At 47.9% G+C, this 273,950-nt stretch overlaps 20 protein-coding genes, 2 long non-coding RNA genes and 1 pseudogene across 59 annotated transcripts; 10 read left to right on the top strand and 13 right to left on the bottom strand.

Moving 5' to 3' along the window:
* Positions 1-1,132: 1,132 nt before the first annotated feature.
* Positions 1,133-4,385, top strand: CCDC107 (coiled-coil domain containing 107). Of its 4 annotated transcripts, none has more exons than XM_032307415.1 (6): positions 1,192-1,372; positions 1,463-1,614; positions 3,594-3,654; positions 3,746-3,836; positions 3,934-4,046; positions 4,128-4,385. In XM_032307415.1, exons 1-6 carry the CDS (start codon positions 1,267-1,269, stop codon positions 4,340-4,342), a joined length of 738 nt encoding a protein of 245 aa, XP_032163306.1. In that variant the 5' UTR covers positions 1,192-1,266; the 3' UTR covers positions 4,343-4,385. The 4 variants fall into 4 exon arrangements, with proteins under 4 accessions (XP_032163307.1, XP_032163306.1, XP_032163305.1 ...); XM_032307414.1 differs by having other exon boundaries at positions 1,460-1,614; XM_032307413.1 differs by having other exon boundaries at positions 1,460-1,614; positions 4,101-4,385.
* A 249-nt stretch (positions 4,386-4,634) lies between these two features.
* ARHGEF39 (Rho guanine nucleotide exchange factor 39) lies at positions 4,635-8,374 on the bottom strand. Its single transcript, XM_032307397.1, is given in 10 exon segments — positions 4,635-5,043; positions 5,204-5,292; positions 5,544-5,773; positions 5,956-6,084; positions 6,335-6,405; positions 7,040-7,158; positions 7,415-7,535; positions 7,803-7,897; positions 8,083-8,225; positions 8,228-8,374. Coding segments are annotated over 10 exon segments (1,134 nt in total). The 5' UTR covers positions 8,349-8,374; the 3' UTR covers positions 4,635-5,027.
* Positions 8,329-20,928, top strand: CA9 (carbonic anhydrase 9). Of its 2 annotated transcripts, XM_032307388.1 has the most exons (12): positions 8,329-8,421; positions 14,877-15,111; positions 15,926-15,955; positions 16,223-16,393; positions 16,559-16,701; positions 16,777-16,869; positions 17,902-17,968; positions 19,291-19,448; positions 19,657-19,801; positions 19,949-19,975; positions 20,407-20,488; positions 20,596-20,924. In XM_032307388.1, the coding sequence occupies exons 1-12, from the start codon at positions 8,347-8,349 to the stop codon at positions 20,660-20,662; spliced, it is 1,293 nt and encodes a 430-aa protein (XP_032163279.1). In that variant the 5' UTR covers positions 8,329-8,346; the 3' UTR covers positions 20,663-20,924. The 2 variants fall into 2 exon arrangements, with proteins under 2 accessions (XP_032163279.1, XP_032163278.1); XM_032307387.1 differs by lacking the exon at positions 8,329-8,421 and having other exon boundaries at positions 14,142-15,111; positions 20,596-20,928.
* An 848-nt stretch (positions 20,929-21,776) lies between these two features.
* Positions 21,777-29,896, bottom strand: TPM2 (tropomyosin 2). Of its 4 annotated transcripts, none has more exons than XM_032307408.1 (9): positions 28,878-29,896; positions 28,324-28,449; positions 25,254-25,387; positions 25,039-25,156; positions 24,876-24,946; positions 24,662-24,737; positions 24,105-24,167; positions 23,869-23,938; positions 21,777-21,925 (listed from the first exon to the last, which is right to left on the bottom strand). In XM_032307408.1, exons 1-9 carry the CDS (start codon positions 28,989-28,991, stop codon positions 21,843-21,845), a joined length of 855 nt encoding a protein of 284 aa, XP_032163299.1. In that variant the 5' UTR covers positions 28,992-29,896; the 3' UTR covers positions 21,777-21,842. The 4 variants fall into 4 exon arrangements, with proteins under 4 accessions (XP_032163299.1, XP_032163297.1, XP_032163298.1 ...); XM_032307406.1 differs by lacking the exon at positions 24,662-24,737 and adding an exon at positions 24,344-24,419 and having other exon boundaries at positions 28,878-29,889; XM_032307407.1 differs by lacking the exon at positions 21,777-21,925 and adding an exon at positions 22,670-22,987 and having other exon boundaries at positions 28,878-29,890.
* Positions 29,897-34,145: 4,249 nt separating this feature from the next.
* On the bottom strand, positions 34,146-67,113 carry TLN1 (talin 1). Of its 4 annotated transcripts, none has more exons than XM_032307349.1 (58): positions 66,703-67,113; positions 60,371-60,533; positions 60,042-60,139; positions 59,674-59,803; positions 59,415-59,567; positions 59,017-59,159; positions 58,782-58,909; positions 58,009-58,069; positions 57,281-57,385; positions 56,789-56,944; positions 55,742-55,843; positions 55,495-55,571; positions 55,081-55,261; positions 54,795-54,908; positions 54,570-54,678; positions 54,140-54,348; positions 53,885-53,983; positions 53,436-53,486; positions 52,714-52,881; positions 52,239-52,533; positions 51,500-51,666; positions 50,602-50,730; positions 50,300-50,416; positions 50,085-50,198; positions 49,760-49,894; positions 49,257-49,385; positions 48,538-48,640; positions 48,219-48,427; positions 47,742-47,861; positions 47,342-47,539; positions 46,999-47,138; positions 46,678-46,771; positions 46,484-46,573; positions 46,248-46,370; positions 44,554-44,697; positions 43,934-44,095; positions 43,562-43,702; positions 43,287-43,468; positions 42,958-43,090; positions 42,652-42,753; positions 42,393-42,563; positions 42,141-42,290; positions 41,932-42,033; positions 41,733-41,852; positions 40,845-40,991; positions 40,509-40,675; positions 40,215-40,398; positions 39,995-40,120; positions 39,777-39,893; positions 36,956-37,141; positions 36,714-36,821; positions 36,125-36,230; positions 35,794-35,918; positions 35,569-35,694; positions 35,381-35,443; positions 35,089-35,271; positions 34,822-34,950; positions 34,146-34,717 (listed from the first exon to the last, which is right to left on the bottom strand). In XM_032307349.1, exons 2-58 carry the CDS (start codon positions 60,498-60,500, stop codon positions 34,592-34,594), a joined length of 7,677 nt encoding a protein of 2,558 aa, XP_032163240.1. In that variant the 5' UTR covers positions 60,501-60,533; positions 66,703-67,113; the 3' UTR covers positions 34,146-34,591. The 4 variants fall into 4 exon arrangements, with proteins under 4 accessions (XP_032163240.1, XP_032163241.1, XP_032163242.1 ...); XM_032307350.1 differs by having other exon boundaries at positions 60,371-60,529; XM_032307351.1 differs by lacking the exon at positions 66,703-67,113 and adding an exon at positions 62,032-62,112.
* LOC116570387 lies at positions 51,629-65,693 on the top strand. Its single transcript, XR_004277414.1, has 2 exons — positions 51,629-51,689; positions 60,927-65,693. It is a non-coding gene; the product is annotated as an uncharacterized LOC116570387 (long non-coding RNA).
* Positions 67,114-67,195: 82 nt separating the features above from the next.
* CREB3 (cAMP responsive element binding protein 3) lies at positions 67,196-72,570 on the top strand. Of its 2 annotated transcripts, XM_032307396.1 has the most exons (9): positions 67,196-67,431; positions 67,535-67,682; positions 67,758-67,825; positions 67,939-68,028; positions 70,027-70,133; positions 70,245-70,313; positions 71,645-71,729; positions 71,822-71,906; positions 71,985-72,570. In XM_032307396.1, exons 1-9 carry the CDS (start codon positions 67,339-67,341, stop codon positions 72,299-72,301), a joined length of 1,062 nt encoding a protein of 353 aa, XP_032163287.1. In that variant the 5' UTR covers positions 67,196-67,338; the 3' UTR covers positions 72,302-72,570. The 2 variants fall into 2 exon arrangements, with proteins under 2 accessions (XP_032163287.1, XP_032163286.1); XM_032307395.1 differs by having other exon boundaries at positions 67,535-67,825.
* Positions 72,436-85,173, bottom strand: GBA2 (glucosylceramidase beta 2). Of its 5 annotated transcripts, none has more exons than XM_032307374.1 (18): positions 85,084-85,173; positions 83,719-84,303; positions 79,699-79,790; positions 79,290-79,405; positions 76,962-77,180; positions 76,431-76,670; positions 76,126-76,228; positions 75,812-75,965; positions 75,595-75,720; positions 75,221-75,393; positions 74,883-74,987; positions 74,572-74,679; positions 74,317-74,468; positions 74,083-74,189; positions 73,791-73,963; positions 73,597-73,712; positions 73,311-73,502; positions 72,436-73,031 (listed from the first exon to the last, which is right to left on the bottom strand). In XM_032307374.1, exons 2-18 carry the CDS (start codon positions 84,051-84,053, stop codon positions 72,738-72,740), a joined length of 2,805 nt encoding a protein of 934 aa, XP_032163265.1. In that variant the 5' UTR covers positions 84,054-84,303; positions 85,084-85,173; the 3' UTR covers positions 72,436-72,737. The 5 variants fall into 5 exon arrangements, with proteins under 5 accessions (XP_032163265.1, XP_032163268.1, XP_032163264.1 ...); XM_032307377.1 differs by lacking the exon at positions 85,084-85,173 and adding an exon at positions 83,105-83,337 and having other exon boundaries at positions 83,719-83,806; XM_032307373.1 differs by lacking the exon at positions 85,084-85,173 and having other exon boundaries at positions 83,719-84,596.
* On the top strand, positions 84,602-88,443 carry RGP1 (RGP1 homolog, RAB6A GEF complex partner 1). Of its 2 annotated transcripts, none has more exons than XM_032307394.1 (9): positions 84,602-84,724; positions 85,119-85,253; positions 85,633-85,769; positions 86,080-86,163; positions 86,268-86,417; positions 86,692-86,838; positions 87,031-87,158; positions 87,361-87,550; positions 88,039-88,443. In XM_032307394.1, the coding sequence occupies exons 2-9, from the start codon at positions 85,138-85,140 to the stop codon at positions 88,260-88,262; spliced, it is 1,176 nt and encodes a 391-aa protein (XP_032163285.1). In that variant the 5' UTR covers positions 84,602-84,724; positions 85,119-85,137; the 3' UTR covers positions 88,263-88,443. The 2 variants fall into 2 exon arrangements, with proteins under 2 accessions (XP_032163285.1, XP_032163284.1); XM_032307393.1 differs by having other exon boundaries at positions 84,661-84,790.
* Positions 88,444-88,468: 25 nt separating this feature from the next.
* On the bottom strand, positions 88,469-92,058 carry MSMP (microseminoprotein, prostate associated). The gene is made up of 4 exons (XM_032307424.1): positions 91,864-92,058; positions 89,385-89,735; positions 89,052-89,160; positions 88,469-88,669 (listed from the first exon to the last, which is right to left on the bottom strand). The coding sequence occupies exons 2-4, from the start codon at positions 89,512-89,514 to the stop codon at positions 88,489-88,491; spliced, it is 420 nt and encodes a 139-aa protein (XP_032163315.1). The 5' UTR covers positions 89,515-89,735; positions 91,864-92,058; the 3' UTR covers positions 88,469-88,488.
* LOC116570385 lies at positions 92,038-100,520 on the top strand. Its single transcript, XR_004277411.1, has 3 exons — positions 92,038-92,189; positions 98,442-99,243; positions 99,456-100,520. It is a non-coding gene; the product is annotated as an uncharacterized LOC116570385 (long non-coding RNA).
* A 23,180-nt stretch (positions 100,521-123,700) lies between these two features.
* Positions 123,701-141,760, top strand: NPR2 (natriuretic peptide receptor 2). The gene is given in 23 exon segments (XM_032307361.1): positions 123,701-125,160; positions 125,162-125,207; positions 126,025-126,230; positions 130,375-130,488; positions 130,784-130,919; positions 131,373-131,467; positions 131,645-131,777; positions 131,979-132,063; positions 132,536-132,656; positions 132,819-132,893; positions 133,103-133,180; positions 133,846-133,950; positions 134,046-134,117; positions 137,522-137,681; positions 137,846-138,001; positions 138,080-138,248; positions 138,407-138,553; positions 139,023-139,146; positions 139,338-139,406; positions 140,582-140,756; positions 140,828-140,926; positions 141,200-141,291; positions 141,420-141,760. Coding segments are annotated over 23 exon segments (3,144 nt in total). The 5' UTR covers positions 123,701-124,539; the 3' UTR covers positions 141,486-141,760.
* Positions 141,761-141,813: 53 nt separating this feature from the next.
* On the bottom strand, positions 141,814-144,731 carry SPAG8 (sperm associated antigen 8). 4 transcript variants are annotated; one of them, XM_032307390.1, is made up of 7 exons: positions 143,972-144,731; positions 143,167-143,878; positions 142,874-143,048; positions 142,650-142,695; positions 142,450-142,564; positions 142,271-142,333; positions 141,816-142,166 (listed from the first exon to the last, which is right to left on the bottom strand). In XM_032307390.1, the coding sequence occupies exons 1-7, from the start codon at positions 144,007-144,009 to the stop codon at positions 141,978-141,980; spliced, it is 1,338 nt and encodes a 445-aa protein (XP_032163281.1). In that variant the 5' UTR covers positions 144,010-144,731; the 3' UTR covers positions 141,816-141,977. The 4 variants fall into 4 exon arrangements, 3 of the variants coding, with proteins under 3 accessions (XP_032163283.1, XP_032163281.1, XP_032163282.1); XM_032307391.1 differs by having other exon boundaries at positions 142,874-142,970; XR_004277409.1 differs by having other exon boundaries at positions 142,125-142,166; positions 142,271-142,349.
* A 91-nt stretch (positions 144,732-144,822) lies between these two features.
* On the bottom strand, positions 144,823-146,999 carry HINT2 (histidine triad nucleotide binding protein 2). Of its 3 annotated transcripts, none has more exons than XM_032307418.1 (5): positions 146,896-146,999; positions 145,503-145,643; positions 145,301-145,405; positions 145,116-145,188; positions 144,823-145,001 (listed from the first exon to the last, which is right to left on the bottom strand). In XM_032307418.1, the coding sequence occupies exons 1-5, from the start codon at positions 146,971-146,973 to the stop codon at positions 144,910-144,912; spliced, it is 489 nt and encodes a 162-aa protein (XP_032163309.1). In that variant the 5' UTR covers positions 146,974-146,999; the 3' UTR covers positions 144,823-144,909. The 3 variants fall into 3 exon arrangements, with proteins under 3 accessions (XP_032163309.1, XP_032163308.1, XP_032163310.1); XM_032307417.1 differs by having other exon boundaries at positions 146,794-146,991; XM_032307419.1 differs by lacking the exon at positions 145,301-145,405 and having other exon boundaries at positions 146,794-146,999.
* On the top strand, positions 146,305-188,513 carry TMEM8B (transmembrane protein 8B). Of its 9 annotated transcripts, XM_032307367.1 has the most exons (14): positions 161,409-161,420; positions 161,942-162,020; positions 166,531-166,720; positions 167,084-167,291; positions 174,092-174,225; positions 174,479-174,819; positions 175,427-175,752; positions 178,747-178,840; positions 179,025-179,148; positions 179,226-179,368; positions 179,603-179,781; positions 186,941-187,087; positions 187,221-187,337; positions 187,587-188,513. In XM_032307367.1, exons 7-14 carry the CDS (start codon positions 175,474-175,476, stop codon positions 187,920-187,922), a joined length of 1,419 nt encoding a protein of 472 aa, XP_032163258.1. In that variant the 5' UTR covers positions 161,409-161,420; positions 161,942-162,020; positions 166,531-166,720; positions 167,084-167,291; positions 174,092-174,225; positions 174,479-174,819; positions 175,427-175,473; the 3' UTR covers positions 187,923-188,513. The 9 variants fall into 9 exon arrangements, with proteins under 9 accessions (XP_032163257.1, XP_032163255.1, XP_032163254.1 ...); XM_032307366.1 differs by lacking the exons at positions 161,409-161,420; positions 161,942-162,020 and adding an exon at positions 146,305-146,528; XM_032307364.1 differs by having other exon boundaries at positions 161,105-162,020; positions 174,695-174,819.
* FAM221B (family with sequence similarity 221 member B) lies at positions 150,617-160,798 on the bottom strand. Of its 7 annotated transcripts, none has more exons than XM_032307386.1 (8): positions 160,505-160,787; positions 158,374-158,504; positions 157,589-158,319; positions 157,297-157,440; positions 151,754-151,864; positions 151,382-151,579; positions 151,076-151,195; positions 150,617-150,723 (listed from the first exon to the last, which is right to left on the bottom strand). In XM_032307386.1, the coding sequence occupies exons 2-8, from the start codon at positions 158,502-158,504 to the stop codon at positions 150,686-150,688; spliced, it is 1,473 nt and encodes a 490-aa protein (XP_032163277.1). In that variant the 5' UTR covers positions 160,505-160,787; the 3' UTR covers positions 150,617-150,685. The 7 variants fall into 7 exon arrangements, with proteins under 7 accessions (XP_032163277.1, XP_032163276.1, XP_032163274.1 ...); XM_032307385.1 differs by having other exon boundaries at positions 157,589-158,330; positions 158,385-158,504; XM_032307383.1 differs by lacking the exon at positions 150,617-150,723 and adding an exon at positions 150,730-150,935 and having other exon boundaries at positions 160,505-160,797.
* A 2,319-nt stretch (positions 188,514-190,832) lies between the features above and the next one.
* LOC116570376 (olfactory receptor 13C7-like) lies at positions 190,833-191,828 on the bottom strand. Its single transcript, XM_032307403.1, has one exon. It carries the CDS (start codon positions 191,811-191,813, stop codon positions 190,833-190,835), a length of 981 nt encoding a protein of 326 aa, XP_032163294.1. The 5' UTR covers positions 191,814-191,828.
* An 8,589-nt stretch (positions 191,829-200,417) lies between these two features.
* On the bottom strand, positions 200,418-201,356 carry LOC116570377 (olfactory receptor 13J1). Its single transcript, XM_032307404.1, has one exon. It carries the CDS (start codon positions 201,354-201,356, stop codon positions 200,418-200,420), a length of 939 nt encoding a protein of 312 aa, XP_032163295.1.
* A 23,559-nt stretch (positions 201,357-224,915) lies between these two features.
* On the top strand, positions 224,916-230,377 carry HRCT1 (histidine rich carboxyl terminus 1). Of its 3 annotated transcripts, none has more exons than XM_032307423.1 (2): positions 224,916-229,589; positions 230,177-230,377. In XM_032307423.1, the coding sequence occupies exon 1, from the start codon at positions 225,066-225,068 to the stop codon at positions 225,402-225,404; it is 339 nt and encodes a 112-aa protein (XP_032163314.1). In that variant the 5' UTR covers positions 224,916-225,065; the 3' UTR covers positions 225,405-229,589; positions 230,177-230,377. The 3 variants fall into 3 exon arrangements, with proteins under 3 accessions (XP_032163314.1, XP_032163312.1, XP_032163313.1); XM_032307421.1 differs by having other exon boundaries at positions 230,165-230,377; XM_032307422.1 differs by having other exon boundaries at positions 230,159-230,377.
* An 87-nt stretch (positions 230,378-230,464) lies between these two features.
* SPAAR (small regulatory polypeptide of amino acid response) lies at positions 230,465-231,695 on the top strand. The gene has a single exon (XM_032307425.1). It carries the CDS (start codon positions 230,484-230,486, stop codon positions 230,715-230,717), a length of 234 nt encoding a protein of 77 aa, XP_032163316.1. The 5' UTR covers positions 230,465-230,483; the 3' UTR covers positions 230,718-231,695.
* Positions 231,696-251,940: 20,245 nt separating this feature from the next.
* LOC116570760 (olfactory receptor 2S2) lies at positions 251,941-255,621 on the bottom strand. The gene is made up of 2 exons (XM_032308271.1): positions 255,500-255,621; positions 251,941-252,990 (listed from the first exon to the last, which is right to left on the bottom strand). The coding sequence occupies exon 2, from the start codon at positions 252,898-252,900 to the stop codon at positions 251,941-251,943; it is 960 nt and encodes a 319-aa protein (XP_032164162.1). The 5' UTR covers positions 252,901-252,990; positions 255,500-255,621.
* A 13,898-nt stretch (positions 255,622-269,519) lies between these two features.
* On the bottom strand, positions 269,520-270,398 carry LOC116570770 (annotated as a pseudogene).
* A 1,635-nt stretch (positions 270,399-272,033) lies between these two features.
* Positions 272,034-273,262, bottom strand: LOC116570759 (olfactory receptor 2S2-like). Its single transcript, XM_032308270.1, has one exon. It carries the CDS (start codon positions 273,213-273,215, stop codon positions 272,250-272,252), a length of 966 nt encoding a protein of 321 aa, XP_032164161.1. The 5' UTR covers positions 273,216-273,262; the 3' UTR covers positions 272,034-272,249.
* Positions 273,263-273,950: the final 688 nt, after the last annotated feature.

The following is a 273,950-nucleotide window of genomic DNA, read 5'->3' as shown; positions in this document are numbered from 1 at the left end:
TTTTTTTTTTTCCTCCCACAAGTAGGCAGAGAGGCCGGTAGAGAAGGGGGTGGGGGCAGGCTCCCGGCTGAGCGGAGAGCCCCATGCGGGGTTTGATCCTACGACCCTGGAATCATGACCTGAGCCGAAGGCAGAGGCTTTAACCCACTGAGCCACCCAGGCGTGCCCAGTACGCATAGTTCTAAGGGCTTTCCTTGGATTATCCCACTTGCTCATCATAACGACTCCGTAAGGTACAGATAGTGTATTATCATTATCTCCATTCCTCAGAGTGGAAACTGAGGCACAGAGCGAGATTAAGTAACTTGCCCAAAGTCATTTAGCTTTCGAGTAGCAGAGGCAGGTTCTAGGCCATCAGTCCGTAGTCTACTGTGTGCTGTGCTACACAATGAATGGTGGCTATTAGAAACATTTGCCGATTGAAGAGGGTGGGGGTAGAGAAGTCCACTGTAGGAAGAGGGAACTGCAAAAAAAAGCCTCCAACCGATGTGATACAGCGCGTTAGGTCAGGTCATAGGAGACAAACGACTCAGGGGTGAATTAAACCACTTGCCGGCTCCATCCTTGAGCCGCTAACAGTAACCGGAACAGAGACCCTCCGCAGGGGAGGAAATATTAGTCCCACTTCTAAAAGTCAGCCGCGCTGAGAATGAGCCCCGTGTGGTTGGTGCGCACAGCTGCGCGCACTGCCTGCGTAACTAGAAATGCTGACGGACGACGGCCCCGCAGCACGCCGCTCAGCTCCCCCGCAGCACACGGGATGGCTTCTCGGCGGACGTTACAGTGCAAAGCAGGGAAAGTCAACGTGCATGCGCACGCGGCACTCTCTGCCAAAGGGTCCGGGGACTTTCCCCTAGGCACGAATAAGGAACAAGTCCCCCGTCTGTAGCCTAGGAAACAGGCCTTCAGCACGAACTGCACACATTTTTCACGATCATTCTTTTAAGGTTCGGCATCCTAAGCATTTTTTGCTTAGGGTGAATAGGTTGCGCGTATGGGAGATAAAATCCATTTTCCAGCATAATCTTATAAGATTGTAGGCTCCTAGAAGCATTCTGGCGAATTCTTAAATAGACGAGAAACGGATTCATTTGGGAAAGTTGGGCCAAGGTCCTATGCTAATAAGCGTGCCCCGCCCACACATTAAATGGGCGTGACCTCCCAGCGTGTCCCGGTACGCGACCCTCGCACCGCCCCTCTTGCGCATGCGCAGCGGGACTCCCGGCCAACTCTGGCGCCTCCGGGGCCGTCGTTCTGTGGCCTGCAATGGCGGGGTCGGTCCCATTTGCGGGTTTGCTGGGGTTGCTACTTGTGTCTGCACTGCCCGGGGTCCTCGGAGACCGCCCCAGCCCCGACCTCCGGGCACACTCAGGTATCAGCGAGGGCTTCAGGAGGGAGGCTAAGGCTGCTCATGGGTCCCCAGGCCCCGGCTCTACTGACCCACCTCTGCCGTCCTCAGCAGGGGACCATGCCCAGGTCGGCCCTGAGGCCACAGAACCCCGGCGACGGTCGCCGCCCAAGGACCAACGAGAGCGGGCCCGGGCGGGAGCTCTGCCTTTGGGGGCGCTGTACACCGCAGCTGTCGTGGCTTTTGTGCTGTACAAGTGTTTGCAGGTGCGGGACGACGAGGGGTGGGGATGCTCCGGGCCTGAATCTCCCATGGGGGCGCTCTGGTATCATGAACGAGACACTTCTTTCCGTCAGTTTGTAAAACGAAGACGGTAGTTCCTTGGCTTTCCAACACTAGAGGGTTATTTTGAGCATCCAGCGAGGTAGCAGTTGTGAAGCGTTCTTGGTAAATTGTAGATAAATAATGACCACCACATTTAATTCTCCCAACAGTCCAATGAAGAGATTAAGTCATTTGCTCAAAGTCACATACAGCTGGTAGTAACTGGGATTTGAACCCAGCAAGTCTGTGTCCATACTACGGAAGTGTGGCTGCTGGTAAGATTCTAGTCTTGGCACAAAGTGTTGGTTGCTGTAGCCACAATATGGAAGGCCCTAGTCTCATGTTCTCCTTAGAAAGGAGGCCCTGAAATGTAAAATGACAGTACATTTTAGTGTATGGAAATGGTTGGAATGGAAAATAATACCTTCCAAGGCTCTATCCTCAAACCTGGCCTGATGACTTATTTGCATTAGGAAGTAGAAGGCTGAACCAATTTGGAGGGGATATGAAATTAAAAGGGATAGCTAGTCATGATTCCAAATAGACTTGACAAGTTATGATGAGGGACTATCATGATGAAATTTATTTATTTATTTATTTAGTTTTAAAGATTTTATTTATTTATTTGACACACACACACACAGAGAGATCACAAGTAGGCAGAGCAGCAGGGAGAGAAAGAGGGGGAAGCAAGCTCCCGGCTAAGCAGAGAGCCCGATGTGGGGCTCGATCCCAGGACCCCGAGACCATGACCCGAGCTGAAGGCAGGGGCTTAATCCACTGAGCCACCCAGGTGCCCCTATCATGATGAAATTTAAAGAGAATCAATAATAAATTATATTTGTGGACCCAAGTACTATCTGGAAGAAACATATAACTTAGCAGTTTATTAGTTGAATAATAAAGTTCAGTCGTGGAGCGCCTGGGTGGCTCAGTTGGTTAAGCAACCGCCTTCAGCTCAGGTCACGGTCCCGGAGTCCCAGGATCGAGTCCCGCATCAGGCTCCCAGCTCCATGGGGAGTCTGCTTCTCCCTCTGACCTTCCCGCCTCTCATGCTCTCTCTCACTGTCTCTCTTTCAAATAAATAAATAAAAATCTTTAAAAAAAATAAAAATAAAGTTCAGTCGTGTGTTGTGAAACCCACTTCCCCAGGCAATGCTAGGAACAAAGGTATTGCATCTCATCTTCTTTTTTTTTTTTTTTAATTTACTTGACAGAGATCACAAGTAGGCAGAGAGGCAGGCAGAGAGAGAGGAAGGAAAGCAAGCTCCTGCTGAGCAGAGAGCCTGATGCGGGCTCCATCCCAGAACCCTGGGATCATGACCTGAGCCTAAAGCAGAGGCTTAACCCACTGAGCCACCCAGGCGCCCCTGCATCTCATCTTCTGATCAGAACACTCAGGAGAATTTTATTCTCTTCAGGGAACTATTTCTAAGAACACTATGTGCCCAGTAGAGCAACCAGAGAAAACCATATCAAATGAACAGCGACTGAGTAAAACTAGAGATACTAAACCAGAGAAGACATGGGGAAGGGGAGTGGGTAAAGACCACTGTCTTCAAATGCCTGAATGGCTATCGTGTTGAAAGGACATGGTTTTGGAAGGCAACATGGAAAGAAGATACATAAAGTTTTTGGTTTTGTTTATAAACTAACAACCAGAGCTTTATCAAACTGGAGAGAGATGCTCATTCCTGGCAGTGTTTCATTAGACTGAATGACCCCGTATGGGGGCATACTGACATGTTGCTTCACATCCTAGGTGAGGAGCTAGACTAGGTGTGATTATGATTCTTTAAAGTAAAATCTCCATGGCTTTCTCGACTTCAAAATCATCCTTCTCTTCTCATGGCTTTGGAGACGGAGGTGATGGAGAAGCTTGTTCCTGCAGGCTAGCCCTCTCTTTCTTCTGTTTCATCAGGGGAAAGATGAGGCTGCAGTTCTCCAGGAGGAGGAAGGCAAGAAAGAATCATCACAGTCAGGTGGGTTTTGCACAAGCCTATATTGGTAGGGGATGACAGGACCACAGAAGATACAAATAACCATTGCTCTCCTTTTCTCCTTTATCCCCAGAGCAACAGCTGGCCCAGTTGACACAACAGCTAGCCCAGACAGAGCAACACCTGAACAATCTGATGGCCCAGCTGGACCCCCTTTTTGAGCGGTAAGAAGAGCAGTGACCCTGTGGCCAGGGGAGCTTTGTGATAGGTGGAAGAGGTGGCGACAGATCGGCTAGCCTCTGAGTGGATATTTTTCTACAGTGTGACTACCCTGGCTGGAGCCCAGCAAGAGCTTCTGAATATGAAGCTTCAGACCATCCACCAGCTGTTACAAGACAGCAAGCCAAACAAGGGTGTGGACGTTCCAGAACCAGGTAAAGGGTTGGGTGGTGTGAGTCTTGTGTAGCTGGAGACAATCTCTGAGATAGGAATATCCCTGATCTTTCCCCTCACAGAGGCCAGCCTACCCTTTCCTGAGGACTTATGTATAGAGGAGGAGGAGGCGGAGGCGGAGGCTGGTGACAGTCAGGCCTGGGAGGAGCCCCTACACTGGAGCACAGAGACAAGAAACCTAGCTACTCCTTGGGAAGTGGAGCAGGGGCTAAGGAGAAGATGCAGCAAGGCTGTGGGAAGGGCTGCAGTCACAGCCCCTGCCGGCAAGGAGAAATGACAGCTGAAGGTCTAGTAAAACAAAGTCTGTGCTTGTGACTGGACACTCCTGTGTGCTTTTTCTATTCCAGCTGGTCCTACACACACCCATACTAGGTGCCCAAGAACAGCTGGGCCTTCCTGAAAAGCTTCCCTTATTAGGATAAAAAGAGGCCACCTTCCAGTGTGGGAGCTGAGAGAGAGGGAGCTCCAGCTCTTTTCCTTATATTCCTGAGGCCACCAGCAGGGCAGCCTTCAGGGCACAAACACCTCTCTTTCCCTTATTGCAGAGCTGAGACAGAAAGGCCTTTCCAAAAAGGGGAAGAAGAAAAATATTTACTAAAATGCAGTGGGAAAATAAATTACGGAAACTGTATTCAACATAAAAACATCCACATTTACAAAGCTGCAGTCCTGATAAACAACCACCCAGGAATCCAGCACTGAGCTTAATCAGTCCTAAATCCCCTCATGTGCTTTGGAGGGGCTGGTTCAGCAGAACTTCACCAGGGTGGGACTTGGTTTCCTGATTCTCAAGGGCTGGTCAGATGAGCTGGCATAGCTTGGTCCCAAGCAAACCCGAAATGACCCTTCTCCAACCATGAAGTGTTGTGTGTGTTTTGTTTAGTTAGTACTGAAGATTTCTTTGTACTCCTCTGACTTTGACTTGTCTCTCAAGTAAACTGGGTTCTGGAATGAAGATTCTTCTAGTTCTTCTGGCTGCTGTGGAGAAAAGACGATCAGTTCAGGCACTGCCATGAGCACTTTCTTCAGACAAAATCACCCATGGCCTTGGGGGTGGGGCAGCCCAGCACGTGTTAGACGTGAGACAGGATTAGAACTGCTCACTCCCGGCCCATGGGCCTCATCACAGCACTCTTACCTGATGGCCAGAGTCAAACTGTGGTGCCAGTGCAACAGCTCCTCCTGGTCTGTGCACATAAGCAGTAGCTTCTCATGGGGAAAGGACAGCTAGGGAGAAATCACCACTTAGTGCAGGGCTCAGAAAGGTCCAGGCTAAAGCTGAAGGCCTTGCTGTTTCCATGAAGGTAATTCAGGGCTGAGGTGAGAACTAGGGATGAACCCCAACCCCCCTCTCATCTCAATGCAGGTGGCTTAGTTCCTCTGAAGGGGGCCTAGGCCAAGGGGATAAATAGTACATAGGCATTCAGGGCCTGTTTTGAGCCTCTCCTACCGAACTAGGGCTCCCGCCCATAACTTACGCTGAGCAGTCCACCACAAGGGCCTCCTGAGTGGCCAAAGACTCTGTGGAGTTGACACTGGGCCATGGGGTAGAGGGCACGGCAGGCAAAGGTGCCACTCTGCAGCAGGTGCAGTGGGGGTCGAGGTTTGGCCATGAGGAGCACATCGGAGAAGAGGAAGAACATTCGGGGCCGGGGCTCCCCATGGGGAGGCACTACCAATAGCCAGCCCTGGCGTAGGAACCAGCGACCTGGGGGGCGGTGGGAGAGCTGTTATTCTGGTGCAGCTCCAGGACCACGATCCATGGGAGCAGAAGGAAGGGGAGGCTAAGGAAATAGGGCATGTGTGCTGGCAATACAGAAAAAGGGTCAGAAAAGGGGAGTTTGAGGATTGGGAATGGGGTGGGGCACAGAGAAGGGGAGCGCGCAGTACCTGAGGTAAGCCCCTTTGCCTGGCGGCCACTGAGCAAAGCCTGAACACGCCGGAGGTGCTGGTCATTCTTCTGTTTCTGACCAATGCTGTAGACTCTCTGGGCGGTTTCACTTATCAGCCGGGCAGCCCCTGGAACAACACCCCCCACCCCATTCCTGGTACAGGACTTTGGGTGACTGATGGTGAGGAAAGGCTATTCTGGAGGGGACTAGGGTGAGGGTCTAACCTCTGGGAGGGCAGGCAGGGCAACAGACACGTTGTGTACATGTCAGTGGAAGATAGGGACATACCAGACATTGTTAGAGGACAGAACCAGAAAGGCAGAACCAGAACAGGAGAGGCAGCCTCCTGCCTGTGTTTCAGAGGAGCAAGAACATACGTGTGAGCTGTTGCTGGTCAGGGCTGTTGGGACCTGTGTTTTCAGCCAAAGCCACAACAAGATTCTCATACCTGGAATTAGACAGCTAGAAGTCCACGAGGGGAAGTAGAGTTGGGCAGAATTCCTTCTGCCTGACCTACAGATCGCTCCCAACACACACTTTAGTTGCAAGGCCAGGAAAGACCTGCTTTTGATGGTTGCATTCCTTTCTTTCATCTGGGACTCAGAACCCAGGCTCACCCCACATGGCCCTCTGCTTCCATCTTCCCACACTGAAGAGTCAGGAGCAGACTGACCATGATTTGGGAGTCTAGTTAATTAGATTAATGAAATTTAATCCAAGATTAATGAAAATTAATCCATCCAAGGAGGATCTAAAGACAACCTGACTATATGCTCTTAACGTCCCCAGGAACAAAAATCTAAGGTAGGCAAACCTCTCACCTCAACCGACTCTTCCAGATACCTTGCTTCTATTACAGGCCCCCTCACTTCAGTGCAGACTTCCACATTCCTAGCTAAGGGCCTGAGCTGCAGACCCCAGCTACTCCAGTGGGTTCACATTTACTCTTGCAAGAGGTTTTTAAGAGCGGTTGGTCCCAGGAGAGGCAATGGGACAGAAGCCATAAACCCCACAAAGCTGAGAGCAGCGATCATACAGACCCAGAAAAGAGAGGTTGGCTGAATCCAGGGGAGTTTACTCACTGCTGGAGCCTCTGCAGAGGCAGAGGGAGCAGGTCCTGAAGATGAAGGCTCCCAAACTCAGGGCGGCCTTCCTGAAGTCGCACAAACCTCCGGAAACGCTTGTTTTTCTTTAGTTGCTCCTGGAGTGATAGGGAAAGGATTGGCAGCAGGGAGAGAAGCCACTCCTTATATTGTATTCATCTGTGTACACCCCCCCACCCGGCCCTCTGTAAGCTGTGTGCTCCTGGGAGAAGCCCTACAGTGAACTTTGGAGAGATGGGGGACACCTACGGGGCTGTAGAAATGTAGGAACAGTATGAGTGAAGTTTGGAGCTCCAGAGGAAGAGGCAATGTATGGGGCAAGAGGGGAAGAACTTGAGATTATCTTCGGGTTACCTGCAGGGTGGTCCGGGACCTCTCTGCGTTGGCAGCAAATTCGGTGTAGAGCTCCAGGTGGGGGCAGAAGCTTTCCAGCCCCTGTCCCCAGTGCCCTCCTTCGAGGTAGGGAAGAAGCTCTCTGCGTGGGTGAGGATAGTAAAAGCAGTCCAACAACTACTCAGGCACCACCTCATTGAATTCTCATAACCTTGCCCTGGAGGTAGTGGTATTATCCCATTTTACAGATGGAAGGTGGGGCAGGGTAAGGCACTGGGCCAAGACCACGGCTGAGGCAACTGGCAGACTCCGTATATGAACTTGGGTCTCCCCCGACTCCAAGCTTCGTGCACTGCCAGAGGCGAGTGCCCCCCCCCCGCCTTCTCTTTCCCCTCGCCCCTCTACTCACTGGCTGGCGCCGTAAATGAGCTCCCAGGGCCCAAACAGGGCCTGACGCTCTGCTGGTCGCAGGGTGCCCTTGGCTTTCAGAATCCCCACGAAGTACTGCGGAAGGAGAGTACAGGTATATAATCTGCCAGAAGAGGAGGCTAATGCCAAGCCGCTGCTAGAAACTAGAATGCCTGAGCTCCCTAAATGCAGGCGGCCGGCCCAAGACCCACTATACCTCGCAGAGACCCTCCTATACCCTGGGGTCCCCGCCCCATACGGGAGGGCGTGCGCGTCCGCACCGTGGCCACCAGCCCCAGCTGTTCCTGGTAGCGCCGCTCGGTCTCCAGCAGCTCCCGGGCAGTGCAGGCGCGTTTCCGCTCCCAACGGGCACGCTGCTCTTGAACTGTGCACCGTCCGCTGGCGCCGCATCTCTCCATGCCAAGCTGAGGGGTCGGTTCTTCCGGCCGCAGCCCGCCAGACATTCAAATCCCAACCGCTCCGGGGGCGGGGCCAGAGAGAGGAGTGCGCCCCCTGGCGCCGGGAGGCTGCGCGCAGGACGGAGCATGCGCGGCGGCCCGCGGAAAGGCCCTGAGTCTCTGCGGTTAGGACCTTGCCCTACCGCCAGGGCGGCGCTGCAGGTGCGAGAAGCCAGCTCAGGCGGCGTTGAGTGGGGCAGGTGGGTGGCCCTCCTCTGGACTGGCGCGCGCTAAGTTGGGGCTGTAGTCTGGACCTTGGAAAGCAGACATCAGCGGGACCTCAGTGTCCTATCTGTAAAATTAGGAAAGGGGCAATAATTACCGTACATATTCTCTCCTGGGCCTGTGCCAGATCTGGGGTCCAGTCGTCCCCAGTGCTTTCACTACTAGGAAACCTCAGGGGTCACAAGGTTTGAAATGTTTTGGCCCTTGGACAAGTTTATAGGTTTTAAGTTACTAACTCGTTTTTTCCTTTCATACTGATCCAAAACCTGACAGCCCATTAGCTCCTGATCAGCAAATGTCAGTAACTAACGTGGTGGTCAGAATTGCTGTAATTCTGGTCAAAGGCTCAAGCTTGTAGTTGATTAGTCTGTGCTACCCCGTCAAAGATAAAATGGACCAGATTTTCCTTACTTCGTTAGGTCTTTCGAGAAATTGGCAGTAGCCCTAGAGGGTAAATTGGCAGAGCCATTTTGCCAATATGTATGAGAAGTCTTAAAATGTGCTTACTCTTGGGGTGCCTGGGTGGCTCAGGTCGTGATCCCAGGGTCTTGGGATCGAGCCCCGCATCGTGCTCTCTCCTCGGCAGGGAGCCTGCTTCCCTTCCTCTCTCTCTCTGTGTGCCTCTCTGACTATTTGTGATCTCTGTCTGTCAAATAAATAAATAAATATCTTTTTTTTTTTTTAAGTGCTTACTCTTATCACCTAGAAGTTCCATTTTTAGGAATGCACCCTAAAGAAATAGATGTGAACAAAAATATGTATACCAAAAAATATATATATATATATATATATATATATATATATATATATATATACCAGAATGGGTGGTACAGTGTTGTTTGTAACCTTATAAAAATTGGAAGCCTTCTAAATGTCCAGTGGTAGAAAATTGGCTAGGAAAATTATGGTACAGCTATTTGAAGGAATATGAAAGCATTACAAATGTAAAAAGCCTATCAATATGGAAAAACATGCAGAGTATATTGCCAAGACCAAAAAACCAGGCTAACAAAGCTGTTTGTACAATATGATCCCATTTAGGTATAGCATATATAGGACTGGAAGGATAAGCAATTAAGAGGTAGTTGTGGTTGTTATCTCTGGGTGATGGGATTGAAGTTAATGCACTCTACAAATATTTTTTAAGCATCTAATCTGTGTCAGGCACTGGGTCGCTGAGGTTAAAGAGGTGAATGGGACAAATAAGATGATTTTTTAAAATTCTTTTTTTTTTTTTAAGATTTTATTTACTTGACAGACAGAGTAGGCAGAGAGGCAGGCAGAAAGGAAGGGAAGCAGGCTCCCTGCTGAGCAGAGAGCCCGATGTGGGGCTCGATCCCAGGACCCTGGGATCATGACCTGAGCCGAAGGCAGAGGCCCTAACCCACTGAGCCACCCAGGCGCCCCCAAAATTCTCTTAATGTTTTTCTCCTTTTTGTAAGTTTTCTGCTGGAGCATGCAAGCATTACATTTTATTTATTATTTTTTAAGATTTTATTTATTTATTTGACAGAGCACAGGTAGGGGGAGCAGCTGTCAGAGGGAGAGGGAGAAGCAGGGGAGCCTGATGCAGGGCTTGATCCCAGGACCCTGGGATCATGACCTAAGGCAAAGGCAGATGCTTAAATGACTGAGCCACCCAGGTGCCCTGCATGCATTACTTTTTTTTTTTTTTTTAAGATTTTATTCATCTATTTGACAGACATAGATCACAAGCAGGCAGAGAGGCAGAAGCAGGCTCCCTGCTGAGCAGAGAGCCCAACGCGGGGCTCAATCCCAGGACCCTGAGACCATGACCTGAGCCGAAGGCAGAGGCCCAACCCACTGAGCCACCCAGGCACCCCCATGCATTACTTTTTAACCGGAAAAAAATATACTATTAAAAACCAAAATGTTAAGAAACTTTCAGACCCTGCATTCCTCCCACTGTGGAACCCTAGGAATTTGGAACCCAAGACAAAAACCAGAGTACTGTTAGGGTTTTGAGGTCCCCTCTAGCTCACTGACATTCTAAGAATTCTAAGGAGAAATGCTGGACTTAGATCAGGGAAAAACAACTTGAAGGGTTGAATGGCGGAAAGAGAAAGTTTGGGTCAGACTGTACCTTGGACTCAAGGAAACTGATGATACCATATAGGTGAGGACTAGTTACACACTCTTCAGTGAATGTGGGGCAGTCCACGCTAGGAGTTCATGGCAAGATGGGACAGATAATCCCACAGTAATCTTTTTTTTTTTTTTTAAGATTTTATTTATTTATTTGACAGACAGAGACCACAAGTAGGCAGAGAGGCAGGCAGAGAGAGAGGAGGAAGCAGGCTCCCCACTGAGCAGAGAGCCAGATGCGGGGCTCGATCCCAGGACCCTGGGATCACGACCTGAGCCAAAGGCAGAGGCTTAACCCACTGAGCCACCCAGGTGCCCCAATCCCACAGTAATCTATATCACTAGGAGTCTCTTCTGCAGCCCCGGGATGAGCAGAAACATGGCCCTAAATGTCTGAAGGCACAGACCCTAATGACCAAAGACTTGGCCATAAACACCACAGAGAGGCCATGCACAGGCAGGTGGTGCCCCAGTCAGTTGGTCCTGAGTACACCATGTCCCAACCTGGGAAAGGTCCCAGAGTAAGACTCTGGGAGCTTGAACCTGTTTTAGAGTTTGGCAGTCTCCCAGCTGCAAAGGCATGATCCAGGGTCAGAGTCTATACTCCCCACCCAGACCAGAGACACAGTCACACACAGAAACAGAGCGCTGAAGAAAGACACAGCAGCATGAAGAATGGCATTTGGAAAATTAAAAGGCTGAAACAGAGAGAGACCTGCACATAGACACAGATCTAGGCTCTGAAACATTGACTAAAAGCAGCTGAGATGGCAGAGAGGCAGGTGGATGTAGAGTGCTGCAGAGAAGTGTACCAGGAAATCTTGACAGAGACCAAAAAAGGAAACGATGAAAATATGAAGAACATTTGTAAAGAGGGAAAATGAAGTAAAGCTGGGATGGGTCTTGGAGAAAGATCTCCACACATACAGACTCCAGACCCCAGTAAGCATGGTGCTTCTGTCTACTGTGGCTGCCCATGACCTCTTCCACCTCAACTAGACTTGTCATTACTACATTCTGTCTTGTCCAAGTCCATCCAATTCGGTATCACTAGCATGTACCCTCCATGAGTCAGTGTCTAACCAACGTGCTGACATCACAGCCAACCCAGACAATAAGCTGACCTTCCACATTGCGCACTGGATCAGATTTCCATGGATGGCTCTTAATTTGGCTCCAGAAATAGCAACCTGGATTGTTAGGCTGCCTCCCTCCTTGGAGGACAGCAATTGTTCAGCTCTGTGCAAGTTTTGGTATACACTGTGACAGTTAATCTGACAAGGCAGATAATTTGGGGTGCTGTAAAAATGTGACCTCATGCTCTTGGCAAACACAAGTCATCCGACAATGAACTCCCTGAGGGCAGGGAAGCCGTCTTAGTTGATTTGGTTTTCCTCAAGTCCTGGCAAGGTGATCTGCAGAGAGAAAAATGCTCCATAATGGTTGGTGAATAAAAGACTTAATCAAATACTGGACCCTGCCCTTATGGAACTCAATGCTATTAGAGCAGATAAAATGTCATAAATCACCATAATATAAGTTGGATGGTGGGCAAGGTTATTAGTAAGGGTAGGCAAAGAACTGTAGTGGTTCAGTGGCACCAGAAATCTCTTCCTGTGGAAGAGAGTGGAGGAGGTGGCCCTTGAGCTAAGTCTTGAATCATAGGAGGGACTTAGACAGGAGAGACAGTAAAACTATTTTACAGGGTAGTGGGTACAGAAGTACTGATTCCTGACAGTGGAAGCTGGTTGGGCCTCTGCTGTGCCAGTCATGACCTCTTTATTATTATTAAAGATTTTATTTATGACCTCTTTATTATTATTATTATTATTATTATTAAAGATTTTATTTATTCATTTGCAGAGAGATCACAAGTAGGCAGAGGCAGGTGGAGAGAGGGGGAAGCAGGCTCCCTGCTGAGTAGAGAGTTCGATGCATGGCTCAATCCCAGGACCCTGAGCTGAAGGCAGAGGGTTAACCCACTGAGCCACCCAGGCACCCCTATTTTTTAAAAAAATATTTTATTTATTTATTTGACAGACAGAGATCACAGCAGGCAGAGAAGCAGGCAGAGAGAGGAAGGGAAGCAGGCTCTCCACCAAGCAGAGAGCCCAATGCGGGGCTTGATCCCTGTACCCTAAGACCATGACCTCAGCCGAAGGCAGTGGCTTTAACCCACTGAGCCACCCAGGCGCCCCTATTTTTTTTTTTTAAGATTTTATTTATTTATTTGACAGAGAGAGATCACAAGTAGGCAGAGAGGCAGGCAGAGAGAGAGAGAGGAGGAAGCAGGCTCCCTGCCGAGCAGAGAGCCCAGTGTGGGACCTGATCCCAGGACCCTGAGATCATGACCTGAGCTGAAGGCAGAGGCTTTAACCCACTGAACCACCCAGGCATTACCTTTTTAGATAAGAGATTAGTAGAGACCCCAGAGAAGAGGGAGGTAGAAGGTGCGCCCTGAAGCTGGGAACTAGTTCTTAACAGGATTAGAAATATTTCAACATGTTTCTCTAATGCATACAATCATACTGGCACATATCTATTGAATTTAGCCCCAGATAAGAACTTCCTGAGATGGCCTTAATCTCTTTTGGTTTGTTGAAACTGTGGGGACCTTACTAGAATGTGAGCTACAGAACAGTAGAGGTGGGTTCTCTAGTTCAGTGCTGCATCCCTAGGGGAGTATCAATGTTTTTCAAATGAACAGGCATACTGGGAACCCCAAGTCCATTCTTAGGGTCCTTTCAGTCTTCATCTCCTTGTATCTGCTCTCCCCCTCCAATCCATGCTCCACACCAGCACTCAACACAACCTAATATGAGAATTGGATTCTGTCATTCTCCTGCACAAGATACTTGATGCCTTTCCTTTGCACAAAATACCATTCTCCCCATTGTTTTTAGCAATTGAATTGCTACTTCTCCAAAAGCCAGATCAGATTTTGCCTACTTCTTTATTACTTTCTAAGGCAGAATTAATCTCTCTCCACTGAATATTGTGCCCTCACTCACTAGACAGTGAGCTCCTTAGGGCAGGGATTGTATCTTATTCATTTCTGTACATTTAGTCCATAGCCCAGTGCTGGACATAGTAGAGGCTAAATAAATTTTGTTAAATATAAGAGTGAATGGTATTCCCAGCAGTGAGAACTAGATGAACAAAGGTGGTCAGAGGTTGGGGGGGAAAATGAATGTTTTAATTTGGCTGGAGTATGAGGGAGAATAGTAGGAGATAAAATGGAAAGGATTCTTGGGTAAGATTTTGAAGGACTTGAAAGTCAACTAGAGGAAGAAGATGGGCAGATGGAAGCTAATGAAGGTTTTTGAACAGATGTATAATATGATGAAAAATCAATTTATTGTAAAGTCTTCACAGTCCCTCTTGTACATATACTCAGTTTTGCATTTAAAGATTTTTTATTTACTTATTTGACAGAGACACACTAAGAGAGGGAACACAAGCAGAGCGAGTAGGAGAGGGAGAAGTGGGTTTCCCACTGAGCAGGGAGCCTGATGGGGGGCTCCATGTGGGGCTCAATCCCAGGACCCTGGGATCATGACCTGAGCAGAAGGCAGACACTTAAGGACTGAGTCACCCAGGTGCCCCACTCAGTTTTCCATTTATACTCAGATTTGCCTCCCACCTACCTATCTGTCCTCCTGCTCCCAGGCTTCCCCAGCAGCTTGTCCTACCCCTTTATCTGCTCCCTGGCTAGGCCAGGGATATATACATGGGCTGCTTCCCCTCTCAGCCAGAGGCTGTGGGGGCCCCAACTCCCTGTCTTTCCCCTTCTCTGCCTGGGCCTGGGAAGCAGGCCAGGGTTAGCTGAGGCTGCCTGGTGAGCAGCTGGGCGGTGCCAGGGGGAGCCTGTGTAGTGCCAGGTGGTGCCTTGGATTCCAGGCTAAGCCTGTGACCCCGATAACCTCCTGCTTGTGCACATACCTGCCCCTCGCACCACCCCCATTCAGGCTTTGGTATCGGGGAGGGGGCACAGGGCCAGGCAGACCCACAGGACTTTGGCTCCATCTCTACAAAAGGGCCCTCTGTGAGTCAGCCTGCTCCCCTCCAGGCTTGCTCCTCCCCCATCCAGCTCCTGTTTCCGATGCACGTACAGCCCGTACACACCGTGTCTGGGACACCCCACAGTCAGCCACATGGCTCCCCTGTGCCCCAGACCCTGGCTCCCTCTGTCGATCCCAGCCCCTTCTCCGGGCCCTGCCCTGCAACTGCTGCTTGCACTGCTGCTCCTGGTGCCTGCCCATGCCCAGAGCCTGTCCCGTATACAGGGGACGCCTGGGTTGGGAGGAGATTCATCTGGGGAAGATGATCAACTGGACAGGGAAAAGCTACCCAGTGAAGAGGACCCACCCGGAGACGAGGACCCACCGGGAGAGCAGGACCCATCTGGAATGAAGACTGAACCAGGAAAAGAGGATTCTCTGAAGTTAGAGGATCTGCCTACTGTTGAGGCACCCAGGGACCCCCAAGGCTCCCAGAATAATGACTACAGGCACAACAAAGGTAAGCGGTCATCGGCCCTCCAAATCTAGACTCCAGGAGGTTTGTCCTTCCCACACTAAACCCCAGCCCAGGCAGGGATTATTCAGAGAAGGAATGGAGTCTGCACTCCGACAGTAGTCTTTCCCATCCCCAGGGGATCTCATGCCACTAGACCCTTCCCCTTTCAGAGCTAGAAGGGGATGAATGGGGAGACAAAAAGCACAGAGGGAGCAAGGTGAGCAGGAAGAGATGAGAAAGAAAAAAGGGGAGGTTGGAGAGGAGAAAGATGCAGAATGTGGAAAGAGAGAAGACAGGTGGAGAGAAGTAGGAATACGAGGGAAGAGAAGAGAAAGGATGGCAGGGGTGGTTGGGAAGCAGAGGAGGAGCCAGAGGGCTTGTAGAGATCACCTTATCTTCAGTCTACAGATGAAGAAATTGAGACCTGGGAAGGGGGAATAAGAAGTAGGGGAACCTGGTATTTTGATTCAGAAACCAGGAACCTTGGGAAGGGAGTTGGAGACAAGGAGAAAGAAAAGAGGGTCTATTGATTTGGGCCTGGGGACTGAGGCCCCCCACCTACTTTACAAAGACACCGGTTGCAAACTGGTATCTCTGAGACCAGTAGGATCTTTGGTTTCCCAAGCTGTGGTGTTATATTTGGTTGCAATCCGTTGTGCTTTATATCTGGCCACGTTAGGTGTTTTGGTTACCTGCTATGACCCTGTAAGACATCTGAGTTGGAGAACCCCTACTAGTAAGGGGGATCCATCTCTTTCTGGCCGCTGGGGAGGGACTGGGCTTGAAGATCGGCTTTTCATTCTTCTCATTGATGCAGGGGATGACCACAGTCATTGGCGCTATGGAGGTGAGACACCTACCCCCTGCACACCCAGCCTGGGCACCCTGCTCTGATCTGACCCCCCAGCCATCCCGAACTCTGATCTTGGGTGTCCCACCCACTGCATCCATGTCTGACAGCCCCCAACGCGCAGCCTGCTCCCTGTTTCTGTCCACATCCCTGATTTCTATTTCCCGCCCCATGCTTTCTCACTCCACCCCCTCCCTTTTTCTACCCCGCTTTCTTATTTCTGATCTTGTCACCAGACTGCCGGTCCACACTCTCTCACTCCAGGCGACCCGCCCTGGCCCCAGGTGTCCCCAGCCTGCGCAGGCCGCTTCCAATCGCCGGTAGATATCCGCCCAGAGCTCGCTGCATTCTGCCGGGCTCTGCAACCCCCCGAACTCCTGGGCTTTGAGCTCCCGAAACTCCCAGAACTGCGCCTGCGCAACAATGGCCACACGGGTGAGGGAGGGGTCTCGCGGCGGAGCCTCGGGGAGGAGGCGGGGAAGGTATCTGCCAAACAGGGACCGGTCCAGAGCCGAGGGCCCGCCAGGCGGGTGCTTGGGAGTTAGGCTGGGCCTTCCAGGTAGGCTGTTCCTCTCGGCTCACCTGCCTCTTCCCTCGCAGTGCAGCTGACTCTGCCGCCGGGGCTGGAGATGGCCCTGGGTCCCGGGCGGGAGTACCGGGCCCTGCAGTTGCATCTGCACTGGGGGGCTGCGGGTCGCCCGGGCTCGGAGCACACGGTTGACGGCCACCGTTTCCCAGCCGAGGTGAGCGCGCAGCGGAGAGGCGAAGGGGGGCGCTGGGCCGGGGGTTTTGCCCACTTCTACCCTGTTTCTCTCCAGATCCATGTGGTTCACCTCAGCACTGCATTTGCCAAAGTTGATGAAGCCTTGGGGCGCCCCGGGGGGCTGGCCGTGTTGGCCGCCTTTCTGCAGGTACCAGCCCTGGACATCCCTATCCCTTGCTTCCCCACGCCCCAGGGCTCACTGTAGCTTGACCCCAGAGATCCCATCCTAGCACACTCACCCTGGCCGCTGGCCGTCCTCATTCACTCATTAATTCATTCGACACGCCCTGTAAGCCAGGCGCTGAGCCACACAAAGGATTCCAAAACCGTGGCTCCGCCTACAGCCGGTGGGGGAGGCTGATACAAAGGGCACAGACAGAGTTAAAGAGGTGGTCAGAGAAAGCTTCACAGAGGAGGTCAAACTTGAAGCCTTCAGTAGTGGAAAAGAAAAGATGTTCCATGCAGAGCCAACAGTGTATGTGGAGTAAGAATATATCCACTCAGGGAATGGCTGTGGAACGGGGTGGGGGCGGGGGGAACGCCAGGAAGAGTAATTTATTGAATACTCCGGTAACCTATAATTTCCGTTTTGTGTAATGCAGTGAAGCCTAGAGAATTATTTAGTGACATCTTTGGACCAGTATGGATCCAGGGTACATACACAGTGATTAGAAGAGGCTAGTAAAAAGGGCAGATGGTGAGATACCTTCTAGGCTCTGTCACTGCCTTACTGACTCTTTAACGCCAGCCTTAACAGCACAAAGTTCAGAGAAGTGCCTCTGAGATAGCATGTCCTTGCTCCAAAGGCAAACACATGAATTATTCAGGTGAATGTAGAGGAAATGTGAATGCAAAGGTTATTATGGTTTTCTGTGGGGAGACCATGAGTGTGTATGTGGACGTAGGATCAGTGAGACTGGAAAAGATAGTAGGACCCAGGTCCCTGGAGGCTTCCTATCCTAGGAAAGTGACCCACCTTCTCCTCCAACTTACCATTGAAAATCAGTCCACCAAGCAGGTTAAATTCGTTTGCAAATAAAAGTAAATCCACTGAGTAGTAATACACAAGACTTTGTGTTCTCCCAGCATTCTCAGAGTATGGGAAGCCCACCTCACCTTCAGGCCTCCAGCCACGACCTTGGATACCTGTAAAATCCTGTCTTGAACTGTCATTTCCCAGGAGGGTCCAGAAGAAAACAGTGCCTATGAGCAGTTGCTGTCACATTTGGAAGAAATTACGGAGGAAGGTCAGTTTGTTGGTTTGGCCACTACCCTCAATACTCTTGTTCATAAAGAACTGTCCTTGGGGAGCCTTAGGTGTGAGGATGGAGATGGGCTGGCTCCCACAGGCAGGGAACCAACGTGTGAACTGACTGTGAGCTTGACAATAATTACAAAGCTGAGCAGAGGCCTACAGGCTTTATGGCTAAAAACCAAAATAAACAGACAAAAACCTCACTCCACCCCCCCAAAAAACCCAAAACTCCACAAAACCCCAAATCAAAACAAAAACCAAAAGAAGACACAAAACAAGCCCCCCCCCCCCAACAAAAGCATTTGGAACTTCAGAGGCTGAGTCCAGAGAGCTAAAATTTTTCTGAAAATTCTCTATTTCTCCTCCATAAGCATCAAATATTTTAAAGTTGTACTTTTGTTGAAAATCTTTGCCTTCTCAGTCACTCTAAGTTATTTTATTTTATTTTTTTAGAAGATTTTATTTATTTATTTGACAGAGAGAGAGAGAGAGATCCCAAGCAGGCAGAGAGAGAGAGAGAGAGAGGGAGAGAGAGGCAGAAGCAGGGCTCCTTGCTGAGCAGAGAGCCCAATGTGGGGCTCGATTCCAGGACCCTGAGATCATGACCTGGGCTGAAGGCAGAGGCTTAACCCACTGAGCCACCCAGGTGCCTCTCACTCTAAGTAATTTTAAACCTCACTTCTGGAACTTACATTTTACCAAACTAGAGGGAACTGTGCTTTTTTGAGTTTTGTGTCTGTTTTTTATGGTTTCAAATGTTTATATTTACAAGTTACTCTGCTCATTCCCTCCCCCCACCTTTTAAAAAAATTTTATTTATTTGACACAGAGAGAGATCATAAGTAGGCAGAGAGGCAGGCAGAGGGGGTGGGGTGGGGTGGGGGGAGGTGGAAGCAGGCTCCCTGCTGAGCAGAGCACCTGATTGTGGGGGGGGCGGGTTCTGACCCTGAGATCGTGTCCTGAGCCTAAAGCAGAGGCTTAACCCACTGAGCCCACCCCAGGGCTCATTTTTCCTTTTGATTCATTTTGGGTTTAAATCTGTAGTCCAGCATGTTATCATAGTATGCAGAATAAGAGTGAAGACTCAGGGAGGACTTTGGGAGCACTTCTTTCACTCTGTGAGGCCCCACAGACTTTTTACCTTATTCTGAGTTAGGTCTTATGCTGAGTTATGGGAAGGGACATACTTAGTGAAGAAGTGGTCTCAGGAAGTTGCATCAGCTTGGCTTCTGGGAGGTGAAACTGTATCCCTATACTCCAAAGCTTTGGAGGAAAGCAGTCCAGGTGGGATTCTGGCACAGGTCCTCTCCACAGACTCAGAGACTTGGGTCCCTGGCCTGGATGTATCTGCGCTGCTGCCCTCTGACCTCAGCCGCTACTTCCGCTATGAGGGGTCTCTAACCACACCCCCCTGCGCCCAGGGGGTCATCTGGACTGTGTTCAACCAGACAGTGAGGCTGAGTGCGAAGCAGGTGGGGCTGGGGCATGGTGGTGACACAGGGGATGTGGGGGAAAGGGGTGTAGGGATGAGATCAAGGTGCATAAAGAGATGAAGCAGCCGTATGGGGGACGAGGGGGACAGAGAGGGTGAAGCCCTGAGGGCTGGCGGTGAGTAGGCCTGTGACCATTTCATTTTCTTGTCATGAGCCTACCCCCACATCTGTCTCCTGACTTCCCTAGCTCCACACCCTCTCTGGCTCCCTGTGGGGACCCGATGACTCACGGCTACAACTGAACTTCCGAGCAACGCAGCCTTTGAATGGGCGAATAATCGAGGCCTCCTTCCTCACTGAAACAGAGGGCAGCCCCAGGACTGTTGAGCCAGGTGCAGCTTTGTGGTGACCCATAGTGCCATGCCCCGTCCCCCACCCCCAATCCCAGATCCGTCATCCTCCCATGTGTCTTCATTTGTGCCTGTGTCTGTCACTGGCAGTCACAGACCCTGGTTCTAATGTGTCCTTTTCCTCTTCAGTCCACCTGAATTCCTGCCTTGCTGCTGGTGAGTCTGTGCCCCATCTCTGGCCCCTGACCCCTTGGCATCATTCAGCCTCAGGAGCTAGGACCACCCCTACCCCTTCTCCTTTTCTGCAGAACAGACCTCCAACCCCAATTAGATAGAGTGTCAGATCAAGGGAGAGAGGATTCCGCTGTCCCCAGGGCAAAAGTTAATTAGCATGAAGCTACAGAAATCTCCTAGCATCCTCCTTCTCAAACAACCTCTTTTACTTTGCTTTTAGGTAAGAAAAAGAGGTGCTTATCTTATTCTTTCTTGTGTATCCAACCCCATTCCTTTGTGGGCCTCTTCTGGATTCTGACACTGAGGGCAACTGGAGAACCTGGGGGAGGGCAGGGTGGGGGATACGCTGAAGCAGGCTGAGGGAATCCTACAGACTCCTCGTCACCCTGAGGCAGCCTCTCCTCTCCCTCCAGGTGACATCCTGGCCCTGGTTTTTGGCCTCCTCTTTGCAGTCACAAGCATCGCCTTCCTTGTGCAAATGAGAAGGCAGCAAAGGTATACCTGCCCACTTCCTGACACCCCTCTTCCTCAGGCCCACTTCCCTGGATGAGTCCAGTTTCATGCACATTGGAGTTTTCTGATTGGGCTTTTGTGTTGTGTAGACTCCGAAGTGGGACCAAAGGGAATGTTAGCTACCACCCAGCAGAGGTCACGGAGACTGTTGCCTAGAGGCCTTGGAACTTGGAGAATGTGCAGAGAAGCCAGCCAGAAGAATCTGAGGGGGAGCTGGAGACTTTGTCCTGTCCTACCCATTATACCACTTTCTTTTTAAGGGCCAAATGTTTTTTAAAATAAATGTTAATAAAATATATGGAAGGCAGCTCTGTTCCCCAGATGAGGAGGATGGTGTATTTATTTCCTATTGCTGCCTTTAAAAATCACCACAAACTTAATGGTAATGCAAATTTATCCTCTTAAGTTCTGGAGGTCAGAAATCCACAATGAATCTTCTGGGCCAAAATCAAGGTGTCAGTAAGGGCTGGTTCCTTCTGGGCACTTTGAGGGGAGGCTTCCTTTTTCGGGTTCTAGATGCCCAATATTCCTTGGGTTGGCGGTCCCTTCCTCTATCGCCCTAGCCTCTTGCTTCCATTGTCTTATCTCTTAACGACTGCCTTTGACCTTCCCTCCCTCTTATAAGAACCTTTGTGATTACACTGGGCCTACTTGGGTCACAGGATAATTTCCTAATTTCAAAATCTTTAGCTTAAACACAAAGTTCCTTTTCCCACATAAGGTAACTTTTCACAGGATCAGGGTGTGGACAGTTTGGTGGGGGAGGGTGGCATTACTGCCTATCACATGTTTTCGGGAAGGTTGTAGAAATGACTGAGATAGAATGGCCTTGGGCACACACACAGCAGTGTATGTGTCTGGGGGTAGGGCAGGCTTAGCCTCCAGGCTTAAAATCATAGTGAGGCTTTAGGGCTTTGACCCTGCTCAAGTAAAATCTGCGTAGCTTTGCTGTTTTTCCTTCAGACTGGCCGCTGCTAGAATGGCACAGGGCCGCTGACTGCAGCTCCTTTGCGGTATGGATAATAAGGGCTTGGATGTTCCCCCAGTCCAGAGGGGCTTCTCTGCTTCACTCAGCCTGTTCACAGCCCTCCTCAGGGAACCCACTGCCCCCACCCCTTGGCTCCCTTGGTAAAGGAAGTCCTACTGTGGAGTATGGTCACTCGGGCCCTTCCACTCCACTGCTCCCCTTGGGCATCCTCTCAGCCTTTCTACTTTGGAAAACTACCACCACCATTGCTAACATCAAAGAAAGGTTTAAAGGGCCCCGTGATGCAGGTAACATCCATTTTATTGTGTTGGGGCGGCGACGGCAGCCCGGCTGGGGGCAGAGCAACCCTCACAGGTTGTTGAGTTCCAGCAGGGTCTGATCCAGAGTCTGGTGTATCTCCACGTTCTCTTCCTTGGCACTGGCCAAGGTCTCTGTGAGGGGAAGCAGCATGTGAGGAGGGGCAGGGAGACATGAGGGGAGATGGGGGATGAGGCAGACTTGGAATGGGATGAAGGCACAGGAAGACATAAGCATGAAGGAATCTGAGGATCCCGTGCCACGGGCAAATGGACGGATTGACCAAGAGAGAGACAGATGCCTCACTCAAGGCTTCGGGGTCGTGGGGGTGGGATGGGGAGGCCTGAGTCATAAACTACTTTACCTCCTTCTCTAGAGGGTTTACCAGAGTTGGAATCAGAAGGGAAGACAAAGACTGAGCCAGAAAGGGGAAGGCCAGACAGACAGGCTTGAGGCAGAAACCAGACCTGCAGTGAAAGCCCCATGTTGGGATGCAGGGTTTTCCCAATGGTCACCCCAGACCTTCACCACCTTCTGGCCCGTCCTTGGCACCTCCCCACCCATCTCCTCTCCAGTCCTTCCTTCATCCTGGAACCGCAGTGGTGTGCTCGGCACTAGTGACAGGGCTAGGTCGGCATAAGAGCGTGTCTCAGAGGCAGCAGAGGGCTCACAGCGACTGACGGGATGATTTGTGCCAACGTGCAGCAGTTAGACAGTGACAGAGCGAGAGTGCCATGTGAAGGGGGTTCTGTGTGGGCCACAGTGTTCTGTGGGTGAGCTCAGTGTGGGGGTGGGGCTCACAAGATTGGGGGTGTCTGTAAGAGCCAGGGTCTCTTGAGGGCGTGAGGAAGTGCTCTCTGGAGGGCAGGAAAACAGCATGGAGACCAAGTTGAGTTTATTAAGCAGCAGAAAGAGGCAGAGGCTGGGTGGAGTGGGTGGATAGAAGGACGAAGCAAGTGCCAAGGTGGGCGGCAGGTGTGGCGGGGGCTCTCTGAGGCGGCGCCCAGCCTGGCTGTGTGATGCTGACCATTTTGCTCCTCCTGCCTGCCTCCTCCCCACAGAGAATGGAAAGAGGAGAGAGAAGGGGCTGAGGGGGCCACACTGGCGTGGGGCTCAGAGGGAGGTGATGTCGTTGAGTGCGTTGTCCAGTTCCTCGCTGATGGCCTTGTACTTCATCTTCTGTGCATAGACCTCGTCTGGGGGTGGGGGTGGGGGTCCAGGGGAAGGGAGCCAGACGGGAGTGTGGGGAGAGGGAATGAAGGGAAAGAGGAAAGGAAGGAGAGAGGGTAATGGAAAGAGAGAACAAGAATCAGAGAGAGGTGGACAAAGATGGAGTAGGAGAAATAGGCCAGAGAACAGGCTGGACAGCCCTGAGGGCTCCCTCTTCCCCTCTCTGTACCCCTGTCTCTTTTTTCTCTGGAGGCCAAATCAGTCCTTCCCCTTGGAGCTCCTACCTCCCTCAGGGACATGGGGCACAGTGCTTTGAATGAGTAGGAGTGCTTGCTTCAAGGGGAGGGTGCTAGGGCCAGAAAGGACAAAGGTCCTAAAGTTGGAGATAAAATTGAGGCTTGCCTGAGAAGGCTAGAAGCATGAGAAGTGGGAATTACGAAAATGAAAGGGTTATCGTAGAATAAAAAGAAAATACAGTTTAGGTACGACATTCTTGCTACTACTGAGAAACAGCCACAGACAGCAAATACCTGGATGTTCATTTTCATCAAATCTAGCTTAAAATAGTATTTTCCATTAATGTCATGAAAACTTAGATATTAAACCAAATCTCTCTATTTTTAATAAAGAGAGCTTTGTGATATAGTGCTATTATGTTGCACTTGGGGACAAATTGTCTAGGTCAGTGCTACTCAAAGTGTGGTCTGAGGACCAGCAGCATTGACCCTACTCAAGTTCGAGAAGCACTGGAGTGGGCACACTGCACCCAGGTGCAGCTACTTGAATGGTGGGCACAGCCCTGGGAGCTGGTGGAGTCCTAGGTGGTCCAACACCAATTTATCTGGGACATGTAATAAGGGACAGACCGACTTAAAAAGGTTTGGGAATTAGGGGAATATCCCTTTACCTTCCAGGTCATCGATGGTCTTCTCCAATTTTGCCACAGACCTCTCGGCAAACTCTGCTCGGGTCTCAGCCTGGGAGTAAAGGTAAGAAGAAGGGGGAATGATAAAAATTAGACCCTCCCAGGTACTTTCACTTAAGTCAACCTCCTCTTCCATCCCTATTCCCAAAGTCCCTGCCACAGGCAGTCTCTGCCGGGGATGGGGGCTCGAGGGAAGAACAGGGATGGGAAGGTCTCACCTCTTTTAGCTTCTCCTCCAGCAGTTTGATCTCCTCTTCATATTTATCTTCTTTGGTGGAATACTTTTAGGGACATACACATGCCATCAGGAGGTCGCCTCCACAACTCCTTCACTCCACTGAGCCCACAGGCTACTCCTGATCTTGTCTCCAGGGAACACCCAGCCCCTCCCTGCCTGAGCGTTCCTCCTCCCTCCCCTGCAGGACCCCATCCTCACTGCCCGTCTACCCCCTTCTACCTTGTCCGCTTGGGCTTCCAGGGATTTCAAGTTGTTGGTAACAATTTTCAGCTCCTCCTCTAGGTCCCCACATTTACTGCAGGGGGTGTGTGGTGGGGGGGTGTGAGGGCACAGTGTGGGAGACAGTGGAGACCGCACAGTGAGGAAGGGGTGGAAGAGAGAAGAGAAGAGCAAAGTTGTGAGAGTGACAGCAGGCAGAGTTTGGAAGCCCCAGGCCCTTCCCAACCCCCAGCAGGTGAGAGAGCAGCCTGAGACTTGGGGGGGAAGGTGAGCTGAGAGAAGGCACCACTGCCCAGAAAGGTCCAGAGAGGTCACTACCTCCTCTTCTGAGGCCATCAGGGACTTGAGGGCCTGGTCCATGGTTCGGAGTTCCTCCTCCAGCTGCCTGGCGCGGCTGGGGGCAGCAGTTAGGGGTCAGAAGACAGGACCTGTCCCTATCGCCCCAAGCCTGGGAAACTGCCTCCCACGGTCCAGAGTACCCCAGAGCCACGGACCAGGCCAAGTTTCACTTGTTGCCCCAGGGTCTCCTTACCTCTCAGCCACCTCTGCTCTCTCTTCTGAGCGCTCCAGCTCTCCTTCCAGGATCACCAGCTTCCTGGCCACCTGCGGGGAGAGGGACAGAAGGCACACACCTCTGGTGAGTGGCTGGGAACATCTGTGGTTTGGGAGGGAGACAAGTGGGGCAGGGCTGTCACCTCCTCGTATTTGCGGTCGGAATCCTCAGCGATGTGCTTGGCCTCCTTCAGCTGCATCTCCTGCAGCTCCATCTTCTCCTCATCCTTCATGGCTCGGTTTTCGATGACCTTCATTCCTCTGAGGCGCAGGGTGTGGGGTGGAAGTGGGGTCAGGACCAGCAGAGACAGGCTGCCAGCCCCTGCCTGGCCCGCCCTCTGGGAGGCTCCCTGCCCACCTCTCGCTCTCGTCAGCTGCCTTCTCAGCCTCCTCCAGCTTCTGCAGGGCTGTGGCCAGGCGCTCCTGCGCCCGGTCCAGCTCCTCCTCTACCAGCTGAATGCGGCGGTTCAGGGAGGCCACATCTGCCTCGGCCTGTGGGTCAAAGGCCAGAGGTCAGGGGGCTTTTTTTTTTTTTTTTTTTTTGCCTTGGATGAGGATCAGAGAGGTTCCAGAGGATGGTAAGATTCTTGTCAGAAAGAATCTGTTTCCTGGCTTCCAGACTTTCAGTCTATTTTTTTTCCTCCCTGCTAACCAACCATCTTTTATCCAGATTCTCTACTCCAGCCCCAAACATGCATTCCTTAACAAGCTCCACTCCTCTGCTTCAGGGACTCTTCTAACACTGTGCATAGTTTCCTGATGGTTATCTGCAGGCCTTTCTGTACCCACTGAAAGAGCTTCAAGCTCAGACCAGGTCTGAGCCCTCCTGACTCCTCCACAACAAAGCCTGGCCCAAGGGGGTGGGGAAAATCGAGCCAACCAGACAGAGCCGCTGCTAAAAACAGCCAATCACAGAGTCAAGCTTAGTGATGTCACCAGCTGCCAGTCAGACTCCCAGTGAGGGGCTTGGTGCCTAGCCAGGCCTAGGGGAGACATCTGTGGCTCTAACAAGGGGCTTCTGAACAGGCCCTTCCCCTTCCCCGCCCCGCCAGGAGGCACCTGGAGGCGGTGCTAGGGCAGTGTGAGTGACACATGTGCAGCCCCAGATCTGCAGTAGAAGTAGAACCACGGAGGTTTTGGGAATGGTCCACGGACAATGATGATACCTTATGAAAATAAGAAGGCAGAGCAAGAAGGGCCTCCAATAAAGGAAAATGAGAGAAGCACTGCAGTTTGGTGTGAAGAGCAGGGGCTCTGAGTCAGCTACAGCTCACTCACTCTACACTTATGTGACCTTGGGCAATTTATTTAGTCCCTCCAGGCCTCAGATTCCTCCTTTTTAAATTTTAAATCTGAGTTGACACAAGCAGTTCCTCTTCTGTAGGTGGTTCTGAGGTAATGCAGGTCTTCTTATAATCAAGACCACGTGGAAGGGCTTGTAAAACCAAACAGGCTTTCTAGCTCCACGCTAGGTGCACTGAAATGAGATTTCCAGGGCAGGAGCTTGGAAATCCCCCCCCCCCCCGCTTTCTTTTTTTTTAAGCTTCCAAGTGATTTTGATGATAAGCCAAGTTTGGGAAATTGTAAAACAGTATGTGGAAAGCACTTGGGCACACTATCCGCAGAGTCTGCACTCCATAAATGTTAGGTTATCCTTGTGTCTCCTTCAGAGACAAAGACCTTGAGATTTAAGATTGGAAAGGACAAAGGACCAGTGTAGGGGAAGAAGTGAAAGAGGGAAGGGATGGGTGGCAGCCCTGGGGGCAGAGCAGGTAGAAAGTAGGTCCTGGGTGGTATGGAACAGCAGGGGAAACTCAGCACCATATAAAGTCATGGCTTGTCCTCCAGGTGCTTGAGGCCACCTAGAGTGACAAAAGCTCATCATGGGCAGAGGACCAGATGACTCAGTGTGGAAGGATTCTGGGGACAGCAGTGGGGATTGGGAAGAATGACTCTGGGGGACCTTAGGGGTCTACTCTAGAGAAAGATGAGACTCTATAAAAGGAAAACTCTCTTTGTGATAGTGGGATGACAAATGACTCTAAAAAGTCTGGGAAGTCCTGGGGTCCTCATCACAGGGCTGAAAATTGCCATTTTCTACTTCTCAAGCTCTTCCCAGTTTATAGATGCTGCTCTCCAACCACAGCCAGGCACTACTGTCCCCACTGGATAAATGTGAAGAGAGAAGGGAGAAACTGAGGCATTGTGTAAGTGAAGTGCTGTGTCCAAGGTCATACAGTAAGTCCAGGCAGTGTTTGCTACTGACTCCTGGCGCTGCTGCCCTGCATCCCTGGCTCTGTCCCTGTCCTCCCCTCCTCCCCTCCAGCCCCCACCCAGCTCCTTGGGTTTCCAGTCCTGCCTCCAGCTGCACTGGGCCTTAGTTATTTATAGAGTGTCAGACACACAGGGCTGTCTTTGCGAGCAGCTGCAGGTCAGTTCCCTCCCAAGTGCCAGGGCTGGTGGAGAACCAAAACCAAGCCTGGAGGTCAGAGAAACCAACCTTGGCAGGGAGGTATTGGGGAACATGGATAATGGTCAACATAAACAGTAATGTCACCTCAGATCTCAAATGTTCAGACCTACTTTTGTCAATCCTACCATACCTCCAATCATAGACTCATTTTAATCCTGGATGGAAGGCAAGTGGGGAAACTGAGGCAGAGAATAGTACAAGTATCATAACCAAAGTCATTTGGATGGTCATTTGGCCATTCTTCAACCTCAAGGTGGGGGCTGGGAATGGCAGAAGGTAGAGAAGTCTGGTTAGGGGGATGTAGGGTGGACAGAGAAATATCAGAGTGAACAGGACTTGGTAAGGTGGCTGCCTTGGCATTTGTGGCCCTGTCCTTCTGTCCTGTGGCCTGGCATGGTCTCAAGGCTGACAGCTTAATGAGGGTAAATGAGGGGCCATTAGAACCTGAGCTGGGCCCCAGTGCACAGCAGGGCTGCTGGAGCCAGAGGTCAAGGCCAGGGAATTTCTAATGGCCCCCCAGGGGTGTAACTCAAGTCAGGCCCCATCTCTGGATTCCTCTCCCTCCTCCTACTCAGTAGAACCTACACCCACACCCCACACCCTGCAAATGGAGCTACAACCTCTTCTCCACTTTCAGCTAGAGGATTAATTGAGGTAGATGGTAAATTCTTGTACCACCCCACCCCCCCACGATGACTAACTGCTTGATCACTGTGCGTTCTAAGAGCTGGAACCAAATGGACTTACAAGGCTGCATCTTCTGGGGGAAATGGTGTGTGGTTTTGATTTACCCACTGCCTTAGATTAATTGTGCAACCTTGCCTTGGCCTGGGTTTCTGAGAGGAAACTATTTCTGTCCTGGTGCTGGGGATGTCCAGGTCCCCTTCTCCCTTCATTCCTGTATCTGGGACCCCTCCCAGTGCACTCTCCCACCATACCCCAGGTACACACTCACATCGGTAGCCTTCTTCTCAGCCTGTTCCAGTTTCTCCTGGGCGTCCTTCACTGACTCAGAATACTTTTCCACCTCATCCTCTGTCCCCTTCAGCTTCTTCTGGAGGGCCTGCTGCTCCTCCTCCAGCTGGGAGGGAGAGGCCTTGGTTAGTTAGGCCGGAGCCCCAGGAAGGAGGTCTGGCTGTGGGTGAGGGGGCTACTAAAAGGTACTTAGAGGCTGTCAGGTAGGAAGCAGGAGAGCAGAGGAAGGACAGTGCAGCCAGGGGTGTTGAGAGGAACCTGGTGGGGCTAGAGATAAAGCTTCCAGCCCCAAGAAGCTGGGCCCATCATTGCTCTGCAGGGGCAGGTGTGGAAATTGGGAGACTGCAGCTGCCCAGGTATGGTGGGTGAGATTAAGTGTGGCTTTGGCTGGGTTCCTGATGGTAATGTGAAAGTCCAGCCCCCACACTGGAGGGGAAAGCCTGCGATCGCAGGCCTCAGGCTAGGGGGCACAGGGCAGGGCCTACCCCTCCCTCGTTAGGGAGGAGGGCGCTGCGCTGGGTCCGGGACCCCCACCTGCTTGCAGCGGTCCTCAGCCTGCTTTTTGTCGGCCTCGGCCTGCTCCGCACGGTCGATGGCATTCTCCTTGTCCAGCTTTAGCATCTGCATCTTCTTCTTGATCGCGTCCATGGCTGCGGTGGGGGGCGGGCCGGCCGACGGGCAGTGTAGACTGGACGAACTGGGCTGGCTGCGCGGACTGGGCGCTCGGGTGACGGGCGAGGAAGACCAAGCGGGACTGGGATGTCCCAGCCGCGCGGGCGCCTAAAAGGCTGGGAGGGGCCGGGCGGAGCCGGGGGCCGGGACCCTCCCCCACCGCGGCCCAAACCTTGTAGGGGCAGAAGCTCAGCCGGGTGGGGGAGCGCGGCTGCCCCCTGCGCCCACCCCCCTCGGGACCGCCCTCCTCGAGGCTCCTCCCCTTCCCCCACCCCCCAGCCGTCGGAAGGTAAAGTAGCTGGTACAGTCTGCTGGAAAAACTCTGGTCTTGCGGAGGGGAGGGGGACCCTCGGGCTGGGGGCTCTAAAGTTCCTCTGAGTGACAGCCGGGCCCAGTAACAGCTGCGGTTGGGGCCCCTGGGGCTATTTCGGGGCGTGAGCTCACGGCAGCTGCGCGGCCGCAGGGACCCGCGTGCCCCCCTCAGCTGCAGCAGTCGCTGCCCTTAATTTAGAAGTTTCCTGTAAATCCCCCTGGATTAAATGTCTCTTGGGAGGCGGGGCTCCTCCGTGGTTCGAGTACCTCAGTTTACCCCGAGTCCCAGACTCTGGGTCAGCGTTACTGACGTGGTAGTGACAGCGGTGAGTCTCACCAGGGACTTGGGGAAGCTGAGGCAGGAAGGGAGCCCAGGGTCCCGAGCCAGTGAGGAACGAGGCCGGGCCTGCTGCCCCCGAGGGCGGGCCTGACCTCTCTTCCCCTCGCTTCCCCTTCCAGCCCCTGCCCCGGAGGCAGCGCCCCTCCTACGGTGGCGGAACGGCTAGGTACCCAGCTCCGCGCCCCGCTCGCCCTGCCCGCCATGTGCCCCGCATATTTTCCGCGTGGCTCCCGCCGGGCCCGACCCAGCGCGCTCCCCGCCCCCACCCCCGGGACGCGGCCCTTCCGTCCCCTCTCCCTCCCCCTGCCGGCTTTCCAATCGCCGCCGCTGCCCCGCGCGCCCTGCCTCCTTTCCTTCTCCTTGCGGACTCTCTTGTCTCCTCTTGCTGGCCAACTTTACGCCAAAATTTCTTTTCTGCCCTTTTTTGGGCTGTTTCCCCGTGGGGAGGCGGGGCCGGGCTGAGGCGGGGAAGGCGGGGGTCGAGGGGAAGAGTTCCTGAGCTCCCGGCGTCGGGAGTCGGGGGCGGGATGCCTCCTCTGGCTGAGGCCGCCGCAGCGGGAGCCGCTCCCGCGTCGGGAAGTGTGAGCCCCGGGGTGCGGGGCTGTTTGTTTTCGTGCTTCCTCGGGCGGGGTTGGGGGGGAGAGGAAATGGAGAGCCGCTTCGGAGGAGGGGGAAGGGGAGTCCCGGCGGAGGAAACTGGGAGGGAGCGGTTCTCCTCGCTCCCCTGAGGCCGAGAGCGTTGGTGGGGGCGGGGGGGGGGGTGCTGGCTTTTGCTCGTGGGGGCGGGAGCCGTGGGAACCGAGGGCCCCGGGCCCGGGCCGCTGGGGACGGGGTGCGGAAATGTATTTAGATCTGCTCAGCTGCTGATATGCTACGCGTGGAACAAACTTGACCTCGCAGCGTTCATTGCCACCATCTCCCTGTTTTCCCCAAACTCGTCGAAGACACCTCCACCCTCCCCAGTAGCCAGTGCTAAACCCCGGGGGTTACCAATCGCTCCCCTGTCCCTCACTTTCCACAGCCACTTAATCCTGTGGATTCTACTTCCTACACATGATGTCTCTGGGGTTGTCTAGGGCAGCTCCTTACAGTACCCCCTGCCTGTGTCTGCTGTGGTCTTCCTCCTGGGCCCCCAATTCATATGTTCTTTCAACAGAACCTTGACATTGTTACCAAAAGTCTTTTAAAAAGTTACTGCCAATAAGATACTAGAATACTCCCAAACCCCTCCCTCCTGCCGCTCTCTTTTATGGATAAAAATCCACTTTTCTTAATATGGTATATGAAGTCCTGCGTTTTGGCCCCTGCCTACCTCCCTGCCTCATTTCCTTTCATTCCCAGACTCACCCCCAATACACAGACTTGTACTTCATGCTGCATTCGGACTGAACCACATGCAGGACCTGGAAATAACCATACTTCTCTTAAAGCTTCCACTTTTTATGTATTCTGTTCCCTCTGTCTAGAATGCTCTTCTGTTGGCTGATTCTGATGGCCTTAAAAACTCAGATCAAATTATGACTTTTCTGGGAAGCCTTCCTTGGTCACTGCACGTCTCATTCCCTTCACCTAATAGATTGGTATTCTTGGTGTAGGCTCCTATAATTCTCATAGTTCCTGTTAGAGTTGTTCTTGTACCTACCTATGTGTCTTCTTCAATGGCCTGTGAATCCTCTGGGAACAGGGACTTTTTCAACTCTGAATCCCCAGTGTGTAATACAGCATCAGGCATAAGAGTTGACACTTGATAAACTTATGCTGGGTAAATTTTTTTATGCACACAAAAATATTAATACTGTCTGGATCTAAAGGAACTTATGATCTAGTGCAGTAGTTCTCAGACTTTTTTTCCACCTAAACTTTTTGGTTTTAGAACCTCTTATATTCTTAAAAATTAAGAATAGGGTTTGAAGATCCGAAAACCTTTTGTTGAAGTGGATTATATCTATCAATACTTAACATATTAAAATGGAACCTGAGAGGCACCTGGGTGGCTCAATTGGTTAAGCAACTGCCTTCAGCTCAGGTCATGATCCCAGGGTCCTGAGAGGACTGAGTCTGACATTGGGCTCTCTGCTCAGCAAGGAGCCTGTTTCTCCCTCTGCCTCTGCTGCTCCTTCTGCTTGTATTTTCTTTCTCTCTGTCACATAAATAAATAAAACCTTTAAAAATAAAAAAAGGAAACAGAAAAAATTAAAAATTTTTACAAATTAGTTAAAAACAATGGAAACCCATTATACATTAACCCTGTTAACATCAATGTTTTTATATTGATGTATAATTAACATATGTTATATTAATTACACATGTACAACATATTAATTCAACAATTCTATACTGTCACCACAATGACTGTAGTCACCATATGTTATTACAATATTACTGACTACATTCTCTACACTGTACTTTTCATCTCCATGACATTTATTGTATAACTGGAAGTTTGTACCTCTTAATGCCCTGTATCTATTTCATATTTTGTCCATCCCCCTACCTTCCCTCTGGTAACCACCAGAATGGGGGGGTAGGGGTAGAGGGAGAAGGAGAAGCAGAAGCAGACTTGTTAATCAAGGATTTAGATTTAATAAAATTAATTTCTAAAAACTGCTTCATCAAGGACATTAAGTGAGGCTGGCATTTATTTTTTAAATTGCTAGTGCATGATGGTGAAGAATTACGACAATTATCCATACAGTTTGTGCCAGTGCCTCGTTAGGTGCTGAGGCAGTTTTACCCACCACTGTTTCTGCACTGTCAGTACAAATGTTGAGCACTGTAAAGAAGGAAAATAATGTCTTAGTGTTATGAAAATAATCGTGAACTTATGGACTCCTGAAATGGTCTTGGGCACCAGTAGGTGCCCAAGGACTACATTTTAAGAACTGCTGGTCTAATGGGTGTTCGAGGCTCTCCCCAGAAGGCTCCCTGAGGCATCTCGAGTAAGAGGTATGCGATTGGTCACAGTTCCTGAGAACACAGCAGGGAAGTGGCAGCAGGAGAAGCAGCTGTTCTGGGCTGATAGCTGGAGGGATTCAGACAGTCTGGACTACCACTTGTTGGGGAGGTTGTAGAAGGGATTTGAATGCTACGGTTCCCAACTCACGATGTTAGGACATTGAATCTGGGATGAGGGGGCCATAGTGGTATGCACTGGAGTTGCCAGGCCTCTGCGTCAGAGGTGATAATGCAGCTCTATTTTCCAGTGCTTAGCATGGGCATGGCTTAGCAAATATTGAATGAATTAATCATAGGGGACAGGAGCAATGGTAGGAAGTTGGCACTTTCCCTAATGGGCTGCTCTGAGGAGGACAAAGTAATTCCATCTACTTTAAACTTACTCTGATGGGATAGGAGTAGAAGATAGCTTTAATGTGAAATGTACCCAAGAATAGTAGTGGGTGATGTTTGTGTTTTACTTGGAAGGAGAGACAAGCAAATAATCTGGGCAACAGGGCTGGTTAAAGAATCATGCATGAGAATCATGACATGCCTGAGAGGACCGCCACCTGGTCCATGCCATGGGGGCAGGCGGGGGTAAACGTGGAAGGAAGTGGAAACATCTCCTTCCCTGACCACTTCCCTCCACCTAACTCCAGGGCAACTGGAATGGGGCTACCAGTACCTGCCTGGCCATGAGGGGAGCTGGGCCCCCAGATGAGGTCTTACACCAGGGTCAAGCTTTTTCAGTTCTTTTTCTTCGAGTGCTGTTCTAGGCAGGAGTAACAAGGCCTGGGAGGGCCTACAAGTGCCCCGTCAGCAGTGGAACCTACCTGATGCACCCTCGGGTTGGATTCTTTGCTTGTTAACAGCCTCAACCAGATCTGTGGTCATAGGTCTCTGAGATTCAGACACTTGTAACATAAGCTTATTCTTTTCCTCAAAACTGCTTTTTAAAACTTTGAATTTGATGGGGCGCCTGGGTGGCTCAGTGGGTTAAGCCTCTGTCTTTGGCTCAGGTCATGGTCTCAGGGTCCTGGGATCAAGCGCCGCATCAGGCTCTCTGCTCAGGGGGGAGCCTGCTTCCCCTTCTCTCTCTGCCTGCCTCTCTGCCTACTTGTGATTTCTCTGTCAAATAAATAAATAAAATCTTAAAAAAACAAACAAACTTTGAATTTGGGCAGGAACTGGATTTGTTCAAATACTTTGAGCAGTTATGAAGAACAGAGTGTCCCTGGTAGCCACAAAGAGCAGTGGCAGCTGCTGTCCCAGCCAAAGAATGACACTTGGGGAGGCATAGGCACTGGCCGGTGTGCTAGGGGACAACAGGAATAGGACTTCTCAGCTTCTGAACTATGGTGACTTTGGGGATCTGTGTACAAGCAGGAAGAAGGGGCTGCAGGGGGCAGAATGCCACAATGTATCCCCAGCCCATTTCTGAGCCAGATGAAATTGGTGATAGAACTGAATCGCATTCTTTCCTCCACACCTTCTTTCCCTGAGGGGACTCCCCCACCTCCTCATAAAGCCAGGCCGAGGTGGCAGGAAGAATCACCTTTAATGGAGCATGACCTTTTTGGGGCTTACAACCCCGTGGCCCCCAAGGTAGCTGGGGGTGGGGGCAGACAGTATCAAAAAAGGAGGAGGAGAGCCAAGGCTGTGGGGACTGGCTGGCAGCTGTTGGCAGGGTGGAGCGGGCAGGAGCCCCGGCAGGTTCAGACTGAGGTATAGCGGCGTTAATACTCTTGGAGCGTTAATACTCTAGGGAGGGGCAGGCACTTAGGGGGCCCTAAGGCATGAATGAAGGCACTTGGAATCAGGGACAGGACAGGGGATGTGCAGCGGGACTGGGTGGACCAGGCCCGGGGTTTGGCAGGCACTTTGGGGAGTGCTGGGGTTGGGCGGGTGGGGCCTGACAGCCCAGAAGGCTTTGGTAGTGGCAGGCACAGTCTCTGGGCTGGGTCTGCATTAAACAGAAGCGGCTGCCCTAGTGCTCGTCCCGAAGCTCTGAAGGCAGGAACTTATACTGTTGTTGCCGAATCTGTGCCAGCTTCTTCCGCGCCTCTTCTAGCTCTCGTTCCTTCCGAAGCATCTCTTCCTGTGCGGCAATGATCTGAGGGATGGAGAGCAGGGGCTTGGTTTAGAAGTCTGTGCCTTAGGGTGTGGGGTCGCCGGGGCCCTGGAAGTGTCCTGTGGAGGGTCTAGGGCAAAGCTCACCTGGGCAATGCCTCCAACCATCTTCTCCTTCACCACCACTGTCTCATTCTCTTGGTCTTCAAAGGCTGCGGCCTTCTGTGCTGCCTTCACCAGGTTATCCGAGGCTCGCTTCACTGCATTGCCGGCAGCCTGTGCAGAGAGAAGGCAGCAGGAGGTCGGGAACTCAGCTGAGTGAGTCGCCCCACTCCCTCACAGAGAAGCACATGTCGGGGTAACAGTTTAAAGCAGCACAGCCCAAGGTACCATCAGATGGTCAGGGTTCCTCACCTGAAGTCGTTTCATTGCCTCCGAGTCCTGGTCGGCCTTGACCTTGCAGGCCACGAGGAGCTGGGCTGTGGAGGCGGCCACCTGCTTGGCTGAGGAGATGAGCTTCTCCTGGCTGGCGTGGCCTTGTACAGCCGCATTGGCGGCTTCACACAGATTGTTGGTGGCTGCAGCCACCATCCGGGCCTGAGGTGAGGAGGATTAGATTAGAATATGCCTCTTACCCTGGTCCTTCCCCTCTCCAGCCTTCTCAAGCCCCCCTAGTGGAGGGACCTAGTGGGTATTGTGTACTCACAGCAGAAATGAGGCCTTGGGACCACTGCCCATCATCCAGTGCATTGGCTGGAATGGCGCCCACCTGTGGAGGAAAGAGGAGGGCCTACTCAGACCTGGTGCTCTCCAGGGTGTGTAAAAGCCCCCCATCTTGAGGATGGACAGCAAAGTGGCTGCTGGGCCCATTCTCCTTGGCGTCCAAGTACGTACCTTCCCTTGGGCCACCAGTTCCCTCTGGGCAGCCGACGCCGCCTTTACCAGGGCGCTGGTGGCTGCCGCGATGGACTTGGCAGCTTCTAGTATCTGCTCCTCAAAGTTTAGGGACTCATCTGCCTCCTACAACAGACAGACAAAGGTTGCAGAGAGAGATGCAAAGTGAAGGTGGGGACACTCTGCCAGTAGGAGGGGCAGGAAGAGGGACAGGGGTGGACTGACCTTGGGTTTGGCCCGAGGCTTCAGCTGCTCCAGCTTTTTGGCTGCAGCCTCAATGGCGGCCGCAGCTCCCAGGAGCTCATTCTCAGCGATGACTGTGGGGTCCTCTGGGTCCACCCATTCTGTTCCTAGTGGGGTGAAGGGAGGAAGAAAAGGGTTAAGGCAGAGCAGGGAGGTCAGGAGCACTGGGCAACGTCGTTAGTATCACGAGCCCCTGGCACCTGTGGGGACTGTGGGCAGAGGCCAGCTCAGAGCAGCCCAAGCAGGAGGCAGAGATCTCCTTATGACAAGGGTGTCCTCCACCCCCCCACCCCCACCTCTGGTCACTGCTTACCCTTCATGGCCTCTGCAGCCTGGATGAGCTCAGTGACTGAACCAGCCACACGCTTTGAGTGTCCCGTCAACTGCTGCTTCAGTTCTGGGCTTGGCTTCTGTAGAGTCTGGGGAAGAGGGGCCAGGGAGCAGGAAGCATCAGATCTTAGCTTCTACAAGGGCTGAGAAACAGCCCAACCGTGACCCCCACCCCCAGCCGGGACGGCTCACTACAGCCCTCAAACCCTAAGCGGCCCCACACTGCACACGTGGTGAAGACCATGGGGTGGTGTGTCACTCACCGGCTGACAAGGAGCAAGGAGAATGATGAAATGAGAAAGAAGAGACGACGAAGGTAGAGAAGGGGGCATTCAGGAGGGAAGAGAGGAGATAAGAGAAATGAAAAAGAAGAGGTGAGCGGGAAAACCAAAGATGCTAAGAATGATGGGACCCCAGTGGAAGGGAGGCTTGGGAATGAGAACAGATTTGGGAAATAGAAAGTGGGGTGGGAAGATGTGAACGAACAAATCAAGAACTGGGTGAGAAGCACACAGGGAGAGGACCGTATTCAGGGAAGCTGGTGGGAAGCAGAACACACCCGCCTTCCTTACCAGCAGCACGTGGTCCAGCAGCTCCAGGTAGCCGTTGGCACACTCCCGGCCATAGTGCAGGGCCCGAAGCCGCACATCAGGGGCCACTTCTGGGTGGTAAGCTGCTTCCTAACCCACAGAGTTAGCGTTAGGATCCCAAAGAGCTCCAGGCCCCCAGAGCCCCTCCCCTTTCTCCCCTCCCATGCTCTGCCCTAAAGCTGCCACACTGCCTCAGACTTTCACCTTGCTATCGGGGTTTCTACCTTGCAAGCCCGAAGCATATCTGCGATAGCGCGACGACTCAGATTAGCTGTGGCAATGACGTCCTCCTGGCGACAGGAGTTGCCAGCCGCAACAGCCTTGGCTGTTGCCATGGTGATACCCTTGGTCATGCGAATAAAATCTTCTGGGGTGGAGGTCTTGGCAGGTGGCTCTGGGGAACAGAAGACCTGTTGGGGGTCGAACAAGAAGAAAGTGAGTGAGACTTAAGACAGTGTAGCCCTCTACTTGTATAATCTGGTCCATTCATCCACGGAATTGATAACAGGCATTCACTGAGTACTTATTGTATATCAGGTCCTTGGAGGAGTTCACACATCATAGTTAATGTAAGACTGCTGAGTCATTTCTGACCGAAGTGACTGGGGAGAGTTTATTTGTTTGAAATTTAAACAAATTAAATTTGTTTGAACTGGCTCTTTATTCCTAAACTATAGAGAAGCCTTGAAGGGGGTGAGTGGCAGAGGTGGGGCAAGGGGCTGGGTCTTAAGAGACCTAGATAACAGGCGGGCATTTTCGGTAGACAGGGGGCCACGAATAACCAGGATGTCAAGTGAGAGAGTATCAAGAAATGTTCTATAATTATAGGGATGGTGGAGAAAAGGTTGTTGGGGCCTTGACTATCGGACCAAGAACCTTAGAATTTTACATAATAAGTAAAAAAAATATTTTGATGTACGTATTTATCTAGCAAATTATTACAAGTCAGCAGGTGGTAGATTCTGTGTGAGGTGCTAGGAGTGTAGTGAGGAATAGATGAGACAAGGCCCTTGTTCTCATGAAGTTTACACTATTGTTTTCAACAGACAGTAAACAGGTAAACAAGCAGAAAAATGAAAGACTAAGCGGGACTGTGAAGGAAAAAAAGAGAGTGCTGTGCTGAGAAATAAAAATGAGGTCCATAAATAAATAAAATTTCTCTTAAAAAAAAAAATATGTGGCTCGGTGGGTTAAGTGCCTGCCTTCAGCTCAAGTCATGATCCTTGGGTCTTGGGACTGAGTCCTGCATTGGGCTTCCTGCTCAGTGGAGAATAGGCTTTTCTCTCTGCCTGCCACTCCCTCTGCTTGTGCTTTCCCTCTCTCTCTCTGGCAAATAAATCAATAAAACTTTTAAAAAAAAGAAAAAGAAAAATCAGATCCTTTCTCAGACAGGTGGCTGGGGAAGCCTCACTGAGGAAAGGGCTTTTTTAGATTTTAAGATTTTATTTTTTTTAAAGTAATCTCTACACCCAAAGTGGGGCTCGAACTCACAGCCCTGAAATCAAGCGTTGCATGTTCCACCGATTGAGCCAGCCAGGCGCCTCTAAGGAGAGGACATTTAAGCTGCAGCCTGAAGGACTGGAAGAAGCCAGATATTCAAAAAGCTGGAGTAAAGCAAGTGCAAGGGCCTGCAGCAGGAAGGGAGGGACAGAATGCAGGGACTGGGGCTTTGCAAGGAGGAAGGGCGGGATGAGCAGATGGGGGAGGTTGGAAGGAGCTCTCGGGCTTGGAAGGCAATGGTAAGGAGTGTGGATTTTGCCTTAGACGCCAGGACACTCACTAAAGGGTTTTAAACAGTTAAGTGACATAACCTGGTTTACATTCTAAGGCTCTTGTGTACAGACAGCACATCAGAGGGGTGAGGGAGGGGGCGGAGCAGATGGAGGCTGTGGTGTAAATATACTGAAGGACTGGTGATGGTCTGGACAGGTGGAGGTGGTGGGGATGGGGAAAAGAGAAAATGAGAGCCACTGGGAGGGAGTGCTGACACGTCCTGGCAATGCGCTTAGATGTGAGCAACGAGAGAAAAATGACCATTACAGCTATATTCCTGCCTTTAGGATCTGAGTTATTAAAATGTGCCACTGACCGAGAAGGGAAAGACGAGGGAATGATCAGGTTTGGGAGGCAAAAGTTAAGAGTTTCAGTTTGGGCATCGCCAAAGACCGTATCAGAAAGGTGAATTCAGAAATGAGCGAGATGCGAATAGCAGTGACCGAAGGCTAGCAGAGTCCCAAGCAGAAAACCCGCAGTAGTCACAGTGAGGGAGAGTAGGTGAGAATCCCAACCACGGTGCCCACAGGGGGGACAGGAAAGGAGGGCGCTGGGAGGACAAGCAATGGCCCAGATCGGGGAATGAGACCAGGAAGTTGCAGGTGACTGAAGGGACTCTGCACAGCTGGAGGCGGCTACCACTGAAAGAGGAAGTGGCTTGCTGGCCAGAAGTGGGGGAGGCCTGGCATTTGGTGGTCCATCAGGCAGCGGACAATAACTAAACTCAGAACTGAAGTCAACTTGCTAGAGAATGCCCGTGGAAGTGGTTAAACTTGCCAAAGTAGAGGACAGAGAAAGCAGGCGATCTGCACCAGTTTGGGCCAGCCTTGGCGCATGCTAGGCCAAAGGTGGCTGGCTGATGCCATGGAAGATGTGCTGGAGAAGTGAGACAAAAGCTGCTGTCAGGAGACCCGAGGAAGAGAAAATTCCAGAGAGGCTTGTTCACCAAGTCAGATGATTTTGAAATGTCTGAAGAAGATGACGGCCAAGAAGAGGCCACTGAATGTGGCAGCTTGGAGGACCCAGGTGGCGGGGAAAGCAGGAGGGTGGGAGAAGGCAGGTGTTAAATGCTAACTGAGAAGCAGGCGAGGAGGGGACAGACATCAGCGTGGCTCACTTAAGTGTGGCAAAAAAAAAAAAAAAAGTGTGGCAGTGTGCGAGGAGAATGAGTGTGACTGTTTACATGTCTGTGGAAATATGTGAAATACAGATTCACAGTGTGTCACAATCCCTCTCAGACCCAAGTCCCTGGTGCCCCAGACCCTCACTCACCGCCAGCTCCTGCCGTATGTGTTCTGTGGTTGCCTCCAGGGCCCGTGTGCCTTTGGTGGCCTCATCTTCCACGGCTTTCACGGTCTTGAGCAGCGATGTCACATTGGTCACCATCACCTGTGGGCATCCGAGGTGTTGGACAGGGGGTCATGTTAAGGAAGTGGAGGCAGCACAGCCAGCCGCCCCCACTCCTGATATTGCGCTCCTTCCCCTCCAACCTTGGCCGAGTTCTTGAGCTGCCACACAGCAGGGTCGTCCCCAACTTTGCCCGCTGCAGCCTTTGTTGCACTGATGAGGTCTCCCAGGGCTTTGGCCACATCTTTCACTGCGTTGATCAGCACCACCTGCACGAGAGAGCAGAGGCTCCGGTCTGTGGGAAGGAACGGGCGAACAGGTGGTGACTGGGTCTGGCCAGAAGTAGGGGCGTCAGGTGGATACCTGAGTCTCAGGGTCCTCGGCTCCCAAGCTGGCTGCGCCCAGCTTGACCACGTCGGCAAGGCGGGTGATGGTGGCCACAGAGGACTGGGCAGCCTGTGCTAACTTCTCCTGGCTCCCGGCCGCGTTCTGCACCAGGACCTTGGTGTCTTCTACCAACACCTTTGCAGTCTTCAGAATGCCCTCCCTGAGGGAGGGTCCGGCTCAGTCAGCCCTTCACAGACCTCCCCTAGCTCCTCCAGCCTCTTCTGGCCCCACAACCCACCCTGCATCTGGGAGGCCCAGTTCCCTCCTCACCGGTGGTCAGCGAAAGTCTCAGCTCCCTCACGATTGAGGGTGCCAGCGGTAGCGAACATGATGGTGGTGTCGAGGTCAGCGATGATGCCGGACACTGCGCTGGCAGCTGTGATGCAGGCCTGTGTGCCCCGATTCCCGGCCTGGAGTGCAGCCAGCACGTGGGAGACCTGGGGGAGGAAAGGAACATGGTGACTCTAGTCAGTGCCTTATGGAAGGGGAAGGTCATTGGTGCTGGGGAGATGGGATGGAGGAGGGGGCTGGGAAGATAGGAAGAGGATGGGAAGGGTCACAGGTTGGGGAGCCAGGGCCCCAGTCCACAGTGATGAGCTTAGTCACCTTCTCGGAGACTCTCCGGGCACACTCTATGAGCTCCTTCTTGGTGTAGGCGTCGCTGGGGCTGCACTGCAGGGCGCCTGCCTTGGTAACCAGAGCGGCACAACCGTGCCCCAGCTCCTGCACACGGTGCTTGATGTGGGCACCTATCTGTGGGTGGATGGGAAAGGGAGAGGGGCTTTACAAAAAGCACTCAGGGACCTCCATTGTGCTTGGAGGAGTCACGAAGGACCTAGCAGAACATGCATCGTAGACGAAAAGGGCAGTGAGAAAAAGTGCCCAGCACGCAGATTTCCTGTTTCATATCCTTCAGGCAGGAGGTCACCTCCTACACATGGAAAATAATAGCATGTAGGCACCAACTGGTGAGGATTATGTTAAGCACAGTGAGGAGGTGGGGAAGAAGCACTTTATGCTGGGGTATTTGAATCAGAGGGCCACGGATTACAATTTGGCCTGGATGTGGAAGGGTATAAGGCTGGGGATTAGGTGTGGTAGTAAGATCCAATTACTTGCTTTCTTGGAAAGCCGGGAGCTTAGGGAAGGAAGAACTTCATGGGCCCGCAACAGGGAAGAACTAAGAGGAGATTATAGACCTGCAGAATAGCAGAGAAGCAGCCACAGTCCCAGAGGGATGTTGGCAGACCAGGAAATCTCTAGATTGTCTGCTGTCTCCTCTACCCCTGTGACTTTGATCCTGTCCCTACACGATCCCTGATCACTCTTTAGCAGAGTGGCCCTGAGGGGATGTTCCCCTTTCTTAAAGGCGGCTAGACAGAATAAGGGTGGGATGACCCCAGAGGCTGACCTGATGGGGACAAGGGGCCTGCCACTGGGATTTTCTACGAGGGGCAGGGGGCAGGCCTTCATGGCAGCTGCCCCCACGTTTACCTCTTCATTCTCAGCAGCCACAGCTGCAGGCTTGGCCTGGGAGGCTAGGCGGCCATAGTCACTGGTCAGCTGGTTAGCAAGAGGGCCAAGCTCTTCAGGGCTGGTGTTTGACTTGGTTACCTGGTGACAACAGAAAAAGTAAAGTTATGCCTACACTAAGCTCCCCGGGGGTAGCCTTGTTATACTCTCCCAAACTCACCATCTCTTGAACGGTGACAGCAATGGCCTTGGCTGTCCGCACCATAGTTGTCTGATAATCCACAAAAGAACCTTCTGGTTCACCCATTGGTCCTTCGTCTAGCTGAGGGTTCGGATTAGGGAAGGAGAAAGATTATCAGGGTCTCTGACACTGAGCTCAGGGGCCCTGGCTCAGGGGGCCTCTGACCACAGGCACCCCAGGATTCTAACCTGGTTGATGGCCTGGGTGATGGAGTCCACCATGCCGCCAACCACCCCAGCAGCGCTGGCTGCCTCATTGAGGGTTGTCGTCAGGTCCTCTACAGCCTCTGTCATCATCTGCACAGCCTCCTCCAGGGCCTCCTGGGTGTGAGCCGCTTGCTGCGGGGGCAGAGCGAGTGAGTGGGGGGGGGGGGGGCGCTATGGTGTTCCTGCTTCTCTGACCTCTTCCTAGTAGCAGCCCCTCCCTTCCACTCCTGGTACCTTGGGGTTCCCGCCAGCCTCCTTGGCTGTGTATAGCAACTGCAAGGCTGACTCGGCCAAGGTTTTAGTCTGGTCCAGGAGCGCCATCTGCTGCGGGTGGCTCAGGGTCTTGGAGGCAGCACCCACCGCAGCCAGGGTGAGCGGCTCAAAGTACTGGGCCATCTGGGACACCTGAGGCGAGGGGTTTGAGTGGAGGTCAGCTGCGCCAGGAACACTCGCTTGCCCTGCCCTGGAACTCCCCACTTGTCTCTCCAGGTACCTTGTGTCCCAGCTGGGAGGCTTCAGCCCGTGCAGCACTGGCCAGTGGCTCGATAAGGTGGGAGATCTCCTGCACTGCAGTGAGCATCTGAGTGTGCAAGGCCTGAGAGAGAAGCGAATTTGAGCCCTGACCGCGACCTGGAACAGGGCCTGCTACTTCTTTCCATACTGAACTCACCCCCCTGGGCACGTTCCTCCCAAACCCTTGACGTCTCTGTGAGGCGCACTCCCGGATTCCCCCATCCTTCTCCAGTCTGCCATCTCTCTTCCCAGAGGCAAGCTTTTGTATAACCCATTTCCCCCTTACCTCTTGAGAGATTCCCTCCCGGGGAGCAAGCTGTTGGCTGACTGCAGCGAGGGAAGCCTGGTCTAGGTCCCGCAGACAGCTGTTCAGAGCTGCAATGGCTGTCTCACACTCCAGCTGCCCTGGAGCCTTGTCCCTGTGGACACATCATAGGCTCCCACACCAAGAACAGTCCTTGAAAACAAGGCTAGTCTAGCTTTTCCCATATCCCCCAAATCTTGGACAATAGATCTCCTCCAACACTATCCCATCTAATTGCACTACCCATCCTCCCCGCCATTCCGCTACTGTGTATGTTCCTGAGTCACATTGGTTCTCTACCCCTGCAATACCTCATGCTTGTAATGAGCTTCTTGATGGAGTCTGAGACGGTCCGGGAGTGGCCAGCCAGCACCGACCAGCGTGGGGGATCCCGGGGATTGACTGCAAGTGCCCGGGCTGTCTGGATTAGGCCCCCGGCACTCTCCAGCATTGTTTTGGCAGAGATCACAATGGGCTCCATGGCAGCCCGGCCCTGGGGAGAGAGGAGGCAGGGAGGGGAGTCTCAAGACTCCTGCAAAGATGAGGGGGCAGCTGGCCCATCGGTTCTCCTTTCACACCACCTCACCTCAGGGCTGATCTGGGCAGGGATGCTGGAGAACTCAGGGTTGGATGCAAAGGCACTCAGATTGTCCACGGCCTCCAACAGAGGGGCTGTTGCTGCTCGGCACTGGGCACGGTTCTCTTCTGTGAAAGCTCCGTCAAGCGCCTGGAAGTAGGAGTGACAGGCCCTCAGGACTGACTGCAGGCAAAGGAGGCAAAGCCCAGCTCTCCTGGGCTGGGGGCATGGGGAGAGGCTGGGGATGACCAGATTGGACACGAAAGGGCTTGGGCTCAGGCAGACGGGCTGTGGCCAAAGGCCTCAGGGACTGATGTAGGGACTAGGGGACAGGAGACAGGACAGGTCAGAGGGAGGCTGGGAATTTCAAAAACTGACAACCTTGATAGTCTTGACAAGATTGGCTGTGCTGTTGGCCACCTCCTTGGCCGACTGTACGAACTGGCGCTTGGCAGTAGGATTGGCGGTTCGAGCAGAGGCCAGGCGGCAGCTGTTACACAACGCAGAGGTGTGCTTGGCCACGATGGTGGCTGCAGAGAGCACCTGTGGAGACAAGACACGTGGCAGAGCCACCCTGAGGGCAGGAAGGAAGTGTACACACCTAGGCGGGAGCCTACTGAGGGCTGGGGGAGGGAGAGCAAGACCTCTGGAAGTCTAATTAGGAAAGACGGAGTCACCTGAGAAGTGAAGATTTGGGAGACAGAGATACCCAAAGATGAACAGGGTGTCGGAAGGGGGAGATGGAAGACAGACACGCTGAAGGAGAAGCTGCAGGAGGGTAAGGAAGAGAGTGAACTCAAACAGCTACAGAGAAGTTCTGAACTTAAAAGTAACTAAGAGTGACAAGAAACATGGCAGGAAAAGACAATCACCCCTGGAGAAGCTGTGTGTGGAAGGTCAGAGATGCACCCCCCACATCTCCCACAACTCTCTCGGGCCAGTCCATCCTGGCCAGGCACCGTTTCACAGTCTTGCCCATAGTACCTGCTCCCTTAAGTTACCTGGGCCTGCGTACAGCCAGGCTCCCCCAGACTCTGACAGGCCATCTGAATTGCCTGGTTTGCACGGGCGAACTGCGTGGGCTCCACCAGTCCTTGCTGCCCAGCTTGGCTGTTGGGATCAGAGACCCCCACCAGATATGCAGCCTGGAGAGAGAGAGGGGTGAAGGTGGGGTGAGGAAGAAAGACTGTCTCTCAGTGGACAGCCTAGTGACAGTGGGGACAAAAGAGAGTAGGGGTAAGTTTGGTAGCCAGGGTCCTATGTGAGTGGTGGTATATTAACAAATAATAGTAACACTACAAAAAAGGGAAAAAACCTCTCCTGCTTTGTTAAATGTGTTTGAACATTTCAGAAGGTTAAAAGAGTAAAAAAGAAAAAAAAGGAAAACCACATGGTAAGGGTTTTGTTTTGTGTTTTTTTAAAGATTTTTCTCATGTATTTGGCAGAGAGAAAGAGTCAGAGAGGAACGTAAGCAGAGGCAGAGGGAGAGGGAGAAGCAGGCCTCGATCCCAGGACCCTGGGATCATGACCCGACCCAAAGGCAGATACCCAATGACTGAACCACCCAGGTGCCCCACATGGTAAGGATTTCATTAGACTTCTGTGTAGATGTGTATCTGGGGACCATAAGGTAAAAAGTACTCCTTACTTAAGTAGAAGTCAAAAAGGTTTGAAAACCACCCTGGCATGCACATACATGTGGCACACACGCAAAGCCCCTCTGCAAGAGTTCAAAACCTGTGCAGGTTGTTAGGGTCACTGTATTTTCAACACCTCCAAGCTTCAGGGATTTGGAGAGGGAGAGGATGGCTATAATGGCTGCCAATGATTTTTTATGATTAGAAGACCATCAGAAGGTTTGATTTATACTTCAACACGTGGTCTCTCTGCTTGTTCCTCTTTATGCTTTTCCAGAAGTAAATCACACCATATAGAATAGGCCACCCAACAGAACAGGGCAAAGGGAGGTCATGGAGACTGGGGGAGCAGGCCAGAAGGTTTTCAGGAAAACAGTCTGAGATGAACTCTCGAGCCGGTCTGCCTTAAGGGTTCATGTACTAAAAGCAAAATACTCACAGCTAACAGATTATTTTATATTTCATAGTCGTATAAAAAGGCAAAGCTAGGGGCACCTGGGTGGCCCAGTGGGCTAAAGCCTCTGCCTTCAGCTCAGGTCATGATCTCAGGGTCCTGGGATCAAGCCCCGCATTGGGCTCCCTGCTCAATGGGGATCCCGCCTGCTTTCGTCTCTCTCTCTCTCTACCTGCTTCTCTGCCTGCTTGTGATCTCTGTCAAATAAATAAATAAAATCTTAAAAAAAAAAAAAAAAAAAAAGGCAAAGCTAAGTGGTGACTCAATTAACTGGAAATGTAGTCTCTGGTACTAGAGACTGTGAAAAAGGATGTGCATATGCTAATCAGCATATACCAAGAAAGCCAGGGCTGGACAAGGGCCCATGACTGGAGGGTGTCATCATAGCCCAAGGTACCAGGGGTTCAGGGGGAACAGCGACCAGTACTATTGGTACTCTGTGGTTGCTGACAAACATCTCCACTGAGGAGGGGAAAGAAACTCAGTTTCCACAGAGCTGGTTTTGCATACATCACTTCTTGGTTATCTACAGGAGCGTCAGGCTGTGGAGGAGGTGGGGGAGGGCAAGCAGGGGAAGGTTCAGGGACCGTCGCAGGGGAATAACCTGTGCGGCTGCCTCGGTGAAGCCACAGAGGGCCTTGGAGGCTGTGGCGATTGCTTCCCCGAACTCTGGCAAGTTCCCGTTCTTGGCGTTTTGGGAGATGCCAGTCATGGCCTCACCCAGTACCTGAGGAACAGAGGCTGTCAGAAGAGTCTGCCCCTATCCTCAGAGGGGCAGAGGAGCCCCGGTTCACCCCATCTTCCTGCCCCCTGCCCTCCTGGGCCCCTTACTGCATTTACCTTTGAGTTCTCCATCACACTGTCTAGGCAGCCGAAGTAGGACATGTCATTGATGGGCTGGACTGGGTTCTCTAGGAGTTCCCGGACAGTCTGTACAGGGGGAGGACAAAGTAGGACTCAAGACACCTCCTTCCCCGCCTAAACCCAGAATACCTTCCTCAGCCTCCACACCACTCAGCCTGCCAAGTGCCCACCTCCAGTTCCCGCAGGGCATTGTCGCACTCTTTCTGGCCCGGCGCCTGCTGGGTGCACATGGTGATGAGCTGGTTGATGCTGTCAGTCACCGCCCTGGGAGGAACAGGAAGTGGAGTGGATGCATGCACAGGTCATCGTAGAGGACCCAGTTTTGGGTCCTCTATGCATGTGAAGTGTCTATTTCTCTTCTGTGTGTAACTACTCCTAAGCTGGGGCTTCTCATGAAATGTTCCCTGTCGCTCTCGACCCGCCACAGTTCCCCCCACCCCCGCCCCAGTCTCTTCAACACTGCAGGGCTGGGCTTCCCAGCTCCTACTTACCGGGCAGCTGCAGCCAGCTGACTCTTGAGGTTGGGGGCAGCAGGGTCTGTGGACAGGGCCTTGGCAGCCAGAAGGAGTTTGCTTGAAGACATAGAGATACCCTTCAAGTTGGACACGACCTGGGCCCGGTCCTCCTGGCTCTGTTGAAGGTGAAAAGGTCAACGCATTGTCCAGTCAGTCCTTTCTTATCTGTCTCTAAAGGGGCTCTTCTGTCCCAAACACTCAAATGTTGCTAGAGACTAGGGAGGGGCCGGGGGAGAGGGGAAGGAGGCAGGCAGAGGTCAGGACTGAGTGGTCACACAGGCACCACTCGGCCCGAGCCAGACCCTGTGCCTTTTCATACCGGGGCCTGTCCAGCCATTTCCACACCAGCTTCCAGGAAGGTGCTGAAGTCCTGTCCAAATCGACCCGAGGCTCGAGCCAGGTCCTGGGGGGTTCCCCGAGATGCCTGTACCAGTTCTGTGGCTGCCTGATTCAGCCCAGCAGCAGCCTCATTCAACCGGCTCTGAGCTTCTTGAAACGTCCCGGTACTGGGGGGAAGCTGCAGGGTCAGAAGGTCAGGAAGTCAGAAGTGAGCATGGGGAACGATGCGAGGGAGAGTTTGGTCAAGGAGTGCTGGGAGGTGGGCACAGAGCCTGCGAGTACTGAAAGAGGGTAAATCTGGGAAGTCAAGGTCAAGGAGAGGTCTAAAGGTTGGGAATTCTTCTGCTCCTACGTGCCCCCCACACCCTTGGTCTTCCTACCGAGTCACTCAGGAGTCGCTTGCTGGCGTCTCCCACTGCTCGCAGGGCATTGTCCACATCTCGCTGGCCAGGCAGGCAGCTGACACAGCGGTTCAGGGCCTGGGTCACTGCTTTAGCCACCTGAGGTGGAACAGGAGACAGGCGTTGCCAAAATGGAAACAATTTGGGAGAGCCCCTCCTCCACTCATGGGGACATGTCCTACTGCCTCCAAAAGTGAAGAGGAAAGGAAGGGGATGTGCAGCCAAAGGGGCTGAAGTTAAGGTGTCAAGTGATAGTGATCAAACTGTCTTGAACCCAGTGTTCAGTGAGACCCCTGCCTCAGGCTACTGAGACCCTCCTCCCAATACTGAGGGAAACAATGGAATTCAGACAGGAGTTGTCAAGAGCAGACCTGGGAAGGGGCCTATCAGTGTGGATGAGACTCAGCACCAGTCAGGCTGGGCCATGGGGTAAGTGGCCTCTTCCCCAGACCTGACCTGGGCAAGCCGCTGCTGGCTCTCAGGGTCCCCGGGATGGCCGGCTGCCTTTTTTGCTTCCTCGATGAGGCTGCTGGCCTTGTCCAGAACGTCGCTGGCGGTGTCAAGCACAATGGCCTGCACTGCAGGATCTGATGTCAGGGCAGCTACACCCCGAGCGGCCTGGGCTAGGGATCGCAGCCCACCTGCCACGTCCCGAGCTGCGATTCCTGGGCAGATGAAGGGAAAAGGTGCCTTTACTGCCAGGCTTCAATCTCCACAGCTTCCTTGGTTAGCGCCATCCCTCCTTCAGCTCCTGTTCCCCAGCCCCTCCACATACCTGCATAATTCTCATTGCCCTGGGCGACCTCCCCCAGCAGCTGGGCAATGGCAGAGCTCACTGCTTTGGTGCTGTTACCCAGGTCCTGGGCACATTTCTCCATCTAGGGATGAGGTGGGAGATTCAGGGGCAGAAAGACCTGGGAAATGGGACCTTGAGAAGCTAGTTGGGATCAGCTGGCAGTTTATTTATTTTTTATTTTTTTTATTTTTTAAAGATTTTATTTATTTATTTGACAGAGAGAGACCAAGCAGGCAGAGAGGTAGGCAGAGAGAGAGAGAGAGGAGGAAGCAGGCTCCCTGCCAAGCAGAGAGCCCGATGCGGGACTCGATCGATCCCAGGGCCCTGAGATCATGACCTGAGCAGAAGGCAGAGGCTTAACCCACTGAGCCACCCAGGCGCCCCCAGCTGGCAGTTTAAATGAAGGTTTTGGGTAGCTCTGGAGTGCAGGTGGGAAAAAAAACCTCAGCGTTTAATTAGAATGAGGGTTGTTTTTTTTTTTCTAAATAAGATTTTATTTATTTATTTGACAGAGAGAAAGATTGAGAGAGCGTACACAAGCAGGGGATGCAGCAGGCAGAGGGAGAAGCAGCTTCCCGCTGAGCAAGGAGCCCGATGTAGGGCTCGATCCCAGGACCTTTGGATCATGACATGAGCCGAAAGCAGACGCTTAACTGACTGAGCCACCCAGGCACCCAAGAAGTATTAAGAATACTTACAGTCTCTCCGGGTAAGGGTTTAAGCTTGCCATCTCGAGCTGCTGCCTTCACTTCCTGCAGGTCTCTCTCTAGATTCTGCACCACACTTAGGGCAGAATCCATCTCCAGAGGTCCACATGCTTCCTGAGCCTACAATGATAAGGGGTTTTGGATACAGGAGGTACTGCTGTGTCTCAGGGATACCCCAGGTTACACAATTACCCATTTGAGGTGGTTCTGCAGACTCCCCATCATCCCAGAACTCCACCCTCATTTTCTTTCTTTCTTTCTTTTTTTTTTAAGATTTACTTATTTGAGAAAGAGAGCATACACATAGGCATGCACACACGGCAGGGAGGGAGAGAGAAACTTAAGCAGACTTTGCGCTGAGCATGAAGCCTGACATGGGGCCTGATCTCATGAGCCTGAGATCATGATCTGAGCCGAAATCAAGAGTCAGATGCTTAACTGACTGTGCCCTGGGCGCTCCTCCCCTCACTTTCCAAAGCCGCCAGCTCCCATACCTTCTGGGCAGCGGTGCGAAGTTCCGCCAAGGCGGTACCAAGATTTTTAGCACACTGACTCAGCTGCATGGCCGAAGCCTGGTCCTGGATTGTTGGCACTGATGCCTTCGCAGCGGCCACCATCTTCCCACCTGGCTGTTGGGGAACAGAGAGCAGATGAATGTACGATCTGCTTGGGTACACGGACTGATGCTGGTGAGGGCATTCGGACTGCTGTGGCTCCGTCTGGGAAGGAGCCTATTGGCGGAGCTTTACACTGTAGGCGATCTTGGGAGCTCAGAGGGTGGGAAGGGTCTTGTCTGAGAGGTGGGAGAGGGTGCCTTGCCTGCAGAAAGCTCTGGCTTGCAGCAATAAGGGCCAGCTGAGCACTGGGACTGTCAGGCTGAGCCTGGCTCCCTCGGACGCCCTGCACCAGCAGTGGAATTTGTTCTGCCACAGCCTGTGGGGGAAAACATCATGAGAGCTGCCTTGCCACAGACTGGGGGTGGGGAGCGGAGTCCCTCCTCCCACACCTCCTCACCACCTCCCACTGAGTCTCACCTTGCAGCTCTGTACCAGCAGTGGCTGGGGACCGGCAGAGGCCTTGGGGGTGGAGCCTGCATGCTGGGCTGCAGCGATGGTCTGTGTGGCTGAGGCCGCAGCCTGCTTGGCTGCGTGCTGTGAGGACAGAGCATTAGGACAAGGCCCAGGCAGTGCCCTACTCGGCCTCTGGCCCACCCTGGCTGTGCTAGCCCACGAGGAGATACTGCTCGAGTCTCTCTCTGTATGTTCCTCCCTCCCACTGTCATTCATTCCTCCCTTGGCGCCCACACCCTTGCTCCACGTTCCCCTCCCAGCCTCACCTCCAGGCGCTGTACCAGCTTCTTCTTGATGGCATTCTGAGCAGCCGCGTTGGTTGCCATGCGCAGCCCCTCAGCCGCTTCCCGCAGCCGCTGCTGCTGCTCCTCACTGTCAGGGTGGGCAGCTGCTCCCTGAGAGAAGCGGAAAGACACTCCTCACTCACTGTCCCTGTGCACCCCAAATAAGCTCTGCTCGGACCCCTCTAGACTCAAACATTTTCCTCAAGTCATTTATAACTCTCCGCGCTAAATGTAACTGCAGCTGAGATGAGCTGCCTCGGGCAGGCAAGAGGGAGGTGTAGGGGGGCCCTGGATTCCCTTTGGACCCTCTTTAGGTGGAACTATTGCTTCTGTCCCTCTTGGGGGAAGGAGCCATGTGTCTTTCCCTACTCCCCACAAGATGCCACTAGCAAATGGGGGTGAGGGGGGCTCTCTGGGATGGGGTGGGGACAAAGTTTAGATCTGGGATCTCAAAAACCACATCAGGGGACCTGGTTATTCCTGCGAGCTCAAGAACGCCACAGCCCAGGGAGTGTGAGAGCTTCCTGGCTTCTTCCTGACAGTCTTCTGCACCCTGTGTCCATGTCCCCCTGCCTTGCTGAGGACTGAATACTTCTGTGCATTCCCAGGAGAGACCAGGAAGCGGGTAGCAAAGTAGGAGAAAGTAAGGACAGCAGACTTTGGACTTGGAGGAAGAAAAAGGGGCAGCGGCATGCTAGCGCGAAGCCTGGGCCGCCATCCACTGGATGCCTGGGGTGCATTTACTTCTTGAGCGCTTCTCTTTGTTCTCATGTATTCCCTGCTTTTCCTGGGTCTCTTCCATCAGGAAAGGGTGACCCCTCTGGACCTTTCTACTTCCTTTCAGGTCTCAATCAGGGATTGTGCACAGAAGGCTTTGTACCTTGGCAGCCTCCACCATCTTGGCCGTGGCATCAGCGAGGATCTTAGCGGCGCTTAATAGCTTTCGGGAATTCTCCAGGTCGCTCTCCCCCTCAGCATCGGCCTTGATGGCATTGACCAGGTCAGAGGTGGCTTGGGCTAGGATGCGGGCCTGTCGTACCATCTCACCTGAGAGGACAGGACACAGTCAGGTAAGGAAGCTTGAGACACTGCAAGGGTGCCAGGGGTGGGGGGAAAGGGTGCAGACAAGGTAGACCGTGCTCTTGAGAAGAGTTAAAGAGACACAAAGGTTCTCGAAGTGATTCCCCTGGAGTTACTGGGTTTTTTTGAGTTTAGGATCTTGGAGAAGGAGATTTCCTGGCAGGCTTTCGTGGGAAGGAAGATGGTCTATAATGGCTATTTTCAGCAAATAGTCTTGAGAAGATAAGATAGTTCTTACGAAGGCTTTTAGGGGTGAACAGGTAGGGTGGAGTGGGGAAGGCTATCTCTTAATAATGCCACCTTCCAACTTCCTGCTGTGTTTGTATACACTTCTGCATATTCTCTAAAAGCACCAAAGAAGGCAGAACAGGGATCATATTCCTGCTTTACAGAGGAGAAACTGGAGGTTTCAGAGATACCGAACACCTAGCCTACTATGCTGAGTCCTTAGGGGGAGGTGGCGGGTCTGCAAGGCAATGTCCACTGGGCTCAACGAGCCTCAGAGGGGTTCGTGGTCTCCCCGGGAGTGGTGTCCTTACCAGCATCACCCATGGAACTGAAGATGTTCTCGGTGACGGTGAGGATGGTGTCAGTGGCCTGGTCGTAACGGCCAGCAGGCCCAGCCCCTGTGGCATGGGCCTTCACGTGCTGCAGCAGCTCATTCAGGGCCTGGGTGACAGCGGTGGCCGCTGCTCCCACTCCCCGAAGCAGCTGCCCATCCTCTGTGGCCGCCTGCGAGGCGGACACACAGCCCTCTACGGCTTTGGCCACAAGCCGTCCGGCCTCCACCAGCTGCTCCTGGCAGACGGGTGAGCTGATTGTAGGTGCCACCACCTGCAGGCAAACCGCATGTGAGAGACGAAGGCTGTGGAAAGGAGTTGCGAGGTGGGGTGTTTGTGGTGTGTGCAGCAGTCACTGGGAGAGGTAAGGAGGAGCCAAAGAAGTGAAGCAAGAGGCTCTGGTGTGCGGCACCATCACCCCGCAGCACAGGCTAGCGCCACCTGTGGGACTCACCTTGGTACAGGCCACCAGCTGAGAGGTGGACAAGGCACACTGTGTTGCTGCAGCAATGACCTGGGTCTGGAGCCCGGAGTCCTCTGTCCGCTGGGCCACACTCTTGGCCTTGAGGACCAAGGCAGCTGCGGCACTTGCCACGGCCTTGGCTAGCTGCATTAGTACGTCCTGTGAGGAAACAGCTGTCAGCAGGCCTTGAGATCGGGCTTGGGATCCAGGGACCCTTCTCAGAGGCATAAGCTGTTTCATTATTCCCACTGACTCCAATCATAGGACAGTATATGCAGAAGCAACCAGAAGAAACCCCAAGCCCCTGCCTCGAGCACCCGGTAGGACAGAACCCCCACCTAGGAACAAACCTACACCAGGAGAAACAGAGCCTACACCAAAGGGAGAAATGCATGAGGCGGATACACTCGGATGGAGATGGGGAGGGAAGAGCAGTGGTGTTACAGTGGGATGGAGAGAGGTACCCCTTGGCATCCCTCCTACCCTCAGCTTCTTTCCTTCATTTCTTCTCAATCTTGGTTGGAAGCTGTCACCCTGGAGTACGAGACCCCGTACAGCCCTCCCTGATCCCATTTTTCTAAGCCCTGCCTTTGACATGCCTACCCATCTCCCATCATGTTCTGCTCCCCTAGGAGGTTGAGGGAGAGGTGCAGAGCGAGTGTATGCGGCTCAGAGAGGACAAAGCTGGGAAGGCCCAGGCCAGAGGCCGTTACCGTGGGGGTATCGTGGGGAGATCGAGCCCCAGCCCCTCTGGGTGCACATATCTGCATGGGAAATCCAGGATAACAAGTCAGCTGAGGAAACCGGCATGGGGTGGGGAAGGGGGCAGCTAGAGGAATGGTGTCCTTAGGGTGGCATGGAGGGGGTTTCAGCATGTTAAGCTGGGACAAGGGCTATATATGGGGAAGACAAGGAAAAGATGACAAGCGGCTACAAAATATCAATCAGCCAAGTGTGAACTAGTAGATTTAGTTTGGACTCAGGAATTCTGAATTCTCATCCCCTAAAAAAGGGACTGGAGGTTCCCAGTGTCATTCCCTGCAAAGAGAGGCTCAGACTGGCTCTGAGACGTTGATTTGTAGGAACAGGATTAGGAGCTAGATTCAGGGTCAGAGATTACCCCCAAGAAGCTTATGTTCTAGGGGTTGGGTAAGTCACTAACCTGGAAGTGGGGGTCAGTATCACTCTCCCCAATTTGCTGCAACAGCTCCCCACTGGCCTGGCCCACGTTCCCAGCTGCTTGCAGCAGGTTCTGACGGGGCTGTGGAAGAGTGGACACCAGTCAGAAGCTGCCCAATCCCTGCCCACATGCACCTGAGTCCTATAGGCCCATGGGTCCCCCAACTCTACCCCACAGCCTGGACTGCCCCCTTCTCCTTTGGGCTCTCTGCCCTGGTGCCAGCCCGTGGCCCCTGACCTCAGCACTGGCAGGCTGGGCACTGCGCAGCAGCTCAGACACTGCCCCGGCGAGGCCCTTGGCGGCCTGCAGCAGGGGCCGGCCACTGCCGCCCTCGTCTTCCAGTAGCGCCGCCAGCAGCTTCACGCCGCGGGACATCTCCGTGAGGTTGGAGGAGATGGTGGTGACCGCACAGCCCACCGCTGTGTAGTCTGTCTCTGCAGGGTCCCCTGAGGGAGGATGAGGGAGAGGAGCATGAGTGAGAGGCGGGCAGGCCAGACGAGGTGCACAGTCAGAGGCGTTAGTCATACACACATCCGGAGACAGACGTACACGCACACGGTCTCTTCCATGAGTCAAGGTGCGGTCCCACCCAGGGCCATCACACTTGTGCTCACACGCGTTCTTCCTCCCCCTCCCCACCACAAGGAGAGCCTGGCGCCCGGCTTACCTGCTGTCAGGTTCACCACAGAGGCAGTACCGGCCGTGATGGCATCTACCTGGGAGTGGATCTCGTGCTTTGATTCATCCATCTTGTTCTTACGCCAGGCCTTAGAGGCCTGCGAGGGAAAGACAGAGAAGCAAAGCTCAGGGTCTGCCCTGGTTTGGTCAACCCTGATCCCTCCAGGGAGTCCCGGCCTTAGCACCTCCGGCCGCTCCTTCCTCCCGTACTCACAGCATCCTGGCCCAGAGGGGGCAGAGTGTCAAAGTCATCCAGAGTGGCCTGGGCAGCCTGCACGGCCTGCATGCTGGAGTTGATGGTCCCAGTGAGCGCCTGCTGGGCTGATGTCTGCAACACAAGGGCAGGAGAAATGGAATGCTTAGAGGCAAGAGAAGATAAAGAACTCGAGGTGAGGGACAGGAATACAAACAGGGATGTGGGGAAAGACTGCCTAGCTCCTGGCTGGGCCCCGCTGACGGTGGAGGAACGGCTTAGCCCTCTGTTGACAGCATACTCTTACCAGAGGGGGCATGTGTCCTCGGTGCATCTGGCCACTGGTGATCTGCTGCTGGGCCGGTGGCATGCTGCCCACCTGGAAATTCTCAGGCCCAGAGGCTCCGGAGCGCATGATAGCGGGCAGGGCCACAGAGCCGTGCTCCACCTTCCCCACCCGGTTATACTGCTGCTGCAACACTGTCGACCTAGAAGGGGACACCCCGGGAAGCACTCAGAGGACTCTGTGCTCTCACCCCCTTCCCACCCAGCTCTACTACCTTTGCAGGTCCTAGAGTCTAGTGGGGCAGGTGAGGTCTTAGGAGAGCCTGTGACTGGTTAAAGAACCATCCTAGGAATTTCCCACCCCTCAGCAGTTGTTGGAGTCAGGCCCTGCCATCCCTGCCCCTGATGGATGGGATGAGCCCAGCTCCCTTCGTACTTTTTGGGGGACACTGAGTCCTCCAGCATAGTAGACTCCTCATCTCCCTCCAGCCCAAAGTGATCCTTGCTTTTTTTCTGTAGGAAAGGGAAAGAAAAAGGAACAACAATTAAAGAAAAGAGAGGCAGGGAAAAGGTAGCTTCTTCTTTCCCCTAGTCAGCCTTTTTCCAGAACCTGGTGCCCCACTTTGAAAGGACTGGCTTGGGTAGAAGGTGGGGGAAGATAAGGAAAAGGCTGAGGTGGGCACCTTCTTAAGGATGATATCAATGTAGCCAGCGATGAGCTGTGCGATCTGCTCTCCTTCCGTCGTCTGTACTGAGTAGTAGCCATCTTGGTAGTCCCCGAAATCCTAGGGTGACAAGGTGGGGGCTTGGTGGGAGAGCCGGCATATACTCAGGATGGAAAAGGGTAGGATGGGAGCCCCACGGGTGAGCTGGCGAGGGCTTCCCCTGCAACAGCTCTCTGGGGAGAAGCCCACCCTTTAATTTCCTCTTTCTTTTCCTCCCTGGAGGGCAACACTTTATTTCTGAGAAGAGTCTTTGTGCTGCATAGTTCACATGCATGCCATCCATGAAATCTCTCTTCTCTCCCCTGATAATAAAATTGGGAAGACAAACATTTATCACTGACCACATCTGAGGGTTAGCACTAGTATCCAAAATGGAAAAATAGCCTTTAAGAAATTCTCATCCCCTCACTGGGGCACTTTATCAAGGTGGTATCAGTTTCCATCCAGCACATGAAAATATAAAGCAGGGGGTGGGGGGGAAACTACTATATAGTTCCTGCTCAGAGAGAGGAGGCTTATCTTTTCTACCACCTTTTCCTTCCCTCTCCTCAAGTATTCTGCAAGCTCAGCTTGCTGGTGATAGTTCTGTCTTGTTGACTTTTTTTTTTAAAAGATTGTATTTATTTATTTGGCAGAGATCACAAGTAGGCAGAGAGGCAGGCGGGGGTCGGGGGAAGGCAGGCTCCTCGCCCGAGCAGAGAGCCCGATGCGGGGTTCGATCCCAGGACCCTGAGATCATGACCTGAGCTGAAGGCGGAGGCTTAACCCACTGAGCCACCCAGGTGCGCCTGTCCTGTTGATTTTTTAGACAGTTTCACTGTAGCATCACTTATTCTCCAGGAAAGCTTCTCCTCTACTCTGATCTCCATGGTCCTGTAATCGTTACAAAATTCTCCTTTGCTGGAGTCACACACACTGCACTATCCCAAGGGAGGGGAGCGACCTCTGCAGCTACCCCTGCCTGGAAATTCCAAAGCGCCTTTCCCTCTGGGCTCCCAGACTCACCAGGGTGAAGCTCTTGGGAGAGGCAGCCCAGCGTTTGATGTTGGTGAGGCTCCATTCCTGGATCACCTCCTTGGTCTTCTCGTCCACTCGCATCACACACTCCTTAGTGATGCCCAGAAGCCTGGGCACCAGCTTGTTCTTTCCTTTCATCTTTTCCTGTGAGGCAGAGGTTGTCATTGGTACTGTGGCTACAGGCCATAGCGAGTGAACGAGGAGATCAGATCTGGATCACAAGGGGTTGCTGAGGAGCACGGGAAGAGCTGAACTGGGTATCTAGATGGAGCTGGGACAAGCTCCTCGAGGGAAAACAAAGGGTTGGGAGCCAAGTGGTGGCAGAGGGCTGACAACAGGGCAAATTTTCACAAGGTCAGAGCAAGGCAGAGAATGGGACTTGTAGGGATGATAGAAAATGTGACCAAAGGCAGGGCCAGACTTTGAGGGGAAAGGAAAGAGCAGGACTGAGGAGGACAGTGAGAAGGGTCTGTAGCCCACCTTGACAAGAAAGAAGGAGACACCATATGTCTTGAGAGAACGGGCTAGCTTCACGTAGCGCACCTTGGCCTCGATCTCACTCATCTGTCCACAATTCTTGTGTGCCTGAGAGGAGGAAACGGGAAAAAACGTTTAGCAGAATGTGGGCGGACAGTGTTACAGACAAGGAGTTGTGACATTAACTACAATGAAAGCGTATTATGGGGGACACAGGAAAGGTTAGGGGGTGCAGGACATGAGAAATGAGAGGGTGACAGACTGGGGGGGCTGATGAAGGATACGCAGAAGCGGGAATTCAGGGGATACAGTTAAAGAACTTGCAGATGTTCTGGAAACAAACAGATAAGAAGTAGAAGGTCAAATAGATCGTTTTTTGGTTGAGTATTCAAGAAGTGGGGATAACACATTTGTACAAAGATATACTTTTCACAGTAATTTGAGACATACTATCTCATTTGATTCTCCTATCAGTCCTACCCAGGAAAGGTACTGTCATCTCATGTTAGAGGCAAAGAAAAGAAAACAAGAATATTGAATTGAATTCCACAGCAAATGCAGTGATGGAGCCCAGGTCTTTGGCTTTCTCAGCACAGGAGAGGTGGAAGAGCAGCTTGGTGGGTGGAACCCGGGTGGGAAGAGACAAAGAAGGGGCGGGGTCCATTCAGTCAGTAGGATTAAGCAGCAAAGCTCCCAGGGCATCCCCAGCACTTTCCCCGACCCCCATTCACCTGGAAGATCTTACGCTCTCCCTTCTGCTTCACATACTCCTTGGGCAGGAAGTCCTTCAGGCTACACCAGAAAAGGGAGGGTCAGCATGTAGTGGACAGCATCAGGGATATGTGGGCCATGGACTGTAGGCCTGGGGGTGTGAGGAAATGTCTAGGACAGTGTTATCTTTGGGGAGAAGGAAGGCTCAAGGGAACAGAGTTGGGATTATTCATGAAGTCGAGAAGGCCTAGCATGAGCTCTTAAGTGCAGCCCATGTCTCTCCCTACAGGGAGAGGGACTGGGGGAACCTGAGTTGCAGGCTCAGTCCCTGAGGGAAAGAGGGTCTAGAGCACTACTGCAGGGAACCAAGAGCAGACGGAGTTCAGGAGAAGGATGACCATGCATGGAGGAAGCCAAGCAAGCCACGCTGCACTCTCCACATTCTGAGTATTGGTGGATGAGACTCATGAAGCTTTCTAAGTCTATGTTCCCTATGAGGAGAAATGTTCTGTTTTCCTCTGGCTGCTACAGTAAAATTCTTCAGAGAATCTCAGAGAGGCTACATGCTTGCTTGAGAGGTGTGGGGCAGAGGCAGAGATTCTGGGTTACGTTCGTGTTCCACATGGGGCCAGCAAGGAGACAAACAGCTGACGGCAGCAAAAAAAGGGACCCGTGTGGGTCAAACCCTGGTGCGTCGGAAGAACAACAGAGAGAGAAAGCCTGGGAGGGGGGCAGGGCTGTTGGGCCCAGTGAGTCCTGGGCCCTGACAGGGTGTGGGATGTGGGTCACTCACTCGAGGAAGCCAGCCTTGTGCTTCTGCTCATTGTGGGGCCCAAACTGGATCTGGCACTGGAAGCCAGCAAACTCACAGGCCTTGTCGAAGGAGACAGGGTGGGAGCCATTGAGGATGTCATCTCGTGCCTGGAGAACACAAGGCGGTGGGTGGTGGGTGTGGGTGTGGGGATACCCCTCTCTGTGCTCCCACCGCCTCTCCCTACCTCCCCTACCCAGGCAAATCCTCTCCACACCTGCACATAAAGAAGGTTCAGCTGTACGGGGTCCCGGGAGTCCACATTCTGGTCTGAGTAGAAGAACTTCCTCCGCAGCAGAAGCGTCTCATGCTCCTCTACTCCCTGTTCCCTCAGCGTGCGGCCATGGTCCAGCCAGTTCACTGAGACACACACAGTCCCCTCAATGCCAAGCCCCTAGGGCGCCTGCCTGGTCTGCTCTTTGCTCTTCGTGTCCTACCTTCACTCACTGAGAAGTTCCATGAGCGTAAGACTTTGTTTTACTAGTGATGCAGCCTGCATCTCAAATGGCGCCTCGCAAAAGCAGATTCTCCATAACTAACGAATGAACACCGCCCCCCCGCCACTCCCCTGACCCCGACCATTTCCAGGGCCCTCTTTTTTCGATTTCTGCTTACGCTCATCATCTGTGTGCAACTTCTGCTTTAGTTTCTCCATCTTCTTTTCATCTCGCAGCAGTGTCTTGTCCTTCCGTAAGGTCCCTGTCACCTCCTCCTTTTTCTCTTCCATTAGCTCTCGCACCAGCGAATATTCATCATGGTTGGTGATGCCTGGGGGAGGGGGAGGGGTTGGTGGCACCCCACGCACCACGTCTGTGTTCTCTAGCGGAGCGGGAGCCTCCATTCCTGTGCCCTCAGCACCCCCGAGACCCCTTACCAATGCGGGCACAGATGGTCATGAGCATGTCGGTGACAGTCTTAGAGTCATCCACCATGATAGTCTTCACGGTTCCGTCGAGCATGCGGATTTTCAGGGGCCTCTGTTTCTTCCTGTACTCCATGGTGTCCTGGTGGGGCGGGAACAGGAGGAGGGGTCCCCTTGAAGCCAGAGGTATTACTTCCTTTCTCCTCCAGAGGAGAGGCAAGTAGATTACTAAAAGCAACACTACAGTAGCTCACTCAAAAAGCAGGTTATTTTGACTGCCTGGGATAGAAAGCCTGGAGAGGCTCAGGGACAACAGACATGGGTGCTGAACAGGAGGTAGAGGAGGGGATGTTGATGGTCCTTGATGAAGGGATACTCACCCCATTTCGGAGCATGTAGTAATCCAAGGCTTTCCCGGCCTCCAGCCATATACCTTTTTTGGGGTCTTCATCTGACAGGAAGAGCCCAAAGTCGCTGGCTAAAAGAAAGGATGGCTCACCTCAGACTACGAGGACCCCAGTGTTGCTGAATGGCTGCATGGTTCCCTTACTATTTCCCCAGAGACTGAGGGCTTAAGGGGGAGAGAAGGAACCAGGGAGCACACGCTTGAGGGATGAGCAGCCTTGAGTTCATCCCTTAAAATCAAGAACCCGGGGAAAAAGGAGGGACGGAAGACTCCCACCCCCGCCACCAGGGTACTCAGACTCACGAGGGCCAGCCAGGGCCTCTGGGATGCGCTCACGAATGATGCGACAGGCATCATACACCATGGTGGACGGCTCAAACTGCATCGTCTTCACCACGTTCCCAATGCTGATCTTCAGCGAAAGCGCAACCATGGTGGCAGCTTCTCCTCTCCAGCCTGTCTCTACCTGGCCCGTGGCATCAGCGCATTAGCACACATCCGCATTAGAGGACAGGAGGTCCCCCAGATGGAGCCCCAGGGAGGGGTGTTTTTGAAAGGGACCCACCAGAGCATAGAGTAACGTGGTTATTTTGTTTTATTTAAGCATTTTAAAGATGGAAAAATTATTTATACCAAAAAAACCAATCCTAACCACCTAAGAGTGGTTAGGTGTGAGTCTGGTCTGCAATGCAGTGTTCCCGGAAGACACCATCCTGTCCCTACCACTAGAATCTGTGCCTCCCTTCTGTGGGCCAAGTGTCTCTCTCTTGGCCCCTACCTTGCTCTTTTCCCAGCCTTGCCTCTGCCTTGTTTTCATCTTTTCTTAGTTCAGTCTTTTTCTCTCTTTGTCTCTCACTAGGTCTTACTGGCTTTTTCCTGTCTGGGATTTTCAGAGCTCTGCCCTGATTCATCATGTGACCTCCCCTCTGACAGCTTTAGCCTCCTTCTCTACAAAATGAGGACGTTATATTAGGTAATTCCCAAGAGATCCTGAAGCCTGCAAACACCGACTCCAGCTAGCTGGGCAGGGAGACGAAACACCGGCAGCTTGCACCGTCTAACTGGAGAGGGAGGGGCCTTCCCAGGGAGCCTGGCCCTGCCTCTGGGTTTCCTGGCAGTCAAACTAGAATGATGATTCTCTAATCCAAATGGATCTCAGAAATTACCTAGTCAAATTCTCAGTTTTGCAGAATGGACATCAGACATGGTGGGGCAGGTTGGGTAGTTTCAAGGCAGATCAGAGGAGGAGCTCAGTCTCTAACTTGGTCCTTGCTCCAAGTCACCAAGTGAATACTCAGTCCTCACGACAACTGGTCTCAGGCTTTCCAGTCTTCGGTAAGCCCTTCTCAAGCTCTGCCCCCTATCTTACTGCCTCCCTTGATGGTGTTTTCAGGGCACCTCAAGATATCAGTCCCACCCTGACCTCCCCCACCCTCCTTGGCACCTCTCAGCAGGCTGGAGGAACCCTTGCAGGTGGCAGGTGGCACCCAGGGGGACAAGAAGACAAGTCTGCCTGCCAGCTGATGATGTGACCCAGTTTGGTACAGGGATTGGTTCCTCTCAACTGAGAATGAGCAAATTCGCGCTGCTCATTCCCCTCCTGGCAAGCAGCAAACCCCAAGTGGGGAAACAGACAACTGGGGTTAGGTTAGAAACAGGTAGGAGTGCTGGGATACAGAAGCCAGAACCAGGGAAGTTGGGAAGGGATAGGTTTTTGGACGGTGAAGAGATTAGGAAGGATGAGGTGGAGACTGAAAAATCTAGAAACAGGAGACAGGTATATGTGGGAAAGGTGTGGAGCAGGGATCTGAGAGACCATTCTGACCTTATAAACAGTCCAGAGTCTCACAAGAAACCACAGCTTGCTATCTTTATTTCCAAACAAGCGAGGACCCTTCCAGTCTCCCCAGCTCTCTGCCCACCTCCCCCATTCCTCAGCTACCTCTCCCAGTAGCTTGACAGACCTGGCTGTGGGGCTGCTGGAGGGCTGGAGGGTCAGCGAAGTGGAGGAGTCGGAGGAGCTGAGGGCAGGACTGAAAGGACCCTCCACCCTAAGCTGAAATGGCACGTCTCCCCCACTTCCTCCGGACATATGGACACCCCCTTCTTCATCAAGCACGGAAACCTCTGGTGAGACCCCGATAAGGGAGATGAGTCATGCCTACCCTTACTCCCAGGCTGGTCCTGAGTGGACACCCACATAGCTACAAGATGGTGAAGGAGGAAAAGGAATTGAGAAGTGAGAGGGTGATGAGGGCACAGAACAAGCCCCCTGGAAGTATGGAGAGAAGCCATCCAGTTCCTCCTCTGGCCTGAGAACTTTGCTCCCTTTTCCACCATGTTTTATGAAACAGCAACAATGCCCCCCCCCCCATCCCTCTCCCAGGGAACTCCTCCTCCCTCAAGACATTCCTGAGATGCATTCCAGAGGAGTTGGGCAATTGGGGGGGGGTGGAGGACAAGAGGTCAAATCCTAGCAAGGAATGGAATGTAAGTATACTGGGGGGGGTAAAGAATTTGGGGCACATGGAAATATAGTCAGAACAGATACCCACAAAGGGAGCTGCAGAAAGACAGGGAGCTACAGAAAGGGACAAGGGAGAAAGAAACCTGAAGACAAAGTCAGAATGTGTGAGGGTTGGGGGAGTAACCCTCAGTCTGTTACCAAATTTGGCCTCTGAGTCCGCAACCGCGGGGCGGGGGGAGGGGGGGGTAAAGGGGGGTGGTGGTTGTGGGTGAGACTGACATATCCGGCCTCAGGCTGCTGGAGGCTCATTTCGGGCTGGACTGGGCAGCTGACGGGCTGGACCTGATCTCCCTCGACATAGCCCCTCACCACCTACACCTATCTATACATATGCACTCTCTCCAACTGCACCCCTGTCTATGCACAGAGCTCTTTACCACAAAGTTACTACGAATACTGTCTCCACATACACGTTATCTCAAACATGCAGTCCCTTACACAGACCCTATCACAACCACATTATCTTCCCATAAAGACCCTGTCCCACGCACACAGCTTCCCCACAAACACACCTCTGTCCGTAGGAGAACAACTTGCCCCAACATCTCTCTTCCCATTACACATTCTCCCTCCATTCATCCAACAAGCATTTCTGAGGGTCTGTTGTGAAAAAGGCCCTGGGCCAAACTCTCAGTGACTGGGAAGCAAGAAGAGCAAGCCCTTGCCTTCGCTTTCAAGGGGCTCCTGGTTAGTTGAGTGAGTAAGCCAAATACAGAATTATAATACAGGGCAGGATGTGGTCAGAGTCAAGATGTGTGTGTTCAGGGGAGAGATCCCTTTAGGTTACAGAAAAGGGACCGAAAAGTCTCTGTTTTAAGTGTCATTTGAAGTTAGGACTTTAAAATAAAGATAATAAAAATCGTAAGGATTACCTTTTATTGATGATATGTCAATCTCTTTGTATACATAATTTCATTTCATCTTTACAATAACCCGGCAAGATAAGTATCATTATACCCACTTTTACAGATTAGGAAACTGAGGCGCAAAGATATTAAATACTTGTTCAAGGAACTGCTCCAAAGTCATACAGCTAATAAGTTGTGAAGCCAGGATCCGAACCCATATCTCTGACTCCAAAGCCCAAGCTGTCTCCACTATGCCAGCCAGAGGTGAGTCAGGGGTAGCATTCCAGGCAGAAAGAAGAGCATAAGCAAAGGTGGAGGAACAGGAAATCACGGAGGAGCATTCAGGGAAGTGAGCGGGTGGGCTGGCGGAAGCACAGAGTACCTGCAAGGGAGCAGCGACGGGGAAGTCAGGTCAGGGTGAAAAGGCAGGGGAGGACTAGAGAGGAAGGAGTATTTTACATACTGGAGGGCACCATGAGGCCAAGGGAGGCTTTGAGCAGAAAAGGGACATAACCAGAACTAGATTCTGGAAAATAATTCTGGCAGTTACCTTGGAGATAGGTCAGAAAGACACTGCATTAGCACAAATGAGAAGTGATGACAGTAGTTAGAATGGTGGAGAGGAGGACGTTGTTCATTTGTAGTTTGAAGAGGTAGAACTGTCAGGACCTGATGACAGTTTGTCTTGTCAATCTTCAGGGACCAGGGCCTAAAGTCAGACTGAAGTCCCACAGCTTCTGTCATCAGTAGCCATTCAGTGGCTAGGGTAGCTTGAGTTTACTAAGGAATTGGGAAGGGGAGAACGCCAGGATTGGGCCGAGCTGGGTATATGAAGATGAGGCTCTGGGGCACAGGAGATGGGGATGGGGTTAGCACCAGTAGCGGCAGAAGGGATGAGGTTAGTGACTGTATCGAACTAGAAATGGGGAAGAAGGCTGGGGAAGACGGTGGTAGGAAAAATACATCTATGATCAGTCACCGAATCAGGCTAGGCGAAGGGAAAAAATAATTACAAGACAGGGAATGACAGAGTGAGGTCAGAGGTCAGATTAGGCTGCGGGAGATTGAGAAGAGATGGGGCTGTAGTCAATGGCTAAATAAGGCTAGGATGGTGTTGGGGGGAGAGCGAGGGGATGGTGGCAGTATATAAGCTGAGTTGGTGGGGGTGGGGTGGGTCTGGGGCACAACCAGCAGCTGGGTCACACTGAGTAGGGGATAGTGCTGTGGTCAATGGCAGGGTCAGGCTGGGAGTGAAATGGGGGTGTGGTCAGTGGCCTGGCTGGGCGTGGGATCAGCAAGACCCAGTTTCCTCTTTGGGTCTCATTTCCTCTTTTCTGTTTGGGGAGTGGGGGAAGGGGATCTACAACTGGACCAAGAAATTAAGAAGGCTTAGAGCCAGGGGCTGGCACACAGCAGGGCCTGCAGGTACTTGACAGTTATGTTAGGCTTTGGGTAGGGTATTCAGCAGATGACCAGGAGGTGCGGGTAAGTGGGGAAAGTGTGGAAGAGTGCTTTAAGATGATGTGAATGCTCAGATTTGGGAGGGCAAAATATGGTAGGAGGTGCAGTATCAGGGACAGAAAGGGAGGCAGAACTGCAGCTGGGAACCACTGGCAAGATGAACAAGTATGGAAGAAGTTACAGGTGAGGGGAGAAATCTGTATGCAGGATTGTGCTTGACGGAAGGGGTATGCAGGGAGGATGTGAACTGCAGGGCCAGGGAGGAGAGCTGGAGAGAGGACTTAATCCAGAGAATGAGGGAACTGGGAGGCAGTAGGGCTGAACTTTCAGAGGATTCAGTCATTTCTTTCTCCCATGGCAACAATGTTTTCATGGTCAGCCTCCCCTTAATCACAGTCCCTTCTCCCTAAATAGTCCCCCACTTGTGACTAGGCCTTGTACATCTCCTGGGTCCCAGGCCTATTCCTACCTCCTATCTTGTAAGTAACATAGTCCAGAAACCACTGTCCCTAAACTGTGGTGACCACAGCAAGAGCACTGGATTTAGACAGCAAAATAAAGAAGCTGGAATCCCAGATACCTGCAATTCTAGTGAAGCCCAGAACCCTAATGTGAAATTAGTTTACCATATCTCTGGGCTAGAGAACCACTGAAACTATGTAGCAATGAGACCTCCCCACAAAAGGAGTGCACCTACCTGCTACCAATCTCTTAAATTTTATCTATCAGAGGCCAACTACCCAGACTTCAACCATAACCCCCTCCTAAAACTAACCCTAATTCTTTTTTTTTTTAAAGATTTTATTTATTTGACAGAGATCACAAGAAGACAGAGAGGCCGGTTGGGGGTGGGGAGGTGGGGGACAGAGAGCCTGATATGGGGCTTGATCCCAGAACCCTGAGATCATGACAGGAACCAAAGGGAGAGGCTTCACCCACTAAGCCACCTACGCGCCCCTAAAACTAACCCTAATTCTTAACATTAACCCTGACCCTAGTTTGTTTCCTGTTTCCCAATACTGGCTTTGACATTCATCCCTTTCCTAACAGACACCGTACCCAATCCTTCATCCATAATATTGATCTAATTTTTACTTCCAGCACCAAATTCCCTGACCTTAACCTTAAATATTGATCTCTAAGCCTGAAACTCCTTTGTCACTTGGTTCCTGACCCATCCCTTTGGTTTTTATCCCTAGTACCATGCTAATGTTCTCTAATCCCTAAAACTAGACTTCTAATTTAATTCCTGTGTTGACTCGGCCCTGAATCCCACCTTTGACTTACCTTGGCCAGAAAAAAACAAAAAACAAAAAACCAAAAAACCACCAAAAAACTCCACAATGACTTAATCCAAACTTCACCTACATAAAACGGACCTGACTCACGCCAGTAACTCAAAATTTCCAACTCCGGCTTTATAACTCCTTAAACTAACCTTGATTCCTAAACCCAACTCTACCTAATCCCAAACTCACCCGAAGCTTTCCTACCCACATACCCGCTATCAGCTAACCTCAAACCCGATCCCCGCCCTGCGCCTCAATGCCACCCACATCTCGCCCTCCCCAAAACTATTCCAGACAGAGGACTGATCCCAGGAAGGGCCTGGCTCCCTTAAAACGCCCTACTTAACTCCGATCCCAAGCCGAGATACACTGGACTCTGACCTCTCCAACAGGACCCGAAGCAGGAGACGCAAGAGTCAGAGGGCCCCGCCCGCCCGCTTGCCCGCCAGCTTCCCGGGTCCGGCCTCGCGGCCCCACCCTGAGACTCCGGCTCGGCCGAGTCCGGCCTACCTGCGCTGCCCGGCTCGTGCCCCGCCCGCCGGCCCGCTAACCCGCTCGTTCTCCCGGTGGCAATCGGGCTCCGGCCTCGCCCTCCCTTCGACACTCTCTCGGGCACTTCCGTCCGCGGAACGTCCCCCACCCGCGGGCGGCGCCCTGGGCCCGCGCTCTATGGTTGCGGGGGCAGCAGGAAGCTGCTCTGGCCGCGGCACTCGATGCTCGGGAGCCGGCCTCAGACAGGCTGCCCCTCCCCGGCAGGAAGCAAGGGTGCGGCACAATCCGGAGCAAATGTTCGAACAGCGAGTTCCCTTTTAGTCTCTAACCCTTCCCTTTTTCAGCCGGGGGCCGAGTCAGAGTCCGTCCCCTACAATGCCCGCCCCTAGGGTGTGAGGAGGCCGCAGAGACGTCCCCTCTATTTGCGTCGCTCCCGGGACGTGGCGTGCAGCTGCTAAGCTGCTTCCGCGTCAAAGGGAACTCCAAGTCCCGGAATGTCTCGGGGGTAGGAGCGTCACTTCCGTGGTGTTGGAAGTTACGGAGGATCGAGTCTAGGGGGCTGGTGCGGTTTGAGAGCGACTGGTTCAGGGCAGCGAGTAGGTGGTGGGGTGAACTTCTGTGTTTCTGTCCTATCCTTCCCGTTCATAACCGGGTATGGAACTGGCCTTGGACTTGGGTGACCAGGACCTGCTGGACTTCCTGCTAGAGGAAAGCGGAGATTTGGGGGCCGAGCAGCCACTTTCCGAGGTGGGTGGGGCTGTGAGTCGGAGAGGCGCGGGGTTGCTGGGACCGCGTTCTTGAGGCCGTGGGTAATAATAGGTCAGGGCTTGTTAATTTGAACCCTGTGCAGACGCTGAGTGAATGGGAGGCAGAGGATTTCCTGAGTTCCCTGCTGAGTCCCGCCGCATCGTTGAGCGACTTTAGCTCCTCTGATTCTTGTCTTGTTCTCCATGATCACACGTACTCTCTCTCACAGCAGCATGTCTCCATAGATCTAGGTGAGTCTCAAATAAGTGAGGTTTGGTGGGAGGAGAGACTTGTGGGCCTGGCTATTTATACTTTCCCTTTTGCAGATGGTGGGAACTATGGAAAAGAGGGGGCCCAGACGACTCCACTGCGTGTGGAGGAGCCTGCAGAGCAGGTAGTTGATTTATGGCGGGATTATTCCCACATTGCAGGGGGTGGGGGCGGATTCCCCTTTCCTTTCTGACCTCCCCTTACAACTCTGCTGCCCATCTCTCCTGGTAACCCCAGGAAATTGCTAGGCTGATACTGACAGATGAGGAGAAGAGGCTGTTGGAGAAAGAGGGGCTTACTCTGCATGGGACACTTCCTCTTACTAAGGTAAGACTCTCATTGGTGGGAGTGAAAGCTGCGGGGGGGGGGCGGGGGTTGAGTCTCAAGCCCCCACTTCTGTTAATTTTATTACAGGACGGACTGAGTTTAGAAAACTTAGATCATTTGTTGCTAGTAGGAAATTGGAACATGTCATTAATAAGGTAGATGCAGAGGCAAATCCTGGTTTTGTGGGGTTTATACAAATTTTTGGTGTTCTCTTTAAGAAAGAAGAGTTCAAAATCATCAGTGCAACCTTGGTATAGGGACCTGGAAAGGACTGTGCAAGCAAAGGGCCCTGATGCTTAGATTTCAGTGCCTCATCGAAATCCACCTGTAGCTGAACGGTAGAATTAAGTTTTAGAATTCATCAAGGCTGGACTAATAGCAAGAATAATTATAAAATCCCAAGTTTTAAGTTTTAAAGTTTCAAGGAATGAGAGGCAGCTTTACAAGCACTGTATTGTGGTTCTGTTGTGAAATCAACAGTACAGAAAAGTTGAGGGAATTTTAATTTCTTAAAAAGTATAAGATGAGGTTATGCCGAAATTAAATAAAAAATAAATTTTAAAAAAAGTATAAGATGAGTTAGCAATTGGGGATGACTAAGAAAGTGAGTGGGGTTCAAAGGCTGTATCAATGGAGGTGTTGTCTCTAGAAGGGCAATGACCGTCTTATTATCCTTTGTACTGGCCAGAAGAGCACATCTTAGTGTCTAGTTTTGAACCCAGATCTTTGACAGATATTAAGAGGATGCTGTCGGGGTGCCTGGGTGGCTCAGTGGCTTAATGCCTCTGCCTTCAGCTCAGGTCATGATCTCAGGGTCCTGGGATCGAGCCCTGCATTGGGATCTCTGCTCAGTGGGGAGCCTGCTTCCTCCTCTCTCTCTGCCTGCCTCTCTGCCTACTTGGATCTCTGTCTGCCAAATAAATAAATAAAGTCTTTAAAAAAAAAAAAAAAAAAAAAGAGGATGCTGTCCATCCCAAGGAGAGAAGATAAGGTGAGGAGTTGAAATTTATGCCCAGATTTTTAACTATGAAGAAATGTTAAGTGCCTTAAAATAAAAACTGTTCATTCTATTCATTCTATATGGACTCAGAGATAGATACTATGTAAGTCCAATTGATAGAAATCATTTGTTGGCTCAGGATAAGGAAGTTTTTTTTTTTTTTTAAAGATTTTATTTATCAGAGAGAGAGAGGGAGAGAGTGAGCACAGGTAGACAGAATGGCAGACAGAGGCAGAGGGAGAAGCAGGCTCCCTGCTGAGCAAGGAGCCCGATGTGGGACTCGATCCCAGGACGCCGGGATCATGACCTGAGCCGAAGGCAGCTGCTTAACCAACTGAGCCACCCAGGCGTCCCAAGGAAGATTTTTTAAAAAATTTATTTTAATAGATTGAGCTTGTGCGCACGAGCAGAGTGAGGTAGTGGGCACAGGGAGAGGGAGAGAGAATAAGAATCTCAAGCCAACTCCCTACTGAGTATGATCCCACCTGAGCTGAAATCAAGAGTCCGACTCCTAGGGGCGCCTGGGTGGCTCAGTGGGTTAAAGCCTCTGCCTTCAGCTTGGGTCATGATCCCAGGGTCCTGGGATCGAGTCCTGCATGGGTCTCTCTGCTTGGCAGAGAGCCTGCTTCCTCCTCTCTCTCTGCCTGCCTGTCTGCCTACTTGTGATCTCTATCTGTCAAATAGATAAATAAAATCTTAAAAAAAAAAAAAAAGAGTCAGATCCCCAAGCAAATGAGCCATCCAGACACCCCAAGGGGAGTGGTGTTGGTGTTGTTGGTGTTGTTTCTGTTGCTTTAATTCATAAAATTGTTTAAAATGGTCTGGCTCATGAGGACGTTAACCCCTGGCCTTCAGAGGCGTTCAGAGAGAAGCCAAGTGTCTGTTGGTCAGGGAAGCTCTAGAAGGGATTCGTGCATTAAGAAGAAGATTGAATTCAGTTGCATTCCAACTCTTTGGTCCAGTGTTCTTATGATGAGACTTCTTTTGTGTTCTCTTAGATGGAGGAACAAGTTCTGACACGAGTGCGGAGGAAAATTAGAAACAAAAAGTCTGCTCAAGAGAGCCGCAGGAAGAAGAAGGTGTATTTGGGAGGTTTAGAGAGCAGGTACAAGAGGGAGAGGGATGGGGGTGGGGGGTAAGGAGCAGAGGTAGCTGGAAGCACTGGGTTTTGAAGTGGGGACACAGGCCATATCCCCATATCCTATTATTTCCCCAGGGTCTTGAAATATACAGCCCAGAATCTGGAGCTACAGAACAAAGTACAGCTCCTAGAGGAACAGAATTTGTAAGTAACTCACTAACATTGTCTTTTCTCCTTCCCATTTTATGCCATCTCACTCTTTCCCCTGCTTCACACTGGGCAGCTCCAACATGCAGGGTCTGGTGCTTGGCCTTTAGGGGATCTGATTTCAAGAAGCTCATAGTAACGGGGAACAAATTCACAAGTAACTTAGTAATTTAAGTACTCAGAGAGAGAGAGGAGGGAGTAACAAAGAGCCCATGGAACCCTCCTGCACTGTTGGTGGGAATGCAAGCTGGTGCTGCCACTCTGGAAAACAGTATGGAGGTTCCTCAAAAAGTTGAAAAGAGAGCTACCCTACAACCCAGCAATTGCACTACTGGGTATTTATATCAAAGATACAAATGTAGTGAACCGAAGGGGCACGTGTACCCCAGTATTCATAGTAGCAATGTCCATAATAGCCAAACTATGGAAAGAGCCTAGTTGTCCTTCAACAGATGAATGGATAAAGAAGATGTGGTATCTATGTACAATGGAATATTATATAGCCATCAAAAACAAAAATCTTGCCGTTTGCCATGATGTGGATGGAACTAGAGGGTATTATGCTAAGAGAAATAAGTCAGTCAGAGAAAGACATTATCATTTGATCTCACTGATCTGTGGAATTTGAGGAGCAAGGCAGAGGCTCATAGGGGTAAAGTGAAACAAGATGAAACGAGAGAGACCAATCATAAGAGATTCTTAATCTCATGAAACAAACTGAGGGTTACTGGAGTAGAGGGGGTGGCTGGATAATGGACATTGGGGAGGATATGTGCTATGGTGAGTGCTGTGAATTTCTAAGTCAGATGAATCACAGACATGTACCCCTGAAACAAATAATACATTATATGTTAATTTAAAAAAACAAAAAAAGAAAAACCCCATGGGGCAGATGATGTGTGATGGTAGATAGGATTCTGGGGTGGGGATCAGGATAGGGAACACTCTAGGCAGAAAGAAAAAGGGCAAAAAAAAAAAGATAAAGAAAGTGGTATAGTGCAGTCTGGCATGAACCTGAACGTAGGTGAGTCGAGTCAGAAAGAGAACATCGAATGCCTGGTGAGGATTGTGTAAATAGCTGAGTGGACAGTATAGAACCACTGAAGGTATTTGCAAAGGAGTTTAAATCAGGTCAGGACAGAAAGGTGTTTTAATGAGGAACTTCAAGCATTTTGTCCACAGAGAGGAAGAATCCATTTAAAAATAGGGTAAAAAACAAAAGAGATCATTCATTGCACAGATGGAGGGGCAGCCTTAACAGAATGGTTTCATTGTTTATCTCAGGGTGCCAGGCCAGGGGCTGCTCACTGTCCCCCTTCTTCTTCCAGGTCCCTTCTGGACCAGCTGAGGAGACTTCAGGCCATGGTGGTTCAGATATCAAACAAAACGAGCAGTACCAGCACCTGTGTCTTGGTGAGGATGGTGATGGAAGGCGAGATCCTTTTTCTCGGGTGGCAGGGACAGGGCTGCAACCTAGAACCCTCCATTTTTTTCCCGTTCTCCAGGTTCTCCTCTTCTCCTTCTGTCTGATCATCGTACCTGCTATGTATTCCTCTGACACAAGGGGGAGCCCGCTGGCTGAGCGTGGAGGTGAGAGGCTTGGGAATACCATTCAGGAAGGGCTGGGGGAAAGCCTGGCCAGTCCTTGAGGAGTCTTTGTTTCCATAGTGTTGTCCCGCCAGCTTCGTGCCCTCCCCAGTGAGGATCCCCGCCAGCTGGAGCTGCCTGCCCTGCAGTCAGAGGCACCGAAGGACAGCTCAGACCAGGAGCTCCAGGCTCCTGGCAACTCTTGCTGCCTGATCTTCCACATGCCTCAGACTCCTGGTGCTGAGTCTCCCCTGAAGCTACCTCTTCCTGTCCCTTCCTCAGAGTCCCCCTGCCCAGGTCCCGTCCTTCCCCTGCATGCAAATTTCACAAGAGGTAGGGGATGGCTCCCTCCTCATAGCCCCACATCTGTTATCTTACAGGGCAGATACTCAGGCTAGATGTGAATATGGGGGGCTAAGTCAGAGCCTGAGGTTCCTAGTCTGGGTCCACATGAAAGGGGTGGGAGAGGGCTAGCCTGAGCTCCTGTGTCCTGTGTCAGGAAGACTGAGAGTCCGAACACACCACACTTAACTGGCTTTCTGGGTCTTTTATTTGTACCCACGTAAATCTACCACTCCATGAATGGGCCCCGGGGGAATCAGCTGACCTCCTTCAACATTTCATGCAGTGAGGGGATTGGGTGAGAGAAATAAATAAGTGATTCTGATGCTTGGGTCACCATCAGCCCCTCTTTACTGGCCCAACTGGGTGGGGAGAAGGGAAGGGGCATGATTGTCTTGGTGGCTCAGGGTTGCAGGAGACTTGGAGAGTGGGGGAGTGATGAAGAGGAAAGGCCAGGCTGGAGGCTGGGCTGTTAGAGCCTCCCTCCCACAGTCAGAGGGCTTCCTTTGGTTTTGCCGTGGCTTCCTTTGGTCCAAGGTTAGGCCCTGTGCTTAGTCCTGTGCCCAGTCCTGTGCCCTGCTGGGCTCCTGGCTTGGAGGCCTTTTTATGCTGCTGCTGCTGCAGGGCCAGCTGCATGGCCCAGATACTCAGTGGCCGCATGTAGGCCAGAGAGCGGAATACCCGCTGCTGGCAATATGCTTCAGGGGTCTGGAAAGCTAGGCCCAGACGCTCCCACACAGTTCGGTAGCAGCCTTCAGCTGTCTGGAAGCCTTCCCAAGTGAGGCCCTGTAGGAAAGAGATGTCAGTCACTTTACTTGGCAATCCCTGAATAGCTAGTTCAGCTGCACAGATAGAGACAACAAGGCCTCTGCCCTTAGGGAGTTCCCAGCTAGTGGCAGAAATAAATCTGACCCACAGACAGAAGCCTGAAGGCAGAAAATGGAAGGCATGCCAGGGGAAAGAAGAAGCTTTCTAGGTGGGTAGGGCCCTACAGAAGTATATGATGGCTGAGGAAGTTTGCCAGCCCAAGGTAGAGATGGTGGAGATGGAAAGGTGGTGTATTACCTCCTGGATCATGGTGGCTGCCAGCCCATAGACCACACCCACCCAGACTTCATCAGACTGGACACTGGATCTGTCAGGGACACCATGGGGCTGCATCCCATTCACAGCCCCCATGGCTCCTCCTGCAAAGGCCCGGACATTGAACTCGAAGATAGTCTGGAGAGCACAGACCACGTGTTGGGGAGGAAATACCTGAGGGGCAAAGGCAGAATTAGGGTTTCTTAGATTTGCTTCCCACCTCCAGGAAAAACCCACCTTTCTGGCTCCTCCTGCTAGTCTTTCTCACCTCAGTGTCTCCTTCTCCTAGACCACTGGCCTTCAGGAACCACTGGCCAGCACACTGGTCAGACATGATGCTGCAAGACTGAGGCTGAGGGCTGCAGTCATAGTTGTAATAGCGGCCTGGGGTAGAGCAAGACAAAATAATGTTTCTTGTGTCCCCAGAGCTGCCTTAGGATTCCTTAGGGTCCTCCAACTCACCATTCCACAGCAGTCTCTCATAGGCTTCTTGGCCCCGTCTAAGGATGGAAGAAAACTTATCCTGGACGTCCTTTGCCCCACACAGAACAGCCATCTGGACCATCACAGCCACAGCTGCCAGCCAGAGTCCTCCACAGTAAGCACTGATCAGGGACATAGGTTTGGGGGTCAGACTGGCAGTTCCAGCCACTCCCATGCAACATAATAAGCAATGAGTCATTCTTCCTTGAGCCTACAATTCCTGGTGCCCAGTTCCCCACCTTAGGCACCCTGGAAATCCCTACTCCCCAACCTGGGGCCTGTGGTGATCCATCCATCATAGGTCTGGTCTGCATAGCCTCCATTCTCAATGAGTCCATCTTGGTCCTTGTCAAACTTCATTTCAGATTCCATCACAGCCTAGAGAGGGAGCAAGACACTGAAGACCTAGATGAATGCTAAAGAGAGACAACACTAGCCAGCTGGACTTTCCCCCAGACACCAGTCATGCCCTTGGCACGCTGGCCACGGCACATGCATGTCTTACCAGACACACAGGCCACATGTCTCTCAGGAAGCCCTGGTCGCCCGTCAGGTGGTAGTCTCGATAAACCTGCAGCACGAACTTCAGGTTTAGGTCCTTCCAGTCAGCGGTATCGTGGACCACATACGCATTGACTCGGAGCCATGGCTCGTCATCTGTGGGAAGGGAGGAAACCTGACTGATTTGCATTGAGGGGGTAGAGTAGGGAGTATAAAGGTTGAGAGAGGGATGCAAACTGTGGGGTGTAAGAACTTTTACCTGGGTCCCCAATATCATGGGGGATGACGTTCCTCCTTTTCACAGGTGCCATTACCCCACTCATCAGGTACTGTCGCCGTGTCAGGTCCTCCCTGAGAGTGGCCAGAGCTGGAGGAGCAGACACACAAGGTGGGGGCAGGGAACGGGCAGACTTGAAGTGGGGCTCAGAATTGTTTATGACCCTAGAGGGGAACCAGTAAGCAGGATGCAGATACGTTGGGTAAAGAGAAGGGTGGAGACAATCTGGGGGACCACAAAGATTCAGGGGTATTGTGGACTGAGGGCAGAAGGGGCACAAAAGGGACCCTCACCCATGTCATACTGCAGGCTGAGCTCAAGTTTGGGCCAGAGCATGATGAGGGCAAAGGAAGCGTAAAAGTGGACGTCATATGTGTTGTACATGCGATATTCCTGGCCTGGAGAAAGGAGGGAGATACACTTGCCAGAATTCCCGCTTCCCCTTCAGTTCCCCTCCCTAGCTTGTGCTTGTGTTGGGGTTGGGGCACCAGCCTAGCCCACAGCTGCCACTTACTCCCTCATCCCAACCAGTCGCTTGGGGTAGGCAGAACCCACCATCCTGGCTTGTGGTATGGCACTAACTGGCCCATGGTTATGGCCTGCCATACTGTGGCCTACCAGCAGCTCGTACCTTCAAGGTAACCAAATCGACCATATTCCTGGAGGATGGGGCGGAGCTGACACATGTTCCCCACCAGCTCATCCGGAAGGGAGTCCTCTGGAACTTCCAGCCATACTGTGCCTCCATCAGCCAGGAAGTACAGTTCATTGAACAGCGCAGATTTGTACCAGGCAGGCAAGGATCTGAGGAGTCAGGAGGGAATGGTCTAATTTAGTAGAGTGTGGACCTCTCAGGAAGGGAAGGATTCTGGAGTTCTGCAGAGCAGGGGGCACCAAGTGAATTCCAGCCCAACTCTGCTGACTGTGGTGAGTGGAGACTGAACCAAGGAATCCCAACTGGAATGAGTGCCCAGGAGAAAGGCAAGAGATCAGCCCCACTGGCACCTGTCATCCAATACTGGGCTCTGCCAAGCTGAGATCTTCTCTTCCCAGTCTATATATCGGCACAGGGCATAGTGGCTAAGGGCGGGTGCTGCATTACCATCGCGGCCAAAGAACCTTGTGTACCGCCTGGGATGGAAAGAAAGGGGAAAAATGAGAACTGGGGTTCTAGGTCAGAGCTCTGGCACCTTAGATCCCTGTACTCTCTTGGTCCCTTCACCTGTAGTAGACCTGGCCCTTAGCTCCAAACATGATTCTGGGCATATCCCAAGCCAGTGAGAACTCCAGGCGGCACTGGCCTCGAGGTGGCAGCTTGCCTGTAACACACACAGCCCCAGCGATGCCTACTCCTTTCTGCGAGGGGGTGCTTTGGCCTGAGAGAAGCACAAGAAAAATTGGCATAGGCACCCCCTTCAGTCCCAGGGATCCCTGATACGGGAAAATAAGGCCTATTTGTTACCAGGTCTCTCACCCCTCCTCCCAAGACAGGGACAACCTCTCTTCCCACACCTCCCTATCAGATCCCCCCATCACCAGCGGGGGAGTCCAGCTGTCCATCTTGAAGTAGATCTTGCCACACCTGCTGCCCAGTGCTGTCAGGGTCAAAGGCTGTGATGTGGGTTACCGTGGTATCCGCCTGTTAAGGGGCCAAACACTCAGGGGAAGCGCCACAAGTACGCTGGCTTCAGGCTACCTCTCCAGTTCCCGCTGTAATTCCCACCTCCAAGTTCTACAGGCTTAAGGGCGGTAGTGAGGATCGGACTCAGGGATGGGGTGCACCAGGGCCAGGCTGAGGGGAAGGGCATGGGGGCTAAGGTCTAGAGTAGGCTGGAACGTACCGTGAGCCGCGCAGCCACAGCCATCGTGTACGGATTTGGAGGGGTTGGATGATGCAGCAGCAGCCCCTGCACAGTCTCCCCATCACGCTCCAGACAGAAGGGCTCATTCCACAATCCCCCGGGGGCATCATCTCCAACCCCCAGACCATTGCGCATGGAGAACATGATGGACACATCTAGGGCTTCGTCCCCTTCATTTTCCACATCCCACACAAAGACTCCTACAGGCAGGCTGCTGTCCTGGGAGCAAAAGATCGTACTCAGACGGTCCCAGTGTAGCTCCTCCTAGTCCCACTCCTCCACACCCAGGACCTGGCTCAAATACTACTCCTGCCCCCAGGGGACTCTCTTTAGTTTCCACTTGCATCTCCCCATATTCCCAGGCAGGCTGTCTTACCACTGAGTGGAGGTCCTGGAAAACCAGCATGATGTCATGTTCCAGTCCCCTCTCTTTCACAGATTGTGGAATTTACAGCAGAGACAGATCTCAGGGAAGGGAGGGCAATGGAGGAAACACAGTGGGAGCCTCACCTGGTAGTCATGGGGCAAGATGGGTGTGATCTGGCGACAGGTGAGGGTGACATTCTGGCCAGGAAGCTGATAGACAGTCCAGGCTCGGGGATAGAGGGCGTGGTAGAATGCGAAGTACCCACACAGGCCCCAGTTCCAGCTGCGCAGGACACTTGGGCGCTCCACAGACAGGACTTGCTGGTACACAGTCTTCCCCTCCCGACGCAAGCAAACTGTGAACTAAACCAAGAAGGCAGATAGGCTGGGATGGGGTAACCACAGGCACCTCAAACTCATCTCCTGTCCCCTTTCTGAGCCTACGGGAGTTCTCATCCACTCGGCCCCTCTCCCACACTGTGAGTCACCACCAGGTCCTACATCCTCTCTCCGTGGCTTTATTTCCCTTCTTGGTGGTCTTCGTGCCCTCACCGTATCTGTGTTTATGCTCTGCCTCCCCCCATCTGGTATCAGCGTGATCTTTCTTACAGAAGAATCAAGATATGCTAGTCTGTATTTATGTTTCAGTGACTCCCCATGGCCCTCAGGCTAAAGTCTAAACTCTTCTAGCTGGCTTTCAAGGTCCTTGATCTGGCCTGTCCCTGCCCATTATACTCATGACCTGTTCAAGCACTTATATTCTGATCATGTCAAATACTCACTGTTCCCTGAACACACTACATTTCCTCCTCGTGCCTTTGCTCCTGCTCATTCTCCATCTGGTGAAACCTTTCATCCTTCAAAGCCTAGGCCAAATGCCATCTCCATCCTCAAGCAGTGAGTCATTGCCCTGTATGTCCCCCTACCTCTCTAGTCTAGCATGTTATAATGTTTTTGTTTACATTCTGACTCTCTGACTGCTCTGTGGGTTCACTGAGGGCAGGGCCCTCTCCAATTCACTGAGGCCCCCCCTCTCTACTATGCCTCCACCACCAGAGACAGGCACAGCTGGCATGTGTAGAGAGAAAATGGGTAAATTCTAGAGCAGTATCCCTTTTTTCTCAGTGTACTATCTATCCCTCTCATTTTGGTTCTTACATGGCCTCACAGTCTCCATTTTCTCAAAGTCCCATTCTAATAAAAAATATAAGCTTCTGAGCATAGGGTCTATGAGGGGTTAGTATCTCTTCCCTTGCTTGAAAATATGCCTTACATTTTTAATGTATGTATACAATAATTTTTTATGTTGTTGGAATGGTAGAGAATGGTTAAGACCACGGCCTTTTAACCACAGCGAAAGCTGGTTCTGAATCCCAGCGTACTTCCTTTTGCCAACCACATGACCTTGGGCGTCTTACTAAAATCTCTTTGGATCTCAGTTTCCTCCTCTATAAAATGGGCATAATAATGGTACTTACTTTGTAGGACTGTCTTTAAATATTAAATATCGTACAAAATGCATAGCACAATCTCTAGCACATGTTAAGTATGCAATAATTACTTTAACTCTAGAGTCATGATTCTGGAAGGCACTTCCCCTCAGGATACCTAATGGATGAGCCAGAGAGGAGGCTTGGGGCACTGGGCAGGGCTGGTAAACCTGCACTAGGAAGGCCATTGTCATTAATTGGACTCAAGGTCGGCTAGTCATTTTTTTCTTTGAAGATGAGCTGAAAGCTGGAGGCATCCCTCAGACAGGAAATGGGAACGTGGTGGACAGCTCCACCTCTGAGGGCGCTAGAGAGATGATGATGAAAGGCAGACCACATGACTCTGGCAACTGAACGCCCAGATGTGATGAACGAATAGAGCGAAAAGAAGTGAAGATTCTGAGAAGGGAAAAAGGCTAGAGAGTTATGCCTGGGAGAGGAGGGGCTTCCCAGGCTCTCAGGTCTCAGGTCTCTCTGGAGAGAGACCTCCAGAGGAGTGATCAGCAGCAGAGGAGCTGAGCTCAGGCTGAAGGCTGGCAAATCAGGGTGAATAGTGGGTAGTCTGTACATCTTTATTCCCCACGCATTTATAGACTTTGGGGTTTGTTTTCCTTTCTGGTCCTACTAAATACTCTTTCAACCAGGTTAAGTGATCTGGGAATTCCTTGCACCCTCTGTGGCTGGGTACTGGATTAGCTAGTGAAGCTGGGACAGTGAAGGACGTAAGAGACATTTACTAGAGAAATGGAGGACACGGGGTGCTGGAGCTCTTTATGCTTTTAAGAAATGTGTGCTCTTGGAGTATCTTATTCCTAGTACATCCTAGCACAAGGCTGGGCACAAGGAAAGCATCTTGAAAATACTTATTAGAGTGAACCATGTGCACATGTGCCCATCTAACTTCCACATCCTACACAGGCTAAGAGGTTCTTCCTGACCTGGGGTATTGTTCTGGACCTCTCCTCCACCTCCTGGTTCTTACTTGGTCAGCAATGACTGTCCGGTGCTGGTACATTCCAGGATTAAGCTGCCAACGACAGAACTGACCTCTCCAGCCTCGGGTGATAGTGCCTCCCCCGATGCCACCCAAAGGACAACCTAGAGGTAGAATCAGGATGGTTAGTGGGGCATGGCAGAGGAAAAGAAGCCCATTTCTTTCTAGATGATAAAGATGAGTTTTTCTGAAAACTACTGGAATATCATATCAATGCATTGTACACTTTAAACTTACAGGATGTTTTGTGTTAATTATAGCTCAGCAAAGCTGGGGAGAGAAAACCCCAGCGATGGGGTGGTGCAACGTGCTTAAGCAGAAGCCTCTTTGCTTAGCTCTGCAGTAGCCCCAGAGGCTGGGCCCTCTCTGTGCAGAGTAGAGCTGGGATGAGGCTCACCATAGATCTGTCTTAGGGGTACACAATTGATGAGGTCAATGAAAGGTGTCTTCTTCTCCACCTGGGTCTTCCGGTACCACCACTGCAGGTACCTGAGGAGCAAGAGGCAGTGTGAGTGGAAGGGGCAGGAGGCGGTACCTCCTGGGCAGCAGTCACCTGCCTCTCTCTAGACACCCAGGTGTAACTTCCCATTAAATGGGTCTGCAGAGGGGCCCCAGGGTGGCTCAGTCGTTAAGTGTCTACCTTAGACTTAGGTCATGATCCCAAGGTCCTGGAATCAAGTCCCACATTGGGCTCCCTGCTCAGTGGAGAGCCTGCCTCTCCCTCTCCCTGCCACTCGCCCTGCCCGTGCTCACTCTTCCTCTTTCCGTCAAACAAATAAATGAAATCTTTAAAAATAAATAAATAAAAATATTTAGAATTTATTTATTTATTTATTAAATGGGTCTGCAGAAGACCCATTCCCTTCACTTCCAAATCTCTCCTGTTCTCTATCTCTCCACAGTTTAAAGTCCTCTCCTCTTCCCAGTCACCCCAGTTTACAGCAAGGAACTGTCTTTGTTTCTCCCCTTTGTTCCTCAGGAGCTTTCTGACCTTTCCTCACCTCTAATTCCACTACCACTGCTTGAGTTTAGCCCAGGAGCTTTTGTTTGAGGTGCTGAAAGGGCCAGTTTTGGTTTCCCAACTACACCCCCACAGCCTGCTCAGATAACTTTCTTCTTTTTTAAAATGACTGTTTGTCTTCCTGGTTGTGAAAGGTGAAAATCTGGGGGTGCCTGGGTCGCTCAGTGGGTTAAAGCCTCTGCCTTTGGCTTGGGTCATGATCCCAGAGTCCTGGGTTCGAGGCCCATATCGGGCTCTCTGTTCAGCAGGTAGCCTGCTTCCCACCCCCCGCACCCTGGCTGCCTCTCCGCCTCCTTGTGATTTCTGTAAAATAAATAAATAAAATCTTTAAAAAAAAAAAAAAAAAGGTGAAAATCTGTAGAATATACTAGATGAAAGGTCAAAAATCCCACCCATAGACAACCAGGATTTACATTTTGGGGCATATCATTTTAAGTCTTTTTAAAAAGTTTAGTGTTTAAACTGTAAAGTTTCTGAGTCTGTGCTTTTTTTTTTTTTTTTAAAGATTTTATTTATTTATTTGACAGAGAGAAATCACAAGTAGATGGAGAGGCAGGCAGAGAGAGAGAGAGAGAGGGAAGCAGGCTCCCTGTGGAGCAGAGAGCCCGATGCGGGACTCGATCCCAGGACCCTGAGATCATGACCTGAGCCAAAGGCAGCGGCTTAACCCACTGAGCCACCCAGGCGCCCGAGTCTCTGCTTTTATAACATCCTAGTAAAGCCTAAAAAAATTCCCACACTTTTCTGGTCTTGTCATAACTCCAACAGACAAATGATTCTGTTTGGGATTCAAGGCTCTGACATCTGTTTCAGCCTAACTTCTAATCTCAAGCCCTATAAATCCCCATTCAGACTGGGTCCTCACTAAGCAACCCTTGCCCCACCAGACTCTCCCAATTCCACTGTCCCCCCTACCCACCTATTTTATACCCATCGTTCAAGCATATCACCTGTAACCATATAATTGGGGTAAGTAACTGAGAGCCTCAGTTTCCCCATCTACAAGATGACGTACCTCCTATCCTACCTACTTCATGGAATGGTTGAAAGAGCAAATGGTGTAACAAGTGGGAAAGCCACCAAGTGGAGTATGCGTGTCAGCTATGATCGTGACCTTTACATACACTATCTGAACTCCCATCAGACACTGTCTTGTTATTTCTAAGCATTCCTCATGTAAGTCTGACATACTTTTACATTCCATGGGGAAAGGGATATTGACAAAGACTAGTTGATTACCCGCAGCTTCAACCACAGGCAGGGCACATGGTCTGGAGCTGGTTAAGTATTTGCCGAATTTACCAATAATTATACAAGCACTGGGGCACCAGACAGATGAACACGAAGAGGAGCCAGGAAGGATGAAATGTGATTACAGAATAGGGAGGATACATTCTGGGAGTAGGGGAAGGAAGAGGGAAGGCATAAAGTCCTGCTGTTTTAGAGTAAACTGGACTTTGAAACTAGAGGCCAGAAAGAGCTGGGGAAGAGAGGGGAGGGTGCAGCAGGCATTAGGGAGAAATGCAAGGGAGAAATGCAAGACAGGGAGATACGCTGAACAAAGGAGAATCTTGCATAGAACAAGCACTCAATAAATACTTATGAACCAATGGAATCTAGCTAGAAGGGAGAGCAATCAAAATGGAGTTCTTCCCACAATGAGGCCAAGAGAATGCTGGCTTGCTGCAACGCCTGATTAAAGTACCCCCAGTCTGACTTCCTCTTAGGGTTCATGTCTCATTGCCTTAACTTGGCAGCTGGCCGTTCCTGACCTATTTGGCCTTCTCCATATGTCAGCCCCAATTTAAGAATTATCATTCAGAATTGTTCCTTGTCTCACTCCTGCTTTCTCCTCAATGTAGGACCACGTTCTGTTCTAAAAGACCTGCGTTGGTGATATCCACCCTATCCTGGCATGTGGAGCCAAGGTCCAGGGGGCTGAGCACAGTTTCAGGCTTCTGACTCAGTTCACACTGAGGGACCGAGGGGCTAGGATGCCTACCTGTTCCTGATCTCAGTGTCCCTACCACATGCACCCCCGTGTGCTTCTCTCAGCACGCTAGCCCTCCATCTTTTTTAACCCAGAAGCTTTGGGGGTCAAAGTTAGGCTGAGTCAGTTTCTGAAGTAGCCTGGAGGGATGATTGTTCTCTGGTACAAGCCACCCACAGGATCTAGCAAAGGAGCCAGATACCCAGGCAGTGCCAGGTCCTTCCCACTGCTTAGAGCTGGCGTTAGGTAAATGGTCTACCCAGCCCAGCCCTATAGCACTGACAGAGAGGGAAGGACCCCCTAGTTTAGAGGCTGTTAGGGCTGAGTTTTCCAACTTTTTTTTTTAAAAGATTTTATTTATTTGACAGAGAAAGATCACAAGTAGGCAGAGAGGCAGGCAGAGAGGAGGAAGCAGGCTCCCTGCTGAGCCGAGAACCCGATGCGGGACTCGATCCCAGGAACCTGAGATCATGACCTGAGCCGAAGGCAGCGGCTTAACCCACTGAGCCACCCAGGCGCCCCAAGTTTTCCAACCTTTATACTTCCATCGCCACCTGTGTTTACAGTGTAGGTTGACTCAGGATGACCTCAGGGTGATGCTTTCTGTCCTCATATCCACCTGTTCCTGTTAATAGGTCGTGGCTCCTCATCACTAGCTTTTGAACTCAGAGGAGATCTGTAGGGATCTAAAGGAGTTCTACAGCTCAGGGTAAGCACTTGGGGTGTCTGTAACCCTTGGTGGAAAGGGCATTAATGCAGACTCTGGAACACTGTATTACCGGGGACACTTACAGCACTGCCTCTCTGGCCAGAGGTCTTTGCTTTTTCTATCAGGGATTGGCTATCCCAGAATAGAGTGAACAGCACCTCTCACACCCTCTCCTTGGGGTGAGAGCAGGCAGGCTGTAACCCACTCCCTGGAGCCAAAGCTTGAGGAAAGACGCGTAATGTGTGCCTAAATGAGGCAGAGAGTACCCTAGCAGCTCAGGGTAATCAGGGTAATCAGGGTCGAGAACTTCCCCCTCCTAAATAAAACAACATTGTGTCAGCACTGCAGCAGCCAGACTATCCTTTCTCACCTTGCCACAAAGTATAGCAAATACCAAAGGGCGGTCTTTGGATAAGAGGGAGTGTGTGAGAGGGAGCCTAAATGGGAAAGGCTGACTACAGGTCCAGATGTTCCTGTTCTTTCCTACTAGGAGGATAAGTTACTGGGAGGATGGGGGTTGCAGAAATATGACCCAATCTCACCCCCTAAAACCACGCTTAGAATATGTTGGGGGTTGGGGGTCACCTGACTGGGACAAAGCACTCACCTGCTTTCTCACCCTTTCTCACCTCTGCTGGAAGGCTTGTGCTGGAACAAAGTGAAACCTAACGTACTGTAGGCAATGAGATCTACTCACCGCAAGCCCATGCCCAGATGCTTTATCAAGTTGCTTAGGGAGACGTTGTTGGCATTAAAGGGTTTCCTCTTCTCTGCAAACTCATGAGCCAGGCAGATGCGCCAGCCAAAGGGAGGCACCTGGTAGCCCTTAGCTTTACCTTCATAGGATGCCATCAGTTGCCCAGAGTCCTCCGGACTGCTGCCGCCCGGCTCACTTTGGGGTCGATTGTCTTCAGGACTCTGGAGGTCTGTAACCTGCCCAGCCTCAGTGCCTCCGGCATTTTCAGGGCAATAAACCTGTGGATCCCTTTTGGCACACCTCGTCTGCTCCGAGGCTGGGACTCCAGTTCCCATGTTCCCTGGATCCTGGGTCCGCAGGACCTCGACGGTCCCTGGTCCCAAGTCTTCTGGTACAAAATACCTCGCCAGCCAAGTCCAGATGTGGGCAGTTGTGGTAGTTAGGTGTCGTCTCGGAGAGCCGGGCGCTGGGGAAAGCCGAGGTGAACTGGTGTCTCTGTGGAGCCTGGGAGCTGTTGTTGCAGCGGCGTTGGCGGCGACAGCAATGAAGCCGCCTCGGGCTCCCCCTCGGTCGTCTTTCTCGGTCCTGGGAGGGAAGGGTCGGGCCTCGTCGTCATTGGGCCGCGGTGATTAGCTTGCCCGACCAAAGAGCTACCGAGTCCGCGGAAAGGGGAGGAGCCCCGGGGGCCAGCCCGCAAGGAACCGCCCCCGGGACCGGCCTGGGAGCTCTCGGCAGCCTCAGCTTGGTCCCCCTGCCGTCGCGCCAGGCCCTTCCCTGGGTGGGACGCCGGGTCCCGCCGGTTGGTGTCTGGGACAGCGCCTGCGCCCAGGTGCCAGCCCGTGGGAAGGTGACCCAAGGCTGCAGGACGACCCGAGCCCCTTCCGGTTGGGCCGGCCGGGTGTTTCCGGCCGGAAGGCGCTCTGTCGGGAAGGGGGTGCTGAAGGGAAGTCCCGCCTCTGTCGCGGAAGCCGCCACGCACTTGGCCCGGTTCTGGAGGGGCGGGCAGGTGAGGGCCTCGGTGTGCCGAGACCCCGTTTTCGACCGTGCGAGGTGTCCAGGCTAGGGGCACGAGGTGACGGGCAGGGCCTTGGGCTGGGACCTGGAATCTGGAGGGAGGGCGGCGGAGGCCGGTTGGAGGTTCGGGTGTGGGTGGTAAGGGAACTAACTCGGCGCTAAGAGGGGCGGGGGTCTGGGGCCCCGAGCGAAGTCCTATCTTTACTGAGTCAGCTGCTACCCGTATTTCCCATCCACCTCCCGCATCCCAAATCCAGGTGCTTCTCCCAAACTCCGTGGCGGTGACTGCCCGTCTCCTCTGACCTCGCCCCCAGGCTCGCCGCAGACGCCCCTCCCTGCCATGGTACTGACCTCTGACACACACACCCCTCCCCGTTTACCTCTAGTTCTCATTCCGGAGCTGTCATGATTGAAGTGGTAGCAGAGCTGAGCCGAGGTCCTGTCTTTCTGGCGGGGGAGGCGCTGGAGTGTGTAGTGACGGTCACCAACCCCCTGCCCCCCACCGCCACCTCTGCATCCAGGTAGGGATGCAGATACTGAAGAAGGTGGTTCTTCTGGGAGAAAACCTGGTATCTATAGTGCTAAGCCAGAGCTCAGGTTGTCGTGTAGCTACGCCACCACTTTGTTGCTCATTGTGTTCTCATTGTAGGAAAGGGCTGTTTAACAGAAGATGGGATTGACAGAGCCCTACACACGCCCTTCCTTTCTTCTCCCCCATTCCCACTTCTACCCATAGTATACTTCTCTTTGTCTGATGGATTCTCTTTGGGGTTCTAGATTCCCTTACTCCTAGGACAGTCACCTGATGGTGTTGGTCTCCTCAGGGGGTTAAGGGAGCTTGGGAGTGTATTTGTGAGGTCAGGATCGCCCCTCTGATGCTTTCTTTTCCTCCTCCCATAGTGAGGCTCTGGCCTGGGCCAGTGCCCAAATCCACTGCCAGTTCCATGCCAGTGAGAGTCGAGTAGCACTACCACCCCCTGACTCCAGTCAGCCAGATGTCCAGCCAGAGAGCCAGACTGTCTTTCTGCCACACCGAGGTTAGAGATGGGCATTTGCCTTTGGAAGGGGGCGGAGTCATTGCCACCTGAGAGTGAATTTGTTAAATTGTTCTAGTGGGTGCTTCTAGTCTTTGTCATATCGGAGATGTGGAGGAATGTATTTGTTAATGTTGGGGGTATAAGACTGATCCTATCTTACAATAAGAAAAGAGGGGTAGCTTACTTCGGGCTGCCCTTTGTTGGCAGTGCTCATGGCCCCCATTGCTGCGCTAGCTTCATCCAGTATTGGACAATGGGGTCATTAAATTGCAGGGGTTTTTTTGTTTTGTTTTGTTTTAATCTCTTTTAGGCGAGAGAGGTCAGTGTATCCTTTCCACTCCACCAAAAATCCTTTTCTGTGATCTGAGGCTAGATCCCGGAGAGTCCAAATCATGTGAGTGTCTGCCTCCTCCCCACCCCTGGATTGCCTTCTAAGGCTCCTGGAGGGAGGACTTCTCTGGCTGCCTCTGGCTGCCCTGACTACTACTTCCCAACCAGACTCCTACAGTGAAGTGCTGCCCATAGAGGGACCACCCTCCTTTCGGGGTCAGTCAGTCAAGTATGTCTACAAACTGACCATTGGCTGCCAGCGTGTCAACTCACCCATCACTTTACTCAGGGTTCCTCTGAGGGTTCTTGTGCTGACGGGTAAGTAAGGATTTCTGGAGGAAATCCAGGGCTGGGGAAGAGCCTCACCAAAGCAGAAAAGATCTAAAGAGGGCTTGTGGGTGGGGGACTGGAGAAAGGCTTCCTGGTCTCCGTAAAGGTGCAAGGGGGTTGGGGCGGGAGGTTCTGGACAATAAGTTAAAGGGTACCTGGGGCATGGTTCCCATTACCTTCAGCCTTCACAGGTTGGAGTCTAAAACCTAATCTCTACTGTCCATTCCCTCCTAGCAATATTTTCTGCTCATTCTCTCTGTAGGCCTTCAAGATGTCCGGTTTCCCCAGGATGAGGCCGTAGCCCCATCTAGTCCATTCCTGGAAGAGGATGAAGGTGGGAAGAAGGATTCCTGGATAGCTGAGCTGGCTGGGGAGCGTCTCATGGCTGCCACATCCTGCCGCAGCCTCCGTGAGAATCCTTTCACAATTGCCCCCACCCCACCAGCCCTCTCATAGTATTACAGATTTTCCTAATTGCCTGTACTTCTAAGGACTCACTGATATCCCACATTATAACGAAAGCCCCACCTTGGCCTCTGGCTCCCAGCCCTTGATACGCTCCAGTGTGGACTCCACACTTACAATGTCCCATTCTCCCCAGATCTATACAATATCAGTGATGGCCGAGGAAAAGTTGGGACATTTGGCATCTTCAAATCTGTATACAGACTCGGCGAGGATGTGGTGGGGACCTTAAACTTAGGGGAAGGAACTGTAGCTTGTTTGCAGGTGAGAAGGAAAGGGGCTTTTGGGGTGCTGGGCTTGGAGGGCTAGGGAGGAAGGAGAAGGGCCTGCATAAAGAGGGGTGGTATATAGAAGTGAAGAGTGTGGTCACCCAGGGTGAAAAAAGCTTGAGGTTGGGCTCAAGCCTCTCATCTAGAGTCCGCACTTCCCAGTGCCTGCTAGCACCCACTTCTCTTCTTGCTCCTAGTTTTCAGTAAGCTTACAGACTGAGGAGCGTGTACAGCCCGAGTACCAGAGGCGCCGCAGGACGGGGGGTGTCCCCTCCGTGTCTCATGTGACTCATGCCCGGCACCAGGAGTCCTGCCTGCATACAACCAGAACCAGCTTCTCCCTCCCCATCCCTCTCAGCTCCACCCCAGGCTTCTGCACAGCCATTGGTGAGATCCTGACCGTTATCGGAGTGGGGAAGAGAGTAAAATGTCCTCTTTCTCTGTGTAATGAGTCCTGATTCCTAACAAACTCCTGGCCATCCCCACACCCAGCCTTTGACCCTTAACACTTTCTCTGACCTTCAGCCTATTTCCTAGGTGCACTGACATTTAAACTTTTAAGAGCTTTGTGGGTGTTCTTCCTTCCCCTGCCCACTGTGACCCTGTGGCACATTGATCTCTGATGCTCTAGCATGTTTACGTCAAGCTCCCAAGTCCTGACTGTCCCATGCTATGGTTATTAGGTGCTTGACCCTGCTGTCCTGATTGTCACATTTCTGGTTAACAGATTTCTTTAGAGAAACCCTTGATCCTAGCCCTGTGGCTTTTCCTCCTCTTCCCAAATACTGCTTTTTTTTCTCATTCACTAACCACATCCTGCACTCGTTTTTACTGCTGGCTTCTAATGCCTCTGCCTTTATCTTTTTTTCCCACAGTGTCCCTGAAGTGGCGATTGCATTTTGAATTTGTAACATCACGAGAACCAGGTTTGGTGCTCCTACCCCCTTTGGAACAGCCTGAGCCTGTCACCTGGACAGGGCCTGAGCAAGTGCCCGTGGACACCTTCAGCTGGGACCTTCCCATCAAGGTGCTGCCCACAAGCCCTACCCTGGCCTCATATGCAGCCCCAGGCCCCAGCACCAGCACCATAACCATCTGAAGATGGCTCACCGTGACACTATCTTTCTTCAGGATACAGAGAACTCAGCACCTGGACTCTAGTAGGGCCTGTTTTTCCCACGTGGGGTCCAATGGAATGGACAACGAGAGGCAGGCTTTCAGCTGTAGCATTAATTTATTTATTCAGAATAAATTGGCAGCTGCTAGTGGTTTCCCTGGAAGTGGCAGCAGCAGTGGGCAGTCAGCAGAAGGGTGATCAGTTGAGTTTAGCTGGAGTGGGGAGCAGGAGCCCCAGGAGCAGGGGTGTTAGCTGAGCCCCATTCTGGGTCGGGCCCTCCCCCTTTGCAGGGTAGCCGAGGGTCAGATTTTTGCACCAGGGAGAATTGGCAGGTTCCTGCCTCCTGACGTACCTCACAGCCTGCAGGGAAGTCGATGGGATGCTGGGACCTGGGGAACCAAAGGATGGGAAAGGAGTCAGCACAGTGAAGGGCCACCTTTATCCCTGCCCCACACTTCTCTCTGCCAGCATTCCTCTCATATCTTTCCCATATCTTTAGTGCCCTCTTGGTCCCCCTAGCCAAGCTCTCACCTACCATATATGGATTTTTTCATTTCACAGCAGAAATACTTCCCCTCCAGACCCACCCCTACATCCCTCATTTTGTAGCTTGCAGCCTTATCTCTCAAATTCTTGTTGGTAACTTCAGGTTCAGCCTGCCTCGTACCTCAGTTCTATTCATTCTCACATCACAGCAATCTGGTTACACCCTGGCCAGCCCTTAGTCACTCTAGTCAGAGCCATTCTCTCTGGCTGTCTTTAGTCACTCACGTGTCACAGCAGCCCACACCGACGGGATGCAGACAGGTACAATGGAAACAGTCCTTGCGGAGCCAAGACTCACCCAGGGTGAAATATTTCCCTTCATAGTGGCAGGGGGCTAGGGAAGAACAGGAAATGTTAGTGTGTTGGGGATTGGTGATGGCCGACAGAATCGCTTGTGGTCTGGAATGGGAGAAAGTAAGTGCATATTGCCCCCATATTTAGTCTCTCCTGTTTCCAAGCTGGAGGGAGTCTGGGTATTGTGGTAGAGGATCATCTCTAAGCCCCCTCGCCCCAGCTCCCTCTGTCCTTGTCCTTTCCTAATGCCTCCCCCAGCTTTACCTTGAGCTTGAAAGTAGCACTTGCTGTGGACTCCTGGCTGCTGGAGGAGCAGAGAGATCACCAAGCAGATGATCCCCCAGCTTCCCAGGACCCCCTTCGCCTGTCCAGCCCAGAGCATCCTTAGGGTCATTCCTGTAGCACAGCCCTCGCGATCCCTTCTTGGCCTCTCTTCTGGTCTTGTCTCTGGCTTTTCTTTGTTTTTCTCCTTCGGTCTTAGTTTCTGTCTTTCTCCCCTGGGCTTCTGTCTCACACCATCTCCGTGCCCTCTGCTCTCACAGGCTTGGGAATGTTTATAAAGTGAGGACCCTGGCCCCCTGCTGAGTAGAGCTGGAAAAGCTGTAATTCTGTTTCCTGAGGTGAGGGCATGAAAACAAGAGGTCCAGCTTTAACAAGCTGTGAGAGCTGATTCATGCCCAGGCACAGCTAGGGGGAGGGAGGTGGCCATGGAAGGGGCACTGGACTGGGCATTTCCCCAGCAAGGAGGTGGGAGCGGGGAGGGCCCCCAGGTGGTCCCCACATCTCTTCCCTGACCTGGAGAGAAGGAAGCATTCCACCCTGCCCCCAACACACATACACACTCCAGGGGTGTGTGTGCTGGGATCCTTGCCTGGACCGGAGGGAGGTATTTCCTGGGGATGGCTAATCCTGTGCCCCAGCCAAACCAAGGAGCTGCAGTAGGGTGCAACAGCCAGAGGCTCCAGGAGAGCGAACAGGCACCTGGAGCGCAGAATATTTCTCTCAGACCCTATGGCAGAATCTCCCAGAAGTATCCTAGAGACATGGCTGCCCCTCAGAGATGGGGAGGCAGGTGTCTCTTCCATAAGCATCCTGAGGGTGCATTGTTCAGTACCTCCAAATACACAGTAGATACACGATCTTCCCATAGTTAGGGGTGGTACTTTCAAAGAGGAATGTCTTCAAATACCCAGGTGATATGAGTCACTCATTTCACAGAGGTATGCCGCTTTCCTCTTGTACATTATGGAATGAGAATTGAGGAATCCTCTGACATCCTCCTGCAGGTTCTAGAGACCCCCAAGGTGGGTGGTTAAGAGCATAGGTTATAGAATCAGACTAGTTAGATTCAGATCCTGATTCTACTTAAGCCTGTGACCTTGGGCAAACTACTTCACCTCTCTAAAACCTGTTTCCTTATCTTTACATTGGGATAGTAATACTAACTCATAGGGTTGTTAAGAGGCTTTCAGTGAGGTAATGCATGTAATGGTATTAGTACTGTCCCTGCCACATGGCCCCCAGAAAATAGTAGCTGCTGCGATTAGTTCTAGAGTTCAGAGACAAAGGTACAGTTCTTTGTTTAAATCACATTGAGAAGCTCTGCATAGCTGAGGGCTTCTGTTAGGGGCTGCAGTCTCCTACCACAGACTTCTGCCCTTTTCGCAGTTGTGTTCCATGTCACCCTTACCACCTCCAGTTTGAGAAACAGTGTTGCAGATAGACCCGCTTTTCCTAGCTCAGTCCCCTCACTTCTGCCCTGGGAAGAGGTGTCATTTTCTTATCCTTCCAGCTGACTTGGGGGCTCCAGCTTTTCATGTTAGGATTCTGATCCATTGCTGCCCATCCCCACTCCTGTGAACTCTCAAGTTCTTCTTTCTGACCACTCTAATGGGGGCCATCTCTTTGCTACTAATGGCCCCTCTCTCTCAGTCTGCCACACTCCAAAGACCCAATCCGAGTTATTCCCCTCCTACGCCAATCACTTTGACATTCTATTTTTCCTTCTGAGTTTCCAGTCCCTTTTACTGCAAGACTCCCATTCCCTGTCACCCAGCGGATCAGATACGAATTCTTCTGGCTGACCTTTTTAGAGGGCCACCCTCTTCACCATTCAGAAACACAACTTCATCCATCCACCTCAGATTCCCTGTCTGTCCTCTTCCAAGTAGATAGCTTAAGTGGATGGAGATGCCAGTTGTACCACATGTTCACCCTCGTCAGGTCTGATACCTTTCTATTTCAGAGGAGTACTGAGAGAATGAAGACTCAGTGGTTGAAGCAGGGTGCTCTGACGTAGGGTGGTCTGTGGGAGGCATGGCCCTGGACTGCTCTCTTGGCTGGAGGAGATAGATGAGAAGGCTTTCTAGCACAAGGGCCCGAAGTCTTGTCAGTGGTCAGTAGCTCTGCTGCTGCCTTTCTGGGGAAGGGGGACATGCTGACACCCTGGAAGTCCGGACCAGTCTTTTGCTTCTGCAACCTGGAACCAACCCAGTAGGGGGCAGACACGACTGGGAAGCTGGGAAGCTAGGAAGGTGGTGATGATGCTGGAAGGCAAAGGGGGCCCAATGGGGATTGGTGTGTGAGGTAATGGGGACAGAAGTGAAAGCCGCCTGTAATGAAGAGAAGGTAGGCTTATGGGCAGGAGTAGGGGCTTCTGGAAAGAAAGGCTGGGGCTGAGCCAGGACCCCTCTCTCAGAAGTTGTGGGGCTGTGGGTGTCTGGAAGGTGTTGGTTGAACCCACTTGCATTCCAGCTGGTGGGTGCGCTCAAGTGTGCGTTTCTGTAGCTGCGTGGGGCTGGAGGCCACGCTTGTGGTTGCTCCGTGTGTGTGCGCTTGTCTGTTGGGGATGTCAGTGTTTAGGGCCCAATTCTGTGATTCCTGGGGCAGCGGTGGTTGGGGGTGCCAGTTGGGGGGGGGGGCGGCCGGGAGGCGTTGGTTGGCGCGCACTGCCTGCGAGCGCGGGGACAGAAAAAACATCCGCCGGAGGCCCAGCCGGGCAGCGCTCCAGCGGGGCCCGGCAGGTGCGCGCGGAGAGGAAGTGAGCGTATTCCGGCCACTGGCCCTCCGGTGAGTCACTGCCGACCCCCGCTGCTTGCCGCCGGATAGGAGGGACCTGCCGCAGCGGGGAGATTTGGGTGGCTGGGGCCCCTGAGGGTGGCTGGGTGTGGGGGAGCCCCGGGAGGGTCATTGAAGCGCCGGGGAGTTAAGCGGGGATGGGTCCTGCGGGGTCCCCTATCAGACACCGAAAACAGAGCCTGCGACTGAATGGAGGCTGGCCGGGAATGTCCGCTGGGAGAATCTCTTGGGGGCAGGGAGAAGGCCCCAGAGAGCTGGTGGTGGGGAGGGAAAGGGACCCAGGGGCAAAACGGCAAGTGGGCAAGGTGATGTGGCCCGGGGAGGGGCGGATTGCGGGGCGGCGGAGCGAGAGCGAGGTGTACTGGAGTGCTGGCGGAGCGCAGCGCCAGTGTAGGCCTTGGCGAGCCAGAACCTGTAAATTAAGGAGACTTCCATATCAGGTAGGAAGGTGGAAATGGCCAGACCGTAGAGGTATGGTCTGTCTAGAGGTCTGTGCACTCTGACAGTGGAGGCTAGGTTTTGGGGGAAGGGGACTTAGGGTTATGTAGGTACCATGTGGCTAGGTCATTAAAAGCTTTGAATGCTGGCGTGAGGAATTGGGATTTGCCCTCGCAGGTAGAATCTATGGCCTTCCGAGCAGGAAGAGTAGTGAGTGACTTAAAGGTGAGGTTAAATGTGTCTAAGATTACCACCTGCCATTCGGTCTTTGCCAAAGAATTAGGCGTTGATGTTCTAATTTTAATAGTCATTTAAAATCACATAACTGCATATATCAAGCTATTAAATGTTGACGTTTTAAAAAGAGTTAAAAAGTCGGGTTCAGTGTTTTAACACCCACAGTGAGGCTATCAAGATTAGTTATATGGCACTGCCATGCTTTTGTGCCTTTGTCCCCCTTGCTGACTTGCGTGAATTCTGTGTTTCTAATACCTCAGTTCTGTATCGGCACAACACCTCTCATTTCCCCCTCCCTCATCTTACGGTCTTTGTTTTTAAGCTTATCTTTTCTCTGTGTAGCCCTATAACCTGTCCTGTGAATCCTGAACCAAGTAAAACATTTGTTGTGGGGTGGGCATTAGGCTACAGTATACAAAGACAAACAACTCGGTTTTACCATATATATTAGGTCATTTACTGTCTTCTGTGGATATGTGTAACTATGAAGTTTCTATATTTACCCTGTAACTGAAAAAGAGAAAGGTAAAGGTGTTTTATTCACAGTAGCATTTCTTTAACAGCACTTAATTAGTCTGATTTCTAAAATCAACTCCACAGGGACGGAGCTCAGCGGGAAGCCTGCTTCTCCCTCTGCCTGTGCTCACTCTCTCTGACAAAAAATAAAATAAAATAATTTTTAAAAAAATGTAAAATCAACTCCACAATGGTATTTTGTACTTGTCTCAGAAACTGACACTAATTCTGCCATGATCTTTATTGTTTATTTTATTTTGGGCCAAAGGCAATTCTAAGGAGCAGGATCTTTATGATTTATTTTAAAGATCTTTAAATCCTACAGTTGCCTTTGGCCCCAGACAAGAAAATCTGGGTCAGTTAATTAAAAAAAAGAAAATAATTTCCTACTTTGGACCCTGTTGCTTTCTCCTCTGCTGTTTTAGTCCCAGCCCTACCTTATTCCCAGTGGCTTTTGCCTTCATTCCTTCTTTGCTCTGCTGGGCATCTTTAGAGGAAAACTTCACACCAACTTCCCCTACCATAAATTCTATCCCTTCCCTCAACTCTGCACTTCTCTTTGCCAACATACACCACTACTTCTTCATTGATTTTTTTTTTTTTTTTAAGCCTACAGCCCTTTCTGGCTCTTTTCCATCTTTAACACTCTTGTTGAAATCTTTTTTCCACCTTTCTCTTTGGTAAGACCTTAGTTTTTTTTGTTTGTTTGTTTTTTTAAAGGTTGGATTTTACTTATTCTGCATGATCTACTTCTGTCTTCCTTCCTCTCCTCTCACCTTTTTCTGATTCTGGACTGTTTGGAAAGCCTCCTATGCTTGCTTTTACCAAGCCTTCAACCTTCCCCTTATGATTAAGCTAGTCTTCCTCTAAGATGCTTATGTTTCCACTATTTTTCCTACAAGGATAAAAGTTTTCAAATTTATATCTACTTCTCTCTCTTCTTCCAGTATTTTGCATTCAGAAGCACGACATGGTCAACCGTAGAGTCCGTTGGATGACTCCACTGAAGCTTTTGTATGCTAGCCACTGAAGAGTGAATTTCACAATTTTGGCACCAGATTCCTTAGTGTTGACCAAGAAAGGGTGTTACCACATGTGTGTGCATGAATTCTCTCATGTACACATAAACACTAAAATGCACAGATAATGTAATAAGTCAGTACATGTATATGAATATATATTCAGTACGTTACATTATAATCAAGCCAAGTACATTTTGGGGTGGAGGATGAAGATGGGTTAAGTTCATAGCTAGGATAGAATGTTAAGAGACCTCATCCTTTGGCATTCTCTGTTGAGAAGGTTGAAAGAAGCTGTTCCTATGCAGATGAGGAGATCACATGAAGGAGACTGAGTTTCAGGAGTTGAGAGAGATGATAAATAAGACCATGGGTGAACAGCAGGGGAATGGGATGAAGGGGCCAGAGTTCCAAGAACATTCAATTGCTATACTTAGCCTGGTGTTCTCTTTGGCAGAGAATAGAAAAGATCCTCTGGTTCTAGTACTGATTTCAACTGTGGTCAAATTTCCATTAATAACCCATACTGAAGCTTTCCCACCTTGTCTCTGAACCATTGGTACCATTCTTAACAAGTTCATGTAATTTTTTTTCTCCTTACAAATTACTACATTCATGATAGCCTGTACTACCAGTAATTAATCCCTAACTAACCACCATTAATGTTTGACTAAATTCCCTGTCCACTTAAATGTTTTCATTGTTCCTGCCTGCTCTATAGTCTACTTGTGGCAGTAGTGACTTTTAAAATTCTATTTATGATTCTCACTTTTATCTTATATGTAAATTGCTCTTTTCTTAAAATTATAGATTCAAAACTAGATACTTAGAAGGCATCCAGTTCTTTGTTAGTTCTAAAAGATGATCAAGTTGGTCTTTGCTTGACTGCTACTAAAACGGGTCACTTCCTTCTGTGGTCAGAGGCTGTCCCTTCTACTGTTATCTGGCTTTAGGTACTAGAGAGTTGTTAAACTGAAATCTGTCATGTGATGGCATCTCATTTTCCCCTTAATTCTGCTTTTTGAAACAACATGGGGGAAAAAATCTACTTGTTTTTCAATGTGGCAGCTCTTTAAAGGTTTGAAAGGGGTTCATTTTTTGTTAGCTATTTGTCTAAGCTTTTTTCTTTACTCTAGCACTGTCCAATAGAACTTTCTGTGGTGATGGAACTGTTCTCTGCCTGTCCTGCCTAATCCTTAGCCACTAGCCACATGTGGTTTTCGAGCACTTGAAATATAGCTAGTGTGACTGAGAAATGGAATTTTAAATTTTAGTTAATTTAAATTTAAATAGCGCCTTGAGGTGAATAACTTATGCTGGTACAGCTCTAAACTCTGGGAGTTAGTTTATTGTCATATGGCTGTCTTTTGGTCGCTCCAGAAATCTTATAGTCACTTCAAACATGGTAAAAATATATGTAACTGGGCTCTTGATCTGCCTAAAGGCCAATCTTACATGTTGTCACAACTGAGAAAAAATGCAGACCCAATCCCCAAAGTAATGTCAGATTTTACGGAAGGTTCCTTAGAAGGGGTAGAAGATAAAGGCTATGTCTCATCTCTCGTACCCCAGAAGTAAGGCTTTAAAAAAAAAAAATTCTCATTTAATTTCTCTTTCCCAAAGAGAAAGAGTCCTTAAAGTCCCTCTCCCTCAAGTTGCTACCAGATCTCTCCCTCATCTTTTCTCTTCTTTCCCCAAAACATCTTTTGTCCTTCTCTTTGAGTCTTACTTTTCTTTTCTTTTTTTTTTTTTTTTGAGCACCACCATCTTCTCCTTTGAGAAGAATTCTTAGGTGTGCCTGGGTGGCTCAGTCACGTGTCTGCCTTCGGCTCAGGTCATGATCCCAGGGACCTGGGCTTGAGGCCCAGATTGCGGGGGCTCCTTGCTCAGCAGGGAGCCTGCTTCTTCTCTCCCTGCCACTCCCCTGCTTGTGCTTGTTCTCTCTTAAATAAATAAGTAAATAAATAAAATCTTAAAGAACAACAAAAAAAAAATTCTTAGGTGTGCTCCTCTTTCTCCAACTTCCCTTTCATTATTTTATTTTATTATTATTATTATTAAAGATTTTATTTATTTATTTATTTTTGTAAAGTTTCAGAAGACTCTGTCTTCTTTTTTTTTTTTTAATTTATTTATTTGATAGAGATCACAAGTAGGCAGAGAGGCAGGCAGAGAGAGAGAGAGAGAGAGAGAGAGGAGGAAGCAGGCTCCCTGCTGAGCAGAGAGCCCGATGCGGGACTCGATCCCAGGACCCTGAGATCATGACCTGAGCCGAAGGCAGCGGCTTAACCCACTGAGCCACCCAGGAGCCCAAGATTTTATTTATTTATTTGACAGGCAAAGATCACAAGTAGGCAGAAAGGCAGGCAGAGAGAGAGGGGGAAGCAGGCTCCCTGCTGAACAGAGAGCCCGATGCCGGGCTTGATCTCAGGACCCTGGGATCATGACCTGAGCCGAAGGTAGAGGCTTTAACCCACTGAGCCACCCAGGTACCCCTATTTTATTTTTTTTTAAGATTTAAAAAAATACATATTTATTTGACACAGAAGCAAACAAGAGAGAGACAGAGAGCAAGCACAAGCAGTGGGAATGGCAGATAGAGAAGAAGCAAGCTCCCCTCTGAGAAGGGATCCCAATGTGGGGCTCAATCCCCAGATTGAGATCATGACCTGGGATCATGACCTGAGCTGAAGAAGGCAGCTGCTTAAGCGACTGAGCCAGTCACCCTCCCACCCCCACCCTGCTGTCATCATGTCTGCTTGATAAAATCAAAGAACTTTTAAAGGATCATCTTTCTTGGGGTGAAGGTGGAGGAGGAAATTAGGGCTAGAAGATCATAAAAAAATTTTTTTTCCTTTCTCACATAATTCCCAAACTCTTCCTAGGAGTCTTTTCATTTTCTTACCATTGTTTAAGAGTCTTTATTTAGCTTTCTTTTACAAAGGAATCTCTATTGTCTTTTTTCACTCCAGATCTATGCTTGATGTATCCTAAAGCTCCTTCTTTATAGTTCCTTTATCCATTTTCCTTTCCTTTTCTTTTTTTGCTTATATTATTTTTAATAGGTTTCTCTTTACCAATCCTCTACATGTAGAGAGAGGCTGCATCCATTGAGGGAGTGGCGTTCATTGCTCGCTGCTGTCACCCAGTGCCTCGTCCTTTCTTGATTTCCTTCTTGGCTCATCATTTTTGTCCATACCTACCTCCCATCATTGTCTGTTCTAATTTTTGTTGATTTGTTTTTGTTTTTAAGTAGGCTCCATGCCCATTGTGGGGCTTGAACTCAGGACCCTGAGATCAAGAGTCACATGCTCTGCTGATTGAGCCAACCAGGTGCCCGTGTTGTCTGTTGTTCTAGTCTCCTTCTTACCCATATCTTTAATAACATTCACTGTTTTTTTTTTTTTTTAAGTGATTTTTGGGGTCTCATTTTTTTTCCCAGGGGGCTTCACATAATTTTCTGTACTGTGACCAAAATTGTGTATGTAGCATTGATTTCTGTGGATTGGGAATGGTGGTGCCGAGGAGCAGAATATCCTCCACCATGGCACTGGGGTTTGGGCTAGGAGAGACTTCATTGTTTGGGGCCAGTCCTATGACCTGTGAGATGTTTAGGAGCATCCCTGACCTCCACTGTGATAACCAAAAATGTCTTCAGGCATTGCCAAAATGTCCCCCTAGAAGGCAAAATCAGCAACCCTCTCCCCATGTTGAGAACTACTGTACTAGAATATGGGCTTTCTGAAATTGATAGGTGGCTATACTTTTTCTCTCCGACTGCTGATTTGTTTACTTAGCCTGAATTTTCAAAAGTGTGGTCTTTGTCTTATTTGGAAGGAGGTGGCTTCTTAAAATTGCAGGTTTCTGAGCTCATCCTAGACCTGTTGAATCAGAAACATTGGAAATTAAATCTGGAAATCTGATTTTTATAAGACACTACACCCTCTTCTCCCCTAACCAGGTAATTCTTATGCCCTAGGCTTGACCCTCCTGTGGCATAACTGCTGCATTACCCACATTTTTTTTCCTGCAGATCTCGCTGGTGCTCCAGCTTTGCTTCCGCTCTTGGCCCCAAGATGCCAACACAAATAAGGAGGCCTCAGGTTACCAGGACAACTGGAGCACAGGAAACTGTAAAGGTTCTACGCTCCTACAGGCATCATGGACTGTGGCTGCGCTGGCTTGATTTCTCCTTAGGGGCTCAGTCATACTTTCTGCTTCACGTCCTCAAATTCTCCAGACTGGCAGATGCTCAAGCCCAAGCGACAGACCCTGATTTTATAGATCTGGTGGTGGAATATGCAATGGGTGGCATGGAGAATGGTGAATGAAGCTTTCTTACTAACACTGATGATATTCTGTGTTGCCTTGGTGATAATTGAATTTTATATGGTGAGAATTATATTCCCTTGCGAGTTGATGACATTACAGGTTTTGGAGTCAGAATGCTTAATTTATTTTTATTATTTGTAGTTGCCTCAGTGGACCTTGAGTCTTAGATATTTTTGGATTCCTGGATAGATGTTTTCACAATTAGCTTTGGGTCAAAAGACTTAGCAATCTACTTCTGATAAACTGGGAGCAGCTAATGTTAGGCAAGAAAAGAATAGTTACCAGATAATGAGTTTGAATTCTATTTACATTTCACCATAAAACTAGTCATTTGTTTTAAGGAAGATCATCTGGTTTGATTAAGTCTTTAAAGCCCTGAATAAATGAAAATCTGCTTGCACACCTAAGCACTTAGATGCTTAGAAAATGTTGAATCGGTCTAGAACTAGAGCAGGCCATCTCCATGGAGCTTCTTGGTGGGTTGGAGCAAAAGAGAATAAAAGGTGATAAGGCAGGGGCGCCTGGGTGGCTCAGTGGGTTAAGCCGCTGCCTTCGGCTCAGGTCATGATCTCAGGGTCCTTGGATCAAGTCCCACGTCGGGCTCTCTGCTCAGCAGGGGGCCTGCTTCACTTCCTCTCTATCTGCCTGCTTCTCTGCCTACTTGTGATCTCTGTCTGTCAAATAAATAAATAAAATCTTTAAAAAAAAAAAAAAGGTGATAAGGCAGCCTTTATAGCTCTTTTCAAAAAGCTGAAGGATTCTCCTATGGAGGAGGGGCTATATTTACTTGCTTTAGGTCCAGAAATTAGAATAAGCACCTTTATTTCAGATGACAGTGATAGAGTGACAAACTTCTACTATTAGTTGGTGAACCTTGAATTGGAATGAACTGATTGTTAGGCAGTGAACTATTTGGGACTGTATTGTTTATATGGAGGTTAGATTACTGCTTGCACAAGATTTTGGATGAGAGTTGGGACATTAAATTGAGTTTGGCCTGGAAGGAAAAGCAGGCAAATTTATTGGAGGGCAATTTACCCTTTCTGTTATGTGATTCTGTGGCAACTCTTAAAGTCATTACTGTTTTCCTAAGCACCTCTGCCAAGTTTACCCCCTTGAGTCATTGAATATTAGAGTTGGTAGTAGAATCTTTAGAAATTTCTCAAATGTTGTTCCCTAGTCCTCTGGAGATCTCTCAAGAATGCCTCAGAGGTGGCTGAGAGAAATAAAATGAAGGCTAGCTAAGACTCTGAGCTCTTGACCTATGCTCAGCCAGAACAATCTTGCCTTGTTTTTCCCCCAGAAAAAAAAAGGGTCCCATTGGGGGAAAAACTTGCAAAGCCTAATATTCTAAGTTCTTCAAATTTCTGACAAAGAAACTGTGATATGGAGCAGGGAAGTGTCTCGCCAGAAGTCATACAGCTTGTAAATTTCAGAGTTGGAATTCAAATTGAACCCTTCTAATCCTAATCTTCCACTCTACTAGCCCAACTTCTTGTAATTCAGTACAAGTTTCTCTTAATTTCTCTGACCCCACTGTAATCCAGAATTTTATTTCTTAGAACTGTCTTCTGTTAGCCCCTGAATTATTCTCCCTGCTCACCAGTCTCTTCTTCTTCTGGTCTATGTTATATACATGGTTGCCATGTTATTCTTCTTGAAACATTGTCTTTATCATGGGATTTCCCTGCTTAAGAACCTTCTCTGGGGACGCCTGGGTGGCAGAGTCTGTTAAGCATCTGCCTTCAGCTCCAGTCATGATCCCAGGATCCTGGGATCGAGTCCTGCATCAGGCTTCCTGCTCGTCTGGGAGGGAAACTGTTTTTCCCTCTGTCGGCTGCTCCTCCTGCTTGTGCACACACTCTCTCTCTCTGACAAATAAGGAGGGAGATTGAAGAACAGTGGGGGACAGTGGAGGAAGGGGGGCACTTAAGATAATTATTTCTCCACTGAGGAGAGCCTCACAGAGAAGGGAAACCTGAGGAAGCAGGCTTGGAGCTGACAGAGAAGGAACTACTTAATTGTCTTGCCAGATCCACTGCCAACCATTTCTTTACTTCTTGCATCACTCTGCTAAAGTGAAGTCCTAAGAGATTGTTTGGCTAAGCTTGAATCAAGGGCCATCTATGGCTCTATCAGGATATAGAGAGAAAGGGTCTAGGAGAAGGAGCCCCCACCCGCACCCCGAGAAAGTCCTTGGTTTCAGTGAAGGGAGGGAAAACTTCTGGTTTTCCTCTCCCAACAAAGATGTATAGAGAACAGGAGAGTTAATTGCCTGAAATGACGGCAGAGTAGTCTTAGGAAGGGGGCACGGATGGTGGGAACTAGAAAGGACCAATGTCCACTGAATACATCACCCCTCCTCTCAATTCTTTCTTACACTTCCATCCTAGAACTTTCTTTACTTTTGGCTTAACCCAAGTCCTCAGGTATAGTTTTAGCATTTACTTTGGAGACTAAGATGCAGTGAGTTATGGGGATGAGGGAGAGAAGTGCAAGACAGCAGGTAGAAAGGGCAGTTGATGGGTTTTACTTTGTGTTCTGCCCTTCCTGTGTTTACATGAAAGCCTTTCCAGCATCCGGCCATTTAAAAAATGATCATAATAAACATTTGTAAGTCAAGTTACAAATAAAGACTATCCGTCTGGCTGCTTCTCTGATAGTGGAGCCATTCTTCCCCTGTGCCATAAAGAGGGTGGTCAGGGAGGCATTTCTGCTCATCTCGTGTGTGTGTGTGTGTGTGTGTGTGTGTGTGCGTTCCTGCTAACACATCAGATGATTCTCCATGTTCTTTGGAAGGTCCAGACTCCAGTCAGAGCATGTATTAGAAGTGTTTTGTTTTCCTACAGTGGGAATTCTTTACTTTTGAACCATTCACTTCCTGATTTAAAAAAAAAAAAATAGCTTTCTTTAACTGTTACCATTGCTTAGACCTGATTTTTTAAAAATTCACTTAGGTTAGGGGCACCTGGGTAGCTCAGTTGTTTAAGTGTCTGACTCTTGGTTTTAGCTCAGGTCATGATCTTGAAGAAGTAGGATCGAGCCCCGCGTTGGGCTCTGCATTCAGTGCAGAGTCTGCTTCAGATTCTCTCCCCTTCCCTCATGGTCACTCTCAATCTCTCTCAAATAAGTAAATAAATAAATAAAATCCTTTTAAAAGATTGACTTGGTTGGGTTAATCACGAGAGGGGGTGCAAATTCACACTCTAACTTCTATGACTTGGGAAGCAAATTCCCTAATGCCTTCCATTTTCACTGGATAGAGAATCCATTCCTTTGGTATGTTGCAGAAGGCTGATGGATCAAGGATAATTCTGTACTACCCATGGGCTGCTTAACTTCTGTAATGATTTGTTGGCCAGCCACTATAGGTAACAAAAAAGACTTATGTAACTCCTCAACTGTTGCAAAAGAATTATTTTTTCAACTTTATGGAAATATAATATACAAACAAGATGATGTATATGTTTTAAGTGTACAATGTAGTGAGTTTTGACAGTGCTTGCACCTATATAATCATCTTCCCAGGTTGTAGAAATTTCTATTACCCCCTACAAACACAAATTCTCTTGTTATTCTTTCTAGTTTCCCATCCCCCCATCCCAGATATTTGCTGATCAGATTTCTATCATTGCAAATGAGTACCATCTATTGTAGAGCTTCATATAAATGGAATCATACAGTGTGTATCCTGTTCTTGGCTTCTCAGCATTATGTTTTTTAAGTCAGCATTATGTTTTTCATATTCATTCATGTTTTTGTGTATATAAGTAGTCTATCCCTTTTTATTGCTAAGCTGTATTTCATTGTTGGATACGCCACAATTACTTCCCCAAAGATTAATGGTACTGAATTTATCCAATCTTCTTCTGATGGACATTTAGGTGGTTTTCCACTTTTTGGAAGCTGCTTGAACATTCACGTACTAGTCTTTTTGTAGACATATGTTTACATTGTTCTTGGATAAATACTTAGGAGTGAAATCTTAGATCTTGTGGTAAGTGAATGTTTATCCTAATGTAGGAGAAAAGTGCCAAACTGTTTTCCAAAATGCCTGTACATGTTACACTTCTCAGCATTGGTGAGAGTTCCGGTCACTCTGCATCCCCATCAGCACTCAGTATTGTCAGTTTTTAAAACCATTCTCATAGGTGTATAGTGATATCTCATTGTGGCTTTAATTTGCATTTCCCCAGTGATTAATGGTGCTGAGCGTCTTTTCATGTGCTTATTCACCAATATCTCTTATTGGGTGAATGAAGAATTATACCCATCACAGAGCTAGGCCACAATTGCAGACAAAAGAACGTTGCACTGGAGATCTGGGAACCCAGAGGACCACTTGCTCAAGGAGTCCAACTTCTTGCTGCTACAAAGTCCCTTTCCCCTCATACAACTAGATCCATTCCAGACAGAAAAGCAGGGGAGAGATGGCTCTCTAAGAGACTGAGCAACTTTGATTCAAGAGAGTCTGAGCAGTCCTTACAGACTTTAAATGATCAGATCTGACCTTGTTAAACTGGTTGGGAACTTCTGAAGGATGTGGTATCAGCAACTGTGAAGATGTACAAGACCTTCATGTGAGTAAAGGGTACCAGTCAGCTTATCCACCAGCTTTGATAAGGTAAGGCAGGACTGAATGTGGAATGATGCAGGCCTGTGTGCTTGTGGCCAAGAGGGGCTGATTAGACCCATCTAGGTAGGCTAGGATAGATGTCAGAGGTGTTGGCTTGAGTTTCTCTATCTCCTTCTCCCCTACTCACACAAGTGCACTCTCTCTCTCTCTAAAATGAATGTTTAAAGAAGTATCTATGTTTATATGGTGACTTTAATGATTTTGAGGTGATCATGTGGAAGTAAGGGAACAGATCACAGAGCACCTTGAAATCCACGATAAGTTGTAGTTCATCCCATAAAGGGGAGGCCAGTCTAGGGTTGTACACAGAAGAGTGAGTTGGCCAGTGCTGCATTTTGGCTGTGTTATAGACAGACGAGAGAGGATCAACACTAGACTCTAGGAGACAAGTTAAAGGGCAGTTACATTGGTTCGGGTGAAGGATGGTGGTGGTTTTCTCTGTGTAGGGTAGAGCAGTGGAGAAGTGGATGGTTTTGAGAGAATATTTTGGAGGTCTATCCAGCAAGACTTAGATGTGAACAGTGAGGGAGATGAGAATTCAAGGATGACTTTGAGGTTTTGGCTTGAGCATGTAGGTGGATGATGGTGCCAGTTACCAGTAAGAGAGCTTCAGGGTGTTAAGATACTTTGGGGGAAAATCATGTGTCTGATTTTGGACATTGGGTTTGAAGTGCTTGCAAGTCCATCAAGTGAAGAGATCCAGTAGACAATTGGATATATTAATGTAGAGCTGACCGAATCCATGCTTGGCACATGGAGATAGTTATTGGAGTTATGCATGGGTGTAGATAGAATTATTGAGAGTTTGAGTGGAGAAAAAAGAAAATTTAGAATAAAGCCTCCAGGAATACCAATGAACCCGAGGGACAGGTAGTGAAGGAAAAGCCAGGAAGAGACTGAGAGAGAGCTGCCAGGTAGTTGGAAGAAACCTATGGTATGGTGGTGTCACAGAAGTTGTCCCATTACAGTCTATTGTAGAGAAATGTCAGAGTGTTTGGCTGGACTCCTGGTGCTGCTGAAGTTACCTGTAATATCTGATAGGGTGGGTGGGCTACAGAGGATCAGAGGAGTAGACCCAGAATTCACCGTCACGTTAAGTGTCTCCCTAATAACATGGCGGCCTTCTGCCTATCAAATCTGAAGCAACCTAAATTCCAGGAGGTAGCAGGGGGTCAGAGGAAGGAGAAGGCTCCCACACAGCTGTATTACCTTCAAAGCTCCACCTTTAACCCGGTCAGGTTCAGCAGGATCCAGGGGAATCCCAGTCTATTGTCCTGAACCATCCCACAAATTTTGTTACAACCTTACCACTTCCCCAAAGCTGATCCTCACCCTCTTTTCCATCTTTGCAATTCTGATTCTGGTGCCTAATTCGTTTCCCATGGTTCTTGGTCTTTGTTTTGGTTACTTTCTGAGTAATAACTTCCATATATACATACTTATTTTTTTTAATGATTTTTATTTATTTATTAGAGAGTGAGTGAGAGAGCAAGTGAGGGAGCATGAGCATGAGCAAGGGGGGAGGGAGAGGGAGAAGCAGCCTCCCTGCTGAGCGGGAAGCCTGATGGGTTGATCCAGCACTCTGGGATTGTGACCTGAGCCAAAGGCAGCGGCTTCACTGCCAGGAGCCCCACCATATATACATACTTCTAATAACCCTTCTGCATGGCTAGCAAGCCCCAGACGCTGCCTCTTTACCTACCGCCCCAATAAGCACTTACCACAGAGGAGGGCCCAGGACTGTAGATATCCCGAGGTGTTAGTGGCTTGGACCCTTAGAAGTGTTGTTTTCTTCAACCATCTCCTTTTCTCCTATTTTGCTTGTCTGAAGCTTATTTATTAGATAGATGTTAAAGGCTGTTTCTACCCTTCAGTGAGTCTTGGCTTTTATTGCTATTCTGAGCTACTATCTGGGCCTAGTCTTGCTCATGGCCGTAAGGGTTTTGATGACCTTTCCTATGGAATAATATTCTGTGGAGCTTTCTACCACGTGCTTGCTTTCCTGCTGGGATTAGGCAAAAATTAATAAAAAGTTCTATCTTCCTGTTCCAAAAGTCTTTTACACTCTTTGTTCTGTATATTGGGTCAGGAATGCCTATAGCCCTTAACTTATTTCAGGACCTATGAGTAATATACCATAGGTCTAAATAATACATTTGCATGCTCCCTGTAGCCTGCAGTTTCATACAGGAGAAACTTAAGTGCAGAAATCTGACTGGAGGGGCAGCTGGGTGGTTCAGTCGTTAAGCATCTGCCTTTCAGCTCAGGTCATGATCCCACTGGGCTCCCTGCTCAGCAGGAAGCTGCTTCTCCCTCTGCCTGCCACTCCCTCTGCTTGTGTACTCTCTCTCCCTGTCTCTCTCTCTCTCTCTGTTAAATAAATAAATAAAATCTTAAAAAAAAAAAAAACCTGATCGGAGTGGGAGAGAGGCAGTTAGAAAGTCTGTCTTGAAGCTGAGTCCACAAGAGTAATGTGATTGGCTGACTAGGACTGACTACCAGCAAAATAATAAAACAAAGATGTGATTAATAAAAATATGTGCTTTCTTCATTTAAGTGAGTTTTATAAATGTAGAATCTAGAGCCTTAAAAAAATCTTCTATTGGTCAATGAACTCACTTACTTAGTTTATTCCTTCCCCCAAACAAGGTATACCATTACCTGAGAATTTCACACATGTGCTTTGCTGACTTTTCTTCTATTTATGTATTTTTATTTGGTTTACTTTATGAAGAGGGGAAGGAATTTATTGCCACTGATGCCAACAACTCGTCCTCAGATCCTCCAAGCAATCTTTTCCTTGGTGAGTTGCATAAAATTCTAATCATTACTGTTGCACAATAATGGAATACCTTTTATATGTAGCAGTAACAGCACACATGCCCACACCCAGTGAAACAAGGTCATGTTCCACCAGAAATTATCTACGTTGAGGTGACAGGTGATGATGCCATCACTGCAGGTGAACTCACCAAGGAAATGAGCATGGAAAAAAGAATGCAGAAAGCTGAGGACCAGGGTAAGGGGGGAGGGGGTTGGGGGAAGCTCACAGTGCAGAGGAGGATGAGGACCTTTGCTCCAGTAAGAGATTAGTGGATACTGAGATGAGAGGGTAACTAGGCGAATGAGCTGTGTTGGAAGTTTGAGGGTTTCAAGAACTAGGTGGTGGTTAACAATGGCAAATGTGATTGAAATATAAACAGAGGAACTTACTGTCATGTGTAAACCAGGAACATCTCTGTGTTCTTTCTCATCTAAATCATTTATAAAAATTTTACGCTAGATTATTCGACAAGTATTTATTGAGCTGTACACTAAATAAAGATTTTACACTAGATTATTCAATAAGTATTTATTGAGCTGCACACTAACTGTGTTGCAGTTATATGAAAGAAGCATCAAGTGTTTTAAATAAATATACTGGTAATTTATATATAAAAACTCCCATCAGTTTTATCTGGTATATTTGTTAAATGGAAACTACAGACCTATTTTAGTGAGATTAAAAAAAAAAACCTTTCGGGGGCACCTGAGTGTGTCAGTCAGTTAAGTGTCTGACTCTTGATTTACGCTGAGGTCATGATCTCAGGGTCAGGCAATTGAGCCCCACATTGCCCATGCTGGGCATGGAGCTTGCTTACGATTTTCTCTCTCCCTCCACCCCGACTCTCTCTCTCCCTTAAAAAAAAGGCACTTTTCTTAAAATCTTTTGGTATCCTTTATCTCTGATGCCTTTTTAAAGAATCTCATAATTTTTTCTTGTTATAAGAGTAATATATATCATTGACAATGGAGTTACATAAGGGCACCTGAGTGGCTCAGTCAGTAGAGCATGTGACTTTTGATCTTAGGGTAATGAGTTCAAGCCCCACATTGGCTGTGGAGCCTACTTTAAAAAAAAGAAAAAAAAAAAAGAAGGGGGCACCTGGGTGGCTGAGTCAGTTGGCATTGGAGTCTTGGTTTCAGCTTGGGTCATGATTTTGTGGTTGTGGGATTGAGCCCCAGGTTGGGCTCTGCACTCAGCATGGATACTGCTTTAGATTCTTTCTGCCTCTCCCTCTCCCTCCCACTCACTCACTCTCAAATAAATAAATAAACAAATCTTTTAAAATAAAATAAAATAAGAACGAAAAATTATCCTCATTATTGAAGTTGTACCAGATTGTTCTCCCACTGGCTATGTATGAGAGTACCATTTTCCTGCACACTTGCTAAAATTAGGTATTATTACTAGAAATCTTTTCTATAGGTAAAAATAAAGTAGTCCTTCATTGTTATTTCAATTTTTTAGCCACTATAAAAATATATATATACAATATATACTTATATATATATATAGACTATATATATATATATATATATATAGTATCCCAGTTGTGTCACTTAATGGGTAGCCTTGGGCAATTGGTTAACGTCTCTAACAATCTCAAGCTTCACTATAATAGTACCTGTCTTAGAGGATTGTTAGGCAGATTAAATGAGGTACTAGATGTGAAGTTCATGGCCCAGTAGTTGGCATACGGCACAAAATAAGTATTAGCAATAATTATTGGTGAGACTGATTTTCTTGTGTGACTCTTAAGCTGCAAGGAGCATCAAAAGTGGAGTTGCAGGAACATTTTTAATTTTATTTTTAAAAATATTTTGGGGGTGCCTGGGTGGCTCAGTTGTTAAGCATCTGTCTTCGGCTCAGGTCATGATCCCAGGGTCCTAGGACTGAGCCCTGCATTGGGCACCCTGCTAGGCAGGAGGCCTGTTTCTCCCTCTCCCTCTGCCCCTGCTTGTGTTCCCTCTCCTGCTGTCTGTCTCACTCTCTGTCAAATAAATAATAAAATCTTAAAAATAAAATGAAATATTTTATTTTTATTTTAGAGAGAGAAAGAGCATGCAAATGGGAGGAGCAGAAGGAGAGGGTGAGGGGGATAATCTCCAGCAGACTCCACGCCAAAAGCAGAGCCCAGTGCAAGGCTTGATCCCCGGACCCTGAGATCGTGACCTGAGCCGAAAGCAAGAGTCAGCTGCTCAACTGACTGAGCCCCCCAGACCGCCCCTCAGGAACAGTTTTTAAAGACATCTTCTTAGGAGAAATCATCTAGACTCTGAAGGATAGTGTTCTTCCTGTCAACAAATACGGTAAGTGCTAAGGGGATCCAAAGATGAATAAAACATGTCTTCTGTTTTCGAGTAGCTTACTGCCTAGCAGGAGGAATGAAATATATCCATACTGTTCTATGAGGCCAGACACGAAAGCCTCCATGAAAGAGAGGCAGATAAAACACTGTGAAGGTTCAAATAAGACAGTTCTCCACAGAAGACAGCACTTGAACTGGACCTTGAAGTGTTAAACTTGAATATGCAAAATATGTGATGGGAGTCGGGAGGGTACTCTTGGCAGAAGGAATCACCTGAGGAAGAAAGCAAGTAAAGCTGGAGATGGTGATGCAGGCATTACCAAACCTCTGGCACTAGCTAAAATCGTGAAAGTGGGTCAATATGTAATTGCATAGTCACAGACTTGGACATGCAGAGATTTTAACTTTTGTTTTCAGAGCTGATGTCCCCCCCACCCCCTACACACTAATAGAGGAAAACTTAGTATTGTATCTTTCTGGTATATTTGGTTCAATTCAGTGGTGTGTGTATGTGTGTGCGCGTGTGCGCGCGAGTGCACGCCTGTGCATGTGGAAACTAAGATTCATGATTTACAACTCCCAGTCCAATTCAAAGCTCCATCTCTGGGCTTTATGCCTGTTCCCTGCCTATTTGGTTCTCTCTGTCAGAACTTGTACACAGCCAGGTCCTTATAGGGGAGGCTTATACCCTTGTTATTGGTCTCATCTAGTTGTTTCCTCTCTGCAGTAGTTTGTCATGCCTTCCCCTCCCCCATGGTCGGTTCTAAGAAGATGATGGCCAGTGGTGGTTTTGATGGATGGTGGTTTTGTTGGATGGTGCTTTAGCTTTTTCCATATATGGATAACCGTTTGGATACACATCCACTGTAACCCTTATACCAGCAAGTGACCCCTGCACATCCTCTTGCTCTTTCACAGATCCTGTGTTGCCACACCAACTCCATCTGGGCCCATGTGAGCTTCAGAGTCCCTTGTCTCTACTCCTGGGCCCTCAGGCGATGCAGCCTCCAACCCCCTGCATGCCCATAGAAACATGTAATGCGTCATCCCTGAGAAATTGACCACTGGAGCTGTGGACAAGGCAAGCTGCACGGACTCATCACTGGACGACCCAATGGGCAGACTAAGTGTGTGTGCCTAGGGTACCAGCCAAGCAGGGCTATCAGATAGATTTAGAGGATAAGATCTGATGTATTTTTTTTTTAAAGATTTTATTTATTTATTTGACAGACAGAGATCACAAGTAGGCAGAGGGACAGGCAGAGAGAGAGGAAGGGAAGCAGGCTCCCGGCCTAGCAGAGAGCCCGATGCGGGGCAATCCCAGGATCCTGGGATCATGACCTGAGGCGAAGGCAGAGGCTTTAACCCACTGAGCCACCCAGGCACCCCGATCTGATGTATTTTTTAAAATGTGAAAGTAATTACTTGTTAAAAACCAATTTGTTATACTTCTTTACACTTAAGGATTGATTTTATTTGTTTTGGTGGGGGCGTGGTGGGGGGGGGTGGACTGCCATAATCTTTCAGTGTTTTGGGTTTCTAAGGTTTCTAAAGGCCTTAATCTGGTCCTATGCAGATCCATTCTTTGACTCATCCCAGATTTTAAGGAGGGATTCAATTATGTCCTGGTCCTTTCAGCAGCCCTTTCCCCATATTACCCTGAGGATGGGGAAGTAGGAAACCCATAATGCTCCCATCTCTCTCTCTTTCCCAAACTTTTTTCTCTCCTGTGTTCTTTTGGGAGAAGAGGGAAATCAGTTCTTTCTCTGTGCTTCTCTGCATAACTCATCTGGACTCACACCAATAGCAGTTAATTTTGAATTTAGCAGATTTTGGAATCAGGGTCTCTGCTCTCCATACCAGTAAATTCATTTTTTACTTAGTTGCCACATTTAGGTTCCAGCCGGGAAAATAGAAGTCACTCTAAGTGTTTAAACCAGAGAGAATTTCATCCCAAGAATTAGCTATAAAAGTTAAAGAAGAGTTGAGAAGCCATTCAAGAGAAGGTGAGGCAACCCAGAGATTCCCAACAGCAGGAATCTTCTGTCATCCCTAGGCCGAAGGAACAAGGGCAAGAGACCAGAGGCCAGGGTAAGTGAGAAGCTGGAAGCAGACAGCCCACCATGGGGCTGGCTCCATCCCAAGACCCTGAGATCACAACCTGGGCTGCCACCCAGGTGCCAGGTGCCCCCCTAGTTAGTATACTTCTTAAGTGTGGGTGAGGCAGGGAACTGTATGCTCACTTACCTTTGTATCTTCTGACAGCCCCTCAATAAATATTTCTTCTATTGAACTGAACTTCACAGTTACTAAACTCTTGATCATGTGTCATCGACTGGCTCCTCTTTTCGGACTTTGCAATGAAGAGATGAAAAGTTGAAAACCTTTGTGCACTATTATAAAAACAAATACTCTCATTATTTTAAAACATTTCACCTTCCAGAATATGACCTCAACCTGCTGGTGGTGAGGTCTAGTTCATTTTTGGGTGGTAAATGTCTCTGATAATTACCATAATAATTAACATGTATACAATGCAAGACAGTTTACAAAGTACATTTATGTTTGCTTTCCTTATAAGGGGGTTTTAGTCTGGGGATCCTGGAATCTGTTTATTTGATCCCTGCCAGGTTAGTGTAAAGCTTAGAGTCGAAAGAGAAACATTAGGGTTCTTTTCTTCTGAACCTCACATGAGGGACAACCTTCTATTCCCTTTTTGTTAGATAGTTTTGTTACTCAGTAGCCTATGAGAGAGGTTCTCAGCTGTCATTTGGCTGGAGAAGCTGGCATCGTGTTACCACTCCATTTTTCTCTCACGGGGACCTAGCAGGTGTTTGAGGACGATGTCTGACTCATGTACTCCTGTGGAGGTCTTATAGTCATACGTATCACACTTGTTGTTTTTAGAGCCCTATTCTTATCCGACTGTCCATGTATGTACTTCTGTGTTTTAATAATCAGGCTCAGTCCTCAAGCAAGAGTCTAAATCAACCTTATGGTTTGTCTTGTCTGGTGTTTGGCCAAGATTGCTTTATGGAAAATCAGATTGCTTTCATGACTGCATTCTTGGGCCAGAGACACCCAAAAAATCTTAGCTTTGTTTTTATCACATTATACATGAAATTATCTGAATCATGTTTGGAGAGTTTTTAAAGTACCCATTTCTTATAAAAACATTCTAGTCCTAATAAGGTCTGCTAATATCGGATTACACTTTTCCATAACACTTGATGATTTTTTTGCCCCAAGTCACTGGTTTTCAGAAGAAGCCTCTCAGCTCTTGTCTTAGGGCATTTGGGCTACTGTAACAAACCACCACGGACGGAGTGGCTTATAAACAACAAATATTTATTTCTCAGTTCTGGAGGCTGGGAAGTCCAAGATCAAGGTGCCAGCAGATTCTGTGTCTGGTGAGGACCTGCTTTCTCATAGACAGTGGTCTTTTTATTGTGTCCTTACTTGGGTGAAGGAGCTTTTTGGCGTCTATTTTATAAAGGCACTAATCCCACTCATGAGGACTCACTCTCATGACCTAATCACCTGCCAAAGGCCCCACTTCCTAATACCATCACCTTGGAGGTTAGGATTTCAACATAGGAATTTGGGAGGACACAAACATTTAATCTACAGCAGCTCTGATGTCACCATTCCACTATCTAATATTTTAAATATTCCTAGTGCAGCTGTGAGGAATACATCATGTGGATTTACCTATTTAAGGAAATGCCATCTTTCGTTTTGATGTCCCATTATCTTCCTTTAATATATTTAAAGTATCAAGTATGCTTTATCAATATTATATTTTTTATACTTTTTGGTTTATGGTTAATATTAATTTTCAACTAAAGTTTTTGAGTAATAATTGCACATGTTACAAAATTAAAGAAATAAAAAATAATATATAATTTAAAAAATATGTCCCTTCTTGCCCCTTAGATACTCATTCCCCTTACAGAGGCAATCGGTGTTACTGATTTCTAGTTTAACAACTATATTTGATTTTTTAAAATTCTTAATTTTTTAAAAAAGATTTTTTATTTATTCACTTGACAGACAGAGATCACAAGTAGGCAGAGAAGCAGGTGGAGAGAGGAGGAAGCAGGCTCCCTGCGGAGCAGAGAGCCCGATGTGGGGCTTGAACCCAGGACCCTGGGATCACAACCTGAGCTGAAGGCAGAGGCTTTAACCCACTGAGCCACCCAGGTGCCCCAACTATATTTTTAGGCACAATCAAATACCTGGTCCTTTTTCTGGAGTCCCTCAATTATTTGTTATATTTACTATATAGAAGGATGTATCATGGCATGATACTAAAAAAATAAATTGAATAGTGTTAAGAAATCAGAATAGTTTGGATTAAATATTGCATTTAGAAAACTGGCATCTGACAGAGACTGCCTCTGGGTATTTGTGTCCCTAAATTTCTGACCTTCTAGCATTTGCTTTACCTGCATAAAACCACTCCTTCCTCCTACATATACGATCAACTGTTACCTTCCTGCTTGCTTTCTCTTAGCCTAAAATTTGTTAATCTGGGGTCCTTTGGCCCCTTTGGATGCTTTAAGAGATCCTGGATCCTTGTGCCCCTGAAATGATATGCAGCATTTTATGGGTAATATGTATATGTGCCTTTTTTTTAATTGAGGGGAAATTATCCATGGCTTTTTAAAAAAGATTTTATTTATTTTTTAATAAATAAAACCCACTGAGTTTTATTTTATATTTATTTATTTTTATTTAATTTTAATTAATTTATTAATTGTTAATTAATAAACCAATTATTAATTAATTTAATTAATTTTATTAATATATTACACATAAATATATAAACACAAATATTTATTATATCATATATAACTATTTTATTAATATTATTGATTATAATTAATAATTAATAATAATTATTTTAATTTATGTATTCTATTTATATTTATTTATTTTAATAAATTTAACCCACTGAGCCACCCAGGCGCCCCTCTCCATGGCTTTTATCTGATGTTCTATCCACGGTCTGTGTCTGTCTTCTTTATTCTGCCTGAACCTTTTTTTTCTTAAAGATTTTATTTATTTATTTATTTATTTGAGAGAGAGAGAGAGAGAGAGAGAAAGAGAGAGAGCTAGAGAGCACAAGTGGGGGAGAAGGAGAAATAGGCAGAGCAGGGAGCCTGACTCAGGACTCAATCCCAAGACCCTGGAATCTTGACCTGAGCCAAAGGCAGACACTTAACTGACTGAGCCACCTGGGTGCCCCATATTCTGCCTGAACTTTTAACTCCTGGTTCTTTCTGACACTCAGAAGTTGACCTTCTTAGGAATGTTTAGGAATGTAGCTGAGCTGTTTATTTCATATACCCTTTCATTCATTTCAGCATATTGTAGCAGATATTGAGTTGAGTCCTTCCTTTTGCCCTGGAATTGGTGACTAGGTTCCAAAGATGTGGGACAAAGAAACACTAAGTAACACACATTCTAGAGAGAGTTGCTAGTAATTGGGGTCAGTCACTCTCTCCAGCGTTTATAAAGAAGGAACAGAACTGGCCCTGGAACCTCCAGCCGCTAGCCCCACCCATTCCTCATTACCCCACCTCACTCCCAGTCTGCATAAGATGTAAGATGACTCAAGGGGGAGGGCATCATGACCCTACCAGGGAGTGCTTTCCCCTCCTTTAGGCCCCAAACCAAGCAAGAGGCTATCAAAGAGAGTCTGTATAAAGGCGACTGATTTCTCATTTCCTGGTTGGACTGTTTGGACAGTGGATTTGTTCAGCTCTGCATTTATCTGAGAAGAGGAAAGGCAATTAGAGAGAAGTAGGGCAGGGAAGGGGGTTAGCAGTGGAATAACCTGTATTCCTTGTGTTCGGCTTAGCAAGGTTATTTGTGTTTCTTGTGGTCAAAGGGACCCTGAGAAGGATAGCTGGGCTTCATCTATCTTGCTGGTAGCCCATACAAGAAGCTACCTGCTGGACGGAAGTTAGGAGTGTTAAGGGAAATGGCTTGGAACAGGACTGTCTACATTAGAGCACAGCTCAGTGGAGAGTCCTCATGGGACTTTATAAAGAACTCAGACAAGCACCGTATGAGAGATCTGGCATTTTGATATCTGCCAAGCAACAGGCTCTAATGGCCTGTCATCCACGGCCAGGAGTGGTTTGCAATAACTGCCTCGTTTAGTAAAGAGACGGTTACTTCATTCCTTTCTGCTCTCCTCCTGGCTCCCAACCCCTGAAGAGCTAGAACCTTCCTAGAGAACCTTCTAGAGAACTAGAAGCAGAAGAGGAGAAGCCATAGAAGGGACAATAGTCCCCTTTCTCTCTCTCTCTCTCTTTTTTTTTTTTTAAGATTTTATTTATTTATTTGTCAGAGAGAGAGAGAGAGCACAAGCAGGCAAAGCGGCAGGCAGAGGCAGAGAGAGAAGCAGGCTCCCTGCCAAGCAAGGAGCCCGATGCGGGACTCAATCCCAGGACCCTGGGATCATGACCTGAGCTGAAGGCAGAGGCTGAACCAACTGAGCCACCCAGGCATCCTAATAGTCCCCTTTCAACTTCAGGTTCCTTAAGCCGCACGCAGCTTAAGCTTGGGTTAGAAGAGGGTAGATGAGTTCTCACTGGACCTGGGATGGGCTTTTAAACCAGTTGGATTGGATTGAGTTTTTATAGAACAGAAAGGGAACAGAGAGTTATAGAATCTGTCCATACTGGTGAGTGAGAAGGAGATATTTGTCATGGCACAGATTAAGACTGTGATAGTGTGGGAGTTTATGTTTATGCCCAGCTGAGTTCAGTGCTCAACAAAGAAGTTAAATTTATTTATCACTAATTCCATCCTTGGATCCTGTCCTATCTTTCCCTGCTGTCTCAGAGGAAATAACTCATTTTCTTGTAAAGTGAATTCCTTCAACTGTCCCCTTGTTTATTCATTGATAAAACATTGATATGACATCTAAAATGTATTGCTGATGTTGAGGTACAAAGATTAAACATGGCAGAAATTTTTCCCTCATGGAATTCATAGTCTAGCAAGGTAGGTAGAAAGTAGCTACCTACTTTAAAGACGATGTAGTAAGGGTTACAAGTCAACCAAAAAAATGTAACTGGAAAGTTCTGCAGGTCATGAAAAAATTCATTAAATAAAAAACACAGGTAAACAGGTAAATAACTTATTTAGTATTTAGTGTGCTATATAAAATAGCTAAAAGTCTACTTTATTGAATTGCCATGAGATATCTGTTACAATTATAGTCAATCCTCAGTTCATTCCAACTTGTAAAAATAATCAATGTTTTCCATCTCCTATTAACAATACATAAAGGTAAGCTTGGATTATAAATGTGAGATTTCAACTTAAAATTGTGTAAGAGGGTTATTATTATTTTAGGGAGCTCAGGAGCAAAAAAGTTAAAGGTCTGTGGCTCAAAATAACACTATGAGGAGTACCTGGCTGGCTGTACTAGTGGTACTGAGAAGTACCACTCAAAGATGAGTGGTTAGTCAGAAGGCAAGGGAAGAGAAGACATTTCAGTCTGTTGGAAAAAAGATGGGCATGGAGTAGTGTGGCTCACTTAGGGAACAACAGAGAGTTCTGTATGTTTCGAAGGCATTGTGGCTGCAGAGGAGGCAGGAAAGAAAAGCTGGCACCCAGATCCCGATGGGCTAACAAGCTTGTTCTCTATCCTGGAGGCCAGCAGTTCTTAACACCAGTGGTACTGCTCGTGGAGGGGTGTTTTGGACATTTGTGGGACATTTTTCATTGCTATAGTGATGGGAGGTGGGTGCTAGTGTCCTGTTAGTAGTTGAAGCCACAGATGCTAGACTTCAGTGTGAGAGCAGATCCATGTAACTGAGAATATTGTTTTAAAGCAGGTATTTTCTACCTTTCTACCTCTACTTTTCTACCTTTGCTACTAGGTCATGTATTCCGCAAGAGAAGGAATTTTATCTTGTCAGTCTTTGTACTTCAACACTGGCAGTACATTTTGGTTGTCAAAAGCTCTGGATTCTGCATGATTTAGATCTCCTGAGTTCTGTATGATTCTCAAATGTTCCACCGAACATTTGTGTAGGGTATTATATATAAATAAATTTGGTCTGTTATTACTTGCCCTAACACTGGTATTTAATCTAGGTTTGTTTGTATGTTTTTTAAAAATAGGATCACTTCTGATCTCTTAAATCCTTATTTTCTCGTTCTTTAAAATTAGGTGCATATATGTGAGTGCTTCCTTGAATCTTCTATCATAGTTCTGTCCAATCACTTATGTATTGAAATACCTACTATTTTACCACCAGTTACTGTCTTTTACTTCTGTTTTCTATTACAGCTAGGACATTTTATTGGTGTTTTGAAATTATGTATATAGATAGCTTATATTATCTCTGAATTTCATTTTAAGTTAGTAAGTTGCTGTTATTTAAAATATTTATTAGCAGAAGGGAGACTAACATCTTGATAGGATCAAGAGTCACTACGTAGCCATTGATTTTCAAAGTGTTGCTTTATTTTATCTTTTAAAGTAGAGTCATGCCCAACGTGGGACTTGAACTCATGACCCTGAGATCAAGAGTTGCATGCTCTTCAGACGGAGCCAGCCAGGTACTCCTCATAGTGTTATTTTGAGCCACAGACCTTTAACTTTTTTGCTCCTGAGCTCCCTAAAATAATAATAACCCTCTTACACAATTTTAAGTTGAAATCTCACATTTATAATCCAAGCTTACCTTTATGTATTGTTAATAGGAGATGGAAAACATTGATTATTTTTACAAGTTGGAATGAACTGAGGATTGACTATAATTGTAACAGATATCTCATGGCAATTCAATAAAGTAGACTTTTAGCTATTTTATATAGCACACTAAATACTAAATAAGTTATTTACCTGTTTACCTGTGTTTTTTATTTAATGAATTTTTTCATGACCTGCAGAACTTTCCAGTTACATTTTTTTGGTTGACTTGTTTTAAGTTAAGTTACTGGGGGATAATTTATATATAGTAAAATCCAATTATTTTAGTGTATTTCAGTTACTTTTAGGGCAAAATATATCACTAATGTATCCTTCTTTGGCTAATGAACTCCAGCCTGGGCTAAACATGCTTTTTTTTTTTTTTATTTGACAGGGAGAGAGACACAAGCAGGGGGAGTTGGAGAGGGAGAAGCAGGCTTCCCACTGAGCAGAGAGCCCAATGAGGGGCTCAAACCCAGGACCCTGGGATCATGACCTGAGCCGAAGGCAGATGCTTAACGACTGACCCACCCAGGTGCCCCTGGAGAGAAAGTCTTAAGCAAACTCTGCACTGAGTGTGGAGCCCAATGCAGGGCTTGATCTCAAGACTCTGACTGAGATCATGAACTGAGCTGAAACCAAGAGTTGGACACTTTAACCAACTGCACCACCCAGGCGCACCTAAACCTGCCATTTCCAATGCTGTTTTACCTTTTACAGAATTATGTGTAGGGTGGGGAAAAGGCAGGAAGCCTATCAATTTAAGGCACCTTGATTCATCTTTCACAGTTTTCCTGGATCAATGTCTTCTTTATATATCCCTTTGCTTGGTGTCCCAGCAGTTTTGACTCCCTAGAACAACTCCTCATCCTTAGCTTTGGCATGAGTGAGGGACATGGCTTTCTTTCTTAAAGCAGGAGGTCTGTGCAAGCACAAGGTTGTTCTTTGGCAGTTCATTTAGGAAAGAGTAAATATGGAAGGCAAGGATCTGGAAGTGGATTCCTTGAAACCATCTTACATACATACATTTTAGATAATTGGTGCTGCCCACATGTGAAGGGGAGAGGTCCAGAGGCCTGGGGGCTCTGTGTGGAGAGCCACGAAGGGCAGGGGGCATGGGCATCTTGGCCTGCCACTGCTATTGCTTCTGGAACAGCTGGGCTTCATTTCTGTTTTACATTTAAATTTGTGGTTTGAAGGAAGGGTTTTGATACCAAAAATAACAGCTTGAAAAACACATCTTCCATGGGGAACCATTTAAGGATTTTGAGCAGGGAAGTGACATACTTGGGTTTTTGTTTCGAAAGGTCACTTTGGCATTGGAGCACATCGTGGAGGATGACTTGGAGGGAGGTGAGACTGGAGCCCCAGAGAGTTGTCACAGATGCTGTTGAAACAGTCCTAAAGGAGAATTGGACCAGCTGACGACTCTGGGCTCCATCCCAGAGTGGGGGCATCCACGTCTGATGGAGCAGGGGCTTCAGGGTTTGCAGACCTCCAGCTCCTTCTCACATTTACATTTTTCACCTGGCCTTTACCTGTGAGACCCCCCCACCTTAGCATAGTCTTTGCCTTCTTCCTCTTCATCCTATATGGCTCTAGTCTGCCACCAAGTCCTGTTGTTTCTTCCTTCCTATTATAGCATATTTGTTTTTCTCTCTCCATTACTATTCCATCACCCTAGATCAGGCACTTAGCAGTTCATGCTTGGATTTCTCCAGGAGCCTCAGAATGGTCTTCCTGCTTTTACTCTGTCTGCCAACCAATTCTACAAGGCCACAGATAGCTACTCTTTTGGTTTTCATAACATATTGTAGCCATGCGAAAAGAGCACAGTTTTGTCAGATCCTGTTTCAGATTTCTCCTCCTCTTCCCAGTCTTTGGCTTCTCTAGGAAATTCTAAGTAGAGCAAAACATTTAGAAAGTGTTTAATACATTTCCATTCTCTAGAAGCTGTTGTGGTCATATTTCCTTTGCCGCTGCTTTTTTTTTTTTTTTTTAAAGATTCATTTATTCATGAGAGAGAGAGAGAGTGAGTGGAGGAAAAGAGGGAGAGGGAGTGAGACTGTAAAGCAGACTCCCCACAGAGCACGGAGCCCTACACAGGGCTCCATCCCAGGACTCTGAGATCTGGACCTGAACTGAAACCAAGGGTTGGATGCTTAACTGACCGAGCCACCCAGGCACCCCTCCTTTACTTATTTTTATGTGACATATTTGTGGGGCAGGGAACATATGTCTCTTTTTCTCAGGGAAAGATTTTGTAAAGACATTAGACTTTTAAGTGGAGTGGAGAAAGAAATATAGCACAGAATATTATATCTGAAGCTTTATGTTATCCAGTGTTCCCAGTGGGAGCTAAGTAATTACTGGGGTTGGTAATAATGCTGAAGGATGGTATTAGGAACATAGGGAAGCAGTATATGTGTCTGGGAAAACATGTCACGTGTGGAAGAACAACGGAAGCCACTGGGAATGCATAGAGGTGCAGGTCCAGGCTTTAATGGAGCAGATGGGTAAAAAATAGGGTTCACCTGGGGCATGATCTGTTGTGAAGATAAACACACAGGTGCTCCTCCTGATGTTCTTAAACTCAAGAATCCTTAGAAAAACCATCCATGTGAAATGTCTTTTCACAAAACTCGTGTTTCTGGCCCTCAGAGTATGGTACCAGTTCGATTTTCAGCATACATATCTAGACAGGTAAGTTAGAAGCTGGGATCTGATTTCTGATTTGAAAGTACTTTATTTAAAAAAAACCAATAATTTATTTATTTATTTTTAAAGATTTTATTTATTTGATGGACAGAGATCACAAGTAGGCAGAGAAGCAGTCAGAGAGGAAGGGAAGCAGGCTCCGTGCTGAGCAGAGAGCCTGATGCGGGGCTCCATCCAAGGACCCTGGGATCATGACCTGAGCCGAAGGCAGAGACTTTAACCCATGGAACCACCCATGCACCCTTGAAAGCACTTTAAATTCAAAATCTTTTTAACTTATAAAATAAAATGATGTGTGAATACAAAGTAAAAACCCTTGACTCTTTAAACGATAATAGCAGCTCTTGAAAGATATTGAATATTATGAGAAGGTGAACTGGACCCAAGGTCTGAAGCCATTTTGTGAACTGCTGTATAGAGCATGAGGGGAGTAAGGAGGTGTAGAGGAGTGGGCTACATGAGTGATAATGGAGTTTGACCTGTTTTCAGGTTTCTCTTCCCTCACTGGGGCTAAAAGAAGCAATGTAGAATTTTTGTAAACTCTCTCTTTGCCTTCAATATGTTTCACTGTGTTTCTCTTTTTACGCTGCCTCCTCCTCTCCCTTTATTGAAATGCTGCTTCGAAATATATCTTTTCTCCTTTATTTTATCCTGCTTTCCATGGCTGTTCTCTGCCCTCTGTTGGCAGGTTCCTTTAGACCTGTCCGTGTTGTGTGTAGGAGAAAATTCACATATAGTTAAAGGCCTTTTCTGCATATTAGGTCAGTCAAGCAGAGAGAAGACTTTAAGGTGTGTGGTTTCTGTTTTTCATTTTGTTTTGTTTTGTTTTTGTTCTTGTTTTCCTGGAACCTTTCAAGTCTGGAGACATGGTCTGGAGGTGTGGTCTGGTGTGGAGCAAACCTCAGGGTCCAGAGTTAGCTGTGAAATCAGGTAATTTCTAACATTGTTCAGTACCGAACTGGGAGTCAGTTTGGGGCCTCAGGGCCTGCCATGGAGAGGATTAGCATGAGACTAAATCCCATGGTGGCCCCAGAACTCTGCAAGGGTTCTGAGCTTCCTTTGGCCTGAGTGTGACTGGAGGTAGGATTTTTTTTTTTTCTGCTGTGGAACTGGGCACTTTGGAAACCAAGCAGCTTTTAGCAGCTAGCTGATTTGATGCTTGGCAGTTTTGTAGTGGATGAGAAAAGAGGTGTTTGGGCTGGGACCTATTCTAGAAGAAATTATAGGTGGTGTCTGCGAAGTAGTGGGAGGCCATACCAACCCTACGGAGAGAAAGGTGAAGCCTGGCTGGGTGCTGGTCAGGCTAGCAGGGTCTTTAGATTGCTTGGGTTTTCTATGAATTACAATGAGGTCACCAAATACAGCCAAAATCTTTTTGTCCACATCAATGAGAACAGTGATCACTTAGATAATGGGAATAAATAGACAACCAAAGTTCTCATTTACATAGTATTTTCAGCCTCTCCTCAAAAATGAAAAAACAAACAGAAACCTTTCACTGGGTGGTAATAAGAAATTGGATTAAGCAATTAACTTTTATTTCCCTGCCCTTTCCCACTTTCTAGTATTAGTGGGAAGGAAAGGGGCAAGATGATTGAAAGTTTAATCCATAACATAATTAAGAGTTGTTCTTAATGTTCAGAATAATGACATATCATGTACTTGAACTTGTGTGGGAGTCTGGGCAACAGTGGTGTTCATCCTCACTAGGGTCTCCAGGTGTTCCAGAGAGACTTGTCTCTGTCTTTGGTGGTCTTTTATCCTAAAAACATGGCTTTGTACAGTAAGTTCATGAGTTAGCACAGTATCTGTACAGAGCCCCACCTTGAGAATATCTAAGTGGAGTTTTACCTGGATTCCTGTCTCTGCTATTAGAAGGCCATGTAGGATTGGAGAAGGAGTGGTTTCCTTTTCTGGGACTTAGTTTTCTGTTATTTTTTATTTTATTTTTTATTTTTTATTTTTAGTAGGCGCTATGGCCATCCTGGGGCTTGAACTCACAATTCCAGGATCAAGAGTCACATGCTCTACCAACTGAGCCAACCTGGGCTCCTGGTTTTCAGAAATAAGGTTATTGAATGATATATTTATAAGACTCCTCTTAGCCCTGAAATTTAGTGATTCTGGCAGAGATTGTGTCATTATAGATTTGCTTTTTTTATTAAACTGCATATCATTGCTTAAAACGTATCATTTGGTTGATGTGATCTGAAGTTCGAACAATGTTTTTTTCAGGTTGTCCCATCACCCTTTTGACTGTTTTGTCCTTCTCTTCCTTGCTCAGATAGGACAAAATTCCTTTTTATTCACAGTGTTGGGAGCTAGAATTGGAGTTGTCATCCCTCTGTGTTAAAGAAGTCCTAAAGCTTCCATTTCTACTGCACTTGGGCAAGTTGTTGCTGGGGGCTTGCCCTTGGTTTCTGCACCCCATGGATTCCAACTACACACTCCTCCAAGGTAAGGGCTACATTATTCAGCTTTTCTTGTACTCATCCCTACAGCTTATGCAAGTCAGCCAGTGTTCAATTAAAGAAATATCACACCTAAGAATAAAATGTCATTGTTCTTAATTTCCCCCTCAAAACCACTAGGTGTCGCCTTCATCTCGGAGAAACTAGGCCCCTCCTCTCCCCCTACACACCTACACCCCTCCCTTTACTCTTGGAGCTCTCAGCTTCTTGGCACTGTGATTTCTGGAGAAGAGGCTTGAATGGGGAGACAAGCTGTGGCTCTCAGAGAGGGGAAGAAAATGGATTTATATGCTTCTCCTTTATGACAATTTGAGAGACACTCCCCAAGGTCCCATAGCAGTTCCTCCCAGCAACCATGATATCATCCCTCATAAGCTGTTCTTGGGATCAGATTGGCATGCCAGATATAGGGTATCTGGGGAGAGCCTTCTAGGTTGGTGGCTTGGGAGCAGGGTGGAGCCCAAGGGGGATACAATGGGCTACCACTGTTGGTGGGGAATGTTTTGCTTAGTCAGTCTGTGAGCTGTTATCAGGTGCAAGCCTGGGCTGTGCAGGGAGACAAAAGAGGAGTGGCCGTTCTGGGGCTGGGTCCCTAGAGCAGATGGTGTGGTAGAGGCCTAGTGGGCTACAACGGGCCTCTGAGGACATGGGAGACGACAGAAGGGAGCATGGGGAAGGAAGAGGGAGGTCGGAGGGTTGAGTTCTATGGAAGGAGACCCACCCAAGGGCTTTGTAAGGACTCAGGTAAAAATCAGCCACCGGAGTCCATTGGTCCTGGAGGCACCATCTGCCAGGTAGCAGGCATGTGTCTTCATGGTGAAGGAGTGAGAGGTTCCTGGCAATGGGAAGGGTGCTATGGTTTACTAGGCGGAGGACTAGTAAGGATACCAAATATTTGGGGATTCCTGACTGCTTTCTGGATACTAGACTGTTGGAGGGACTCAGGGGAGTTGAGAAGGTACCCTAAGAACAGCGGGGTACACGTGTGGGGAGAAGAGAAGTTCTGAGCTTGTGGCACCGTGCAAGATGGGGAGAGAGTGGCGGAGTGGGCCGGGGGCTTGGGGGAGACAGGGTAGGCCCTTAAAGTGAGAGGACGCCCAGGAACCTCGCCGGCCTAAGAAGCCCTTGTGTGGAGCCCCCGAGTTGTCACTGGGTGGGTAGGAGATCTGGGTTGTCCCTGGGCGTCAGGGAAGGGGGTGGGGGGAGACAGCAGGCGCCGGAGGGTGGGGCCGGAGGGGGAGGAGGAGGGGCCGCGGGGGAGGGGGCGGGGAAGGCGCGGGGCGGGGGCGGGGGCGGGCGGCCTGCCCAGGGAGTCACACTCGGCCGCCGCCGCCGGCGCAGGGAGCGGAGACGGGCCCCGGCCGCGGCGACCTGACCTGGACAAGCGGCGCGCCTGGGGGCCCAGGCGGGGGGCGGGAGGAAGCGCCGGGCAGCGCCGGCCGCCGGGGCCCAGGAGGAGCGGAGCAGAGAGGAGCTGGGACACGGGCGGGGCCGCCGCAGCTCCGGATGGGACCAGCGCCCTGGGCCCGTTAGTCCAAGCTGGAGCTTCTGGAGAAGCCTTCACAGGGAGATTTACCCCTGCCTTTCCCTCTCCTCCGGCCCAGGCCTTGCTTCGCTCCCCGCCCGCCCATGGTCTCAGTCCTTCCGCGGCACAGGCCCCCTCCCACCTTACCCCCTTGGTCCTCCTTTTCGCAGCTCTCAGCCCTCCCAGCCCCTTCAGCGGGGAGGTCCCCCAGGGCCTTTTCTTTGTACCAGCCTCCCCCCCACCCCCACCCCATCCTAGTCTCTGATCCCCTTTTCTTTCCCAGCTTTATCAGGTTCCTCTCACGGTCCCCATCCCAGTCGCGGGCCCCCTTGGTCCCTCCCTGTTTGTGCGACTCTACTCAGCCCTTGCTCCTTGCCCCGGGCTGGTAGACCCACTCTTTGCCTCTATCCGTGGGGCTTTGTCCTATCTCCCCCTCTCCCATCGCCACCGCTTTCCGTATCCCAGCCTACCTAGCTTACCCCACTTCCCTTCCCGGCCACCTTCCCCAGGTTCCAGGCTGGGCTGTGCTGGTGCCTCCCCCCTAGGCCAGAGTGGCACCAGGTTCTGCGGGTGCTGGGGCTGCTGCTTTCTCCCTATGGCACTGCCATCACTCCTGCTGCTGCTGGCGGCCCTGGCAGGTGGGGTGCGTCCTCCCGGGGCACGGAACCTGACACTGGCGGTGGTGCTGCCGGAACACAACCTGAGCTATGCCTGGGCCTGGCCACGGGTGGGTCCCGCAGTGGCTCTAGCTATGGAGGCGCTGGGCCGGGCGCTGCCCGTGGACCTCCGGTTTGTCAGCTCCGAACTAGACGGCGCCTGCTCTGAGTACTTGGCACCACTGCGTGCGGTGGACCTCAAGCTGTACCACGACCCTGACCTTCTACTGGGCCCCGGTTGCGTGTACCCTGCTGCCTCTGTGGCCCGCTTTGCCTCACACTGGCGTCTTCCCCTGCTGACTGCGGGTGCTGTGGCCTCTGGTTTTGCAGCTAAGAATGAGCATTATCGTACCCTGGTGCGTACTGGCCCCTCTGCTCCCAAGCTGGGTGAGTTTGTAGTGACATTACATGGGCACTTCAACTGGACGGCCCGTGCTGCCTTGCTGTATCTGGATGCCCGCACCGATGACCGGCCTCACTACTTCACCATCGAGGGCGTCTTTGAAGCCCTGCAGGGCAGCAACCTCAGTGTGCAGCACCAGGTGTATGCCCGAGAGCCGGGGGGGGCCGGAGCAGGCCACCCACTTCATCCGGGCCAACGGGCGCAGTGAGTGTGGTCCAGGTCCAGGTCCAGGTCAGGGTGTGGGGGGAGGAGGGTCGCTGTAGCCCTGGAGCTCAGCACTGGGAGAAGGTGGATGGAGGTGGGCACTGAGGAGCTGGTGGCTGGGGTCAAGAAGCACGCGTGGACAGAGCACCTGTGAGAGGGTGAAGGCGTTCTATTAGGGAAGCTCGTGGACGGCGCAGGCAGCTGTAAACCAGGGATAAGAGCTAAGGTGGAATGAGAAGTGAATCCTGTGTCAGGGAAGAATGTGGGATTGGGCGGAAATTGAATTTGGGGAGCAGTGTGAAATGAGTGCCCTGGAGTAGTGGATGTGTATCCATCTGTGAGCAGAAACTTCTTAGACTGGGGCACCAAGACCCCTTGGTGGCAGAAAAATAGTGAGGACTCCATAAATGAACTTTTGGGGTTCGGGAGATTTGTCTGGGAAATACAGGGTAGCTGACACCGAGAGAAATTCTGAGCAATCAGTGCTTTTGAACCTAGAGAACGGCAGGGCAGTGAGGAGGGTTGGGGGTGGGGGGCAACAGGCAGAGATCTGGGAAGAGGAGGGGCTTAAAGCTGATAGCTCCCTTCCTCTGGGGTCTGGAGTCACACTCTGACCTCTGCCAGATGGTCCATAAGGCCCCAGGGTACTTATGAGATAGACTCCAAGGGGGAGGGATGGGGAGCATATGTTGGGTGGTTGATAGGTTAGGGCACTTTCTTTCCTGCTAAAGATGGAAATGCAGATGGTTCAGAGAGGGGGCTGTGTGGGGACTGGATCCTTTCTAAGAATTCCCCTCTGTCTTGTACCTTTTCTCAGTTGTGTATATCTGTGGCCCTCTGGAGATGCTGCATGAGATTCTTCTTCAGGCCCAGAGGGAGAACCTGACCAATGGGGATTATGTCTTCTTTTACCTGGATGTCTTTGGGGAGAGTCTCCGTGCTGGCCCCACACGCTCCACAGGCCGGCCCTGGCAAGACAATCGCACCCGGGAACAGGCCCAGGCCCTCAGAGAGGCCTTTCAGGTATCATTTGAGCCAGACTTGAAGGAGGGGGAAGAGGAGCTTATTTGGACATTCTCTGTCTCTCATAAGACCCGCAGAAACCCCAAATATAGGGCTGGAATTATGAACTATAGGAGGGAAATGAACAGAGGCTTTTAAAGTTTCATATCATTCTTTCCTACTTCTCCACTTTTGTGGCTCTTTTTGGTGTCGGCACTACCTCCCAAGATCCCAGAACACTCCTAAGTCCCATACTGTGAGAGAGAGAAGTTCTAGAAAAGACCTGGTTCCAGACCCTGAGAGGACTTCCAACCTTTCTGGATAAGTGAGGCATGATTGTAGTACAGTTAGCTACAAGTCTGAGAAAGATGATGCTTGTGTGTCCCGGAACAGACACTGAGAACTTGAGGCGGTTTGAGGAGGGACACTGAATGGGTTTAGGAAAGCCTTTTCATAAAGGAGTAAGAATCTATTATGACTTGGAAGATAGATGTCATCTTCCTCGTCTGAGTGGGAGAAAAGATGCAGCAGCCTGAACAAAGAGAAAAAGATAGGAATGGGCATTTTTGGGGGACCAAGAAGACACTGACCTGCCAAGAAAGAAGGTTGGCTTGAAGCAGATATAGGAAATAATGTTGCAGAGGTATAATCAAATTAAGGAGTGCCCTGAACCTAAGATTAAGATACTTGGACTTGAATGTGGGGTCCTTGAGATTTTTTTTCAAAGAGAAATACAGAGACAGAATTCAGGTTGGCTTAGGACAGGAAGAGGCTAGAGGCAGTAAGATTGCCTATACTTGGGTCTTGAATGGGGTGAAGTGATATGGGTTTGAATGACAGTGGCAGTAGTAGGAGTGGAAAGACATGAATTTACAAAATAATTTATGGGGAAAATTGACATGACTCCATTCATTTCACTCCTCAAAACTTTTAATGCCTGACTTTCTACACAATAAAATCCTGACATCACAACATTTCAGACTTTCTACAGTCTGTGATCAGCTCAGTTTTTCTTTTCTCTCTCTCTCTCTCTTTTTTTTTTTTTAAGATTTTATTTATTCATTTGACAGAGAGAGATCACAAGCAGGCAGAGTGGCAGACAGAGAGAGAGGCGGAAGCAGGCTCCCCGCGGAGCAGAAAGCCTGATATGGGGCTTGATCCCAGGACCCTGAGATCATGTCCCGAGGTGAAGGCAGAGGCTTTAACCCACTGAATCACCCAGGCGCCCCTAGCTCAGTTTTTCAATTTTGCCTCCTGGTGTCCCTCTTGCCCAGTACTCCAACCAAACCGACCTCTCTCAGTTCCCTAGCCTCTGGGCCTCCGTGTTCTCTTGCCTTTGTGCTCTTTGCTCCTTTTTTCTGGAATGTACTTCCTTCCCTCATCCCAAATCTCTGCCTCTTCAAATCATACCCACAAACTGTTCCCTGATACTCTCACCAATTTTTCACCAATTTATATATACATGTATTATTTATTTATTTAGTCACATCCCTCCTTTTCCTGAAAAGGATTTGAGGGGGCCTATGGGGATTCTCTGAGTCTGAAATTCAGTAGATGGGTACAAGGGCTGGACTTTGATGGTTGTCTTCCCCAATGAGTAAAGTTTTATGTGGCTGTCAGTATATACTTGGTTGTATCTGACTGTGAGTGACATGTCTGGGTCTGAGTCCATGACTGTCACACTTGAACACGGGCAGTGGTAGGATGGGTTTCGTTTATGCTGTAACTTTTGCCTAAAAGAACCTTCTTACCTTTGTCTGTCTGAATAATATTTATGTGTTCTCTAAGACTCAGATGAGTTATTTTCTCTTTGAGGAAACAATCCTTAATTTGGACTGAATTTCCTATTCTTGTGCTTAACTCTGTCTCCTGTAGAATTTACCGCATTGTTCAGTTGATGTTTAATTCATTCAAAGATTGACTCATTCTGTTAGTATCTACCAAGCCCCTATTATATCCCAGTCACTCTGCTAGGTACTGGTATACAGTGGAGAATGTAACAGATGTAGTCCTTGCCTGGAGCTTACATTTAATGGGATGGACAGACACTAAATAAGCAAATAAATACAAACTTAGAATGACTTGCAATGAATTTTACTTTAAAAACCCACAAAAAAACAAAGAAAACAAAACAAAGGCCTCTCATGTAAAGGGAATAACAAGGGAATTGTACCTTAGCTAGTGTGGTCGAGGAAGATTTCTATGTCTCCTATCAGAAGGACCAGGAGATCAAAACTATTTAAAATACTAAGATGTTTATTTGCCTCCTTACTCTTTTTTTTTTTTTAAGATTTTATTTATTTATTTGTCAGAGAGAGTGAGCATAGGCAGAGGGAGAGGGAGAAGCAGGCTTCCTGCTGAGCACGGAGCCCGATGTGGGACTCGATCCCAGGACACTGAGATCACAACCCGAGCTGAAGGCAGCCACCTAACCAACTGAGCCACCCAGGCGTCCCATGCCTCCTTACTCTTACCCCTCACAATTGTACAGTGGAGTTTTCCAAAGGGTACATGATGTGGGCTGCTCTTGTCAGCCTGGCAGCTGGAGAAGGTGTACTTGTGTATTCTTGTGTTTTAATTCCTAAAATGAAAATATTGATAGATGTACCATATACTCAAAAGCTCTTTGCGGTCCTTAGTAACTTTTAGTTGTATAAAGGGGTCATGAAATCAAAAAGTGTGATAACAGCTAGTCTAGGATACAGAGAAGCCTAGAGAATTATGAAGTGCTTAAAAAGCATTAAAAACCTGTTATCAGCCTTTATTATTGAAATATAAATTGTGTTAAGCACGATCTTTTTGAGCTTTTTTACTGATTTTTTAACATTGTTTGTTAACAATATCCTACCCTTCTATTTTTCTTTTATTCTTGAAATAGGTGTTACTGAGCAAACTTTTCCAACCCCATCTTCAGGCCCCTTCTCCTTTTAAATTTTACCTGAGTGGGGGAGAGTATTACAAGAATGTGATCAAGGACCCTAATGCTCCAGTAAGAATAATTACACTATGAAGCAAACACTAGTCTAATGTAATGAATACATACTAGAAACCAACTTTATTATTTCCTTCCTAGAATGAATTGATATAAAATAAATCATGTATAGGTGATTTATCTAGTATCTCCGTGTCCACATGTACTTTCAGTGACAGGAATGAACAAAACTGATAGAAGTGAATAGATTTTAAGCTATAATTTCACAAAATGCATTGATCTGAATGAAGTCTTGCCCAGTTTCCCATCCAAGGCAAAGGCTGGTTCTCAGTCACCGTGCGAGCCTGAGGTGTAGGCAGAGGCCAATACGTCCATCAGCTAAGGAAGGGGCAGTGTGTAAGGTCACTGGGCGCCAAGTGGGCGTCCCAGTGAGAGACAGGGATGTGCTGACCCAAAGCTAGTGAGCTGCGGGCCCAGCTGAGATTGAGTGTGTCATTTGTGTATCTGTGAAATGCGTGTGGGCATATGACTCTGTGTTTTCTCTGTGACACGTGTGTATTACTTAGTGACGTATAGGACCGCACCAGTATGCAGGACAGGGCTGTTTAGGGTGGGTGTTCTGCACACGTTAAGTGAATGGACCCACAGCTTTTCACTGACAGAAATGTTGTCTCTAGGTATTTCCCTCGGGTGTCCTAGAACCTGAAATCTACTTAATTCAGTGGGTGGAGACACTGTTTCCAAGTGGCCTGGAGGAAAGTATCAACACTACTGATCACATGAACAGTAATGAACACCTCAGAGAGGAGCTGCTGATCCGTGTTGTCCTTGATAGCGAGTGGGTGCCCAGAGAGGCTGGGATGGAGCAGCTGTGAGGGCCATGGCAGCCTGGCAGGGAGGGCTGCCTGGTGGAGGGGCTTCAGGAGGATGAGGGGCAGGTCTGGGGGTTGGAGTTGATATCATCTATTTCCCAGGTTCCATCTTTCTAGAACTGCGCACCTTTCATGGAGGAGTGCCACTCCCCTCTTCCCCAATGTGTTAAACACACACCACACGTACATCCCACACTCAGGTGCACGCACAACTCAGAGCTTCATATCCTTTCGCCCTTCAGACTCACCTGTGTATATTGTGTATCATGAATATTTCACCGAGCTTCCCTGTCTTGCTTCCTCTCTTCCCCAATGCCTATCTTGAATCCTGTTCACTCTCTCCCATGTGCTGTTGGTACAGACAGTATTGGTGATCACTTACCGAGAACCCCCAAATCCCGAGTATCAGGAATTCCAGAATCGTCTGCTGATAAGAGCCCGGGAAGATTTTGGTGTGGAGCTGGCCCCCTCCCTGGTAAGTAGATCTCGCTTTCCTGAGATTTGGGCCAGGCTTTGAGGAAAGGCTCTTCTCCCTAACTCAGCCTTGGCCATGGAGCCAGCCCAATTGGGGGACCATCTGCTGTCATCCAGGGTTTTCCCTTCTGCTCTTCTGTCCAGTGAGGTAGGGATGGCATGTTAGGAAGAGAGGCGGGAAGGAAGCAAACCAGAGAAGAGAGAAGAGGTAGAAGGAGACCCCAGAGACAGGAAAGGGGGCTGGGGAGGGGCCTGGCTGGACATTTGGAGAGCCCTGCTGAAGTTACCACCCCTAGATGAACCTCATTGCTGGCTGCTTCTACGACGGGATCCTGCTGTACGCTGAGGTCCTGAATGAGACAATCCAGGAGGGAGGCACCCGGGAAGATGGACTTCGAATTGTGGAGAAGATGCAGGGACGAAGATACCATGGTAATGGAGAGGGTTAGGTGGAGGCCAGAGTGCTGTGGTCGGGCCAGGGAGCAGAGTAGGCAGAAGAAAATACAGATGCCAGGGGCAGAGAAAGAGTTAGGAGGGGTCAGAGAACATGGTGAAGGTGGCCATGTATTAAGAACATGGGCTGGGGCACCTGGGTGGCTCAGCGGGTTAAAACCTCTGCCTTCGGCTCAGCTCATGATCCCAGCATCCTGGGATCAAGCCCCGCATCGGGCTCTCTGCTCAATGGGGAGCCTGCTTCCCTTCCTCTCTCTCTGCCTGCCTCTCTGCTTACTTGTGATCTCTATCTGTCAAATAAAATAAATAAATAAATAAATAAATAAATAAAAGAACATGGGCTGGGAGGGATCTGAGGTAATCAGAGGAATCGAGCACAGGAGAGAGGCCTAGGGTAGATCTCAGAGGAAGGGCTACTCTTTTCTGTCTTAGGTGTAACTGGACTGGTTGTTATGGACAAGAACAATGACCGAGAGACTGACTTTGTCCTGTGGGCCATGGGAGACCTGGATTCTGGGGACTTCCAGGTGATGGGGGGAGGAGGCAGGGTGGAGTTTGTGGGCCCTGAATAGCCAGCTTTCAGGGGTTCAGTGGGGCAGAATCAAAGGTACTAGAGGCAGAGACTTGTTGGCTGGAGCTCTCTCCTGGGTGGGTGGTAGGCTGGGGAAGCAGACCCGTGGGCCCAGTTTTCTCCTTCCTCACAGCCTGCAGCTCACTACTCAGGAGCTGAGAAGCAGATTTGGTGGACAGGACGGCCTATTCCCTGGGTGAAGGGGGCCCCGCCCCTGGACAATCCCCCCTGTGCCTTTGACTTGGACGACCCATCCTGTGATAAAAGTGGGTGTGTGCAGGGGCTGGGAGTCATCCTTCCTCCCCTTACTTCTGTCCTTTCATCTCCTCTCCCTGACTCCCTCTACTTGTATACCCCCTCCTCACTCCTTTCCCTCAAGAAATCTGTCCGCACCCTGCACCCTGAGCACCACCCCTCCCCAGCCGCAACTCCACACAGTCTTTCTCAGGGTCCCTTCCCTCCTTCAGCTCCACTTTCAACACTGGCGATTGTGGCTCTGGGCACAGGAATCACCTTCATCATGTTTGGTGTTTCCAGCTTCCTCATCTTCCGGTGAGTTCTGGGCTTCCCACTGACCTGCCCCCTCCCTCCCGCTGCTCAGCCTTCTGGAGGTTAGGGGGACTCTTAGCTTGACGGTCACCTCTTAGGCCTAACACCTTCGTCTCTAGCCTTTCTCGTTGAGCTTTCAGCCTAGGTGTTGTTTTCCCCCTTTTGGTCCTAGACTGAGCATCCTAATGAGGGGTTTTGCATGGGGTCTTCTAAGGGCACAGGTGAATTTTCCAGGAACGCTACCATTTTAAGAAAGAACTTTGACCTTCAGCCTCTCTGTTTTGCAATGAGCACAGGGCACATATCCCTGTGGGGTGGGGAACACAGCCTCCTGTGGCAGTCCTGCTCTGAGTGCCCCCTTGGGTGTAACAGTGGCAGCTCTGGGCGCTGCGGGGAAGCCCCTGCAACCGCACTGTTAGCTCATGGGGTGGGAGGATCGGGCTTGCCAGTCAACTGAGGTGTGCAGTCCTTACAGAAAGCTGATGCTGGAGAAGGAGCTGGCTAGCATGTTGTGGCGCATTCGCTGGGAAGAACTGCAATTTGGCAATTCAGAACGATATCATAAAGGTGCAGGCAGTCGCCTCACACTGTCGCTGGTGAGCTCTGGTCTCAGCTGTCCCTCTGCTTCCCTCTGAGTGCCTGTTCTTTTGTACCCTGGACCTTTCCCAGCACATTGGCTTGTAACGATAGCCCCTGCACTGCCACCATCATCTAATGTTCCTTTCATCCTTCCGCCTCCATGTTGCCCTTGGCCCCAGCGGGGATCCAGTTACGGCTCGCTCATGACAGCCCATGGGAAATACCAGATCTTTGCCAACACCGGTCACTTCAAGGTGAACAGTCATCTGCTTGTTCTGGTCCCCACCATTTCATCCTGTCTCATCCCCATCTGTCACCTCTTGCCATGAACCTCTGCCCCTCATAACCTTCCTTTCTATGTCTAGCTGAGTTCCTGGATGTTCCCACACTTCTCCAGGATTTCCTACCTCCCAAGAACTCCTGATACTAACTTAACTTTTCCCCCTTTCACTCCCACCATCAGGGCAATGTTGTCGCCATCAAACATGTGAATAAGAAGCGCATTGAGCTGACCAGGCAGGTCCTGTTTGAGCTCAAACACGTATGTAATGGTGTATGGGTTAAGGGTGAGGGGTAAATAGGGATGGAGAAAAGAGGGGAGGGGGAAGAGGAGAATAGTAAAATTGGGTAGGAAGGCAAGGGGCTTATTTATAAAGGATTTTAAGTTGTAGGTACAATTAAGAGAAAGGTCCTGTTCAATGTAGTGGTTTCTTTCTTTTTTAAAATATTTTATTTATTTATTTATTTATTTATTTATTTATTAAAGATTTTATTTATTTATTTGACAGACAGAGATCACAAGTAGGTAGAGAGGAAGGCAGAGAGAGAGAGAGAGGAGGAAGCAGGCTCCCTGCTGAGCAGAGAGCCCGATGTGGGACTCGATCCCAGGACCCTGAGATCATGACCTGAGCTGAAGGCAGAGGCTTAACCCACTGAGCCACCCAGGTGCCCTATTTATTTATTTGAGAGACAGAAATCACAAGTAGGCAGAGAGGCAGTCAGAGAGAGAGGAGGAAGCAGGCTTCCCACTGAGCAGGGAGCCTGATGCAGGGCTTGATCCCAGGACCCTGAGATCATGACATGAGCCGAAGGCAGAGGCTTTAAGCCACTGAGCCACCCAGGCGCCCCTAATGGTTTATTTCTGCATCTAATTTTTAATCTCTTTCAATTCTTTTTTCCTCTCCCACTTTTTGTTGTTCTTGTTAGATGAGAGATGTTCAGTTCAACCATCTCACTCGCTTCATTGGTGCCTGCATTGATCCCCCCAACATTTGCATTGTGACCGAGTATTGTCCTCGGGGGAGTTTACAGGTAAGGGAAAGGTGGAGATTTTAGGGATGGGGGAGATGAGCACATGTTAGCTAGTGGGCATAATAGTCACATAATCTGTTCTGTGTCACTACCAGGATATTCTGGAAAATGACAGCATCAACTTGGACTGGATGTTTCGTTATTCCCTCATTAATGACCTTGTTAAGGTGAGTCTTCCCTGCTCTTCCTTAAGAGTTCATCTGCTTTAGGGACGCCTGGGTGGCTCAGTTGGTTAAGCGGCTGCCTTTGGCTCAGGTCATGATCCCAGCGTCCTGGGATCGAGTCCCACATTGGGCTCCTTGCTCAGCAGGGAGCTTGCTTCTCCCTCTGCCTCTGCCTGCCGTTCTGTCTGCCTGTTATCGCTTTCTCTCCCTCTCTCTCTGATAAATAAATAAATAAATAAATAAATCTTAAAAAAAAAAAAAGAGTTCATTTGCTTTAAAATATCTTTCTTTTTTAAGATTTTATTTATTTATTAGAAAGAGACAGAGCGCAAGAATGGGGCAGGGGAGGGCAGAGGGAGAAGGAGACTCCCCTCTGAGCAGGGAGCCCTATGTGGGGCTCCATCCCAGGACCCTGGGATCACGACCTGAGCTGAGGGCAGATGCCTAACTGACCGAGCCACCTGGGTGCCCCTAAAATGCCTTTGTTTCTTGATCTTTGCTTTCAGTTTCTCCTTCTAGTCCTGTGAAAGTCCCGTTCTCTCCAGTTCCCCTTATTCTAATGATTGGGTAATAATGGGTAAAGGTCTGGAGTTTTGGTTTTTTTTTTTTATTTTTTTTTACTAACATATAATGTATTATTAGCCCCAGGGGTACAGGTCTGTGAATCTCCAGGTTTATACCTTCACAGCAGTCACCATAGCACATACCCTCCCCAATGTCCATAACCACCTTCCTCTCCCAATCCCCAGGCCCCCGGCAACCCTCAGTTTGTCTTGTGAGATTAAGAGTCTCTTATGGTTTGTTTCCCTTCGATCTCATCTTGTTTCATTTATTCTTTTCTTACCCCCCACGTTGTGTCTCTCCTTCCTCTTACCAGGGAGATCATGTGATAGTTGTCTTTCTCTGATTGACTTACTTTGCTAAGCATAATACCCTCTAGTTCCATCCACGTTGTTGCAAATGGCAAGATTTCATTTCTTTTGATGGCTGCATAGTATTCCATTGTATATACATACCACATCTTCTTTATCCATTCATCTGTTGATGGACATCTAGGTTCTTTCCATAATTTGGCTATTGTGGATATTGCTGCTATAAACATTAGGGTGCACGTGCCCCTTTGGATCACTACATTTGTATCTTTAGGGTAAATACCCAGTAGTGCAATTGCTGGGTCATAGGGTAGCTCTATTTTTAACTTTTCGAGGAAACCCCATGCTGTTTTCCAGAGTGGTTGCACCAGCTTGCATTCCCACCAACAGTGTAGGAGGTTTCCCCTTTCTCCGCATCCTCACCAGCATCTGTCATTTCCTGACTTATTAATTAGCCATTCTGACTGGTGTGAGGTGGTATCTCATTGCAGTTTTGATTTGTATTTCCCTGATGCCGAGTGATGTGGAGCACTTTTTCATGTGTCTTTTGGCCATCTGGATGTCTTCAGGTCTGGAGTTTTTAATTGGGGGAGATTTATCTGCCACAAAAAGTCCTACACATAGCTGCTCTTTTCCCCCCCAAGAAAAACCAAAATTAAAAAAAAAAAGAACACTAACTAAAATTGTAGAGAAATGAAGGAACTTAAAACTAAGAGCTTAAGAACTTAAAACTAAAACAACTCTCTGTAGAGAAACGAAGAAACTTAAAACTAAGAGAAACGAAGGAAAATTATACTAAACCTTTGGTATCGTCCCGTATATTAGTTTTTAGCTATTTTCTTTCTTTTTTTTTTTTTAATTCTGGTGAATTCTTTTTTTTTTCCTCAAAGATTTTATTTATTCATTTGACACAGAGAGAGAGATCACAAGTAGGCACAGCAGCAGGCAGAGAGGAGGAAGCAGGCTCCCCGCCGAGCAGAGAGCCCCATGTGGGGCTCGATCCCAGGACCCTGAGATCATGACCCGAGCCAAACGCAGAGGCTTATCCCACTGAGCCACCCAGGTGCCCCAGTTTTTAGCTATTTTCAAGTGACCCCAGTGGTTCATGGGTTTGCAAAGGTATGAATTTGAATCTTGCATTGGTTGGACAGGTGTTTATAGAGCAATTCCTGCAGCTAGTGAGCTAGCCTAGTGGATCACTTGTACCACACCTGAAACTGGCTTTGGTTTTTCTGTTTAATTCTCATGAAATTACTTAAAAAAGTCTTGTGTGTGAAAATTTGCCATCATGTGAGAGATAAAATATTAGGTAGAGTTGATGTGGTGGCTGACTGTGATGATAATATAAGAAAAACAGGACTCTTGAGGGAACTCATGATTTTTAAAAAATTAATATATAATGTATTATTTGTCCCAAAGGTACAGGTCTGTAAATCATCAGGCTTACACATTTCACAGCACTCACCATAGCACATACCCTCCCCAATGTCCATAACCCACCCACCCTCTCCCTACTCCCCCACCCCCCAGCAACCCTCAGTTTGTTTTGTGAGATTAAGAGTCTCTTATGGTGTGGAGAGAACTCATGATTTAGTGGAAAATTGGTTTAGAACAAAGCCAGAAATCTAATCCTTTCTGTATTCACAAATTTGGTGACTCTCAAAGGTTTTATAGCTATCAAAAGGAATAAAAGGAAGGCGTTCACAGACACTAGAGTTATGAATTGTGTAGGTCCAGGGCTAAATATTTAGATAGAGGTATTTTGGTTAGCATACAGAACACTGCCTCCTTTTTCTCTTCTACCTTACCTGACTTGGGATGGCTCCCAGGGTTTCATTTTGGGAAGCACCACTCTGCCTTCTTAGGACCTGCCTTATAGTCCCTCATAAGCAAAAGTTTTCCTCTTCTGGCTTCTGTGTTGGCTTGGCAGCTGTCTCCCACTTTTGTCCGTCGTCCAGGGTTTTACTAATTGACTATTTTTTTCACTTTCTCTCTGGCCCAGCATTCTCTCTAGTACACTGCTTTCCTCCTCCATGCTGACTTGCCTACCCAGACATGGCTGTATGTTAAAGTTTGCAAGTGGCTAGTTTTCCTCAATGCATCTAGGTACTTGGGATACCGGGGTGTCTAGCCGTGTCTTCCTAAGTAGTGGCCATACATTTGAAGCCATCACGAGTGTCAGTCATATCATGCTTGGAGTTTATCTTCATAGTTCTGTTCACTACTCAGAAGACTGACTGCCCTTTCCAGGGCAATAACTGATAGCTCCCCTGTCCCTCCCCTTAAACATTTCACCTGTCCCTGGTGCTGTGGTGCCAATATACTGTTAATGGCACCAGGAAGGGATGACTCTCCTATTCTGCCCATTTCCGTTCATAGAAACTTACTGTAAAGAACACCTTCCAAAAGTAGCTTATTGTTTTTATGGTCCCAAGCTCTTTAGACACCTAGTTAATGCCCATCTCATGGAGAAGGGGGTATCCTAAGCCGGATATAATCCAAACCCATGACTTGTTCTTGTTCTGTATCCTGCAGGGCATGGCCTTCCTCCATAACAGCATTATTGCGTCCCATGGGAGTCTCAAGTCCTCCAACTGTGTGGTGGATAGTCGTTTTGTGCTCAAAATCACAGACTATGGCCTGGCCAGCTTCCGCTCAACTGCTGAACCCGATGACAGCCACGCCCTCTATGCCAGTGAGGCCCTTCCCCACAACCCACTTTTATGTTTCTCCTCTGGCCTTGATCATTTCCACCTAGGGAGTGTGGGAGAGGGAGATGGAATGACAGTAATATGGGGAGTATTATGGGCGTGGGGACACTTTTTTTGAGGACCTGGCCAACCTGTTCCCTCTTTTCAGAGAAGCTGTGGACTGCCCCAGAACTGTTGGGCGGGAACCCACTGCCAACCACAGGCATGCAGAAGGCTGACGTCTATAGCTTCGGGATCATCTTACAGGAGATAGCACTTCGCAGTGGCCCTTTCTACTTGGAGGGCCTGGACCTCAGCCCCAAAGGTGAGAGTCAATCTACTGCCCATAGACCCCTCTACCTAGGGGACCCTGTTCTTCATCCAAACCCTTTATCACCCTCAGAGATTGTCCAGAAGGTCCGAAATGGTCAGCGGCCATATTTCCGGCCAAGCATTGACCGGACCCAACTAAATGAAGAGCTGGTGTTGCTGATGGAGCGATGTTGGGCCCAGGAACCCGCTGAGCGGCCAGACTTTGGACAAATTAAGGGCTTCATTCGCCGCTTTAACAAGTGAGAGGGCACTAAGGGGCGTGGACTCCCCAGGGATAGAAGCCTCATCAGTTTTGGTGGTGGAGGTGGGGCTGGTGGGCAAAGAGGGTAGGTTGGGTAGGAAGTCCTGGGAGTCTTGAGAGAGTGGGAGCAGGTACCATATCCTGGCCTCCCCTCAGGGAGGGCGGCACGAGCATATTGGACAACCTCCTGTTGCGCATGGAGCAGTATGCCAATAACCTGGAGAAGCTGGTGGAGGAGCGCACACAGGCCTATCTGGAGGAGAAACGCAAGGCTGAGGCTCTGCTCTACCAAATTCTACCCCAGTGAGACTTTGGTCACCTTCCCAGATTTTCCTTTGGTATTCTGTGCTGTTGGGTTCTCCCTGCTCAAGCTCCTGAGAACTCACTTCCCAGCTCTTAGAACCCTGCTTTGTTTCATCCTGATGCAGTGAGACTTTCTGGCGATAGCCTGTGTGTTTTCATTCTGTCCCTGAATGAGATATGCTGCCTTCTTCCTGGCTTCCCACCCCTTCTTTTTAGGACACGGCTCTACCATGCCTTTGCTCTAGCAAGTGGATATAGAACAATCCCAACTTGAGACATTTAGCCCCCATCCCCAGGGGTCCCCTTCCAACCCCCACCACTTAAATACTTTACCTTGAGCTTGTCCCAGTCGCCTTCCTTCTTTTCTACCTGGCTTAGTTTTCACGTTATAATGCATCTCTGCTCTGCCATGCACTCATTTCCTCTCTCCTCCCATCCTCTCTCTCTGAGTTTGGCCCTTGCTTCCTAGTTCAGTGGCAGAGCAGTTAAAACGGGGAGAGACTGTACAGGCTGAGGCCTTTGACAGTGTTACCATCTACTTCAGTGACATTGTTGGCTTCACAGCTTTGTCAGCAGAGAGCACCCCCATGCAGGTGAGAACCAGGAGTAAGAAGTAGGGGGCGGGATAGGGATCTGGGGGAGCTTCGTTGGGGCATAGGAAGCCTTGATAGTAGGGGAGATTCTTTTGTTCTGGAGTTCCCATATTTTGTTAGGGCTTATGGGTTAAGAATTCTTAGAAAGTTAGGCTCAAGTCTCAGAGACTCTACTTTCCCATCCTTGTTAGGTGGTGACACTTCTTAATGACCTGTATACCTGCTTTGATGCCATAATTGACAACTTTGACGTCTACAAGGTGAGAGCTGGGGCTACCCTCCTTTGGAGACCACCTTGAAAACCCAATCTCTCCAAACACTACATGCCTTACCCTGCTCGATGGTTAGTTTGCCCTCCTGGCTCTCAACACCCTAATCAGAACCATCACAGAATTTAGCCCCCATCTGCCACTTTTTGCCTAGGGTTATAAATACAGTCTACCCGTCTTTTCTCAATCTCTCCATCCCTTCTAGACATGGGAGAATCATATGGGATGTAGGTACAGAATGATTTATTAGGGTGAGGGACAGGCTACCTTGTAAAAAATTTTGTTAAGTCATTGAGTTGGCACAGAGCGAGCTTTATTATACTTCAGAGTAAAAACCATTGGGATTGAGGAGTTGATTTTGTAACTAATTGTGTGGCCTTGGGCAAGTAACTGGAAATCTCCTTGAGTGTCAGGAATTTTACCTATAAGTTAGGAATAATAGATTTATTGTGGAAAGTGTCTAACATTGCATAGTTAATACTGTTCCTGTCCCTTCCCTTTGGACTTACTCTACCATGTTTTTCATCCTGTAACGTAGAACTCCCATACACTCTTCACCCAGAATCACGAGTTATTTGTAATTTACCCCACTTGCCTTATTTTTAAAAAATCTGTATGTCTATATAATTATTTTCTGTATTATTTGAGAGTAAGTTGCAGGCATGGTGCCCCTTTATCCCTAAATGGTTCAGTGTCTAGTTCCTAAAAACAGGTCATTCTTTTGTGTACTTCAGTACAATTAACAAAGCCAAGCGGCTGCTTTCTTACCTTGCACAGTTCAGGCTGTATGAGACCTATTTCAGTGGGCCTGCTTGCCCTTCTCACCAGCCTCTGTGCTCTTCAGGGCAGCCCTGTTTTCTTGCTTCCCATTTCCTGAGAGCAAAACTTATTTGTCCATGTCTTGTTGCAGAGCGGGTATCCATTCATTCAGCAAACACTTACTGAATGTTCGCCATGTACAGGGGTGGGATAGGAGGATTTAAAGATTCCCTGAAACTGAACCCACCCACCTCTACCTCCGCCAATTCTCACTTACTTTCCAGTCAATGTGCTGGCCTCCCAGGCTGTTCGGTTGACTCATAGTGGTGTCCAGCTTATCTTCTTCTATGCTTCTCCCTTCCCACTGATACACATAGAGGTGACATTTTAATCCCCATCTCAATCAGGTAGAAACGATTGGAGATGCCTACATGGTGGTATCTGGCCTCCCAGGCCGAAACGGTCAGCGCCATGCCCCGGAAATTGCTCGTATGGCCCTAGCATTACTGGATGCTGTTTCTTCCTTCCGCATCCGCCACCGACCCCATGACCAGCTGAGGCTACGCATAGGGGTCCACACGGGTAAGGCTGACTCTCCCTCCAGTCCTTGTGTCTGCTTTTCCCAGGCTCTCCCAACCTGTTTCTTCTCCTAGGGCCTGTCTGTGCTGGGGTTGTTGGCCTGAAGATGCCCCGCTATTGTCTTTTTGGAGACACGGTGAACACTGCTTCCCGCATGGAGTCGAACGGTCAAGGTAAAACATCAGCCCTCAACCCCAGCCTTAGCCTCAATGTGTGTTGTCCTTTTCTTCTTTTCAGAGTTCCTCAAATCTCTCAATCTGAGAGACCACAGTTCCTGACTGCCCCATCCTTGGACACATTTTGGTTCTAGTGCCTGTGCCCTGGGAAAGACTGAGAGCCTCCTGAGGGGTGGTGGTCTGGTAAAGCTCTCTCTGATACCGCCAATTCTTCTCTTGTCTTTTCTTTGATTCAACTCCCCACCATCCCCACACCCTATCCCACTCCAGCCCTGAAGATCCATGTCTCCTCTACCACCAAGGATGCCCTGGATGAGCTAGGATGCTTCCAGCTAGAGCTTCGGGGGGATGTGGAGATGAAGGTGATGGCAGGCCATGGGGAGGGATCAGGGAAAGGGAGGTTGAAAGCAATTATGGGACCAGGGGGGAAAGACAGAGATGAAGGAATACCATAGAGGAATCTGAATTATCTTCACTCCCCCACTTCCAGGGAAAAGGAAAAATGCGAACTTACTGGCTCCTAGGAGAGCGGAAAGGACCCACTGGACTCCTGTAGAACTTACTTCTTCCCAAGTCAGACAGTCTCCTGCTGCTGGTACCTGGGGGGGCAGTGGTCACCATCTCTCCACACATCAGAAATGGACATTGTCGTGTAAGATGGAAACCAACATGCACAAATCCTGCCTTATATGGAAGTTGTTGCTCTTTGCAGCTCAGCCTTGTACATATACCTGCCTCGCTCTGGCCCGGTTCCCTTCTTCCTTACCTTCTGTAAATATCTGTATCTAAACCAGAATATTTTGGCCAAATATAAAACAACAAAAAATGTCATGATGTCGGAGTCTGGGTTAGGGGCAAGTCCAAGGAAAAGTTATGGGGTGTGAACATGGTAACGCGTGGACTCACTGAAATAGCAGTCTCAGGGCGAGAGAGAACTCTTTATGGAAAGCCCCTTTACCAAGTACAGACAGAATCACCTTCCTTCCCACCTCTCCAGTACAGACAGAAATGGATTCTGTATTCCACACCCCTCTTCCCGCCTCAACTCTTAGATAGTAGTTCTACCCATTTCCCCACCGTGTGCTCCCTGACAGGCAAGGGAGGATATTTCTCCCAGTTGGTGGGAAGAATTCTCAGGTTCATAGGGCAAAGGCTGCCCCAGAGACAAAGGCACTGGTGTTGAGAAACTGCAGTTCTTCCGGAATGGTGTGTCCAGTGTCTTGATGTTACTGACACCCTAGGGGAGAGCCAGAATGAGGACAGATCCTGCTCTGCGCCAAGCCTGAACAGAACAGCCTCTTCCCCTCCTTCTTCTCCCTGACTCCCAACACCCTCACCCACCGGTAGCTGTGGTGCCCTCTGTATCCAAAAGGTTTCAGGCTGCTCCTGACGGTAGTCATGAGGCTGTAAGGGAGAAAACCTGAAAAGCTCTTGGTTTGAATATTCCTCTCTTAACCTCTGCTACTTTCCCACAGCCCATTAGAAGCCAGCTGTACAAGTGGGATGAGATAAGCTCTCACCTTGGTTGGGGCAGGAGGCCCGGCGTGGACCAGCTCCTTTCGGTAGTCATGGTGTGTCACAGACTCGACCTCAGAGTGCTTCCCTGTGGGTTCCTGCTCTGCTTGCACCTCTTTACTATATAGTCCTGGGGGATGTCAGAGCCATTCTTTCCAGATTTTTGTCTTCCCCCATCCCCTTTACCCTTCTCCCAGCCTCTTACCAGATCTGATGGTGCAGGAGCATCTCCAGCATGGCTTCCCGCTTTCCTGTGGGAGGGCAGGGAGTGGAGAGAGTGGGGGTGTCTGGTTAAGAAGCAGGCCCAGAAGAAACAAATGTGAGAAAAGGAAGGAAAATCTACCCATCAGACAATCCATAGTCCTACTAGAAATTCTTTCCTCTCTCTTTTCTCTAATGGGCTCATGCCCATTCTCTCATGCTTCCCACCTCGAATTGGTTGATAGTAGTTTCGTGGGGGCTGGTACGAGTCTTTCTGGGTGGTGCTGAAGGACATGGGTGACTGTTGCTGTTGGGTCAGCAGTCCCTGGTGTCCATGTCGGAAGAAGAAACTCTCAGAGCCATCCTGCATGCTTGGGACTTGATCCAGGTGATTGGTGGCTCTCTGTGGGCCCCAAGGTGAGTGACCAAGATATCCTTTACGGTACCCACCCTCATCATAAACTACTGCCTCCCCCAGGAAACTGGGGGCAGTCTTCAGGAAAAGGCTGAAACCTTAATACCTCCTCCTCCCAGTTGTAGAGAAGGCAGTGTCCCCGTGGCAATGTTTCTTTGAGAACCTTACACTTCTCTTCAAATTGGGGGGTCTTCCATTGCCCTCGTGCACCAGGTTCTGGGACTTGCAAACTTTTCCAGGGTTGTTTCTGAGGTTCCCAGCAGCAGTAGTGATTCCAGCAGGAATAATTAGGGATCAGCTCTGACCCAAGGTTTCTGAAGCTTGGGAGACTGCAGAGGCTGAGCTGAGGGTCATGGCCACGGTCTGGACTAGGTCCAGATTCAGTGGCAGGACCAGGGCCAGAATCAGAACCAGTCCCTTGACCAGAGTCACAGCCAGGGCCAGAGCCATGGCCAGGACCAGAACTGGAGCCAGTAACAGGGCCAGGACTAGAGCTACGGTCATTTGTAGTACAGGGATCCTGGGTGAAACGGGAAGCATAGACAGGCTCAACGCCAAGTCTCCTCTGATCTATCTTGTGGGTAAAGCTGGTTCCAGTGCAGGGCTCCCCAGGAAGACTGTCAGAGGAGCGGTCCACGAGAACGCTCGGCTCAGAGTAGCGGACTCGGGTCTTCGTAGATAACGCATTGGTTTTGGCGGTGGAGGCAGCTGTAGCTGCAGTAGTTGCAGCTGCCAGGACCGACCTAGGACGGCCATCCAAAGGAAACGGTTCTGAAGAAGACCTGAGCCCTCCAGCTCCAGGCTGCACGTCCAAAGATCTAAAAGGAAGCGAATACGTCAAAAGCGCAGCCCAGTAAGTCGGTTGACCTTTCTTGTACCCTTACACCTGCAGCCAAAGCTGCCGCTCTCACCGAGACCGTGATCCCTTGGTAGACTCGGTGGTCTCCATCTTCCCGCAGCAGCTACCGGGTTGCCATAGAGACGGCAAATAATTCCAGGAGTCTGCGCAGAACTAGAGCAGGGCGGAAGTGTTGTGTGGGGGGTGAAGGCAAATTCTCTGCGGGGCGGAAGTCTTCAACCTGCCGCTGTCTGGGAAGTTTGCATTCCATTCAGACTCCCTTCCGCCTCAGCCCAGCTTTTAAGGTTCCGCTGGCCTAGGGTCTTGCCTTTTACACTTAGGAGTGCTTCTTTTGAGGCTTTCTAAGGTGGTTCTTTGTGTTGGGGACAAGCACAGGGCTGGGGTATCAGACTAAAGCATACTTGGTGGACTTGTGTAGGGGCAACAGTAGTTTCCCCTTAGTTCATTCTCAAAAGTGGAGGTAGTCTTTTTAAAATGTTTAAGGCTGAAAATATATTAGACAACTCAAAAGCAAAATGATAAGACATGGGGATCAAAGGGTGGCAGCCTTTTTCGTGTGGTTACTTCTTCAGTAAAAGGCCCTCATGTTGAGGCCATCCTCCTCTCAGACCCCCTAGAACTTGGCTTGGCATCTGAATGAGGGCCAGGGTTGAGCAAGTCTCATCCCTGGGTTTCAGTCTCTTCCTACTCACACAGGCTTATTCCTACTGCTACTTTTCTAGAAGCTTGACCCAGGTGGATCATTAGTCATGAGGGCTCACAGACCTATAGGCAAATACTTCTTTAACTACAGGATGGGCCTCCTTAATGTCTCTCAGTCCACAGTTGATAGAGATCATTATGTTTTATCAGCATTCTTTCCTATTTGTGGTATCTTTATATATTTAAGACAGTGATCCAAAATCGAGCGAGAGCAAGTTTATTAGCATCATATTCATTCCCCCCACCCTCCAAGCATCCAGGTCTGGGGTTCTTGGTCAGTTGGTAGGTTCAACCTGGAGGCCACTGGAGCTGTCGACCCCCAAGTACGTGAATGTGCAGATGATACACAGACTGTGCACCCAGCTTCCCATCATTGATCACTGAAATAGAGCGTGGGGTTATGAAACATGGGAAAGGTCAAAGACTAAAGATCAGACTGAGGGACAGGTTTGAGAATTTATAGGTGAGGGGCTCAAGGGCCAAAAATCACTCACCAAGTCGGTATCCATCTCCCAGGCCCTCAGCCTTTGCTGTCTTCTTGGCCACAAGGAGAAGGTGTCCTAGAAGCTACAGGGAAAGGGGAGGGAGACAGGTGGCTTCATTTACAGGGAGCAAAACCTCTAGCTGTTGTCCAGGGCTCCCCTGCCCCAAAGCCAAAGGTTGGCTCTGCTCTTCCCACCTGCTGGTCCTCTTCTTCAGCCTGGCTAATCCGAGGAATGGGCTTCTTAGGAATGACAAGGAAGTGCACAGGAGCTTGAGGCGCCACATCACGGAATACAAGACACTGGGAGTAGTGACAGGCCAGAGGCCACCATGTTACTTTTTAACAGGCTGATGTATCTCACAAGTTCCTAAGGGGACGAACCCTAAAGGCACCCCACCTGCTGGTCCTCATATAGAATATCAGCTGGGAGGCTTCGATCCAGGATCCGGGAGAAGACTGTTGGGGCTGCTCCCTTAGGAGCTGTCTGCTGGGCCTTGGCCACTTCATTTCCATCAGTCACACCTGCAGCTCCTCGGACCTGAAGGTGGGTCAGACATAACCGAGGGAGGGAGCTGACAATACCTTTCCCATATAGTGAGTGAAGGCTGGCAGAGGCTGGGTTCTGTTAATCATTAACTTCATCCTTCTAAGAACCTATTAGTGTTTCCCATCCAAAAGACAAGTTCCTAAATTTCAGAACATCAGCAGCAGAGAGTAGGGTTATAGTGCTGAGCTTGGTTAGATGAAGGCTATATTACAATGCAGGATTCAGCAGTGCAATTGATTCCTGTTGCTAACGTGTCTAGTAAATTTAGTTACTATTCGGAGGAAAGGACACAGGATGAGAACTGGACACTTAGGTCCCAGTTCTTCTTTTACCACTGAATTACCTTAAATAAATCCCTCCTCTTGGCTTTAAATATAAAATAAAGGGAGTGGTTTGTATCATCTTTGAGACCACTGGAGCCCTTTCCATTTACTCACACCTTGTTACTAAGTTTCCACTTATTTCCATTACCCGTTGCCTGATCTTTCAGTTGTGTTACCCGTTTTATTGAAGTTTGACACAAACACGTCTTGGTGTCAGATCTGACTTCTGACTGTGAATTTTAACTTCAGTCCCTTAAATCAGTGAAGGGAAGAATTATGTGAACTCAGCCCCAGGGGATTGTGGGTAGGGAGGCCCCAGTTTCCCAGGGGCTCAGAGAAGGCTGAAGTCAGTGTTGTCACATTGTGGGAGAAAGAGGAGGGATGAACCTGACCCCTCTGACAAGTGGAGAAGGTGAAAGGCTAATACGTGTGCTCAGGCGGCCAGAGGGGCCTGACAGGGGCAGGAGACGGGCTCCGAGAAGACAAACCTCACTTCCTGCAGGGGGCGCCGAGGAGGCTGCCCGGAGCAGGCGTTCGGTCACCTGGGTTTCAGGTAGGCTTATAAGGCAGCAGCCAATCCACTGACCTTTCGCGACCTCGGCGCCCCAGCCGGTGCGGGCGTCGGCCACCGCCGCCCACCAGCCCTTCCTCACCGCACAGCCCCGGAGCTTGCACCACGGGAGGGGCGCCGTTCCTTGCCCCGCGTCCGGGCTCTGTTCCCGCGAGGCCGCAGGGCCGCGCGCACCTGGGGAAACCCCCGGCCTGGAGAACGGCAGTGCCCGCAGGACGCCCTCTGCGCTCCCACGGTCGCTTCTCACCTGTGCCCCCCGCGGCCCCGCCACAGCCACCGCCCTGCGCGCCACGCACAGCCCAGCAGCCAGCGCCAGGGCGGCCGCCATCTTGCCCCTCAGTCGCCGAACCTTTCTCCGGGCCCCAGTACGCTGGCCCCGCCGCCAGCCCGAGGTGGGTCCGCCCGGGAGCCGGCGAGCGGCAGCCATTGGCTCCGCCGGCCGCTGCGAGCGAGCCCTACCATCCCATTGGTCGCTCTCCTGGGCCGCCTGCTGCCCTTTAGTCCAGAGGGTGGCGCCGTTCACTCCGCTGGCTCCGCCACTACCCCGGAGGCGGAATGTTTTCATCCCATTGGCTTCTTCTGCCAGCTGGAGGGCGAGTGTTCTACTCCATTGGCCTCGACTTCTGGTCAGAGTGAAGGTTCCTTCGTCATTGGGCCCCCTAAGTAGTTTCGCCAAGAGAGTATCTCACTCCATTGGAAGGTTTAGGAGACCAGGTGGGATTTTCCTCCAATTGGCTCTGCTGCGCCACATTCGTGTGGCACCAAGTCCCCTAAGGTCGTAGACCCTCTCCCGGCATTGGCCAGGGAGAGGGCAGGTTCTGAGAAAGCTCGGCGCTGGCTGGCTCGGGGAACCACCGCAACCCGTGGAGGCCAAGGCCACGGAGGGGGGCGGGGCGGCGGCGCCAGGCGAGTGGGGCGGAAGGCTAAGTGGGAAGGGAGTCCTATAACTGGTGGGATAGATACCCAGCTTCCTTCCTACAAGGGCATTTCAGCCCCTTGAGCATTGCAGAGATTTTTAAATTTACTTACCTAAGGGCTGTTTCTCCTTAGTTTATGTTCTTGTGTCCAAACACCAAGATTGAAGATTCTGCAGTTTGTTTTCAGGGCATCCCCCCCCCTTTTTTTCCCTTTCTTTTTAAACGGGGGGTGCGACGGGAGGGTCCTGTCTTTACCACACGACTAATAAGCAAAGGCATAGGTATCCAGTGTGCTTTCCTAATCAGAAATGGTTAGCCTTGCGCCTGGCATTTTCAGTTAGTCAGGTTTGAAGAACAAGGGAAAATGCGTCAGAAATATATTTTGTTTTGCCGGTGTGTGTGTGTATATATATATATATATTTTTTTTTTTTTTTTAAGATTTTATTTATTTGAGAGAGAGACAGTGAGAGAGAGCATGAGCGAGGAGAAGGTCAGAGAGAGAAGCAGACTCCCCATGGAGCTGGGAGCCCGATGGGGGACTCCATCCCGGGACTCCAGGATCATGACCTGAGCCGAAGGCAGTCGTCCAACCAACCGAGCTATCCAGGTGTCCCCGGAATATATATTTTTGACAGAAGGAACAGGGGTCACAGAGTGCTGATATACTCACACAGTTAAGTTTTAGTATGACTTCAACAGTTAGGACAAAAGCCACCACTGTATCTTTAGGTTTTTTTGTGTTTTTTTTTAGCGCATGTCCTTGACATAGATAGGTGCTCAATGATTGTGGAATGAATAACAACTGCTGTTTCATTTGCTTTCATAATATGTAATGTTAAAATATATATGTTTAAAACATTTAATATATTTAAAATGTTTTAAAATATTACATAATATGTAATATTTCATAATATGTAATGCCCCTGACAATCAATTTTCCATATTATTAGTCTATGTAAATATACTTTGTAATGTCTGCCTATTATTTGTTTTTAAGATTTTACTTATTTATTTGAGAGAGAGAGAGAATGAGCGGTGGGATGGGGGCAGAGGGAGAAGACAGAAGCAGACTCCCTGCTGAGCAGGAAGCAGGATGCCTCAGCCCATTCAGGGCTCTGTCCCAGGATCTGGAGATCACCACCTGAGCCCAAGGCAGATGCCCAAGTGACTAAAGCCACAAAGTCACCCTCTGCATATTATTTATTTGAATGAGTTTTACAGTAGCCATTCCTTTACTGCTGACTATTGAATTAGTTTTAGTGAATGGTCATTATGGCACTAATTGCATATCACCAGCCAAGAACAACTCTTTACTTTCAGAGATAGTAACCACATTTGCTATAGCCGTATTATTGTTAGAAAGTCCTTTTATCCTCCAAAGGGCAGACATTTGACCCTGTACTTTCCCCTAGGAGTTCTAGCAGTCCAGATTGCCTCTCTTCCTTTGGAAGTATAGCTAGCTTCCCCAAATGTGGGGAAATGTAAACTGGCCTTTTCTGTGCCCTAAAGGTTACATGCAGTTCTCTGTGGTGCCTTTGAGACCACAGCAGCCCATAGAGCTGCTTTGGAGAAGCTCAAGAGATGAGAGGAGCTGGGATCTAGGAAGGGGAAGGAAACTGGCCAGGCATGGTAGACGACAACAAAGCGCTTTGAAACTGGTTATTTCTTTGGGTTCTCAGGGAGAGCAGGTAGCACAGCGATTATTATTATTATTTTTTTAAAGATTTTATTTATTTATTTACAGAGAGAGAGAGAGAGAGAGTGAGATCACAAGTAGGCAGAGAGGCAGGCAGAGCAAAGAGCCTGATGTGGGGCTCGATCCCAAGACCCTGAGATCATGACCTGAGCCGAAGGCAGAGGCTTAACCCACTGAGCCACCCAGGTGCCCCGCGATTATTCTTTTACAGAGCCAGAAACTGAGGCCCAGAGAGGGCTTGCCTAGGATCACAGAGCCCATTAGAGCCAGAATCTCCTACTCCTTGTAAAAATAACTATGATTCACTGATTTTGGCCACAGTCACTGATTTTGGCCTCTTGCCCACAGTTCTTTACTCCATTCTTTGTGATCCCTGGCAGATGCTCTCATATAAGAGCTGCAGCTCTCTGTAGGTTCTGACGAATGTCTCCTGTACTGATCCCCACCACTACATCAGCTACTGGACCTCCTTAGAGACTTCTGTTCCTTTGTTCTTTTTTTTCAGTTTGTCAGTTGCTTCCTGGCTTTACTTTCTCTCCGTTTGTGTGGTCAGTTCTCCCCATATTCCCAACCCTTCTTTTTGCTTTATTTTCCTGATCATCCTTTCTGACACCCTCCCATCATCAACTATCAATCTAACTCAATCTAACTATTGTGTTTCTCTTCCTCTTTAGGTTCCTGCTTCCGGCTGTACCTGAGTCCTCAACTACCCACTGATTAGGATTTTCTGTGATTCCCCACATCAGCCTACCCAAATCTCCTCTCTCCTACTCCCCATTCCTACCCCTTGCCTTCATGACCAGCAACTGACCTTGTCTCCTACTTCACAGGTGGAACTTCCACAAGATCCTGCTTCCTGTGAAGGCCCATCATTTTCCTTCTTCTTTTCTCTTGGTCTTAGGAGGTGGTGGTTCTCCTGTCCAGAGCAAATCCCTTCACCTCTGCCCTGATCTCCATCTCTGGGATGTCTCACCAGGCATCTCTTTCTCTCTTCTGTATCCTTCAAGATCTTCCTTTACTGGTTCCTCCCCTTTTTCCCTCCTAAAAATTGCTTCTTGACTCCACATCTGTCTCTGGATATTCTCTGACTTCTCTCCTGCTCTTTTCATCCAAGCTTCCTAAAGAAACTCTTTCAGACTTACTGGGTTTGGTTTCTGCCCCCACTGCATCACTGAAACTACAATATCTGAAATGCCCAAAGATCTAATTGTAAAATCCAGTGGACATTTTTCAGTCTTTTATTACTGGCATCTCCAACTGCATCCAACACCAGTGTTCACTCTATTCTTCCAAAAAACCCCTCCCTCCTTGGCTTCCTTGAAGGCACTCTGTCCTTCTGATGCCAGAACTAGCAGCTCAAATGTGGTTTTGGTGGAAGCAGGTGGCTTGATCCAGCCTGTCTCCTTTGTGGTCCTCTCTCTTGCCTGCATTAGGTGCCAACTCTAAGATCCTAGGATCTATCTGCCCCATACAGAACCAGGCCAGATTCCAGTGGCTTCCCTTTTATTGATGATTTGAGCCAGGTTCAAAGAGGCCTGCGCCAGGTGTTGATAGTGTCTGTGCCTGGAGGAGGGAAAAGCAGAGGTGAAAGGGTCAGGTATGGGGGTCAGACATAGGGTCAGGCCAGAAGCTGTGTGGGCCAGGAGGCCCCGGGGGTCTGCAGTGGGAGCCAGGATGGCCAGAGGGCCCCTGCTTCTGTAGAGCCTCAGAGTCAGAGTTGCTGACGATGGCTTCTTGGAAGGTAGGCATCTCTGCAAAAGGCATATAGTCTGCTCCTGGGGGTAGAAACCGGTGCAAGTATGGGGTGCAGCGGGTGAGAGGGTGAGGTAGTCCTGGACGGGATGGTTGAGGGTGGGAGCACCTTCCTGCCCGGCCTTCTGACTAAGACCCCCACTGTTCTAGGTTGCCCCCTCACCACGAGGCCTCCCTCCTCGTCGCCGGGTCTCCTCAGTCTCAAAGAAAGTCTCGTGTTCCTCCCAGCGACGGTCACAGGCCGCACAGAGGAAATTAGACTCAAAGCAATTGCAGCAACAGCCTGGGGCAAGGAGGAAGCCAAGACAAGTATAGGGAATTGGGGTTTACCCCTGGGCTGACAACATTCTCATCTCTTCCATACCAACCACAAACCCAGGTTTCTTCTACCAGTTCCCCTATCCTTATTCCCAAACTATTTGCATCCTACCCATGCCCACCCCTGTACTCCCCTCACCCTAGAAATTACCTTTCACCCTGCAGGGATGGGACCCAGTAGCTGTGTGCTCTTCGTGGCTGTGTTTGCAGCGACATTGGGCCCTCCAGGCCTTGGGGTCAAAGGTAGCTCGTCTTTTGAGCCAGAACTCACCCACCTCCTCTGGGCGTGATGGGATAAAGCAGAACATGAGGCAGCGACATTGGCCCACATTGCAGGGCACAGATATGTCTAAGGGAATGGGGAGAAATGTCTAATGGGAATGGGGAACGGGGAACACCTAATAGGGCCAGGCCTTCCCATGCCAACTCCCCCCACCCCCCATACCAACACACACACTTTTCTGTCATATGGCCATAGTATAGTTATCCCTTCCCCTGACAGGGGCTGGTCAGTTCTCCCTACCTGAGATGATCTGGTGCTCTTTCAGCAAGTGTCCACAAAAGCATTTGGACTCATCTCCAATTCGGAAACAGTCCCATAGATAATGGGGGCAGCGCCAGCCAATGTAGAGACCTGAGTGTGGAGGGATTAATAAGGAAAAGTGAGAAGGAAAAACAGCGCAAACCCCCTGCCCAAGGCGTTCTCACCTCTCCCCCTAGGTATATTCACCTCCACCCATGAAGTTCCCATCCCCACCCCTTTAGACTTTTTCCCACCAGGTTTTCTCAGTGTTCCACAAGGGTTTCAGTTCCTTTCCCACCCCAGGATCCACTCCATCTCTGTTAGCCTGTCAGAAATGACTGAAGACTGTCTTCAAGATTATAAATGAAATTTTGTTTGAAGATGAACATGAATCTCGCCAAGTTCTCTGAGACTGTGAAGATTCCCATCTCTTCCCCTTCCCACATTAAAGCCCAACTTTGTTTTGTTTCCTTGAAGTGTCTAAGGTGAGGGAAGGGAAGATGACTGGCCAGGTGTAGAGGAGATGGTGAGGACTGGCACCTCAGAAGCATGGTTGTTGAAGGCACCAGAGGCAGAGGAGGAGGAGTTTGGGCAGCTCTGGGACCAGGAGGAGAGGGCTTTCCTCACTTTTCAAGGTTCACACCTTCATATTTCCTTTTTGTGTTCCTGGTGTTACGGAACTAATGCTGTCTATGAAATTGAGAAGGTCTGTCTATGGTTCTCTAAGAATCAGGAGAAAGAGGTAGGTCTGAAGTCATGAGTGGTGAAGATCAAGAAATCGAAGCTTGTGAGGTGAAGAAGTATCCCTGAGAGCAGGCACCAGTGAGATGCCACAACCTTGAGAGCCTGGTTTCCACAGTGGGATCTGAAACTGGCTTCACAGGTCGGCAGTACTACAAGGCAAGGTTGGAGCCATGTAAATGTGGGAGGAGAGCCAGAGAGTACATTCCACTCAGATTTTTTTCACCCTTCAGGAGACCTGAGAGTACTCCAATTTCTAGGCAAGAATCCCGGAGGAGTCCTCATGGAATGGGACATTCAGCCATAGGACCCATTCCCATTTAAAGGCTATGGTGAAGTGTCACCTCCGCTAAAAAGTTTTCCCTGACTTCCTCTTTCTGTCTAGGGGTCCATGTTTTTTGACTTTTCCCACTACTCCTATCACAGTACAATACATTGGAATAAATTTTTTCACGTATGTTTCTCTTAAACTAAGTTCTTCTAAGGAGAGGTCTGGCTTTTCATTTGCATCTCTTGTCCTAGCTTAGGGCCTGGCCCGAAATAGGTGCTCAGAGAGCACAAACTCCTTGACTGAGTAAATGAAGGAGGAAATTCCTTCAGAAGGGAAGAGAGACCCTGTATTACAGGCATATCCCTGAAGTTAGTGTCCTCTGGTCTTTGACTTTGGCCAGGGCCACAATTCACAATTCTGTGCCTAATTGTCAGTCTAGGTTTTCTTGCCTTACCCATGGTCTTTCAGGGTCTAAAGCCTGTCCAGATGTGGCTTTTGGCTTTGCTACTTCTGTCTTGATACTGACAGCCCACAGTGCTAGCGCCCCATTACACCAGCAAGGCTTGGTCGAAGGGGCAGCGTATGGGCAGAGTCACAATGGAGGTGAGTGGGGGCCAGGATTCTACTAGAGAATTCTGAATTCCATCCAGAGACTGAGCAGATGAGGTGTGGAGGTGAAGGAGAGTCAGTTCCCATAGATTGAGGTCCTGCCTGGGGGCCTGGGAAAGTCAAGTCCAAGTACCATATAGGAGTCAGTGTTCTCTCAGATGAAGACTAGAGTTTAAACAGAGACTGGCGACTATACCTCAGACTCCATTTATAGGTGTCCATGCTCTTAAAGTGGGACAATTGACATCAGGCCATGTAGTCCAGAGTGGAACCCTCCTCTCTCTGCTCTGATTCCAAACACTCTTCCTGTTATAAGTGGACAAGGACTGGCAGGGGGAGGAGCCATTATCTGGGATGCCATTTTGACTCTGTACAAGGTGATTCTATGTAGTTTCACCTTAAGAATCTTTGCCCTGGGGTGCCTGGGTGGCTCAGTGGGTTAAGCCGCTGCCTTCGGCTCAGGTCATGATCCCAGGGTCCTGGGATCGAGCCCTGCATTGGGCTCTCTGCTCAGCTGGGAGCCTGCTTCCTTCTCTCTCTCTCTGCCTGCTTGTGATCTCTCTTTGTCAAACAAATAAAATCTTTAAAAAAAAAAAATCTTTGCCCCAAGCATTTTCACTGCAAACATTTTCACTGCATGATCAATTGGCCATAGACAATTTTGCCACAAAAGATAAAATTACAAAAAAAAAGATATTCATTAAAAAGGGCATAATGAAACATGGAAACTGAATATCAAAATTAAAAATGGCTTTATTGCAAAATGCAAAAAAAAATGAATTTAAAATGAATTTAAAATGTATAGGACAGATTCATGGCAATACCATGCAAATAACTGATTTTATTTTGTGGAGCTTACCTAACCACTTGTCTTCAAAGTCTTACATTCATAGTATTATACGTTTTTGTTTTTTGGTTGTTTTTTGTTTTTGTTTTTGGGGTTTTTTTTGGCGAGTTGATTCATCAGTTTGTTTTTGTTTTCTTTGCTCACTGATTCATCACTTTTTCTTTTTTTGCTAAAATTCTCCCGTTCATTAAGAGGTATCAGTTTCCAAGTACTAGGATACATATTTGTAACTGAGCTTTGTATTGTGTTCTGAAAGCTTTCTACACTGCTCTTTGTTCTCGACAGATTGTCACATGTCCATTGATAGACATTCCAAAGTTGTATGGGAAGTTGTGTGGGTTTAAAACTCTGTGTCACTGTGTAGACAATTATGAAGCCCAAGATTTATGTAATATAAAAATAAGAGAACTGTGTCAATGGAGAAGTGAAACCAAACTGTCAACCAGTTGATGAAACTAACAAACTGCCAAACCAAACTACCAACTAGTTATTTTTTTTATCTTTTATGGCAAATTGCCTTATGGTCAATTAATTTTGTGGTGCATTATTTGTGGCAAAGGTGTCTACGGCAGAGATGTTTACTCTGAAAATACCAGACGGGGACAATTGATTCCATGCTCATATAATCATATTTGCGTGATAACATCTCTTTTTGCTTAGAACATCTCCATACAACATACAGCTATCTTTACGTGAAGGATGTCTCCAGTCCAGACATATAGTCAGGTATCTTCAGACTTTTTCAATAGCATGTTCCGCCAGCTCTTCAAGTGTGATACAGCCAGTTATTCCTTTCAAACCTGGCTCTCAAGCTTTGTCCTCTGTTCATCCAAACACATACGTATCATGCATCGTCTCTGTTTCACTAATGGCATCATCATCCAATCAGTATCTAAGCCAAAAACCTAGGGGTCATTCCAGGCATGTCCTTCTCTCTTATCCTATACATCCAAAGATCCAAAGGTCAGTTTTACCTTCTTAACATTTCTTGAACGTTCTATTTATCTCCACCTCCATGCATCTACTTCTGACCTGGGTTATTATTACCACTGCCCAATGTAGTCTTCCTATGTGCAGTCTTATCTTTCTGAAGTCTACACTACTGCTAGAGCAGTATTTCAAAACCACAAATTTGCTCATGTTATTGTCCCACTTAAAACCTTTTAGTAACTCTCAGTTGCCCTTAGGTTATAATCCCAACTCTTGAGCTTTGCACAGAAATGCCTGTACACTTTTGCCCTTCCAGAGCTGAGCTCTGAGCTCTGTTCAACATTTCTTGCACTTTCCTACTGGCACCTTGCCCTCATATCCCACTTTTGACCTGTCCACCTCTTCTTACTCATCTTACAGATTTCAGCTGAGAAGTCATCCCTTCCAAGACTTATTCCCTGAGCACCCAAGATTGGGTGCCCCTTTTTTTTCTGCTTATGAGGCACTGTGGACTGACCTCACTCATAGAAATTATTAGAATGAATTATAACTATCCTTTTACTTATTGGTGTCTCTCATTAGAGTACACATTTTGTTTTAAAGATTTATTTATTTGAGAGAGAGAGAGAGAGTAAGAGAAAGCATGAGAGCAGAGAAAGTCAGAAGGAGAAGCAGACTCCCCATGGAGTTGGGAGCCCAATGCGGGACTCAATCCCAGGACTCTAGAACCATGACTTGAGCTGAAGGCAGATGCTTAACCAACTGAGCCACCCAGGCGACCCTAGAGTACACGTTTTTTGAAGGATTTTGTTTTTGACATCCCACCAGCTACTGCTTCCACACCTGGCTCAAGGCCTGGCACACAGCTGGTGCTCAGTAAATGCTGACTAAATAAAAGAAAAGCTTACATTTGATCCTTCTCTACATAGCACACATACTGATTCTCTAGGGACTCAAGATCCCCAATATTAGGAGGGAACCCTAAATACCTTTTTCAGGATTGAATGACACTTAAATTACTACATAAAGCTTCCTGTTTAAACAGGAAAATGAAGAAGTTCCATGTGGAGAAGTACAGCAGACTTGAAAAATGAGGAGCAGGCAGGAGGTTCTGAGAATGACCTTGCATTTCCAGGAAGAATAAGGGTGACAGAAGATGTTAAAATAAGCAAACAAAGCCATTTCAATGCCTGAATTAAGACAAATGAGATCTTTGTGACTTTCTTGGCCAGGGGTAGAGGGGGAAGGGTCCCAGCATGAGAATGAGGAGAGTAAATTGCATGGAGGAGTGAGAAGACATAGGATTGCCTGGTTGTCTTTATATCTTAGGCCCATCTAGTTTCAACATAACTCTCTTACTATCATAAGGGGAAAGGAAGTATGAAAGACAAAAATAAATGAACTCCTGTCTGTTGAATTGTCTAGAAACCCCAGAATCTGCAGAGCAGGTCAGGATGGCCTTCATTCTGAAGGTATTTGCTATAGACATGAAGTTCAGCAACACAGGTATACATGCTCGCACAGGAGGGCATGGGTTTCCATCTGCACACCTTTTATATGCAGGCATACATAAGCACAGCATGCCACTTATGGGGCTGGCAAGAGTACTGATTCTGGGCTGAGACTTGGAATCAATAGGGCTTGAAGATACCACTCTCCTCCTTGGTGAAGAGACTCACAGGTTTTGGGTACCTTGGTGATAATGGGTCTGGCATGCTGGGTGACAGCCTTTTAGTGCAGTTCCACCAAGAGGACCAAGGCCTTTTGCCATGTCAGAGCCACAAGTCTCCTGGACTGTCTAGGGTCCTGGGCCATCTCTGCCTTAAGGTCTGTTTGGTCCAGGCTTTCAGAGCCCTAGATGTGGGTCTGGTATATGGCCATTCTTTTTTTTTTTTTTTTTCCTTTTAACAACTTTAGTTTATCTTCCTGTCCCTCACTGGGCTTTATATGAATATCCCCACTTTTTTCTGTACCATGCTATCCACATTGGCCCACCTGGCTTCTCCCCTCCTAGATTAAAGTCAGTTAGCATTGCCATTTCCACAAGGGACAGCAATCCATTGATCAGGGCAGGTTCCCTGGTCCAGTTGGATTGGAGGATGGCCATGGCCTGTCACAGGCTTCTGAAGGGCTTTCTGGGCTCACCTGTCTGGATGGCACTCAGGGCTGCATTCTTCTCCCATTGGAAAAGATAGTTCATCTGAGCACCGAACTTCTCTCTGGGCCTTGCCTTAGCCACTTCCACCAGCTCTGTTTGCTTGGCAGGGACCACTGGGTGGGCTGTGTAATCTGGGAAGGGAGAAGCTGAGTAACCAAGGAGAAGTGTGGAGGCCCTAAAACTAAGAGAAGAGGCCAGGTTAAAGAGTAACCCAATCCCCTCCTCCTGGGGCAGGTATAAGACGGTGATGAGAATGGGGTAAAGTGCAGGCACAATTACGGCTAAATCCTTTCTTCGCCTTCTTCTTGCCCGGCTGTTGTCCTGGGTGAGCTGTGTGTGCACTGCTGTCAGTGGCCTCCTCCGGCTTCTTGTCCTCTCCTTCCTCTTCCTCTTCCTTTGCAGATGTGTCCAGGTGGACCGGGGCTGAAGGGCTTGAAAGGGAGTGCTTTTGAAGGCTCTCATACTCAGAGATCTGGCTGGACTTCCTTCTCCACAAGACCTCATTGGGAGAATACTTAAAGAGGTCTTCCTCCAGAGTATCAGGGGAAGATACAGGAACATGGTCTTGTGATGAGGTATGAGAAAAAACACGTTTCTCTGGGTCCTTAAAGATGAGAGTCTCCAACAGGGTCTCAGGCATAGGGGTTTCCAAAGGGTTCTCAGAGTTTCCTACAGGGGTCTCAGAGATAGAGGGCTCCAAAAGGGTTTCAGAGGTATAGGTCTCTAAAGGGGCCTGGGAAGTGGATGGAACCATAGGCGATTCAGAAGTGTGGACTTCTAAAGGGGTCTCAGGGATGGAAGTTTTCAAAGAGGTTTTGGAGGTATGGGTCTCTACAGGGGCCTGGGAAGTGGATGGAATCATATGAGATTCAGAGGTGTGGGCCTCTAAAGGGGTCTGAGAGATGGAAGGTTTCAAAGAGGTTTCAGAGGCATGGGTCTCTAAAAGGGCCTGGGAAGCAGGTGGCACCATATAAGATTCAGAGGTGTGGGGCTCTAAGGGAGTCTCAGAGATGGAAGGCTCCAAAAGCGTTTCAGCAGCAAGGGGCTCTAAGGGGGTCTCAGAGATGGAAGGCTCAAAGGGTGTTTCAGGGATAAGGGGCTCCTGTGATTCTTCGGCAGAGCCGTCCTTTGAAGAGGGGTGCTCCTCTGTATCCATGGTGCTATGAGGCTCTTCTGTGACCTTGTCTGCTTCCATCTAGTGGTAGAATAGGGTACAGCCTTCATTAGGTTGGGACTGGAGGGTCTGCAAGTCAGAGTACAGTGGGGGTTATGGAATTAGGATAAGGATTTCCGTGCACCTGAGATATAAGGGGGGAGCAAGATGAACTTTGGTGCCAGGAGGTTCTTCTGTGTGCCTAGACCCCATGTGACATGTGGCCACAGATTGTGAGGGAGCTGGAATTTAAAGAGAGAAAAAGTCTGAAACAGTCAGAATCCCATCAGTAGATGGTAGTAGAGGACCGTGACCCAGGAGGGAGACTGAACATAGCAACTTGACTAATCCAAGAGCAGGTCCGGGACCTTAGGACCATGGAGGTCAGGCAGTAGAGTTCTAGAGACTGGGATACCAAGCCAAAGTGGGGGTTTGCTCCTGAGTACAAGACAATGCCACGATGCATTAGGCAGGGCCCTGAGTGCAGTCTGGTTTTGTCTAGAGACCACATACACCCTCCCTTGATGATGTCATTCATGGTCAAGGCTTCAGCTACTTCTAGCTGGTATGTGGATGATTTCCTAAATCCATACTTCCAGCTCAGACCTCTTTTAATCCCTGTACTTAACACTCATAGCCAACAGCTTGTGGGACATGGCTAAATGGATGTCTGACAGGGCATGAAAGCTGAACTATGGGAATTATTTTGGTCTTACCCTTTCCCCTCAAACCTCATCTACAAATAGGTACTAAGGACTATATTTCCTATCTTCTAAATAATCCCCAAATCCACTCTCTCCTTTCTTTTCCCTCTAATTTTGTTCAAGTTCTCAGAATTTTCTACCTTGATTATGTAATAACTTCACCCCTCTGCCTCCTCCAGCGTATTAATCCACTCAGCCATTCTTTCACTGATTTATGTAACTTCTGCTTTTATAAACAACTCAATCTTACACTTTCACCTGGGCACTGTTGCTAAGCACTGGACTCAGTTGAAAGAACCTGGGAAGGAGATCTGGCTAACCAAAATGACAATACAGATGAGTTGGTGTTGTGCTGGGGTAAGCTCAGGACGCTCTGGAGTGGGGTGTGACAAATTTGTCTTGGAAGGATGTCCAAAAGAAGTCAGTCCTCATTATTGACCCAAATGAGATCTTTCTAAAAACATAAACCTAACAATGGCATTCCTTTGCTTAAAAACACTCAATTGGGGGTGCCTGGGTGGCTCAGTGGGTTAAGCCTCTGCCTTTGGCTCAGGTTATGGTCTCAGGGTCCTGGGATTGAGCCCCAGGTTGGGCTCTCTGCTCAGCGGGGAGCCTGCCTCCTCCCCCACCTCCGCTTGCCTCTCTGCCTACTTGTGATCTCTGTCTGTCAAATAAACAAAGTTATTTATTTATTTGACAGACAGAGATCACAAGTAGGTAGAGAGCAGGCAGAGAGCGAGAGGAGGAAGTAGGCTCCCCGCTGAGCAGAGAGCCCCGATGCGGGGCTCATGACCTGAGCCGAAGGCAGAGGCTTTAACCCACTCAGCCACCCAGGCGCCCCAATAAATAAAATCTTTAAAGAAAAACAAAACAAAACACTCAATTGTCTCAGCCTAAGGATTAAGTTTAAATTTCTTGGCCCTGACATTCAAGGCCTGTCATTATTTGTAATAGAGCCTAAGGATTCCAGCCTTAGCCTTGCTACTTTCCCGCCATGCTCCAGAGATACTAAACACACCACTTAATATTCATTAGAGTCTTTCCAAAGGGGAAGTTTGGGACATTAAGTAGGGAGAGAGGTAGGGTGATAGGAATCTGACCAGGCATTCAGCAAGAGGAAAAAGATACTTGAGGGTGGAGAACCAGAGGATGGGAGGAGAAGAAGGAGAAAAAGAAGGGGAAGAGGGAATTGTGGGGAGTAAACGTGGCGGAGGGGGGAGAGTAAGGATGAAAAATACAGAATGGGAGGGGGTTGGACTGAGTTGGGAAGGGGCAGAAGGTGTTAGGAGGGGAGTGGTATGAGAGTTTGGAAGAGGCGGCTTTGGAGAAACCACCTACCTCTGGGCTTTGGCTTGGCTGTTACAAGTCCTTCCTTAGGTCACAATCTCGTCTTAAGCTGGGAAGGGGAAATGTTAGCGAGGGGTGGATAGCTCTTGGATGAGACCCGCCTTGCAGTTGCTATGTAATGAGAAGCCTTGCCTTTAAGTCTACCACTTGGGGAGGGAAGTTGGACACCTGCAGAAATTTGCAAAGGAACTCTGGCCAGATCTGGGGGAGGGTGGGACGGGGAGGGATGAGGGGTTCAGGGGCCGATGAGGGAGGAGCTTGACTGAAACCTCTGGAACCCGGGCCGGGAGTGGAGGGATCCGTCACCAGGGCAACCGGAACGCCCAGGAGTCTCCGTGACAACAGCACGGGTCTCCAGAGGAGGCTGCATTGGACCCGGAGGGGACGAGCCTAGAGGGCTCACTTCTTTTAAAGGGGTTTGCGGGATCTCTGAGAGTGTTTGGATAGTCTGCGGACATCTGTGGGGACGTCTGTAGGTGTCTGGGTTTGTAAGGGTCTCTGAAGGGTTCCTGTGAGATGTCTGTGGTTCTATCAGTGGGGGCTGTGAGGATCTGAGGTTGGCAACCAGGCTCCGAAGCTGGGGTGAGAAAGGCAAGGGATCAAGGGGCTGGGGCGGAGTCTGTCCTCGGAGGCCCGCAGAATCAAGTTGGAGACCAATAGAATAGGGCAGGGGGTGGGCTTTACTGAGAAGAACCAATCGAGCTGATAGAGGGGCGGAGCGTCATAACTACGTCAGACAGAGGCCGCCGCCGCGGGGCCTGGTTATCGCCGGTCCAGCGCAGCCCGGAGTCGCCCAGGCCTGAACTCCTACCCAGGTCCCCGGCCTGGCCTCAGCCGGCCTGACCCCGGTCCCGGGCCCACGAGGACACCGAAAGCCACTCCCTAGGGGTGGGGAGCGGAGCCGTGGGTCAGCTCTGCGCGCGCCCCGCGCTGGCCTGTCCGGCCCCGCCCCCGCCCCGGGCCATGGCCCAGCCCTTGTCCCGGCCCCTCGTCCTATCCTCATCCAGCCCTTGGCCCCCAGCCCCGCCCTCGCCCCGCTTCCCAAATTGGCCCCTGCCCCGGCCTGGGTCCCAGCGAATGCCCAGATCCGAGTCTCAACCCAGGCCCCCCCTTCAGTCCAAGTCCCAGTCCCTGTGGCTGTCCTGGCCTCCAACCCCTCCTTTGCCCTTGTTCCACCTTCTGTCACAAATCCCAGCCCAACCCCTGTCCCAACCCCATTCCCAGTGTTTGCTTAAACCCGGGGCGCAAATCCTGCCCTTGCCCCAGTCCCCATTACAGCCCCTCCTTCCATCCCATTCCTTGCCCTTGTTCAAGCCCCAGTGCCCAGCACAGCCCAATCCATTATCTCAGCCTTTGCCCTCATCTCTGTGTTTACCCAAGTCTTTCCCACTACCCACCCCTTTCTCTCATACCCTGCCCCTCTCCCAGCCTCGACTCAGGTCTGGGCTCCAGCTGCCGCCAGCCTTATTGCTGCTGTTGCTGTTCTCTGTCCTTGGCCCAGGGGCTGGTGAGTGCAGAAGCAGGAAGATTGAGGCAGGGATGGGGTTCTGGCAGGGAGGGGTGGACTGGAGGGATTCAGGAGACTGGGACCTGGGCAACTAGATCACTGGGGAGGAAGTCTGAAGAAATAGGGAGGAGAGAGGTCTTACACAACTGAGAGAAACTGGGAGGGTAGGAAGAGAGGAAACTGTGGGCTTGAGGCTCAGCATGTGCCTAGTAGTCCTCAGGACAGAGACCCCAAGGTTTTCTTTACTGGTGGCATCCTGACCCTGCTTTGACTCTTGCTTTTCCAAGAAGGAAAACTTGGAAGCTTCTTCTGCAAGGGAAGTTCGATGGGGGAGATATGATCCTATATCAGAGAGCCTCTAGTCCAGTGTGGGAATATTTAGGCTGAACTTTGAGATACTGGGCATGCATTAAAACAGGGTTAAGAAAACAGTTTTGAGAACAGCATGTAGCAAACAGATGGACATGAGTTAGTTTTCTGCTTGTAATGAGTCTTATTCCAGATAAGTTTGATTTGCTTAGGAATAATTCCTGATACTTTTATTTATTTATTTTTAAAGATTTTATTTATTTATTTGACAAAGAGAGAGACAGATTACAAGTAGGTAGAGAGAGAAGGGGAAGCGGCTCCCTGCCGAGCAAAGAGCCCAATGTAGGACTCCATCCCAGGATTCTGAGATCATGACCTGAGCCGAAGGCAGAGGCTTAACCCACTGAGCCACCCAAGTGCCCTCCTGATACTTTTAGAGCAGTCTTGAAATATAGAGGCCATTTTATAGATGGGGAAACTGAGGCTCAGTTATGGGGCAGTTTTCCCAAGGTCATACAGCTTGTAAATGGCAGTACTGGGCCTATAAAAAGTGTCCTAATTCCTGTTTCACACTAGTGTTTTGTTTAGTTTTCACTGCAACATATGCCTGATAGGAAAATAGACCCAGTTGAGAGAGGATTGAAAGTACAACCTGTCCTGTCTTCTGTCTGCTCACACAGGTGCTTAATCTACAAACTCTTCCTCATTTGCCAATTGTCAGCCTAGGAGCACCATCCAGGGAGCAAGTGATTCAGAGAAGGGGAGGCCCAACTTCTTAATGGGTGGAAAGTGGGAGCAGGAAGGGGTCCTGGTTGTAGGAGATAGGCCATAAAGTTGGCCACATCTTAAGGAGATGACTGTAGTCTTCATGGCCTCAGCCCCCAGTCCCCTCTGGCACTCTAGATAGGATGGAGATGTGCCTAAGGGAGTCTTTGGCAAAAAAATAACAGAGCAGCTGGGGTGGGAGTTGAGTTTCAGTGAGCTTTGGGGACCTAGTTCAGTGTATAAGCTTGAGGAGATTAGTACAGGCCAAAGGTCATGCCCCTGCAGAAGTGTCCAAGCTCTATATGTGTGTTCACTGGCATCTGCGTACCTATGTGTTTGTGTACGTGAGGGGGCTGGGGAAATACTGGTCACGTGAAGTGTGTATGCATGCTTGTGGTTAGTATGTTCTGTGGCATGCATATGAGGTCCTGAGTCCTCCGAGTACCTATGTTATTGCATGACGGGGAGAGTACGTGTGTGGCCACACATATTCCTCTTCAGTTCTTCCTTCTCTTATAGACAGATCACGAAGCGTCACCTTCCAAGTGCATTTCTTAGATGGAGGCAGTGCTTGCTGCCTCCCACAACATCTAGGAGTAATCCATGTGCCCCTAGCCTGACTCTTGGAAGGAAGGGGCTGTAGAGGGGCTCAGTGTTGATGACTGCTGCTGGCAAATTAGGCACTCAGTAGAGGTAGTAGCCAAACCAGTTTTTCAGTTTAGGTGAGGGAGAATCTACTATTGAGCCCAATTCGTAGCTTCCATCCCTACCAACATGGCTTCTTTGTTCGTGAGCCCATTGAGCAAGCATGGGCTGGCTAGGGGAGGAGGGTTGCTGACAGCCACAGAACTGTAGGAAGCTCAAAGATGTGGATTAAAAGACGATTGTCCAGAAGCAGGTTCAGGTGCTTTGGGGAGAATTGTAAGGAAGCTGGAAAAGAGCTCTGAAAAGGTTCTACTAAGGGCTGCCCTTCATGTTGTTAATAATCCCTACCCTGGTGGTTGTGGCCTGGCCTGCAGAGGTGCTCTGTGACCTGGTGGTGGTGACAGGTTTCACCTGAGGAGAGGCTGGCAGTGTCACAGGACCATCACAGCACATCAGAGCACATAGCATAGTGTTAGTAAATGCTTTTTGTTGGCTTCAGTCTCATTTCAGGAATGGAAGGTACCTCCTGGGTCTCCTGGTTTATCCTAATCCTTGGGTCTTTTCCTTGGGCTCGGTTGACTATAGTTGCGTAGCTCAGGTGTGCCTTGCCATCCCAGGAAGTGACCTTTTGTTTTACTTAGTGCTGTCACTAGCAGGACCAGCCTCTGCCTGTGTGTGTGTGCACGTGCGCCTGTGTGTTTCAGATGGTGGTGGAGAATCACCATAGGTTCATGTGGAAGCATGGAACATCCAGGACAGGTTTGTCTGAGCTTGACTAGGGCTTTACTCATGCTTCCTCTGGGACACAGCTCTGTAGGCCATTGTGAAATGCCAAACCAAAGCTTGGAGTGAATGGGGCTGTGGACACTCCTCTAGCATTTGCTCTCGGAACTTCTAGGTTCCTCCTACCATGTCCAGTTGCTGCTCACTCACTTTTCCCACCAGCCCATTCTGTGACCTCTGTAGCCCCTGGCTACTTTTCGGGTGGCTTAACCAGTTTCCCAGTTCTCCAGGCCTTGCCATGTTCCTTTGAATCACAGGGGTTTTTTGTAGTTGTACTTTTGTACTTTGTGCTTATCCATTGTTTCCCAAAAGTCATTAGCTGCTTTTCACCACCCCTTCTCTGAGGGTCTGCCCTGAGGGCCTGGCCAGTATTTCTTCTTAGCAATAGCGGTGGCCCATCCGATGACCCATCCCTAGTACCAGCTTTGGGGAGGAGAAGCTCTCCCCTAAACCCAGCAGAGGGTGCTCCAGAGCTCCACTTCCTTGTAAACAATAGTAGCCAGGCCATTCAGCTCTTGGCTTCTGGCCTCCCGGTTATCAGAGCTCCTTCCGAAAGGGGGCAGGTTTTCCTTGCTGACAGTTGAGATTGATCACGTGGTCTAAACTGGACTGACTAGTCCTTGGTTTTGAAGCCATGGCTTTGAAGCTGAACATAGGCCAGTCTAGGGCCAATATTTACATACTTTGGGGCAGCTCCCTGCAGGGTGACCTTAAAGTTCAATAGCACCTTCCTTTCCAGTGTTCCCTCCTTCAGCAACCTCCCTTTCCCAGATGCCTCTTTCTCCATTATTTCAGTACCTCAAAGGGAGTTTGTCAGTCTAGGTATGCCCTGTGGGTCTTTACTATTAGGCTAAAAACACTCCACCGTAGTTTCCCCTCTACCCTCTGCTGTGTCCTGAAAACTGCTGGCCTTCCAGCCTTCTTGTCAGTCCTGGGGGCACCCTTCTGTGCTTCTCTAGGGCAGATCTTGTTTCCAGAGCAGTCAGATTCTCCAGAACTTTGCCTGCCATCAGGGACACTCTTCTATGCCTCTGAGTTACTGGGTGGTTTTCACTGTCAACAGTAGTCCAAGCGCCCATGCATTTGCCTGGAGAGCTGCTGACACCAGACTTTTTTGCTCACCTTGGCTCTGCTGTGAACAACCATGATCAGGTACTTGTATTTTGACACTTCAATTGGAGATGACCGGTCCCCCCAAGCCCAAGTGTGAATATTTGCAGGTGGTTTGAGATTCCACTGAGTCACTGACTGACTGCATCACTGGGCCTCCCTCTGGGGAAACGCCCTCTGGTTGCTCATTCTGAATCCTTCAGGACCCGATGACTCCCCTCCTCTCCTGGGAGTTCTCATGGTGGCCTACAAGCTCCTGTTTTTGCCTCTGCCACCCAAGCAGGCCCCTTGCATCCTCACCACACTTTGCCCCCCTTGTCCCTCCTGCCCTGAGCCAGTATACAGACAGCTTTTGTGAAGCTTCTCAGGGTTTTTACTGCTCCTGGAACCACAGGGGAATAGAAAGGGAAAGAAAATAAACAAGGAAGTTACACAGTTCAGTGCTGACTCCCGAGCTCCACAGGTGGAGTTCTAGTCTGTTCAGTGGCCAAAGAGCCTATGTGTTCCTCCGTCTGCCCCCCCCCCCCCCCACCAAACACATGCCATTCACACCTCTGTTTTGTTAAGCTTGCTAAGAGAACAATGACTCTTCAGTGAGGGATGCTGTGGGGGTATATAAAGGGTCCTGGTTTAGGATGTAGTGAGATCTAGGTTTGAATCCTCAGTTTGGTCTAGGTTTGAGCCTCAGTTTCGTTATCTGTAAAAACAGGTCATTTTTCCCCAAGGTCATTATAAGGATTAAAACAGATGATGACTAGGACATCATGAGCCTCAGCTCCTGGCTCAGGGGAGAATATTTGTTGAGTTGGTGCTATTGGTGAGGAAGACTGTGTTTCTGTTGCTTAACAAAAGTACCCTGTGTTCAACCCTGCTCTTTTCTCTCTTGCCTACTCCCCAGGAGGCCTCTTCCTGACTGACTACTCCACCTGCTCACCCCGAAAGCTGAGTCCATTCCGCTCCTTTGCCAGCACTGAGCTCTTCCACTTCCATGTTCCCGAGGACACATTCCTGGCTGTTTGGAACCTCATCATCTTCAAGGAGCAAGGAGGAACCTTTGGGGACCACTGCCCAGACCAAAGTGTGACTGTGTGAGTGTCTGAGTTAACATTCTGACACCCACCTCCAACCCTATAGCACTTTCCAAACTACAGTGTGACTGTATGAGTATCTAAACTGACCTCCTGGCCCTGTCCCCTCACCCTTGTCCAGACTGAAGTGTGACTGAGTAAGGGACAAAACTTCTGTCTCCTGACTACTGTTTGACTGTGTGAGAGCCTGAGCTGATGTTTTACTCTTTATGCCCTGACTCCTGACCTGAACATGTTGCTGTATGTCTCAGTATGGGGAATTCACTTGTGTTATTGGCAATGAGTGACAGTTCTTTCTTTTCCCCGTTTCCCGTCTCCCACCCCATTGCCTGTTGTCTTCCTCTTCTCATTCTGGTCCCCCAGGTATTTCCGGTCCGGGGCACCCCCTGTCATCAATCCCCTGCACACACACTTCCCAGGGGACACGGCTGTGCCTGGGGTTTTCTCCCTGACCCTCAGCTGGACACTGCCCAACCGCACCTCAGGCATCTTTAACGTCAGCAGCCCCTTACCTGGGGACTGGTTCTTGGCTGCCCACCTTCCCCAGGCCCATGGCCACATCTCTGTCAAGGTGGGTTGATGCTGCCCAGGGTAGGAGGGGGCCAAAGTTGCTTCTCCATATCTGCTGAATCCCCCTCACAGGCCACCTGACATACCAGCCTTGTGCCAGGGTGGGCAACAGCATAAGGGTGGCTAGGGTGGCCCATGGCTAGAGGCCAGCAGTTTACCTGGTGGGCCAGAGGTCATGATCTTTTGGAGGCAATTTGGGAGCCTTAGGAGGACATAGTGGGTGCTGAAGGGAAAGTGCAGAGTCTGGAGTCAGTCACAGGCCCTGGCACTGTGGAGGAGTGTCCCTGTTAGAAGGTGTAAGGGTTATTCAAGGTGATCAGAAGTCAGCCAGGGACTGGTCATATGCTGCTGCACAAACCCAGGACTGGTCTTGTTCTACATCTTGATTGGTGATAGCCCTGCAGACTCTCATAGGCTCCAGCCCAGTTATTGGTCCATCTGGGAGAAAACATTCCTCTCCTATCATAATTTCAGCTCCCTACACCCTCTGGAAGTCCACAGGAGAACACTCGGGGACAGGGAAATCCTTTCCTGTTAAAAGGAGGCCTTGGGCAGCTGGTGTCTGTCCTGACTGTTGCTTCCCTTTTCTCCAAATGTCAGCTCTGATTTCATAGAACAGAGTGTGCAGTGTAGGTTCAAAGGTCAGGATGCTTCTCCATTCTGGTTTGGAGGGGAAAGAAATGCCACAAAGTCTTCCTGTCCCTCCCAGGAATGGGCTAGATTTCCTCCTTATAGTGAGAGGATCTATGGGTTTCTTACTCTTGTCCATTGGCAGGAAGGGAGGGTATGATAAGCTGGCCTTTGGCAGAGTGGAGTGGCTACATGTGTGGGGCCAGTGGTAAGGGTGAAAGACTGAGCATAAGCAGAGCAAGGATTTAAAGAACAGGATGCTGAAGAACACAAATGCTAGTGGGACTTGGCCATTGATAATTGGAAAGGGCAGAAATTTCCAATTGGGGAAGATTTGACTCAGCTGTATCTCTCCAGGCTGAGTTCCCGGAGGACAGTGGCACTGTGACTGCACCAGCCTCACCTCTCCTCCTCCTGCTATAGCGCAGTGTTCAGAGAAGGTGTTATGATGATTTTGAATGAGCTGAGAATTATACAGGGACAGGTGCACTGGCACTGCTGTTGTCAGCGATGGGAACTGTGGCTGAGGTTGCATCTTAAGGCCTCAGTGATGGGCCTATTTTTGCTGAAAGGGCTGTCCCAGCGAATTTCTTGTCAAGGCCTGGGAGCCCTGTGGATGACAGCATGTCAGGAACTCACCTAGAAATGGCTCTGGGTTCTAGGTAGATCTTGACTCTCATCAGACCTAAGGGTTATTCTATTTCAAGGAATGCCTTAGGTCTTAGGCCAAATCCCAAAGAGCCCATTCCTGATTGTGACTTTGATCCTTGATTCTCTTTGTGAGAACTAACAGGAAAAATCTTTCTGAAGCCCTGCTCTCGTTATTTAAAAGCCCTTCTGGATGAGCAGGAGGAATTGGGCGCCTGGTTAGGAGAGGTCAGAACCAGCATTGACATAACCATTTGCATCTAAATACAGCAAGTGGGGTCTGGAGACTTGGAACTGCAAGCTGGAGGGCTAGCTGGCAGAACTCCTGAGGTATGGTGATATTAGAGATAAGGTGACACATTTATACCTTGCCCATGAATGACAGCAGACCTGGATATCATGAGAGATGTAGGTCTTTAGTTAAGGCATCTTCTAGAGACTTGGGGGTGAGGAGTGGGCAAGGATTATCCTTGTGTTTCCTCTAAGAATTTGATTATCTTTTGGAATCTTATATGGGCTCTAAGGATTCTTAAGTTCTCTGGTGAATTCCCTAGACTCCAGTCTGTGAGTTAATTGTCCAGAGCATTCCTCCAGGGCTCCATCTTCTTGACTTGCTTTTTCCTTATATTGTTGTCCTGACTTACTGTGAGTCTTGGCCTCGTGTGGGGACTGAAGAGTCCTGACCATAAGAAGGCAGCACTGTTTCTAGGGCCCTCCCCATGTTTGGGGATGAGCTCAGACCTCTCTTTAGACATTAGTCCTTGGACACCTGCTTTGTCCCAGACCTTGGATTGCATGCAAGGGACACAGATAAATAAGATGTGTATTAATGAGATACAGGAGATGTTTTAAGAGGACAAAGGAGAAAAGGCTAACTCAGTTTGGTAGTATGGTAGAGGTGGTTTTAAGAAACAGGAAGTGAGGCCTGATGTTGAAAAAGCAAGAGAGGGCATTCCAGGTGCTGGGAGTTAGCACGGGCTAATGTGCAGAAGGGAGAACTGAAGTGGTTCGCTGTGGACTGATTGTTGGACTGGGTAAGGGAGCTGGAGGAATGAGCAGAGGCCTGATCGTGAAGGACCTAGAAATTTGAACTTTATCCTGAGAGTGATCAGGACTTGTAAGAGGTTGTTAAAGGGAAGTAACTTTTCTGGTCCAGGCCATTCTCCTGAGCTCTGGTCTTACACTTCTGTGAGCACCTGTGTCTGTGCCACTCACTACCGTATTCCTAGCACCTGGCACAGAGCCTGGCATACAGTGGGGGTATGGCCAATTTTTACTGTTCTTTTGCTATCTTCTCAAATTCATAGTGTTCAAAACTGATCTCACTTCTTTCCTTTCCCCCCTTTTCCTGTCCACCTCTTCTGTCTTGACCCATGCCTTCCATTGCCTTGCCTTCCCTGTTTTGGAGCACATGTTCATTCTGTGGAGCCCAGTCTGCACTGACGGACTGGTCTTTGGACTATAGGTAACATCTGGCACCACATGGCTCATTAGGGAAAAGTTTTCCAAACGTCTGGAGCAGTGTTCTCCTCCACCTTTTTCCAGCTCCAAGATTTGAAAGTAAGCGAAAGCAGGTAAAATAATGAAAACAAGGATAAGGAAGGCAAAGAAGCAGATAGTAGAGATGAAAGGATTTGACTGAATCCATCAACCAGACCAAGTGTAACTCTGTATCTCAACTTGAAGAGATTAAAATCTGCTAACAGTGCTCATTCTGCTCTTCCTCCTCCTTCTAAATTATTATATTTGTGTCTCGAATAGGTAATATATGCACCTGGTACAACATTCGAAAGGTACAAAAGGCATACAGTGAAAAGTAAGTCTTCCTCTCCCTTCACTCCTTCCAGTCCCCACTTCCTCTCTCCAGAGTTAAGTAGTAACTAGCTGTTGACTAGTTCCTTTTATTACTCTTTCCTTCTTGAAGTACTTTCTCCTCGTGGCCTTTATGACGTTGTAGAACTGCGCTGATTTTCCCCTGCCCACCACTCCTTCTGTCTCCTTTCTTGGTGTCTCCTCTGCTTGGTGCATTTTGTGGGGCCCCAGTGCCTGGTCCTGAGGCAGTTCCTTCTTTATTTCTCCATTCTCTTGCTAGATGTCTCCAGTTTTAAATACCACCTGTAAGTTTTATCTTTGAAGTGTATTCCATGAGTCCTAATTTCTTTGCATCTCAGTCTTTATATTTAACTGCTTACTTGGTATCTCTGATTGGATGTCCAAGAAATGTCTCAGACTTGGCATATACAAATCAAAGCAGAACCCAAACAGAAAATATCTTTGACTCCCATTCTTCTCCCAGCCCAAACCTTTTTTCTCTGGTCTTCTCAGTCAATGGCACTGCCATTCACCATTTGCTTAAGCCCCAAATTTAGGTGGCATACTTGATTCTTCTTTTCCCTTTCTTTCTTTATAGCTAGTCTGTAAAGAAAAAGTCTTGTTGATTCTACTTCTAAAGTATGCTCTGATGTATCTGCTTCTCTCTTTTCATCCTGAGCGTACCTTTCCTGAGCTTTCTCCTGGGCTACCGCGGTAGCCTCGCAGTCATCTCCCTGCTTGCACTCTTGCCCCCTGCAGTCTGACCAGCACTCTTGTGTGTTGATCAGTGCTGACTGACTAAGGGCCAGAGGCTGTTCTGGGTCCTGGGATATTCCTATAGGGAAGGGCAAGCGTCTTTGGGCATCTTAGTCTGTCTGGCCACCCTGCTGAGACCTTCCTCAGGAAACTCAGCCCAGCCATACTGGGGTTCAGTCAAAGGCCTTTCTCTCCAACTTCTTTCAGACTTGTTCCCACCCTGCTTCTCACTTTGGCCCTCCTGGTTTCTCAAGTGTCCTTGCTTTGGTCCCGTTCCTTACATGACTGCTGATATTGGCTCAGTTTGGGCACTCTTACTTGGCTTATGCCTTGGCAGCTCCTGAAGACCTGGCTTCTGGTGCCCTTCCTCTCACCCTATCACAGGGTGAAGGCTGCCGCATCTCTGCACCTTCCCTGCTCTCCACTGATTGGATGCTTCCCTCTGCAATAAGGGAGGAGCTTTGATGTGCACATTATATAGTTTAAGGAAGGAGCACATTTTAACCATTAAGGTCATGTCCACTAATCCTTCAGTTAAGCCAACAGCAAGAAAGATGTGGAACAAAGTGTTTCTTCCCCCTGGATTGTCCATCCAGCAAGGAAAGGGGTTACCCCTCACCCTTGAGCTTGCTCACTGCAAGGTTATTGTGGCAGTGACTGCTCCCATAGGAAGTGGGGTTGATGAGATGATGTGTGGTAGTATTTCTGATCCTTAGGGTTTGACATCAAAGATGAAGAACATCTGCTGTGGGTATCAGAGATGGAGGTCTTTTTTTTTTTTTTTAAAGATTTTATTTATGTATTTGACGGCGAGAGAGGGAACATAAGCAGGGGGAGTGGGAGAGAGAAAGAGAGAGTCAGGCTTCCCGCCAAGCAGGGAGTCCAAGGTTGGACTTGATCCCAGGACTCTGAGATCATGACATGAACTGAAGGCAGACACTTAATGACTGAACCACCCAGGCACCCAGAGATGGAGGTCTTTGAGCAACTTAGGTAGGTTGAGGAGCTCTCTGAAAGGACCTTCTTTTATATATATAATATATATATAATATATATGTATATGTATATATATGTATAATATGTATACATACATATTATACATATATATACACATACATACACATATATATTATATATGTATATGTATACATATGTATACATATATATTATACATATATATACATATATATACATATACATATATATTATATATATATATAAATTTTAAAGATTTTATTTACTTACTTGACAGAGATCACAAGTAGGCAGAGAAGCAGGCAGAGAGAGGGGAGGAAGCAGGCTCCCCACTGAGCAGAGAGCCCAATGCGGGACTCGATCCCAGGACCCTGAGATCATGACCTGAGCCGAAGGCAGAGGCTTAACCCACTGAGCCCACCCAGGTGCCCTGAAAGGACCCTCTTTTTGTCACCCATTCTTTAACTCAACAGATTTTTAAAAAAATATATTTAATTTATTTATTTGACAGACAGAGATCACAAGTAGTCAGAGAGGCAGGCAGAGAGAGAGGAGGAAGCAGGCTCCCTGCTGAGCAGAGAGCCGGATGCGGGGCTCTATCCCAGGACCCTGGGATCATGTCCTGAGCCGAAGGCAGAGGCTTAACCCACTGAGCCACCCAGGCGCCCCTCAACAGATTTTTTTTTAGCACCTAGTATTTGCCAGGTAGTGTGCTAGGCATTGGGAATGCAGTGATGCAAAAGGCACAGAAGAATCCCAGTCAGAGGGTAGTGAGGTCTTCTGGCCTGGTATCATCAAGGCCTCCTTCCAGCCTTGGGGAGCTTTGCTAGAAATCAGTACCTTGGCTGGCTGTTCCACAGAATGGAACCCAGTGTGATGTCAGAGCCTGGAACTTTTGTCAGAATGAGGTTTAGACATTTGTCTTGGTCAAAATAACCATGTAAGTGAACAGTGGCCTCCATTGGGCCAGCATTGGGCCATTTGTCCAGAAGAATAGCAAAGCCTCACCAGGAGCCCTGTCCTCCTCTGACCTGCTGGGGCCAGAGGGGCTTAGGTAGCTGCACATGCCACAGAGGATGGGCCATAAGGGACTGTGCCCTTGGAGGAGTGAGGAAGCTCTACGTGCTGGGGTGGTGTGAACTGAGTCTACAAGGGTCAGGGATCTGACCCAGAAGAGCCCCTTAGATGTGTCTGTCGTGTCCAGTAATGGAAGAAACCCACCCTGATTCAGAAGGAGCAGTGGTACCTGTGGGTCCCCTGAGGCAGAGCTGTGGGAGGGGAGACAGAAAACACACTCTGGCTTCATAAACATCAGAGCTGCCCACAGCTGTGTTGATTCATTTGTTCATTCATTTATTCAGCAGACATTCGTCTGTGAAGGATACATTTTACATTAGGCTTCATGTTTGGAGGAGCAAAAGTAAAATAAGACAAGGTTCCTGTTTGCAAATTGCTTACACTCTGGAGATGCCTAGGAGGTAGAGTGGCCCTTCCCTGGCGGTGTTAAAGCAGAGGCTGGACCAGCACTTGGGAGGGCCAGTAGGGAATAAAGGAAATGAAGATTCCGATTAGGAAGACTGGGTGGGTTTGGACTAGCCGCCTCAGGGAGCTTCTAACCCCAGAAAAGAGCCAGTCTTCTGAGTTCTTGAGGGCTTAGAGGGGAAATGGAGTGTTTTGAAATTACCCCGAGGGGCTGTCTAGGAATGCCCAGGAGGAGGGATTAGGGTAGAGGAGGTGCAGGCCTGATTGTCAGGATGGCGGTGCTTTGAGCCCCCAAGCCTCAGCCAATGCTGAGGATCATAGCAGATCCTACGCACCTAGGAAAGACAGGTGGAGACCAGGCAGGAGGGACTCAGAGATTAGAGGGACCTCAGTCCTAGTCCTGGGAGCTTTGTCCTCCACCCTTCAGCAGATTCTGTTTGCCTCGCTTTAGTAGCACCCTCGCGGTCTCTCCTCCCACCACTCCTGCTTTTGTCTCAGGGTCTCCAGGACGAGTGTCAGTACCTTCTTCAGCCACAGCTGATTATCCGGCGTTTGCTGGACGTTGCTGTGCTGGTGCCTGGCCGTCCCTCAGAGCAAACCCTCTCGGCCCACAATCGTTCAGCACTGTACAAGTAAGTCAAATATTCCCCTGAACCTGACCCCTTCCCTCTTCTTTCCCTGACCTCAAAGAGGGAACAGTGTTCTCTTGGCTACTCAGCCTCTCTACCTGTTCCTACTGTTCCACTGGACAACCTGGGCTGCGGAGTCACCCAGAGCCCCCAGGGTGGGTTGGACCCCTGCTTCCCTCCCAGCAAGATGGGAGGAAGCAAAAAAAGCTTCCTGTTCTCCTGTTTCCCCATCCCTCCTTGCTACCTTCTTCCTAAGCATTTTCCTCATTTTGGTGTCCCTCTCACTTTCTCACCTGTCCTTTCTTACCCCAACCTCCCCTTTGCCCAGGGTCTTTGTGCCCAGCTTTACTTACAGGGTTTCAGCACAGCTGGTATGTGTGGGGAGCCGCGGGGCATTGGCCTGCCCCCTGACGTTGCGCCTACGTCCTAAGGCCCCACCCCTGCACAACTCAAGCTCTTTGTCCTGTGGCAGTACTTCGGTGTGCCAGCTGGAGCTGGCACTGCCCCCCTGGGGGCACTGGGTCTACGTGCGTGTGGAGATCCCATCCCGGGGTCCTGGCAGGACTGTCCGGTTCCAGCTGTGCGTGCGGTTGCAAGGTCAGAAGCCCCACATCTGCCTTGGCCACTCAGCCTGTGGCAACATTGGTGGCTGGGAAGAGGCAGCCATGGTGGTAGTGTTCATTGACCCTCTGTGATGTCCCTGTAATCTCCCCAACTCCCCAGGCTCCTTCACACTCCCTAAAGCCCTTCCACTTGGAGCTTCGATTCATTGGAAGGCCTTTGGATATTTTTTTGCATTTGTCTGGGGCTAAGTAAGGGACCTCATTACTCCCCTTGATTTAATCTTGTTCAGTTTCCTGGGGGTAGGTGGGAGCATCTAAAACCTCTGGGATACTGTCCTTGCCAAAGCCCATGCAAATCCATGAGAGAGTCCATCATCTGTTTCTACAGTGTCTTCACTGCCCTTGGGGAGGGAGAGATGACCTTGACTCCCTCCACATGACATTCCATTGGCAGTGACCACTAGGAACCCCCCGGGGCCCTATCTTGTGACCCTGGATGCCCCATACTTCCAAGGGACATTTGATTCTAATTCTCATCCCTCCCTACCCTTTGCTAATTCCTATCTGATTCAGATCTGGTTTGTGGGGCTGTAGGTCTTGTGAGGGCAACAGTCCCCAGCACTGATTTCCTTTGCCCACAGAGTGCCCACAGCCCAGCCTGTCCCGTGTCCTCGTCCCTGGAGCTGCCATGAACATGCCCCAGTCACTGGGCAACCAGCCACTGCCCCCAGAGCCGCCTTCTCTGGGGGCCTCTGCGGAGGGGCCTGGGGCCACATCCCCACCAGAGCACTGCTGGCCGGTGCGCCCGACACTGCGCAATGAGCTGGACACCTTCTCCGTCCACTTCTACATCTTCTTCGGCCCCAGTGTGGCCCTGCCCCCTGAGCGCCCTGCAGTGTTTGCCCTGAGGCTGCTGCCAGTGTTGGACAGTGGAGGCGTCCTCAGTCTGGAGCTCCAGCTCAATGTGGTACTCTTGGTGGAAAGTGGGGTGGGGGGGTTTGCCTTGGAGGGGAACTTGAAGGAGAACATGTCAGGGATGTAGGGGTTCTTACTACCTTCTCAAAGCATATCTGGGTTGCTCTGGGCCCACTTTACAATTAGGGACAATGTCTCTGTCCAAGACTGATCAACAAACATACAAACATTCCTGAGTGTTGATTCTACTACAGATAGGCTAGGTGAGCCAGGGCAACTCAGAGTGGGCTAAGTTATCGCAGTTTTATAGGCTAACCTTCTACTTCCCAAGGGCCTTTTTGGCAGGTGTTCACTTTTCTTGCATCTCCTGTGATGGGGAGTTCCCCACCACTTGAGGCCATGCAGTCCATATTTAGACAGCTCTGATTGCTAAAGACTGTCTTGACATTCCATGAAAATCTGCCTCCATGGATTTCTACCCACCAATCTGTTTTGCCCCAGAAGCTATATCCAGTAAATCTATCCTTGTCCTTTTTTTGTTTTAATTAATAGACTTATTTTTTTCAGAGCAGTTTTAAGCTTACAGAAAAATTGGGCACAAAGTATGGGGAGTCCCCATATGCCCCCTCTTTCCCTGCATAGTTTCCCCTGTTATTTTACATCTTCATTGTGGTACAGTTGTTACATTCCTATCCTGTTTAGCAATCCTTCAGATGCCCCTCATCTCCCGAAAGCCAAACAACCTCAGCATCTTAGACGTCTCCTCCTCCTCTTCTGTCTCCTCTGGTCCTAGTGCCTCTGAGATAAGTGATCCAAGGGGCTTTGACCGGGGTGGCATGCGGTTTTGTGCAGCCTGAGGTCAAGTTTCCTTTTTGAGCTACCACATCACACTGGGGGATTACCTGGGGTTGTGGTGAATTAAGATCTCAGAGTCTTTTCCTTTTTTCTTTTTATTTTCTCAAACCAGCTATATACATTTACTTTTTTATTATAAAAGTAATAGGATCACAAGTCAAAGCTTTGGAAAGTTGAAGAAGACCTAAAAATGTTTATCTCTTCAGTCCTTTTTCACATTAAGTTCTGTGTTTGTCTACTTGTCACTAAAGAACACAGTTTTGTGCCCTGAGCTGGTTCATGTGAACTGCTGCCAATTTCCACCTTGTATTTTTGCAGTGAAACTTTTAACTTGAGTGTAAGAATTTATGTCCATCTTTGAGCCACTGCCTAATACTAGCTTGGGTTTTGGGTCTTACCTGCTTTGTGTAATTCACATGCTTCAAAAGCCAGCATTCTGTACCTCTTAGTTATTATTTTCAGCATTAAATAAGACCAAGCTTAGGGAAGAGCCCTGTGTCAGGCCATTAGTGACTGTCTTAGATTGGCATCGATCCAGTAATTTATGTACTAGGCTCCAGCTCTGCGGGGAGGGGAACCATTTCCCTTTCAGCCAACCTGAGACCTGGTCTATGGCTAGATGTGGCCTTTTGTAGAACATGGCTCAGAACTTTTTAGTCCTCCTGCTGGTAAGGACAGATCAGATTCTTAAACCCAAAGATATTCCTTATTTTCATACTTAAAATCTCTGTTACTCTTACTGCCTTTGGGCCATGACAGTGAGGTCTTGATTTGACCTTGAAACTGTATAGCCTGTTTCAGAGAGCAGTACAACCCATACTTGTTCTTCCTCAGTTATCTTGAGAGTAGAGGCCCCAAACCCCTGCAGCCCCTCACCCTGTCCTTCTCTATATTCATCTGCTTATATTACACCCATCTGCCATGACACTTGCTGCACACCTCAAACAACCCATTATATTTATTCTGAAAGATATATTGGCTCATCTACTCTGATTTTTCCCTCTGAGTATTTTTATTTTTTCCCTTGGAATCAAGAACTGAACATTTGGATCAGAGAACTGCATACCTAGAGGACACCTCTCCACCCCCCACCCCCGGCCTTGGCTTCCCACTAGTATGACTTTTATGGAATAATACTTTGGTATATTACCCTGGCTTGCACTGAGGGAAGTTAAAGCAAGTTGTATGAAATTCACACTTGTGGTTGAAGATAGGATGCATCACAGAACACGGTGCTTCTTTGATGAGAATTTTCCTGAGAACCACCCATTTGGATGCTATGCTTCTCTTGAGACTCTAATTAAATTTTATCTTATGGACTTGTAAGATAAAATCTGGTAACTCATTATGTTTCCTTTTTTGCTTTGGTTGCTTGGAAGTCAGCATCAAATATACGGCTTACATCTAGGGACAGAGTTTATTTTTTTTATCTTGATTTTTAAATTTCCTTCATGCATTTTTAATCTTAATATATGCATTTAATAAGCTACCTCGAATCCTTCCTGAATGAGGTGAGCTTATGGCATTCTGTTACTTTTATTCTTATAGACACTCCTTACATTTATTCCTATGGATATCTGGTTTCTTTAAATCCCAGACAGGTTGCTTCATCCTCCCTCCCCCGCCCCACCACCACATTTTGTTACTGCTGTTCAGTACCTAGGATCATTTCACCCCGGAAGAGTACATTTCTTTACACTCCTCCTGCCTTCAGACCCAAGTGAAGATGATTGAAAACCTTACAGTTTCCTTTGTTCACAACTAGTTTCTACATCTAGCAACAGCCCCCCACTTACTCCTTCTTATAAGCTAGATGGGACTGAAACAGGGTGTTCTTTCTTGTTTGAATAGAGTTTAAACAATTCTGCTCAAAGACAACTGGGCCTTGCATTTGCATCAGTCTTTGAAAGATCTCTGCTGTGGAGAATCTGGTGTTCTCCAATTTTTCTAAGAATGGGGATAAGAGAGGGAGAGAGGGAGAAAAGAGAGAGAAGGACAGAGAAAGAAAGGAAGAAAGAAAGGCGGGCAGGCGGGCTTTTGCGGTGGAGAGCACCTGCAGGAATGGGATGTCCAGTGAGCTCCTGGAAGGGTTTCTGGAGAGGGGTTAACAGGTGTAGGAGTCTGGCGGTGGTGGGGTGATGGTAGGGTCTAGAGGGTGTGACCGCCTTGTCTTCATACCTGTCCTCCCCAGAGCTCCCTGCGCCAGGAAAACGTGACGGTGTTTGGATGCCTGACTCACGAGGTGCCCTTGAGCCTAGGGGATGCAGCGGTGACTTGTTCTAAAGGTGGGGGTGAGGAATGGGGAAAGCAGAAGAGTCTATAACTCTGGAGCTGGCGACAGTGGGGAATGGTATGGAGGAAGGATGGGCCAGGGAAGGGGTCAGGTGGGTGAAGGTTCTTTAGGTCTTGACCCCATACAGACTCCTCTTCCCTCTTGCTGATACCCTCTCTTCTACCTTCTCCCCTAAGAGTCCCTGGCTGGCTTCCTCCTCTCCGTCAGTGCCACTTCCAGAGTGGCCAGGCTGCGAATCCCCTTCCCACAGACTGGAACCTGGTTCCTGACCCTGCGCTCCCTGTGCGGGGTGGGGCATCGGTGAGCTGGGTGGGGCTGGGCGGGGCCGGGCACGAAAGGAGCGGCTTTGGACCCTGCTGACAGCCCGGTGTGCGCAGGTACGTGCGGTGCCGGAACGCTACGGCGGAGGTGCGGCTGCGCACTTTCCTCTCCCCCTGCGTGGACGACTGCGGGCCCTACGGCCAGTGCAAGCTGTTGCGCACACATAACTACCTGTACGCGGCCTGCGAGTGCAAGGCCGGTGAGCGGGCTGGGCTGGCGAGGGAGCCTGGGCGCGGGCTTCCTGGGTTGGGAGTTGGGGCTGGACGGGTGGCGGCACTGTAAATTGAGGATGGGTTTGGAGAGAATGGGAGGCCGGAGACTACCTTCCCTGGCAGTGTCATAGGGTTGGCGAGAGGCCTCCAGCAGGAGTGCCGAACCTGTGGCTGCCTTGGGCCCTCTTCCACCTTCTACCTTGTGCCCTCCCCACTCTTAGGCTGGAGGGGCTGGGGCTGCACCGACAGCGCGGATGCGCTCACCTATGGATTCCAGCTGCTGTCCACGCTACTACTGTGCCTGAGCAACCTCATGTTTTTGCCACCTGTGGTCCTGGCCATTCGGAGTCGATATGTGCTGGAAGCTGCTGTCTACACCTTCACCATGTTCTTCTCCACGGTATGCGGTGCATCTGTGTCTTCACTGAGTCCTTATTCATGGTGATGGGTGGGGGTCTGCATTTCCACCGTGTTTTCCACAGGTTTGGGCATGTCTACACCTTCATTATATGAGGATGTCTCCCTCTTCACGGCATGGGTAGAATATGGCAATTTTTGTAAGGCACATCAGCATAAATGAACAGGGCTGTTTGTAACTTAAGATAACCAACAGCTGCTAGAAAGAGTGTGTGGTCTCCAGCTGTCTTATACACTGAGGGCCAGGGGGAGCTTTTCTGCAATATACTGGCTGTCCTACAGTATGGAATGGTGTCTGCAGCTTCCTCTTTTCTCTTTGGTATGGTGACAGGAGATCTGCACTTTCTCCCGAGTCTCTACAGAGTCTCCACTTTCATCTCCGGTGATGTGAGGGCTGGCTGTACTGTGCTCATGTTCTTCATTATACGGGGCATTTCTATATCTTTAGCTTGTTCTTTCTTATGGTATGAAAAGGTATCTCCCTATTCAGTCACCATGGCCCTCTTGATTTCTCATGGGAACTTTTGGAGGACAGGATCTCTATAACTGGGTAATTTATACAACATTCTGGCTCTTGGGATCCTAAAAAGTTTTGTGGACTCAACTATATCCTGAGACGGCATGGGAAGTGGCAGCTTGATACCAAATTGCAGTGCAAAGAAACATATTTTGATGAAGTTTAATATAGTTTTAAATCCTTCGCCTCTCATTACAGAATGTTCACAGCCCCCCTCTGTGTTTTCCCATAATCAGAAAAGTTCATATTACTAGCAAGCTTCATAAACAGTAAATAAATCCATAAATAAGAAAAGGATAGAGGAGTGAGTCTGCTAACGTGACTTAGCCCTCATGTAGATTCTCCCCCTGAGATGCTGCATCTAGGGATCTTTTCAGCTCCTCTCTGGGCTCTTGGCATCTCGTGACATACAGTGCCTGCCTCTGAGCTCTGCAAAAATCTTAGATGGATTCAGACTTTCCTCATGTCTTGGCAACAAGAATATCACAAAAACCAATATGTGCTTCCCTTTTGTTCGGCATTAATAGATCAGACATATGTCCAAATTACAAAAATCCTACTTATCATTTAGCAGAAAGTGGAGGGGGAGGTGAATGTTCTGAAACTGAGGGGCGTGTTGTAGGGTCCTCTGGGATGTACATGCACAGATGAAGAAGAGGAAGCTAGAACCATGCTGGGTAGAGAGACCTTCCCCTCTTAAGCTGGGTGAGAAGAGCACACTCCAATTTTGGTTGGCTGTCCCCCTTTTTAGACCTGCTCTGATAGTGCCTCATTCTATTTTTACAGTAGACACTGTTTCTCTGTCTCTCTCTCTCTCTCTTTTTTTTAACTGCCAGATGCCCTTTATACTGTTGCTCACCAAATCCTCTAGCATCAGCTGTTCCACCAGCCCACTCTAGGCTGCATGAGGCTCTAATAGGACTCACAATCAGTAACAGTACCTAAGTGTATCGGGAGCCTGGAACATGTGGGGAGAGTGGGTTCATTCTCCTGCACTTTGCACAAGCATCCTGGGTGTTGGCTCTAGAGTGTTTAGTACCAGATGACTCCTTATATTCTGGAGACAATGGCAAGTCATCCTTGAAAGAAAAGGCCTTTTCCCCATTTGGAACACCAGGGGAGCCTACACTGGCTGACATCATATGCAGAACTTCCATTTAACTAGGATAATAAGCAGAGTGCCCGGCTGGCTCAGTCAGTAGAGCATGCGACTCTTGATTTCAGGCTTATGAAGTCAAGCCCCATGTTAGGTGTGGAGCTTACTTAAAAAAGAAAAAAATAATAGGGTGAAAAATCAAGGAGATGATGCCGGCTCTGTGGTGTTGCCTGTAGTCTTGCTCTAACTCCTCTTCTTTTTCCACATGGGCCAAACGTGATGCTGGTCATCCAGGTTTCCTGGGCAGGGTCCCCATTGTTCTTCCTTCTCATTCTTTAGTTTGGACTTACGTCATTCCCCAGTAGTCTCCATTTAAGGACCCAGTGGTCAAATTGCAGGTAAAACTACCAGGGCGTGGATAACTGTTTTATCCCCTGTCTTCAAAGCCAGGACAGTCTATATGTGGGAGTAGTGCATCGATTCCTATCAAGGGCATGGGAGCACACAGTAGGTTTGTTCAAGAGTTTAGAGTGTAAATTGAAAATGCAAAATATATTACATAACATGTAAAATATGTTAAAAATAGGTCACAAATCCAGCACTTTGTTTTGTGTATAGCCAGACCAGTTCAGATAATGGAAACAGCAAAATAACATCTAGTGTGTCAGACACTGCAAACTGAGTCCTCACAATACCATTAGAGTAATAGATGGGCACTTATATTATCATCATCATCATCCCTTTTTGCAGGTGAGGGCAGTTTAAGTACTTTGTCTGAGGTGTAACATGAGTGGTAGAACCAGAATTCTCTAGATGCCTTATGTGTACTCACTGAGCTGTATTGTCTCCTGGCACCATGGCAGAGAGGACGCATTGGTAAATTTCTAAACTGATGTCAGTTTCTCAGAAGTCCTGGAATATGTAGAGAAACTTACGACCTCATTTAATAGTTCTCACATTATTCTTTAAAAATAGTTCTCAAATTCTTAAAAGATAAGAAGAGCTGATCAAAACCCCAAAATATAACCAAATGCAAGAATTCATCAAGGGGAATACAGCAAACACTGCAGTTGTATGGCTCTAGCCCATACAGTTCACGCCGTGGATTCTTCCCAGTGCCAGTTGGAGCCTCACAATCCGTTCCCACAAGCTGATGTTCGAAAGTCCCCGGGGCCCCTGGGGACTTTCTTGCTGATTGTTGATATCCTGCCTTCTGCTTATCTCTTCTGTTCCTCACACCTCACAAGTAATTCTTAGTGGCCCTTGGCAAAATCCCACGACTGTTTCCAAGAGGAAATGGAGGCAGATAATAAGGGAATAGCCATAAATTCCATTATATCCTGAGTGCAGATATTCCAGTCCCTGCATGGATTGAATGTATTTGCATCTCCAGTTTTACACTCTGTAGTGCCTGAATACTCCATTTTGAAGCACCAGATGAACTATATAGTTATGTTATAAAAATATGAAATCTCACAGAAAACAATTTAGGTTAATTTAAAAAAAAATTTACCTCATAAACAGTCCAAAGCTGAGGAAGGTGTCAAATTAGATTAGAATTATATTAACAGAAGCCAGTTTGTAATCTAAATTTCTTTTTTTAAACTTCCCAATCTTTCTACGTTATTTCTGTCATTTCTTTTTATTTCTGTTGACAGAAGAAATACCAGTGTAAAAATTAGCCCAAAGTTTTCAGTGGATCAACAATATTGCAAGTTTCTTTCTTTGTTTCTGCATGGAGGAAAGTTTATTAGTGTAGGGATATTCTCTCATGAACATACATGGCATAAAGTATAAGATGATGAGAGCTTACTGAGGACACACTGTGCGCCAAACATAGGAGACTATTCCAGACTTAGAGTGACACTGTAACTAAGCCTTCAGTAGGCCATTCCAGTGTTTTGTTCAGCTGGTTGCTTCTAGGTGATGGGCAGTAGGTTTATACCAGTGAACTCTGTGGTGATGAGTGATTTGCTTTGCTTTGTTTACTCTAAGTTGTATCTCCTGGTTAAGGATGGTAATGAGTGGGATGCCATGGCAGTGGATGGTGGATTCTGCTCCATGAAAAAAAAAAAACAAGTGGAAGCAGTGCAGGTAGAAGGGACAGATAGATACCCAGAATATATGATAGCAAGATGCTGTCTTCTCCAGGTTGAGAAGTTTCAGTGAAGTAAGCTGACACAGGTTGTTGGTAGGTTTCCCTAGTGAATTAAGCACCACGAAGGAGTCAGTAATAGACTTTACCAATGGTGTTTTTAGACACTGAGCGGTGACCATAGGCAGATCAGGATTGGTGAAGGGTATATCATCTTGTTCACCTCACATAGCAGTTTTAACTTACTCTATTCCTGTAGGTTTTCTCTGACCTTAAAAATCTCTCTGACCTTTTAGAATGCTTGGAGAATAATCAGTCAGTACTAGTGCAATGGTTTCTCCCCAAACCTCTCTACTCCAGAGGCAATCTCTCCATTATCCCCTACTCTTTTTTTCATTGCACAGAAATTTCTTAGGAGGACAATCAGCCTTCAGTTAATTATTCCCTTATATGTGTCTTCAATATTAGGTGATTTAGCTTTGCTTTTCTCTGATATATATCTTCTCTTATTTGAAATTGAAGGATTTATTACAAGCCCCTCTTCAAGATATGTTTGGGCATTTCCTTTTATATACTTGAGAGTCAGGCAGATGGAGCAAGCTTGGTGAAGGCCTGAAGTGTAAAATTAGTGTTTTAAAATAAAATCCAAATCAGAAAATAGTATTGGGTAATTTAGTAGCTGTAGTACTTATAGCTGGTTTTAGAGGTAGAGAATAATCAATATCCCATAGCTAAAATAGCAAAGGACCAAAATAATCTGTTTGCTTAGGAACTAAACTCCCAATTAATCAGCACGTACAAGAAAGAAAGAATTGAAAAAAATCGATCTTTTAGGTGTGTTCAGATACTAATTCAAATGCAGATGTGGACTTGGGTGAAAAGGCTCTCAGTTTCCCAGTAAGAACTTACTTTCTCAATTTAATAATATGTAAGAGGGAGCCGTGGTTGCTTAACTTGCAAGCCCTTTTAAAAGCTTGGAGTACTCAAAACAAAGCAGTCTGTTCCTGAAGTGAAGGGACAGCATTCTTTACCTCCAAAGTGCAGGGAAAGACAGACGATAGGTACCCAAGCTTAAGACTTTAAAATTTGAAGGAATTAAACCCAAGGTTTCCCAATGCCAATTAATATCCCTAAGTTTTCTTTTTTCTTAACTCCTAGCTTCTCCCTGTTCTTAATTATTCACCTTTTCCAAAGTTATAAATTTTGCAGTTTGAATTGACTGGACGAAATCTTCAACAGGTCAAAAGAAACTTAGCAATTTCTTTCTTATCCTTTGTCTCTAGAGACTGAACTTTTGAGTCTCTTATAGCTGGTCTTAGAGGTAGAGAATAATTAATATCCAATAGCTACAATAGCAAAAGACCAAAATAATCCGTTTGCTTAGGAACTAAACTCCCAATTAATCAGCACGTACAAGAGAAAGAAAGAATTGCCTTCCCACTCTACTGTTGGCTGCTCCTGGACTGGATTCTGCCAGTTTTCACAATAGACTTGCTTCAGTTTCCCACCTGCTTTTTTCTAAGGGGGATGCTGTTTGATTAAGGTTGGGGTGTCGTGCTTTATGATTTGAATTCAGGGTAGAAAGCTCCTTTTCTCTGAACTCACCTCCACCTTCTCATTCTCAGCAGTAATGCATCCAAACAGGAGACCAGGTTCTCCCATTTCCATCCTTCCCCGAGGTTACAGAGGCCACTGCTTCCAGAAGAGAATGCTCTGAATATTGCTCAGCTACTTCTTTCCTTAGCGGTGGGCCATATCTCCCTGCCCTCCACCCACAATCACGGATATGCCTCTGGAGGGCCAGGCTGCCTGTCTCACTGAGGTCTGTAAGTCCACCTCTCTTCTAGACTCAGAGCCCTTGTCACTTAGGGTTGCCTTTCCATAGAATGATGAAGAGATTGACCTGGGCTAAAAGTGGTACCTGAAGGGCCTCTTCTGTCAGAGATCAAGCCACTTCCGAGGCCACCTTTGGGTGGTACAACCTGTAGCCTCCTTGCCCCAGTTTCAGTTCAGCCTGGTGAACTTCATTACAACCGTGGCAACTCTAGCAACTTGTTTCTACTATCAAAAGGTGCCCTCAGCAGCCATGGTTCTCTGAGGACCGGGGTTAACATGCAGGGGACAGAGATCAAGCAGATTGAGTCAGTTTTTTGGTCCTGTAAAATCTTCTGGAATGTCTCAAGGTCAACTCCAATGAGTAGATTTCCACCAAGTTTATATAGGCCAAAAACCTTTTCTCTCCCATTACAGCATTTTAATTTTCTTTTTTCATCACCACAACCATCTGTTCCTTGTGACGTGGAGAAGGGGCAATATCAGGTGATTGGAGAGTGAGCATGCCACTGTGATGTTTATTCCTGGTCTGGAGCGTTTGTCCTCATAGTTTTTATCCAGTGTCTTGTCTTTGGGTGAGCTCGTAGGGATACACATTCCTGTCATCTTTGCACCAAAGATAATCTTAAAACCATACATGTTCTTAGTGTTTGGCATCAATGAAAAATCACATAAATTCTACACAGAAGTTCAGAGAAGGTGACAGCAAATGTTCTAAGGTAAAAAGAACTCAGATCATTTTTGGACCTTTTTTACAAATAAGGGAACACAGGATGCCTGCAGCCATGATTGCATTGTCCAGAGAGGCACAGGGGTTGGGACCACAGACCAAGGGGGGCTAACTGCAGACCTTGTTTTCTTAATTGGGGTGCCCAGTATAGTCTGATCTAATCACACCTGTGTCCCCTGTGCCCCCTTCCTAACTCCTCTTTACCACCTTTCCCACAGTAGAGGCTAGGCGGACACTGTCCCTTCCTTGTATTTTTCTCCATGGTATAAAGTGTTGTGCTCTTCTCCATGGTCCAGGGTCTGCCTTTTCTCTTGCTTTCTCCCCCATCCGTCCACCCATGACTTTGGGTGGGTGGGGATGAAGAGGGCCAGTTAGTGTAAGGCCTAAGCCTAAGGATGAATCCTAACTCCGAGTCTGAGCTATCAGGGGAAACTGGGATATGCAGGGGAGGCTTAGGGTCTAGGGTGGCCAGAGACCAGGGTCTAGCCCCATAGCTTGGGCCAGTGATGGGGATTATAGGTGGGACCCATGGTGAGCATGAGAAGAAGGGAAGGATAGGCCTTAGACTGACATACCTGGAATCCCCACCAGCCTGTGCTCTCCATAGTACATTCCAGAATTGGGAAGATTAGGAAGGTAAGGACAGGGTCAGGGCTGGTGTATACATAATGGCTTGTGAGGCAGACCAGGCTTCCCTACCACATTCTTCTCAGGAGCCGGGAGTCAGGCATTTCCCAGTTCTGCTCAGTCTGTGACCTCTGACCTCTGCTTTTCTGACAGCAGCACACCATCCTCGTGACTTCTTTCTCCTGCTTCATGGACCTGAACCGTTGCCCCAAGTTCTCTCAATGCCTGTCATTTCTTCCTCCAGTTTTACCATGCCTGTGACCAGCCAGGCATTGTGGTTTTCTGCATCATGGACTACGATGTGCTGCAGTTCTGTGATTTCCTGGGCTCCTTAATGTCCGTGTGGGTCACTGTCATTGCCATGGCGCGTTTACAGCCTGTGGTCAAGCAGGTCAGTCCTGAGTGGGCCCTGGGGGACAACTGTAGGCAAAGTCCACTTGAAGCTCACTCCCAACCTCTCCCTGGGGGCATTGCCAAGTGCCTCCCGCCATCCCGGCCCAGCCCCTGGAGTCCTCTCTCTCCAGGTGCTGTATTTGCTGGGGGCTATGCTGCTGTCTATGGCTCTGCAGCTTGACCGACATGGACTCTGGAACCTGCTTGGACCCAGTCTCTTCGCCCTGGGCATCTTGGCCACAGCCTGGGTAAGGTTGGGAGGGCTTGGGGAGGGGGGCGTCCCAGCAGGACTTGGGTGCAGGGCCCTGAGGATCTGGTCCCCAATTTAAGGTGGGCTTGGATCCTGTCATCATCACTGTGCTGTTCATGGTGCCCACTTCAGACTTGGCCGGTGCCTTCGGGTCATGACGAGGGCTCTGGGAAGCCTGGGAATGATCAGCTCTGGCTTGGGTTCCAAGGCCTTGTATTCCTGAGTCCCACTTCTCTGCTTCCCCCAGACAGTACGCAGCGTCCGCCGCCGGCACTGCTACCCACCCACATGGCGCCGTTGGCTTTTCTACCTGTGTCCGGGCAGCCTGATTGCGGGCAGTGCTGTCCTACTCTATGCTTTTGTGGAGACCCGAGACAACTACTTCTACATTCACAGCATTTGGCATATGCTCATCGCTGGCAGCGTGGGCTTCTTGCTGCCCCCACGTGCCAAGACTGACCACCGGGTCCCATCTGGAGCTCGGGCCCGGGGCTGCGGTTACCAGCTGTGCATCAATGAGCAGGAGGAGCTGGGCCTTGTGGGTCCAGGTGGGGCCACTGTCAGCAGCATCTGTTCCAGCTGAGTGGGGCTTTGGGCCTGGCCTTTGGGGAGCATGAACCCTTCCTAGGGGCAGAGAGCCCTTCCTGGAGTGTGGAACCCTCCCTGGATAAGAGACAGGTTGTATTTCTCGAGGACATAGAGTCTTTCTTAAGGACATGGAGCTCTTCTAGGGACCTGGCGAACTTCCTGAAGGCCTGGAGTCTTCCTGCATCCATGGAGCCCTTCTTAAGGATGGAGCCTGTGTAGAACCCTAGAGCCCCTCCGGACCAAGGAGTCCCTCCTAGGAGTGTGGAGTCCTTCCCAGGGATGTGGAGCTCTCCTAAGGATATGGATTCCTTCCCAGGGAGACAAAGCCCTCTCAGGATATGGCATCATTCCAGAGGAAATGGAGTCCATCTTGGGGACAACGAGTCTCCAATTCTTCCCAGCAGCTCAGCAACTCTGGTCTCAGGCTTCCTTCCCAAGGCAGTGTCTGGGCCATACCGTGCCATGCTGTGCTGTGCTGTGCCGGGAGGGGGATTGCAGGGCAGGTGGGGCTGGGGCTGGGGGCACTGGTATCCTGAGTTGATGCAGGTGGAGTCTGGTGTGTCTCCAATGAAGTATTTGCTGGTTCTGTGCTGCCTTTTTCCCTTGGGCCAAGGGTGTGGGGAGGAGAGGGAAAGAGAGGGTCCAAAAAAATGAGCAGGGTTGGTGGGAACCCAGCTGGAATGAGCTGCTGGAGCTTCTGCCGGAGCCTTTTGCTCCATCATGGCAGACTGCAGCCGCTGGGAGTAGGGGGGTGTGTGTGTGTGTGTGTGTGTGTGCATGCACGTGTGTGTTAGGGTGATTTAAATTAGTGAGACAGACTTCCCTTGTGGTGCCCACACCCAACAGGAAAGGAAGCTGAGGTTTCAGGAAATTGGACTAGCAGGTACAAATCACAAATGTGCGAGAAATATCACAAGAACATAACTTCTATTTTGAGCCCCCATTTTGCCCGAGTGTCATCTTTTTTGCCTGAGAGATATCCTTTGTCAGTTTGGGAGTTCCTCTCTTTCTGTAAGAGTCATAGCTGAGTCTTGAGGATCTTAAATAATGGGAAGACGTTGAGAGGTTGTTTTCTGGTCACTGGGGTCCACACTGGACCCATCGTGAGTTCCATCATTCCACCTGGTCCCCAGTTAGCAGTGTAGGCAGGCCATCCCAGAGCGCTTTTTCCCATCTGCATAACCATTGTCAGTGCTGAGGCCCTCCCTGACTTCCGTGCCACCCACAAAGACCTGTGAGGCTTGGATAGCCCAGACACACCTTGAAGCCATTTCTACTTTGGGGGCCTGCTCTGGGTTTTACCTGACCAACAAGGCATGAGTTCCTCCATCTTTCAGATCCTACAAATCTGTCCGGATATTTGGCCTAGGGAATGTGGCTCAGGGCCTCTTCCTTTTGGGACCCTTCTTTGCCAGTGCTCTTACTGCATCCCCTTCTCTCTCTTCCTTCTCCCTCAACTTAGAGCATTAATCTGGAGGTTGGGAAAACTCCCTTTTACTTAGGTTTTTCTTCTAGTTCTTGTCTATGCCTTCATTCTCTCCTGTGAAGACCTTAGAGCCTAGGTTTTTAAAGCTCAAAAACCAGGAAAAATCCCTTTGTTCTCTGCTTTCTGCAATTCTGTCACTTCCTTGGGGCCCTGAGTAGAGCGATGTGGCCAACTGAATGGTGAGTCAAGAGGTGTGGGCTTGATGTCTCTTCCTTGTATCAGAAATACTAGTCCTTCATATTAGGATATATAGAGTCAGGTCACTAGGATGCTTGAACCCAAATAGCTAGGATTCAGGATAAAGTCCTTCTGTGAAGAGGGACATAGAGCTGGGACAGACCACACCCTGCTAGGAGGGGTCAGAAGGGGGTTTTTTGGAAGAGGGGGCAGATCTGAGTAAGGATTAAATAAATTTCTGTAATGCCAAGGTGTTCTTTCTGGTCACCAGTGTCCATATTGTATTCCTCCACTCATTCCAGGTGGTCCCCAGTCAGTAAAGCACTTAGGACACAGTATAGGGCTTGGCCTGGTCTGTGATCCAGTACATGTTAGCTAAAGATCAAGAAGCATCTGGCAAGGGGGAGACAGAGGCAGAAAAGACTGATACTTGCTGAGGAACTGGGAATAGTTCAGGGGACCTGGATCCGGAGAGAGTGTGTGGGTGGAGAGGGGCTGAGGAAAGCAGCTGGAATGAGGTTGGATGGAGAGGTAGGGGTCTGGCTTTTATCCCATGGGAAATGAGCCATTGGGGGATCTAAGCAGGAGAGTGGCATGGTTTGATTGGTATTTTGTTTTTTGGATTTTCTCAGATTGGCGTTTTGACAGCTAGTGCAGAGGGTAGATTTTGAAGGGCGTTTGTAGGACGAAAGTGACACAGCTGTTGCAGTATTTGAGAGAGAGGGAGAGTGAAGGCTTCTTGAGGAGGCACTGTGAGGAGAAAGGAGGGGACCCATTCAGGTCTTAGGCCATGGATTCTCTAGGACTTCATGACTGACTGGATGTGTGGGGCAGTGATGGTGAGAGAAGACGGAGGCAAATATCTAGTGGCTCTTGGGTTGACTGTAGGATAGTGTGGCAGCCATTATTGCTGATGACTATTCACAGATTTCTCAGTCTCCCTGCTCCTTCCAGACACGTGGTGAGTGTGCTTCGTCTGCCCCTTGATGTTAGCTGTGGCACGTGCTTGCATTGGCGGACGAAGTGAAGGTGGAAGTGAAGCTCAAAGAGCCAGTGCAGGCTTTGTCACGGTGACCAGCAGTGTTCCAGATGGTAGCTGCTTATCCTGAGGCCCAGAGGGATGAAGATGATTGAGAGCTGACCCCAGCCACCAGTCAGCTGCTAAAGGACCTGCAGCGGGAGTGGGAGATAAACCCTTGTGGGTTTCAGCCACTGCAATTCCAAGTCTTCACCACGATGGACCTAGCCTGCCGTGCATGATAGAGGTGAAGAGCAACAGAGAGGGTGGGCCATTTTTCTGGAGAGCAGGCCTCCCGCAAGCAGGGCTAGGGCAGCAGCCTTCACCTCTGCGTTCCTCAGGCTGTAGATGATGGGGTTCAGTGAGGGTGTCACGACCCCATAGAACAGTGCAATAATCTTATCCAGGTCAGGGTCCTTGGCCTTGGGCTTGAAATACATGAAGGAGATGGTCCCATAGAAAACCACCACCACTGTGATGTGGGCAGAGCAGGTGGAGAAGGCTTTGCGCCGGCCTGCAGCAGAGGGCACCCTAAGGATGGTAGCAAGGATGACAACATAGGACAGGCAGATGAGCAGGAGTGGGGCCAGCGTCAGGACCGCTGTGGCCACCACTAACATCAGTGCGTTGAGAGAGATGTCCCCACAGGCCAGTTTCAGCACTGCCAAGATCTCACAGAAGAAGTGGTTGATGATATTGTGACCACAGAAGGGGAGGCTCCAGGTGAGAAGGGACTGCAGCAGTGAGTTGGCAAAGCCTGTCCCCCAGCTCAGCACTGCCATCCGCACACAAGTCTGCCCGTTCATGATCTCTGGGTACCTAAGTGGCTGGCAGATCGCCACGTAACGGTCATAGGCCATCACGGCCAGGAGCAGGCACTCTGTGGAACCCAGCGCCAGGGTCAGGTACATCTGCAGGGCACAGCCAGGGAAGGAGATGGTCCTCTGGGCTTCCAGGAAGTTGACCAGCATGAGAGGCACAAAGGAGGATGTGCCACAGATGTCCATGAGGGAGAGGTTGCTGAGAAAGAAGTACATGGGGCTGTGCAGGCGGGGGTCCAGCACGCTCAGCCCCATGAGGAGGGAGTTCCCCAGGACATTGACACCGTAGATGCCCAGGCAGAGCACAAACAGGACTGTCTCAAGGTTACGGTGCTCTTGGAGCCCCAGCAAGATGAATTCTGTCACAGCTGTCTGGTTTGTCATCTCCTTGTCCCTCCTTCCTGTCCAGACCACACGTGAGTCAGAAGAAGCTCTTGCTGGCCTGGAAACCAAGCAACCTGACCTTGGGCAGGTCATCTCTGCCCCTGCGATTTAGTTTCACCATCTGTGTAATGAGAGGGTTGGACTTCAGGACTGCAAGCTGGCCCTCTCAGCTCTGCAGCTCTGATGTGACTTAGGGAAATGAGGACATTCTAGCCCCCTAGGCTCCTCCTCATTCTTCCCGTGGTGACGGCAGGGGAGACAAGAGAGGAGGATTCATGTTTGGCGCACTCCGTCATAATCTAGTGTTCTTGGCTGTTGAAGGAGGCATCTTTTCTAGGTTATGACTTCATATGGCTGAATTATGCTCATGGTATTTCAGATTCATTCATTTGCTGAATGTGCTTTGAGTATTGATTCTGTGCTAGGTCTTGTTTAGGTGCTGGGGGTACAACAGTAAGAAAAATAAGTGGACAGAAACATACCATACCTATCATAAGGCTGCCCCTTCTTCCCTGAATCAGGTGAGATGAGCTCTTGCAGGCCCGTGGGTGAGGGATGAGTGGTCCCTTTGGGTGTTAAGGATCACACGTTCTCACTCCACAGGATGTATAAGCCTGATGTGCAGTTATGTCTCTTTAAGGAATGATAGGCTATCGTTTTTTCCCAGTTCCCTCATCTGCTGAATTTTTTAAACGATTTATTTATTTATTTTAGAGAGACAGAGCATGAGAAGCGGTGTGGGGGTGGGCAGAAGGAGAGAGAGACAAGCAGATCCCTGCTGAGCGGGGAGCCCAATTCGGGGCTTGATCCTAGGATCCTGAGATCGTGACCTGAGGCTAAATCAAGAGTTAGACTCTTAGCTGACTGAGCCAACCAGGTGGCCTCTCATCTTTTGATTTTTTTAACATTATTTTTAAAAAATATTTTATTTATTTGACAGGCAGAGATCACAAGTAGGCAGAGAGGGGGAAGCCGGCTCCCTGTTGAGCAGAGAGCCTGATGCAGGGCTCGATCCCAGGACCCTGGGATCATGACATGAGCCGAAGGCAGAGAGGCTCCACTGAGCCACCCAGGCGCCCCTCATCTGTTGATTTTTAAAAGAACATACAAGAACATATATATTCCAGTGGTCATGCAAGCCAAGTGACTCCCTTCTTGGCCTCCATATTGCCTTGTGGGATAAATGATTTTGGCCGTGATGTCGCAGGAGGAGGGAAAACCAGGTTCTAATCTGGCAGGGGAGTTGTCAGTCAGTGACTAGTTCTAAAAAGGAGGGCAAGTGGGGGAGGGCCTCAGTTTTCTCCCAGACGGCTTCCATTGCTCTGCCTCCTGGGAAAATGCCAGTGTCAGGTATTCACGGGAGGGAGCCCTAATGTCCCCAACGCGCGGCAGTCTTGTTAGGCAGGAAGGCTGTCTTATGGCCCATGTGACCCCTGGTCTAAAGCAGAAATTGGAGCTGAGTATGAAATCTAACCTACAGAAGGTACAGTCACCTCCTCATTCCTGGGCTGACTGAGAGACCGATGTCCTGTGACAGCACTGGAGCCCCATCCTTCAGGGCTGGATTTGGCCGCTCATTCCTCCACCTCAGTGCATCTAGCATTTGTTAGGGGCTGGTGGCCTCACCCTCTGCTGAATAGACCTTGTCTTTTCCAGTGCTACATCTTGCCCAAGAAGTTCCCTTGTATTTTGTTTTGTTTTAAAGATTTATTTGCTTATTTTAGAGAGAGAAAGAGCAAGTGAGCAGGGGGAGGGACAGAGGGAAAAAGAGAATCCTGAAGCGGACTCCCTGTTCAGCATGGAGCCCAACTAGAGGCTCGATCCCAGGACCCTGAGATCATGACCTGAGCTGAAATCAAGAGTCAGCAGCTTAACTGGCTGAGCCACACTGTGCCCCAAGAAGTTCCCTTTTAGAGGAGTGTCCTCCCTCCCTTCCCCCGTGGGGACTTCCTGCTCAGACCATGGTTCCATCTCTCCTCTCCCTCCGGCCTCTTGAGGGGTGACCTTCTCCTTTCTTGCACTCTCTTAGCCCTTCGCTGTCCCTCTGTGTTCTCCTGCCATGTGCTGTGCACTTGTCTCCTCTACTACACTTGGGAGCAGGACCTTGTCTCCTTCCTTCCCACACCGCCTGCAGTGAATACTGCCAAGAGCAGTCACTCAACAGATACTCAAGCTTTGCATCCCAGAGTCAGTCCTACTTAACTGTGTGAGGTTGACTATGTCATGTGGCTTCTCCGAGACTCAGTGTCCCTTTGAAAAATGGAAGTGCTGTGTAGCTCAGATGAGACATACCCATAAAGATGCTCGTGAGCTTCCCAACACCACCTGTTGTCTGAGGATCCCGAGCAAAGACTGTATCTTCAGCCAGAGGGCTCCTGCTCGATCTGTGCTTGCCACCTCCCGATAAGAGCTCAAGCCTCTCTCATGACCCATTCCATCCCCAGAGCCTGTGCCACTTTCCCCTCCTCCAGCCTGAATCAGGGTGATTGTTAAGGGCATTTCTAGGGTGCACAGAGGCAGTGGATTAATCTGGGTCAGCACCTGACCTTAAATCTTATCTGCACGAAGAGCTAAGGTTAAGGTTTCTCTTGTGTGAGTGTGGTGGTGGCTCCTTCATCCACTCCTTAAACAAATAGCTGTGGGGCACTTCTATGTGCCAGGCCTGTGCTGGGAGGTGGGGATACAGCAGAAGCAGATGTGGTTTCTGCCCTAACAGTTTACACTCATTCCGTCATGCTTGCTGACCTTGGACATGTCACTTCCTCTCTCTGGACGTTAAAACCTGAGGTTCTCTTTGGGAACCTGGGATGGAAGGACAAAGTAAAACTTGAAATCTGTAAAGAAGTTAAAAGGAAGTACCTTTTCTAGTGTCTGGATTATACCCACAGCATTTCAGATGCAAGTATAAGGGTTTGGTCTTTATTGGGTGCGTTATTACAAAATTACCTATGTTAACCTCGAATTCTGACACCTAACATAAGGGTGTGTGTGTGGGGGGTCTCAAGCAGGTGAAAGGTCAGAAACCACCCGGCTTCTTGTTTCTCTTCCTTCCCTCCTCCATAACAGAAAGACCCAAGTAAGGATGGCAGAGGCATTTAAGGGCTTTTCAGAACAGGTGCTGGCCCGCCCACTTGCCTTGCCTCCCTTCCATCCCTGCACACCCTGCTCCAGCCTCACTAGAAAATTCCCCACTAACGGACAAACCCGCACACTCCTGTCTCGTCCCCCTTCTCATGCTCTTTCCTCAGCCTGGAGCAGGCTTTCTCTGCCACTCATCCTTTGAGGCTCGGATCTCACACCCCTCCTCTGCATAGCCTACTCAGAGGGCTTCATGGAACTGACCATCCCAACAACACGACGCTCACAGCTATAAGCACAGGGTACTCGAATTTTGCCTTGTGTGGTAGTGTGTGGTCTCTGTCTCATAGACTGGGAACTATTGTAATCAAAGGTTTGTGTCCGATCCATCACTGCTGCTCCCCAGTGCCAGCACCTGGTGGGTGCTGGAGATTGCCGTTGAGAGCCCGTGCTGTTCCGCTGCCCCAAATCCCTCATCCCAGATGTCTCGTCTTGAGAGCACCTTCCCCACAAGCACACACACAGCAGCAGAGAAAGAGCTGTTGTGATTTCTGGAGAAGAGCCCTGGGGGTGCCGGGCTTCTCCCTGCTCTGTCTGAGGAGCTACTCAGGAGTGGGTCTCTCACAATTTAAGAGTCTGATTATAACAGATTCATGGAAATTAGAGCCAGCTCATGGAGAGACAGGCTTCTGGCCCCCAAGACACAGGTCTGTGTCTAGGAAATACCGTGCTTCCAGGTAACTGGCAGCTTTGACTCTGAGCCATGGGCACGGGAGGGGACGTCAGGGAGCAGCCGCCGTTCCCTGGGTGCATCAGTGACGATGAGCTAGGTTTTGCTGCAGTAACACACACAATCTTAGTGGTTTACCATGACAACAGTTTTTTTTTATCGTTCTCCATGTCCTTTGTAGCTTTTCAGGGGGCTCTGTTCCTTGCTGAGCTCCTCAGAGACCCTGGCTGAGGGAGGCCCCACCATCTGGACATCACCAGTTATGTCTGGAGAGGGACACGCTAGGCATTCACACCAGCTGTTACATGCTCTTCCCCAGACGTGTCATGGGTCACCTCTGCCCACACTTCACTGGCCCTGTGTGACCCTACCACATGCTAGGAGAAGGGAAACCTGAAATCTGTTGACTATCTGGGCATGAGGTGGTTTCCCAATACACTCGGAAAACCACTCTGGCATCTACCTGCTAGCATCTCACACGCTGTCATATCCTGCCAAATCAGGTTCACGGAGAGATAGGAAACTGAGTGTCTCTGAGAATAACTATTGAATTCCACACCCCGGTTTTAGAGCTCCTGAGAGGCAGGGTGATGCCACGAACCAGGACCGGGAGCCCTGTGACAGGAGTGAGGGATCCAGGTTTGATGGTAGCTTCTGTTCTGATTCTGCTGTATGACTTTGGTCAGATTTCTCCTGTGAATGGAACCACTCAATTCGGTGACATATAGTACCCTGTCCCTTCTGAAACATTTCCTCACTCTGTCTGGCAGCTTCCATCCCCAAGGTCTGACAGACCCAGGGTTACTTTGCAAGGTAAATATATCAATTTCACTGGCTGGCAAATCTAGTTTGAACCATTTAATATTTTATTTTAGGCTTCACAAATTATTTTAAAAGAAAGGGCATGGGCATAAAAGGACCAAAGCTTCTGTTGCAATTTCCCTGACATGCCTGGATCTAGGATTCCTGCTTGACCACTTCCTCACTGGATGGCAGAGCAGGTGAGTGAAGGTTTTGGAGTCCGACCCACCAGGGCTCAAGTCCCAGACCTGTCACTTGCTAGCAGTTATCTCAGCCTCACCTCCCTTACCTGTGGAGTGGAGATAAGCACAGTGTTTCCTTGTGAGGTTATTTTGAAGAGCCAATGAGATGGGGCATGCAGAGCTCTTAGCACAGAGCCTGGCACATGGTAAGTAATCAGTACGTGGTAGCCAGTATCACTAGTATCATTATGTCTTCTTTCACAAGCAAATACTCTGGTTTTCATATGTTCAAAAAAGATTTCATGAGAATAGCCAACATGCTGGACTATGGATCGTCCTTACCTCGTCATACCTGTGGCCCAGTGGCATGAGCACACACAGGTGTGTAGGTGGAGCAGGCTGCCAGGTGTCCTGACCCAGGGCTTGGGAGAGCAGAGCCAGCAGGTGCTGAGCTCAGTACCAGCAGACACACTGGGCTGGGCTGGGCCAGGGCCAAAGCTCGAGGACCAGCCTCCTGGTCCCCTGCCACAGAGCTCTCTGCTCTATACCCTGGGGAACCTCACAGTCCCTACCCAATTTAAAGTTCAAACTGTGGAACTATACACATTTGCAGGTTTGGCAGCTGTGGGGCTTAGAGACCCCGGGATTCGTGCACTTCCCTGGGAGCGCCTGGCTGTGGTGAAATAGGTACAGGAGAGACACCGGACAGACCCCGTTTGGGTCTTACTGCCATCCTACCCCTTGGATCCGAGACTGAAGTCTGTGGCCCCCTGTCCTAGGCATGGGTGTCTTGGTCTATGAAAAGGGTGTCTCCATTCCAGAATGTTGTGAGGATCAGGACTCATGAAAGTTCCGGAAAGTGCATTGCTGTACAGAGCGTGCGGCTGTGAGCACTTGTGAGGGACATTGAGTTGGGTTCAGTCAGGTGCTTGGGTCTCTCCAGGTTTCCTCTCCTTCCTTTCATAATAAAGAATAACAGCTGAAACAGTTGTAGAGACTACAATACAGCCTTAAATAAAGCAGCAGCAGCTATAGATTTTCCCCGTATACTGTGATTTGCCCTCTGGAATCTTTATCAAGATCCCAGGTCAAAGTCAAACATTCGAAGACTGTTACCACTTGTTTTCTCCATGCTCATAGAACAATGTCCTCTTGTCACCTGTGGATACCTGGAACTCAACACCATCCCACTGCATCTCTCATCTTCTCCATCTCTGTCTCGGGGCGGCAGTGCTGGCCACCTAAATAAGCCAGAAACCCAGGCTGCATCCCATAGGCCTCTCTCTCCATCTTCTAGCTCTGCAGTCATCTGTGTATCTCAAGTGTTTCTCAGCTGCCCTCTCTCTGGTTGCCCATCGGGTCAGGCTGCCCCTGACTTATTCCCATCCCCACCATGAGAGCCTGGAACAGGGCAGCTGCTTGCTCACTTCTTGTCCCTCAGGCTGGAGACCTTCTCATCAGTGCTGTATTCTGGAACCAGGTGATCTTCCATTTCTTAAAAATGCATCACCTTGGGGCACCTGGGTGGCTCAATGGGTTAAAGCCTCTGCCTTCGGCTCAGGTCATGATCCCAGGGTCCGGGGATCAAGCCCTACATCGGGCTGTCTGTTTGGCGGGGAGCCTGCTTCCTCCTCTCTCTCTGCCTGCCTCTCTGCCTACTTGTGATCTCTGTCAAATTAAAAAAAAATGCATCACCTTATTTTTAAGTTCAAAGTCACTTTCATGTTATAAATATTGGAACTGTTGGAATTAAATAAGAAAATAAACAGCTCTATCTGATCAATCCTATTTAACCCCACCATCCAGTGGAAACAACTCTTAATATTTTTTCGTAGTTTCCCAGGATTTTTTTAATCTATACTAATTCATAAATCCATAACAAAAATACTTCAAAAAATAACATTTTTAACATCATAGTGAATGCAAAATTATGAATTATGCTTTCTTCTATTAATTACATTGTGGGCATTTCTCATTATCAAATATTCTTCAGGAAAGAGGAATTTTTTTGAAGGCTGCATCACATTCTGTCATTGGATACCACCAGGATTTATTATTTGTATATTCTTATTCATAAATCTTTGTTTCTAATGATCATATGAGACTAATTCTTAGAAGTAGATGGGTTAGCTCATAGAGCCTAACAATTTTTTAAGTCTTTTGATTCATACTTCCAAGTGACTTTTCAGGAAGTTTATATTAACTTATTCCCATCTCCATCAGCCGCATATGGTATTACTACTTTACTGTACCTTCATTACCAATAGATGTTAAAAAAAATTCTTCCCCAATTTCATGGGTGGAAAATGGTATCTAATCAGTGATCTAACTAAAAGTAAATGTGATTGTAAACCCCAGTGCCCACGTGATAACGTCCAAACTCCTGTCGTGGCCTTAAAGCTGGTTATCTTGGCGGGCAGCCTTCATCTGGCTTGGTCAGAGAGGGTTGAGTTTCAGGGAGTAGGCTGGGCTCTCTCCTATCAACATGGAAAGCAGAAAGAGGGACTGGAGGGGAACTGAGAGCTCTAGCAGGGACTGGGCTTCCCTGTGGCAGGGGGCAGGAGAGCTGGACTGCTTCTTGGAGGCCGAGGCCAGCATCTCCTCTTGTAGATGATGCCACTGAGGCGGGGGGTGGGAAGAGGGCGGGGAATGGGGGCAGGGAATGGAGATACTCTGTGAATCTGTTTCCGTTTCTACTGTGTGCTCACTGAGTTGTCAGGAGGAAAGTGGGAAGAGGCTGAGCACCAGGAAGGGGCAGTTCTGGCAGGATCCCTGTGATGAGATAAGGAAGGGTAGAGCAAGTCTCCCCAAAGCCAGGTGAGGCCTGGATGCTGGACTGGGAGGCATGGCAATGGCTGCTGTTGCTGTTCCAGACAGATGTTGGGAACACAGGCCCTGGGCTGCTCAGGGTGATTGGTACCCCAGGGATGGACCGCTCTGGGGATCATGGACTCTGGGCCTCATCACTGCCTCTGCTGTCGCCTTCCAGGACACCAGGCCATGCCTGTCATCTTTGAACACTTGTCTCTGCTCTGCTCAGGTTTAGGAAGGACCTCAGGCTTTGCCACTAACAGCCCTGCAAAATTGTGTTCATGTATTTATTTACAAAACCTGTTAGGGGGCCTAGGGTTGGGCAGGGCTGGACTTTGGGACAGAGTAGATTCTGTGTCTGCTCTTACAATAACACCACAAGTGAAGCAGGAGGAGCTCAGTGAGGAGGCTTCCTGGGGGAGGTGACCTTTGAGCTGGGCCTTGAGGGTCAAGCCGTGCTGGATGTGGCTGCCTCATGGAAAGAACCAGAAGGAGCCCGCAGCTGGGCAGGGCTGGGCAACATCGGGGCACTCACATGCTGTTGTGTGTGGCTGTCAGGAGGAGAAGGTGGGGCAAAAGGCTGGGGGTTAGTCAGGACCAGTAGGGCCGGCTTGTGAAGGCCTAGAATGCTCCGGGAAGAGCTTACACTTTGTCCTGAGAGTAGGGGGAGCCGTTTGGGGGTTACAATCAGGAGAGGATGTGATCCTATTTGTTTTTCCCAGAGGTCCCTCTGGATGCCGGGGGGATGACAGAGTGGAAGGACCACTAGGAGTGTAGCCTTGAGGCCAGCGGGGAGCTGGTGCACAGGTGCAGGAAGCGATGTGGAGGGCTGGCCAGGGCGATGCCAGGGAAGGGGCTTTGCGAGCAAGTCTGTGGCAGCCTCAGTGAGACTTGGTGCTGGCTTTCCAGGAGGAGGATTCCAGGCTTAGCCTTGTGCACCACCTGTCCTCACTGTGGGCCTGTGAAGGCCTCACCTACTAACCTGAAGATTCCAGGCCTCCCTCACTTGGACGTCCAGCTCCTCCCCCACACTTTCCTGGCCGCCTCCTTCACTTCCTTGTTCCTCAGGCTGTAGATGACAGGGTTCAGCATGGGTGTGACCACAGCATAGAGGACCGTGAAGACCTCATCGGAGATGCGGGCCTCCTTGCTCTTGGGTTTCATGTACACGAATATGACGGTGCCATAGAACAGCATCACCACAGCCAGGTGTGCCGAGCAGGTGGAGAAGGCTTTGCGGCGCCCAGCAGCTGAGGGCACGCTCAGGATGGTGGCCAGGATGAGGGCGTAGGACAGGCAGATGAAGGCCAGGGGGATAGGCAGCAGCAGGATGGCCCCTGCCAGCAGGAGGGCTTCACTGACTGAGGTGTCACTGCACGCCAGCTTCAGCACTGCCAGGATCTCACAGGTGAAGTGATTAATCACATGGTGGCCGCAGAAGGACAGCCTCATGGCAATGACTGTCTCAGTCACTGACTTGAAGAGACAGAGGACCCAGGCGGATCCCGCCAGGGACAAGCAGAGCTGAGGGCTCATGAGCACGGGGTACCTGAGGGGCTGGCAGATGGCCAGGTAGCGATCGTAGGCCATGATGGCAAGAAGCAGACACTCCGTGGAGCCTGTGGAGAGGCTCAGACACATCTGGAGGGCGCAGCCAATAAAGGAGATGGTCTTCTGGGCCGACAGGAGGTGAACCAGCATAAGGGGCACAAAAGTAGATGTGTAGCAGATGTCCAGGATGGAGAGGTTTCCCAGGAAGAAGTACATGGGTGTGTGCAGGCGGACGTCCAGGATGCTCACTGCCACAATGGCCGTGTTCCCCAGCAGGGTCACCAGGTACATGGTTGAGCACAGAGGGAAGAGTAGGTGCTCCAGGGCTGGGTAGCCAGAAAATCCTTTCAGGAAGAACTCAGAGATCTCTGTCCTATTGACCGGCTCCATATTGCTGTGCTCAAGGGGGCACACAGCTGGGATGGAGGGAAGGAGGGTGCAGGGTGGGGGACAGCCCACAGGGCCTCTTTTGGGTGGGGATATGTTGCTAGGGCCTTTTCCAGTTCTTACACATGCTCCGTCCTTGAGTTCCAGCAATCCGTGCACCTCTGGGTGGCAGTTCATCCATGTGAGACGTTGGCGTTGCTCTTGATCAGCATTTCCCTGAGAGGGTGTTAAGGGGAATGTTAGTAGGCAATCTGAAAAATTAATCTGAGACAACACTAAATGAACTGAAAGTAAATAAAGCCCTTTACTTCAGGTCTTCATATAGGCCAGTGTGATTTGTGACTTCCAAACGTGGTATAGGGCATGTAATCCCCAAACTTACTTGATCATGGGTCCTCTTTTTACATGAATCTGCAGCAGATAAGTATTCTTTCCTTTTTTAAGGTTTATTTATTTGAGAGAGAGAGAGAGTGCACAAGAGGGGAGGGGCCAAGGGAGAGGGAGAGAGAGAATCTCCGGCAGACTTCCTGCTGAGCACAGCTGGACATGGGCTCGAGATCATGACCTATGCTGAAACCGAGAGTCACCCGGGCATCCTTACAGCAGATGAGTGTTCTATTAACATAGTTCGGGGAAAATCAGAGGTCCTCAAATCTTCATGTGTAGGAGAATCACCTGGAAAGTTTGTTACAACACAGGTTTCTGGGCTCCATCCCCAGAGCTTCTGACTCAGTCTACGTGATGCTGCTTCTGCTGGGCATGGTGGCACACCTGAGAATCCCTGGGCTAGATGGTTCCTGAGGGTCTTCCTGGCTTTTAGGAAGACTCTGAGCTGCCTTACACTCTTCCCGCTCTTGGGAATGCCCTTCTCCTTTATTTCTCAGCCTGCGGACGTCTGGCTGTGTCTTCGGCTTAGCTCTGGTCTCCATGGATGAGGCATACCCTGTGCCTCTCATTGGAGGGACGGCTGAACCTTGAGCCTGTCAGTGGGCTCATCCACCTGTCCCTCCACAGGGCCTGTTTGTCAGCTACTGTGTGCGGACTGACCTTCAGAATCTGCCTTCCTTGTGGGCTTTCGAGCTGCAATTTGTAGGACTAGCTGGCCTGGCCCCCCAACTCCTAATTTCTCCGGCCTGAGCCGGAGCTGCTTTGACCCCATGACTTTGTAGGGCATCAGCGTGGAAAGCTCCCTGAGAGGTGAACCTGCTGGATCTCACTGTGCAGCTAGGAAACAGATCCCATCATGGGTCCGTGGCAAGGTGAGTCTAGAATCCAGGCCTCGCAGCTGTATGACACATCATACTCAGCAGATGTTTGTTTCTGTCAAGGGCCAAATGGTGGTGGTCCTTGTATCACACTGCGTGAACATCTCTCTCCCCTGTTCTCCTCTTAATCTTCCCACTGGGTAACGAGCATAAGTCAACTTTTCCTTAGTGTTTCGGACACCTGCCATTGATGTCAATAAACCCATGGGATGTGCTGCCCAGACCTGGGTCTGGAGGGAGCACCTTTTCCTGGGGGTGCCTCACCTGCCCGAGACAGTTCCCTTTTACTTGTCGTGTGTTTATCTGTTCCAGAATGAAGAGATTAAGTTCCTGCCACACACCTGGTACCATGCTAGGCATTAGGGGAACAAATGAGGACGTATGTGCTCCCAGGCCACTAAATTCAAACCATTCCTAGGCAGAAATCCTCTCCAGTTTCCGTGCCTATCTCATCCTGCTTCTGTCTGCAGGCCTCTGGTGGTAAGATAAGAAGCCTATTTGTTCCATGGTCCCATGGACATACTTTTCTTCCCCCAAACCTTTTTTTTCTCTTTCTGTCAAGCCATGCTGGGGGTCACCAAAATCCTTCCTCATACAGAGTCTCTGGGTGTTACTGGGCCTACACCATCCAGCAAGGTACAGGTTAAGTGACCCCTGTGGATGCTTCCCTCCTGCATAGAACAAACATGGGGTCCACAGTGCTGGGCCCACCGCAGGGATGAAGGGCCCCTTCTGGAGAGGGAGAGCTCTGCTCTAGCCTTGGGACCTCAGGTAGAAGATCTTGTCTCTGCTTGGCTATGTCTAGAGACATTGTGGGGTCAGGGGAGCGTGATCTGTAAGCTCCATCCAAGAAACAGCTGGGAAACTTGAGACTGGGCTCCTGGAGGGGCACTTCTGTTTAACTGAGCGTCAGTAGCCACAGACCAGCATCTGCCAGGGCTGTGGGTGGAGAGAGAGGGCATTTTGTGCAGCCCCACTAGTCAGGTCAGGCTATAGCTTCCCCTTCATGCTGTTCCACATACTATAATCTGTCCCCTAAAGTCCCTAGCAAACATGGGCAGCCATTGGCTTTCTATCTCAGTATACTCACACCCACATCATGTCCCCACATATGGCCCCTAGCTACGTGTGTATGTGCAAACAACTCTCTGACCTCCATGTGCACACATATGTGGCTGTGCGAATATATGACACACACAGGCTCACGTGTGTCCCTGTGCAGTCATCCATGTGAAGGTGTGCAGGTGGGTAGCAGGCACTCTCACTTTCTTGTGCACTATCTCTCTCTCTCTCCCTCCCTCTCTCTCTCTCTCATACACACACACACACCAGTAGTGCAGACACTCTGACTTGTGGCCAGGGCTTCAGAGGACCAAGCAGGATGACTAGGATGAGTGGAGACCAAGCAGGGGCCCTGAAGGTACAGTAGAGAAGGAGCAGCCTTTGTGGCGGGGAACAAACTTTGGGCAGAACCAGGAGGAGAAAGAGACATCAGAGCGAGGACATGGTCACAGAACCCCTAGCTCAATGTCTTGTCTGCTTTCCAGCCTGAGTGCTGAGTTGTGGGTCTCCCTGCTCTGTTGTCTCTCCTTCAGCTGGGGGGGTTGGAGGCCTGTAGGAAGAGAGGCCAAGAAGGGATGTGGCTGGATGCCGGGGAACTCTGGTTCCCAAAGCAGGGCTAGGAAGCTTTGTCTGCAGAGCCCATAATATCCTTTCTGCCTTCTCCTCACTCCTAGACATAGGTTACCTAAAAACCAGTGCAGATGTCATCTCTCCCAGGGAGCCTTCTTTTATTTCTCCCAGGCCAGCTTGAACCCTCTCCTTTGTGCACCATGGCCCTGTGTTGGCATTTCCAAAGTCGTCTGTTGCCTACCCTGACAGCCTGTAGGGGTGCCGCCTCTTTCCCCTCCTCACCCAGGTTCTGAAGGCCAAGTTGAAGCCCCCAGCCTGGTCACAGTCAACTCTTTCCTGTCTTGCTGTGACTTTATGGGGCCCAGACAAATTGGGAATGAGCAGCTGGGTGACAATCATAAGCTGTTCCTAATCTGGACAATAACCTGGTCTTGAAGCTCATGGAGACCACCCCTCTTTCCATATGGAAACTGAGACCCAGAGAGGAGAAGAGGCGTGCCCAGTGTCATCACATACTGAGTTGGAGGGGGAAACCAAGGGTCCAGTAATTCCTTGGGGCTCCTGACTCCCAGCCAAGGCCCCTTCCCCTGTCCCCACATCTCCTCTTTTTTACTTACCTTGAGGCTCTTTCTGATCCATGTTCCCTGTTTCCCTGAAGATAATTCAGAGACCAGGGGCCGCCTTTGGCTACAGCTCGGATAACACTGTTCAAAGAAGTGGGCCCCCCGGGATCCCTGGTGGTCAGGACACAAGGGTTTCACATTGACCCAGCTTCCCAAACTAAGAACACATGCCTAGATTTGTGCAGAATTCAGGGATGTGTTTGCAACTTGAAAGAATTAAGTGGAGCTTTTAGAATTGGGTGGAATTAGGCAAAGTACTCAGAATTCAGTGGAGGTTCTCTAAAGGGTGTCAGGTTTGGTGGAATTAGGAGATGCTGGTGTGCTCAAGGCTGCACGGGGTCCTCAGTAGCTTATTGTGGGTGGCTAGGGTCTCTCTGACCTGGGCAGCTCCCAGCTCCGTTGTGACCGACGGCCTCCCAGGCAGCAGGCAGGCCAAATAGAGTAGGCACATTTCAAAGCTCCCTATGTGCCAAGGGACTGTGCAATCCCCAAGGCAATTTAGAGGGAGAAGGGGAAAGGCGCCCAGCTTAGAAACTTTGGGGTGCTTCAGGGATGATGTCCCAAAGACCCAATTACACAGAGTCTCTTTGGAAATCTTAATTGGTGTGGAAAAGTTGGAGAAAGTGACTCAGGGTCAGGGCCCACACTTACAGGTCAGCCCCCAGCCCGTGTGACGTGTGTGTGTGTGTGTGTACAGAATGAGTCAAGGAGTGGATGGATGAATAATTAAATAAATGCATAAATGCTTCTCGGTGAATAAATCTAAAAAATAGTGAATGGGTGAGCACCCAAATGGTAGGCAGAGTTGCTTTCCAGGAGTTAGAGGTCCTGCCACCTTTCATGGGGATCTCAAGAAAATGCAAAATTTGGAAGGAGAGTAATGGGGAGGGAATTGGGTGAAGAGAGACAAAGAGAATTAGATTATCAGGGCAAGGGAGTCCATACCTAACCTCCTGGTGCACCCTCATTCTTATGGACAGGACAACTGCTCTAGAGAGGTGAAGCGGCTGGCTCAGGGTCCCCTGGTTGCTCTATGATGCTGATGGGTCTGCCCATGAATGCAACGTCCTCACTCAGTGCAAAGCGGATCTGCCCAGGTCAGGTGGTGACAGGGTGCCTCTCGCTGTGCCTGGCTCCTCTTCTCCACACTCTGGACAGGTATCCTGACAGTGGCTCCTCGAGGTTCCTTCCAGTGCCTCTGCGGGCTCGAGGGCCTCGTTATCAAATATGGTCATTTTATTTTGGAACTGGTTATTGTTATTGTTGTTTGATTTTTATTTAACTATTTTAAAATACAAGTGCTTTTATTAGCTTTTTATGTACTTATACAAGTTACACATATAGAACGTATTTTTTTAAAGATTTTATTTTATTTATTTGACAGACAGAGATCACAATTAGGGAGAGAGGCAGGCAGGTAGGGGGTGGTGGGGAAGCAGGCTCTTTGCTGAGCAGAGAGCCTGATGTAGGGCTCGATCCCAGGACCCTGGGACCATGACCTGAGCTGAAGGCAGACGCTTTAACCCACTGAGCCACCCACCTCTGCCCCTAGAACGTACTTTTTTTTTTAAAAAAGTATTTTTTTAAAAACATGAAGAATATAGAAGTGTATGGTATACAAGTCACACCCCCTTTTCATGCTGCCTCTCCCCAACTCTCCAAAGGTAACCAGTGTTCTGGTTTTATGTATGTCTATCTAGATACTTTTCTGGTCATTTACATATGCATATCTACACAGAAAGATTGATTTTTTTTAAAAAAATTATTTATTTATTTGACAGAGCGCGCGTGAGTGAGCAATTAAAAGCAATTAAAAGCAGGGGGAGTGAAAGAGGGAGAAGCAGGTTTCCTGCCTGATGCAGGGCTCGATCTCAGGACCCTGGGATCATGACCTACCTGAGCTGAAGGCAGATGATTAATGACTGAGCCACCCAAGCTCCCCAGTTGATTTTGTAATCATATTAAATATGGCTTTTAAGCATGCTTTCTTGTTGCAGTCTTACTGACCATAAGTGATGTACAGTTGCATATATTTAAATCATATAACTTGATGAATTTTAACGTAAGTGTACGGTCATGAAACCATCAACACAATCAAGACTGAGAATTTATCTGTTATCCCCAAAGTCCCCATGCCCTGGGGTAATCCATTCCCCTCTGCCCAAACCAGGCCACCTCAGATGTTTTCTGTGACTAGATTACTTGTATTTTCCAGAATTACATTTGTTGCGGCACTGTTTATCAATACTCATTTTTCATATATTTGTGGATCTCTTTCTAGACACGATGTTAGGTCTTAAATATATTTTTTTGTTTCATGCCACATTACAGTCCTCATGCCACGTTCTTTTAATTATTGTAATTACTAGTGTCTTGATATCTGCTAGGTCAGATTCTCTCTTACTAGCCTTCTTGAATAGTGTCTTCATTATTCTAGCACATTTCCTTTTCCAAAAAAATTGTGCAGTCAGCTTGTCAAATTTCATGAAATCTCTTCTGGGATTTTGTCTTTAATTCATTGACAAATTTGAAAGGCAGAATTGTCATCATTATAAAATCAAGTTTTCTCCTCCAGGAGCATGGTCTCTCCATCAATCCATGTCTTTTACTAAATGTCCTGGTCACATAGCTCTTTTCCTCTAATATGTTCGTGAAGTGATTTCCATCAATATATATTCTTCCCCAGTGTCAAATTTTCCATATATCTGGAATATACCCTTCTTCCTCTTAGTGTTTTATTCTTGTCATAGGTGCAAGATTGATTTGGGGGAGTCGATCTGATGGGTTCTAGCTCCAGGGCTCCACCTGGTGGACATCAGGCCATTCTTGATGACCTTTGGGGAGGTGAGAGGTGGTTAGAATTGCTATGAGGCCCTGAGTTCCAGGGCTCAGGCCTAGGGAGATCACTCTGGCAGCAGGATGACAGATCGAAGAATCTGGGGCACATAAAATCTGTGTGCCCCAGTTATGTGGCTGTGTGTCCTCTACAAGTTTCTAACTGCTAGGAAACCCTGAGGGAAGAGACCGAATCTGTATTAAAAGAATCTATTCTCTCAGAATCCATCAGTTGATTCACTAATATATCCTTTTTTTTTTTTTAAAGATTTTATTTATTTATTTGACAGAGAAATCACAAGTAGGCAGAGAGGCATACAGAGAGAGAAGGGGAAGCAGGCTCGCCGCGGAGCAGAGAGTCAGATGTGGGGCTCGATCCCAGGACCCTGGGATCATGACCTGAGCTGAAGGCAGAGGCTTAACCTACTGAGCCACCCAGGCGCCCTTCAACTAATATATCCTTTCTCTAAGCTTTATAATTATCTTTATGTCATTTCCAGTGAGACCAAAACCTCAAATATACTTTCACTTTTATGAATCTCGATGGCCTTTCATATCAATAAATTTATAAATCAGAAAACTGTATTTCATCTTTGGTCCAGAAAGTAAGATCTTGAATTCTTGGAGCTAGAAATTCTTGGAGCCAAGAAATGTTGAGGAATTGCTACGAAATGATAAACAAATGAGACTGGATTGTTAGAGGAAACCACAGCCAACCAAAACAAGGAAGAGATTACTGCAATAAAGACAGTGGTGTAGGGGGTTCTTGGCTCACAGGCAATGGTTATGAGGAGCAGGAGGAAGGGCCTGGGGGAACCATCAAGATGACTGGTAAGAGACTGTAACAGCAAGCAGGCAGGCCCAGGTAGTGGGCATGGGAGATATTTGCCCTCAGACTGAGTCAGTAATTGTCACTGCTTGAACCAGAGACACCCAGAGAAGTCCTGGGAGGAATGCGGAGTTGCCAAGCCCAGCTGACATCCTCTCAGTAACTCCTTCAGCCCCTCCATCACCACTCCTGGAGGTGGTAAATGGAAACTGAATTCATAGACAAGGCAGTAGGGAATTGTAAATAAGAAGAGGAGCCTACCATGCGGCATTATACGGTATTTATCTTTTCTGTGACTGTCTTATTTCAATAAGCATAATCCCTTCAAAGTTCATCCATATTGTCACCATTGCAGGATGCCTTCCTTTTTAAAGACAGACTAACATTCCATTGTATGGACATACCGCATTTTGCTCGTATATTCACTAGCTGATGGAAAGTTGGGTTGCTCCCATGTTTTAGCTGCTGTGAACAATGCTGTTATGCTAATGTTAACCCTGCTTTCAGTTTTTTTGGGTATGTACCCGAAGTGGAGTTGCTGGCTGGTATGGCATTTCTTTTTAAAAATTTCTTGAGGAACCTCCAAAATTTTGAGGAGCCTCCACTATTTTCTACAGTGGCAGTACTATTATTTTATACTCCCCATCAACAGTATGGAAGGGTATAACAGTACGCAATTTCTCCACATGCTTGCCAACACTCGTTAATTTCCATTTTTTTCCATAGTAGTAGCCGTCATAATAGGCATGAGGTGGTATCTCATTATGGATTTGATTTATGTTTTCTTAATGGTTTGTGATATTGAGCATCTTTTTGTATGCTTATTGGCCATTAATATATCATCTTGGAGAAATGTCAGTACAAGTCCTATGCCCATTTTAATTAATTAATTAATTTAGGAATAACTTCTATCTTTTTTTTAAAATTATGTTCAGTTAGCCAACATACAGTACATCATTAGTTTTTGATGTAAGTGTTCAACGATTCATTAGTTGTGTGTAATACCCAGTACTCATCACCACATGTGCCCTCCTTAATACCCATCATCCAGCTACCCCAACTCCCTACCCCCTCCCTTCTGTAACCCTCAGTTTGTTTCCTGGAGTCCAGAGTCTCTCATGTTTTGTCTCCCTCTCTGATTTCTTCCCATTCAGTTTTACCTTCCTTCCCCTATGGTCCTCTGCACTATTCCTTATATTCCGCATAGGAGTGAAACGTTATGATAATTGTCTTTCTCTGCTTGACTTATTTCATTCAGCATAATCCCCTCCAGTTCCATCTAGGTTGATGCAAATGTCCATTTTTTCTGATCTTTTCTGATGCCTATGCCCATTTTTAAATTGTTTTGTTGTTGTTGTTGTTGTTGAGTTTTACAAGGTCTCTAGAGATTCTGGATATTAATCCCTTATCATATATATGATTGGCAAATATTTCCTCCCACTTTGTAGGCTACCTTCATACTCTGTAGATAGTTTTTTTTTTTTTTTTTGATACACAAAGTTTTAAAATTCTCATGGGGTCCAATTTGTCTAATTTTTTTTTGTTACCTATTTCCTTGGTGTCCTATTTAAGAAATTATTGCCAAATACAATGTAATGAAACTTTTTAAAAAAAAGATTTTATTTATTTATTTGACAGAGATCACAAGTAGGCAGAGAGAGGGTGGGGAAAGCAGGCTTCCTGCTGAGCAGAGAGCCCGATGTGGGGCTCGATCCCAGGACCCTGAGATCATGACCAAAGCCAAAGGCAGAGGCTTTAACCCACTCAGCCACCCAGGCACCCCAACCCCAGTGCCATTTTTTGAAAAGACTATCCTTTCCTTACTGAGTATCTTGGCACCCTTGTCAGTAGTCATTTGATCATATGTGTGGGGTTTATTACTGGGCTCTCTATTGTATTCTAACGGTCTATACATCTCTTTCTTTGCCAGTGCCATACTGTTTTGATTGCTGTAACTTTGTAGTGGGTTTTGGAATCAGGAAGTGTGAGTCTTCCAATTTTGTCTTCCTTTTCTTCTTTTTCAGGATTGTTTTGGCTACTTGCCATTTTTTGAGATTCCATTGTATTTTAGGATGAGTTTTTCTATTTCTGTGAAACATGTCATTGGGATTTTCTTAGGGATTGCATTGAATCTGTAGGGCACTTTGGATAGTTTTGATATTTAAAGTATGTTAAGTCTTCCAGTCCAGGAACATGGGAAGTGATTCTATTTATTTATGTCTGCTTGCATTTCTTTCAACAATTTTTGTAGTTCTTTTTTTTTTCTTTTTTGTAGTTTTATTGTACAAATCTTTCACTTCCTTGGTTAAGTAAATTCCTAAGTCTTTTTTATTCTTTATGATACTATTTTTTATTTTTTATTTTTCTTTTTTAAAGATTTTATTTATTTATTTGACAGAGAGAGGGGGATCACAAGTAGGCAGAGAGGCAGGCAGAGAGAGAGGGGGAAGCAGGCTCCCCACTGAGCAGAGAGCCCGATGTGGGGCTCTATCCCAGGACCCTGAGATCATGACCTGAGCTGAAGGCAGAGGCTTAACCTACTGAGACACCCAGGCACCCCTTTATGATGCTATTGTAAATGGACTTGTTTTTGTGATTCTTTCCAGGTTGTTCTTGTATAGAAATGCTACTGATTTTTGTGTGTTGGCTTTTGTGTATAGTATCTTGCTATGTTGCTGAGTTCATTTATAGTGCTAATGGCTTTTTTTTGTGGAGTCTTTAAGGTTTTCTAAATATAAGATTATATCTGCCAACAGAGATAATTTTACTTCTTTCTTTCCAATTAAGATGCCTTTATTTCCTTTTCTTTCCTAATTTCTCTGGCTAGAACTTCTAGTACTATGATGAAAGGGGGGCATCCTTGCCTTGTTTCTGATCTTAGAGGAAAAGCTGTCAGTCTTTTACAACTGAGCATGATGTTTGCTGTGGATTTTTTTCATATATGACTTTATTATGTTGAAGTAGTTTCCTTCTCTTTTTATTTTGTTGAGAGTTTTTACAATGAAAGGGTGTTGAATTTTGTCAAATGCTTCTCCTGAATCAATTGAGATGAACATGTTTTTTATCCTTCATTTTGTTGACAGGGTGTATTACATTGACTGAGTTTTGTCTGTTGAACCATCCTTGCATTCCAGGAATAAGTCTGCCTTGTTGTAGTATATAATCCTTTTAATGTAATGTTGAATTCAGTTTTTTTTTTAAGAATTTTTATTGAGGATTTTTGCATCTATGTTCGCCAGGGATATTGACTTGCAGCTTCTGTTTTTGTTTTTTCTCATGGCGGCTGTTTTGGATTTGGTATCAGGGTGATGCTAGCCTTATAAAATTATGAGTTTGCAAGTGTTCCCTCTTGTTCTGTTTTTTTGGGGGGAGGATTTAAGAAGGATTGGTTTTAATTCTTCTTTTGGTGTTTGGTAGAATTCACCTGTGAAGCCATCTGGTCCTAGTCTGTCATTGGTAGGAGGTGTTTGGTTATTGATTCAATCTCTTTATTTATTATTGGTCTGTTCAGGCTTTTTATTTCTTCTTGATTAAGTTTTGGTAGATTGTGGGATTCTAAGAATTTATCCACTTCTTCTAAGAATTTAGAAGAAATTTCTTCTTTCTAATTTATCCATTCTTCGAAGAATCTATTCATTTCTAGATTATGCAATTTGTTGATATGTAATTGTTTATAGTAATTCTTATGTTATTTTTAATTTCTCTGTCATTTGTTATGGTGTCTCCTCTTTCATTTCTGATTTTATTTATTAGAATCTTTGCTCTTTTTTCTATTAGTCTAGTTCAGGATTTACCAATTGTATAAATTTTTAAAACCTACACTTGAGTGCTTGCTTCGGCAGCACATATACTAAAAACAAACAAACAAAAAAAAACCTACTCTTGATTTTGTTGATTTTTAAAAAATTGTTTCTCTCCTCCTTGTTTGATTTACATCTGGTCTAATCTTTATTACTTTCTTCTTTCTGCTAATCTTGGCTAATTTTTCTCAGTTTTTAAGCTCATTAAATTTAAAACTTTATTTTTTCTACTCATAAATGCTTTTTAAATTTCACTCCACATATTTTGATATGTACTATTTCTAAATCTGTCTTGTTTTAAATAATTTGTAATTTCTATTACTATTCCTTTTAATTATTATGGAAGTATATTTCTTAATTCCCAAACAAATGGAGGTTGTTGGATAAATCTTTAAATTTTAAAAATTTATTTCAACTTGATTTCTTTTTTTTTTTTTTTTTTTTTTTAAAGATTTTGTTTATTCATTTGACAGAGAGATCACAAGTCGGCGGAGAGTCAGGCAGAGAGAGAGAGAGAGAAGCAGGCTCCCGCTGAGCAAAGAGCCCGATGCGGGGCTCGATCCCAGGACACTGAGATCATGACCTGAGCCGAAGGCAGCGGCTTAATCCACTGAGCCACCCAGGCGCCCCACAACTTGATTTCTAATTTAACTTCATTGTATTCCAAGATTGTGGTCTGTATGATATCCATCCTTTACATTTGTTGAGATTTGCTTTATGACCTATTTTCTGGTGATTTTTCATCAATAGTATCTGTGTGTTTGAAATGAATGTGTCTTCTCTGCTGAGGGCAGTGATTCTATATATGTCCACTTTATCAAGTTCACAGTCAAATTTGTTCAAATCTAAATTCTTACTGATTGTTTGGTCTGCTTGACCTCTCAATAATGTGTGATAAAGGATATGTGTTAGAATCCTTTTCCTTATTATGAATTTGTCAGTTTCTCCTTAGAGTTCTAGAAATTTTTGCTTTATATACTTTCATACTATGTTATTAGGAGCATACAACACTATGATTGGTATATCCTCCTGGTGAAAATGATCTTTTACATTTATATATGCACCCTCTTTATCTCTAGAAAGTTTTTTTGCCCTAAAATTTACTTTGTCTATTATTATACCAACTTTCTTTTGCTTATTTGCTTCACATATCTTTTCTCTCTTTCTGCTTTCAATTTTTCTACACCTTTTAAAAAACTTTTGTGGTAAACAGCACATAGTTTAATTAAAAAAAAAAAACAACTGTGAGCAGGAAGGAAAAGGAATGAGTTCCAAGGAGCATCACTTCAAGTATCTAGTTGGCTGGAAGCTCATGATACCAGGCACTGAGACAGGGAGTTAATATCAAAATATCCCACTCCACCCCTATTCCTGACCCTAATCCCTAATCCCTCTCTTCTCCACAGGAATGTCATTCCATGAGTTACACCCCTCTCTTGGGGATTCCCATGGAATACAGAGCTCCATCTTCTTGCATCTTTGTTTTTTATATATTTATTTTATTTTATTTTTTTCAGTGTTCCAAGATTCATTGTTTATGTACCACACCCAGTGCTCCATGCAATATGTGCCCTCCTTAATACCCACCACCAGTCTCACCCATTCCCCACCCCCTCCCTTCCAAAACCCTGTGTTTGTTTTCCAGAGTCCATAGTCTCTCATGCTTTGTCTCCCCCTATGATTTACCCCAATTCAATTTTCCTTTCCTTCTCCTGATGTCCTCCATATTATTCCTTATGCTCCAAGGTGCCTCGTTTGCACAGTAGGTAGTGTGTCAGTTTCATATTTCTTATGCTCCATAAGTAAGTGAAACCAAATGATAATTTACTTTCTCTGCTTGACTTATTTCACTCACCATAATCTCCTCCAGTCCTGTCCATGTTGATACAAAAGTTGGGTATTCATCCTTTCTGATGGAAGCGTAATATTCCATTGTATATATGGACCATATCTTTTTTATCCATTCATCTGTTGAAGAGCATCTTGGCTCTTCCAACAGTTTGGCGATTGTAGCCATTGCTGCTATGAACATTAGGGTACACGTGACCCTTCTTTTCACTCATCTGTATTTTTAAAATAAAACTTTCTTTGATATAATTTCCTCTTGCAGCTGCTGCCTCATCCTTCTTCTCCTCTTCATTGACAAGTTTCTCAAGAAGTTATTCCAGCCTATTCTACCATTCAGTTGTTCATTCCAGGTCCCTTAAGTTTCCTTATCAAATGTGTCATAAATTCCTCTTAATTCCATCTCAATAATATATTTTAAGCCTGTTCTACCTGCATTTCTCCCAGATACTGTTATGATGCAGGCACCTCTCGTTTCTTGCCTGCGCCACTGAGCCTTGTTCTAGGAAGGGATTTCTTTTTTTTTTTTTTTTAAAGATTTTATTTATTTTTTTGACAGACAGAGATCACAAGTAGGCAGAGGGGCAGGCAGAGAGAGAAGGGGAAGCAGGTTCCCTGCTGAGCAGAGAGCCCGATGCGCTCTATCCCAGAACCCTGGAATCATGACCTGAGCCGAAGGCAGAGGCTTTAACCCACTGAGCCACCTAGGTGCCCCCAGAAGGGGATTTCTGATCCTTTCACAAGCTAGCAGTGATACTCACCTATCTCAGAGTCCTCACACCTTCACATGGTGCTCAACTGAGGCCTTCTGGGGATCTGTGGAGCTTGAGGACTTGTCCTTAACTGCAGTTATGCTAGGACACCCATCCACACTCCTTATTTCCCATAGCTCCATCCTCTGAGGTCAGACCAAAGGGATGACTCATTTTCACTGGGAACCACCTCCAGAAGTGGGCTGTACTGTGGCATTTTAAAGCCTGATGCTGAAGAGTGGTGTCCTGAGCCCTGGGTACAGGCTCCCAGACGGTTAATTAGGCTGGGCTAAGTGAACGCTGCCTTTGGCAGTCTTCATAATCAGACAAGTTTCCTGCTGGGACCCAAAGCCTTGGGTGTTCTTAACTGTCCCAGGGGACAGTTAAGGAGACATGGAATTGGGTTATGTGATTCAGTACCCAAGGGAGCTCCTTGTCCTTGCCTGCATAGAAATATTGGTTCTACCTCTGTATGGGTTGGTAAACAGGCCTCAGAGTCCTTATCCAGTGGGCAGAAACAGGTGTGTCATTCTTCCCCTACTGGGTTTCTCAACAGGGACACTACTGGTGTTTTGGATAAGATAATTCTCCTCTAGTGGGACTATCTTTGGTGTGGGATGCTTACCTTCCCTGACTCTTGCATGTGAAATGCTGACCCTCAATCCTGACCTCTTCAAACACCCCCCACATATTTCTAAATGTGCAGAAAGGTTCTGCCCTCTGTCTAATCAGAAAGGCACCACACGGACACTCACAAGCAAGGAAGCCACTGAGATTACCTAGATACTGAAATCCTATAGTGTTTCCAGGTCTGTCTTGGCTTGTCTACCGGACCTAGACCTTTGGCTGTCTGTGGCCGTGACTGTGTTTGATTCATCCCTGCCTCCCCCAGCACAGGAACGGATCCAGAGCAGGTATGAATAAGCAAAAGAATAGGATCTGTGGTGACTCAGTGCTGGAGGTGACACTGTTCAGTAGAAATGCTCTACAGGGTGTGCATATAAGTTACATGTGTAGTACATGTTTAAAAAAACAAAAGCTGGTAAAAATTAATTTAAATAATATATTTTATTTAATCTAACATAAAAATTATCATTTCAACCTGCGAATAGGATAAAAATGATTTTTAAAAAGATTTTATTTATTTTTTGTCAGAGGGAAGGAGCACAAGCAAGGGGAGCAGCAGGTGGAGGGAAAAGCAGGCTCCCCAGTGAGCAAGGAAAAACTCAATGTGAGACTCAATCCCGGGACCCTGGGATCATGACCTGAGCTGAAGGTAGACCTTAACTGACTGAGCCACCTAGGTGTCTGTAGGATAAAAATTATTAATGAGATATTTTATATTATTTTATGTATGGGTTTTAAAAATCTGGAGTCTATATTACATATACAGAACCCCTCAACTCAGATTAACCACATTTCATGGACTCAATCGCCATATGGGACAGCACTAGAAAACTCCACTCTCCTACTTTCCTGCCCACCTATTGCTTACTGCCCCCTGCCTACAACATTGTGTGTGTGTGGGGGGAGGGTTCGTGGTGGGTGTGTATGTGAAAAATTTTAAACATACAGAAAGGCCAGAAAAATTGTAGTGTGAGTAGCCACATACTTAAAATCTGATTTTGACAATTGTCAGCAATTTACTGTTCGCATTATCACATATTAATTCATCTGTCCAACCATCTCATCTTGGATTATTATCTACTTTTGTTGTTTAAGATTTTATTTATTCATTTGACAGACAGAGATTACAAGTAGTCAGAGAGGCAGGGAGAGAGGAGGAAGCAGGCTTGCTGCCAAGCAGAGAGCCCAACACAGGGCTCGATCCCAGGACCCTGGGATCATGACCCAAGCCAAAGGCAGAGGCTTTAATCCACTGAGCCACCCAGGCACCCCTGATTATTATCTACTTTAAGAAAATGTTTCTTTTTGGTGGAGAATAGGTTGGAAAGCCACTCAGGAAACTATTATCTCTTTGAACATTGTTCTACACATCTAATCAGAATTTTTCAAATTTTTAAGGCAGAAGTCTTGAAAGACTCTTCCCTTTTTTTCCTCCTTTATTCTCCCAGAGTCTCTTTTTCGTTTCCTATGGATTCTCAGAGACACAGCTCCTCTTTCGAAGGGAGGCCTCATGCCTCATTCAGTTCCCTCTCTCAGTCTAGCACTGTGTTGGTGGTAGGCTTTGGGGCTAGACAGGCCCGGGCTCCATTCTGGCTTGCCACTTCCTAGCTATGAGCCTCATATGTATATAACACAAGGATAACTGACTTGTGGGAGGTTTGAGTGAGATCAGTTTGTAAAGTGTAATTATTCTAGCAATTATTAAAATAGCAGGTTGGGGAGAAAAGGGAGAGAAGTTTATTGCTTATGAATGACCTTCTCTTTTGCAATGTGCTGGGGACTTCTGAACACTCAGGTCCCAGAATTTACCTGGTACATTGTAATCATTTCTATTTCTGTCTCCTATCCAAGGTAGAAAGCTCCTGGAGGGCAAAGATTTGCATCTTTCTTCTCCCTAGCCTTAGCACGAAATGTAGGGCCAGGTTAAATAGATGTTAGTTAAATAAATGAAATTCTAAGTGTCACCGTTATCTTTTAATGGTGGTTTCAGAAAGTTGTAGAAACTTGAAAAGTCAGAAAGGAAGGCAACTTTGACTGTACAGATTCAATCTGTCACCAGTCCTTCCCTCATTGTGCATAAGGGGAAAGTGAGGCTCAAAAAAATTTACTGTGTTTACCTGCTATATGTGTGTCTAAATGCCCATGGGCACACCATCCAGGAGGGCTGGGGAAGAGCAGTCCCCTTGGGTTAATCAGCTCCCTCCCATTCCCAAGGACAGCCAATCTGATATACTTCTTACACTTTTTGGCTGACACTTTAAGCTGACACCAATCGAGTTTATGGTTCTGGAGTCTGGCTGCTCTTTGGTGAAGGAGATGAATGGCTTGGCTGGGATTCAGAGCTATCTATTTGGATCGGCATGTTTTCTGAATATTTATTTGTTAATTAAGAGAGAGCTAGTGAACTGGAGAGCACAGAGGGGAGGGGCAAAGGGAGAGGGAGAGAGAAACTCAAGCAGACTCCACGCTGAGCATAGAGCTGGGGGTGGGGTCAAGACCCTGAGATCAAGACTTGAGTTGGTTGCTTAACTGATGGTACCACCCAGGCACCCCCTGAATATCTTCTCTAAAGCTGCTGTAACTTCTGTTGCTTTCGTTAATATACAAATACAATGTTTATTGTTAAAATGTTAAAAATACAGATTGCCGAAATAAAAATCAATCACTGGTAACCCCACCACTCAGTGAGAAGTGCTGTTAATATCACGTCGTGTAGCTCTCCAGCTCTTGTCTGTGCATACATTTAAGGTTGCAACTCGACCATTCCCAGCCCTAACTGCCTTGTATGTGTAAATGAGGTCATGTTTTTATGAATTCCCAGATTTTGTAGACTGTATTTTTTATCCACATAATGTCAGTGTCTACTGGTCTCTACCCCCATCCTCTAGGGGCTGCTTCACAGACTTTATACTTTACATCTCTTTCTTCTGTTTCTTTTCTCTTTTCCATCATCACCTGAGGCCAGAAGAGACCAGGCTTTTCCTGGGCCTGGCTATCATGGCCCCCCTCTGCCTTAGAGCGTCAAACCCTTGCTACTCAGCTGTCACACATGCAAGTCGGGAGCTTTTTGTGCTGTGGGGAAGCTCTGGGGGCCAGGTCCTCAGCTTGCTTCTTGATCCGGTGTGTTGAAAGGGGGAGAAAAAGGAACTTTGAAAATGCTCTCAGGACATTGGCTTGACTTATAAGGAAGAGGCCTGCTCTGAATGTCAAAGATTGCATCTTTGTATTTTTTCTTTGTATTTTTCTGTAATAATTCTTTTCTTTGTATTTTTTCTGTAATAATTCAAATCTTTCCCCAGTCAGGTGCTCTGGGCCTACAAGGAAGAAGCTCACATATTTCTCTCCTGAGCAAAATATTGTCCCCCTTACCCCCTCCAGCCCCCACTGTTAGTATTCTTGCTTAATTTATTCCTAGAGGTTTTACGTTTTTTTTGCTGCCAATTTCTGTAATGTTTTTACTTTGTTGTGTTTTTAAATGAATTATTACCATTATGTAGGAAAGTCCCTGCTTTTTGTATTTGTATTTTTGTATTTTTAATTTTTATTTATTTATTTGACAGAGAGAGAGAGAGAGAGATCACAAGTAGGCAGAGGGGCAGGCAGAGAGAGGGGAAGCAGACTCCCCACTAAGCAGAGAGCCCGATGTGGGGCTCGATCCCAGGACCCTGAGATTATGACCTGAGCCGAAGGCAGAGGCTAAACACACTGAGCCACCCAGGCACCCCTTTATTTTTTTTTAAAAAAGATTTTATTTACTTATTTGACACAGAGAGAGAGAGACAGTGAGAGAGGGAACACAAGCATGGGAAACGGGAGATGGAGAAGCAGGCTTCCCGCCAAGCAGGGAGCCCAGCGTGAACCTTGATTCCAGGGCTCTGGGATCATGACTTGAGTTGAAGGCAGATGCTTAACAACTGAGCCACCCAGGCACCCCTATATTTTATTTTTAAATTATCTTTATTAAACCTCTTATTAGTGTGAATGGTTTTTAGCATAATTTTTTAAGGTTTCTAGACATGTAATTACATAGTAAATATTTCTACTTTTTATTTTGTGCTCTTTTAAAAATGTGCTAAGTGGGGCGCCTGGGTGGCTCAGTGGGTTAAACCTCTGCCTTTGGCTCAGGTCATGATCTCGGGGTCTTGGAATCGAGGCCTGCATCAGGTTCTCTGCTCAGTGGGGAGCCTGCTTCCCCTTCTTTCTCTGCCTGCCTCTGTGCCTACTTGTGCTCTCTCTTGTGTGTGTCAAATAAATAAATAAAATCTTAAAAAAAATGTGCTAAGTGAAATTGGTATGAGTGAGCTTTCTCACTTTTCCCTGGATTTCATGAGAACATCTCTGTTTTCTCACCATCAGTCATGATGTTGGCTAGTAGTTTGAAATATTTTTCTTTTTAATCATGTGAAGAGAGTATACTTCTAATACTGCACTTCTATTTTTTTGTTCATATATATGTACATATATACATATCAAGAATAAATAATGAATTTTATCAAATGCCTTTCTGCCACCTACTAAGGAGATTATGTGATTTTATTCTTTTTACCTATTTATATAAATAATTATAACAATAGACTTCTTAAAAACATCAAGCCACTCTCACATTCCTAGAATAAACTATTTGTTTATGGAGCCTTAGTCTTTCGACATTCTGCTAGGGATATAAATATGTTATTTTTTAGAGTTTTGATATTTGTGGTGTTTTTATGTGGTCGTCGTCAGAGTTGGTATCAGGGTTATGCTAGGTTTAGAAAGTAAATTAGAAAGTAGAAGTAAATTTTATAAAATAAAGGAAAGCTCCTATCTTGCTCTATTCTTTGAGACCGTTTGAACAGCTCCAGTTGTTTGTAGGATCATTTCTTAATCCTTTTACTTTTTTAGAATAGACTATTTGTTTAGAGCAGTTTTGGATTCACAGCAAAATTGAGTGGCATGTACACAGATTTCCCATATCCATCCTGTCCCCACATGTGCATAGCCTCCCCCACTATCATCTGGCCCCACAGTGGCACATTTGTTGTGATTAATGAACCTCCATTGATATATCATAGGCAACCGAAGTACGTAGTTTACATTAGGCTTAACTCTTGTGTGGTCCATTGTAAGGGCTGTGACAAATGTGTAATAACCTGTATCCAACATGACGGTGTCCTGGGAAACTGCCCGAAAAATCCTCTGTGCCCCACCTCTGCATGCTTCTCTCGTCTCTGACTCCTGGCAATCACTGATTCTTTTGTCTCCATAGTTTTGCCTTTTCCAGAATATCATATGGTTAGAATCATACAGTATTTAGCTTTTTCAGATTGTATTCTTTCTCTTACCAAAATGTATTTAAGATTCCTCCATGTCTTTTAATAGCTTGATAGCTCATTTCTTTTTAGTGCTGAATAATATTCTTGTCTTAATGTACCCTGGTTTATTTCTTCATTCTCCTACAGAAGGGCATCTTGGTTGCTTCTAAGTTTTGGCAATTAAGAATAAAGATGCTGGGGCGCCTGGGTGGCTCAGTGGGTTAAGCCGCTGCCTTCGGCTCGGGTCATGATCTCGGGGTCCTGGGATTGAGTCCCGCGTCGGGCTCTCTGCCCAGTGGGGAGCCTGCTTCCCTCTCTCTCTGCCTGCCTCTCCGACTACTTGTGATTTCTCTCTGTCAAATAAATAAATAAAATCTTTAAAAAAAAAAAAAAGAATAAAGATGCTGTAAACATCTATGTGCAGGTTTTGTGTGAATGTAAGTTTTAAACTACTTTGTGTTAATACTAAGAAGTGTGATCACTAGGTAATATAGTAGAAGGTGTTTACTTTTGTAAGAAAGTGCCAGACTGTTTCTATATAGCTGTACCATCTGAATTCCTTTCTATATTTTTTTTTACATAACATTTTTAAAGTCAAAATTTCAGCTGGGTAAACCAGACAGTCCGCCCTGGCTACCCCCATCCCTGCAAATAGTTTGCCTAGTATGCAGTGCGCCTTCTCATCTAAATACTCAATTCTTGCTCAGGAATTTTCTTTATTTCTTGAATGATTATTTCTCCATGGTCTCTGCTCTCTACTTTTAGAATGTCCATTATATAAGCATATTTGAGTTCCTGGGAACTTCCTCTCTCTCTCTCTCTATTCTTTTTTCCTCCAGACTTATGAGATAGGTTCTCAAAATGATCTTTCCTGATTTGATTTTTAATCTAAAAGCAAATTTTCTGCTTTGCATAATTTCCCCAAATTCGTGCATGGATTGACTTTTGAATCTTATTTAAATGGAAGATAAATTTTGGGATTTTACTCTTTATCCATTTTTTAGATTCTAGTAAGCCTGATAATAAGATGTAATCCTTGATATCGTTTTTCATATGTCTAGCAATTTCTCCCTATGTGTTCACTTTAAAGAGGAACCTAGATCTATGTTTTTTGGTATTGTAATTGAAATGGTTCTATAAAAATTATGTAGCTAAAGTTCAAGCATGTTGGCTCCAGACAGTGGAGAAAGAAGAAGAAGAAGAAAGCCGGGGTGTTTATGGTTTAGTGGGGGCAGGGGTGGGGTGGTGGTCTTGCTCAGCCATGATTGGAGCAGGAAGAACTCATGAGAAGAGGAGAGAAGTTTGCTGCTGTTCTGAGCAACTTCTTTTCAATTTTTACTGAGGCCACCCACGTTAGGCAGAGGAATATCTCCCTTCTCTAACTGGCATGAGCCCCCAGGTTAGGGACCTGCTGATTATCATCCCTACTTTTCTGTGCAAAACAAAAGATGGGCTGAGTATTGGCCTTTCCTCTGAGAGCAGACACTTGTGTTCCTAAAGCCACTCATTTTATTTTCTGCCTGTGCCCACTTCACCCTTATTCCTAGTCCCGGCTGTCTATCACAGGGCTTAGGGAGACTGCTGGGGCATACCTTTCACTACCTCCCAAAGACACCCTTCCTTAGTCAGTGCCTCCATCAGTATGGTTTCATTTGCACTATATCTTGTAGAAATTCCTTAAATTTTCTGGACAGGAATTTGTAAAAGAGAGGAGTTAAGTGCATGGGTTAAAATTATAATTTATAAAAGACCAGGAGACTGTAATTCTGGCAGATCAGAATACGAAACTGATTTTTACAGTTTCACCACTAGGTGGTGCCACCAATTACTGAAAACAAGGGTTGGATTGTGGGACAACCAAGAGCCACTTGTATTTAGTACAAACACAATTTTGTGAGCTTGTATGGAACATATGTGCACGAGTATGTGCACACACAATTCTTGGTGCACGAGTTTACCCACAGAGCAGTTTACGAGGGTGCACAGGCATGCAAGTATAAGTCTTTGCGCCCTAGAATGTATGTGCGTGAAGCTAAATGATAGGAACTCCAAATGGCTGACCTATCAGCTGCATGGTCCCAGCACGTCGGCCAGGAAGGCAGCCTGCGGAGTGTGCAGAAGACCAAACCCTATGGGAGAAATACAATCACAGTGGTACAGAACAGCTTTTCTGATACAACCACACATTCCTCTAAAGTCTTCAGTCCTGCAAACCCTTGTGTCCAGTCAGGCCACCAAGAAGGTCTCAGTCGCTTCTGCGGACCCAGAGGACTGTGCTCTCTCTACCTTCCCCCAGGCGCTCAAAGAATCTCATCAGATACCCACTCTGGGATCCTGTCTTCTGTCCAGCTGGGAAGTGACTGCACTCAAGAAAACAAATGCCATGTGTATGTGTGTGTGAGGGGGTGGAACGTTCAGTGTTATCCACTTCTGCCCATCCCTGTCCCTGTTAACTCTGTGGAAGTTCCCCAGCTGATCTCAGCCTCTCACTCTGGATGCCCCCATCACTCCAGGAATAGTGCTGACTTTGTTACCTGCTGTACACAATAGCCCACAAAGCTGGGAAACCTGGAGCAAGTTGCTTCCCTTCTCTGTCCTCAATTTCTCTAACTCTCATTGAGGGCTGGGTCTCAGCGATTCCAACAGGCGCTTTGTGTTGACTGAAGCCCTGCATGTCTGCTATTTGCAGGGCTCTGCCCCCATCCCGTGGCTGGTGTGGAGTGGGAGTCTCCTTAGAGAAGAAGGAGAAAGTTCTGTTTGCCTTCCTCCTTTTCTTTTTAGCAGACTTTCCTCCCCACCCCTTAATGGGCCTTGAGAGAAGGCAGCTGGGCTCCCAGGGCCCCAGAAGCCATAGGAGGGAGTTCTCACTTCGGCATCATTAAAAGTTTAAGTGGCTTTTCCTCTGAGGACAAAAACCCCTGGATTCATTAGAGCTGCTGCCCCCTGAGTCCAATTTTGTTGAAGACATCATTTGGCGTTTTCATCCAGAGAAGATTTTCACTAAGGGTTTGAGGCCTCCCCGAGAAAGCTCATGTCACTGAGGTCTGAGAGGGAAAGTCCCTGGAGGTCACCTCTTGCCCTGGCACTTTTCCAGAGGAGGAACGGGGCTGGGTCAGGGGAAGGGTTTGCCTAAGGACCTGCAGAGGTTAGCTGCTGAAAACATTCCTCCAGGTGGCAGGGAGATGAGCGCGCACCAGAGAAGGACACAGAGGATGTGGGGCCTCACTGTGGAGGGTCCTGGGCTTCTGTGGTCTAGTGTAGTGAGATGCAGAGCTGCATGTGCAGAGGAGCTTTGAGGATGAGAACATTTCTGAACTGACAAGCCCACGGCAGAAGTGGCTGTTCAACAGTCGAGACTGGTGAACGGGTGCCCGGAGGCAGGATGGGGTCTGGCCTCTCTGAGCTCAGCAGCTTCCTTCCTGCCTCCTGAGCGTGGGCTAACACCCAGACGCGGTGGCAACGAGGACCTAGAGACAGGGTTCAACTTGCCCAATGATGCAAATCTGCCCGCAGTACCTCACTGTGCTCCTGAAGTACAGGACAATTCATTCCATAGGGCCCGTCCCTGTTCTGGAGGACTCGGGTGGCAGGACAGGGAGCCAGAGACTCACAAAGGCTGAGGTCTCCCGGGGGCCACACTCCACTGCAGTAATATTGAGGGAAAACATGTGTCAGGGACTAGTAAGCACTTTGTAAATCTTAACCCCTTGAGTCCTTAGAAAACCCTGTGTATGCGGGAAAGTACTCTTACTGGCCATTTTGCAGATGAGGAAATCAAAGCACAGAGAAGTTAAGTAACTTGTGCACAGTCACAGAGCTAATGAGTTGTGTTGTTCCAGAACCCACATTCTTACTTGCTATGTTGTCTTATCTAAGAGTGGCGGCTGCTGAGGCCAGGGAGGGAAGGGAGCTGGCCTGGTCATTTGGCCAGGTGGCAGAGATGGGGGGCCTGGACCTCTTGTCCCCAATCTCAGGGCTCTTCCTTCCACAGCCCTGCTTCATGCCTCCTCTGTTCCCACCCAGTGTCCCCATGGACCTCCCCAGAGTTAACAGTCGCTTGGCCTCACACTTGGCAGGCAGCTCCAGCCCAAAGAGGCTGCGCCCACATTCCCTGGCTGTTCTCCAGTCCGCGGGAGCCGAGACAACAAGGTCCCGGGACTGTGAAGGCAGAGCAGAGGCTGCCGAAGGGGAGGAAGCAGCAAGGAGCTGCCGAATGGAAGGACCGTCCAGCTTCCAGATGCTAGGCCTCGTGGGTTTGATCATTGGTGCTGCTGTGGCCATCCTCCTGCTGCTGCTGCTGGCCGCCTGCCTGTGCCGCGGACAGCAGGACCTCCGGGTGGATGTGGAGAGGAACCGACCGGCCGCCAGGAGAAACCGCGTCCGCTGGGCCCAGCCTTGCTTCTTCCCGCGCCAGGGCCACCTGGGACACCTTCGCCACTTCCATCATCCTGGCCACAAGTCTCACACGCACCATGCGGGCCTCCACCACCACCACCTCCACCAGCACCACGCCCACCACCACGCCCACCATGCCCACCGAGGCCGCCGCTGACACCTGTGAATGGCAGCCCAGGCCTGCCCTACCTACTGTCCCTGGGACTCTGGACTTGTGGGCCCCTGTGCTCCCCTGCAGAGGGGCGCCTCTCTGCAGGAAACGCTGGGGAGGGTGCCCTGCTCCTACTGGGCTGCTTCTGCATACTATGCCCCCGGGTACGATGAGGAGAGAACCGAGGGCCACTGGGGGTGGCCCTGCGCACACTGGAGGGTAACGGGGTGAGAGCAGGGGTCTCCTTTGGGGACAGATGTCGCCTGGTGCCTGTAACACCCAGGGAATGTCGGTGCACGTGGATGCACAGAAGATGTTCAGGGCTTTCTGAAGGGCTGTCTTCCGACGTACTGGCCAGGGGGCTAGCTGGGAGGGCCGGAAATGCCCTTGTATTTGGAGAGAAGGCAATATGAGGCTGCAAGGTCAATTCACTTATGCCTTGATGCAAGAAAATAAAACGCGCTAAGAAGCTTTCATGAAGAGGCTCCTGACTAATACAGGTGGGAGAGGGAGCAGCCAGGCGTTATGTCTGCACAGCCCTGGGACCTTCGTCTCTGACAAGAAGTGAATGCTTGACACAGGTGCCTTCTGCCTGGTGCTGGAGGGCCAGTTGTGCGCTGGGGGAACCTGGGCGGGACCTGTGGTGCTCCAAGGGTAGTAGGGAAAGAAAGCTCCAGACCCAGGCTCTGAGGGAGGATTTAGGGTTTGCATGTGGCCCCGCCCAGAGAGGGCTCTCTGTGTACCAGGGGGAGCTCTGGGCCTCTGTGGGACAGTCCAGGGGCTCAGGGAGAAGAGGGATGAGGCCACCCAGGCTGGCCCCCAAGGGCTCCAGAGATCTTCCCAGCCCATCTCCAGGGCAGACTGAGCTCTGGGACCTGCAGAAGCCCCACTTCCCGGGCCGTGTTGAATTAAATATTTCCTTGGTAACTGGGTCAGGGTTTCTTATCCAAGCTTTGAGTCTCCAGCTCCCTGTGCTCATGGATGCCTGTGTATACCAGAGGGGTGGAGAGGTTCTTTAACTGGAGGAGGTGGTGCTAGGTGGCCTTGGGAGAGTGCTTGCCTCCTCGGGATCTCAGTTTCCTCATCCCTAAAATGGGAGAGCAGAGACTCCTTCTTGGGAAAGCCTGGAGGCATGTTTCAAATATCCCATGAATAGCTGGCAGAATTCCACAGGGAGGAAGGAAATCTTGTTCTGAGGCCTAAGCCTGTGCTTGGGTGGGAAGTGGAGGGAGGAGAGCCTTGGGGGCCAGGAGGGGTGGTGGGGAGGGGCTTGAGAATAGGCCAGAAAGGCCGGGGCCTGGTGACTCATTGGAATAGAACATCCTGTTTCTTTTCTATTTCCCAGTGGAATCTCTGGGTGGGTTGGGGGGTGTGAGGGGGAAAGGGAGGCAGATTCACACTGACAGCCACACTAGATTTCTGGGCCACGGGTCAGTAGGTATTGCTGATTTTATCTCTGCCGTGTCCTTCAAATCCTCCTTCCCTCTTGCACTCCCGTGTTTGCCCTAGCTTGTCCCTCCAGCCTGGATCGCTGCCCCTCTCCAGCCCTGCCCTTTCTGAAGCGTCTGTGCATGGTCTGAGGGATCTGCTGAAACCCCTCATCACCCTGGGGGAGAGTCTGTGTCTCTCGGTTGTCTGTTCAAAGCCCCCTGATCCGGTTCCTACCCCTTGCTCCTTTTGTCCTGTCCATGCTGCTCCATCATTGGCCCCAGGAGACACTTCGTACCTTCCCCTCTCTGGGTCTTTTCTCAAGAAGAAGAAGTCACTCCCTCCCATAGGCTTCCAGTTTGCTTTTAGTATTTATTTTTCTAGTTCTGTTGGAATCCGATCACATTTTCTTCCTCTCCCAAGATTTACGGCAGAATTCAGGGGGCCCCTGCCCTCCTAGATCTGAGAAACGTTGAGGGCTCCCAGACCCCAGCGCAGAACCAGCCAACACAACAGATGCTCAGGAAAAACTCTCAGAACATTGTGCTCTCTGGAAAAGTAAATATGATTGGAATAACCACTGCCAGAAACTTGGGGCTTGTAGGGACACCAAGTATAGCAGTAGGGCCCCAAGAGGATTAAGCCTCTGAGCCTCTGGGGTCTTGCTGAGGGAGCTTGGGTTCCCACTCCATCCCCGGTGTTGGGGGGTTGGAGAAGGGGGAAGCATTTAACAGATGGATATGTGTGGCCTGCTGGCTTGAACACCCCCTCTCCCTCATCTCTCTGTGGATACCCAAGACTCATATGGCCTGCCTTTCCTCAGTGTGGCCTGGAGTCTCTGGGAGAGCTCTCTCCTTTCTGTTCTTGGATGTCTGCCATCATTTTTGCCCTTGTTAATCTAAGGGAAAGTGTGGGATGTGGTCTATTTCTGATCAGTTGCTGATGGTGCATATGGGTGTGTAGCTAAGTGATTGTTATAGTTATCTTGGGGAGTCCTATGGCATCTGGGGTCCACGGGCAGTGGCTGTATGTCACAGGTTGACAATAGTCGCAAGAAGAAGAGAATATACCCAGAAAAAAACCCTTAGTACGAACATCTCTGAGCTGTGGGCAAACACGTATGGCTGTCTTGATCTTTCCAGCTTGCCTGACTCTGCTGCTGCCACTTGTCACAGGACACAAGGCTGTGGGGGGATGGACGGAACAGGCACTGTGGTGAAGGCATCTACACTTCGTCCTTCTTTATGAGATTGCTGTTTTTGCCCTGGGCTTGAGGCGCCGTGTTGGTCATTCCACATGGCAGACTGCCTGTGTGACGTGAAACCCCGAGAGGGCTTCAGAGCAGACCGCGCCTGTCCTCACAACACAAGCCAGGTCCCTCTCACTGTGCCACCAGCCTCCATTCAAATACTGAATGCCTGTTGTGAGAACAGACCAGAAGGCCTGTTTTACTGATGAATCAAGGAAGGGCCCCCAAATCTCAGAATCAGATAAGGAAACCCATACAAGGCGGAAGATAAGAGGGCTGAGCAATTGCCCTTTATTCCAGTTTAAAACTGCTGAAAAGCACACATCTACCATAGACGGCCTCCCACTTTTCTGCATCCACAAAGAACAGGCAAACCAGAAGTCAGAGAACAAATAACTCAGCTTGAAACCCGATTCCTCTGGTGCCTTTTACTTCCTGAATTGGTGAGTTGCTTTTGGTAATTCAGTCTGAAACCACACACCACAGATTCTCTGCTCTGGTTGCCCCAGTTAATAGCAACAATTCGAGGTGTCCAGCTTCCTGCCACGGGCCCAGCTTGCCCAGCACTGCTCACACAGAGGAAGAGCCCTGAGCTCTTCATGGAAAAAGGAAGAGTGAGAGTTTGACAGGCTTCATGGAGTCCCAGTAGTCACTCATTCTGTGCTTAAGCATCTCCCTAAAACTGGTACTAAAGAAAATTCACTGGGGTCTTGGACAGCTTGCAAAAGACCCAGGCTGTGTGACCTCAGGCTGCCCTTTGCCCTCTCTGAGTCTTCGAACTCCGATCAGTAAAGCCGCAGAAAGAGGTGATTGCTCCGTGGCCCTGTGGTACCCTGGAAGAGCACTGAGCTAGGAGGGAAAGGAGGGAAGCCTCTCCTTCAGCCATTTGGTGCTCTTGTTATCACTACGACTAATCAGCAGTAGGCTGCAGGCAGGTGGTTTAACTTCTGATTATTTGCATTTTGTCTGAAATGTAGACAATATCACTTGCCAACGTTGCTGGACCATTACATGAGCTAATGCCTGGCTGTGTCTGGCACCCGGAAGCATTGTTTCTCTCTGTCCTATTCTTCATAGTGTGGGTAGAGCCTCCTTTCTGGAAGGAGGGTAGAGCAGGGGGTTAGCAGTAGAAGAGCTGTGACTGAGGGAGAGGACGCAGCTCTCCTGGCGGACTCAGCGGCCGGGCCAGACTCACCCTTCACCCTGAAGGGCTGAGCGGAGAACACAACTGCGACTGCGCAGGGCAGGACCGGCGTGGGTGTGCGTGGGGGTGGGGTGAGTGCAGTCACCGAGGGGGCCGGCGGCAGCTGTGCGGGTCCGGGGCCCACACAATCGGAGGAAGGAATTCAGGAAGTGCTCACAGCTCGTCAGACATCCCGGAGCCTTGTCGGAAGCAGGACAAAGGCTGTAGCACCCAGGGATGAGTGTGCCGTGGGGTGGCCCGTGGGGTGGCCCCCGGGTCAGAAGGCCATGGCACCGCGTACAGCCAGCGCTGTCTCTCGGGGAAGCCCGGGGTAAGTTGTCCTAGCACCTGAGTGTGGGCAGCAGGCCGAGTGAGCCTGCGGCGGGGAGGACTGGGGGGAGGCCGTGCAGAAGAGGACTTCTCGGGAACAGGGACTGCGGGGCAGAGGAGCCCGGATGTTAGTGGTTGGAGCGGGTCAGGTCCTGGGGGGAGCGTAGCCCGCCCTCTCTAAACAGCCCTCTTCCAGTCCCATGTAGGAAGGGACTGCAGCCCCCGCCGAAGGCCCCATGGCCCTCAAGGTGACGGTGCAGCCCTCCCACCCCGACCTGGCCCAGGGCTGACGTTGCCCTCCTCCCCACCTGCCTGCCTGCCTCCTGCCTGAGGCCAGGAGCTCAGGAGGCGGCAGATAGGCCTACTCAAGGCCGGGCCCAAGGTTCTTGCAGGGGAGGAGCCCAGGCTCATCCTGGAGTATTTTGTCTTTTGTCTGAGCAGACAAACTCTCTTGAAATGGGTAGGCGGCACCGGAGGGCCGGGTCGGCAAGGTTCTTTCTGAGCAAAGCCTTCCGCTCCCTTTTGCTCAGACCCTCCAAGTCCGGGGAGTCTTGAGCTCACATCTTTCAGGATTAGCTCTTCTTCCAGGAGCTGCCACTGGAGTTGACCACGGCTCTTGGGATCCTGGCCAGAGGCTTAGAGAACAGTAACAGAGACCCACTGAGGTCTGACTGGTGCAATGCGGAGCGCCCAACGGCCTAGTGGGGCCGTGTTGCAGGGCCTCCGACCGGCATCTGTCTAGGAGCCCACAAGGAGCGCGGCTGGAAGAGCGGGGTGCCTGCTACCACCCAGAACCCCCTGGTGCGGATGGGGAGCTAAGACTCTAAGACTCTAAGACTCTAAGACTCTAAGACACACCCCTGGTTGCTCAGCCGGTCAGCTGCTGCGCAGGGCCATGGAAACAGCAGTGATTGGAGTGGTGGCGGTGCTGTTTGTGGTCACCGTAGCCATCACCTGCCTCCTGTGCTGTTTCAGCTGTGACTCGAGGGCCCAGGATCCTCAGGGGGGCCCTGGCCACAGCTTCACGGTGGCCACGTTTCGCCAGGAGGCTTCTCTCTTCACGGGCCCGGGTCGCCATGCCCAGCCTGCAGCGGCGGTGGGTGCCCGGGACTTCTGGACCTTCATGTGAGGCCTCTCAGTTCCTAGGATTTGTTCTGCTGGTGGGTCAGACCCACTCACCCACTCATCCACCAGCAAGCCTTCCTGCTGTCCCACTACTCCCAAGTCTGGCCTTCCTGGCCTTGCCTGCCTGTTGTATTCGGCAAACTCCTAGTGTCTTCCCATCCCAGCTTGCTGTGCCCGCCAGCCTGGTAGATCTGCAGGGCCAGGACCAGGTGGAATTCAACTCCGACCCCTGAGAACTCAGCTGGACCCTGCCCACAGGATGGGGCCCAGGGGAGGCCTGAAGAGTGAGTGACTGGGTCAGATTGCACGGGGGCCAGCTCTACGGACTAACGACGATATGACTGGAGTTTATCAGGAACAGAGGGTTAGTTCACTCAGGTTACCCCAGCATGTGGGTGAAACTGGTTCTGTTGCCACCAGAAGAAAGAGTGCCCTGGAGTGGACATTTTTACATTTTTATATGCTCTGGTGAGGGAGTCGTTTGGTTCCTTGCCAGGGCACAATTCACAGAACTCAGCCCTGAGGCCTGTCCCCTGCCAATTGTCTGAAATTAGACCTGCAATTCTGCAACCAAAAGACTGCTTCCTTGGGAATGAAGAATTTATTTTATAATTGAAAATGTATATCCTTATATAGGTTTCTCAAGAACCAGTGTTGAAAACTACAAAATGAAACAGAAGAGAAAAAAACATGGTCACAGAAAGTACAAGCTGTTTGATTAACAGGAAAGCCAGAAAGAAGACTTTGAAACGTACTTTGAATGAGACTATATTACTGTCTTCTTATAGGTCACTTGTGCTCTTAGAGAATGTGAATGCCTTGTGTCATTAAGAATGATAGAAAAATCATGAACTGAAAGATAATCCCAAATAAGTTAAAATGTTATGTTACATCAAAATAACCTGTAACAAAGCTCTTGTTTTCATCACAAATAAAGAGATGTTCAGTTTTTATTAACAGAAAATCTGCCTTTTTTTTTTTTTTCTGTACTGGGAAATAAATGCTGTGCCATATTTAGAGTGCAGTTTTGAGGGGTGCAAACTTCTGGGTCTCCTGGCTCATATGTCTCCATTCAGCCCTGAATGGATGGCTCTCCTAGGACTTTTTTTGAGGGTGGCAAAACTGACCCTGATAAGGGTCTGGGCTCTAAGGTACCTAGAAAGGCCATCTTGGCCACAGGAAGGATTCTCAGAGAGAGGCTTGGGGCTACAGAGGTATAGTGGGGGAAAGGGGGCAGGGGGAGTGTCAGGCTGGCAGAGAGGGATGGAATAGGGGAATATGGGGAAGGGAGAGGCACAGCCCAGGGACAGGAGTTCTTGGGAGCTTATCTTGGTCACTCTGGACCTGAAAGCTCCCAAACAGGGCCTTTGTAGATGCACGTGGAAAGGAACTGTTGCAGATTGCATTCCCCACAAATGAATACTGAGACAAAGCTTGGGGTATAAGATGTTTATAGGGGTCAACATCTGTGAGGGGAGGGTGGAGAAAGCAGGACTAGATAGAGGAAAAAGTCAAATTATAATGCAGGCCCTTAATACACACCTTCTGCCTTTGCTCGGTCTCTGAGTGCTGCCCATTCCCATTGCTGTCCCCCAAGTTTTGACCTCGGCAAAGAAGCTCTGTGGCTGAGGCTGACCCTGAAGTCCTTCCTTGAAGGGGTCCTGGGTGGTGCCTTTCTCAGAACTCAGCAGGGGCCTGTTCTCAGAGGTGCCCAGATATCAGAGGTAGGTGAGCATATCTAGACACAAAGAAATACCTGGGCATGGAAGCTCCAGATGGGCAGAGATAGAAGTGCAAGGTCTGGGAGGGGTGAGCAAAGTCAGCTCTGGTCCAGGTCAGGTGCCTTTCAGCTGGACCCAAGTATCAGGACCCAGGCCTGGAGCTCTGTCCCTGTGCTGCATGGTCACAACCTCTCTGGGTCAGTGAAAGGAAGGTCTGCAGGCTGGAATCACGTGACTCTGAAAACAAAGCAATGGTGGAGAGCTTGACCTCACTCTTCAGGCAATGGGCAGTCTGTCAAGCCCTGAGTTTTCCTCACTTGTTCACTTGCTAATCCACCCACTTATCTACCATCCATCCATCCATCCATCCATCCACTTACTTACCCATTCATCCATACATCCATCCACCCACCTGCTCCCATTCACCCACTTAACCATCCACCCATTCACCTACTCATCCACCCACCCACCTACCCATTCTCCCTTCCATCCATCCACTCATCCATTCTCCCTCCCATCCATCCATCTATCCATCCTTCCATCCACTCCATCTGCTCAATAAGTCTTCCTTCCTTACTCAAGCATTTGTTCATGCATTCTGTCACTTTTTCTCATATTTAGTCATTCACTTCTCTATTCAATACACACTGGCTGAGCACTGACTGTGTACCAGGTTCTGCCTAGGGAACATGGGAGTCAAAACCAGATATGGTCCCAGCACTTGGTGAACTCCTAATTTAGTGACCTGGACAAGGCTGCAGATAACATACTCAGGTGTTCAAGGGAGGGGGAGCTGGGAGATCAGGGGAAACTGGGAGGAGGTGGCTTTTGAGCTAGACCTGAAGAAAAGAGGGCAATGGGGCACCTGGGTGGCTGAGTGGGTTAAGCCGCTGCCTTCGGCTCAGGTCATGATCCCAGAGTCCTGGGATCGAGCCCCACATCGGGCTCTCTGCTCAGCAGGGAGCCTGCTTCTCCCTCTCTCTCTGCCTGCTTCTCTGCCTACTTGTGATCTCTGTCTGTCAAGTTAATAAATAAAATCTTAAAAAAAAAAAAAAGAAAAGAGGGCACTTCAATAGGGAGAGTTTGGGAAAGGGTGTTCCAGAGGCAACAGCTCAAGTGGTGATTCAGAGAACATGTGGGGGCAGGGAGTAGGCAGCTCAGTGGGAGGAAATGAGGCTGGACAACAGCCAGCTCCCAAGGGAAGCGCTTCTTGCCACATCTGGCCAGCATGTTTCTGGGCAATAGATGATGAAGGCAACAAAGAGGCAGCCTTGCTCCTTGCGCTGGGCAGGTAGTCTTTCCAAGCACACATACGTACACCTCCCCACCAACACTGCAATCTGCTGTTGCTACAAAGGAGCTAGAGAAAAGTTCTTTCGTGACTCTGGGCAAGGCCAGCTGTGAGTCGAGCTGGGCTTAACGGTGTGGGAGAAGCTGTCCCAGAGATTAAGGAGCTTGAGAAGGGAAGGTAGGCAAGGCCAGCACCCTGGAGCAGGCTGACCTAAGGTGGGGGCTGAGGAGGAGCAGCTGAAGAAGGCGTAGGAAGGTGGGAAGCACATGGGACAGAGAAGCAGGGAGTAGGGTTGCCAGATTTAGCAAATAAAAATGCAGGACATCTAGTTATTTTGATTTCAGATAGAAAAAACCAACCAAACAACCAGTATTTAGTATAAGTATGTCCCATGCAATATGTGGGACATACTTATACTAAAACATTATTTGTTGTCTATCTGAGAGTCTATTTTAACTGGTGTTCTATATTTTATCTGGCAACCTTGCAAGGGAGAAAGTGGTTTTCAGAGAGGACGAGTCAGCTGGTTGAAAGCTTCGGGGGTGGGGGAGATGGAGATGGTGAGCACAGAGCTGAGACCTTGGATTTTGCAACATGAGAGTTGACAGTGACCTTGGTGAGAAAGTTTGAGTGGAGTGAAGGGAGTGGCCCTACAGTGGTGTGTTTAGGGTGCATGCATGTGTGCAGGGGCTCTGTGTGCAGGGGCTCTGTGTGCAGGGGCAGTTGGATCAATGGGAGCTGAGGAAGGCGAGGTTACTGTTGAAGATAATTGAAGGGCAGAGGAGCCATGTATTTTGGCCAGAATGGCACCACACTGAGGCAACGGTGATTATTATTTTTAGGAATAGGAGGGAGGTTGAACATGTGTTGAGCAAGGAGGATTAGAGAGGGAGACACTAACAGTACGGCAGCAAGGAAAAGACCCACAGAGGGCTCCCCGGGATGGGCCTGGGAGGCAGAACTCAGGAAGAGGGTCTGGCGGGGGTGGGGGGTCAGGCCCAGGTGGTGGTGTGTGGGTGCAGCAATGGTGCTGGGAAAGATGTTCAGGGATGCGGATAACTGCTGTGTGTCCGCCTGTCTGGGGGGGAAGGGAGATGAGCATGTTACGCCAGATGGTCCATTGTCTCAGAGAAGCAGGAGCATCTGCTGAAAGATGGGTATGGGGTAGCTGGGGTAGGATAGTGGGGAAGGATGACCCAGAGAAGGGACGAGCAGCTCCTATAATCATACTTCTCTTATGTGTGTGGAGTGTATGGGTGCCAGAGCACGCATGCATGGGCTATGTGGTGTGAGAGTGAAGTGTGTATGTGTGATGTGTGCGGCATGGGTGTGTATGTGCGTGAGGTGTGTGTTGTGTGTGTGGTGTGGTGTGTGGCAGCCCCAGTGCTCCTGCCCTTCTGCCCAGCGCAGCCCATTGTGTAGGGGCGAGCTGGGGGGCGGGGAGGGGAAGCTCTGGAACAGGCTGGCAGCAAGCACCTCTGTGTCCCAGGGGAGGAGGTGGCAGCGCAAGGACAGAGACACCAGAATGCCAGCAAAGCCAGGAGTGTTTATCTGGTGGCAGCAAGGGAAGGGGCTGCTCAAGGTCACCTTAGAAATCTGAGTTGGAGCCTCACTTGAACCCAGTTTCCAAATCCAGTGTTCTCTCTGTTCCTTCTACTGCTGTTACCGGTTCCTACTTACTCAACGTCTCCTATGCGCGGAGCTCCAGGCTTTCTACAGATCTTCTCAGTACTCGTAGCTACCCCATCCCCTTTATTTTGTAGCTGAGGAACCTAGCTGCCCACTGTGAGGCACTTCGGACCCAGTGTCTTATAGCACTGCTGGGGCAGGATCCCACAGGCACAAAGCTCAACTGTCCTTTTCATCCATAAATGGGGTTCGCCTCCGGCCACCTGTCAGCAGACCCATTTGCTATCTTTGGAATGAAGGGAAGGCCAGAGCACCTGGGGATCTAATTTGCCCTGGGTTTCCCCGGACAGAAACTTTGTGCCGTGTCCTAAGGAGAGTGGGGGCCTGGCAAGGCACAATGACCCTTTTCTACTGCTTGGAACAAGTGGTTTCCTTTAAGGAAGGTAATTTTCCGGAAAACATGTTATTTAATGGCCCACTGACTCCAGAATCCAGCCTATCCCACAGAGGAACACCTCCCTGGTTGCAGGGTCAAGAATGTGGAGGAAAAGCCGGGCACGGGTGAGCCCCTTCTGACATCTGGGTTTAGAGGCTCTTCCAGCTCTGTGACTTCCTCTCTACAAAACAGGACAGAATCCTGTACCTCTGCAGGTGTGAAGCCACAGGGAGGCTGTGGTGGGCTGGGTCAGGGCTGAGGTTCCACTCTTGTTCATCAGGGTGAGACTTCCTGGGCTGCTCTTTAGGACTGGGTATGGCAAAGACCTATTTCTTCTTCAGAGCAAGAGATGCAGGGAAATCCACACGTGAACAGGGCTTCACTGTTGCTGTCCTTCACGAGCTTTACCACTGTAATACCCTCCGGCTGACCTCCCTGCCCTTACCCCACCACTGCCTGCCTGACTCCAGAAGGATTTTTCTCAGACATACATCTAAACTCCTTAGGAGTCTCCTATGTGGGCTCTGTTCTCAAAGTCAGGCTCTTGGTGTCTGTGCTAGGCATGATAATGGTCTCCCAAATGTGTCCATATCCTAATCCCCAGGACCTGCGAATATGTCATATTACATCCAAAGGGGAATTACTCTTGCAGATGGAATCACAGCTGAAAACCTCAAAATAAGGTTGTCCTGTATCATCCAGGTGGGCCCAACACAATCAAAAGGATCCTTAAATGTGGAAGAGGGAAGCAAGAGCCGTCAGAGAAAGACTTGGAGAGAGAAGGGACCACCAGCCAAGGAATGCCAGCAGTCTCCAGAAGCTGGAAAGGAAAAAGCAAGGAAACAGATTCTCCCTGAGAGCCTGCAGGTAGGAAGCCAACACCTTGACTCGAGCCCCCTGTGTCCCAGTTTGGACTCTGACCTCCAGAACTGTAAGACAGGACGTTTGTTATCTACATAACAAATTTGTTATAATAATGTGTTGTTTTAAGCCACCGACTTTGGGGTTACAACAGCAAAGCACCCTTGGCTTAACCATCATTGCTCATCAAGACTAAGGCTAGAATTTGCTCCTCTAGGTAACCCCAGTCCTGGCTGAGTCAGGTGGCATCTGAAGATCAGAAGAAGGCAGTTGGGCTCAGGGGGTAGGAGAACCCTACAAACAGGGACGTGGAGATAGAAATCATGCTTTACAGATGCTGGGAATAAGCTAAGAGTAACAATGTGGGTTGTCGGGCTCTGTGTGTTGGGCAATGTGCATCTCCAGCCATCCCAATACACAGAAATACCCACACGTGTGTGCAAACATGTATGTCCAGGGATGGTCTTACAGTATTACTGTTTTTTTTAGAGGATTATTTTGGAAGTGAGAACATTATAAAGACCAAAGTATCCATCAATAGAGAAACATGTGTGTCCCTATTGGAATTATTATTATTATTATTGTTATTACTATTTTTTAAAAGATTTTATTTATTTGACAGACTGAGATCACAAGTAGGCAGAGAGACAGGCGGAGCGGGAGGGAGGAAGTAGGCTCCCTGCTGAGCAGAGCGCCCGATTCGGGGCTTGATCCCAGGACCCTGGGATCATACCTGAGCCGAAGGTAGAGGCTTTAACCTACTGAGCCACCCAGGCGCCCCCCTATTGGAATTATTATGTTATATCCACAAAGCTGAATAATAACCATTACAAAAATGTACTAACTTGGAAACTGCCCAGTACAAATAGAGAAAAAACAGCAAGTTACAGAATGGTCCCATGAAATGGGGTGGGGGAAGCAAATAAACACCCCTTCTCCCTAAGAAAACAAAAGCAAAAACAAAAAACTCCTAAATTACTCTTATGTGTATTCGCATACATATACACATGGAAAGTCTGGAAGGATATGATTACCAGGGGGGCAGAGGTTTGCAGGGAGGAGGAAACTTACTTTTGACATTGGTTACTTTTGCATTGTTCGAATTTATTTTAACAAGCATGTGTTGCTTTTTAGTACACGTAATGATATATTTTTAAAAAACGGTGCAAAGGTTAAGAAAAGCAATCTTTACTGCTACTGTTCAGAAAATAGCTGTTATTTGCAAAAAGAGCTCTCTGGGCTGAGGAATGCCAGAGCTGCCCTTGGCAGGAACATTCTGGACGCAGATGAACAAAACTGATTCCTGTTGCTGGGCGAGCTCAGCCAGGGAATGGGGACAGCATGAATCCTCATGGAAATGTGCAGTCATCCCGGCGCTCCTGTCCTTTTACAGATGTGATAGTTCTGAAGATCTGAAGTTCAGGGAAGGGAACTGACATCTTCCTCCACATCTTATGGTAGTTCCAGACCGAAATGCTACTTCCTGGCTTCCATTTAGCTGAACTTGCACACAATTCACACCCCCTTTTTTATAATCCATCACTTTCATGTGAGGAGTACAATTTTCCGTGTTCTACTGTCTGATCCCAACTAGGTGAGGAATGATTCCACTATAAATTCAAGGTCTTGTTTATATCTTGAAGCTCCAGCTCTTAAAAAGGTCAGGCACTGGCAGAGAGTCTAGGAAAGTGGCCAGGATGGGTGGCCTCTGGAGTTCCAGTCTGATCTCCCCATTGGGCTCGTATTACAATGGTTGTACCAGGTGTGTGGACGTCCTTTATCGGTCTGGCACCTAACCCTCTACAGGGTGTCCCAAGTTTGCAAAGCTCTTCTGAGCATCATCTTAGCTGCCTCCCGCAACAAGCCAGGGGCCAGATAGAGCAGCATTAGTTAAAATTTACAAGTGAGGAAACCAAGGCAGAGACTTGTAAGTGACAGGCCCCAAGTCACTCAGCAATTTGGTTGCAACTTTGGGGACAGAATCCCATCTCCCAATTCTTCTCCTTCAGCCAGAGTTTCCTTTTATATCTTTTTTATCTCCTGTTTCCAAGGTGGGCTTTGTTTGATAGTAAAGACTGGCTGCTTTAAAAAGTTTGAAAATCAGTTATCTAGAGTAATGTTTCCAGATTTCCAAATGATACTAACATCAATAGCCGGGAACAACAAATTAGAATTTCTGGGAATTCTCAAGCTTCCTGACATTGTAAATCATTCCACATCTTTTTTTTTTTAAGATTTTATTTAGGGGCGCCTGGGTGGCTCAGCAGGTTAAGCCTCTGCCTTTGGCTCAGGTCATGATCTCAGGGTCCTGGGGTCAGGCTCTCTGCTCAGCAGGGAGTCTGCTTCCCCCTCTTTCTCTGCCTGCCTCTCTGCCTACTTGTGATCTCTCTCTGTCAAATAAATAAAATCTTTTTTAAAAAGATTTTATTTATTTATTTGACAGAGATAAACAGTGAGAGAGGGAACAAAAGTAAGGGGAGAGGGAGAAACAGGCTTCCTGCTGAGTGGGAAGCCTGATGTAGGGCTCGATCTCAGGACCCCGGGATCATGACCTGAGCCAAAGGCAGATGCTTAATCACTGAGCCACCTAGGGGCCCCAATAAATCATTCCACAGCTTTCATAATACTTTTATACACTTTAAAAATGAGAGACCATAACAATAAACTGAATAATTTTCTGATCATATGATACTAAAAGTTTCAGAAGTTTTCAGCAAATAATACAGTTTTATATTATTATCCTCATGAACCAATATACTGTGACAATATTATTTCAATAACATGAAAAATGATCTCTCCCTGATGCAGACTCTAGGTATAGAAAATGATAAAAGGAAGGGAATGATAACACAAAATAAATGCCAAACACCACAAATATTTGATATTTACAAGTTACGATTTACAAAATGAACTTTAAAAACACAAAGCATGAAATAGTCCACCTGGTAGTTTTAATAATTTCTTTGCAACAAGCGTTCGAGATGTAGAAAATGTTCTTTCATTTTGCACTCATGTTGGTTGACTTGAGAGCATGGCCCAAACATCTTCAAGTTGGACATTAGGGTACAGGTTGCTTCAGAGAATTTCCTTTCCTTTCCTTTTTTTTTTTTTTTTTCCCAAAGATTTATTTATTTTAAGGAGGGAGAAAGAGAGAGAAAGCAGGAGGAGTGGCAGAAGGAGAGAGAAGCCCAAGCAGATTCTGCACTGAGCATGGAGTCTGACATGGGGCTCAAACTTGATTTAGACTCAGGCCATGATCTCAGGGTCATGGGATCGAACCCCATGTCAGGCTCCATGCTCAGTGCAGAATCTGCTTGGGTTTCCCAGGCACCCTGCATTTCCTTTTTTTTTTTTTTTTTTAAACATTTTATTTATTTACTTGAGAGAGAGACAGTGAGAGAGAGCATGAATGAGGAGAAGGTCAGAGGGAGAAGCAGACTCCCCGTGGAGCTGGGAGCCTGATGTGGGACACAATCCCCGGACTCGAGGATCATGACCTGAGCTGAAGACAGTCGCCCAACCAACTGAGCCACCCAGGCGCCCTGCATTTCCTTTTTTAATGACAATTTTGTCTGCTTGCCCTAATCTTGATTTTGCATTTGTTTGAATTTGCTGTTGAATTCAATATTCCTCTTGCCAATTCAGATTTTCGTGCGGTTTCTGATTTCATGTTGGAGTGTTCTATGAAAGCAATCACGTTGTACTTTTTTGCATCTCTTTTATTGAATATTAACAAAGAACTGTAGCCTATAGTGAATACTTGAACACCTGGAAATGCCAGCAATCATTACTGGAAGGTTTTCAAATAGTATTAACATTCAGACCTACTGGGGAAGGTTACTAATACTACACAAAATCACTTGTTGAAATTGTCAAAGAAGGTCTTATTTTGCCTCAAAATTTGTTGTTGTTTTTTCTAACATCACTCACAGGACTTGTACTAGTATCCTATGTGCATAAAATTACTAGTATTTATTTTATTTATAAAAATGACTTACTGTTAGGAGCAGACCAGTCCCCCGCCACCTCACACACACACTTGAAACCAGTGTGTGCTGGTAAACCAAATCTCTGGGGGAAAAATAAAAGCCCTGATATGTAGCATTTGCCTGGTACCAAGGGGAGTATTCCCAGTACGGTCAGTTTTGAGCTCCCAATGTGATATCCCTGAGCACTGGGAAGAGATGCACACAGCTGCTCCCCGGGGCCTGTGCAAGCCTGTGCCAGCCCACCACAGCTCCTAACATGGCCACACTTGCCCACTTGTTGTGGGCAAGCCTGATGGGATCCCATTTGGAATCTGTCCACCTTAATTTTCCAGCGTATGCTTCAGTGTCCTCTATGTCTTCCAACTTGACATCAGTAGATTTCTTTGAACTAGTGACATCTCTGTGTTCACCGTTAAGGTTCTTTTGTTTGTTTGTTTGTTTTTGGTTTTTCTATCCTAAACATTTTTTATTTTTGTTTTTTTTCGAAGTAAAATATAAAATAATACAACAGTGCCCAAATTGCTCAAGTAAATCTTTTTTAAAAATTGAAGGAGAGTTGACGTTTTCATATTAGTTTCAGGAGTACAACATAGCGATTCCACAATTATCTACATTACAAAATGCTCACCACAATAAGCGTCGTCACCATTGGTCACCACACAGTTATCGTGATATTATTGACTATATTGCCTGTGCTATATTTTTCATCCCCGTGGCTTATTCATTTTGTAACTGGAAGTTTGTACTCTGAATTCCCTTCACCTTGTTTGCCCACTCCCCGCTTGATCGTTAAGTTTTAATTTTCATGGGAGAAACTTTCTCCAGGTTTCTAGACTTCCCAATGTACTTTAGTTAGGATTTGGGCTTTGGAAAAACAAGACATTTCTGAGAAATGCCAGGAAGGAATTCTTGCATGGAAACACTAATTGAGAAGATCTGAGTTAAAAAATCCATTTGCTTGAATGATCATGATCACTGGATACATTTTTGCATGCCCAGTTTTGTCCACTGGTCATTGATCTTATTTTAGGGGATTTTAACTGTGGAGTCCTATACAATTTGGTGTCAAGGTTAGTGATTTTCCAGAGAGGCTGGCCACAAGGGCTGGATCAGTAACCACTTGACCTTGTGTCTGACCCTGAACACATGTCATACAAGTTGTTGTCCACATAGCTAGTTGTACCCCGATCTCAGTGTCCCCCTTCTTCCTTATTATTAGAAACAACAACACAGCCTCCATTGAATCTAGGAATGCCCAACAGAAGTGTGGTGCATCCTCTGGGGAATGTCCAGAGGTAGAGAGAAAGTGTTCTGTACTTTGCCTTTTGGCTTTTCATCTGGCCAGAACGTGGCTGTAATGGCTGGAGCGACCCAAGTCACACTGGACCATAAACAGATCTTGGAATGGAACAACAAGGTAGTAGGAGTCTCGGTTTCTGATATGGTGGGGGCGCCATACCTCACCCACTTCTAGGCTTGTACACCAAAGAGAAATAAATCAGCTGGTCTAAACCGCTGATGAGGATGGGCTTTCTATCACTCGCCACTGAAACAAGTGAAACCGCATACTCACCCATTTGTTTCCTATGGAAAGCACAGCGCACTCGCAAGAGACTAAGAAAGGTCAGTCATGGAGAGCAGCTGATGAAAAACCTCAGCCTTATTCAGTGACTCAGCGGGCGTCTTCGAGGAGATTTTACCTAAACGTGTGGAGGACAGAATTTGTAATATAAGGGACCGTGGGTCCCCCAGGGTGCTTGCAGTAGGTTTGTCAAGAAGGTTGGTACCTAAGAAAACTTCTGTACAGCTCTGAGCTGGTTAGCCTGGGAAAAGAAATTTTCAGACTTCTGATTTTTCACAGGATCTGTTCACAAATGTCTATAATTTTAACTTTGTAGCAACCAGAGCCCTGGGAGACATAGAATGTACCTTATTGCCCTTCAGGCAGAGTGTAAGTACGGACTGAAGACCTAGGGGGTTTAAACCAGGGAAGAGATTAGAGGAGGTGGGGATCTGAGAGCTGCTTTCACACATCAGAATAAAGAAGGGCGTAGGAGACTCCCAGGCCCAAACCAGGACCCTTGGGTAGAGGCTGCCTATTCTGCCCCAAGTTACAGGGAAACCCATCTCGGTGCTGGAAGGAGGTGGTCTAGGAGAGTGCCTCTCCTGGTGGAGGGGATTTAAGCAGAGGCTGTTGCAGGAAAGAATCGTCAGCTGAGCAGAGTTCCCAAATACAAATTTCCACCTTCCTACCTGTCCGTAAAGCTTTCCAGGTCTCATTTTCCTATTGAGGAAAGAAAAGATTGCGTGGTACATTTTTTTATAAAGCCAAATAATTCAAATGTCAATTTGAAGTACATTTCCTTTATTCTGAGATTATGTTCTTTCTATTTTGGGAGGTGTTAAAATGGTTTTTTATTGTTTTTAGAGAGCAGGGGGTATTTGTTATTGTTGTTTAACATCCCAAGTCAACAAAATCCAATCTTGACAACTCCTTATAAGTCTCTATAAACAAACAAACAAACAAACAAACACAAAAATCCTTATATGTCTGTGAAATCTGGAAATCTGGTAACCACTGGCAAGATGGACCATAGATACAGCTTTCTCTGACTTGACCTTTCAAGGAGCTGTAGTTCATATAAGTGGCCACTAGGTGACACTCTTGTCTATTTCCAACAGCAGGACGGTTTCATGGCGCCAATACAGAGATCAGAAAAGGGAGCCACTTGCTTTAAGGTAGATTAACTTTCACTGATAAAGTATTCACTTTTGCCACACGTAGCTACTTTGGAATAAACACTATTTTTTTATGAGCATATGAAAACAAAACTAATTTTCAAACTTTTTTCTTAAAATTGAAATGATTCCTTTCCTAAATGCTCTAACTCTCCAATAATCTTGGCAATTTAGTGTGCTTACAACAAACCTTCTCTCGGTCAAGAGCCTTTGTGAGCGTCTCAGACAGCTGCTGTCTTTACACGTGTGGCAGTATATAGTTTCCATTTTTACAGGAGCACACAGCCTCTAGCACAATGCCATGCTGATACAATGACACTAATCTCCGTTTGTCTGGTGGTTTGGGCTTTACAGTCCTTTTCGAATGGGAACTCAAGTTGCAGAGAATGACCTTTCCTTTGTCCTTCTTCGTAATAAGCTCAAATGAGTCTAATGCACATTTTTCATAGTGAAAACCTTCCACCTCATTCATTTATTCAACAAATAGTTATTTGAGCATGTCAATCATTCTACCATGCTCCCTGCCAGATATTGTGTGTGAGCAATAGTCACAGCAGAGGAAGTCCATGCCCCCATGGAGTGAACATTCCAGTGGGGAGATAGTCAGTAAACAAGCAAATGAAGAGATTGCTTGTTGGGTGGTAATGAGTGTGGTAGAGAAGAATAAAGGTGCAGGGGGATGGGAGGTCGTCCATCTTGGGCATGTAGAAAGATGCCCTTTAGGCAGAGACCTGAGTAGGTGAAGGGCAGCACAGGGTGATGATGTGGCTGAAGCACGTGCCAAATCTCGTAGCAAAAAGGAACTGGGAAGTTTGACGACGAGAAAAGGGCTTAGAAGGATGTTAGCAGGAGGTGTGGGTGAAGAGGTGGGCAGGACACAGATTGTGTGGGAGTTGGAAATTTCCTTCCAAGTGCAACAGGATGCCACTGAAGGGTTTTGAGCTGGGAGGTAACATACTTTGAAACACGAGGAATGGTCTGCAGAGAAGCATGTGTACTGACAGAATGGGCTCAATTTCAGTACATTTTGAAGGAGGCAAATGGGACTCCCTGATGCACTGGATGTAGAGGGGGAGAGAAGGAGTAAATGAAGATCCATAGGTTCTTGGCCTGAGTAAGTAGGCAGGTGGTGGTGCCCCCATTTATTCAGATGGGAAAAATGGGGAAGGAACAAATTGGAAGAAGGGCACTGAGAAACTGAGGGTTCTATTTTGGACTTATTTGATTTGAGGATTTATTATACATCCAAGTACAGATGTCAAGTAGGCAGGTGCTTATTCAATTGTAGACTTTGGAGGATGGGTTGGGGCTGGCAAAGTTGCTATGAGATCCGTTCTTGTGGACGTCAGCTGTCTGGCAGCTTTAGGTAACAACAGGGTCTGTTTAACTTGCTGTGATGACACTTAGAAATTTGGCATGATTTCATAATATTTTTACTGCATTTCAAATGGAATATTTAGTAAATTCTACATCTACTGAAGCTGTCAGACATGAGACCAATATGTTTCAAAACGTACAAAGCATATTTGGAAAAGTTAAAGATTACAGTTTTCTATTAATTTTACTTAATGAAGTTAGAAATTACTTTGCTTCTGAATGACAGTAGTATCAACCTGAGAGAGAGTTCCCTGAGTTGCTGGTGAGAGCATCATATCCAGACACCTGCCAAACCAGCAGTCCTCTTCAGGGATTTAATCCTGAGGAAATAATCAAGGAAGGGGATCAAGTTTTCTTAACAAAGATGTTCATTTCATCATTATTTACAAGAAAAATTAGGAAAAATAATTGTCCATCCATAAATGGCATAGTCAAGAACTGTGGTATATTCATAAAATGGAAGATTATTCACACTCAAAGGGTGTCAGCAAAGGGGTTTTAGTAGCATGGTAGGGATGGTTATGATATAAAATTAAGTAAATGATAAGATTTAAGTGTGTACATACTAAATATAATCTCAATCACATAGAGCATTTAAAACTTCCAGCTTTTTATAGTGGTTAACCATGGGGGGATGAAATTCTGTCTTATACTGCTTTGACTTTTTTTTTATTTTAAGATTTTATTTGTTTACTTGACAGACAGAGATCACAAGCAGGCAGAGAGAGAGGAAGGGAAGTAGGCTCCCCGCTGAGCAGACAACCTGACACAGGGCTCAATCCCAGGACCCTGGGATCATGACCTGAGCCAAAGGCAGAAGCTTTAACCCACAGAGCCACCCAGGTGCCCCTATACTGCTTTGATTTTGTCTGAACTTCTTACAATGGGCATGTGTTATTTTGTACTCTGAAAAAAAAAATATATATATATATGTAAAATTTGGATTGAAAACAATGAAAAAGAAATGGGAAAATGGAAAGATCTAGCATCAGGGTGGGAATCAGAAGATAAGGATTTGGGTCCAGAGGGAAAAATTTATTTTTTATTTGACCTTAGGTTTCTTACCTGTAAAATATGGCTAGGAATCCAGCCTGTCTCTTCTTTGGAGTTTGAAGATTTAGGATTTATATCAGCACCAGGGGCCAATCCCAGAAGCAATTCAGTTTGAAATGTGAAGGGCCTACACCAAGGCCCCAGGACAATGTCCTGTCTTCCCTCCTAGGGAAGAGTGAGTGGGAGAAGATAACTGAAGAGGAAGGAAAGTCCACATGTGCAGTAACTCCTCTGGGCACCCTGTCCTGGCCCCTAGGAATTGGGTCTTCCAGTGTCCACTGGATGTAGGCCCAATCCCGACTCATTCACGTCTTAGAACTTTGGTGGTAAAATGGGAGAGGCTTCAGTGATCATCCAATAATAATACTTATTTTATGGTTGTATTTATTGAAAATTCACAATGTTGTATTTATTGAAAATTCACAATGTGTCAGGCACTGTGATTGGTGCCTTTTACTGATTTTGTTAATCTGTTCCACCCAACAAATAATTATTGGGCCCATTCTATGTGTCCTACCTAACTCCATTTTTATGTGGCAGGATTTCCCTACTCCTTACCCCTTTTGGCCCATCACATTCCTACACTCCCTTTTTGGCACGAGTGAGACACCATGCTGGGTGACAGAAGTTTAACTTTTGTGACACAAGTTGAAGCAAAAAAAAAAGAGACCATGACTTTTGTGGCATAATAATGTATACATGATATACTAAGAGACAATCTGGGCTGCGGTAAAAACCTCAATATCTCATGGGTGCTTGACCTTGAGGCTATACTTCAGATCTTTTCTCTTCATGTTCATGCATTTCAAATTGTCTCAGGCTCCATCCAAGAGAAAACAAGATGGTACTCAGTGATCAGGGGACAAGGGAAGGCTCCAGTGGGAGGGAATAGGGAGGTTGAAGGACCACAGAAATTTAGGGGGAGGAAGTCTCCAGGGAAATGGCTCCCAGGCAGACTGAGAGAGGGGCACCTACCTGGGCAGCAGCAAGGGTGGAGAACAAATGTCGCCATGACCTTTTTTCGCACAGAAGAGAGGCAACCTGAACAGGGCAGAGGAGCCATTCCTGATCTGTCCTCTACAATGGACACTGAAGATGTGACAACAGGTGACTTGAACCCAAGGAAAAGAACAGTGTAGATCCTGAGCAATAACTGCTTGACTAATCCTCCTACTGCTGCTTTTGTTCAGTTATGATCTTTGCTGCCTTGCCTTTCTGAAATTCAGGCTGTAATAAGGGGGTTACAGTTAAATGAAGAAATTGAGACTTGAAACAAAGCACAATGTGTGGATTGTTTAGATTCTTGTTCAAAGAAACTGTAAGAAAAAAGAAAAGAAAGAAAAGATTAAGGCATTAGGAGACAATTGGAAGTTCCAAATTTGGAAATGAGTAGATATTTGAGTATATTAAGAAATTACTGACAGAATTTTATACATGGTAATGGTATTGCACATTATGTTAAAAATGTCATTACCTTTGAGAGATACACTGTTTTTTTTTTATAAGTGTAATGACAACAGTGTCTAGAAAATAAAGAAACTAGCTGAGCAGTTCCTGTAACAAAATATTGGCAATAATCATCCCCTGGGGGAGGAGACATCATAAAAGAGGAGAGGCAGGGCAGGATTTTTAGCATCAACCCCAGGTAAAACTTTCCTCTCTTGTTGTTCTTATTGTTTTATCTTAAATTAGGGCTGCCAGATAAAACATAGCCCCAGTAAAATTTTAATTTCAGATAATCAATGGAAACCCTTTTTGATAAAAGTATATACACCTATACTAAAAAACATACCTTTTAAATGTATGTATTTTATGGGTGTATATACAGTTATGAAAGTATTAATGATTTATCTGAAATTTGCATTGACTTGGGCATCTTCATAGTGATTTGTTAAATCTGGTACCCCCTCGTAAATACATGGACACTGCTTGTGAAACAGGACTTTGGACTTCTAGGCCCCTTAGTTTTCTTTCTTGGAAGATGGTTGAATTTTCTTTTCTTTATTCAACTCCTTGTTTTGTATGTCTACCTAATATTATAGCATTATGTTTTAAGTAATCTCTACACCCAGGGTGGGGTTTGAACTCATGATCCAGAGATCAAGAGTTGCATGCTCTACCGACTGAGCAAGCCAGATGTCCCCTTATAGCACTGTATCTTAAAAATTGACCTACTTCACATTAGCAACAACGGAATATGAAAGCATTTATTTCCCTTTGTGCTCATCAACATCAGATATCATCTGTCTTTTAAGTTTTGCTAATCTGCAGCACGAAAAGTTTGAGAATTGCCAGTTTAGAACACTTTTTAAATGAGACAGACTTTTCTTTGGTGATGCGTAGCATCAAGGTTTTGTTTAAAATAATTTTAAATATTACTCTACATTGTGAAAATTTGCACCATGAAGTGTAATGACTTATAAGATATTAGCTGGTTTTTACATTCCAACAGTGGATTTCCTTAGCTTCTTCTAACAAAACTGAGCTTTTCTGAGCATGCTCAAGTCAACGCTCAAGAATTTCAAATTAACTTTAGCAAAAGCAAATATTTATATTTAAAAAGAAAATATTTGAACCCAGAACTCATTAAGATGAAAAATTTAATAAACTGAAGATGTCTTGTTCGTTGAAGCCCCTAAAGGAAACATCTAGGTGAGATAACATATATTGATTTAAACAGCATTCCCGTTAGCTTCATGTAACGGTATTTGTAATTATTGCAATAAGGGATTTAAAAAAACTAGTCTCTTTAATCTACATTTCCACAAAAATCTGTTGAAAGAGGACATTTCTGCTCAGTTGTTTTTTCCTTTGCTTAAAAAAAAAAAAAAGAAAGAAAAGTGCCAGGAATCCCACCCCACCCTGCTGCTTGGTAACAGTCAATCATTTATTATTCCTGGATCAAACACAAGCATTCATGCCTATGAAAACATGTTGCAATGAACAGGATCTTGGTCTGTACTAAAAACAAAAAATGGCTAAAAAGAGACTTCAATTTATTTTCAAATTCTATGGCTAAATTCCTGTAATTCCTCACTGGTAAAAACATTGGCAAGCCACTACATTTTACTTAGATCGGATTTACTTCTTAGGTGTCTGCCCAGAGGTGTTATTGGGAGCTATTTGTGGTTAGCTTTTTAAGAGACAAGATGGGCCTCAAATGGAATGAATACAGACACTGACGTACAATGCACAAGGAAAGGCCGGAGGAAAAAATCAAATAATTTTTTAAAATAACTAAGCACAGCCCATTTTGACTTGAAAGTTTTAATATTTGGCAAACCACAAAGGTTATTTCTCAAAATGACCAAACTTATAGCTGAAACCTTTCCTTTTATTTTGTTATTAAAGCAGGAGTTATACATCTTATCAAAATTCTTTCTAATCAATCAATTCAATCAACTTCAAAAATACAATCACTGTAGATCCAGACATACTCAGTGGTCTTCCTTTCCTCGAGCCTCATCAGTCCTTAACCTAATTAAGCCTCTAGAAACTAATACATCCCCCCAAAGTACTCCGTCTCCCCCAAAGTGATCGAACCCCTTCTCCCAAGCATTCCTTGTCATCCAGTCAACACTATGGTCCAGAAATCACCCATAAAACAAATGTCATTCTGGTAGAGACCATTAATATTTCAGTTTATACATTCTGACTATTTTCATTTGGGGGATGGATTCCTACATTGTATGGTACCACAGCAATAGTTTTTGAGAAAGATCAATGACCTGGGCCCGAGAACAGTTTTCCTCTGTCTTCTGTTGTCTTGTTCCTGTTGATGCAACTTCTTTTTGAAAGCATGGGCCAAGAGACAGGTGATTGACTTTGAAATACAAGGAATGTGAGATGGGAGGTTGGGAGTAGAATTAGCCATTGTTCCTAGAGAAAACAATTTATGTGATTTTTTACTTAACAAGAAGGTGGTCTTCTTCAAAAGTGACTATACCAGTCTAATCTCAGTTATCCTGGGGAAATAGAGTTAGCTTGGCAGCATCATTATTCTTCCCAAGGTATTTTCAGAACTATCATACTCTTTCCATTTTTGATGATGCTCTAGATACGGTCGGGTAAAGGTGGGTGGTTTTGGCATTAGAGGAAGGACTGGGACTGTTGGAGCTTGAGGGGAACTATCTAGAAGAACTATCTTCATATGCCAGAAGGAAAGAGATTTGGTGCATTTCATGTAGAGGCACTAAACCTAATTAGGAGTGAAGGTAGAAGCTACTGGAGGGTATAGTTAAACATAATTCAAAGAAGAATTTGCAAAGGCTGTACGAAAAAGCCAGACTCCGGATGTATTGAATTCTTTGTCACTGGAAATGTCCAAGCAAATGCCAGTTGACTGGGGTCAGGGACATTGAAGAGGAACAGCATGCATCCTGTCCATAGGGTTGAACAAGAAAATCCCCCAAACCTCTTCTAACAATGATATTGCATGGCTCTACTAAGTGGCTGAAGTTTGCTTGAATGGCCACTAGATGGCATTTGTGTATTTGCAAGAGCAAGATTGTTCCCTACTGGTGCAAAAAAGAAATCAAGAACAGGACTCACATAAGGGTGTGAAATTTTATTAACAAAATATGTATCCTTATGCAACTCATTTTATTTAAAGATTTTATTATTTATTTGAGATAGAGATATTGAGAGCGCATGAGTGGTGGTAGGGCCGAGGGAAAGGGAGAAGCAGGCTTTCCACTGAGCAGGGAGCCGGGCACAGGCTTGATTCCAGGACTCTGAGATCATGACCTGAGCAGAAGGCAGATGCTTAACTGACTGAGCCATCCAGATGGCCCACAACTCATTTTTTAATAAATATAAGAAAACATAACTATCATTGAAGCAAAACCTTCCACTACCAAGATCTAGTCTCAAAATTGGACTCATTTTCTAAATTCTCTTTTTAAATATGTGTGCCATATTCAAAGAATTTCATAGAACTTGACATAAAAATGCTTCTATTCACCTGCTAACACCTCTGAATCTCTCAGATTACCTTGTGTGTCTATCGCTTTATATAGACACGGTGTCTTACTCTGTTCCACATGGCACACAGCACTGGGCAACATTCATGATACGACCAAAACTGGTTTCTAATAGTTCTATTGTGCTTACCATTTACAAAGCTAATATCTTATCTAATTTGTGTAAAATCAAGTGGTTAGATGTTAAAATATGGAGAAATAGACTGAAAAATGTTAGGCAACCCACCACCTTCCCTTCCTCATAGGTAAGGAAAAGCTTCCCAGTTTTTATCCTACTGAGCTATGGAGGTTCAAGAAATGCTACCGAGTTTACATTTCTTAGACATTCACAGTGTACTGTAGCCTATTAAAGACTTTGAGAAGTCCTGGAACAAAGAAATGTGTCATATGTTAGCCCAAATTCTTCAAATATATTCAGCCTCTGTCTGCCTATCTCTATCTCTATCATCTTTCTTTTTTCCAGAATGTGAGTTAAAATCCAACCAAATACTAGCTTTTTTAGTGGTAATTGCTGTAAGTGATGAGCATCAAATTCAACTCTATACTCCTTCTTGCCATTAACTTACGAACAGTGTTTCATAATGTGAAGTGCATTGAGAAAAAATAGCCTCAATTTTCTCACAGCTAAGAAGAAATGGGCTGTTCAGAATAGCTTGTTCCCACCCAAAAGCTCTCTATGTGGAGAAGTTGTCTGTGTCTCTTCTTATACTTCAGCCAAACGGACTGTCTTCCAAAAACAGTCCAAAATGAAATTCCCATTTCCTCCTTGTTCCTGTGACTCTCCTGGGGAATCCAAGAGGGATGGCAACAGTGCTGGGAGCGCCCTCTGTCCTCCGTGCACTGGGTGTGTAGCTAGACACAGTGCAGGCCATTCACCAAACTCGCTTTGATGATTCCTCTCTCCTTCGTTTTATCATGTGTTCAGAATGTCTTTGTGAATTCAGTTAGAGATCTGCTGTGTGGCATCTGTCAAAACTCTCAGCTGTATGGCTAGAACTCACAAGATATACTTCGAAGAGTTAATCATTCTCTGAAAATGGACAGAAGGGCAAGAGAGGATTCCGGATCACGTGACATGTCTATCGAATGGCAACTATAATGATGAGAAGTCCTTTATCCCATAGGGTGGGAACACTGAGGAGCCCTCCATCACTGGGCGAAACATCTCTGAGCCACCAGGTTCCTCACAGCAGCCTTCACGTCCTTGTTCCTGAGGCTGTAGATGATGGGGTTGAGCATGGGGGTCACCACCCCATAGAAGAGGGGGATGAGCTTGTCTGAAAGGTCTTGTTTGTCTGCCCCCAGGGAATCCTTAGACTTGGGCTTCCCGTACATGAAAAATAAGGTCCCATAGAAGATGACCACCACAGTAAAGTGGGCAGAGCAGGTGGAGAAGGCCTTTCTCCTCCCCTCAGCTGAGGGGATCCTCAGGATGGTAACAATGATGAACACATAAGAGATGGAGATGAAGAGAACTGGGGCCCCCAGGAAGATCACGTTGGTCACCCCCATGCTGATCACATTGATGGAGATGTCAGCACAGGCCAACTTCAGGACAGCCAGGATTTCACAGGTGAAGTGGTTGATGACATTGTCCCCACAGAAAGGCAGCTGAATTGTCAAAGATGTGTGTACCACAGAAGCCGTACCACCAACAGCCCAGGAGCTGGCCGCCATGGGCACATAGGCAGCCTTGCTCATGACCACGGGGTACCTCAGGGGGTTACAGATGGCCACATAACGATCAAATGCCATCATGCCCAGAAGCACACACTCTGTCCCTGCCATAGCAAAGGAGAGAAACATTTGCACGGCACAGGCTGAGAAGGAGATGGTTTTCCTGGGAGTGAGGAAGCCATCCAGGACTAGAGGGACTGAGGAGGTCGTGTAGCAGATGTCCAGGAAGGAGAGGTTCCCCAGGAAGAAGTACATGGGTGTGTGCAGGCGGGAGTCAAGGACGGTCACCAGGATGAGGACCCCATTGCCCAGCAGGATCACCAGGTACATCAGGAGGATGAGCACAAAGAACATTTTCTCCAGCTTTGGGTAGGCTGAGAGGCCCAGGAGAATGAACCCCGCCACAGGGGAGGACCAGTTGGCTTTTTCCATGTGCAATCCCTTCTGTCATCAGCCAAGGACAAACACAGCAAAGGCTTTCTTGAGAAAAGTCTCAGGCATCTTGTACACCATCACTCTGTGCTACAGAACAGGAAAACATATGTGTATAAGAGATAAATGACTGAAAGAGACAGTAGGTAGGAATGGGGTTAGATCTTAGATGGGGGACGGTCAGGGCTGGAAGAGGGCTTACAAATACGGCATTGAGGCCCAGAGAGGGGAAGTGACCTGTCCAAGTCTTCTGAGCAAGGTAGTGATAGAGACAGGACCTGAGCCCAGCAGAGCTAATCCCCAGTCAAGGAGGGCTTTTCCTCTGCTCTATGATGAGCATGGGAAAATGCTGTAAGTTACTTCTTTTTGATGTGAATGCATAGAAATTTCATTTAATCTGGGCTTTCCTAGATTCTTAGAGAGGGGAATGCCCAAGCTGATCCTATTCTTACAACTACAAAAATTTCAAGCCTTGTTAAACGTTGATTACATTTGGAAGGAACTTGTTAAAAAAGTGTTAATCCCGGGCACCTGGGTGGTAAAGTGAGTTACAGTCTCTGCCTTTAGCTCAGGTCATATTCAGGGTTCTTGGATGGATCTCTGTTCGATAGGGAGCCTGCTTCCCCCTCTTTCTCTGCCTGCCTCTCTGCCTACTTGTGATCTCTGTCAAATAAATAAATAAATAAAATCTTAAAAAAAAAAATACTCTCCATCCAGATAGAATGTTCAGCCATAAGACGGATCCTTCCTTAGTCGGCCCACCCTCAGCAACAGACTTGCCTATTGTCAGAATTAGGATCTGTCTATTCTTTTTTTTTTTTTTTTAAAGATTTTATTTATTTACTTGACAGACAGCGCAAGTAGGCAGAGAGGCAGGCAGAGAGAGATGAGAAAGCAGGCTCCCTGCTGAGCAGAGCCTGATTGGGGCTCAATCCCAGGACCCTGGGATCATGACCTGAGCCAAAGGCAGAGGCTTTAACCCACTGAGCCACCCAGGCGCCCCGGGATCTGCCTATTCTAATACATATTAAAGACAATATGTGGGGGAGGTTCCCTCATGGGGAAGAATTCATGAAGGCCACAGAAGGAGTAATTGGAGTGAGTGAACCCACACTATGGGATGACAGCCAGGCAGCTTACTGACCAGTTAACTCAGTTCTTAATAACCAGGCAAGACTGTAAGTTATCAGACAGCAGGATGTATGGCATTAACATCTAATGCCAGCTCATTAGAGTTTGGTGAACTCTTAGCCAAGGATGTCTATGGAATGGTTTTTCTTTCTTTCTTTTTTTCTTTTTTTTAGAAATTTTTTTAATTTAAGATTTTATTTATTTATTTGACAGAGAGTGATCACAAGTAGGCAGAGAGGCAGACAGAGAGATAGGGGGAAGCAGGCTCCCTGCTGAGTAGAGAGCCCAGTGCGGGACTCGATCCCAGGACCCTGGGACCATGACCTGAGCTGAAGGCAGAGGCTTTAACCCACTGAGCCACCCAGGCACCCCTCTTTTTTTTTTTTTTTTTTAAGAATGGTTTTTCTTTGTCCTTTTTTGTTTATACTGTATTCTTGTGTAATATTCTGGCTCTCTGCCTCCATTCTTGGGTTCCCTGCAAGCAGCTAGCTTATGGGAAGACTTGCATGCCTTTGGGTAGAGCAACAATTGCCAGACTGTGTATTCAGAATTCTCATTTGTAATATTTCTATAACTCTTTCTCAATTGCAGTGGTGTGTACACATGTGTATGTGTGTGTGTCATGAGTGTGTGTGTGTGGGTGTGTGGGTGTGTGTGGGTGTGTAGGCATGGGCAGAGGGTTGACGATGAGTGGTTAATATGAATGAACATCTATTCTGTGCCATATTCCTTGAAGCAAGTCTGGAGAAGACACTGTCATTCAGATGTCATAGGTAAACTTAAGCAAAGATCAGAGGAGCCAAAGATTTGGTTCTTAAGATTGAACGCCATTGCCGGGGTTGGATCACAGGCCCCCAGTCTGGGTACTTCCCACCAAATAGCTGCCGCACTGTCTTGCACAGATGTTGTAGAGAGTCTGTCTCTGCAGTACCAGCTCTGGGTGCTCTGTCTCAGAGACAGCCTGCTCTTGCTTCAGTCATGGTTGGAGTTTATGTGAGATACTCTGTCAGGCAGAGTGACTCCCACCCTGCACTGAGCCCAGAGCTGTGGGGCCAGCCCCCGCTGGTCCATATCCATGGATATGGATATTCTATGTATCTTGAGCAAGTCCCCAGGCCTCGGTTTCCCCATGTGCATCACAAAAAGGCTGAACAGTTTTCCTCCCAGGGCATCCCAACTCTGTCATGGAGTGCCCAGTGCTGTCCTCACCAGGCAGGGAGCAGTCTTGGGTGAAGGTTACAGACCCTTCCTTGGAGTGAGTGTGTGTGTGTGTGTGTGTGTGTGTGTGTGTGTGTGAAGAGGTGATCTTAATGCTTGCTTTCCCATCAGGCTATGGCCAGCAGGAAATAGTGCCGTGTCAGGCTTTGGAGGAGAATCAGGATGGAAGAGAACAGAGAGCTCTGACCCCTACAGCCCCAGGTGGACTGGAGTCAGCCTGTGAGAGCAGGAAAGGAAGGGAAGCTCTTACCTTCGTGGCTGCATCCTACAGGTGGGACACCACAATAGGGCTTGCTTGTGATAAGTAGATCCCTACTTATCTCTGGAGGCAGCAGGCAGCTGAGAAAAGGAATGCAGTCCAGAGCCCCATGCATTGTCATGCCGCCTCTGTGGAGAGCAGCTTGTGTAGAAAAACAAAAAAGCTGGGAAATGCACATAACTCAATATTTCAACCTCTGGAAGAGAATTGTGAATGCTCAATGAAGTGGAAGGCCAGTATCTCTCAATGGAAGCCTTCATAACTGTCTGCCAATAAATGCCTAATGGTGCCATTTCATCTAATGGAATATTAGACATTTAATTTACATTTATAATTTTTACACTAGCACATCATTACACTTTAAAGATAAAAGTGAGAATGCAAAATCGTACATACCATTTTGATCTCAGTTAGGTCAACAGTATATGTGGATAAAAGTGATTGAAAAGAAGTTATAACAAAATCAGTTGGGAAAGGGATTCTGCTTTGTAACTCTTCAATACTATCAGATTATGTAATAAATTACAGGCAGAAATTACTTTGTGTTCAGGCAAAAAAATTCTCAGTAAGGTAATCCCCCTTACCAATATTGTGCTTCCAAAATTTCAGTTCTGGCCTCCCCCCACCAGCGCCCCAGCAGTGGTTTGGAGCAGAAGATAGCGTTTCTTTTTTTCTTTTTTTTTTTTTTTTAATTTTTTATCCCCAGGGGTACAGGTCTGTGAATCACCAGGTTTACACACTTCACAGCACTCACCAAAGCACACACCCTCCCCAGTGTCCATAATCCCACCCCCTTCTCCCAACCCCCCTGCCCCCAGCAACCCTCAGTTTGTTTTGTGAGATTAAGAGTCACTTATGGTTTGTCTCCCTCCCAATCCCATCTTGTTTCATTTATTCTTCTCCTACCCACTTAAGCCCCCATGTTGCATCACCACTTCCTCATATCAGGGAGATCATATGATAGTTGTCTTTCTCTGCTTGACTTATTTTGCTAAGCATGATACGCTCTAGTTCCATCCATGTTGTCGCAAATGGCAAGATTTCATTTCTTTTGATGGCTGCATAGTATTCCATTGTGTATATATACCACAGAAGATAGCGTTTCTGACCTGTGGTCATGAGGTCAAGGTTAGCCTTCTGTTGCATCTCAATGTCTAGGTCACTTACCTCACTGTGGCTCATCATGTGGCCATTTTTCATCTTGCGTTGTCATAGGAAGAAAGGGAGTCCAGTATAATAAGACACTGTGAGAGAGAGACCACAGTCATATAACTTTATAATGTGATGTTATAATTGTTGTATGATATTATAGGTTATTGTTAACCTCTCACTGTGTCAGATTTGTAAATTAAATGGTATCACAGGTGTGTGTGTATAGGAAGTACTATCTGTGGTTTGAGGCATCCACTGGGGGTCCTGGGAGGCATCCCCATGAATAAGGGGTAGAAAGAAAGTGAGGAGAACAGAACTAGCCACAGACTGGGCATCACAGACAGGGATGGGTCCCAGCTTGCCTGTCTGCTCACCCTGTGACCCCATGAAAGGCTCAGTCTTCTGGGAAATCTCAGCAGGATGGGGTAGAAATCTGGCTGCCTTCTTGCCAGGACTCTGGGCTCCTCTCAGGGAGGATGGAACAGCAGTGTCAGGGCAGGGCTGGGTCAGTGGTGAGCGTAGAGCAGGAGGGACTGCCTGGGCTTAGCCTCAGCTGCTCCTCCCTGCTCCAGCATCAGCTGCTCACAGCTGGCTGCAGCTGGAAGGTGTTTGGAGCAGAGGCAGGGGGAGGAGGAAAGTCCATCTTTGGAAAATGCTCTGCAAAAGTCATGGCCACCAAGCCTGTCCCTATCACAGCCCAGCGCTACCCACCTGCATCCTGTTTGCAGCCACTTCTCTGAGTCTTCTGATCTCAGAGCCAATTCTCAGCTCCTCACTGTGCCCTGGCCCAGACCCTGGATCCCAGCGAAGGACCCCAGACACTCTCCTGCTGGAGTTCTTTCACCTCTGAGACCCTGTGTCTTCTTTTTCCCCATACAGCCCTGTGGAAACTCTAGCCTCTGGTGGGGTTTCTCTAACATCCTCCTCCTAGATGTGCAGGCTAACTGGGTGTCTCAGCTACAGACTCTTCATGGAGAGGACCTGTCATGCTGGTCTCAAGCCCATAAATCCCACAGGTACATCTTCCCCAGCAGTGAAAGGAGTCCTCAAGAAGCAGCTGTGAACTCCTACAGGGACCCTGTTGGTCCCAGAAGCAATTTAAAGTTTGGAATGTCAAATGTGCACAGGGTACAGGCCCTATACATACCTGGGGCCTCCAAGGACCATCTCCCTGTCCTAATTAGAGATAACGACTGGGACACGGTCGCCTGGAGATGGAGAAGAGTGTATAGCAGATGCTGGTTTCCTCCTGAGCTTTCCCTGGGCTCCCAGAGAAGTCAGTGCTCGATTCAGAGTCAGAGTATGCTGTCCCCCTGCTGAGTCCTAGACATCCAGAATGGGGAGGCAGGACACATGTCTCACAACAGCAGCAGCAGAACTGGCTACACTGAGTGAGGTGCTCCCATGTGCCAGGCACTGTGACAGACACATCACAAATCTTCATTTTAACATTTCCTCCACTTCCTCACCAGCACGTGTTATTTCTTGCCATATTGATCTTGGCATTCTGACTTGTGTGAGGTGGTATCTCATTTTGGGTTTAATTTGCATTTCCCTTATGATAGTGATTCTTTTAGCCCTCTGCAGGTCATCTTTAGAGAAATGTCTCTTCAGATCCTCTGCCCATTTTTTATCAGATTATTTGTTTTCTTGGTGTTGAGTTGTATGTTTTATTTATATATTTTGGATACTATCCAAATATATTGTTCACAATTCTCTTCTCTCACCCAGTAGTTTGCCTTTTCGTTTAGGTGATGGTTTCTTTCACTGTGCAAAAGTTTTTTAGTTTGATGAAGTCCAAGAGTTTATTTTTGCCTTTGTTTTCCTTGTCTGAGGAGACCTATCCTGAAAAATGTTGTTGAGGCTGATGTGTAAGAGGCTGTTGCCTATGTCTTCTCTTAGGAGTTTTATGGTCAGGTCCTACCTGTTGGTCTTTACTCCACTTTTATTTCACATCTGTGTAAGACAAAAGAAAGTAGTTCAGTTTTTATTCTTTTGCATGTTGTTCTCCAGGTTTTTCAATACGATTTACTGAAGAGACTGTCCATTGTGTATTCTTGTCTCCTTTGTTATAGACTAATTGATGAGATAAGCATGGGTTTATTTCTGGTGGTTATCCTGTTCCTCTGATCAATGTGTGTATTTTTGTATCAGCATCCAAGTGTTTTGATTACTATAGTTTTGTAGTATAGCTTGAAAAGTGCCATTATGTCCCTCGCTTCTTATTCCAGGGAACAGAATTTGAAAGGTTAAACAATTTACCAAAGGCCACATGTTTTGTGAATGACAGAGCTGGATTTCAGTCTCAATCCATCTGATTCTGTTTATCACCAATGATTTCCTCCTCCTCCTCAATTCATCTTTGTGATTATCATTCCATTAGGAGGTGTTCCTTGTACCCAAATCAAAATTTAAATGATATAAATGAATACAGGATAAAAATTAATTTCCTTTCTTGTCACATAATTATGTTCCTTCAAGGCAATCAATGTTAGCAATTTCCTTATTTTTTTTCACCAGAGATATTCTATGGATATTGTTGAGTGAGAAAAACAAGATATTAAGACAGTGACAAATTTTGCACAACAGTGCTTTTTTAAAAAAATTTATTTTCAGCATAACAGTATTCATTATTTTTGCACCACACCCAGTGCTCCATGCAATCCGTGCCCTCTCTAATACCCACCACCTGGTTCCCCCAACCTCCCACCCCCCACGGCTTCAAACCCCTCAGATTGTTTTTCAGAGTCCATAGTCTCTCATGGTTCACCTCCCCTTCCAATTTCCCTCAATTCCCTTCTCCTCTCTAAGTCCCCTTGTCCTCCATGCTATTTGTTATGCTCCACAAACAAGTGAAACCATATGATAATTGACTCTCTCTGCTTGACTTACTTCACTCAGTACAATCTCTTCCAGTCCCGTCCATGTTGCTACAAAAGTTGGGTATTCATCCTTTCTGGCGGAGGCATAATACTCCATAGTGTATATGGATCACATCTTCCTTATCCATTCATCCGTTGAAGGGCATCTTGGTTCTTTCCACAGTTTGGTGACCATGGCCATTGCTGCTATAAACATTGGGTTACAGATGGCCCTTCTTTTCATGACATATGTATCTTTGGGGTAAATACCCAGGAGTGCAATTACAGGGTCATAGGGAAGCTCTATTTTTAATTTCTTGAGGAATCTCCACACTGTTCTCCAAAGAGGCTGCACCAACTTGCATTCCCACCAACAGTGTAAGAGGGTTCCCCTTTCTCCACATCCCCTCCAACACATGTTGTTTCCTGTCTTGCTAATTTTGGCCATTCTAACTGATGTAAGGTGATATCTCAATGTGGTTTTAATTTCAATCTCCCTGATGGCTAGTGATGATAAACATTTTTTTCATGTGTCTGATTTTTAATATCTTGATTTTCTCACTGAACAATATATCTTGGGTATATTTGCCTGGGAAAAAGATGTGTAATACTGCCCATTTTTTAAAAGTATTTATTTATTTATTTACTTGAGAGAGAGAGAGAGAGGGAGAAAGAGAGAGACATTGAGTAAGGGGATGGGCAGAGGAAGAGGGAGAAGCAGACTCCAACCTGAACAGGGAGCCTCATTCAGGGCTTCTTCCCAGGACCCTGAGCTCATGATTTGAGCCCAAAGTATATGCTCAACCAACTGAGCCAGACAATATCTTGTCTTGTTCTTTTAAATGGTGGAATATATTCCATTTAAGTTTGTGCCATCATTTAATTAATCAGTCTAATAGTGATGGACATTTAGATCTTCCAAACTTCTGCAATCTTATGCTGTTATAATTAATGCTACAACAAATTTCCTTATGAATTAATAATTTAGCACTTCGTCAAAATACACCTGTTTCTGTACATTTGTAATTTTGTTAGGTATTGACAAATATACACATTCCTGTCATTAGCATGTCTGAACATGTCTGTTTTCCACACTCTGCTAACATAGTAGTTTAGTCTCAAGAACTCTTTTTGGTCTTTGCCAATCTGAAAGATGAGAAGTGGTGTCACATATTTAATACTTTAGGAATTTAACATGTGAAAAATAGCACAGATATGTAAATGCATATGAAAGTACATCAAACTCATAGATTTAATTTGAAGACTAATAAAGTAACAATCTCCTAATTTAAGGAGTAGAACATTGCCAGTACCTTGCAAGCTCCCTGGATATTCCTGCCCAATCTATCCTCTCCTGCCAGAGAGAACCACATTCCTGATGAGTTTTAATCATTTCCTTGCTTTTCTTGAGTTTTATGACCAATGTATACATCCTTAAACAGCATAGTCTACGCTTTCCTCTCTCTAAACTCAATATAGGGATGCCTGGGTGGCTTAGTTGGTTAAGCCTCTGCTTTTGGTTCAGGTCATGAACCGAGGGTCCTGGGATGGAGTCCCAAATGGGTCTTCTGGCTCAGCAGGGAGCCTGCTTCTCCCTGTGCCTGCAGCTCCCCCTGCTTGTGTTCCAGTTCTCTCTAACAAATAAATAAAAAAAATCTTAAAAAAAAAAACAAAAACAAATCCTCAATGTCAGTTGAACCTTTATAGGTTTTCTTTTTGTCTTGATTCCTTAGTCAATGTTATGTTTGCTAGACTCATTAACATTTACAAGTATGGCTGAATTCGTTAATTTATATTGCTAAATTCCATTTTATGAATGTAGCACAGTTTATTTATACATTCTACATTGATGGATCATTGGGTTGCCTCCTAGTTGAATGCTGCTATAAATGTTTTATATATTTCTCCTTGGTACACGTATTTCCAACTGTCCTGTTTGCGTTTGTGTCCAACCCTTTCTCCAGTGATGTGTAATACATCACGTGTGTTATATATCAAATCTCCAAACATGCATGTGTCCATTTCTGGGATTTCTCTTCTTTTTAAAAATTATATTTTATTTAATTCAACTAATAACAGATACTGTATTATTAGTTTCAGAGGTAGAGTTCAGGGATTCATCAGTTGCATATAATACCCAGCTCTCATTACACCAGGTGCCCTCCTTAATGCCCATCACCCAGTTACCCCATCCCTCCACCCACCTCCCCTTTTATAACCCTCAGTTTGTTTCCTGTAGGTGAGAGTGTCTTATGGTTTGTCTCCCTCTCTGTTTTTGTCTTATTTTATTTTTCCCTCCTTTCTTCTATGAGCCTGTGTTTTGTTTCTTAAAATCCACATGTAGTGGGGCGCCTGGGTGGCTCAGTGGGTTAATATACTGCCTTCAGCTCGGGTTGTGATCTCAGGGTCCTGGGATCGAGCCCCACATCGGGCTCTCTGCTTGGTGGGGGGCCTGCTTCCTCCTCTCTGCCTGTGTCTCTGCCTACTTGTGATCCCTGTCTGTCAAATAAATGAATAAAATCTTAAAAAAAAATACACATGTAGTGAAGTCATAGGATAGTTGTCTTTCTCTGATTGACTTATTTCACTTAGGATAATACCCTCTAGTTCCATCCATATTATTGCAAATGGTAAGATTTCCTTTTTTGATAGCTGAGAAATATTTCATTGTATGTGGTGTATACATATACATACATACATGTATGTGTGTGTATGTGTTGTGTATATGTATGTGTGTGTGTTTATATATATGTGTGTATATATATATATATGTATATATGTATGTATATATATATCTTCTTTTCCATTCATCTATTGATGGATGTCTGGATACTTTCCATAGTTGGGCTATCATGGACATTGTTGCTATAAATTGGGGTGCAGATACCCCTTTGGATCACTACATTTGTATCTTTAGGGTAAACAGCCAGTGGTGTGATTTGCCGGGTCGTAGGGTAGCTCTATTTTTATCTTTTTGAGGAAGCTCCATGCTGTTTTCCAGAGTGGCTGCACCAGCTTGCATTCCCACCAACAGGGTAGGGGGGTTCCCCTTTCTCCACATCCTCACGAATATCTGTCATTTTCTGACTTGTTAATTTTAGCCATTCTGACTGGTGTGAGGTAGCACTGTCCTTTTCATCTGTATTTCCGTGATGCTGGGTGATGTTGAGCAGTTTTTCCTGTGTCTGTTGGCCATCTAGTTGTCTTCTTAGCAGAAATGTCTATTCATGTCTTCTGCCCATTTCTTGACTGGATTATTTGTTCTTTGGGTGTTGAGTTTGATAAGTTCTTTATAGATCTTGGATACTAGCCCTTTATCTGAAAAGACATTTGCAAATACCTTCTCCCATTCTGTAGGTTGTCTGTTGGTTTGTCGACTGTTTCGTTTGCTGTGCAAAAGCTTTTAATCTTGATGAAGTCTCAGTACATTACTTTTGCTTTAGTTTCCCTTGCCTTAGGAGACATGTCTAGCAAGAAGTTGCTGCGTCTGAGATTGAAGAGGTTGCTGCCTTTGTGTTCTCTTCTAGTATTTTGGTGCATTCTTGTCTTACGTTCGGGTCTTTCATTCGTTTTGAGTTTATTTTGTGTATGGTGTAAGAAAATGGTCCAGTTTCATTTTTCTCCATGTGGCTGTCCAGTTTTCCCAACACCATTTGTGGAACAGACTGTTTTTATTTCCGCAGGACGTTCCTTCCTGCTTTGTCGAAGATTAGTTGACAGTAGAATTGAGGGTCCATTTCTGGGTTCTCTATTCTGTTGCACTGATCTATGTGTCTGTTTTTGTGCCAGTAGCATACTGTCTTGAGGATTACAGCTTTGTAATAAGCTTGAAGTCCAGAATTGTGAGGCTACCAGCTTTCGTTTCCTTTTCCAACATTCCTCTGGCTCTTCGGGGTCTTTCCGTACAAATTGTAGGATTATTTGTTCCAGCTCTGTGGAAAATGGTGATGGTATTTTGATGGGGATTGCACTGTATGTATAAATTGGCCTGGGTAGCATGGACATTTTTTTTTTAAAGATTTTTTATTTATTTATTTGACAGAGAGAGAGATCACAAGTAGGCAGAGAGGTAGGCAGAGAGAGGAGAGGAGGAAGCAGGCTCCCCGCTGAGCAGAGAGCCCGATGCGGGACTCGATCTCAGGACCCTGAGATCATGACCTGAGCCGAAGGCAGTGGCTTAACCCACTGAGCCACCCAGGTGCCCTAGCATGGACATTTTAACAATATTTGTTCTTCCCATACGTGAACATGGAATGTTTTTCCATTTCTTTGTGTCTTCCTCAATTTCTTTCATGAGTGTTCTATAGTTTTCAGAGTACAGGTCCTTTCCCTCTTTGGTTAGGTTTATTCCTAGGTTTCTTAAGGTTTTGGGGGGCAATTGTAAATGGGATTGATTCTTTGATTTCTCTTTCCTCTGTCTCATTGTTGCTGTATAGAAAAGCAACTGATTTCTGTGCACTGATTTTTATACCCTCCACCTTGCTTAATTCCTATATGAGACCTAGCAGTTTGTGGGTAGAGGCTTTTGGGTTTTCCATATCGAGTGTCATGTCATCTGTGAAGAGTGAGAGTTTGACTTCTTTGACTAGAAGCGTTTTATTCCTTTTTGTTGTCTGATTGCTGAGGCTGGGTATTCTAGCACTCTGTTGAACAGCAGTGGTGAGACTGGTCATCCCTGTCCTGTTCCTTAGGGGGAAAGCTCTCAGTTTTTTCCCATTGAGAATGATATTCCCTGTGGATTTTTCATACATGGCTTTTATGATAATGATTTTCCCTCTATTCCTACACTGTGGAGAGTTTTAATCAAGAAAAGATGCTGTATTTTGTCAAATGTTTTTTGTGCATCAGTTGAGAGGATCATATGGTTCTTGTCCTTTCTCTTAGTGTGATGTATGGTATCTCTGTTCTTTTCCATTGGTTTATTTGTCTGTTGCCGTGTTGATGTTATGCTGCCCCAATCAATATTGCTTTATAGTATACTTTGATATCTCGTAGGGTATGTCCCTTTATCCCCACCCAGTACATCTTCAAATGTCTCTGGGCTGTTTTTAGTCCTTTGTTCTTCTCTATACATTATGGAGCCTACTTCTTAAATTGTAGAATAGTTATTTTGGGGGTTGAAAATTGGCATTACATTGAATCTGTAGATGAATTTGAGGAGAACTAATATCTCCATAGTGAATTTCCTGGCCCATGAATAGGAAACATTACTCTATTTTAGTATCATTTAAAATATATATTAATATATTAAATTAACACATATTAATTTGATATAAAATTATATAATAATATAATATATAATTTAATATATATTAAAACATATGCTAAAGTTTGTATTATATATAATTCTATACTAAAATTCGTATTTAAATATCTAAACATGCATGCTTATGTTTAAATATATAAACATGTACATTTATATTTCTTCACATGTTGTAAAATTTCATAAACTGTTACTGGAATGTGGAAATGCAATATATTTTTTTGTACATTGATTTAGTGTTGAGGAACACTCTTTCCAATATTTGTAATATATCTCAAAGGTATTAGTATTTTGTATCTAGTGGGCAATATTAACGCCAGTGAGTAATGACAATTTTCGTCTTCCTTCAAATTTGATAGGCTTGTCTCTTTTCTTGCCCTACTGCCCTGTCTGGGACCTCCAGTTCAATGCTGAAAGTTTTTGTTTTTGTTTTGTTTTGTTTTGTTTTGAACATGGCTTGGTCTTGTTTGAAATGCTCTGATTTCACCTATTTGGGTAATTACGTTCATCATCTGTTGTCTGTGACCACATGGGATGTTTGATTTGGTCATGTCAGTAAAGACGTTCATTGGAGGCTGTAATCTCTTGAAGATTTTAGGGGTCATCCTAACGTGAGATAAATGGTTATGAGTCGTAATAAGGCGGGAAGTGATCAGCATATAAGCAGAGCTGTGAAAGCCTCCATTTGTCAGTGGTCTGTTCTAGACTCTTTGGTTACCTCCAAAAGCATGGACTGAGTTGAAGGCTGGTTTTCTTTGCTTCTGAGACCTTTAGATCAGGAAGCGTTCATGTTTGCCTCAGGGCTTGGACCTTCCCTCCCAACTAAGAGTTGGGGCTGCTCTAAGGATGGGGAAGTGGGTGGAGAATGGCTCTTCCCACCTGCTGGCAAGGGGGAGAAGGGCTTTGAATGAGGCACTTGGAGGATAGTTAAGTGTCCTGAGGCTTACATTCTGGACTTGTGCTTCTTCAAAATGAAAATATCTTATGACTTCTCCTGTTAATATATGGTCATTGTAAATATATGATACTCACATAGGCTTCTCATACTTCTTATATATTTTCCATAGGCATTGTAAAACTTTTCTAACTGCAGTGAATTATATACAGCCCCTCTCGTGTACTGTCTTGTTATTTCTTGTAGTTTTGGCATTTGAGTAAATTTTTTTTCAGTTAAAGAACATTTGTTGTTTTTCCTTCTTTTCAATATTTATGTTCCTTGTTGTCCTCATCTCGTCTAATTCTCTAGACTGCAAAGTGATGTAGACATTGAAAGCTGGTGACCTCATCCAAGTCACAGACATGCTGCTTGCTGATGTTCTGATACTTTATTTCATGTCGGGGGGAGTTTCCTCTATTGAAGTGTGCCACTTTCCTTTTTTTTTTTTAAATTTTTAAGCTTTTGTTTATTTATTTGACAGACAGAGATCACAAATAGGCAGAGAGAGAGAGAGAGGAGGAGGAGGAAGCATGCTCTCTGCTGAGCAGAGAGCCCGATGTGGGGGTCGATCCCAGGACTCTGAGATCATGACCCGAGCTGAAGGCAGAGAAACTTTAGCCCACTGAGCCACCCAGGTGCCCCTGAAGTGTGCTCCTTTTAAAAAGTCAGAAATCAATGTTAAGTTTTATCAAGTGACTTATCAACATCTGTTCATGAGATTACTTTTTCCTCTTGAATCTATCAATAAAATGGTTGCAATAGATCTCCTAATCTATCCTAATGTTAGAAACCTTGAAGCCCCTTACAAAACTGGGTACTATGTATCATGTATTTAATATGCATTGATTTAAATCTATTCAGGTTCCGGGTATGAATTTTTCATTTGATGAAGTATCTTTGCTCATTCATAATCCTCCTATTATTTCAAATGTCTTCATGCTTATACTTGTCTACTGCTATTTCTCTGAAGATTTCCATGAGCATACTTTTTTTTCAATATTCCATTTATCTAAGAGAGAGAGCATGAGAGAGAGGTGACAAGCAGAGTTGGGGCAGAGAGGGAGGGAGAAGCAAACTCTGAGTTGAGTTGTTGAGAGGTGAGCCAGAAACTTGATTCCATCTCCGGACCATAGGATCATGACCTGAGCCAAAGGCATCTGCTAACTGACTGAACCCCTAGGTGACCCTCAACAAGCACATTAATACTTTTGTTATTTTAGTATCAATGCATTATACTCATATATTATAAGATTCCCTTTCCCACCACATCCTTCTTAAGATGAGACCTTCAATGGGATATAACTACGCATCTTTTTCTAAATTTCTCAGCTTAATAAAGTCATTTAGAATTGTAACTAGAGTTACACCATTGCTTTGTTGTCACTGTTTACCTCGATGCATTTCCTCATAATTTCTTCATATATTTGTCTTAGCACATTTGGTATCAGGTGTTCATTAGACTTTTTAAAATTTTATTTTTTCAGTCTTCCAAGAGCCAATGTTTATGCACCACACCCAGTGCTCCATGAAATACCCTCTTTAATATCCCCCACCAGGCTCACCCAACACCCCACGACCCACCCCTCCAAGACTTTGTTGGTCTTCAGACATTTAGACATGCTCTACTGTGTCTTAATTACCGTATAGGTCCCAGTCCCTCCATTATTTATTTGTAACTATTGTTGGTAGAACTTTGTAAACAAAATCTTTTTTTTTTTTTTTTTTTAAAGATTTTATTTATTTATCAGAGAGAGAGGGGGAGAGAGCGAGCACAGGCAGACAGAATGGCAGGCAGAGGCAGAGGGAGAAGCAGGCTCCCCGCTGAGCAAGGAGCCCGATGTGGGACTCGATCCCAGGACGCTGGGATCATGACCTGAGCCGAAGGCAGCTGCTCAACCAACTGAGCCACCCAGGCATCCCAACAAAATCTTTTTGAAGAAGGGATAATAGGGGTGTGTGCTGTCTGGGTTTGCACGTGCCAACAATGTCTTTTCAAGTGTCATATAGGTGCAATGGTCAGGGTGTGTAGAATTCAAATTCTCAGCCCTTTTCCCTCAGCACTCTGTCAGCCTTGTTCCTCTGGCATCTACATTTAGGGCAGCAGAGAAGCAGGACAGCGGCAGCCAGATTCTTGGTCCTTGTTGGGAAGTACAGTTTTATGCTCTGGAAAACTCTATAGAATTCTTTTGGCATATATGAGAATCAGAACTTACCTTTGGATGGACTGTATATAGGTAGGTCTTTTGGTACAATTCTTGCCTGGTGATTGATGAACATTTTATGAACCAACATGCAGAATTTCTGTTCAGTGAAATGTTTTTCTCCTTTGTTATTTGTCTTTCATCTGTTCTGTTTCTTCTCCTGAATTACTCAGTGGATTCCTGTGGTGTACCTTTAATGTCTCCTACCTGTTCTTAATTAGCCAACTTCTCTGTCTTGCTCTCTCTCTCTCTCTCTCTTCTTTTTTCTCTCTCAGCCTTGGAGAGAAACTTAGGTTCTTTTTATTTTAAAAATTCAGTTTTAAGTATTGTTTGTCTACTTTTAAATACTTTCTCCTGGATTTTATTTGACCGACAATGTCAATTTTTGCCCCTAGGACAAATTTTTATCTCCTAGTCACCTTTTCTGCTCCTAGCTTCTCTTTGATCGATGGTTTTTGTTTTTAGTGATCCAATGGCCTCCCAAATCCCACACAGAACCCACTGAGATTTTTCTTCACTGTCTCACCATCTTCCTGCAATAACTCTTTCCAGGAAAGGCTGTTTGTTTTGATGACTAGTTTATTTCCTCCCTATTGAGGTAAAAGTTCATGTCAGCTCTCGGAAGCTTTCTATCCCGCTCATTCTTTTAACTGGACTTCTAGATTGCTCACTATTGGGAAGTGGCTTGGAATTTCTCACAAGTCAGGGGTTTATTCTTAGGTGTCTGCTAGTGAACATCACCTTCCTCTCCCTCTGACTGCCATGTAGGGTTGGGTATTCTTGGGCAGAAAAGCGATTGATGGTCACCAGTTGGCTGCATACATGGTCGAGCCTGGTCAGGAAGTTAGAATTCATTTGATTCTCCTAAATACATCTCAGTTTCCACATCACTCTGATGGGCTCTGGGAGGTCTCAGCTATCCAGAGACAGAAGCAAGGGGGTGAATAACACTCTCAACAAGGGGAAAGGAAAAAGGCCTGGGTGTTTGACCCTTACATCAGTTTTGCCACCACCTACGCACTCTCCTCTGTGCTCCTGAGGTGTGAATGGTTTTCTGGTGGGGACCATGACTGAGGACAGGAAAAGAGGTCAATTTTGGAGACACAGGAAGAGAACAATTCAAGAAACAGTTTTAGGAATTAATATGAAAATAGGGAGAAAGAAACAATGAGCACAGAGATAAATATTACTCTTGTTTAATATGGAGTAGGATATGTTGGAAGGTCCATGAATCAAGGACCCATCCAAACTTGTTCAAAGAAAGAGGCCAGGGAGCAATTGAATTATAGATCTATAGCCCAGTGATTTTATAAGTTAAAAATAAAACTTGAAGAGTTATTTTCCCTGGACATCAAATAGCTCAGTATTCATCCTAAGGATAGATGAGTATAGGGCTTGACCAACGGTATATACTTGTGTAGAAGTGCTTCTAGAATGGAACAGAAACGTCCTATTAAATGCTTCCTATTCACACAAAGCATTCTGTGTAATCGGATATGCCTCTGTACCTTTGACGAAATTGGCCCTTTATCTTATCCTCTGAGCCCCTCAGGTGAGAGAAACTAGGGAATAGAGATCTATCAGGACCCCTCCACCATCACTGGATGACGTGTTTGGATAGGGCCAGGTTCTTCACAGTGGCCCTCACATCCTTGTTCCTGAGGCTGTAGATGATGGGGTTCAGCATAGGGATCATCACCCCATAGAAGAGGGAGGTGAGTTTGTCTGAAACATCCTGCTTGTCTGCCCCCAGTGGGGTCCTTGGATTTGGGCTTTCTGTACACAAAGAGCATAGTTCTGTAGAACCATGAATGTGAGGTAGGCAGAGCAGGTAGAAAAGGCCTTTTTCCTTCTCTGAGCTAGGGTTATCCTCAGGTTGGTAGCAATGATAATCACATAGGAGATGAAAGTGTAGTGAGCTGAAATGCCCAGAAAGATCACATTGGCCACTGCCATAGTGATCAATCACATTGATGAGATGTCAGTACAGACTAACTTCAGGACAGCCAGGATGTCACAGGTAAAGTGGTTGATGAAGTTGTCCTCACAGGAGGGTAATCCTGTCCCTAAAGATGTTTGCACCATGGCAGTCATGCTTCTGGCTGTCCAGGAGCTGACAGTCATGGGCACATAGGCAGCTTGCTCATCACCAGTAGGTACCTGAGGAGGTTACAGATGGCCAGATAGAGATCAAATGCCATCATGCCCAGAAGCACACACTCTGTGGCTCCCATGGCAAAGCAGATAAGCATCTGCACACCTAGGCAGAGAAGGGGATGGTTTTCCTGCAGATTAGGAAGCTGTTGTGAATGAAGGGGCCTGAGGTGGTTGTGCAGTGGATCTACAAGAAGGAGTGGTTCCCAGGGAAGAAGTGCATGATCATGTGCTGGTAGTAGGTAGACACAGTCCCCAGGATGAGGACCCCATTGCCCAGTAGGAGCACTAAATAGATCACGAAGATATGCACAAAGAACATTTGGCATGGTAGGAAGGACTGGCGCTGTGTGGTCTGTAGGGGATTTAGGAGACCAGAATACCTTCACATACAAGAAGGAAAGAGATTGGGTACATCCATGTAGAGGTACTAAACCTAATTAGGAGTGAAGGTAGAAGCTATTGGAGGGTAGAGTTAAGCACATTCGAGGAAGAGTTTGCAAGGGCTGAATGAAAAACCTAGACTCTGGAAGTACTGAATTCTTTGTTACTGGAGATGTCCAAGAAATGACACTTGACTAGGGTCAGGGACATTGGAGAGGAACAGCATGCATCCTGTGCATAGGGTTAAACAAGAAAATCCCTGACACCTCTTCTAACAATAATATTGCATGGCTCTACTAAGTGTCTGAAGTTTGCTTAAATGGCTACTAGATGGCATTTGTGTATTTGAAAGAGCAAGATTATTCCCTACTGGTGCAAAGCAGAAAGTAGTAACAGGACTAACATTAGAATCAGAAATTTTATTAAACAAACAGTCATCCTTAGGCAATTCATTCTAAGAAATATAAGAAAATGTAAATATCACTTGATCAAAAACTTCCAAAATCTGTTCTCAAAAAAGAATTCACTTTCCAAATTCTCTTTTTATGAAGTCAGCCATATTCAAAGAATTTCCTAGAACTTGACATAAAAATGCTTCTATTTAACTGCTGACACCTCTGAATCTCTCATTTACCTTGTGTGTCTATTGCTCTATATAGGGACGGTGTCTTACTCTGTTCCACATGGCACACAGCACTGGGCAACATTCATGATATGACCAAAACTGGCATCTAATAATTCTATTGTGCTTACCATTTAGAAAGCACTTGTTTATAATAAGTAATTCATGTGAAATTAAGTGGTTAGATGTTAAAATATGAATAAGTAGACTGGAAAAGGTTAGGCAACCCACCAAAGGTCATAGGTAAGGAAAAACTTCCCAGTTTTTATCCTGCTGAGCTATGGAGGCTCAGGAAATGTTACCAAGTTTACATCTCTTGAACATTCACAGTGTACTGTGGCATATTAAAGCTTTGAGAAGTCCTGGACCAAAGAAAGGTGTTAAATGTTAGGCCCCCAAAGACTTCAAATATACTTAGCCTCTGTCTATCTGTCTGTCTATCTCTATCTCTGTCATCTTTCTTTTTTCTAGAATGTGAGTTATTATCCAAACAAATACTAGCTTTTTTAAATGGGAATTGCTGTAAGTGATGGGCATCAAATTCAAATCTATACTCCTTCTTGCTGTTAACTTACAAGCAGTGTTTCATAATGTGAAGTGCACTGAGAAAAAATAGCCTCAATTTTCTTATAGCTAAAAAGAAATGGCTTGTTTCCACCCAAAAGCTCTCTATGTGGAGAAGTTGTCTGTGTCTCTTCTTATACTTCAGCCAAACTGACTGTCTTCCAGAAACAGTCCAATATGAAAATTCCCACTTCCTCCTTGTTCCTGTGACTCTCCTGGGGAATCCAAGAGGGATGGCAACAGTGCTGGGAGCGCCCTCTGTCCTCCGTGCACTGGGTGTGTAGCTAGACACAGTGCAGGCCATTCACCAAACTCGCTTTGATGATTCCTCTCTCCTTCATTTTATCATGTGTTCAGAATGTCTTTGTGAATTCAGTTAGAGATCTGCTGTGTGGCATCTGTCAAAACTCTCAGCTGTATGGCTAGAACTCACAAGATGTACTCACAAGATGTTCAGTGTATACACTGAAAAGTTAAACGTTCTCTGAAAAAGGACAGAAGGGCAAGAGAGGATTCCGGATCACGTGACTTGTCTATCGGATGGCAACTATAATGATGAGAAGTCCTTTATCCCATAGGGTGGGAACATAGAGGAGCCCTCCATCACTGGGCGAAACATTTCTGAGCCACCAGGTTCCTCACAGCAGCCTTTACATCCTTGTTCCTGAGGCTGTAGATGATGGGGTTGAGCATGGGGATCACCAACCCATAAAAGAGGGGGATAAGCTTGTCTGAAAGGTCTTGTTTGTCTGCCCCCAGGGGATCCTTAGACTTGGGCTTCCCGTACATGAAAAATAAGGTCCCATAGAAGATGACCACCACAGTGAAGTGGGCAGAGCAGGTGGAGAAGGCCTTTCTCCTCCCCTCAGCTGAGGGGATCCTCAGGATGGTAACAATGATGAACACATAAGAGATGGAGATGAAGAGAACTGGGGCCCCCAGGAAGATCACGTTGGTCACCCCCATGCTGATCACATTGATGGAGATGTCAGCACAGGCCAACTTCAGGACAGCCAGGATTTCACAGGTGAAGTGGTTGATGACATTGTCCCCACAGAAAGGCAGCTGAATTGTCAAAGATGTGTGTACCACAGAAGCCGTACCACCAACAGCCCAGGAGCTGGCCGCCATGGGCACATAGGCAGCCTTGCTCATGACCACGGGGTACCTCAGGGGGTTACAGATGGCCACATAACGATCAAATGCCATCATGCCCAGAAGCACACACTCTGTCCCTGCCATAGCAAAGGAGAGAAACATCTGCACGGCACAGGCTGAGAAGGAGATGGTTTTCCTAGGATTGAGGAAGCCATCTAGGAATAGAGGGACTGAGGAGGTTGTGTAGCAGATGTCCAGGAAGGAGAGGTTCCCCAGGAAGAAGTACATGGGTGTGTGCAGGCGGGAGTCAAGGACGGTCACCAGGATGAGGACCCCGTTTCCCAGCAGGATCACCAGGTACATCAGGAGGATGAGCACAAAGAACATTTTCTCCAGTTTAGGGTGCGCTGAGAGGCCCAGGAGAATGAACCCCACCACAGGGGAGGACCAATTGCCTTTTTCCATGTGCATTCCCTTCTGTCATCAGCCAAGGACAAACACAGCAAAGGCTTTCTTGAGAAAAGTCTCAGGCATTTGGTACACCATCACTGTGTGCTACAGAACAGGACAACATAGGTCCATAAGAGATAATCGGTAGGAGTGTGGTTAGATCTTAGATGGGGGACGGTCAGGGCTGGAAGAGGGCTTACAAATACTGTACTGAGGCCCAGAGAGGGGAAGTGACCCGTCCAAGTCTTTGGGGCAAGGTGGTGATAGAGACAGGACCTGAGCCCAGCAGAGGTAATCCCGTCAAGGAGGGCTTTTCCTCTGCTCTATGATGAGCATGGGAAAATGCTGTAAGTTACTTCTTTTTGATGTAAATGCATAGAAATTTCATTTAATCTGGGCTTTCCTAGATTCTTAGAGAGGGGAATGCCCAAACTGATCCTATTCTTACAACTACAAAAATTTCAAGCCTTGTTAAACGTTGATTACATTTGGAAGGAACTTGTTAAAAGAGTGTTAATCCGGGGCACCTGGGTGGCTCAGTGAGTTACAGTCTCTGCCTTTAGCTCAGGTCATATTCAGGGTTCTTGGATGGATCTCTGCTCGATAGGGAGCCTGCTTCCCCCTCTTTCTCTGCCTGCCTCTCTGCCTACTTGTGATCTCTGTCAAATAAACAAATAAATAAAATCTTAAAAAAAAAATATTCCCCATCCAGATAGAATGTTCAGCCATAAGACGGATCCTTCCTTAGTCGGCCCA

This window comes from Mustela erminea, chromosome 12 (assembly GCF_009829155.1).
Source record: "Mustela erminea isolate mMusErm1 chromosome 12, mMusErm1.Pri, whole genome shotgun sequence".
Taxonomy (NCBI): Eukaryota; Metazoa; Chordata; class Mammalia; order Carnivora; family Mustelidae; genus Mustela; species Mustela erminea.
Note: the sequence above shows the minus strand (reverse complement) of the source record. Positions and strands in the feature narration are given on the sequence as shown.

Excerpts from the sequence above, each read along its gene's own strand:
- CCDC107 (XM_032307413.1), top strand. The coding sequence starts at position 1,267 with ATGGCGGGGTCGGTCCCATTTGCGGGTTTGCTGGGGTTGCTACTTGTG. Across the intron at positions 3,655-3,745 it reads GAAAGAATCATCACAGTCAG|AGCAACAGCTGGCCCAGTTG; the intron begins GTGGGTTTTGCA and ends CTTTATCCCCAG. Across the intron at positions 4,047-4,100 it reads TGTGGACGTTCCAGAACCAG|GAATATCCCTGATCTTTCCC; the intron begins GTAAAGGGTTGG and ends TCTCTGAGATAG.
- CA9 (XM_032307387.1), top strand. The coding sequence starts at position 14,745 with ATGGCTCCCCTGTGCCCCAGACCCTGGCTCCCTCTGTCGATCCCAGCC. Across the intron at positions 16,702-16,776 it reads GCCACCGTTTCCCAGCCGAG|ATCCATGTGGTTCACCTCAG; the intron begins GTGAGCGCGCAG and ends GTTTCTCTCCAG. Across the intron at positions 17,969-19,290 it reads GGAAGAAATTACGGAGGAAG|ACTCAGAGACTTGGGTCCCT; the intron begins GTCAGTTTGTTG and ends TCCTCTCCACAG.
- TPM2 (XM_032307408.1), bottom strand. The coding sequence starts at position 28,991 with ATGGACGCGATCAAGAAGAAGATGCAGATGCTAAAGCTGGACAAGGAG. Across the intron at positions 25,388-28,323 it reads CTGAGAAGAAGGCTACCGAT|GCCGAGGCAGATGTGGCCTC; the intron begins GTGAGTGTGTAC and ends TTTGACCCACAG. Across the intron at positions 24,947-25,038 it reads CCGACCGCAAATACGAGGAG|GTGGCCAGGAAGCTGGTGAT; the intron begins GTGACAGCCCTG and ends CTCTCCCCGCAG.
- TLN1 (XM_032307349.1), bottom strand. The coding sequence starts at position 60,500 with ATGGTTGCGCTTTCGCTGAAGATCAGCATTGGGAACGTGGTGAAGACG. Across the intron at positions 47,139-47,341 it reads AAATGGCTGGACAGGCCCCG|AGCCAGGAGGACCGGGCCCA; the intron begins GTATGAAAAGGC and ends CACCTTCAACAG. Across the intron at positions 35,695-35,793 it reads AGCCTCGGGCCAAACCCAAG|GAGGCAGATGAGTCCCTAAA; the intron begins GTCAGTCCACCC and ends TGTCTGTTGTAG.
- CREB3 (XM_032307395.1), top strand. The coding sequence starts at position 67,339 with ATGGAACTGGCCTTGGACTTGGGTGACCAGGACCTGCTGGACTTCCTG. Across the intron at positions 67,826-67,938 it reads TGGAGGAGCCTGCAGAGCAG|GAAATTGCTAGGCTGATACT; the intron begins GTAGTTGATTTA and ends TGGTAACCCCAG. Across the intron at positions 71,730-71,821 it reads GTACCAGCACCTGTGTCTTG|GTTCTCCTCTTCTCCTTCTG; the intron begins GTGAGGATGGTG and ends CCCGTTCTCCAG.
- GBA2 (XM_032307374.1), bottom strand. The coding sequence starts at position 84,053 with ATGGGAACTGGAGTCCCAGCCTCGGAGCAGACGAGGTGTGCCAAAAGG. Across the intron at positions 74,988-75,220 it reads TCGATTTGGTTACCTTGAAG|GCCAGGAATATCGCATGTAC; the intron begins GTACGAGCTGCT and ends TCCTTTCTCCAG. Across the intron at positions 73,713-73,790 it reads TGAGAGACTGCTGTGGAATG|GCCGCTATTACAACTATGAC; the intron begins GTGAGTTGGAGG and ends GCTCTACCCCAG.
- RGP1 (XM_032307394.1), top strand. The coding sequence starts at position 85,138 with ATGATTGAAGTGGTAGCAGAGCTGAGCCGAGGTCCTGTCTTTCTGGCG. Across the intron at positions 85,770-86,079 it reads TGTCTTTCTGCCACACCGAG|GCGAGAGAGGTCAGTGTATC; the intron begins GTTAGAGATGGG and ends AATCTCTTTTAG. Across the intron at positions 86,839-87,030 it reads CACATCCTGCCGCAGCCTCC|ATCTATACAATATCAGTGAT; the intron begins GTGAGAATCCTT and ends CATTCTCCCCAG.
- MSMP (XM_032307424.1), bottom strand. The coding sequence starts at position 89,514 with ATGACCCTAAGGATGCTCTGGGCTGGACAGGCGAAGGGGGTCCTGGGA. Across the intron at positions 89,161-89,384 it reads GTGCTACTTTCAAGCTCAAG|CCCCCTGCCACTATGAAGGG; the intron begins GTAAAGCTGGGG and ends GTTCTTCCCTAG. Across the intron at positions 88,670-89,051 it reads GGTGTGGGCTGCTGTGACAC|GTCCCAGCATCCCATCGACT; the intron begins GTGAGTGACTAA and ends TTGGTTCCCCAG.
- SPAG8 (XM_032307390.1), bottom strand. The coding sequence starts at position 144,009 with ATGGAGACCACCGAGTCTACCAAGGGATCACGGTCTCG. Across the intron at positions 142,696-142,873 it reads CTACTATCAACCAATTCGAG|GAAAGCGGGAAGCCATGCTG; the intron begins GTGGGAAGCATG and ends GCCCTCCCACAG. Across the intron at positions 142,167-142,270 it reads AGAGGGCACCACAGCTACCG|GGTGTCAGTAACATCAAGAC; the intron begins GTGGGTGAGGGT and ends GCTCTCCCCTAG.
- HINT2 (XM_032307417.1), bottom strand. The coding sequence starts at position 146,973 with ATGGCTGCCGCTCGCCGGCTCCCGGGCGGACCCACCTCGGGCTGGCGG. Across the intron at positions 145,406-145,502 it reads TTCTATATGAGGACCAGCAG|TGTCTTGTATTCCGTGATGT; the intron begins GTGGGGTGCCTT and ends CACTACTCCCAG. Across the intron at positions 145,189-145,300 it reads CTGAAGAAGAGGACCAGCAG|CTTCTAGGACACCTTCTCCT; the intron begins GTGGGAAGAGCA and ends CTTTCCCTGTAG.
- FAM221B (XM_032307380.1), bottom strand. The coding sequence starts at position 158,504 with ATGGAAGCAGACAAGGTCACAGAAGAGCCTCATAGCACCATGGATACA. Across the intron at positions 151,580-151,753 it reads AGAGCACCAGATCATCTCAG|ACATATCTGTGCCCTGCAAT; the intron begins GTAGGGAGAACT and ends CCATTCCCTTAG. Across the intron at positions 151,196-151,381 it reads CCATCCCTGCAGGGTGAAAG|GCTGTTGCTGCAATTGCTTT; the intron begins GTAATTTCTAGG and ends TCCTTGCCCCAG.
- TMEM8B (XM_032307362.1), top strand. The coding sequence starts at position 161,477 with ATGGCCCAGCCCTTGTCCCGGCCCCTCGTCCTATCCTCATCCAGCCCT. Across the intron at positions 166,721-167,083 it reads CCAGACCAAAGTGTGACTGT|GTATTTCCGGTCCGGGGCAC; the intron begins GTGAGTGTCTGA and ends CTGGTCCCCCAG. Across the intron at positions 179,149-179,225 it reads CTGTGCGGGGTGGGGCATCG|GTACGTGCGGTGCCGGAACG; the intron begins GTGAGCTGGGTG and ends CGGTGTGCGCAG.
- LOC116570376 (XM_032307403.1), bottom strand. The coding sequence starts at position 191,813 with ATGACAAACCAGACAGCTGTGACAGAATTCATCTTGCTGGGGCTCCAA.
- LOC116570377 (XM_032307404.1), bottom strand. The coding sequence starts at position 201,356 with ATGGAGCCGGTCAATAGGACAGAGATCTCTGAGTTCTTCCTGAAAGGA.
- HRCT1 (XM_032307423.1), top strand. The coding sequence starts at position 225,066 with ATGGAAGGACCGTCCAGCTTCCAGATGCTAGGCCTCGTGGGTTTGATC.
- SPAAR (XM_032307425.1), top strand. The coding sequence starts at position 230,484 with ATGGAAACAGCAGTGATTGGAGTGGTGGCGGTGCTGTTTGTGGTCACC.
- LOC116570760 (XM_032308271.1), bottom strand. The coding sequence starts at position 252,900 with ATGGAAAAAGCCAACTGGTCCTCCCCTGTGGCGGGGTTCATTCTCCTG.
- LOC116570759 (XM_032308270.1), bottom strand. The coding sequence starts at position 273,215 with ATGCACATGGAAAAAGGCAATTGGTCCTCCCCTGTGGTGGGGTTCATT.